Source organism: Patiria miniata, unplaced genomic scaffold (assembly GCF_015706575.1).
Source record: "Patiria miniata isolate m_02_andy unplaced genomic scaffold, ASM1570657v1 HiC_scaffold_20, whole genome shotgun sequence".
NCBI classification, from domain to species: domain Eukaryota; kingdom Metazoa; phylum Echinodermata; class Asteroidea; order Valvatida; family Asterinidae; genus Patiria; species Patiria miniata.
In genome coordinates this window covers 19,116,510-19,404,867 of record NW_024037059.1, presented here as the reverse complement: position 1 = coordinate 19,404,867, position 288,358 = coordinate 19,116,510, and the positions used below count along the sequence as shown (strand labels likewise).

Genomic DNA, 288,358 nt, shown 5'->3' with positions numbered 1-288,358 from the left:
TGTGACCTGAGCCGAGGGTTCCAATTTACGGCATGGGAAAAGGACAAGCAGTTTTGTCAACATTGAAATTGTTTTTAATCCTAACCTCCCCAACTCCATCAAAATCCATCCCACCATTATGGTGTATTTGGGGGACTTTGTCCCGCAGGCCTGGCTTGACTAAATATTGATGGAGTACATGATGGACTTGGACTTGGAGGCCTAAAAGCAAAGCATGCATTGGAAGCAGTGTGATTGATGGATTTTGGCAGACTTGGTCCAGCACTTAGTAAAATACAGTAGGGAGTTAGGGTTAATTTCTTGATATGCTCCGTACTTTAAAAAAAAAATATTAGTATTTGATTTTGCATTTTAATCAGTTTTTAAGCACTGATTCTTTCGAATCCATTTTTGATATGAAAGGAATGTCCATCTAAAAACTGGCGGGTAGAGCTTGAAAAAAAAAAGCCCAAGCAAACACAATGATATTGAAACTCTTGTCCACGTAGCGCATCTGGCAGGAGTCGAACCAGGGTCACTTGCAGTGATGTAGTCGTGCCCGTCACAATTCCCTGCACGTCCCTACAAGTACAAGTCCAAGTCCATCACAAGTCCTCCAGTCCCAATTCAACTCACAAACTATTCAAATGAGCTGTGACAAAAGGCATTCCTTTGCCATTGTTCATGCTCAGTTTCTTGTGATTGGACTTGTGACTGGACTTGACTACATCCTTGATCGCTTGAGGTGACTGGCTGAGCGAGGAACCACCTCAGCCGCCAAACTGGGCCCAATTTCATGGTTCTGCTAACCACAGAATTCCGCGCTTATGATCCCCATTCTGTGCTAACCACGCTAGCAGAAAACTTCTGTGCTAACGCTGTAAGCACAGAATCCCTAGTAACGTGATGTACACAAGCGCAGAAGCCAAAATTCCTCACTAACACTTGAAATCCGCTTACCATCAGCACAGAATTTTTGGCTACAGTAAGCAGGGATTTTTCGCTTACGGTAAGCAGAGCCAAGAAATTGGGCCCTGACCGGAATGGGAAAGGTCTCACCACCTACATGTACCTGATTATATTTAGAAAGTCACAAACATCCTGGAAACGTAAACAGTTTAATTTCCTGGAAACCAAAAACCTGCCCATCATATCTGCTTAAAAACATGTAGGCATCAAAGTAATTCTGTGAAATGCAATCAAGAGAACGAGGAAGTGGCTATTCCTGGCCTGCCTGGCACCAGAAATAGCCATATTAGTATACATTTATGTGCATAGTAGGCCTAGATGACTTTTTGTTTTATTCAGCTGGACGCAACAGGATATGATAATACTGAATTGGTTAGTGCTTAAAATATATAATTCAGGCATGCAATTTTTTCTTGGATCAGCTGATTTCCTCGATTTGAATTTCCTCTCTGAGCTATTGAAAAATTTAAAACTCTAGAAATTCTCTAGATTCTTGGAATTTTCTGGTTTTTTGTGTGCAAATTCTGGGTTGTTTTTTTTGTTGGCAACTTTTCTTTGGATGAGCTGATTTTCTGGATTTTAACTTCCTGCCTGGGCTATTAAAAAATTAAAACTCTAGAAATGCTTTGGATTCTTTGAATTTTCTTCTTTTTTTTTGTAACTTCCTGTTAGACATCTGTAAAAAATATGGGTTTTATAACAAAAGTCGGTGATTTACACTTGACTTTCCGTGAATGAGAATGTTTATTAGGCTGTACATGTTTGTTCTCATTTTATCATTTAATTCTAACTTATTGACAAAAAAAAAACAAAGCAAAAAGTTTTCAATATCAGAGTGGCCTGCCCAAGCCTCATAAAAAGTCCATGCATTCCCCTTAAGCACCTTTTGCATCACACAAATCAAAATACAAACACTGCGCCAGGGAATTCTAGGAACTGGAAGAAATGAAATACGGGCCCCGAATCAATATGGCGTTCTATCAAGTACTTGCACGTGTCCGAGTGCCTTAAATGCAAAAAGTCTATAGTTTCCAAAGATTGAGTGAGACAATTCCTGTATGTTAACCTGCATACTTGATACCTGGGGCCAATTTCACGGCGCTGCTAAGCACAAAAATTTGCTTAGCACAAAAGAAGTCTGGCTTGTAAAAGCAGGTTACCAGCCAAAAACTCCATGTGATGTATGTTGCTCGTGATTAGTGTTCAGCTGTTGTTTGCTTAGCATAATTACGAAACGGAGTTTTGGCTGGTAGCAGCTTTTATCAGCCAGACATTTTTTGTGCTAAGCAACTTTTTGTGCTTAGCAGCGCCGTGAAATTGGGCCTGGTTGGAAGCAAAACATAAGATTGGAAGAAAGCGAAATTAAAGGACTTGTTGGCCAGCAACATTGGAATGTCTGCAGTTATAAGTTTCCCATCAATTTTTTTCTTGCATTTTTTTTTTGGGGGGGGGGAGGGGAGAATTGCATCTCGACAACTATTATGTTTTGTACTCTCTAATAAACAAACAACTAGGGGTTGAAGTTTTCATTTCGATCCTGCAAAGATTAGACATCGATGATCTGAAGTGTCGCTGTTAAAACAGGTCACCCTTAACAGCCAGTGTGGATAGCAGTTAAGTAGTTGATAAACCCATAGCCCCGTGTCTGGCGTTATTGACTGGGAAGTCTGGCCCATGAGCATGATGATGATGACGTGTGTCATAACGCCCGGCGACGTTGAATGAGGTGTTAATATAGGATGTTGCCCTAGCTCAGAGATATGAAATCAGTTCATCGCGATGACTAGTGGCAGTGTTTCCGCTGGGGTAACTCACCGCCAGTGTGAGTCAGGCAGACATCATTTCGTAGTCACTGAAAATCCTGTCTCTCGTTTTTAGACAGTCATCGTAGACCCCAAAAAATAAAATTGTGTCTTGGTAATGAGGCCACATGTTTGGCTAGTATTGACAACAGGACAAGGCAAAAGCCTTGTAATTCTATTAAATTTTGTAACACCTCACCCACAGATTCTGTGTCTTGATTGGCCGAGAGCGAGGCACATGTTACTTTCTATTTTTGCTATCTTTCTGTGCACGGCCAAAAGTACTATACCCGTAGCAACCAAAGTACTATACCATTGGCAACCAAAGTACTATTTCCACGGTGCGGTATTTGTGTGCAAATGGATGCTTGTGTGCGCGTTGCGCGTAGCGCGTATTGTTCCAAAGAGAGCACGCCGCAGATTTGGGTTCAAACATTTCGTGAAGGGGTAGTTTGGAAGAGAGAAATACATTTTCCACCAATTTTGTATTGAAATTGAAATTTATTTCATCTGTGTTCAGATTTAAATAATTTAAAATATTAAAATCAAGCAGAATCTGTGGGTGAAGTGTTATAAAACAAATATTGAATGCTTTATCTCGTGGTGAAGTAAAACTAGCCTCCCACAATGATCCATGGACCATTCTATTTTGCCTCGGCTTCGCCTTGGGAAAATAGAATGTCCATGGAGGCTAGTTTTACTACACCACTCGAAGCATTCAATATTTGTATACTATTTCAATTCTGTTCAATTTATCGAGAACGGCTATTCACTGGAATAGCACGGCAGATAGGTGATGGAATTGTGCCTTTGATGATACAAGCATGGCATTTGGCACACAGTCAGAGTATGTGATGAGAAAGATATTTGGTTATAGAGCCATCGCAGATTTGTCCTTTGAAAACATGTAGGTGGAATAACAAGCATTATACAACACCTGAATCAATCCCCGTCATCTGATTGGTGGATCGTTGATCACATGCCATTGAATTATTCGTCCCAACGCACAGCACGCGCACGGCGCAGTGCAATGGAAGTTCTATTGCATTTGCACGGTAAATGGAACTACGGTGTCACTGCTGCTGGTGGTGGCGCTGTTTTAAATCGAGATGAATTGAATATAATTGTTCTCAACCTGTTGAACAGTTTGCATTGATATAAATATGATGAACTTGTCGAACTTTTAAACAGTTTTTAACCTGAATAAATTGGCTATTAAAAGTCAACCAATCAGATGACAAGGATTTAGTCAGGTGTTATATAAAACAAATAATGAATGTTTCACGTTCGTGCAACGGAAAGAATAATTTCATTCGGTGACGGATGAAATGTGCCATTCCACGAGGCGAACTTTCATCTGTCACCTCATGAAATTATTCTTACCATTGCACTCACAAACATTCATTATTTGTATAATGGCAGCCATTTTGAATATTTTGAAAATAGCTTGTTGTTCTTCCTTTATTTTTTTTCAACAGTGGAACAATATCCTGTGGTTTCATTTTTGCAGTTTTGGGAGTTTTCTTTAAATTGTGAAAGAGGTTTGTGTAATGGGAAAAAAGTGTTATGACAAACAACATTTCCCTGAATTGACTATCATTGTTGTGATACTTCCTTTTTCAGGGTGTTTTGAAAACTTTGATGTCCGATGTGTTGTACATGTATGTTGCAATGCCTTTTTATTTTTTAAGGCAGACAAGCTTGTGACATCAATTGAGAGTAAGTTCAGTCCATTCTTGTCATATGAAAAGCTGTTTGAACTGCAAAACTGGAGAAAATTTCCCAGCGGGTTGATTGTCGGTTACACAATACGCAGTTATTCCCATTAGATCTGGAGAAGGGAAGCTCAGATTTTATGTGAGTACCGATGGAGAAAAACCGAGTTCAATTTTTGTGAATTCCTTACGAGGGATGTGTTTTTTGTTTTAAATAGAGAAATAGTCGCACTGTTTAGCTAGAATTTTTGCGCGTATGGTTCTCCGGATCATCGATCATGAAAACTGCATATTGAAGTGCTGTTGGGCTTGTAGACTTGTCATACATGTACTGGTATATATTCATGGTTGATTGGTGCCGCTCGTCCAATCTTACAGGAAATATAAACTGTTCAACAGATGGTCGTCTCTGCTTTGTTGGGTAACATTGGCTCATTAATAATTATGATATTGAGTTACTGTAACCAGACATGCATCTGTTATTTGCTGAATATAAAAAAGGAAGCTTTTGACACATCACTTTGAAGATGGGTAGAATAAAGCGTAAGCAATGTAATTATCCCTAGCCTTCCCAAATCCTCCAAAGTCCTCTTTGCAAAATGGAGGATTTCGCAGGATTGAGGCTACATGGCAAAAGTGTGTTGCTGATTTCGGAGGTTGCACTGTGTCGAGGTCTTGGGCCGGTCCTTGTGTTGTTTATGCTCAGCCGTGCATAAATTTAGGCCTAGATTATACTTGAAATCCTCCGCACTGCTCCAGGATGTCGCTGGCTCTGCCTCAACATACTAACGGTGATTGCTGGAGGATTTTGCAGGATTGAGGCAGTGGTCACGCCTCCAAGGCCCACTTTTAAGAAATAACAGAAGATTTTGCTGGATTGAGGCTGTATGCTAGTTTTACATGGAGGCAGTTGGAGGATTTTGCAGGATTGAGGCTACCTCCTAGCAAAAATGCCAAGGGAGTTAGGGTTTTAATTAAAGGCAAGTAGAAACATTTGCAATTACCTGGAAACGTACCTACCAATTTAACGAGAAAATCCTTGCTCAAAGTGAAGATGGGACTGGTACCAAATACCCTGTGAAATTATTCTGCCTGAAACAGTTTCATTCGGATGGAAACAATCATTGAAGGTGGTTTAAGAAAGTGTGCCCAAGGGCACTGTTTTTTATTACGTGCGTTAGCAACGGAATCCAGTTTAATACGAGACCCCAAAAATTGTACCTTCAGTTTCTCTGTTTTCTCAAAATGTATAGCATCCACTGAGCTGTAACTTCAACGAGTTAGTTGTTGGGCAGTGGGCACCCTTCTTAAGATTTCAAGCAATTTTCTTTCTTCAAATGAAAAAAATGCACAGAAACAAATAATCCTATGTACCTTTTTAGTATGCATTTCCTTTTCATCCGCAAAATAAAAAATGCGTTTGTCTGATTTGTGACAAAAGGAAATCAAGGATGGTTTTTCTACAAAATAGTAAATTTTTAGCTGCTGGTAACAGCTCAACAAACCATCATGTCTCTCTGTTAGAACTAACAAATGTTGGCATTGTCTGTTGCTCCTTTTTTTAAGGATTTTACCCAAACTTTGTCCAAAGTATAAGTAGCCCAGCCCCAATATGTTACATGACCAAACTGGGTCAAAGGTCATCATGGTGTCACTGGGGTCAAAAACCTGATTTTTTTTTAAACCCAAAACACCACTCCTTCCAGAAATTACATGCCACAATCACATGACTCGTGTATGAAAACGAATTCGTTGGCCCGCAGCTTCCGAGATCCGGTCGAGCTTGTGTATGAAATTTATTGATGCTGTTTCTGGATGGTCAGAAAAAAAGCCTTTCTTGATACAAGCCTATAGAATGGAATAAATGCATAATACCTTGAAGCACAAAGCCACAAGCACAAAAATATTCATTTAATACATAACGTACACATAAGTAACATAGGTTCTGTCCCCCTTGTTTAACTGAAACAGAATTTTAAAATGAAAGGTTACATTTGTAAGGCAAAAGCCAATGTTGTATGTATATAAGCACATTAAATGTTTACTCGGCAAAAACATACATTAGTTATCAGTTAGACCTGATGCTTTGTATATATTTGCTCCTGACTAAGAAGAATTTCACATTTATTGGTCGGTTTTATTTATCCAAAATTGAAACATCACAGGCCGATGATCTTCTGTAACTGGGGCCTATCGGCAAAAGACAACACTCTGATAATCAATCTGTGGTGTCAGTTCATCCCTCGAAAAGTTGTGGTTCTGATTAATTCGTTCTGTAATTAATCTAACGCTCGGTTGGATCATTAGCAGACTGATACATCACAAGAGTTTATTTCAGTTTACATGGTCTGAGATGTACGGTCACGTTGGTTACGTTTCTGGAGCATGAGTGAATTTGAAACCTTTGAAAAGCGCAATGAATTCATAGACTTACTCTTCATATAAAAGTCATGTAAACATAGCTGTGAAATCCACACACGTAATGCTGTTAAAAAAAAAGAAAGAAATTAAAACATGAAATGGAATATTTCGGCATTGTAAATGAAACTAAAAGATCGTTTGATTTCCAGCGACGAAATGCTTCGTGGAAGATTAGTTTTTGTTTTGCTTGGGAGTTGCAGGTACATTTCCCCTTTATTTTCTGGAAAAAGACCAGTTTCTGTCATCAGCTATGGTCAGCAGAGGGGGCTATTTATCATCCCAGGTTTTGTGTGGGTTTTTTTAATTTCTTCTGGAGAGTAAACAGTTCAATCTGTGAAAGGAAACAACCGGTTGCTCTATTACAAGAAATCGCAAAGACTAGTCAGCCAGTCTGAAATCGAACCCTAGAGGGAGGAAACCATCTCTCATCTCCGATCAATTATCTTTCCTCTATGATGTCACAGGATCTAAACTGAAAAATAAACTCTCTCCGATTTTGCACCGTGCCGCGTGCAGTCATGCACACCCCTCTTGGCGAGATGGTATCACCCGTACCGCTCATTTCCTGTGCTGTGTTGTGTGTGTGTGTATGGGCAGCTATTTTGTGAGTGGCGGGTCAGATGGCTTGTTTATGCGGAGCGGTGAAGTAATAGGTTGATCCTACATTGTAGCCAAATAATAGGAATTCCCTCAGCTGAAGGCCGGCCAACGCGAGAGAGAGAGAGAGTGTGTTGTCATCCCTGCAAACCCGCGGATCTTATAATAGTGTTGTTCTACTAGCACTGCCAGTTTACTCTTACCCTGTTGGATATATACACACACTGGAATATACCGAGCATGGATGTAATGGGGTAACACTATGGGATCATTACCCGGACAAGCTTGTCGGGGACATATTTTTGTCGGTGCGCGGGTAAGAGCTCAGGATTTGATTACCGTGCGCCTTAGCACCCGGGAGTGACGTAGGTGTATACATGTGTGTGTGTGTGGAGGCCCATCAGTGGATCCTGTCTTTGGATATATTACATTTCTCAAGTGGAAGACATATTTATTCATGAGTTAAAACGCCAGCTCCTCCTGTGTGTATGATACACACGCTGCCTCGTCCGTCACAGGAATCTAAATGCTCTTAGTGGATTTCTAATTCTACATTCGACAGATTTTTTTTTTTTTTTGGCAAGACATCTGAACCGTGGATTATATATACATTGTGCGTGGCTTGTTGGATGTATTTATTTGTTGCCAGGGGGCACTGCACATGGTGCTGTTGATTTTAAAGGTAAGGTCGTGATGTGACACCGACACACTGCGTGTCAACCTATTGTGTCAAATTGCTCTTAATGGGAGGGTTGTTAAATCGGGGGTTATATTTAATGTGTGTATTTGTAGCCGACATCCTTTTTTTTTTTTTTTAATAGTCGCTGGTTAAATGGCGTGTAACCTTCGGACTGCCAATCCCTTGATATAACAAATCCTGTCAAATTGACTTTGTCTGCCTGGTTGCCATATATAAACCTTTGTAACACGAGTAATAAACAAACAATAAATTCTTGTGTAGCAATAAAAAGATACTTACATGTAAAAGCTAGATTATAATTAAAATGCAGCCAGTTTTTTGGGGTCAAAATATTTGCATAATTTCAAATTTTATCAAATTTTTTTTTTTTTTTTTAATCAAATCCACATACAGAATTACAAGTTATTACATTATTACAGAATTACATGTTCCTGCTTCACTTTGAAACTAACATTCTAAGTTTGTTTAGATATACGTCAGAGATTCTGTTTCAGAAAATGGAGCAAAAAAAACCCCCCAAAAAACAGGAAATCGCAAATACAACCCCAGAAAAAAGGCACTAATGTCTAAAAACATATTAGGTTGTTGAATGATAATGACCCAGTAATCATCACCCTAGCCAGCCAAAAAATAAAAAAAATCAGCAGAGTCTAGATCATATCTATGAGCAGATCATTTACTTTGTAATATGTTGCTGGCAAATTAAATTTAAAGGTCATATACAAATTTGCAAACATCAAGAAGCAAACTACCGGCTTATTGTGAAAATACCTTGCTTGACTGTAAAACTGCTATATTACTAGTCTCACGCACTCTGTGAAATCATGGCACTTGGTGTGCTGTCATTTTCAAGAAAAGTTGAATTTTTGTATCATTTTCCAACAGTGGTCGGCTGACCATCATTGGAAAAAATTAAGTTTTTCAGTTACTGCCCCCAATTTACCATATTTTGTTTGCAATTTAATACTCACCTATGAATGGGCACAAGCCAGCTAGACTGGTTCCCTGACCTTACAATTCCCAGACATCTTTAAATTGCTCCGTTTCATCCTAAGTGGGGTCCGGTAACCAGACTACAGGAACATGATTGTTTTTCTTAGTTTTTCAAGCATCTACGACCACAAAACTTCAAAGAAGTCAGTGTAACAATATTCGCTGTAAAATTCTAACCCCAAAATCCATCCATTTCTGAAAATTACAGCAAAAGGAAATGTTGTTCCCTTTAATCATGCTTTAACCACTCGTCAGTATAAATATCTTGTAATGTTCTTATGAGCTCAAGTACATGTAAAATTTTACATGTAACTATACCGGTACATTAGGGGCTTGGAAAATGTTTCTTCCACTGCAGTTAACACCATTTATTAGATTCCATGTTATAATGATTACAATTTTAATAGCTCCATTGTAATGTACAGCTTGTACATTTTGGCTCTAATTTAGGAAACTTTAAAGGCCTAATTTTGTGTGATGATATACGAGATTTAGGTATTTGCATTGTGTACATAATATGTAAGTGGGAGATGTCTAATAGTCAATGCACATGTAGGCCTGCACGTCTAATAACCGCTAATTATCGTGGTGTATTGGTTAATTATCTGAAACCATTACACAAGACTATTTAGTGTGCTTAATGCAGCGTGCACTCGTCTTAATCACCCCCCATAGTGTGAAATGAAACCTCACGGTTCCCAAGTGGGCAGGAACTGTAATTGGCCCAGAGGAACTTTCTCCCTTTTGTTCAAACTTCAGGAAGGTTGGTTGTTAAATCCTGTGACTGCGGTTCCCACTTGGGCTTGAATTGTAATTGGCCCAGAGATTTTTCTTCCTGGGTTCAAACACCAGGAAGGTCGATTGTTAAATTCGGATGTCCTGTTACTGCAGTTCTCACTTGGGCTTGAATTTTAATTGGCCCAGAGGGTCTTTCATCGTAGGTTCAAACACCAGGAAGGTTGATTGTTAAATTTGGATGTCCCATGTAACTGCAGTTCCCACTTGGGCTTGAATTTTAATTGGCCCAGAGGGTCCTTGCCTGCAGCCATGGTTCTGGATAAGGTTGATTGATAGTAGTTTGAGAGTCCTGTAGCTGCAGTTCCCAATTGGGCTTGATTTGTAATTGGCCCAATCAGTCTTTTCCCATTATCCATGGTCTAGGATCACGGTTGACTGCTAATACTGTACTTTGGACACTCTGCTACTGCAGTTCCCAATTGGGCTTGAAGTGCACATGTAATTGGCCCGGAGGGTCTTTGCCGTTATCGATGGTTCAGGCTAATGGTCGACTGTTAATAGTGTGGATTCCCAAGGAACACATTTTGCTACATTAGTCAGCTAAGCATCGCTGTGCACGTAATTGTAAACCACTAATGTACATGTCCAGTATGTACGGTACTGTACGTCTAGGGTTTAAAATTAAAACAGGTTATTCTTCTTTTCTATTAGGTTTTTGTTTAACCATGGTGACAAATCCCAAATAGGGCTTACATGTCAATTATCTATAATTGAAGAGATGTTGATCATAAAAGTCATAAAACTGTGCTTCCTCGGAAATTAGTCAAAAGTTTTTCAGTGATGCATCAGGAAAAAAAATGATCACATGCTTTGTGAAAAAGACACATTTTGGGCGGAGGTATTTTTAGGCGAGCTTAAGATTTAAATTGGACGGCCCAGTGGATTATTGATGTGTAAAGCCGTCAGGAAGTAACTCTTAGAATAGTCATAAGCAGATTTCATTTTGCCAAATGAAATTGGAATAATCACCAAAGTCTACATTTATTTTTGGAGTTCACCTGCCACGTTTATTCACAGGTTGTTTTAGCGAGCGCGGTTCTTATCGCAGTCATTTTCATTGGTGGTTGCGATTCTCCAGCCGACAACTGATCGTCCATTGATTTTTTTCCATGTCAGTAAACGATACACCGGGCCCGCCTCAGCCTTTCTGTTTTAGCCCTCAATTAGTGACAGACAGCAGTCTTCCCAAGCAGACAGAATTGCACAGGCTGTTGAGCACGTTGAGCATGGTGTCCCCCTCCCCCCACCTCCCCTCCCCCCCCCCCCCCCCCAACTGGCTGATATTATATGACTGTGATTATCAGAGTATAATGTCAAGGCTGGCTAAAAGCAATCACATGCTATTATTACTAGGCAGCACTTGATGAGCTTTTCAGGATGCGCTGGTAATCGGTTTAATTTATTATATTGCTCTGTTGGGAGGACATTAGGAAAACCCATTTGTGTTTATAGCAAATATATTTGCAGTCTCTGGTCATTTCAAAATTTAACCCCCCCCCCCAAAAAAAATATGGCTTACAAATTACGATAGAATTTTGCCCGTCCGACAAAAAGGCCCTTATAATCGAGGCCAAACCTTTTTCTAAATGTGTTGAAATTAATAGAGTTTGCACTTTGCAAATATATTTGCAGGCTCTTGTCATTTCAAAATTTAAACCCCTCCAAAAATATGGCTTACGAATTACGATATAATTTTACCCTTCCGACATAAAGACACTTATAATATTGGCCACACCTATTTCTAAATGTGTTGAAATTAATAGATTTTGCACTTTTCCGTGTGAGAGATTTTTTGAGAGTTTTATTTTGATCTGATTTCTAATTTTTTTTATTTTTTTTTGAGGAGACTCTGATTGATTTCATTTTTCTAACATTATTTGATCTTTCAGATTGAGGAAGTATTGGTTCAACGTAATATCAATCAGTGTTTGTTATACATGTATGACCTTGCAAAAATGACAGGAATTAAAAAAAAAAAATTCTTTTGGCATTTGTATTGATACTATTTAAAGGTAAATGGACATCATTTGCTAACATTAAAAAAATGAAACTGTCAAAATATCATGAAATGACCTACTTTATTTTAAGTAAACAATAGGTTCAAGCATCCTGAGATATCACTGCGCCTATTATGCAGTCATTTTTGGAAAAAAAAAGCAGAATTATCATTTCCTCACGATGGTAAGGACCAAACCATCGCACCTTCAACAGCAATGCTTTCGCGTCGAGAAAAATGAAGACCCATTTTCACACTTTTGTCAAAAAGTTTATCTACCAAGCTACCTGGTGCCATGATTTTTTTTAGGATGCTGTAGACTGTCATTCACTAACAGTCAAGTAGGGAATTTCATAATAATTTGGTAGTTTTGTTTTTTGATGTTTGCAGATGTTGTATAAATAATAATAATTCCAAAGTCTTATATAAAGCACGTATCTACCAACAATTAGGTACTCAAGGCGCTGGAAATTATGTCTATTATTAGAGACAGATAAATGAAGTACATGAGAAATATGAGATTCACTATGTAGCACCTTTATAATGGGTTACAAGGTGCTGTGGCGCATTAAGCAGCCACTACCAGAAACACCAGGGAACATGGTGCTTGTGCTCTTGAGCAAGGCACTTTACCATTATTGCTTCGTCCTTCGGATGGGACGTAAAGCCCTAGGTCCCGTGTGTTGTGTAATGCACGTTAAAGAACTCAGTAACACTTATCGTTAAGAGAAGGGGTTCGCCCGGTATACTTCCTTTAAGATCTCATAAATCAGGTTAAAATAACGAATTGAAATATCTCATCTACTGTTGACAGAGATAATCCGGTCTCCCGCACTGTACACCACAGTACAATCACTATGGGTTTGGGGCAATTTTCAAAACCCAAACAGGACACCCCAATCGTTCCCCATGAATAGATCTTTCCATAGGCCCACCTTTACTGATCACGCTTCATTTACGCAAACCCCTTTCATCTCCCTTGTCCTTGTTCAGTTGATCATTATCCATACTACTAGTACTCAGGGACTCAATTCATCAGTGTAACAAGACTAGCAAATGTTGCGACCACCGAGGCCCATCATGCGTTAACTGAATAATCACTTGACAAAACACAAACAATCCTGCAGGGGGTTTACCCCAGGAACCAGACCGAGCAAATTGACTCTTTACTTGCCCGCTGTTTGGATTCACTGGCCTGGCTGATTTCAGATTTGTAATCATAATGTAGACAACTGTTGTCAGTATTATTAGGTCAATGTACATGGATATAGGTCAAGTGAAGCATTATTTGCTGGTAGTGTATCCATAAATGACAGGTTAATGTCTGTCATGTACGCGGCAAAAGAAAATTGTGTTCATATACTTGCGAATCTACATCCTGTCAGTCGTAATTTATCAAAATATGTTTCCCTCAGAGGTGGCTGACATCACTTTGACTGAGTCATTCCCTTCCTGGAAACTGATGCGCGCATTGATACATTTGGCCAGAATTTTATGATCAATTCATCATTCTGTGTGAAAAACCCTCTCTTGTCGTGTTGCACTGTATCTAGACGTGGCCTCATCGTTCGTGTGCATTCGTATCTTGCAGCTGTAATCTGTTTGGCCGATTTGTAAAAATGCCAGTGTGTATTTTTCCCTGATCATACCATAGTGGTTATTGGTGGTGATAATAATATGATGAGCAGTTGCATCACAAATAATGGTAGTCTGTGTACTGTTTACTGCGAAGGCCACTTTTGTACCAACCTCAGAAATTCCAGATGCCTTGTTTTTTTTAACAGTTTTAAAAACGAAATTCTTTTCCCGTCCTTACAATGCATGCATATCAGTGACAACAGTCAGCATAAATTACATCCTGCTTTCGTCTCTTCACAATTCCCATCCCATCCCCCCCCCCCCTCTCCTCTTTGTAAATGAGCACGTACGCGCCAAGCGCTTCAGCACTGCCACTCAGCTCGGGATTAAATTCCAATCTGTGTGCTATCTGTGATCTGTTTTCCAGCCCCGCGCTCTGAAGGACCCATCTAGTAATCCCACAGTCGCTGTCGTGAGTGTCGTCACGGCCTTGTGTTTTCTTGAACGAGTACACGTTGCTTCGTTCGCCTGCGCCGACGCTCGGACCCACCTGTCCTGTGCCGTGGCCACTTCAGCTGGCTGCTCACATACTCACCTCCGTCTCCTGCCGTCTTACGAGCCTTATTTCTTTTCTTTTTACATCCCTCCTTCTTCTTTTTTCTCTGCGACCCAGAGGCTGGATTGAGTGGCTATTTATAGAGCCCCACGGAAAATAAAAACATGGTAGCAGCGAGGAGAGATGAGCAGTTGAAATAGTCGGGGCTATTGAGGCTACAGTCAGCATTTCTTGTTTACGTTTTGATCAGACGTTCGTTCTTGAGTTTTGCTTAAAATGTAGTAAAGTATGCAACCGAATAATTGATATGGATTGATTGATGAATTCTGGAAGTTTACACTGATCAAATTTAACAGCAGCGTGGATTTCTTGATTTGAATATTTGGAAGGTGCAATGCATTGAAATTAAAAGGAGAAAAAAAAGTCCAATTTTTTTAAAAACAAATTTGCATTATGAAAGCTTATTTCAAGGTGTTGCCAGACACTTAAAGGTTGATGAAGTATGCGACCAACAGTTAAATAAAGAATCCATCCAAGCATATAATATGGAAATAGATTTTTGATGAATACAATTCATGAACGTGCAAAGTTATCATTCGTTGTTATGATATATTGACGTAAGCTGTGTTGAAATAAAATTAGTATGAAACCTTCATGACAGCATTTTCAAACTGGGAATCGGATGACCGAAAATCTGCTTCCTGGTATACCGAATATTTGAATATATGATAGAATGGTAGGTCCAACATTCCAATATTCATTTATTCATATTTGTATCGACTCGACCCTAAAGGAATTCATCCAACAACAAAAAGTCACATGTTTTCCAATATGGAATTCAAGAAAATCACCATTTCATGAATTACATTTATAACATTGGCTGGTTATTTATGGAGACCAGTAGCAGTTGGTGATGTTGTGACAGAGAGGTGTGTATCGTGTGATTTATTGATGATCTCTGCAGCCCCACAGTAGGATCCTATTCTTAATCACTCATTTCCGGTTGAGCCTCCCTTTTCCCCGGACAACTTGCGAATAGCACAGTGCGATTCCTGAATGTGATTTCATTAAAGGGTGTTTGTTACCTTGTTGGCCTAGCGGGTGGCCTATCTCCTTCATGAATGGATCATGTTTGGGGGGCATTTGTTTGCATTATCTTGAGCCAGGAACAATCAATTACTATGGCTTTAACGCCCAAGTTGGGCTTGATGGGATGTGGATCATCGGTTCAGGCGGTGATTACATCTGTCAACAGCTAAGGTACTTGGCCTGCAGTGTCATCAAAAGCAGATGAGTCGTAGCTCCTTAGATATTGTTTTCATTCCTTTCGACAATGTCAAACAGAAACCAAATTCACTGTAAACACAATATGATAATAGTGTACATGTACATATACGCGGCACTCTGAGTGTATATATTTTTGTATCTTTGTCCAAGTGATTGTAAACGATAAATTGTGTATTTTGTCTTCTTCTTTTTTCTTGATCGGTGAGGCCTCTTGGCAAAATGAGATGGATCTGAGCACAGGCCGTAGTTGAGAAAAATACACACACACAAAAAGGGGGGGGGGTATTTTTTTTTTCCATTTTTTTTTTTTTTTTTTCATTTTCAAATTTATTGACACACACAAAAGGGGGGTTTCATTTTTCCCCAAATTTATTGATACATTGTAATCATTGATGTGTCTTCTACACATATTTTAAAGAAATGGTATAAAAATTGTGGAATAAAAGTGGTTTTAAGGAAAAACATGTGGCCTAAGTCGTCATCGCTACTACAGAACAGTCGTAACTTCAAAGGCTGTTTTCTCAGTGTTTGACTTTGTTGATGTCGATAAATTCAAACTTTAAACAGCCATAACTTGTCAACGGAATGTCCGATTGAAGTGCAACAAATAGTATTACTATACCTCATACATATTCATGACCGGAAGCCGAATTCTCACTGGTCCATTCACCATCACGTTGCCAGGGAAAATTTTAGTCTCTTTCCTAATACCCGCAAACCCTCATTTCAACCTCTGCCCAGTTCTGTCTCATTTTGCAAGAAAGCCTCACATGCGCTGAGCTGTGAAAACTTACGATTATCACTCATGTTCTACATGTACATGACGGTAATCTTTTGCCTAGCCGAGGATGATATTTTTTTGTACAAGACTTACATACTATGCACATGATATTTTAAATGCGACCACTTTACAGTAAATCTTTCCTGTAAAAAAAGAAAGGTCACCAGATGTGTAACAAGATCTTCCGGGGAAAATTGTTTTAAAAAGTGTATTAGTGCACTAACTGAAACAGTGTTTTTGTTTGATAAAGCTAAAGATTGTATCTCATGGCTAAACACACTTTCTGTTCATGCTTATCAGCCGGATATCAGTAACTACAGCATGTGCAAGTCTTCCCACAACGCTATAAGCGTACATGTGTATTGTATTCAGGACATGTACATGTAACATGCACTGGTTGGCCCACAATATGTGTATGCTTCCACAAACCGTAATTAAACAATGGATTGACTTTTGAAAATACATGTGATATTTGTCTTTCATCAGTGCCAATTATTCAGGCATGCAACTTTTCTTCGGATCAGCTGGTTTTCTCTTTTTTCACTTCCAATATATGCCATTGAAAATACAAAAAACACTGTACAAAGTCTTGGAAAGATTTGAATTTCCTCTTTTTTTGTGTGACTTCCCAGTTGCATGCCTGATTATTGCAATTTTTTTGGTAATAAAGAGAGTTAAGGTAAAACGATGATTTACTTATCCAGCTAACTTCACATTTGGTATTTTTTTTTACCAAGCAAATGAAATATTGGATATTTAAACAGGGACTCGCTGAGTTTGTGGGTTTAAAAAAAAAAAAATTCCAACTGTTCAAACGGAATGTTTAACAATTTCATTAAATTTAAAATTTTCTAAAAACAATTCTTATTCTAAAAATACAAAATACCTCCGTGCCCTCGTGATCTTTTCAAGATTTTTAAAAATTTTTAATTTTACCAAAACGTTTTTCCAGATTTCCATATTTCCATCTTCACCTGATGGAATTGTAAACAAAAACGAACGGAGGAAAACAGCAACAGAAACAAATTCTTAGAAACTGGAGCTTTGTGTTTGATCAGACATCCTTGTTGACTTGTATAGGAAGCGACGATTTATGTGAATGGTTTCTCTCCTTGGGGGATTTGAACCGACAACGATTGACATCTCTGTAGATGTATGTCCCGTATTGATTCAGACAAATATCAGCGATTGCTGCTTTAATTGCTCTTCTATATGGTTCTATCTCGCCACGACTCGAATGCCACACCTGAAATGTCACCTCATTGTTATTTCTCGACGGGGTTCTACGTACGTGTTTGTGTGTGGGCATGGCGACATGATGCACCCCCCCCCCCTGTTTGTCTTTTAGCCGTCTCCCTCGTAAATATAGAAGAACCCCGGTTTGATGGTTTCTAATGAAGCGCAAATTTAGCGTCTGCCCACTCACTTTTGGCTTTTTGGTTCGGAGGATGAGTGGGCGACGGGGAGAGGGGGGGAGTGCTACACCGCACCTCTTGGCCTTGGTCGAGTCAACACTCGCCCCGTTGTCTGCCGATTTTTTCCCCCGTGATCGACGTCACGGGCAATCGTTGCCGGTGGTCATTGGGGAAATGCTGAAAATTAATTGGATCACTGCGTTATTAGGATGTGATGTTACTCACGGTGTTTATTACAAAACATATTAAAAGCTTGAAATTTAATACGGCCTGTGGCTTGCTTATTTGGATTTTTTTCATTTTAGAGCTCATCTTTTTAATTTGGTAAATAATAGTATATCACATCTGACGTTTCACAGAATCTGTTAATTTCTGATGCATTCAAAGGATTACAGAATTTGTAAATTTGAAATGTGTTGTCAACAATGCCTCATATTTGTTTCATTTTACACAAACTGAAAACCCGTACTGATTTGAAAATCCTTTGCTGTCCTCACTTGTACATTTGTGTGTATACTGTTTGAGAATTATTTTCATATTTTAAGTTTAGTAATCAAATATGAAATTAGAAATTATGTAATTTGCAAATTATTTGTTGTATTCGTTCACAGGTTGGCTGACGATTTGCGTATATCCGAAGACGAGAGTGATTCAGAGGAGGTAAGTCTCAGTAATTCTCATCTGAGTCATTTTCACTTTTTAAAAATAAGATTTTTTTTTTTCACATTTAGGCCCCCCCCAAAAAAGTCTCCGGTTTCTGGTATGCGCGCGCGTCGCCGTAGCCATGCGCGTCGGCAAAATGAAAAAGTTTTTTTTTTCAATGAAACATGATGTCTGAAAACCGCCAAACTCACTGGTCTGACTGGAATCCTGCTGCTGCACAATTTTAATGTAATTTTAGATTGGGTTATGGTCGAGAATAAGCTTTATGTGGCCTCTCTGGACTCCCATATAATTTGCACTAAGTTTAGTCGGGCACCATTTGCAGTCATCAGCCGACATTTGAAGCAAAAAAAATCAGGTAAAAAAAAAAAAAAAAAAAAGCCGCGTCGCCGCACCACTTTTTGGGCAAGCTCCATACCAGAAACCGGAGACTTTTTTTTTTGGCCTTAGCCAAAAGATTTTTTTTTTCAAATCCGAGATCAAGCCATCTAAGACCCTTTAATCAAGGAGTGGGTGACAAAAATCCCGACAAACATGTTGACTCGCCACACTCTATCATCCTACTGTCTCAAAAAAAATCTCATTTTGCAAAAAATTGAGACTGTTTGCTACAGTCGTCGTTGACGCATTTCCCCGTTGGTAGTAAGCTTTGAATAATTCTGATGGATCGTGTCGTACATTACGAGAACGGAAGGGGGGGGGGGCGCTGGATCTTGATACATTATTGAGAGAGCTTGTTGGAGAGTAAATCTTGCCCAGAGCCCTCTGATGAATCAGTTTTGTAAATGGAAACGATCCATTTCGGCTACTTAAGCAACCAATAAAAGCTGCCATTCATTCTGTTAACTAACCCGCCCCTCTTCTCCTCGGCAACTAGAGAAATAGAGCATGTTTTGAGTCGGTAATCAGCGTTGTTTACCCCCATTTATTTGACACTTTAGATTGTCCACGGTTCCCCTTTCTTTATGTTTGCTTTCTTTGTTTGACATTGTCGGCCGGTGCTGATGATGTAAATTTACTCATTGCTGCTGTCAATTATGTAGGGTCTTTGTCAATCCGATGACACGTTTGCACAACATATACCCTCCTAACAAACATAAAATTCTTGGATCGTTTCTTCTTGCTGTTCTATTTTCTTTGGGGGGGGGGGGCAAAAACATTAGTTTTATGTTCTCAACAATTGTGTTACAAAGTAGATTAATTAAGATCTTTATATTTTCAACATTCAGTTTTACGTTCTCAATGATGCTGTTACAAACTAGATTATTTGAGATCTTATAATTTTCGACATTCAGTTTTACATTCTCAACAATGCTGTTACAAACTAGATTATTTTGAGACCTTATTATATTCCGCATTCAGTTTTATACAATTCTGTTACAATTTAGATTTATTTGATTGAGATTATATAATTTTTCTGCTTTTGTGAAAAACCTAGAAGCAATTTAGAAGCTATAATGATGTTGAGAACTCAAAAGTTTGTTGTACCATGTGTAAATTGATATAATATATAAAGGAGAAACAATAATTTAAGTAATTAGTCAATCTTTGGCTGAAAAAGACTGAAATATATCATTTTTCTGCAACCATTTCCCCCCCCCCCCTGTACATTTAAGTTGTGACTTTCATTTGCATTCATGGGAAAGATGGTTCAGATTATATTTCTGTACACTCCATTTTGTGTTAAGTCTTAATAGGAAACACTGAAATTGTACTGTTAAAAATTAACAAAATCTTAAAACAATATTCAGTCTGTGGTATCGCACAGAAAAATACCATGTCAGTGTTTCTTGATCATTTATTCAGATTAGAGCGAGACACCTGTAATTTTGGGGGAGGGGAGATGGGGGGGGGACATGTGTCTCCTTAATGCCAAGCCACTTGCCTTCAGTGCCCCATCAACTGACAGCCCGCTTGGCAATCATCATCTGACATTCAGTCCCACTTGTCCAGGTCATTAAAGTAAAGGGGTCGGGGCAAGCCGAGATAGTCAGGCAACAAGAAGAGATGCAATCCAGTGACATCTTAACCAGGGCGCTCGTGCCGTAGGTCCACAAAGAGCCAATTACAATATGGAAAACCAGGGGGAATGCGCGATAAGTGGAGATTCTGTTTTCTTGAATTTTTTTTTTATGTGGTTGTGTGGCATTCACTAGGCATTCAGCTTTGTCTTTATGAGTGTTTTTGTGAAGGGGGAGGCGATGACCTCTCACATTTCTTGATTGGTGCGTTCTGAGCAAAATTCATCAACCCTTACGTTGACATTTCCAAGATGGTCATTTTGAACCCAATGGATGACAATATACGCATCATTTTCCTAGGTAGGATGAATAAAAAAAATTCTAGTTTCTCGCCCGAACATTTTTGAAAAAGTGGGATGGCGCCCCTTCCTTTTTTCTTTTTTTTTTGGCCAATGACGGATCCAAGATGGGGGACAGCTTTTTTTTCAAAACATCCACCGCTTTCATAACATTTTGCAAAGACTTCCATACCTGCAGATAAATCGACACCCTGTGCACAAACCCTATGAGATTAAAATGCTTCAATATTTTCCCAGCTAAATTTGACTTTTTAAGACATATTATCGCCTTCTGATGGCGTGATAGGTCACAAAAAGTAACTGGCGTAATTATTGTTGAAAAACATACTTGGTTGAAAGATAGTAAAGGGACTAAACTCCCTGTGAAATTATTCTTTCTGGCAAGCTGTCATTTTGAAGACATCAACAAAAGAAGGCCTTTCCAATGTGCTTCTTAAGAAGCAGCATAGGAAATTCAAATTAGCAGTTCGTTTTGTTATTTGGCGAAGCTCGCGTTGCTATGATTCGTGCGCGAAATCATGTAGCTGCAATCGGCTCAGTGAGATCGTATCTCGGACGCTGAATTCAGGCCCAATTCAAAACATGATTCAGCAACTTTTGATTTGAAATTGAGATCCTAGAATGTTGTTTTTTCTCGAAATGTACAGCTGAAGCTAAGCTGAAATTTCATCAGGTTAGTTGATCAACACCCTTCTTTAGATATTGAGCACTTTTGTTGCTTCAAATGAACAAAATCGGAAATTAAAAATGATGGACTGTAACTTTAAACATTAAAAAAAAAACACTGCAGAGTATCTTGTAAAGCTTGCAGTTTCCTCTTTCGGGTGACTTCCAAGTTGCATAGCTGCAAACAGTGTCCGGCCTTCAAATTCCGAATTTTATTTATCAATTGGATTTAAAAATAATTAAAACAAAAAATTAAACTGATTGTGGATCAGACCGGCCCTTTAATCTGACAAGCACACTTGATGTACTGTATGAAGTGGACTGAATAACAGTAGGAGAAATGGAAATGCCTCATTTGGCTTCTCCCCGCTGAAATCATTAAAGGTTAGCGCTAGACAGTTGGAGGTCAACAGGGTACATTCAGGAGGTGTCTGAACTCTGGGGGCACATGCAGACAGGCAGTGGGCAAGCAAATTGGATATTTTTTAAACGGACTGTCTCGTTGTGAAGGCAGACGAAAACTTGCCCGCAGTTTTCCCGTCAGTTGGCCTATTCATTTTTAACGTAATTTAAGTTGGCAAATGAAAAGTCACGATTAATCAAATAAAGTAATCAAGTCAGTTTTCTTCAAAAATATCAATTCATTTTTTGTTTTAATCGAATGGTTTAGTTTTAATTTACAATGTAGTTTTAAGTCGTTTGTTTTATAAGGACAAATCATGACATTACCTTTTAATGAAAGATAACGAAATTTTAGTAGAAATATCTCGGAGGAAAACATCAATACAAAGACAAGCTATGACTTATGAGCCCTTGGTTTCATGCAGTGGATTCACACAGTCTTTTTATCCAGGAAACTTGTTGGATTATTAGTGAAAAATCTAAAAACGTTCATACTAATGTTCTATGATGCAGCAAATGTTCTTAAGACCTTAAATTTGTTTAGTTAGGTGTGTAGGGGAGTTCCCTACAAAATGCCTTGTGGTCAAAATGTTTACTTAAAATAGCCTTGCCACACGAATCGCATCCTTGTTAAATACATTACTGGCCATGCTGGCTGACTTTCACATGCAGTTCAATGTCTAAAGGTCTGCAAGCCAGACTATGTGTATTTAGGTAAGTACTGTTCGTTCAAGGCTATGAAGGCATAGTTTCAATCACATGAGAGCATTGTAATCAGAACGTTGAAGGGAAAAAAGCCCTGTCAAAATGTACGGAACACCATCACACTTCTCTGGATGATTATAATACCCTGTCGTTCCATCACACTTCTCTAAATGATTATAATACCCTGTCGATAATGAATACTTTTGACAGTGTTGCAGTACGGTTGCCTGTATGTTTGGCTATTTTCAGCCCAGGAAAAATTGAGTTCGTTTCACCCGATTTCCTCCATAAGCTTATAAGACAGCCCCATTTTATGCAACATATTAAATTAAGTTACCGCAGCACGCAATGACTAAAATCCTTCTTTTGATACAAAAATTAAAAGTATGTAGTCCGATTAGGTCTCTCCACGAATGTAATTTGTCGTGGATGCTTTCACTTTCAGTCAAAAGAGATGCCCGACTGTTCATGTGAAATTGAAACGAATGGAAAGAGCGGAGAGTCGTTAAAAAATTCCCTTTGTACCGGTTACCATGGGAACCAATTTACTTGTGGAACCCTGTTTGCATGACCTTGACGTTTCTTTGAAAGTGGTTCGGTTCGTTTTAAGACTTGCATTCAAGCAGCAAGATTGCAGGTTTCGTAAATTTTTTTTTTTTCGAGTTCATGTATTTTACCTCAAGGAAGGATCACAATGTGAATTGTATAAATATCAACACAACTCAACAAAATGATTTTCTAAATTTATGGAGGAAATATTAAGAATTTTTTACACTTTTGATATGCATACATTATATGCATACTGTGAACATGTAGTCACTGTTCATGTATATGATTTTTGGCATTCAAAATTCTTTGATTTAATTATTAGTGGAAAATTCTGACCAAAATTGCTTCGTAATCACAAAAAAACTGCAATATCTTCCAATGTACATGTATGCATTCCAGTGATTTGATCTGACGACTGACAGATTGGACAGAAAACATAATTGGAACGAAGTTCCTTGTTTGCGAATCGTAATTAATTTAGTTCCTTTCGGCTCTCGGGCGTCATGATAATGCAGTTAATCAAGTATAGTGGGATTGACTTGTGTAGATGGCAAGGTCTATTTCGGGAAAACCTTCAAGGACAAAAAAAAATATTGCCGGGAGAGGTTTGTCACGTTTCCCCATCCGTCATCACCAAGGGTACAAACAATACTGGAGACGTCTTTTAAAAAAAAAGGATGCTTAGTATTAGTGGTTAAAATGCTTCCGTCAAAAATTCATGAATGTATTTTCACCAGAACAGTGTTACATTTAAGGCTAAGAAAAAATAAAATATTGTTTCTCGTCTGAGCTTTTTGGAAAATGGGAGGAGGTGCCCCCCTTTTTTCCTTTTTTCCAAGATGGATTCTTTCATTTTCTTGACTCTTTATGCTAATAGTTTTGTGTCCAGATGAGCCAAATGATTGCTGACAGATTCTTAAGTTGCATGTACATAGCTACAATTTTTCTTGAAAAACGTAAAAACAACTAAATATGTGACGTAATCAAGCTAAATGAGTCATTTGCCGACCCCGGTCAAAGAAAAAATTTATTACAGATTTGAAACGAGCAAAATCTTAGCATTACTGCTGTGAAAACCGTATGCTGGTACCATCGTTAGTTCGAAAATTAGGAAAGTCGGAACACCAACAAATGTGATGAAGTGGTGTGATGAAGTGGCCATATTTTGGCCTGTATCTCCAAATAAAAATTTGCGACAAACGATTCATTTAGCTTGATCGCATCACATATATTTAAAAAGAAAGGGGAAAAAGAGGCGGTCCGGACAAAAGGAAGTAGGCGGAGACGAGAAACTGTTCTTTTTTTTTACTTCTTTTCTTTCTTGGCCTTAATTCAAAAGTGTGGAAAGATGCTGCTTGTTGGTTGTTTTCTTCAAGTGTGCAACTTTTCCTGCTGATTTCCTCGGTTTTTTTACTTCTCATGAATGCCATTACAAACTGAAAAACACTGTACGAAGTCTTGTGTGGTTTGGAATTTCCTTGTTTTGTTTTTTTTAATTCCCAGTTGCGATACCTTGTAAATTCTTGTCAACATTCAAATTTAAGAAATTTTGGGAAAACCCCTCCCTCCTAAAAAAAAATTATTTTGAGAACATTAATGTTGGCAGTTTAAGGCAATCATTGAATTGATCTGAAATTTTGGTAAATATTGAAAGGCAGTGCAGTGAACCTAAGCTTAATAATATTGTGATTGTTGTCATTGATTTGGTATGCAAGGCATGCTGAATTCCTTTTGACAATTGGAGATTTTAGCTTCCCTTAAAAATTGATAAAGCCGTGTCAGATTTCAAAGCAGTCAGGCGCATGATTTCCTGTTGTTTCCAATTTCAAAGAGATGATACATAAAACGGTTACCGGTTAGCACCGCAAAGAATGGCTAAATTCTGAGAAAAGAATTGAATTTGTAGTAGTGCAACTAATTCGATTCTCATAGGGCATGGTTAAATGTGCAAAATGAAAGCCCTTTTGGGCCATTCTTTGGTCACGATGTGACATAAAATTGGGCTTGTCTGATTTTTTTTAAGCTTTACCCCTTGTTAACTACATCTGACATTTTCACTGATTTATCAGGTTATTATTTTACTCTCTACCTCAGAGTATATTTTCTTCTACCGTACTTTATCAAATTGTATCTAAATATAAGGAGGGGTCAGCAGATGTAAAAATGTTACCCGCCCCACACCTGAAATTCACGCTTTACTCCAAAGTTCTAAGGACACACACACCCACACTTATTTTGGACTATACATGTAGTCTTTTGTGATTTACAGAATGCATAGATAATGTGCACCGTCTGCTTTAGTTTTATACTAAATGTGAAACGTTCTGTGGTCACGTGTGACATTTTGATGGGTCACGTGTGTGACATTTTGTAATTAAAATTATGCTAATTTATGCACGGAAAGACCGACTTACGAAATTTCTTAAGAAATTTGCTTCTTTACTTGCTAGCAACACTTTAGTGAACAATAATTATTTGTATGACATCACAAGAAAAACCTTTTTTTCCCCCTTAAAAAAGTTTAGGTTCAATTTATGAAGAATCACTCTTTTCAGAGGGGTATCAGATGCCCCAAATCGTTAAAACATAACAGACAAATTAAAAAGTCGTTAAAATACCAAAAATAGTCCCAGTTTGAGCTTGTGGCACACAGATTTAAACCCTTTTTTTTCCATTATATCAGCGGTATGATATTACAACTTTAAAGCTGATTTCAACTTTTTTTGTTTTGGATTTCACTGGATGTGTAAGAAAGAACAGGAGATTGCCAAAGTTCAGCTTTTTCACACCTTTTCCAGCTGTTTTCAGCTATTTTTATCAGTGGTCACTCATACCCCTGTATATTTAGCATCACTGTTTCTTCAAATCATCATTCAGCATCTCCACAAAATTTGCCCCTAGTGTATAAATGCCACAGGTCACAGCAGGCTGATCACCTGTATTGTTATCTAACCTAATCTGCTTCTGTGTTTGTCTTGATTTGTAGCCACAGACAGTCAAGGAGGATTCAGGGGAGCGCGACAGCCCAAGGTGAGTACCCATCAGCTTTCAAAAAAAAATCGGCAAAATTATACAGTTAATGTAAAATAAACATTATTTTATATAAATTTGGGGTCCAATCTTTATTTTTCGGTGTCCCTGTTACATCTGAAATAAGAATATGATTTAATAAATTCAGAACACATTCTTGAAAGTCCTCTACCTCCAAGAGTAATTATGTAATGCATAGTACCTGCTAAACAAATACAAATGACACACAAAGATCAGGGCCCAATTTCATAGCGCTGCTTAACAGCCAACTTTGGTGCTTACTGAGCCGCCATCTATTTCATAGGAACCGTTAAGCAGTAAGCACAGCAAAAGCATGCTTAACCCCAGAAGAAAACTTTGCTTAAATCAGTGACGTAACAATTCAAATCTCTGTGCGCGCTCAACCGTTAGCATGAAATAGTGCTTAAGCAGCAGCATGATTTTTCTGCAATAGTAAGCACAACTTTTCTGCTTACTGTTAAGCAGTGCTATGAAATTGGGCCCTGGTGTAACAGGGACACATGTCACACTTTTGGACCCAAATTCATAGAATGCCCCCTAAACTCACGTATGACCAGAGAATTTGAACTTGTAGCTACAGTTTACTAAAGGAGCTGAAACTTTTTTTTTTACTTTATCCTCACTTACAAAATTGTGGGTCCATGAACATGAGGTTACGAGTTGAGCAATAGACCATTATCATGTTGCGGCCGTTTGGATATTTCCCATTCAAATCAACGCAACCAAAGCGAGGCTGGAAGGAAAAAAAGTCTGGTTCCTTTTTGCACAAAAAAAACAAAATCATTCAGTAGTTACTGGATACAGGGAACATGACTGAAATGGTGGCAACTCTAAAAAAAAAGTCTGTAGAGCCAAAGCATATGGATGTGTACATGTGTACTTGCAGCCTGGACATTATGTACAGTTGGAATTCTTGGTGCTAAATCCAAAAGAAGCGATAAAGTTGGAATGTAAAACTTTCAACCAGGAATTTTAGTCTGTTTTGGCCAATTGACTTCAATATGTTGACCCAATTTATTACAATTTTAGAGTAGATCCCGGTAGATTCGTTGAACAAACTTCAACATGTTCTGTTTTGTTTATTTGGATTCTTCCTGCGGACTACCCTGTTGATAATGAAACCTATTTATTGCTTGTCGTGTACACCTCAACGACAACAAAACGATGGTACACCTTTGGCATTTTAGACTACTCAGTGCGTGGGTCGTCTTTTAGATTAGATCGCCCGCACGTAATTACAAGTAATTCGTTTGAATGGCTCTTCACGTCCAAATGCCCGTCCCCGCCATTGTGGCCTGATTGTTATGGTCCATTAAAGGCATATTAATCCAGTTTGTCGCATCAGCATAAATGGGGTTTCGCTGATAAAAGAACCCAGTCCTACCATTATAGTGATGGCTAAGTGTTCAACCGATGCCTTGTACGTTTTTGTTAATGTAATAAAAAATTTGAAAGCATACAGCGCAAAGTAGTGTAGCAGCAGCTTTTAACAACAATTTTCATAACATCTATTATGTAGATGCGCATATTCCAGATCATTGGACTAACACTTGAAGTTTAATCCCAATGACCCTGCGACTTCTTCCCAAAGCCACAAATGACAGTTTTTCCTATTCAACCCAGCTAATCTGGCTCGTAATTGAAACAGAGAAAACAAACGTGAAAGAAAACTACTTCACCCCTTTAGCCTAAAGCTCTATTTCTTTGCTTAGGTACACACACAGCACACATCGCGATTGATTTTACTGGCTCGGGAAGGTGAATTCTTTTCTTATTTTCCTCCCTGCGAGATATTTTGACAACTATTTTGCAGCTTGTCAAGTCATGTCAATTTTTGACACCGTAGGTCAACGCTCTATTGAGGGTCTTTTGTGTGTGGGGATCTGTTGCCAACTACTATAATGCCCCATAAGGGGGACAACAGGATTTAAGTTGTGAGCTAGGAACCTGGAACGGAAGTTGCTAAATCCCCTAGAGAGACTTGCTACAAGAGCTCAAATCAGATTTAGAGGGAAAATAGGACTGCGTGGCAAGTTGGCATGTACACATATTTGTGTACAGAGTATAGAACGACCCATAAAATGAACATGTGCAGTTTGTTTTTTTAGCTGCTGGATAGCAGCCCGACAAATCATCACGTTTCTCCGTTAGTTAGTTAGTTAGTTAGTTAATAGTTAGTAACAAACATTGTCTATTGCTCCTACACATTTGGACCGATTTCAACCAAACTTTGTCAAAGTAGCCTAGCCCCAACATGTCACATGACCAAACTGGGGTCAGAGGTCAGCATGGGATCACTCGGGTCAAAAACTGATTTTTGTTTTTACGCAAAACACTACTCCTTCCAGAAATTACATGGCACAGTCACGTGACTCATGCATGAACACAAATTCGTTTGGCCCGCAGCTTCCGAGCTCCGATCGAGCTTGTTTACATTGAGACGTTAAGTATTTTGTGTCATTCAGTGTCAGTACGTGGGTAGGAGTCAGCTTTACATGTACATGAATAAGAGTCAGTTTTCCTGTTAAGAAAACTTTGTACAAGAAACTGTTCGTCATCCATTTTATTTCAAAAGTAGGATTTAGTTTGAAGTCTCACACAGCCGACAATTCTAGCATTATGCACGAAATGTAATATCATTACAGAGCCAATTGACCTATCGCCGTTTGCGAGTTAGCCACGTCCCTTAAACAACCCTATAGAACTTTTGGAAGTTGAGTTTTGTTCGTCTCAGATTTTGCGCGTTCTGCGACCATATGTGATATCATGTAATTGGACAATATTTCACAAGCTGCGTTGCCGCGATTCTACCGCGATAGGTCAATTAAAAACCATGATATATAATTGATGATTCAGAGAAATGATTCAAAACTCCGAGTCTGTAATCTCCTTGACCATCACTGGTTAATGGATGTATAAGATTTGAAGGAAAAAAAAATACATTTTCAGGTTTATTCACCGAGTCTTAAAAGCTCTTAAAAGCTCTGTCATCCTGACGTCTCCTGACGATGACTAAAGCAGGCTTGTCGAAACGTTGAGACCAAAGACAAGTTCGTTCAGAACTTACAGCAGGACTGTTCTTTACAGAACAAAAACTACTTAGCAAAGTTGATAATAAGCAGGACAAGTTCTTCTCAGAACTAATATCTTCTAAGCAGTAGTTATTACCACATGGTGTTACCGCAAACCGAAACGATACCTCTGTCATGGATGTTTCCAGAAAGCTGGAATTGCCTAACATGTTCCAAATACCTCCAGAAATCACAACCATCGACGTGTAACATCTCAATCATCCAATTTTCCGGCCAGCCAGGAAGCTGCACAATTTACAGCGGGTTGAAAAGGATGAATAAACGTGGGTGTTAATGCAGTAAATGCACCTCAAGTGAAAGCCTTTCATTCCTTGAAGTGAACAGGGCTGTTATGCAATATGTACTCCCTGTGTGGAAATGGAGGATAATGGGGATTTGTATTCAAACACTTGAAGACTTCCTCAGAAACCAGTCAGTCATTGGAATGGGTTGTATGTCTTCGTCATCCATTCACACCTATTGAGGGGCCTCTTTTAGGTACAATGTTTTTCTAATCTCCCGATACTGTAGTTTAGTTTAGGATATTCTCTGCACAGAAAGAAAATTGCATCCTGACGCCATTAATTTTTTTCACCATATATTTTCCAAATGACGGTCAGTCATTGCAAAAATGTTGAAAAGACGTGAATCTGGGACTGAGAAACATTTTCAATTTGGTCGGAAAATATTTTGAAAAGCACTTGACTCTCCTTACTAGATTTTGTGCACAACCAAAGAAGTGGTGTCTGGATACTACATTCTTTCCCTCAGCACTTTTAAAGATTGTTTTCCCATGCTGTTGTCAAGTATAATCCCCAAAATAGATTCCTTTTACTAGCAATATAAAACTTCAACATTAGGCTTTTGCCCTTCACCGACGTATAAACACTGCATACTCAAAAAAAAAAAAAAAAAAAAAAACAAGTGAAAGTTTGTGACCAAAATAATAACCTTTTCCCCCCAAGGAGTTGACAGGGTCCACAGACACCCACAAAAAAAGGGGGGGGGGAAAAGGGGTTTTTTTTGTTGAAATAAAACACACAATTGAACATTTATTAAGAGAAACAATAAATTTAATTTGTTGATTATAATGGGAAATACATCTTTTAACAAATCTGACGAAACCAAGAAGCAAGTTTCTGTTGGAATAGAACTAAAATCTGTAATATCCAGTGGCTAGTATAGTCATAGTATATGTCCCCCCCCCCCCCCCCCTCCCTTTTTCTAAGAACAAAGAATATGACACTGGTTTTTTGTACAGGGTTTTTTGTACAGTGTAATTTAGGAATGTTATTAACACAAATGCCTAGAGACTTTGGATTAGACTCTGGTTGTGAGTTGGGAATGGCTAAAAATCTTCTTTGAAAGTAATTGCACCAAACTAGCTGGATCATATTTACCGAGATTTCTCCTGAGAGTGAGTGCACGTGCGTCACAAGCTACTGGGTGTATTTTGGGACAAATTGTCAGAATCTGGCTGTAGGAAAAAACAATATCATGATATAAATAGCCCTCAAATTGGAAAATGTGTAAATATTTCAGTATATTTCAATACTATTGAATGCCTTCGTACAGTGTACATTTAAAAAAATTATTATTGGAACTTTTCCCCCAATTACAGATGGTTAAATTTTCTTTTTTAATCATAATAGAAGTGACTGAAAACACCTAATTTTAAAATCCACTTTTGGCACATATTTTCAGCTGTTGTTTGAATATATTTACAAACATATTTGTGATGTTTAGACCTAAAAAAATGCTTCAAAAGTTTATGTTCAGAATAGAAAAAAAGCATGAGACACCCAATTTTCAAATCCACTTTTGATATGATTTTTTGAGCTGTTGTATACATTGTGTAAGTATCCACACATACATGTAAGTGTGCCGTGTACAAAAATTGACACAAAAAGAGAGCCTGAATAAATACTACTACAGAGGACATACATTTATTGTACAGACGTAAGGGAACACCGGAATGCATCGGCACAAATATTACCAAGGGCAGTTGTGAAAAAAGCAATTTGTTTTCCTTTCATCCCCTCCCCCTCTGTTGGTCATGCTTCAGTGCATTAACAGGTTCAGGTGTACTATATCGACCATAGGTGTGATCAATCAAATGAGAATGTTGCACCTTAATAATTTTGATGTACATGTACATGTGTAAACCTGCAGGAGATACTGTACTCGTGTGTCAATGTACATGTACACTGTAGGCAATGTACACTGTAAGCTTTTCAGCATATGTGGCGAAAAGGAAATCAATTTTAAATTGAATTAGATTCTAAATTAGCCGGGGAAGTTTATTTTCAGTAAATATTTGTTTTGTGTCAGCCTGTGTGCACGTACATGTATACGTTTTTCTTAATCACTATTGAACTGTATTACAGGAAAATGAAGGGTCTATTTTTTTTCCTATGAAAACCGCCTTTCAAACTACAAGAATCCTAATAATTCATGTTCTTACATTTTTGTGTGTGTCTGTCTTAACTCTTAAGGGACAATTTCTTTTCCTCATTTATATTAGTAAAAAGTACCTAATTCAAAATACATAATGTCCAATCCATGCTCAGATACATTTGTATTAAATAGTCGTGAGTAAAACTAAAGGTTTTTAGGTTTAAGAATGTTATTGCGAATTGGGGTAACATTTTATCCTGCCATACCACGTGGAAGTTCTTTTCGGCCATTTTGATAAGGCTTTCAGATATGGGACTTGCAGATTGCAAGATTTTTTTTTTCTGATTTGAAATTCTTTTGCTCTGTACATTATCATGCCATAGCTAGCATTCCTTGGAGTATTACTTACATTTCTCATTGGGCCAGTATCAAAAGATCACCTCCTTTTTTTTTTTTTTGGTCTGCCAGGGTGTCTTAAAAGCGTTCAAATAACCACATTTGGTTGTCTTGGGTTACGGAAGCAGCAAGCTCGTGATTTAGGAGCCCACACAAAATGCCTGTAACTAATCACTCTGTGCCTGATAAAACTCCAGGGATCATAGCGAGCAATGAGTCAAGTTAGTTCAAGATGTACAATCCTTGTTATTGTCAAGCTTTACCACCCCCAGAACAGATTTTATTTTTAAATTGTTGTGTCTCTACAGTAGCAATGCAAAAGATATTCACTTTTGAAAGAAACATCCAACACCCCACCCCCCCCCCCCAAAAAAAATGGCTCTCCTTTAGTAACAGAACAATCACTTTAGAAATTTCAAATTACTGGCAGCCCGTTAATCATATGGGGATGGGCCCGGGAACCAGTCTACTCATTAGGTGGATCTATTTGTTCAGAAAAAAACAACAATCCATTTTCAAAGTTTATTTGAAAAAATAGATTTGTTTTGTAAATTGATATTTCTCTAGCAATACAAAAGTTATGTACTTTTGAATGTTGTCCGAAAAAGTCGGCCCTCATTTAATAATTAATAATTACTTTACAAATTTTGAATTTTTTTGCAGCCCAATAATAAAATCAGTTCTTGCAGGGTAGACTGGTTTCTGCCTCCTCTTAGAATCACTAATGTGGGACTGAAACCCGTCTACTCGTTTGATGTATCTGTATCAACAGCAATCTTAGTTTAGCTGCCGGATACTTGCAGCTACTCAACAAATCGTCATGTCTCTCCGTTAGTTAGTAACAAACATTGACATTGTCTATTGCTCCTACATGTTTTGACCGATTTCAACCGAACTCTGTCCAAAGTATCAGTAGCCCAGCCCCAACATGTCACATGACCAACCTGGTGTCAAAGGTCATCATGGGGTCACTGGTGTCAAAAACCTGATGATTTTTTTTATTACCCAAAACACTACTCCTTCCAGAAATTACATGGCACAATCACGTGACTCATGCATGAACACAAATTCGTTGGCCCGCAGCTTCCGAGATATTTCCGATCGAGCTTGTTTAGGTTAAAAAACAAAGCGCATAGGTTAACAATTCTTAAGGAGAAAAAAACAAAAACAAAACAAAAATGCTGAAGGGCACAGGAAATATATCTTTAAAGTGAGTTCTGATTGACAAGGGTTTGGTGAAGTGCGTAGGTTATGGCGCGGAAAAAAAAATCTCTCTCACTCTCTGTATGATAAATTCTCGGAGGAGTGGGCCGCGGAGTAGAAAGCACGACAGGATTGGATGGAATCGGAGTCTGGCACCGTGATTGAATTAATTTGTAAAATGGCTGGAAGGGAGCCAGTTTCATAATGGCCGGCATGTCGCAGCAAATGCATCATAATGCGCCGAGCTGCCATATATACCTGTACCTGTAAGCAGAGTAGCGTTTCTTTGGCCCATTACATGTGATTCAAGGGCTGGCTTTTAAAAATGGATCAATTTTTCAACGAGGCAGGTTTTTTATGATGTAGTGGTTTCTGTTGCTAGTGCTGGCAACAAGAATCTAAAATAACTGAAATGCATTTGTTCAATTTCAATGATGTTATGGCTTCATTGTCTTGTCAAGTTTTAAAAGGGAGTCGGTACATTCATCTCTTGATCTAAAGTTTAACCTTGAAAATAATTTGATCTTTAAATCAAAGTACTACACATGTAATTTTGTAGCTTTATTCTTGCTTGGAATATGCCCAATTGGGCTACAAAACGCATTTTGAACAAAGTGATGTTAATCTGAAAGAACATTTAAAAGTAGGATATAAACGTCCACACAACTATCCTTTAAAAACTGGGCGTTTTGTGTTATTCTTGTGTTATTTGTGCAAGAACAAATTTTCGGGGTCCACTTTTGCAACCCCAAAAATCGGGCTGTTCAGTGCTAGTTGCTAGTTCAGTGCTCTGTGTAATTTATGTGACAGACACAACGTGTATTGTTCATTGAATGAAAACGACAGGAAAAACGTACGCGTGCTCCGTTGTGTCCAATGTAAACAACCAGGGTTCTTTTCCGTCTTTTCTCGGGAACGGTAAGACATTAGGTTAATAGTTTCCTTTCAACTTGACCTTTTAAATGGTGTAAGTAAACAATCCAAAAACAGAAAACTTTCGGGGATTTCAAGCCGTAATGCCCCTTTAATATCTTCCATTACCTTCACATGATATCAACCATCAGTCACAAAACAAAATGGCCGTGATTAATATATTTCAGATCATGGATTTGGTGTGGGAATCTCCTGAGTATTGTTTGATCAGTGAGCAGAAACTTGGAAGCTTGCGTGATAATGGACAACACCCAATCAGTTAAATTGGATGGATGTCGGAACATAATTTGCATATAACTGAAATCAGCTACAGTCAATGTAGTACAGTACAGTGGTAGTTTACTGACCTCTGAACGAACACAGTGCATGCAAAACCAATGCTTTTTCTAATACAAACAAGAGTGTGAAGTTTCGTGACGTAAAATTGCGATTACATTTGCGATATTTTCTGTAATAAATTACAAGCAGGAAGAAATAATGCAATAAATACATGATTAGGTTACTGCATATACTTGCGCACATAATCCCTTCTGTGATAAATCTTAATGATTTACAGAAATCTCTTGTTTGTTTCGCACGCACGTCTTCTCAGACGAAGTTTGTTTGGCTGTTCCAAAAAAATCAATATCTAATCATTAATAATCACTCATCATCCCACGAGCCTTCAACGGCTTCACAACCAAAGGCATGAAGTGAACAAACTTTTTTAAATTCACAAAATTAAATCAGCCTATCATGTTGACGTACAAACCTATAGACTTTACACACATGGTTTACTTCTCCGAGTTAAAAAATAAATCCTTCCCCCCGAATAAAAAATAACCTTAACAGTAAGACTGATTTAATGTAGCTTTCCCGTTTTCCGACTTCATGGGGCAAAACCAGAGAACGCAACCTTTGTGTTACAGTAATGCCAATGTGTGCACAGGGCCCAGGTTTGCAAATAGACCCTAGCGGAAAGTTAAACATCTTTTGTATACCGGGGACAGGCCGGGTGATGAATGAATAGTTTTATTATCGGCATGGTCCCCCCCCCCCCCAACCGATCTGTTCATTCCAATCAGAAAACACGACCTCCTTTGCTCCCCCCCCCCTTCTTTTTTATTTTTTACAAGCCCACCTGAAAGTCTTCCCAGCCCTAATAATGAGGGAGAGAGGGAAATTATTATCAGAGGTAGAATTTGACGGCTAAAGTTTCACCGTGTGGCAGGCAGCAAGTCCAGTCCCGTTTTAATAAAACATCCCCTACTAATCCCTGAATCAATCATGGGGGACGCGTATAATGTGACGATCCACTGTAACCCGACACACATTGCATTGCTTCTGAACCGTTTCTGCTTTCGTTTTTGCGGCACTCCTGCATTATAGAAAAATTCCTCAGACCGTAAAACTGACCTATAGGTACTAATCTGCACCTACACGTACCATAGGATAAAAACGTGCATTGTATATTACTGTGTACATGTGAACCTTGTGTGATAAACATATTGGATTTTTAATTTGTTATACAGAAAAAACATGTTATACAGAAAAGAAAAAACAAATCAGGACTAACTAAATTTGGTGATTTGGGGGCAGTATTTGCAAAATGTCAGTGTGTTTTTTTTTCCAACGACGGTCGGTCAACCATTGTTGGAAATTGATACAAAAAGTCAACTTTTCTTGAAAATGACAGCACACCAGGTGCCATGATTTCACAGGATGCTTGAGACTATTATTCACTTGCAGTTAAGTAAGGTACCAATTTCGTTATAGTTTGATAGTTTTTTTCACGTTTGCAAATGTTGTATATTATCTTTAAGGGACAGTGAATGTACATGTAGGTACATATATGTACGTGTACTTGCTCCATGGGGCAAAATACCAACTAAAAAAACACTGCAATTCATTCACCCGAGAAGCAGCCCCATAGGCCTAACTATTTATTTATTTATAATTTGCTGTCTTATCTATACCGGGTGGCCTTATCACTTAAAGAAACTGCTTTCCATAAGGGCCCTGGTTCATTTTACATAAATATTAATTAAAACAGTAAAAGATTTGAAGTAAAACAAAACAAAAGACATCTATATCATTAACAATAAAAACATCAACAATCAAATTTAATTAGACATAAAAGAATAAAGACTACAAACCAACAAATCAGACCAAAATAAATCCACAGTCAAAATTAAAATACCTACCTATGTGATATCGTACTCAGCCAATGTTGAATCAGAGGTAGCCTACAGGAAAAAGGAATGAGGTTGTATCATGCTTAGTTAAGGGCGGTTATTTCGATTAAGATCTATAGAAAGATCAGTATTGATCACAGCAGACCTACATGCACAATCCAGTGAGACAACACTCTCGCCCTACGCCCAAATCTTTTTTGCCCTGCTCATTACCCCACGTACCCCCACCTACCTCATCCCCCACAGCTTTCCTCACTGTTTTTCCAACAACGCTATCTCATCATGATCTGTTGTTTTAATTTTTCTCCTTTTTTTCATCACTCTGTTCTCTATCAGTATCAGCCCCCCTTACATTGTGCACATTGTGAGTTCCCCGAGGCACCATCTTGGCCCGGTGTATAAATTGCAGACGGTTAGACACATCACTGTATGTCTTCTTAACTCTACACGCCAGATAGAGTCTCTCACGTCATTGTCCTGGGGCACATTACATGTTATTAACATCACCAAGTTGCAACGTTTTCGATGTAATTGCTGCCAGGATTCATGTGTGAAGGGTCTATCACTGTGGAGATGGCTTCTTCCATTTCTATATTAGATTGAGGAAGGTGTAATTTTCTTCTCCTTTGAAAGAACATTTTGGATGATAGACTTCGACATCAAAAATGGCAAGGACGAGATCCGTTATAGGCATGAGATTGAATGTTTATCTGGAAGCCATCTTGGCATATAACTAGATTGTCATTTACAGTGTGAACAACAGCCAGCTGATGATAAGCAAGGAAATTAAGTGTGATGTAAATCTCTTCTTCTTTTTTTTGCGAGACGCTTTTCCAAGTTCAAAAATTTGCGATCTTGTTCGTCTTCAAACTAAAAAAATGTGTGATCTTGATGTGGAAGTGTATTTAAGTACATAGACATAATTCCATATGTACATATAATACAGGCATGCAACTTTTCCTCGGATCAGCTGATTTCCTCTTTTTTTACTTCCCATGTGTGCCATTGAAAATAGAAAAACACTGTACAAAGTCTGGGAAAAATTTGAATTTCCTCTTTTTTGGTGATTTCCCAGTTGCATGCCTGATAATAGGATAATACTGGCAATAGCAAATAGTAAGCTTTTACATTTAATTTTGTGCGACAGCTTTTCAAATTTTTGGAATTGGAGTTTTTTTGCTTTTTTAATTCAGTGTTGTATAATTTGTATACATAGACAAGATTCCATGTAGAGACTGGTATAATTGCATATGGTGCTTCACATGCTTTGTCATGCAATTTTGCAGGTAGTGTCGTAATTACGCAGCTAATCCCTGTAATTGCTTGTAGTACGCTTCACTGCCACTGTGTGTGTGTGCGTGCGCGTGAGGGTGGACAATTGTAATTACATACATGTAGTCAATCCTGTTTTGTGCAGACTGTTGTTTGTTGTTTTTTCATTCCAGTTTTGTTGTGCAAGAATTGCTTGTCGGGTAAAACCATATCTGTGATGAAACCTAGTTTCCTTAAAAAAGAAAATCATTCCCAGAAATTGTACAATTACAAAGTCCTTCGCAATTCAGTAGAAGTCAGCCGGCAGGGCGGCACGTCAGCTCCTAGAAATGTTTACCAGATGTGCCCTGCATTCCGACCCCACAGCACCGGAAACCGGCAATCCTTGGGCCAGCTGTGAAATGAAGCGGACTGCAAAAAAATGAAATCTTATCTGGCAATGTTGGACGATTATCAGGAAGAGTAGAGATAGTCGGGTTGCGTTATTTCTGAATGATGAATGACCCCCTGCCATTGATATCCTGTGATATTTACAAGATGTATCCAGAGATTTGCACTAAAATGTGTCATGATGTTGATTGTTCACTTGGATAAATGCAGGCTGATTACCTCGGAGAAGTTGTTGAATTGGATGGCAGAGTACATAATTTGTTAGTTGTGTTGTTGTTTTTAATTTGAAGCAACAAAAATGCTCAAAATCTAAAGAAGGGTGCCTGCTTAACAACTAACCTGATGGAGTTTTAGCTCAGTGAATGCTATATTTTCCGAGAAAACAATGTTCTAGGATTTCGATTCCAATTCGAATGTTGCCGTGTCATGTTTTGAATTGCGCCTGAAATCAGCATCGGGGACATGTTCTCATTCAGCAGACTGCAGCTACGCGATGTCACGCACTGAATCAACAAATTATAGCAACCGCGCGTGTGTGCCTCGTGTTAATGCTTGTGAATTAAATACAAACTACTAATGGATTTTTCTCCAAAATAAGTCTTTAGACGCATCTTTGGAAATGACCTTCTTTTATTGTTTTCTTCAAAATGACAGCTTGCCAGAAAGAATACTTTCACAGGGAGTTTTGTGCCATTACTACCTTTAAACCAAGTATGCTTTTCAACAATAATTTTGTCAGTTACTTTTTTGATAGCTGCAAATGATCTACTCTACCTTTTATTTGTCCCATACGTTGCTCGTTTATTCAGTCTCACTAAACTTTGCAGCTGATCTGTGTCTGTGTCTGTATATATCTGTATGTGGTTTGACCTTGTCTTATGACATTGAACCTGACATTTGCACCATACTGGTACCACACAATGGCAGCACTATTCAATGAAACAGCTGATGACATTTCACATTTCCTGTGCAAGCTAACCATTGATCTTTTACATATTGTTCGCATGCAAATAAGCTGTACTGTAAAGTACAGTTTCTAACACTCAGGGGTGACATTTGTCAGGATTTTTCTTGATTTCAGGATTTTTGGTCAAGATTTTTTTCTGATTTCAGGATATTTTGTCAGGATTTTTCCTTATTTCAGGATATTTTGGCAGGACTTTTCCTGATTTCAGGATATTTTGTCAGGATTTTTCTTGATTTTAGGATATTTTGCCAGGATTTGTCTTGATTTCAGGATATTTTGTCTGGACTTTTCCTGATTTCAGAACATTTTGTCAGGATTTTTCTTGATTTCAGGATTTTTTCTTAGATTGCCTGTTGTTTAATTTGCAAGATAATATTAATCAATTCGTTTCACAATTTTTTTTCCCAAATCTTTTTATATTCACACCTCTTTTCTTTTGAAACCATTTAGTTGTCTCAGCAGTCGTCATCACACTTCACAGGTGGATCTCAATTACACAGTATATATATTTAAATTAAATTCATTGCTACTGGTACGTGACTGATTCTTCAGCTGAATTTTGAATTCGATCATCAAATATGTAATCTTATCATCAGTACATATTTTCTATTCATTAAACTACAAGGATTTTTTTTAAATTGGAAGTTATCTGTATTACAGCCCAAAAAACCTCGCTATCTGTGCAGCATCATGCAAACCAATATTGAATTGATGGATTTATTTGCACTACAATTTTTCACCGAACCATCGTTTAATAATGCCGTGTTCATTAATAAATGTCCCTTTTCATCTGCCGCCACACATTCGGCACGTAGTTCGTGAGGGGCAAACAAGAATTTTGCCCAGACAGTGGTTTTTTTTTTTTTTTTTTTTTTTTTAGTTTAGTCAAACTCAAATTCATACAACGTAGCAGACATGTCTGGCAATTTGGCAAAGGGGGTTTTCGGCTACGTGTTCTGGTAAGTGTCCCAACAAAAGCACACATCAATAAAGACCACATTTGCCTTGTAAACGAAGACCAAAATCAATAGTGGAGATGGGAGCCCGATAGGTCTGCAGTACCACGGTGGATGTCAGCGGAATGCTGATGATTACCAGCAGGGGACAAAAAAATATCAAACAGTAGAATGAAGGAGGGGAAAAAATTAGCTGGAAATTGCGTTACAAGACGCTGAAGTAAATTGATGCCGCATTTTACTGTTTTATTTACCGCATAATATGCGATTATCAATGATATCCGGTGTTTGCATGTGAAGTTTTGTTTTTTTAAATCAAAATATATGCAAGTTAAAGTGGAAAGACTCCTTGTTTATGTCAGTCAACACGAAAAATTGCATATAAGTGCTCTTTTTGTATGGGTATTTGATTGTTTTTTGGTTTTTTTATGTGTTTGGGGTGTATTTTTTATTAGACTGACCTTACCACGAACAATGTGTACATTTATTTGTAAATATCTGTGGTTATTATTTTGCAAATTGTTTTTAACCGGTAAAAAGACGCCTGTCTGTAAATTGGCCCTTAGTTCCAATAATGAAATGCATCCCGGTATTCCGTGATACTAATGCCATTTCCTAGCTGGTGTTAGTGCTTAGTGTGACATAAACACCTCCGTTGAGTGGATTGAAGGGATTGGGAAGTGCTTATTATAATGCCCATATGGATATTTTTTTTTCTTCTTTTTTTTGGCGGAGGAACTTGCTTTTAAATTAATGATGAAATCCTGTAACAACCAATCCAAATCAAACGGTTTGAATCAGTCTACAGTAGTCGAAGTAGCTTATACTGTGCTTTTTAAGTTATTTCATTGTAAAAATTTCTGATAAATTGATTTCTACTCTTTGTGATTTACATGCAAGTTGATGTGTAGAGTCTTAGAGCATGATTCATTTACATGTAAATGAGGGCGCTTTTATTGTTTTTGTCATGTTATTCAACAGACATTAGGGTAAAAATAACAATATGCTTTGATCGAAGTAAACGTTTTACAATTCAATGTCAGACATCGCCTTGATTGAATTCCCCTTTCAATATATCCTTCAAGCGTATCATTTTTCAAACCATATACCCAAATACAATACGCCCCAACCCCATGAGGTGACATGTTTACTTGACACCAGATCAACATCACAGCACCCCAACAGCCCTCCCTCCTGACCCCGACTGCTCAACTGCAGGGAAACCCACACACAACACTCAACTTAAAGGGGCAACATCGTCCTGAAATCACCCAAATACTTCGGCCTCATTCATTAAACCCTTACTCCCTGGCATGATTTACTAGGAACCATACCCATCCTGGCAAATTCTTGTACCATATTGGAAACTGCAAACACATATATTTCTGATTTTTGTTTTGTTTCTGGAGGTGTGCCAACCCAATTTAAAAGACTGTCAGTCTAGGGGTACTGTACCCATCCTGACAGATTCCAACAAAACATGCTGTTGGGGGTTTGATGGTTTGAGTTCTGTTAGAGTTATGGTTTGAGCCAATTTCCTTCTTTTTCTGTAAGTTTACGTTTTAGTTTATAGGGAGTACTTTGCTTGTTCTTCAAGTCATTTGTATAGATTGGCTTCGCCTGCTGTTTGGGTGCCTATAAAAATTATAACTTTGAAAATTCCAGCTCAACATAAGTCATTGTTTTCTTGTATGAAGCTTTTTCAAAGCCGTATATCTTCTGACGGACAAGTCCAATTGGGTTGACTAGTTGTAGGTACTTACATGCGAAACAGCTGATGTTTGTCCACAAACACATTTCTAGTTATATTTTTAGATTATTTGCTTATCCTATTCCAAAGGTCTGGTTGAAAGGAAAGTAACCTTATGTCGCACTGTTCCTGAGAAAAGACAACAAAAACAGCAGTGACTGTTTCCTTCCGACACAGCAGACATTTGTGTCATTCACATTTCTAGCCTTAAAAATATAAGTCTCATGGGGCATTGCTCCCATCTTCTGTGTCCATGATGTCAGACGATCCAATGTAGGTACATTTCGTACAAGCGCACACGGCACCGGTTACACCCCTATGTTCCGACTGCACATATTCCTATTCCTAACCCTAACCCTAACCCTAACCCTAACCGGGAGTAACACAATCTAGGTTGTCGGAACATAGGGGTGTCGGAACATAGAGCAGTCACCCACGGCACCAATACAAGCACGTTGTTTCCCGCACGTCAGCAGCACGCGATGCACTGGTGAAACGTGTGCGACTGGATTCACGACTAGCACCCAAACAGCTCAATTTTTGAGACCAAAATTTTGACCCCCAAAAATTCGTTCTTGCAAGAATAACATAGAAACAGCCGAGTTTTAAAGGATGGTTGTGTGGACGTTCATATTCTACTTTTAAAGATTCTATAAATTAATATTATTCGTTTGAAATGTATAAATTGTAGCCCAATTGGGTGCAGTCCAGGACACGGTGTCCCTTTAAAATGCTCTAGTTTACACAAAACCGCAGTAACCACCACTGGCACAACAATGGGAGAAGAAAAAAAAAAGTGCAGCCGAAGTACTGACACATGACCCGGCATCCGAAATCAAAAGACCTTAAAAATATCATAAAGAACCTACATCCATGTGTGCATAACGATGCCATACTGCAGACCACAAACATTTGTAAAGGATCTATGCATACAATTAGGTACGTTGACATTCCTGGAGTGTTTTTTTTTTTACGGTTTCGGTTCTGCTTTGAATCTTTGTGGTTTTGATGTTGAGAGAACAGTGCAATTACTTGATAGGAAAAGGTAATAAAAATTCCCTCTTGCTTTCCCCGTTTTCATATTTACTTAATTAAGCAAACTTTTGGAAATGATGACATAAACTGTATTTGTGTTATTGGCTTTAGCCCCAAAATACATCAAATTGATTATATAAATACGTAATGGACGCCTGTTTAAAGGGAATATACAACATTTGCAAACATCGAAAAATAAAACTACCAAGTTTTTGAGAAATACCTTAATAGGATGTTGGTAAATGACAGTCTAAAGCATCCTGTAAAATTATGGCACCTGGTATACTGTCATTTTCAAGAAAAGTGGTATTTTTGTATCAATTTCCAACGCTGATCGGCCGATCAGCGTTGGAAACAACTGGCTTTTTTTTCAAATACTGGCCCCAATTGACCATTGCACTTGTTTGCAATCGATTACAAACCTATGTACGGGTACGAGCCAGCTAGACTGGTTCCCTGACCTTACAATTCCCCAATGTATGTAAACTGCTCTGTTTCTTCTTATATGGAGTCAGGGGACCAGACTACAGGAAAATGATCGTTTTTCTTGGTTTTTATAGCACTTTCGAACCCAAAACCTCCAAAAAGTCAGTGTAACTATATTTGCTTTATATTTCCAACCCCCCAATTCCATCCATTTCTGAAAATTACAGCAAAAGCAAATGATGTATATTCCCTTTAAACGGAATGTACACCATTGGCTTTTGCTGTAATTTTCAGAAATGGACTATTTGAAGGGTTAGTATAATAGATCAAATATTGTTACACTGACATGTTTGAAGTTCTGTGTTTGAAAATGCTGGAAAAACCAAGAAAAATAAATATGTTCAAATAGTCTGGTTCCCTGACTCCACTAAAGATGAAATCGATCAATTTATAGATGCCGGAAAATAGTAAGGTGAGGGAACTAGTCTAGCTGGCCTGCATCCATTCATGAACATGTAACCAATAGCAAACAAAATTTGGAATGAAAAAAGTGTAAAGTTGGAGCAGTAGTTGAAAAATAGTTAGGTTTTTCCAACGGTGGTCGGCCGACCACCTTTGGAAATTTACACAAAATACCACTTTTCTATGAAATGACTTCACACTAGGTGCCATAATTTTACAGGATGCTTTAGACTGTCATTTGCCAACATCCTAGTAAGGTATTTCGTAAACATTTGATAGTTTTGTTTTTCGATGTTTGCAAATGTTGTACATTCCTTTAAGTACAGCGTAAGTGGAATCTAATGTATGGGGTAACAACATGTTTGAAGAAAGAAAAAAGCAAAATTGAAATGCAGTTTATCATTTTCTTATATCCACTTCGCTTTCAAGTTTCATTCTGTGATATGATCATATGTAGCGTTCATAAGAAGCATTTCAGTAACATTTTTAAAAAAATGAAATATGAGAAGACGTGACCTTGATATGACATTGATTTAATGCCTTGATGTGCCTTTGATTACCACCCTCTGTCAAGCTTAGTAGTCTCTGACATATGAACATGGGAATATTACCATTCCATCTGTGCAGGTCCATATTCACATTATGCCACACAAAATGTACACGTAGTAGCTACATGCACGATGTTGCAATAAGGCTCAACCGTGTGTGTGTGTGTGTGCCATGTTGTTAATGTGCCGCGTCCACGGACGGATCAAATTACGGAACCAATCACACGGCAGGATCCACCTTTTAACCCCCCGGTTGCCTGCTTAGACGCCACCGGGTCGGGCAAATGCCGAGATTCAAGCTATTAGTCGGGCTGCTCTCGCTTCACACAAACACACACCCCGTGTACTGCACATTCAGGCCAAAAAAGAAAAAAGAAAAAGAATGAAAACGGAGGAGGCTAAATGAAAACGAGTGTGCGAATAGACAAGATGTTGAATGACGCATGGGATGTATTTGGATGGAGTGTTGAACTGTAGTCGAGGGTCTTGGGATTAAACGAAGTGTATGGGTTTTAGCGTGGCCTTTGCCACAAGCACAATCTGTGAACAGATCTGATTGTTACAAAGGCGTAGGTTTACACAAATCAAATCTCACTTATTTTTTTTAAAGTATTATCTGTGAATACAGTACTGTTGTTCTTGTGGGTATTTTTTGAATTATTTTTTGGTTTAGCGTGGCACGGTTGACTAAACAGCAATACAGTAGTGACAAATACAACATATGTACATTGAAGCATGTACATTATGGATATAATTTCACGGTTAAATAAATAGATTAGGTTTAATGAAATAATTGAATTGCATGATGTGAGTTTGTTTTATTGGTTAGTTGTGGCAATTTCCAATGAAACCTAGGTACCATATGCGAGTGTTGCACTTCGTGTCGATTTGATGTCATGAAATGAATTCACATGATTTTTTTTATAATTCGGCATTAAAAAAAAATTGTTTCCCGTCCCAACTTTCACACTGTCTTGCAGTTTTAATAGTTCGATCTACAGTGTCAACTAACACCCGAATGAATAATTGAATTTTTTTTTCACGCCCATGATTGATACAAAATGACTTGGAGCTAACCTAATCTGTTAGTCTCATCACGCGCTGACTGACCGACCTCTCCGTAAACCCAGATCATATTTGCCCCCTAGCTAGCCTCAAACCAACATGCCCCATTATTCACCCTGTGGGCATTATACACTAGGCTAATATTTCATCTAATTTACAGCACGTCTGCTGTGTGATCCTTGGTCAACCCTGCTTGACCTCTCGGCATAGTACAAAATGCTAGTACTTTGAAGGGTTGAGGCCAGCCAACTCATAAATCTCAAAATTTGTGACTGGAATGGTGTGTATTTGCCTACTTTTTCCCTCTCGAGAATATCCATTGTCAAAAATGCAGGAAAGTAAACCACAGATTATTGTGTACCTACACAAGTTATTCACGCACTAAGGTTTCTTTGGGGGATCGCCGTTCAGTTCATGTCATGAATTCATAATGCTTCAATTTCCATATATATGAGGACATTACATGTTCCTTTGAATATAGTTATCTGCAATTGCTCCCTAGGGCTTTTTCGCCGGTTTCAAGTGTAACTCCGAGGCCGTTTTTGTTTTCTTCACATGGCCAGGTCGGACATTAACTAAGAGAAGTCATGTTTTATGCATGAATTACAAACCATCTTTTTAATGACGGTGTTTATTTATTAGATGGTTTCCCCAGGAGCCTCAGGAGTTGCTGTGAAGGCCTTTATTTTGATTTCATCAACTGATCCACAACGTTGATGAATTTGAAATGAACAATGATTATTACCAATTTCCATTTTGAATATGTCTTAGGTGGTTGAGAGATGAGATTTTTATCACATTTTGAACAGTTTTTGAAAGCAGAATATCGGTTGTTGATTCAGAAAGCTCTAGGTTTTTTTCTCTCAAAAACTGAACCTCAGTCAGGTTATTTTTATGTGACCAAAAAATAATAACTTGGTAGGCTTAATCCCGTTCAGCTGTTTGGTGTGTCACTGTACAGTCTCCTCAGTCTAGCCACTGTCTAGACGCCATTACTTTTATCAATTAAATGTGCACTACCTGCCATATCCAATTCAGCATTTTGTCAGACTTGAATATCAATCGCATTTTCTTGCAGTTGCACTACAGGTAGGTTTTTTTTCAGAAATACTTTCTCATTTCTTCCATATTTTTTTTTAATAAAGCGTCTTATGAGACATTGTTATGTCAGCGGACAAAAAAAAATTGTCTCCAGACACCTCGCCCATTCATGTCAAACAACCGCCTTAAAATTGATAATACATATATATCAACACCCCCGGGAAGGAAATAGTAGCTTCCGCTCAGGAAGCAGGCTGATGTTCACTACCATGGGAGGGCTGCTGGAGACACGGAAGCAGTTATTACTCAGGAGGGGTGGGGGGGGTGATTGTCTCCTAACCTTGAAGTCATCCTGTCTTGTACCTGTTGGGACATTATACTTTTTGTGTTTGTGAATAACCACATGTTGGGGTACCTTCTGGCAGATGTGCGTACTGTGTGGTTTACAGATGATGAAGGACTAACCTCTTGTAGTACACGTGGTTCTGAACTTGAAGCCTGAACCACCATTGTCTTGACAGAACACAGACACCCAGAAGCACTTCTGTGGTTATTTTTATCTGTTGAAGGCTTTGTCTTTTAAGTATTCTCCGAGGTTAATTTGGTGGTGAGTTAGATTGTAGATCACAGAAGTGCAGTAAACTAATTCAAGTAAGAATTTCTATGCGAGCGGATTAGCATAAAAAGTGACCCCACAGTTTCTTTTGAAAACGGAGACCGTTTGGCTTTAAAAACGGTGGAATTGTGTAAATGTAGCCAAGGCTCAACTCCCTGGTTTTTTGGGCTTCCATCTGAGGGCAGGCTTGATAAAATTACGGTTGAAAAATGGGTCCTATTTGCCTGAGAAAGTGGAAGGACGCTTCTTGTAAAACGGCTACATGCAGGCTTGGGGAACTATCACTTTTCGGGAGGTGATTTTGTTTTGGTGTGAATATTTAAAAGTGCAATCGGCTAGTCTACCCAAAATCGAAAAGAAATGAAAAGATGAAGTACAAGACAATTATTTAATTTTTGTTTGAGAAACCCCAGTGATGTAGGCTTGCATGTTATTTGCCAGCCACATCGACCCATAAATGACCACGCAGCAAATCACGTAAACCTGCACGTCAGTAAATTTCAATCTTTTTATAAAGACATTCAAAATATTTCACTCTTAATTTTTTTTTTTTCATTTGACGTAGTCTTTCAATTGATGGATTAATTTTTGCCAGCACAGTTCATGTTTGGCATGCCGATAAAATCCCAGCGCTAATGATGCCATGTGAAAAAAACGCAAGTGTTGGCCATCGATCACAGAAAACTTTGTGTTTCCTTTCCTGTTTCTCATTGATTGATTCTTGGCTCGTGAGGCGGATTAAGTTGAGGTTTCCTGGAAGCCGCGGCAACTGTCACTGTAATAACAAGCAGTACAAAAGAAAAGAAGAAGGGAGAAATCAATGCTGACCTAATGTTTGAGGTTTTTCAGGGTATGAAGTGTTTATGTCCTCTGGTCTGTTGTATGACACCGTTGACGGTAAAATGTTTTTTGAAAAGGGGGAGGGAGTGGGACACACCCTCCTACTGGGAAGTCAATATGCAGAGCAATACAGGGTGAGTAAAAAAAAATGAAACCCAAATGTTGGGACCATTGTTTTATTGAAGATCTGCATGTAGCACTTTCAAAATCTAGGATATGAAAGCCCAATTCATAAGCTTTCTTTTAGTACAAGAATTGTTCAAATCACTCATGTTCTTTTCAAGTTAGCATTCTTTCAGAACGCTTACCTTTTTGTGATCCGTGGGCAGAACTTTAAGATTCTGTTACTAGAAAATCACATGAGTGATTTGCATTATTCTTGTACTGAAAGAAAGCTTATGATTTGGGCTTTCATATCTTAGATTTTTAAAGTGCTACATGCAGAAACAATGGTCCCGCATTTGGGTTTCGTGTTTATTTTACTCACCCTGTATGTCATTTGTAAAGCCCTTTAAAACCCTGCACTAGTGCAGGGCAGTTTCGGGTGAAGGGATACAAAGTGTTTTAAATTAAAGTGTGTCACACCGAGAGTCATTACAAAAACACCTGCCTGCTTGCCCTGACCTTAACCACACCACACGAAAGAGTTGTGGAGGGATTTGAAGGGTGATCCTACTTCACAGAAGATCAAGATTACCTGAGTGGGTGCTAACTCTTTGGGGGAAACAGTGGTTTTGTCAAAACTTGAAGCGTTGTGCAGTGCAGAAGACTTGATGGGAAAATGGATGGGAGGAAGGCGTTTAAAAAATTGGGGGATTAATGTTCTTTTTAAAAATTGGAGGTGAATTCCCCCCCCCCCCTTCCAAAATCAAGCCCATTTCTGCTGCCCATGTCAAAATTTCAAGTTAAAATGTCAAGTCTGAAGTAGGAGCTGTGATCTGCTATCTCATTTTCTGGGGGGGGAATACAATGTCATGATCCTATTTGGTCTGGCCCATGTCCCCTGATAAATCCGTGTCTCCACGGATCACTCATCACACCATGCAAGCCTGCCCTCATTGCTCCCTGGGTTACGAGCTTGCATGTCACCAGGCAATATTGTGTCAACATCAGACAGACTAGACTAGAATATCTTAATTTGTATGTCGGTGCGAATTCCCCCCTTCCTTTTCTCATTTCTCATTTTGTATCCTATTCTAGTAATGTAACAGAACATTTGTCTGTAGTTCTGGATTAGAATTGGCACTCGTGGGTTTATTTTATAGAAATATAATCGCAGGTTTCTGAAGTACAAAGAAGTTAAACTGTAATATAAGCAACTCAATATGACATCTTTTTTTTTTTCAGGACTGACTTTTTCCCAGATTTTTCTAGGTTTGTTGATTAAAAAAAAAAGACCCAAATGAGACATTTTCACCACTTTATGTTTCTTCTTTTGTGGACAAGGGTTTATATGCAACAAATGGAATTGGCAATTTTTTTTGTCCTTTTTTGGGGGGAGGTGCCTTTTAGAGCAAATACATTCATTCACAGTACATAGACCCTGTGTTGCTCTGGGTCTCAGCCAAATATTTTTCGTGGATTGTTTGTTTTTACCCCTATATCTCACCTCTGTTATGTACGCTGAAAACAGTCCTGTGTTTTTCCTCGAAACATTCCTTTCAACCCAATGCCGCAACCCCACTTGTGAAAAAGTAAACAAAATACCACTCTTTTTGGGGGTTAAAACCCTTTGTCTGTCATCGGTATTCCCAAAAAAAATTCCACCATCGCAAAATGGATTTGCAGTCTTGGGAAAAATATACAGCATCCGGGCAGCGATTGGTTATGAAATCTAAATCAATTTGTAATATGTACATTAAGTATCCTTTCCAAAGTTAACATATGTTAGTATTTATGAATAAAACAGGCCTCATTCAATACGTTGCCGTCCAGTCATAACACGGATCCTGTTCAGATGGATAGACACAGATGAATGATCGTGGCTGTCATCATTTGCAATGGCTTTCCGAGTGAATGATCATGGACAAACTAGTCTGCTACACTATCAATTTTAGTTTGCGTTTCTTCGGGGATAGATTTTCTGTACTTCAGTGTCAGATTTGATCAATGATCAGTACAGTGCGCGCAGATACTGTAAGTATCAATTTATCCGATGGTGGATATTGCAGGCTTTCAAGCATTCCTGCTTTTCCTACTTTTTTTTTTACCTTGCTCCTACTTTCCCTGTTTTGTCTTGAAATTCCTACTTTCCAGACTGTTTTTGTCCCACAACTAGGAAAAAAGGAAAATCTCACTGAAATTTTTTTTATAATAGTGTTACACACTGTCATATGTAAATCACACAATGAAGGGCCTGGGCGCAGGAGTACTGCAACTGTACTTCCAAGAGCTTAGTTGAGGATGGAGCACAAGTGTTGTGAGTACAGAACATGCCAAATGAGGGTTATGATGCTGTGGACATGGGTGGGTATCTACCAAAAGTACTCCTGAATTGCCTGCAAAAGTCCTACTTAATTTGTCCTGATTTTGTCCTCTAAAGTCCTGCTTTTGTCCTATTATTATTTTTTCTTGGATCCTACTGTTATCCTACTTTTTCACCTGGGTCTGCTTGGATGTCTGATATTCCAAACAGCTGTTCAGTTCCACTTTGTGGACAAATTAAAATAAAGGAAACTGCAGTATTTTATGTAAATATCCCAGCTTTCTCAGTTTACAAAAGTCAGTTAGGGGAGAAAAAGTCTCACCACCAAAACATTGAACCGTTGCAACGTAATAAAATAATATTCCTCGCAGTCACACTTAAAAAAAAAAAAAAAAAACCTGGAATGCTGGAAGGTTGTTTATTTATCCACGGAATATAATTTGGGAAGCTGGGAGGACGAGGTTGCTTGGCACTTTTTCGGTGTTTATTTTGTCATCGCCTTACCTAGATTTGCTTTCCCCCTGAAGAGTGCATTATATTGGCCGCGGATCTTAAAGGAACTAGTGCGGCACTTTTTAAAATGTAACAGTAGATTTATCGACGGTGCTTTCGCTCGTTTGCGGATAATTGCTTCACTGTTGTATATATGACTTGCGCATCAAATGATCCTAACTCAGGTAGATTTGTCAATGATTTGTCACCTTTTGTTTTTCTTTCTCAATGAATTTGATGAATATTTAATGACAGCAAGCAGCTGGTAACTGACAGTCCCTTTAAAGCAAGACATCCCGGCCTCGTTCAGTGGGTAAACTGGGGTGATAGATTTTTCAACGCTAAGTGAGATGTGCTTGACATATGAGGGAGCGAAGGAGTCTAGATGCTCTTTCGATGGTCGGAAGGGGGAAAGTTAATGACTCGCACATACTCCGGGATGAGAAAAAAAAAAGCCTTCGCAAGGTATGAACTTCATGTTCAACATTGTGGGCAGAATTAGGAATGCTGTTTATGTCATAACGACATTACCAGTTACGTTTTCAATTCAACTCACGTGAGTGCATTCAAGTCTGGAGAGATTCAGCGGCAGGTTTTTTTCCCCCAAGGCGCTTTATCATCCTATCAAAATATTACTCTGGGCGATAACCCATGGGGTCATTCCCCATTAAGGGACGACCAGAGGTTATCGTTGTGAGTTGTAGGTTAATGTTTAAGCATGGGAAAAATGCGGCGTGCGGCTACATCGTAAAGGGGCTTATCACCCGCTCATGTTGCATCAATATTCCATTTTGTATTTGACAGTTTTCGTGAACCGTGATTGGAAAAGATTGATTACTCAACCATATTTCTGTCACTAATTTCTGTTAATCCAATTTAATTTCATTTATAATTTTAATGGTTCTGTATTTTTTGTATTGTGGGCCGTGAGCATCTTGCTTGGCGGATACTGGGCCTTAAAAATGTTCATTATCATTATTATTATATAGATATTACAAAAGAAACAACAAAATAGATTTTGTTAAGCAAAGGTCTAAAAAAACAAAAAGGAAAATTCAAGCTAATAAGTCGTCCAAAATTTTGTACTAGGTTTTACCAACTGTGTTATCCAGCCCTATCGTTAACTGTCGGCCATATTGTCCACATTGTTCTTGAGATGCCTGTCAAAAGTCATAAATCCAGTCAGCTCTTCAAACTTAGTAACTTGTTTGATGATTTAATGTCCCAAAAAAATAACCAAAAACCAAATTGTCTGAGAAATAAGATTTAGTTGAAGTTGATATAAAATTATAAAACTTTAGATTGATTTTTTTTTTTTAGGAGTAAGCCAACTTGAAGCAGGCGAAAAGCTCTTACTGTGGGGAAGCAATTGACAGAGTGATTAATTAATTTCATTGAAGGTTTTAAGTGCAGCTGGTCATGATTGCATACAAGCACAGTTGTCGATGGTTGGCCAATGATTACCATAGTCTCATGGTCTTTCTGCTTGCTGGTCTTGGACTTTGTACAGTGACCTTTTACAGGGTTTTTTCCCATAATTTCTTGTCCATATTGCTCAATTATAGAACTTTCATTTTTTTTTTATGAAGCATTGTTCTCAGAGGTTGGCTTTAATGAGAAAAAAATTAATTCGCGGCTGTAATCTGTGGACCGTGTCAATTTTAGGGAAACGATGCCTGTTCATATTCTAATTCTATTACTGGTGTCGTTACTTTAGGCAAAATAAAAAAAAAAACATGTTTAGCGTCCTGCCTCTTTGACAAAAAGGAAGGAGGAGGCCCTTTTTTTTTTTTTTTTTTTTTTTCAAAATGGCCGCCCGACACATTTTTCAAGACAACGCGGCCGGGCTATTTTTCAAGATGGTTACCAGCTTTTTTCAAAATGGCCGCCACTTGGACTCATTGACTATTTCCACAGCTTTATACACAGTATAAAAGTCTAAAAATACGATTTCTTTCGTCAGAGATCGTTAAAACTTATCCATTTTTGTCTTTAAAAAAAAAAAAAAAAAAAAAAAAAAAAGAGGCGGCCTCTAAAAAGGAAGCGGGCGGGGACGCTAAACATGTTTTTTTTTTTACTTCGCCTTATGTGAAAACTAAATATAAACTCCAACAATATGTCATTCGTGAACCACTATGGGCACACGATGTGTCCCGTCTGCTGGGCACTAGAAAAGCGGCCGAATAGCCCCACCTACAGTTGGTGCACTGAGCCGTAGGATTTTTGTTGTAGCTTTTAAAAATGAAAAAACAAAACAAAAAGGGAGTTCTGTCTATCTTAGGTTGAATGGTGAAGTTGCATTAAAACTTATAATTTAATTTTGTGCTGACTTCGCTTCAGTTTCAAGGACAGACTTTCTACTTGGCTAAATTCAATCATTACAATACGGTAGTACAATTACAAACATAGTTTATCAAATTTGAATAAATTTAATGGCAGGCGCCATAGTGGTAGATTTAATATACGATTTTATGACTTTCATCTGTTTGTATTTTTTCTGCTGGTCGGTGGATGTATGGTTTCTAATTGTGATCCAGCATCGTAACGACGGGGGAAATTTTGGACTGTATCCTGGCATATTATAATTAATGATTTCCAATCAAGGCAAATTTTCATGTACTGTACATGTGCATGTGTGGATATTGTAATTTGAGTGGTAAAGATTGGCACGTACTTGTAGCACTAATTGAAATACTAGTGTGATCCAATGTTTATGATATTTGCGTTCATGTACTTACATGTACAGGTACATGTACAATGTATGTTTTAGATGATGGTAAATTTCAGTGGTGTTTGAATGAAATGAAATGAGGCTATTCAAAAATGCTTTAAAAGCGAAATCCCAAGTGAGGTCAATTTGTGAGGATATTTGTCATATATTCCTGAGTGCCGACTGTACAACATTTGCCAACACTAAAAAAATAACTACCAAAGTTTTATGAAATACCTTACTTGACTGTAAGTGAATAATAGTCTCAAGCATCCTGTGAAATCATGGCACCTGGTCTGCTGTCGTTTACAAGAAAAGTGGAATTTCTGTATCAATTTCCAACGATGGTTGGCCAACCATCGTTGGGAAAATAAACTGGCTATTACGAATCTGTGAACGGGTGCGAGCCAGCTGCATGTAGTCTGGTTCCCTGACCTGACAATTCCCTGACGTCTATAGATTGTTCTGTTTTGTGTGAAGCGTCGGGTCAGTGAACCAGACTACAAGAACATTTTTTATTCTCCAGTATCCATGAACACATTACACAAAACTTTAAACAGGCCAGTGTGACAATATTTGCTCTGAAATAATAACCCCCAAATCCGTTCATGTCTGAAAACTACAGCAAAAGTAAATATTGTATATTAGCTAAAGCAGTGTAGTGATATGATTAATATGGGTACCGTATTACATACATGTACATGTAAGTTGTCAATTACACGCAGAGAACAATTTTCAATCATATGTAAATGGACTGGCATTGCCCATAGCTACTCCTTGCACAAATCGTTTAGGATGCAAGTAGTTGTGCTGGCTTTCACGTTGGTGGATTCACATTACATAAAATAATGCTGGATATACATTGCCTGAACATTGACCCGAAAAAATATTATATTTAGTGCTTCAAAATTCTCATGTGCATCATGTTGGTTTAATAATAATAACGGTATTCTTATAATAGCGCCAAAATCCATCACAAATGATGATCAATGTGCTTCACAATGATTCAAAATTAACCAAAAGCCTTCAAACAAATTCTTGCAACAAAAAAGTACATACATATTAAATTTAAAAACCACGAGACTAATAAAAGCGAAAAATACAAATTAAGCCCTGTTTTTTGGTACCTAAATCCTTCCAAATGCTACAATCTCAGATGGCATGCATCAAAATGAAAGTCTAATGATTGATATGGCCGCGTGATGCAATGTCAACCCTCATAACCGTTAAACATGAAACGACTATAGACAAGGATCTTACAATCATGTTGGCGAACTACCAGGGATAGTTGTAGCTGAAAGGAGACATCACCTGGACTTTGTGAATACCAGCGGGACTCGGTGACTAATAATCGCTCGCCTAAATCCAAATAATTTAACCTCAATTCGGATGGATTGCGCACACACACTCACAAAAAAAATGGTTTAGGTCTTCAGGAAGTGCATGAACTGCACAGTGGAGCGTTAGCGGCCGGCCGCGAATTATTACCGTCAGTCAACACCTACGGGGGCGTTTTAATAACTAGTATCTGTGTCATCGGCAATGCAGATCTAGGCTGTGGACGTGATGCCACTAGTGTTCCGCCAAAAATATGACAGAGCACTGGAACAAGGAAACACATGCATCAAGTCACATCACCGGTGGGTTTGGAGCGGTTGCTGGAGAGTTGGTCTGTTGCTGAAATCAAAACTGTGAAGGATGTCATGCTCAGATTCAGTCCGAAACGGAGCGGAACTTTTAAAGTTGAAACAGCAGTAACCATTGTGGTGTTTTTTTTATTTATAAATTTATCGTTTGGCAACAATGTTTAGAAACAATGTATTTGACGATTCGAAAGAAAAAGATGTGGGGACAGATTTTGGACAGATTCCGTTTGTTTCTTGAATTCCTATTTTAATGTAAAATATATCTGGTTTAATTGGTTAAAAACACTTGTTAGCTCACTTCATATATACCTAAACCAGACAACAAGAACAGGTTTTTTCCCCTTAGTTTTCCCAGCATATACGAACACAAAACTTCAAAACACTCTGTTCCTTGCTCTATGGTGTAACAATATCTGCTATAAAATGCTAACCCCCCAAATCCGTCCATTTCTGAAAATTACAGCAAAAAGCAAATGTTGTATATTCCCTTTAAAGGGACTTGTAGAGTGTACATGTACACTGACACATTATGGACTGACATAGGCCCTCGTCTACTGCCTTTAATGTTGAAATCAGAGAACCGTCAATGTGTTACTGGGACCACGGACAATTGGGAGGAGCGCAGATCCCTCACCTCCCGGATATTGCTTTATAGAGTGCTCGTCTGGCTGTCAAGTCTCTGTTGTTGTTTTCCTCTGTACACCTGGGCCAGCCCAGCTTGTATGGGGTCCCCGATTGATCGTGTTTGCTCCCCTGTGCCTTCTAAACAGAAAGGAATTTGGCATTGAAGTGCTACATTGTATTCTGATTCGGAGAAGAGAAGTGGCCAATTTTTTTTTTTTTTTTCTCAGAGTTTCAGTATTGTTCTCACCTGGTTACATGGGTGATAGGTTAGTTGTGCAAACACCTGGGTCTGATTATTCATTGAGGTGATTGGTAGAAAAATCTTGCTTACCAAATGTGTGTGTGCTAAGCAAGGGCCTGCTGAGAACCAGTGAATAGTGATATGCATCGAATGACAATTTGGCTGGTATCCTGTTTTTTGTTAAGCAAGAAGTTTTGGTAGCCCCAGTAGCACATTAGGGCCCTGTTAGCGGTTCGCGATGTTATTTCCAAGAAACTTAGGTTTCCGACTTCTTTTTCCCTTCAATTAAAATAATCCTTAAGATTAATTTGGAGAAGAAAAACAGTACATGAAAAATGGACATGATTCGAACCAAGGTCTTTCGATCAGAAACTCGTCCCACTAACCACTAGGCTATTGTGGCAACCTGAAGACATCCGTTCTTTAAATTCCTTTAATGTCGCTTGTCAGATAAGTAAAATGCTGTGACATCATTGTTCTTTCCTCATGAGTAAACATAATACTCCCTAGGTTACTGATAAAAAGTGTGCCTTCCACCAGGCGTGATACTGGCGCTAGCAGAAGTTTTGGGGTTTGCTTTATACCAGCTCATGAAATTGGAATGTCCTGTCTGTTGTATATTTTGAATAGTTTAGTTCTGTTGTCTGTTGGTAGCTGGATAGAATGACTTAGCATTTCTAAGATGTAATTGAATCTGACACTGCGACAAGCAAATAATTCAGAATGTAGTTGATGGAAATTTTCAAAGGAAATACAATGAAAAACTGAGGATCAAGTGTTGCACAGAAATAGACATGGTTAAAGCATATATAGAGGAATAACGGAAAAATTAATTCCCATAAACTCAATAAAATATGAAGCAGAGGTTATTGCTACTTGCTATGCGAATCCTATGCTATTAAAAAACTGAGTATACAGTCTACAGTATACAGTCAGCGGTTGGCAAAACCCAATATTAATTAAAAGCTATAAAATTGACCAGGTTATTTTTATATCTGTCTCCACTCTGAAAAATTGCACTATTTCTGTGAAGAACGTATAAAATAAGCCCACATTTTTTTCTGACCACGGAATTCCATGCAGTTGTATTGCCCTTTTTGTTTCAATGTTTCAACTTGCTCTTCTGAAATCATGATTGTTAAGAAAACTTTAACATTCATCAAAAATTGATTTGATAACTTTTTGGCCTGCGCCATTTCTAATATCAGAATCGGTCTGTTCGCTCTGACTGAAATCAGTTACAAGTACACGTCCCTATTCCAGTAGTGTATGTCTATACGGTGAACTTTTGACACATTTGGTCTGTTGAAGTCATCAGTCACCCCAAGTATGTACCCCCTAAGAGGTCCTGTATGCCACGACTCTGCCCTCCTCTCACCCCTGTCACATGCCAGACTGGGGGTTCAGTGCCCAATCTTTAGGGCCCTCTTGTGGCCCCATTTGTTGCGGGAGTTTGGACATGTGTCAGGAAGCACGTTGAACCGTCGCCTCTGACAGAAATCAATTTTGACAGCTCTCTTTCTTTTATGTTACCTTTGACTTTCTCCTCTGTCTGTCTTTGCATTACCAACGCGGAAATTTCCTTGTAGAATGTTGGTATCTTTCCAAATTTTTTTGTCTGCAAAACCTGTGTTCGTTAGTTAAAGGGATATACAGCATTTGCAAACATCCAAAAAACAAAAGTACCAAATTATTATGAAATACCTTACTGGACTGTTAGTGAATGACAGTCTAATGCATCCTGTAAAATCGTGGCCCCTGGTGTGCTGTCATTTTCAAGAAAAGTGGTATTTTTGTATCAATTTCCAACGCTTGTCGGCCGACCATCATTGGAAAAAACTGGCTTTTTTCAAATATTGGCCCCAATTTACCATATTTAGTTCGTCCACATTTTGTTTGCAATTGATTACACACCTATGAACGGGTACAGGCCAGCTACATGTAGACTGGTTCCCTGACCTTACAATTCCTAAATTCTATAAATTGCTCCATTTTATCTTACGTGGGGTCAGGAAACCAGACTACTGGAACGTGATTGTTTTTCTTGTTTTTTCCTGCCTCTTCTAACACAAAACTTCAAACAAGTCAGTGCAACAATATTTGCTATAAAATACCACCCCCAAATCCATCTATTTGTGAAAATTACAGCAGAAACAAATGTTGCATATTTCCTTTAAAGTAGAGATGCCATGTGAATAAGATATCTTTTGTAATTGATCTGGTACTACAGATTGTTGTCGAAGGTTTTATTAGATGAATAGTTAATTTACCCGCAGTTTGAAGGCTTATCCAGGATCGTTTGCATTTATCCCAAAAGTAGCCTATCAAATTATCATCAAAAAGCTTTCTTGGATTAAAGATCGTACTGGTACTAAACACCCGGTGGAAATTATTCTGTCTGGCTCAAGAAATTGAGAAATGTAGGTGACTTCCAATGATCATTCAATTAACTGATGGTTCAGGGGAAAAACAAGAGTTCTGTTTACGAAATCTTGTTTCGTGATCAAAAGGTTGTGCATGGTTTGTCACTGTTTTCTCAAAAAGTGTAATATCCACTGAGCTGAAACTTAAACAAGTTAGGTTTGGAATATTCTTCTTTTGGATTTTGAGTGGTGTTATTGTTGGAGAACGAACAAAATGCATGAAAAGGCAAATGATCCTATATGCCTTTAACAGATGTTTGAATCTTGAACATGCATTGTATTATTTTTTTGACTAGGAGGTTAAAAAAAAGGTCAACCATCTGTTTGCTGAGTCTGTACCGCAAAGAACAATGTGGACAGTTTGCGTAACCCATAAACATGTACATTAATGCTATAAACTTGCAAGGAGCTATCAACCAAAAGCAGGAAACTATTAAATCCAGTGCATTCCGTGCCATTATGTGGATAGGGAGTTATCTTGTAGATGATGTACCAGCAGATGGGCGTTATCGGCGAAGGTATAACTGGAAAAGAATTGCTTGATTATTCTTGGAAATTTTTTTTTTTTTTATTGGTCTGGAAACCAATGAATGAGCTGCTTTCAGTCTCACAGTAGGCCGCACAGGTCAGAGGTCAAGCATCTGTACTCCATCAGTGAGGATAAATATTTCCCAAGTTCTTTCAGTCCTTGACTCCACAATTACAGTCAGACTGGAATGGGGAAGGCAACATGTGCATAAAAATGACATGGGCAAATTTGTTTCCAACAATTTCACAGCAGTATAGTCTCTAGAATAATTTGTGTAAATGAATTTACCCAACAATTGGAGGAAGGGGAATATGTACAGACAAGGGGGGGGGGGGGATATGTACAGACCATGGATTGTGGAGGGGAACCTATTGTGTATAACATGTCATGAACATTTCTTTGTCCAAAAATTCCAGAACTGTGTAATCTGTAGATCAAATTGTGTACCGGCGTTTATCCACATACAAAATATTTTAGATAAAAGGGGAATAAAAAATTACTAGAGCTGTGCTTATTTTGTTTGTTTCTTTTGGGGAAAGATCTACACATGAATGGTAGCTGGTTGTGGCCAATTGTTTGGCTTTTTTTTTAATTTTTAAATACCAAAACAAACTTGATAATTGCATTGGACCGCTTCTTCACTTGTTTTTCTTAAAGGCATATAGGATCATTTGCTTTTCATGTAGTTTCTTCGTTTCTAATATTAACACCACTCAAAATTTAAAGACGATTGTTCAAAGCATAACCTGTTGAAGTTTCAGCTCAGTGGATAGTACACTTTTCGAGAAAACCGTGAAAATCCATGCACAATCTTTCAATCACAAAAAAAAACGATTTTGCCCATAGCACTCTGTTATTTCCAAAAATCAGTCAACCCACTGATCGTTGGAAATCTCCTACATTTCTTGATTTCTTCTAAATGACAGCAAGCCAGATGGAATAATTTGACAGGGTGTTTAGTACCAGTACGTTCTCTAATCCAAGTACGTTTTTGGATAATAATTCGGTAGATTACTTTTGGGATAAACGTAAATCATCCTACATGCCTTAATTGTGGAAATTACAGAATTCACTGCTGCTTATCGCCCGCCCCAGTTCTAATCCCCTGGTATCCCGTATCCTGTTTCCCCATGTTACAGGCATTCCAGGGAGATGGATACCAGTCGGCTGTCGGATAGCTCCAGCGGTAGCTCCTCGGGTGAGTCAGATGACGACAGCAGCTCTGGTAACGACACGGATAGCGAGAGCGATGCTAGCTCCAGCGATCATGAGTCATCCCCACCACAGGTCAGTCCTGGTGTCTCTCCGTGGAAACATCCCTGAGCAAGACTCTCTAAACACGGAGATGAATAGAGGGCGTTTCAGTGAGATTGTGGTCAGGGTTTGAGATTAGGGAGTAGACAGCCAATTTTGTGGGGAGCTGCTTAGCATGGAAATTGACTAAGCATAGAAAATACATGCTAAGCAAAAACAGGTCACCTGCCAAATTTCCAAGTGATGCATATTGCCTGTGACTGGTACCCGCTGCATATTTTGCTTAGCTCGTAAATTTGATAAGCGATATGTTCGGATTAGCAGTCATGAGGAGCTGTGGGGAGGTGCTTAGCATGGAAATTGGCTAAGCATAGAAAATACGTGCTAAGCAAAAACAGGTCACCGGCCAAATTTCCAAGTGATGCATATCGCCTGTGACTGGTACCTGCTGCATTTTTTGCTTAGCTCGTAACTTTGCTAAGCGATTATTGTCCGCTTAGCAGTCATGAAATTGGCCATTGAGCTCAATCTCATGGTTCTGCTTACCGTTAGCAAAAAAATCCCTGCTTACTGTTCTAGCAGAAAACTTTGTGCTTACGGTTAGTATTTCTCACAAGTTAGCAAGGAATTTTGGCTTATGCACATGTGTACGTACTGCAACCAAGAGCTCTCTGCTTCAATGCAGGGTTAGCGCTGTCTTTGCACAAGGCCCAATTTGTGTCACTGCTAAGCACACAATTTTAAGCTAACAGAGGGTTATGGAGACCATAACAGTAAGCACAGCAAAAGGTGCGCTTACCTCAGAGGAAAACAGTTGCTTTACTTAGTGACGTAACAATAGAAATCTGTTAGCAACCGTTAGCACATCCACGCCATGAAATAGTGCTTAAGGTTAGCACAATTTTCTGCTATAGTAAGCACAACTTTTCTGCTAACTCTTCAGAAGTTAGCAGAAAAGTGTGCTTACCTTAAGCACATTTTTATGGCATGTTTGTGCTAACGGTTGGATGCACATAGAGATTTTTATTGTTACGTCACTAAATTAAGCAAGTTTCGTTCCCTCTGAGGTAAGCGTGCCTTTTGCTGTGCTTAGTCTTTACAGTCTCCATGAAATAGGCGAGACTCTGTTTGCAGAAAATCGTGTGCCTAGCAGCGCCATGAAATTAAGCCCAGCTCTTGAAGACATGTTCAGTTTTTGAGGTGGGAGGAAAACCCTGGAATCATTTTCTGGGGAAAAAAAACACAGAACTAGACAAGGACTGAAAAGCCCAATCCATTGGTCAGTCCGGTTGGGATACAAATTTGGTTGGCAGAGGTTGAAGGGCTTTGGAACGTACCACTGTGGGCCTTATTCACGAGTTGGCCATTTTTGTCGAGTTCCCTGAATGTATTTCATTAATTGTTTACTGTTGAATGGGATGGCGCCAGACTATTTATGCAGGCACCAGACTATTTATGCAGGCACAATGCAGTCTTATTGTACCGTAATTTTTTTGTTAAAAATGGCTTTAAACATTAGGGAATGTTTAATTACCAATTTAAATTAATCCTCGAAGCAGACTGGAATTTATTATCAGTTAAGTCGCTTTCATTTCTCGTCGCAAGTTCCAAAAATTAAGATTTTATCTAACTTTCAATTCAGTATGGACGACTCGTGAACAAGGCCCATGCCGACCTGACTAGTTATGTCTGTCTGGTACAATCGTCAGGCATCCATCAGCTGGGATGCTTACTAGAAAGGTTATCCATCATTGCCAGCCTGTAATATTACCACATGGAAATCTGCACATCTCACATCTGAATCTCTTTAGCCGTTTCCCTATAGTAGGCATCTTCATGGGCGTCGCGAGGGGGGGCAAGGGGGGGCACTTGCCCCCCCCCCTGGAAAAGCAAAAAAAAAAAAAAAAAAAAAAAAGGAAGAAAAAAAAAAAATAAAAATAAAAGAAAAAGAGGCGCGAAGACAAAGTGGTGTAAATTTAATGAGTTGGGGGGGGGGGGCAAAATGTCCCTGCCCCCCTCTAAAACTGATAAATCGAGAATGTGTTGAGAAATACAAGCATTTTTTGGCAAAAATTTTTTTGCCCCCCTCTAGAAAAAATCCTGGCGACGCCCATGGGCATCTTCTGATAATTTCAGTCTTCTGCAAAAAATTATATTCGGTTTTGTTTTCTGTATTGCATCATCACCGTCTACTTCATTTGAGATCTGACAGTAAAATATCAAGTGACAGGAATTTCTTTCTGCAATATTTTGATTCGGAAGAAAAATCATAGACAGATGTGAAACTTGTTTCAGTAACTTTTTAGATGGTAACTATTTTAATTTCACTTTTTTTTGGTATTTTAAGATTTTATTGATTTGGGTCTTTCTTGTCATCTTGAAAATGAGCATTTTCTTCTTCAATTTCTTCAAAAGATCCATAGAATTCATTTATTCATCACATGAAGGAGGCATTGATGTGACTGTCATTCACTTGTGTGCGTGGTTTTCAGATGGTCCTATTGATTCAGGCTCATTATTTTATGGATCCTTTTTTTACCAGGACAAACCCGCCCACAAGTCCTACAACCTCCACGATCTCATCAACAAGAAGATCATCGAGGGCAAGAAGTCCCCAGGAGCTCTGAATGTCCCCAAGCAGCCTCCGCTCAGCAACCAGCCAGCCGCCGCCGCCAGCACCGCTGCCACACCGCCGACTCTCTCAATCAAGGAGGCCCAGTCCTTCCCCAACACCAACCAGCACAGATCCACGGTGCCGGGAGGCAGACGCGGCGAAGGCAGCGGCGGTTTCGTTCTGGGCATCAACGACCTGACCACCACGTTAACCCCACCCGAGGATTACGACAAGGGAAACTTTGGCAAGTACGTCGACAACGACAACCGCATCAACGATTTCAACAAGTTGGTGACGGAGAAAAGGACGCCATTGTCAAAATCTCCGGTCAGAACCGGAGGGAACGCCGGCAAGCAGAATGCGAATAAACGAGGGCCCAAGAAAGTGTTGGATAAGTCCCCCTCGGTTGCAAAATCGAAAACGGCGTCTCAGACGAAAAGTGAGGTGTCGACGAAGGAATCAAAGAAAGGTGCTAAGCCGAGTAAGCAGTCGAGTAAAAGCGGTGCTGAGACCAAAGTAGACGTCAAGGGAAAGAGTAGTAAGACAACTCCTAAGAGTGATAAGAAGACCCCACCGCGAGTGAGAACTCCTGAGAAGAAATTGGCTAAGAAACCAACCTCCAAGGAATTTGTGAGCGATACGGACAGCAGCAGTGACTCCGACGACGAGTTGGAAAGAACACCGTTGTCGAAAAGGTTGAACGGAGCGAGTAAGCTCCACGCAGTCTTGAGCCCCGCTCACAAACCGAGTGCGCGTACTGAAATCAAAAACAAAGCTTCAAGCAAGGGTAACAGAACTAAAGAGAAATCCAACGTTGTGAAAACGGAGAGAGAAGCGTCTCTTGCCAAGCCCGTCCTGGACGATGTCTTCATGTCCATGATTGACCAGCCCCTAGGGCTCATCAAGGAACCTTTGTTGTCGCCGATCAAAAACGAGGACCCTGAAAAGCCGGCGTTGACGCCGCATCCGCAGGAGGTCACGTACAAGGACGGGATCCCCTCGCTCGTTGTCAAACTCAACCTTTCCCTTATAAACCGGGTGCCTGGACGGCCCAGGCAGCCCTGTAGAACAGAAAGGACGTCGCCAAGGCACGGTTGCAGTGCCTCGGATGCCCATTATAAGAATGAACTTCTTGAGTTTGAGGAGAGACTGCCTTCATTAGTCAAAGTCCATAAAAGAAAACAGGAGGATCTAGACGAGGAGGTTTGTAATCTGTTGAGCCTTTGAGGATCACATCACTTTAAAGCCTAAATGCTCTTGACTTGGTTATTTTTGGCATTTGCAATTTTTTGTTTTGCCCAGGATTAGTTTCATGATGTGGTGCTTACATCCACCGCGCCCAGCTCACAGGGCTGTGGTAGATGTCACGCCCTGTCCATTATTCTCTGCATTTGATGCCAAATTCAAAATTCTTCCTTGTCCATAAAATAAGTTGCTTATTATTATTTTTCTGTGGATATTAGATGAAGGTTATCTTGACATCAAAGCCACTGGATATAATCCAGGTTTGAATACATAGATTTGCCTTTTTTGGCTCTTAGAATTTGAAGCCCTCAAAAAATCCAGCTCGGAAATTATGTCGAAGCCACTCTTAACGCATGCATAATTGGAGGGCTCTAACATAAGTGGTTTTGCATGTCCGACATTTGCACACACACAAAAAAGTGCTCTTATTCACTTATCAACAGATAAACATTGAACATTAATCAATGATTGTGACTTAATATGTCACCACCTGTCACTTTTTAAAGTGGCTTCCCCCCCCCAAAAAAAACCAAATAGTGTTTCAGAAACCCCAAGCATTACATTGTATGATGTTGTCTCTGATGCCAATGAAAAGCTCTTGAAATGCCACAGCCAGAAGATAGAACTGTTGATATTTGGATAGCAGCGTAGCCCTCTTCCAAAAGACAAATCTCTGCCGGTAGTACTTTCGAGTGTAATGTATTTGCAAACTGAAACATGACCTATCCAAATATGCTTACCAGTCATGCAAAGAATCAAGTGCGAAGAAACGTCCTCGTTCAACAAAACAAAACAAACATGCACAAGGTTTTGTAGTGGTAGGACAATTTCTGATCTGTTTTGCTCGATGCTCACTTCGTCTGTTAGGATCCCGTCAAGGAATCTGTGTGCAAGAAACCAAAGAGCGAATGCAGCGGGAAGACATCGAGAAACTTCCACAACGAAGAGCCTGAACACAATGAGTAAGAAGCGGGGCTTTCGGCCAGGGTTTTAGAAATAGTTGGTGAAAATTAGCCTAAAGAACAAACAGGGTTTCCAGGTCGTTCGATGTTGTTGACAAGTTTTGTTCATGTTGAATACTCCTCAAAGAGAAGATCCAAACAATATCAGATCTTTAGGCCATCTAGGTATGAACAAGAACCACAACCAACTTTTTATTATTGGATTTGCCCTTCGCCGATGTAATATAATAAAATACTGTTAGCTAGTAGAAGAGGAAAATCCTATAATAAAATTATATTAAAATCTAAGCAATGCTAAAATTCCATTAAAGCAACCACACGTTATAAATTGCCTTAGGACTATTTGGATACGTTTAACTTTCTAAAAGTTTAATGTGTTTCAGCAGTGGCCTTAAGTTGCTGCATGATATCGTACTTGATAATCACATCCTTTGTGTGATTATCTGTCCTGTCGTCAGGTTATCATCTATACCAGACAGTGACACTGTCTTGGATCGGAGGCGGCCCGCCGAGCGCCGCGGCAGCACCAACAGTGTCTCCAGCCTATTATCCTCACAGAGCAGCTGCAGCAGTAGTCGCCGGAGCGACCGCGAGGCCCCGTCCTCGCAGCCCACCAAGCGACGCAAGAAGACCGCCAACGATTCCATGGACTCGAGCTGCAGCAGTAGCAGCAGCAGCAGCAGTAGTAGCAGCGGCGGCAGCACGAACTATCTCAATGCACCTTCCAACTCGGCCGTGCTTAGTGCGAAGGGACACATCACGACGTGGGGCTCGCCCCCACCCCAGACTGAAGAGCGTGTGGACAGATCGCAGGACTCGACCAGTGTGTCGAATGACGTGACCTGCACGAGAAACGGACACAGGTCTGTCAGTGAGGAGTGGGGAGATGTTGGCGGCGGTGCGGATTATGTCCGGAACTCCAATCCACATGTTGCCAGGAAGAATATGACGGATAGACAACCGATAGGCTTGGAGATCGAAGAAAGGTAGGATCGGGCTTCCATAATTTTATTACATTTCAGGTTATGTCTAAACTTGTTGATAGCTCCGTCTTTAGTCACGAGACTAAGACTAAAAAAAAAAAAATTGAAAGTAAAAGTGGCAGGGATGTACGTGCACCGATCCTGTAATGTCTTCTAAAAAAATTCTTTCAAAGGATCTGAACGATTGAGTTAAGAGAGATAAAGATTTGCCAACATTTAGCATTTTTTTTATAGCTTTCACTTACACTATTTTTGTAACTGAATACCGAGTTTGTTTATTTTTTAAATAAGCCACAATATTTGATAGGAAATATTCACGATGTTGACCTTCAAATGGTAAAATAAGAAAGGAAGTAATATAACTCAGTAACTTGCTAATCTTAGAATTCTGGGTCCAAGTCAGACCAGTAGTTATGAGTAAAAAAAGGGGAATATTGACAGTTGGCCATTTGTTACAGCCTCATATCACAACTCTTGCTTCCTATGCTTGATTTTCACATCGGGCCTCGGTAATTGAGGGAAAGAAGTGAGGCAATTAGAGAGACTATGGTGTCCTTAAGCCATGGGCAGTCTCAATCACGGAGGCGCTGTCAAAAACAATCGCTCATGTTTGTGTGCATACCTTCAGGGAAACAACAAAAAAACCTGTCAAAAAGTACAGTGCATACACATCGCAGTCCAACCTTCACAAGTGCGGGGCAGTTGTGTTCGGAATTACGCCCCGGGCGTCGGCACAACGCAGATTTATGAGCCGACTGTTCCTTTAAGCAATCCCATACAAGAACTCCCACTTAATCAGGCAAAAACCCCTGCGGCGGCTGGGGACCTACGCTTGATATGCTTGGCGCGTTAAAGTCAACGGACCCAGCCTAGCCGGGGACTTTAAAATAGCCGAACCAGTTAATACAGATCGCACAGCACATGGCGGCCAGCCCGACTTGGTTTCTCACTGCATGCGCTCGACAAGAACTGGGGGGAGGGGAAAAAAATTGGGAAAAAAAAGGAAAAGAAACAGAGAGCGAGCCAGCCAAATGCCTGTTAATCTCCCCTGCAGGAAGACGACGATGCCTGTGATCAGTGTTGGGGGAAACAAGGTTTATGTTAGTACAGGAGTGAGCTTAAAGCAGCAGTATAGAGACCCGTATCGGTCTATTATTGGAAGAAGAAAAAACACTCTGATTAATCCTAATTTCCTCTTCGAAATTCAGATAAATTGCGAGAGGATCTGGGCCGTTAGCGTTAATTGTTGAATGTTATCCTCGAGTTCTCTCGTTTTTCCCAGTTTGAGCGGGATGCTTAGTTAAGAGCTGTGGGTTACGAGCTGAAGAATGAGTGTGCCCATTAATTGAGCCGCGACAATTGTATGATTGTTAGTTGGATGCCATAGGATGTGAAATATTGACCTAAATTTTATTGGGATTCAAATTTGATTGATTTGAGTTTCAAAAACCAGTTGACAGTAGGATTAGTCATGAGATGCACAGGAAGACAAGAACTTGCAGGCCGCACAGGTGTCCTATTGATTTACGCACATTAATGTGTACCATCAGGGGATAAAAAGCCAGCCGGCTTCCCCCCAGACAGTACAATGACGTGGCATTGCCTTTAACCTCACCCACCGCTACAAGAAGCCAGCCAGCAGGTGATACTGTGTCCTATCTGGCCGCGGCCCAGCCCTGCAAAGGCAGAGGGATTTGTAATTCAATACCTCAGCCGAACAGTGAGTGTGTGTGGCTGGCAGGCAGGTGTAACAACACGATTTTAATATTGGGTTTTTGCCCTTCACCGACGTTTAAAAGAAGAAAAAAAAAGGAAAGGAAAGAAAAACATGATTTGCTGGCTTTTTAAGCCGCGGCGGTGTCCGGGCTTGTAGCTTTTGTTGGTTTGGGTGTGGATATCTGCAAGACGATCGCAACTGTGAAAATTTACCAATATCGTTCCACTCACTGCAAGTTGTTTCTTCTTTTGGGACAATGGCAAGCAGATCGAGTCTGCAAAATATCTGTGTGTGCGGTCTCCTATGCCAGTCTTATTTTTTTTTTTTTACTGCTTTTTGGACCATTTTCTCTTTCTATTGTACTGAAATTTGTCATTATGGATGTTGAAAAACACATACAATTAAATACAATGTCTTATATAATAAACTGACTTGTTTTTTTATACAGAATTTTGAGAAATTCAGTTTTTAATAGCATCGACAACTTTTAATACAGCACTTACAGCTATTGAAATATACAATCCAATGTAGAACACACATTTACTAGTAAGCATCTGATCTATCATTTGCTTGCCTGAACTTCTGCAACAATTGAAATTAAAATCTCGAAAAGAATTTAAAGCGGAGACTACCGTTACATGGCCCGGCTTTTTAGGCTGCCTCTGGGCTGCTTGTTCAGACATTTATTAAACACACAAAAAAGATCGAAAAGATGTCAATAAACTTAGGGGGCAAAACAATCAGTATTTAGTCTTTAACCTTATCCCTAACTTCTTATGCTTGACCGAGATGGCTTCCTCATTTGGATCCGAAAAAAATTAGAGTAGTGTGTCGTGACAGAGCATCCCCAAGAGCCGATCTCTAATGATGTGAGAGAAACAATCAGCGCGACTGGATAGATATAGAATAGTTCAGGGACTGGCCAGCTCTTTATAGCACCATTAACTTAGCCGGGAAAATCACAGTGAAAAAAAAAAACCTCATTAACCCTCTCAGATCTCGAAGGCTAGATATTTATCTCATTACGGTATCCCCACCTGCAATTGGCACTAAATCATTTTCGTGGGAAGAGAGAAACTAAAAATAAAAAAAATTATCCAAAAGGTGATGAGTTTAGCCCGGGGACATTTATTCATGACTTGGGACGATCGACAGTGGCTTTGAGTGGCCCAGGGCAAAACAACAACCTGTGATGCTTAGAGCGTGCTATATATGCACCGATGAAAAAAAAATATGTGGGCGGATTGGAAATACCTACAGGGCGCTAATTATCATCGCCTTGGCAATATGGCGTTATTGCTTAATCACTTCAATATTTTCTGTTGTGTTTCGGGGACCGTGAGCCAACTGTTCCGGACGTGCCTTGGAGCAAGGTCACTCTCACCTTAAACTGCTCCGATTTAGAACGATGTCGTTCACTCAAGTTGAAACCAAAGAACTAGCACTCGGTCCTTTATATTCTCGTTGTATTGTTCAAAATGAGTACAAACGATATTTCATGCACACTTGTTTGTGCTTGTAACATTCCCATGGGTAATATTGTCAAGCGTGTGCATTGATTGCATATATATACACACATCCGAGCTTAAAGGGAATGTACATCATTGGCTTTTGCTGTAATTTTCAGAAATGAACTATTTGAGGGGTTAGTATAATAGATCAAATATTGTTACACTGACATGTTTGAAGTTTTGTGTTCGAAAATGCTGGGAAAAACAAGAAAACAAAAATGTTCAAGTCGTCTAGTTCCCTGACTCCACTAAAGATAAAATGGATCAATTTATAGATGCCGGAAAATTGTAAGGTAAGGGAACCAGTCTAGCTGGCCTGCACCCGTTCATGAACATGTAACCAATAGCAAACAAAATTTGGACCGAAAAAAAATGGTAAACTTGGAGCAGTAGTTGAAAAATAGTAAGGTTTTTTCAAAGGTGGTCGGCCGACCACCGTTGGAAATGTATACAAAAATACCATTTTCTTGAAAATGACTTCACACCAGGTGCCATAATTTTACAGGATGCTTTAGACTGTCATGTACCAACATCCTAATAAGGTGTTTCGTAAAAACTTGGTAGTTTTCTTTTTCGATGTTTGCAAATGTTGTATATATTCCCTTTAAGAAAAAAATTTCAAAAGTCACAGTGTCTTCCGGAAGCCTTTCAAGACTACAGCCAAATTGAATCGTCATTCACCTAGGCCCTTTTTGCCTAGGATCCATCCTCCATCCTTCAAAATCCTCCCATTGCCACCATGTGAAAATTTTAAACAGCCCGAATCCTCCAAATCCATCTGATATTCTTGCATTTGTTCAGTGGAGGGGTGAGCACTGCCTCAATCCTTCAAAATCCTCCGACAATCACTGTAATACAATGAGGAATTGCCGATGATATCCAGAAGCAGTGCAGATATCTAGTATAAATCTAGGTGTATTTTTGGCATGGCTGACCATAAACAACACAAGGTGCTACGTACCGGTAGGTCCTTGACACAGTTTACATCCTCCAAAATCAACTGGCACAAAAATGGCACGCAACCTCAATCCTCCAAAATACTCGATAATCGCCTGGCTGATTTTGGAAGATCGAGGAGGGTTAGGGTAAAGTATTCAAACCGTTCTTTTTGAAAGGGTTCTTTCCTCAATTTTAAGAAAAAATACAAAATCATCCTGCCGGTACATGTACATATTCTAGGCACACTGTAGTCCATACATGTACAGGTATGTTTTCCTTTTTATGCAAAACTGATGACTGAATTTTTTGAATGTACGGAAGAAGCAATCATTTAAATCTTTCTACAAAAAAAATTGTTTTTTTCTTTTTTGTTTACAGCCAGCAATTTACTGCAGACAGTTACCTTGCCGAAGGGAAGAAACTCAAACATCAAGCCGATGCGCAGGTATTGTATATGTGTTACAAAATAAAAAAAGAGCAATCGTATTAACAAAATTCAGATACAGCAGACTGGAACCTGCTGGATCAGATTTGAGCCAGCCAGCCGAGACCTCGGCAAGCTTCCATCACAAATTTCCATCGTTTAAAATATCAAAAACAGCAACAATAACTCTGGTGGCAGCCTCCCCCTCCCCCCCCCCCCCCCCCCCCCGCCAATTATCTTAATCGCAGCTCTGACATCAACTATCTCTTTTCCATCCCCAGAAGAGTAATACAAATTTGATTTTAATGTTAGGAAATTGGACTATTTGGAAAAAGTGTTCAAGCAATTTTTTTAAAGTCTTTCCTAACAAAATTGGAAATGTTTCTCAGTCCCAGATTCATGTCTTATCATCATTTTTGCAATGACTGACCTTCGTTGAGATGATATATGAAGAAGAAAAAAGTGGCGTCATGTTGCAACATTTTTTCCGACTATTTCAGTTGAAACATTAGAAACATATTCACACCCTTCCATTCTTTCGCTGACACCGATTTGGCCAGGAAATGTGGGTATGCCGTTGGTCGGTAAAGTCTGCAGCTGTGAGTTTGTGTTCGGCTCAGCTAAACGCTTGGCAACAAGTCAAGTCGGCCACACCCTCCATCCGGCTGATTACGTCTCGCTGGCGTGTTTCTGACCACACCCTTAATCTGTTCACCACCCATTTTCTTGTTGGTTATAATCCATGTTCTTTCAAGGTTAGGCTCAAGAGAACTAAATCTTTCGCTCAAATTTTGAACTCAGATATCCAGTAAATTTACTTAATGTTACTGTGTACATGTAGCATTTCTAGAATTGTCCTTAGTACAGGGTAGTGCAAAAAGAAGGAAACCCAATTTTGACAGGAATTTTATCTACTTACCTAACTTATTTAAACTTTTTTTTTGTATAATGTATTGAAGTATAGCTCTTCAACCATACGTGGTGAAAAAATCTTTAAAGAAATCACAAGAACAGTTTTATGCTAATTTGAACACAAGTCACCAAAATCACTGTTGTCCACGTGTAAGTCTAGTGTAGTGTTTTTTGTCTTCAAATCAAGCTCCGGAGCTCAGTCAAGCGGGCGCCATGGACAAACAGGTTTGGCACGTGAAGTTTTTAAACTACCATATCTCAGAGACAAAATATGCATTTGCAATCATTTTTTCGTCACTTATGATTAAAGATCTACATTTTAATACCATTAATTGATTTTTCGAAATATGCTCAACAAGTAGGTAAAAATTGCTGTCAAAAGTCGGTTTCCTTCTTTTTGCACCACCCTGTATAGGGAGCTGGGTCATATTTTTGTGAGTTCAGCGGTGAACTTTCGCCTGTAAATCCCTCCTCATTTCTTAAGAGTTTTGTCTTCTCACATTTAGTTATTCGCGCCTTTGTCTCCACATTTATGTTACGGAATATTAATTACACATTTGTTGCACTGCATGTACTGGAACAGATACATTTTGGTCATATTTTATGATTTATTTTAGAAAGAAATTTCCATTCACATTTTATAAGCACTCCTGAGGGGTGTAAAGATTACACATTCAAATCCCTAGCGCATCACTTCACGCAATCATCAATTTACAAGTTCTTTGGGTTTTTATGCCCCGCGGCGAAGCCGAAGGGGCATACTGTTTCCGCCTTGTCCTTCCGTGGGTGGGTGTGTGGGTGGGTGAGCTTGTCTTACATACGCAGTGTGGACTTCCGAACAAAACACGTCCACATAATGTAGGTAGCACCGACGTTGTGTGGACTTGCCCACGTCCACACAGTGTTTCCCCATTTCTGGAAAACAGGTTTAGAGGCATTTTTGGGTTAGGTTTATCTGTAGCAGAATGAAGAGAAACACTATAGGGAATCATAGAAAAAAAATTGGGTTGTAAGAGTTTTCACAGTTTGAGAAAAATGAGTTTTTCCACTGGTGTTCCTTAACTACACGAAAAGAAAGGAAAGTCCACACTACGTATGTGAAACAAGTCTGGGTGTGTGGGTGGGTGTGTGTGTGTGTCCGGACAAATCTTGTCAGCGCGATAACTTGAGAAATACTTAACATATGAACTTCAAATTTGGTTTGTGGATTGTTCTTGGTAATCCTAAGAAGCCTTTTGCATTTGGGGCCAAAAGGCCAAAGGTCAAGTTCACAGTGGCTAAAACAATAGAAATCTTGTCAGCGCGATAACTTGAGAAATACTTAACATATGAACTTCAAATTTGGTTTGTGGATTGTTCTTGGTAATCCTAAGAAGCCTTTTGCATTTGGGGCCAAAAGGCCAAAGGTCAAGTTCACAGTGGCTAAAACAATAGAAATCTTGTCAGCGCGATAACTTGAGAAATACGTAACATGTGAACTTCAAATTTGGTTTGTGGATTGTTCTTGGCAATCCTAAGAAGCCTATTGCATTTGGGGCCAAAAGGCCAAAGGTCAAGTTCACAGTGGCTAAAACAATAGAAATCTTGTCAGCGCGATAACTTGAGAAATACTTAACATATGAACTTCAAATTTGGTTTGTGGATTGTTCTTGGTAATCCTAAGAAGCCTTTTGCATTTGGGGCCAAAAGGCCAAAGGTCAAGTTCACAGTGGCTAAAACAATAGAAATCTTGTCAGCGCGATAACTTGAGAAATACGTAACATGTGAACTTCAAATTTGGTTTGTGGATTTTTTTGGCAATCCTAAGAAGCCTTTTGCATTTGGGGCCAAAAGGCCTAAGGTCAAGTTCACAGTGGCTAAAACAATAGAAATCTTGTCAGCGCGATAACTTGAGAAATACTTTACATGTGAACTTCAAATTTGGTTTGTGGATTGTTCTTGGCAATCCTAAGAAGCCTATTGCATTTGGGGCCAAAAGGTCAAGGGTCAAGTTCACAGTGGCTAAAACAATAGAAATCTTGTCAGCGCGATAACTTGAGAAATACTTAACATATGAACTTCAAATTTGGTTTGTGGATTGTTCTTGGTAATCCTAAGAAGCCTATTGAATTTGGGGCCAAAAGGTCAAGGGTCAAGTTCACAGTGGCTAAAACAATAGAAATCATGTATTTATTCTGAGATTATAGGGATTAGGGATTAATTCATATAAAACCTACAGAAGACACTAATGCTGTCAATGAATGTTCCATGTGACCAAGGTACATGTAAGTTGATGTTAAAAGAGTGGTGTTATGTCATGGGAACTGTCACCGTTGCGGGGCATTTGTGTTTGTAAACACACCTGACTTGTTTTAAAATTTGTTTGCCAACGTGATAAAAAAAAGTCTGTGCCAAGACGTAACCGATACTTCCTCTGCTTGTGTAGCCGTTCACAGTTTTAAAAGTTGTATCGCAGTCACACTTCAACTGTTTTTATCTCCAGAAGCCACTCAGTCCAGAAAATGTCAAATCATTCACTGCTCAAACAGTTTTGACAGTTATCTGGATTTCAACACATCATGACTGGCCCCGGCCATCCGTTATTTAAGTGTCTCATTTAACATGCGACTCTGAACGCGCCTGACTCGGTTAAACACCTCGATCTTTTAGGGCTCTTAAAAAAAAAAATCCCCCCCCCCAAAAAAAAAAACTCTCATCTTATTTCTGCCAACTGGATCTCTCAGCCTGAGCCCTCCATGGAATACAAAAATAGAGTAACTGTTTCCTCTTTCTTCTGATAACCTGTCCTATAGCACATTAAGCCGGGACATTCCGCGGGGAAATCTAGGATTTGGCAGAATTATGACCCACACCGTTTTGTCTAACCCCTAACCTTTTCAGCAAATGCAGCGCTTAGATTGGTATTAAACTGGGGTAGGATGTCATGCCTGCCTGCGTGTACTAAGTGCACTTTCGGGTAGCGGCCTATATATGATTAATACCTCATACCCACCCCTGCTGAATCATGCATGTAGGTCTTTAGCCCCAGACTTCCTATTTTTTTTTCTGGCAGAGACAGTGTGCTAGCAGATGAGGTGTCTCAGTTTCCCCTAGCATATGTGCCAAAATCTTAATTTTTATCCGGTTTCATGTTACTCATGCAATCTTTTGCATGTGTTGAATAAGCGTCCGTCATGTGACATTGAGATTTCAAGTCCGACCCACCAAAGGTTACGAAATAAAAGAATAGCATTTAAATTACCACCTTTTTTGTTGTTGAAACAATCTCTGGACATTGACAACCATATTTTGCACTGACCTTGTTTCATTTGTTCAATACTTCTGTCAAATAACTGAGCTGATGAGAAGTATAAGAAGTGTATAAAAAGTAAGACAGAGAGAAACCCTTGACCAAAAACAAAAGAAAATTTGCATTTTAACTTGAGACAGTTGTTAATGAGTTTTGTTTGCCAAGATTGACAGACTTTTTAATTTGTTTGTTTCATTTTGTGATCTCCACAGAGTGACAAGAACGTGAAGGCATTGATGTACTTTGACGCCGCTCTGTCGTTCATCCTGTGTGGTAACGCCATGGAGAATGACCCCGTTGTCCCAGTCGAGAAAGCCATTACCATGTATTCAGACACCTGCGACATTATCAAGTACGTTCAAAGCCCAGAAATACCAGATTTTAAACTGAAAACAAATTGCAACCCGCTTACATCCATGTAGACGTAATGACACTAGCTCTCCATGTTCATGCATATGTATACTCTCATGCATATATGCTTGAGTAAGGAATCAGTAACCAGAATATGTTCAGGCATATGTATACCATGCATATGCATGAGTAAGGAATCAGTAACTGGTAGATGTTCATGCATACATGTATGTATACTCCTCATGCATATGTATGAGTAGGGAATACATGTTCATGTATATGTATTCTCCTCATGCATATGCATGAGTAAGGAATCAGTAACAGTACATGTTCGTGTGTATGTATACTCCTCATGCATATGCATGAGTAAGGAATCAGTAACAGTACAGGTTCATGCATATATGCGTATATTCTTCATGCATATGCATGAGTAAGGAATCGGTAACCAGTATCCAATCTGCTTCTTGATGTCTGGATAATATGCATATGCATGAGTGATAAATTGCAACAACCAGTATCCTCTCTGCTCATTCACGCACACGAATAATCCTCATGCATATGCATGTGTGGGTTCCCGGCCTCCAGTATGCATATGTATGAGCAAGCACTCGCAGTTTCCAGAATCAATTACTTCGGCAAACGAAGACGGTAGTGATTCATGCAACGTTGTCTTGTTTCTTTTTCCCCCTTGTCTGGGTGCAGATTCATCTTAAAGTTTAAAGGCAGTCACTTAAACCAAGATGCTCTGAGCATGGACAAGAAACTAGCAGTATTATGGTGAGTAAGCTGAGGTTGAAGGGATGTGCCTCCAGGACCTTGAGTCCTAGACCCACGTCCGCGCGTAAAAAAAATTGGCTGGGGTGCTGTGGGCTCCCTGTGCGAGGGAGGGCGCTTTTTGTTAACATTCGAGAGCCCCATGGACAGGACACACTGCTTGCGCGCACTTGTTTAGCGCAAAGTACGGACCACTAACCTTATTCTGAGTGTGCAAAAAGCCATAGAGCCTTTGCAAGAGCGTCAACAGCAATGCGTTCGAATGTCTCGAATAGCAACCATGTGGGCGTGTGAGTTGTGTCAACGATTGCGTGTGCTTCGCCGATTAAAAAAAATAAGTACTAACGTAAATTTCCAGCGATGCATCTTTAGACGCATCGTTGGAAAGGCCTTCTTCTTTCATTGATTTTTTTAAAATGACAGCTTGCCAGAAAGAATAATTTCACAGGGAGTTTAGTCCCATTACTATCTTTCAACCAAGTATGCTTTTCAACAATAGTTACGTCAGTTACTTTTGGGATAGCTGCAAATGATAGACTGTATCTTTAATCTTTTGACTTTTTTCGACAACAATGTTCGGTACATTTTGTACATAATAACCGGGAAGCCAAGGATGATGTTCGGTGTAGCCAAATGTTCGGTATAATAGGGACAAGCAATCAGTTAAAGTGATACTGATCTTTTTTCTTTTTTTCCTTCCTGCTTTTGTGTCGTCAATAGCCACCGTTGCCTGGGGCTCCTGTACATGAAGATGTTCAAGATGAAGAAGGCCAATGGAATTAAACTTGCCAAAGTGCTCGGGGAGCACTTCCGAAACTCTTCCAAATCTCAGCAGGCCGCCCAAGCTCCGTCGTCGTGGAACTCCTCCAAGTGAGTTGGATGAAAACATTTTCATTTTCGTGGCCTTTCCTTCTGCAGGCGGGCCAGATTCAGGGAGCTGTTTGGCACAGAAGATTCTTGAGCTCAGAAAATAAATTGAAGAGCAAAAACATCTGACGATCCAAATTGTCAGAAAAAAAGTGTCTATTACTATACCTCATACATATTCGTGATCGAGAGCCGAATTCTCACTCTTCCATTCGCCATCACGTGTCGGCCACTAGTTTTGCTGTTTTACTGAACGCGCACACGAGATTCACACGGGGTAAATACGCATGCGTAATAGACTAGCGCATGGGTTACCCGTGCATCGCGTTACGGAGCAATGGTGGAACTAGCGCACGGGGGTAGTGCGCATGCGTGAACATCACTTAAGCAAGTACTACATGAAAAGATTAGGCCATGCACTGCAACGTTTTGCCAAGATAACTGATGCGTACATTACTCAACGGAATTTGGGTGAATATGTATAAGGTATAGTAGAACAAATATAACATGGTTTAATGGGTGGATAGTCGATGTTAGCTCGTATTCAAAGTTGACAAACAACTTCCCGAGATGAATAGTTTGTCTACTTCCAATACCTCAGGGAGCTAATGTCAACTATCCACCCTCAAACCATGTTATAATTGTGTACAGCCTGAGACTGTTCGTCAGCTGATTTCTCCAAAGCACATAAAATGGCTAAGCAACAGTTTCTGGTTAGCAGTTGCATGTAATTGGGCGGTTTGCTTAGTGCTGTATTTCAATGGTTTCTGGTTATCTCTGGTAATGAAACCAAGGATTCCTCAAAAGGGCCCTAGGCACTGTAGCTCGCAAGCCTGAAGAAACCTGTGGAGAGAAGACAATGAGAAGAAATTCAATTGTAGAGGCGGGAAGAAAACCCCAGAAGAATATTCTGGGGAGAAACCCACGGAATCAGGTAGGGACTGAAAACCCAATCCACATGTGGCCAGGGCAGTAATCGAACCCAGGCCATAGAGGTGGAAGGCGAGGAACGGACCAGTGCACCAACCTGACTGCCCAATTTGATGTGAGAGATGAAGTCTCTACAATAGTTCCCCATGGCTTAGAATTTACAGATATTGCACCTAGAAGTTCTTCTAGAGCCTGGTACACAGTGTTGATAATTTTGGGTGCAATAAGGAAAAAAAAACAATGTACACGTAAACCGAGAAAAGTTTGTGATCTTGCATGTATTTTTGAGAAGATTATTATGATAAAAAGTTAATGCATTTCTGTCTTTCTGTGAACAAATTATACATGTTGCTGCTGTGTTTCTGATACGTTTTGGATATTATGTTTGTGTTTACTGTTTTGTCACAATGTTTGTTGATTTTCAGTTAATCCTGTCTTCTTTTGTTTTTTTTAATTGAATTGCTTAGATATTTGTGTATTCTGTATTTTCAATGTTGGGTTTGCCTTTCACCGATGCAGTTTGAGTATTTTGTAATCGGTGTTTTCTCAGAGCCATGGGGAAGACAAAACCACAAATCATACCAATGTCTTTTTTGCATGGCTCACATAAAAAGCATCAAGCAGACAATGTTATAAATTGACATTGGTGAACTGTGAATAGCGTAACCCAATGTTGGAAATACGTCACCCCATATTCTATGAAAAGTCATAGTGTGTATTGTCTGTAGCACTTGCAGCCGATCTCACGAAACAGTGCATAACTTACGCCATGCGTAGGACTTAAGCAACACATTTGTTGCGTAGGTATGCAATAAACTGTTCGATTTTACGAAATAAGACGCAACGTTTTGAATAATTTTAACATCTTGGACGAGGATAATGACAGCATTTACAACGTCTGTTTGTATATGATCACTGTTCAGACACAAAACAGTCGTTGAATCACCTCCGCCCGCCATTTAAAAAAAAAAAAAATTCGTGACTTTCTTCAGAAAGGTGCAGCAACGCTAAAAAATTAATCCTCTGTCACATGTAACACAGCAATTCATTTACTTTAGACACAAAGCTGCGAGTGTCTTGTATCAACCTGGATAAGTTGTGCAATGGCAGGCTCTACGACAAGCACGATGTGCCAGTAAAATACATGCAGTTCAGTTTTAGTCGCTATGCCATAACTGAAGCCACCTAAAATGATTGCGTAGGTTACGCCATAAATTGTTACGCAAGTCGCGGACTTACAAACTGTGAAGCTTTCGTGGTATGTGTCATAACAGAAATGTTGCGCAGCGTGAAATGTTGCGCAATGTGAAATTGTGCGCAACTAACGGAATTAATTGCGGTGCAGGCGGAGTTACACCATTGCATAAAGTCTCGTGAAATCGGCTGTCGTTCCCTGTGTTTGCTTGATGTGTCCCTGTGTGAATACTGTTTGTCCCCTTTGTGATCTGTGTTGTAGGCACCCCGATGTGCGCTGTAAAACACCCCTGTTGAGCCAGCTAATCTCTACCCACCCCTCTTCATCACCACTCCCGTGCAACAGGTACACAGGCACCCCGTCCCCCATGTCCCCCACACCGTCCCCCGCCGGGTCCGTCGGCTCGGTCGGCAGCATGGGATCCCAAGGCAGCAACAACGGCGACGCCGGCGCGTCGTTACAGCCGTCCTCCTTGCCCCAGGTGCAGCCCAACAAGCTGACCAACGGCGTGCCCCACATCATGTCCTCGCCGGCTAACGTCTCCGTCCCGCAACGCATCGTCAACATGATGTCCACGTTTATTCAGAACTCCAGCTATGGGTACTACGGCCTGGACTACTGGGAACAGGCTGACGTTCTGGCTCTAGAAAACATAGGTGGGTAGACTTGCATTAGGTTCCTATCTTATAAAAAAAAAATTTGAAATTGGAAATCTATCTCAATTGTACCTTCATTGTAAGATCTCTTTGTTACGCCAATAATCAGAATAAAATGAATTGGAAAAAATTAGATTGTGAATCATGACACTGATTTTGACTTGTGGTAATGTGATCAACCCCACGTACTGTCTCACTGTGCTTTTATGTTCAAGAGCATCTCAGATGCAACCAAATGCTCTGCCAGCTAAAGGAATCTTGAGGAAAACAAAGCACATTTTCCAAACAGTTCGAAATTCTCCAGATAATGAAAGCTTGCCAGTTGTTTTCCCCTTGTAGATAGCTGCAACCATCCTCTCTACATTGTATTGTGTGACCTGTTCCTAATACTGTTCATTACTTGTCTTACCACCAAGCTTGTTTTCATTATTGAATCTTAACTCCCCTCTCGAATTTTCCCGGCAGAGTTTTTCCGAGAGTTGGACTGTGAGTTTGGCCTCCTCACCTTGCACAGCAGTACCCTGGACCTGGTCCACTACGCCAGACTCGGTCTGAGGAAACTCAAGAGCGAGACGTGACTGCTGCCGTCCGACTGACGGCAAAATCGTCCATTCCGCCTGGTTAAATCGGCTGACCTCCCGAGGCCGCTTTAACTGACTTAAGTCATCGGAAACCGTCTGCAGTGAGCGGAGGTCTTCACAGTACCACGGCACCTCAAATAGTGACTTTCGTGAAGCTAATTCTCACAAGTTGGGCTTCGGTGCCGAACACATAACCCCGACTGGTAGCAAAGTAGATGCTAGCAACACGGGCATCCTTGGTAAGGTAACAGCAACAATAGCACGCGACAAGTTATATCATTGCTACCCTTGCCACAAAGGCAGAAGGCGTCGACCGCAGACTTCATGAAATCACCCAAAAAATAATATCTTGAGCCAGCTGTATACCGTGTCATCCACCCCAGAAAGAGTGACCAAAATACAAGATGGTAACAAAATTTGTATATTGGGATCACTCACAGTTGAGAACAAGGTTGAGCAAGTCTGGAATCACGCAAGTCGTAGCTCGGCCATTCCATATGCGAGTGGTAGGACAATCGATGTCATCACAACTTGGATCTTGCACCTGTAGTTTAGATTAAGACGTACCTTAAGAGCAACTCTGCCCACACAAAGTGACAGACCACCTATATTTTGGACTCTGTTTATTACGGAAAAATCAGCATATAAGCACTCGTTCTCGTGGCCGCAAACATTATGATGTTTAGCATCGTGACGTATAACCCCCAAAATAGAGTAAAGCATGTGATATATATATATTTTTTGTAATAGTTCTTAAATTATTGCTTGGTTTTTGTAGAGCTTGTTGATTCACATTTGCCACGAGCTAGTCATTCCGCATCTTGAGTGGTAACTCCTTTTCAAATAAGAGAGATGGAAAGTTGAACATCTACGTCTGCTTTTAATTTTCTTTCAGTGCATTGATGCTCACAATTTCAAATTTGTGTCGGTGAATTTAAACCAAATTTAAACCGACAGCTATATTTTCGAAGCACATCTGGGGAAATACAAGGCTTAAAAACAGAGTAAGGAAAAAGTATTGAAAAACATGAAACGCAATTTTGATGCACCATCTCAGTTTACCGTCGCAGAAATACTGCAATTTTTTTTTTTTATAAGAAACTCACGTTAACTTGAGCAAGTCTTATTTTGCACTGGGAAAGCTACACAATTCGCATAATTTATTGCCAAAATTAAACAGCTCAGTATTGATAAAACAAGCAGAAATGTAACAGGCACGTTGGTTGTGTTCTAAGTGTGTCGCGTGCTTGTACGTCGTTCATATTTTCTTAAACTCTCTTTAAGTGCACTGTAACATTTTCAATCGTGTCACGCTATGGTTATATTATAGCGATGATGATGAATATAGTATAGAGACTTTATATTATGCAGAGTTGTGATATATATGAATTGTAAAAATAATTATTCTTTGATATTTTGCTACATTAGTAATGCGATGAATTCTGCCCTTCCAAAATGTGTGCGACGACGAATCAGCGTAAGTCAAATTAATCGGGAAAGCACCTTCCGAATTCCGCGGGAATAATAAAGGAAATTAAACATCAAGGTCCACATCAACAGGTGCTCGGTTCTTCTTTATAAATTATAGAAATTATGAGAAATTAAGAAAAATGCCCCTGGCGATACACGTAGTTTTAAAGTATTCGTTTCATTTTAAAGCAGCTGCTACATGATTTTTTTTTTTTTTCTTCTGATAAATACCAACCAAATAAAAGATCCAGTCTTTCTTTCGTGACCAGAAATCATGCCACGACATTATCCAAGATTTTTTTGGCTTCCTATATTTATTCCATGTGATTGACTGCAACCTTAGAGTAGAGTACGAGATGTATGTCGTAAATGAGACCTCCGAATGTTTGCACGTGCTTACAGCTGCTCGCAGTTTAGTCCTGCAAATGTGAACGTTTCATGAAAGAAAAACAATAACAGTGCGATTTAAAGAAAATTATAAGCAGTGTGGTGCATGAAGATCTGAGAATTGCGCAGTGTCTAATATGTTGAGAAGCCATCTTAGAAGATGCTTTAATAAGCCAAGACGATCTTGTCGCCCTTATTTTGTTAACAAAATTTGCAGTTTTTCACAATGGGCAGTTATTTGTCTTAGATTTTGTGGCGTTGTGCCCCGTTCACTTTCCTTGCTAACACAGCAAGAACAACCTTTGCACCCTGTCTATTTAACCACACAACAATTCATTATGGCAATAGTTTCAGATATTTTGCTGACCACATCATCAACATGGTTCTTCCATGTTAGATTGTCATCAACAGTAATACCTAGAAATTATTTGCCAGTCTTAATTTATTGCATTCAATGATCTTTACTATCTCAATCTCGGTAAATTCATGTACTAATATATTGTTCAAAAAAAAAAGAATTGTGTGAAAAACCATGAAGCATCCAAATTTACACCTAGAGTGTTCTTATAAGAATAAGATTATTTTCAAACTTATTCTTTTGTAACTTGTCTACTTATGTTTTTTTTTTATGTTTTTCTTGCAGGGGCAAAGTAGGATTTCTCAAAAAAGTTCTGAACATTTACTTAAATTCTAACATCAAGTACTTCGAATCAAATTGATAGTTAAAAGATAAATGTGAAAAATTCAAATTTCACTTTTTTGATATAAACAAAAATGCGCGGCCTTTGAATGAAATTAACCCATTGAATTTGCATCGATAAAGTAAACAAAATTGTATTTTCAAGGGGTTTGAATGAAAACCTTAAATTTAAAATATGACATCTCTGAAAAAATAATGAACATAAATCTGGTCCAAACATGTACTTAAAAGTATGAATTGCGCCCTCTCTTGACTGAGCCTTTCCGATCTATTCTTTTTTTTTTACCTTATTGTGGAAACCAGGAAGTAGAAAGTGGATCATGAATTAATAAAGTGCCTGTAACTATAAAGAATTAAGAATCATGAAATTGGACAGTTTTGTGTCCCTAAACGAAATAAACCAATGTTAATGATCATGTTTCACCCAATTCCCTGTGATTCTAACTCGAAAAAAAAATGGCCTTAAATTGTGTTTTAAAGATGCTTAAAAAAAATCTAGTTAAGACTACAACTACACAGTGGTTGACCTAATTTATAAAATGTGCTGTAATTTCCAAAAACAAAACTTGGTTTGTAAGGGATGAAATTTGTTTTTGCAATAATTCTTTATTATTATTATTTTTGTTTTGGTCCATTCTTAAAACTGTAAATGATTTCGTGTATTGATTTGTTGTTGCAATTATATTTGATAATATGCTGTGAACTGAAATAGAAGGACAACAAATTGATAAATTCTGGAATTATTTTTCACAGAAATGGAATTATTTTGGGGCTTCTTCCATTCTGTACGCATCCGGCATATAATACTGGTTATGCACCATTGGAGTCATTTGCACTGGATACGAATCTCAATTGAAACCATAGGGAATCAGTCAGGTTTTTTTTTTATCTGTGGTGATCTTTCATGCATCATTGCTAACCACACAAACAAATACCACACTGTGGGTTGGTCTTTCCATGAAAAAAAAATGTGCATGATCCATGTCTGCTTTCAGTGTGACTAACAAATACATGTATGCAACCTTTCCGGCGAGTTTTTATCGTAAACCTGACATTTTGAGTCGGCCGACTGAATGGAGCAGTACATGTAACAACAACAAATGTATGTTGTGTTGGACGTATCCAGGATAAAAGAATGTCTGCTTCATGTCATTCTTTTGCTTCTCTGAAAAAGTATATTTGGGGAAAATGCCAAGGTTTTTAAACTAGACTAAATGCATTGCTATAAACCCGGAAAAGCATTGAAATGTATTTATTTGGGGTTTTTTTTACGACATTGAATCTAAAGCTCAGTTATTTTGACGAGAGACTTCTGCGTCATGAGTCTCTTGTGTGACATGTAGGGCGTGTTTATGGTGTAAAATCGAGGGAACACATGTAACAACATCATCAGTGAATCGAGGACAGAAACTGAATCGAGGACTCCTCGGTTGGAAAACGTGTACAAACCCAATGAGAGCTGTTTCGAAAAAAAGTTGAGTACCAAGGAAAGGGAAGAGAAACAAAAGAAAAACCTCGATTTACACCATAAACAAAGGTTTCTGAGTGGGTCACATGTAACTGTACTCAAAAAAACTGGTTTGATATGTTGGTTGTCAAATGTCCAACGCTTATTTATTACTTAATGAAACAGTTGATGTAATTTGAATATTTTTTTCTGTCCATGTTCTATCTTTGGACTTACAGTCCCGAGCTAAGGTCTTTTTTTATCAAAACGAATCCAGAATGACCCCGACCAGTGTGTGGGTGCATCAACTTGAACAAATGCAGTCCAGATATGAATTACGATGTACAAGTGTATACGAAGATAAAATATTTATGCATAGATCTAATTTTAAACTTTTTCGACAGATATTGTACAGTCTTTGTAAGAGGGAACATTCCTTTTGATTGGTGAATGCGAGGCCAATCAATTTTATGTAGAAGTTGAAATGACCATTGATTGTGGTATTATTTATTTCATTTTCCATATTGAAGGGCGGGAGAGATCTTTCTTTCTTTTGGCAACTGTTAAAGTAGTTCTGCTTATTAGTTAAACAGCAGGAACAAAAAACACCGAGAATACAGATGTGCTTAAAATATTCTCTTGTGATAAGTGTATATTTATTGAAGAAAGAAGTTATCGAGAAAGTGTTGTTAAGCGAATACACAAAGTTTCTACTCATAAAAATAATGCCTTTTGAGAAAAGTTATTTTGCTGAAACTTCAGGCAACTGGATATAATGATGAATCTATATTAGTCTGTACCATATGAAAATATATAGTATATACTGCCGAACTGTAAACATATTAATGGTGTACAGCATAAGCTGACAATGATATAACTTCAGTTGCCTTGCCACGTAAGTTTTGTAACGTCCGAGGAGCGTTTCCAAAATGTACGTTATCAATTTGTGTGTCGATATTTCACGATGTCATTCTCTTGGCTGTGACCTGAAGTTCAAACGGAAAAGGTCAAACAGAAGACGATATCCCATTGGTCCATTTTCAGTCGATGATTGCATTTTAATGACGAGTCACATATGTTGGATGCTGGATTTGTGTTTTTATTCTAACTTTTTCACTGGCACTTAGTCTTCTTGTCTGCTTCCTGCAACATCTGTTACAATTTGTGCCAAAGGGTTAATTATATTTTTTGTTCATTCAAAGTGCTGCCACTTTGGGAGTCACTCGTGCCTGGGTGTTTACATAAAGTGAGATTCAAATACTGCATCAGGGTGACCGTAAGGCCAGAGCCAAATTCTGCTAAATGCACATCAAAAATCTGTCAGATTTATCAAAAATCTGCCAGATTTATCAAAAATCTGCCAAATTCCCCAGAATTACTCGAAATACACTATAACCACTGAAAATCACATGCAGATTGGTACTTTTGCCTTAATTAACGTTCAAATTACATTATAAACAATCTATAGTCTCATAAAGATGTGAAATTATCGCGAAACTTTTACGGCAAAACACGGATCCGGCCACGATGAAGTCCGTTTCCCAGTGAACCTCAGCACCTAGACCAACCAACCTGTCCCTTTATGCAAGGGTTTGTTTGAAAAGGATTGAAGCTTTTTTAAACAAATGTACTATTTTTTTGTTCAAATTTGCTGTTTTTCTGTCAAATAACCATTTTTGAAGAATTCTGCCAAAAATCTGCCCCAAAAAAATCCATTCTGTCAAATTTTCTGTCAAACTCGTTTTTTTAACAAAAATTCTGTCAAAGTTAGCCAAAAATCGGCTAAAACGGTCACCCTGTACTGCATGTGCAGACGGTGCATGTTCTTGAACGTGTACGTGCATTATAGAAAACGGTGTCGGTCAAAAATAGGCCGTCACCATTAGAAGTGCAACACACGTCACTGCACTGGGTGGTAGTTGAAAATTGGGTTGTGCATGTGAATCTGTGTACTAAGTTGATGTAACCTTGGGCGTACCGGTATAAACACAAAAAGCTTTACAGGGCAAGGAACGTACTGCATGGGCGTTCTTTCAAAGTTGTATTGAATTGACGTCCTCGATATAAGCCACCCCATCCTGGAACAACTAGTGAAAGCACATGGGAATGGGCGGGTGTAGAAAGGTCAGCCTTTGATTGAAAAGGTATTATTATTTTCCAAAAAAAAACCAACACACACTTTGACTTTCCCCAAACAAGTAATACTGCAAACTCATCTCATTGATTTTTTTAATTTTTTTTTATGTCAGTGTCTTGCAATTGTTTTTTTGCGACCCCTGTTTTGAATTGAGACACGCTGTATGTTGTTAATTCAACGTTATTTTACTGCAAGGCAAATAAGTTGAGGCTACCTACTCCCATGAATTGCAGCTATGGGGGGATTGTTGACCTAGGATTTGCACTGGGGAAAACCCACGGAATCAGGCAGGGACTGAAAACCCAATCCACATATTGGCCCAGGCGGGATTCGAACCCGGGTCACAGCGCTGGAAGGCGAGGAAAGAACCGCTACGCCAACCTGACTCCCCGGAGTTATTTTGTTAAGGGTCTTGGTTTTGAAATGTAATGTTGCAGCTTTGCTGAAAACCCATCATTGTGACACTATTTTTGTTCTGCATTCTTTCAATTAGTTTTCCCATCATCGCCAGAAATACTCATGAGATGTTTGAGGAGGGGACTGAAATAAATCTCTCTCTCTCCAAATAATCAAAATTGGGATATTCTTTATTGACATTGGAAAGGCCAAAAAGGCTGTCTCCGATTGACTAATGCTTCCATTTGTAATGTTCGTACAGTTTGCCAAGAACGATGACCACCATGTCTGCTTGTTTTTGGGGGTGTACAACTTGATGTTTATCAAAAGTAACTAAAAATGTCCATCAAGAAATGACAGAGGATTCACACACATGGACAAACATGTATTTTTCTACCGAGTATTCGAATAACGATCATGTGCGCTTTCATGTTCTGTTGGTGTTCAGAGCAACGTTTGTACAAAAATTTTCAAAGAAAATCCGAGAATTCCAGTGAATTCTCGACCGATTATCATCAATATATATTTTTTTGTTAGTATGGTACATTGTATGAGCACAGATCACACAAAGTGATGGTGACACTGTTCAAGTATTTATTTTACCATTTGCGAGAATTGAAGGGATTCGATGGTTCTACCAAGTATCAAAAAGACATGATGAAATTGAAATACAAGAAATTTTGTAATGTGTTATTTATGCCTTATAGTTGCACTGGATGTTAGGCGCAACTCTTTTTTTGCTGTACCATTTTAAGACGGTATCGTCATGAAGCTATCTCTTTGCCAGTCTCACTATTTTTTTTCTGTGTACATATTTATTGTGTATGATATTACTTTTTTTTCTCTTGTTGCAAATATGAGAGGAAAATGGCTTATTTAAGAGCCACTTTCATAAAACGATGGAAAATGTTGAACATAAAAAAAGTTGAAAATGTTATAAACGTTAAAGGCCTCACTGAATAAAACATTCGAAAGTGTGCAAGTTAGTACAACGACTATTTTGTGTCAGTTTTATTTCAATGGGATTTTAGGCATACAGACGTCTCGCTTTGGTCAGATTCCCTGTACACAACTAACCTGATGTAAAGGAGTCACATATGTATGCACCTGGCTATTTTCAATGTGTACTTGCGTTGGTTTTTTTTGTTTTTTTTACCATACCTTATTCAATTTCTTAACACAAATCCTAGCTATAGGTGTGCATGGGTGTTGTTTACATTGGCTTTTACCTGCAAGACCCATTTTGATGCTAGAACTGGTGTGCAAATAAATATATTCATTGGATGACGTGAGCCCGTCCCCACCTATACTTGGTTGTTGAATTATTCAAGCACTAGGTACGGTAGAGGGGCACTCACTTCAAATAAAGGTTTCAGTGAAGTTCATGTACTTTGCTGGCTTCCAACAGATCAGAACGGCATAACCTTCCTCTTGAACCCATTTGACCTTAAGAATGTCTTTAATATGCAAGTATTTCCATGTAGGCCTACAATATTTACGTGCATCTTTTCAGCATTAACCCTGAAGTTTGACCCGATATTTCAATTTGAAGGCAACTCGTCTTTTTTTTTTCATTTCCCCTCTTTTTGTTCCCTTACCCACTGCGATTTTTTTTCTTTGAAAACTGATTTGCGTGCGTGAGTCTTGAACACATTATGGTACATGGCACATGAACTTTTCCCAAGTAATTGTAACTGTACATTATGAACTTTGATATATAGAGGCATGTCAAGCTTTATTTTAATGAAGTTCAACTTAACCGACGGTGTAATGGGGACATTCCTCCACACATAGAGCAAGTGGCCCGCATGACTGCACAGCCTTTGTGTGGTAGCGGGACTGCACAAAAGCAGCAGCTGTGGAACTACCCATTAGCAGCGTGCCACGGCATACCACATCTGGCAACTGCATTCCAAGGAGGATTAGCGGCCGCGGCCATGACCGCTTCCCGTACGCATGGGGTCGACACAGTTCTTTATTTTGGTGAAGGGGAGCAAGATAAATCGGCATTGATAAAACTGTGGCGCTATATATAGGTTTTCCCGGTTATTTTAACACTTGTATCACACGAATTCCCTATATAGATACTTTAATTTCGTCCGGCCCCGAACATCGCCAAGCTCAATTCTAAATTTCAATTTCAGAAAGCCACCACTAGATTTCATTTAAGGTTCAGTTTAATTCAATTTTTTAGCATACCGATTCGTCCAAAATCTTTGAAATTCGTCTCGTGTAGCAATTGGCGTTGAATTGACAAAGCAAATTCGTTTGATGTCATTCCTTTTAATGTTGCTGTCATTACCTTTCGTTTCTAGTGAATTAAAACGTTACGATTAGAAAATGTGTCCAATCTTTGGACTTATTTGAAGAAGTGTGCGCATTACTAAAATTATAATTTCAACATATATTTCCTTATATGAGTAAATAAAAGTAGTCAAACTATAATTTTATAATTTTTTTTCCTGTGGTTCACAATTAACATTAGAATCAGGACTATACCTTTCACATTAATGCTCTTTACTTATGACATGAAAATTAAGCATTAAGATCGTTGTTGCTCTTTGATATACAAACCTAACTTCTGTGGTTTTACGCATTATATAATTATATAGGGGAAAAGGGAAAATGTAATGTTCTTTTTTTTATCAGTATTTGCATTGTAACACGAAAGTTAGAAATGTGACATTAAACGTTAGCTTCATAATGTCATTTTTTAGCCTTCAATCTCCTCTCTGGCCATGCATCTTGGTAGGTACGTCTGGGAGTGATTGTACCATCTCTGGCACTTGTCGGGTGTTATCTCATCCACATTCTGCTGAGCTGCTTCCACCGGTAGGTGTGCTCTCCATCCCTGCATGGTCAAGCCTTCTCTCACAGCAGCCTGGTGGTCAGATAATCTTGCTTGCCATTCGGGAAGTCCTACGAGTCTTTTTACACCAGCTTTGAAGCAGGAGTGTGCATTTTCAACAGGGTTGAGAAATGGGGAGTATGGGGGAAGTCGCTTCAGTTCAATGTTCTCATTCCCTGGTGGCAGTTCAGCACGAACATGAGGCCTTGCGTTGTCGTAGATGAAGTACAAGTTCTCTTCTTGTGGAAACATTTCCTGGCAGGCTTCAGCTGATTCCTGCAGGAAGTTTTCAAATGACGCACGTGTTGTGGTGTGCAAGTTTATGGCATGATGGACAAGTCCGACTTCAGGAGATATGGCAAATGTAACGATGCAGTTGTTTCCACGTTGGTTGTGCACCACTCGGCGAACGGGTTGTCCTCTAACTGCTCTCCCATATGAACGTTGCGTCCAAATGTTGTATCCGCATTCATCGATGAAGATACAGTGACCAACGACGCCATGTCTTAAGAACCAGTTGGCATATTATTGCCGCTGTCGGATCACTCTGTCAGCATTGCGGGTTTCGGGTACATCCTGAGCTAGCTTGAGCGTGATCAACATGCCGTCTATAGTCCGCGCTAATGTATACTTATGGCAATACGTGGCTTGTCAGGCAGCCTTTGTCGAAGTCCTTCATTTAGTTGGCCCAAGGTTAACAAGGGGTTTTCATCTAGTAACTGTTGAAGGCCCTTCATTTCTTGATCCGTTTTTGAACGTCTTTTCCCTCCTCTTGGTAGAGCATCTCTTCTGTTCTCACGAAGGTAAGTTAAGACGATGCTGCGAGCAGTTTGGCGCTTCACGCCAAGGGTGTCAGCAACGGTCAGATAGTCGTGTTCATCTCCTTCAAAAGCGTCTATGATGCGACCTCTGTCCGCGTTTGAAACCTTATTGTATCGGCCTCTTTGAAGCCCCGTTGGCAGCCATCTTTTTTTCCTCAACCGAGTCTCAACAACGAGTGACAAGACAACTCAGAAATACACCGAAATTTATAGGCCTCGATGGTCTAGAAAATGCGGAGAATGCACGATCAGAATTGAAATGACCAAAACGTTAAAGTTAATGACAAAAAAAAAACGAATTTGCTTTGTCAATTCAACGCCGATTGCTACACGAGACGAATTTCAAAAATTTAGGACGAATCGGTTTGGGTTTGGGTTGAAATGGGTAAGTTTGGGTTGTACATGGTCCGGTTGAATGGATTTGGCTGGGCTGATATATCACGCATTGGGTTGACTGGTGTCTGGGTTGGGTTGGAATTTGGGTTGGGTTGGGCTGGGTTGCGTTGGGTTGGTTGGGTTTGAGTGGAGTGGAGTGGGTTAAGTTGCGTTGGGCTGGGTTGGATGGAATTGAGATGGATTGATTTGCTTCGGTAATTTGCTTCATTGGGTTTGGTTGACTTGGAAACTGATTTCAACGGGATAGATTTTCTTTTGTTTGGTTTGGGTTGATTTGAATTAAATGAGATGCGTTGGTTGTTTGTTTAATATAAGAAATACATGCACCAGAAACAGTCGTTTATCTGCAACGGAATTGCCACTTCCAGTCCTGTGCACACTGCACAGTTTTCTTTTTAGGCACCTTAAAATGAAGGGAAAGAGTGACCCTTTTCTAAAAAGGGAATTTAAAAGTCGTTGAATTAATTTTCATAGTTGAGTGCTCTGGCCACCATTACCGTTGAGACCTGTGCAGACATGCATGAACAGTATTCAAAGGCTGTTTGATTAAACACATTTCAGTACTTGGCATTTTCCTGGTGTTCCATGGTTCGGCCTCAAAAACTGACCTTGTTTAATGGATGACCAACTCTTTTTTAACCTAGCCGCTTAACCTATTCCTGAACTGCCGAAATAGTTCAAAGCGATTAAAGTTCCTAATGTGAAGACTTTTGAACTAAAGTAACATCATTTAGATGAAGGAACTGTTTTTTTATTTTGTTCAGCTTCATTGTCTTAATTTCTTGCTCTAACTTTTTTGAAGTCTTTGTCATGTATAGTAGGCCCATTAAATGATTGCATGCTGAATATTATTTGGAAATGCACCACCAAATACCATTAGAAATGTATTCACCTACAGTGGCCAAGTTGCACATACAGGGTGTCGCCAACAAAACTGGTACAAGCAGATGTCCTCTAATTTCTCAAAAACTACTTAACATGAGTATTTATCTTGATGGAGCATTTTAATTATACTCTTGTGTATATTCAGTAAAAATGCCATGGAAATCCGTTCATGCAAACCAGAGATCTAACAATAACAGATTATAAAAGGCTATGGGTTTTTACCCATTCCAATGCGATGGGGTGTACACAGTTAACTTAATTTACATCGGAGTGAAAAGGCCAATGACAATCTGATGTACTGAAATCACTAACTGTGTAAATCCCATTGGAATGGGTGAAAAACCCATAGCCTTTTTACAATCTGTTAAATCTCTGGTTTATTTCCACGGCATTGTCACTGATTATACACAAGAGTGTTATTAATATGCTCCATCTATAAAGGCTAAACGTGAAAACATCATGTTGGGTTAAGGGCAACTTTCGCCGTCTATACTTTATGGTTTTTTTTCACATTGGTGAGAGAGAGGAGAACATAAAAACTTTACTGGGAACCGTATTTTTTGTTGTTTAGATTCCAGCCGTGATCTGGTGTGGTGGTGGATAAGTGATTGTTTTCAGATCTTAATTGGTGCCTGGTTTATTCTGCGATCACAACTTCATTGCGATCAATGCCAAACGATATTTCTCATTTGGCTTGTTATTCTTTAGGGCTGTCTTGCACGCGATCCTTGTGTGGGCCGGTACGGTATATATGTGTCACGGTCCAAGGCACCTATTATTATATTCATTCACAATGCAGCAGTTCGAAATGCCCAAAAAGAAGTTCAATGTATAGACCGACTCAGTCTATCGTTGAGTCAAGGGTGCGGTTGGAGCCGCTGGTGAAAAACTGTCAACTTTCTGCTTGGGAAAAATACATGTGAGTTTGCCGGTGCGTCTTAACGTGCCTGGAAAATATGGCTCTCACGGGGCATCGTGGCCACTCGCGGCTTCTGGCTGTTGCGATTCTCGTGGTAGCATGTTTGTCCGTCGAGGCGTCTCACTACAGAGGCGGTACTGTCACCTGGAAGTTTTTGCGATATGACCCATCGGACAGCAACAGAGTCGAAGTAAGTACATGTACACCTCTACCTATGCAGTAATGTATGCCGGATTTTTAACATTAATCTTCCGGGGAAGGGGTTTATCCAGTATATACTTTTCACACTAAAATAAAATAGACCTTATCGTGGCAGAATGCGTGACTTAAGTCAATAGTTCAGGGTGTCTACAGACACTTATGTAGATGTAAGTTCGGTAACATATTTTAAAAGTGGTTGTCTTGCACGAGGAAACGTGGATGTTGGCACATTTGTATTTCATGTATTTGTGACCGTGTAAGCCTAATGCATATGTAATGTACGGTGTAGGTATGTGCACCAATTCGAATAGTTTGTTGCAGTGTACAAGCATTACATTCACTGTGTGGACTTCCGAACAAAAGAGGTCCACATAAAACAGGTAGTAGCGACTTGCCCACGTCCACATAATGTTTCGCCCTCTCTGGAAATTTTGGCATTTGGGGTTAGGTTTATCGGTGGCAAAATGAAGAGAAACATTAAAGGGAATCATAGGGGGAAAAATTGGGTTGAAAGAGTTTTCACAGTGTGAGTAAAAAAAATTTCACGGGTTTTTCTTAACTATATATACACGAAAACAAAACAATGTCCACACTAGGTATGTCACGTAAACATGGGACAGCGTGTATGGGCGCCAGAAGTGGGGTTGTGAATTGCACTTGTTTGACCGTGGAATACTTCCTTTATTTTGGAAGGTGTTCCACTATAACTAAAGGAGAAGCACCATACTGAACGACTGATCTGTCTTGTGTATTGTATTCTAATATATTTTGTTTCATGAATGGCAATGATGTGACGTTGTGCTTAAGCGTAAATGGATTCACATAAAATGTATGTGATTGAATCGATATCACACATACATCTCCGCATTCATTTCTGCTAGGATTGGTGATACGATAATGTGGGTATGATAATTTGTTAAAAGAACAAAGAAATCAACTTGAGCTCATTAAAAACCTTAATTTCATCAGCACGAATGTTGCTTCATTGTTTACTTAAAAGATAAAATATACATTCTTTATGTGTGTCCTTGCTATATTCTATTTGACATCTTATTCATTTATTCTTTCGTTATTCATTTATGACGATTCATTTTTTTGAACTGAAGTAATTCAAACGTTTTGTTATATTTGTTTTGTAAATCATTCACAATTAAGTCCTTGGGCTCAGACCAATCGATAATAAAACCCTTTAGTGAATCGTATTGAATTGAGTTGAAAATTGTACAATAAAGTCTTAAAGAGATGACCTTACGCGGCCGACGAGGATAATCGTCCCTGAGTTAATGTGACAGAAACCCAACAAAATTGATCTCAGGTCATTGCCACAACGAGAGTAAGAGGTCTTCAATCATCAATGATTTTCTTCCGAATGATACCATTTCAGACTACAGTTGACAATATTTTAGTGCCATCCAATCTTCACACTAGGATATTATCGTTAAATCGGTATATATGTGTTTCCGGGAACTTGCCTTTGAAGCCAAATAATATTTGTAGGATAGTATTAATGACTCGAAATTGTGTTTTCGTTGCGCGATCACCTCACTAATATTTTATTTAAAGACGCCTAGTTACAGACTTGTCCAAGTTCCCGCCTCACTGATCAAAATTTCGTTCTAATGCTTCGTCATTGCCTATATCTGGGTTCAAACAGCCTCACTTCAAGCCACACAAGCTACATGTCCTAAAGCCGGGCGCTACTTAACGATACTAAAAAGGTAGTGTATTATCGCATTATACGCACGAAATTCTGACCGTTTAATTCGGAATAGCAATCGGTATAAGAACTACTGTACTTTTTGAACAAAACGCATGGATCGGTGCAAACTCTAAAGTTAAGCCGCATCAGGGTCGTTTCATATTATGGTTGATTAACTCCATGAAAATGGTACGGGGCAGGGTCATCTCGCTATCTCAATACCCCTCTTTGTTGAGGTGTTGCGCACGTAAATGAAACATCAATACGCAGTACCAATTACGTCCGACCACATATTGGTATATATGGAGAACAAGACGCGTATTTCTTTCTTTTTTTCCCCCCAGCATCCATCGTATTTTAACCAATCACATCACGAACCCTTACCTGCATATTTATTACGCTTTGTGGATCCCCCTCCTGAAATGTTTCCCATACATCGGCATATGCACAAAAATGTACATACAATTAATAAGACCATGATTGTGAATTTGTTGTTGGATATTGAGTGTCGGTACATTGGAGAGATGATTACCACGTCGATGGAAACTTTAGACCTGCCCAGCGGATGAGTTTGATATATAAACCAGACCGTGTTTGACAGCATGTGCGAGGACAGACGAGATTCAGTTGCACCAAAGAGTTACCAAAGAGCATTTTTTCTGTGAATGATGTAGACGATAACGATTATAGACGCAACGATTGGGCTTGTCATCAAACAGAAGAAAGTACATCTAGAAATCATAATCATTTCGCAATCAAAATTACACGGGGTGAAGTCACCCCTACCTTTTGAAACTTAACATCTCCCGATCTACAGAAGGCTTGCTGCTATGGTCGTAAGGACATGCAGGATGCGATATGTAAAAACTTTCAAATTGTTGTAGGCCTAGTGATTATTTCTCACAGAATTCCTTGGAAATAATGTTGACCACGTTGACTTAAATCTGCCCTTTGGTATACTCAAGCGAGGCGCGTGCAGTGCGTAATGTTTGTTTTCGCCACGGTTAAACTGTCTACGCCCTTGATATGCCCAACGCAGTATTTTTATTTCATGCCGTGAGACCTCTGTTCTATTGTCCACCCTCCAGACCTCTTCCATGCACGTATTCTCCCATGGGCGTCAATCGGTGGGGGACTTTTTAAAGTGGGGGATATCATATCGTTTGTCCCCCCCCCCCCCCGCCCCACTTTTTCCGTCCCGAATAAAAATTGCAGCCTATACTTTAATGAGTCTAGAGCTCAGAAAAACTGATTCAATGACTCCAAACTCGAACATTATGTTTAAAAGATGATCTTTTACTTTGAAAAAAAAAAGGTTTTAGTGGTCAGAAATTGCCTCCGCTCGAACCACATGCATCGTCTATATCTAGAATCCAACATTTGCTTCGCGCTTCACGCTTGCATTATTGCTCATCAAGGTATAAGTCCCCCCCCCCCCCACTTTTGAGAAGCGATTGACACCCTTGTATTCTCCTGACGATGGCTAGAGCAGGCTAGTCGAAACGTTGACACACAAAAAAGTTCTTTTAGAACTTAAAGCAGGACTGTTCTTATCACGGAACTAAAACTGGTTAGCGAAAGTTGATAATAAGCAGGACAAGTTCTTTTCAGAACTAAATATCTACTGAGCAATTATTACCACATGGTATTACCGCAATTAAACGATCGATAATGTATTTTATTGTTTCGTATTTTTTTAAATTGTATTTTGTTGGTCTTTCAAGAGAGGACTGATGATGGTACTTTGCGTGGGGGAGATGTCCATTTTTAATATTGAGTTTTGCTCTTCATCGATCCGAGATAAAAAAAAAATCACAAGCTTGCTTGGGTGGGGCTTGAGTGCAAAGTTCAAGCGGTGTTTGCTGTGCTGTTATTCACACAGGACCAAAGATAAAGGAACTAAATTTTAAACCGGAGAGCCAAATTGTTGTGCTATTTAGTGAGGTTGCTTGGTATTATATCAGGAAAAATAATTTCTTTTTACGGGCGGTACCACATGTTCGGCATAGCACTCTTTTTTTCCTTGTTTGGTGGCGCGTATACTTACGAAGTTTCGAGAAATGTACTAAATTAACACGGAAGTTTAAGCGGAAAGTGTGGCATCACTTAAATTTTTTTGTTTTTTTTTGTAATCCCATGAGGTCGTGCTATGAAGTCGCTAATTTCAGCTGAATCACGGAGTACGCTGGTCTTTATTTATGCGTGAATGCACTTGGCCTACCATCGGGCGTATCCGACCGACAATGCTTGATAACCCTGGCTACGTGCCCATTGTATTTTATTGTTAGAATAAAATGTCAAAGGTAAAAAAAAAAGGAAAAAAAGAGATGAATCATGTTTTCAGTTCGAATTTCTCCTTGCGTAAACGCATATTCCAGTATAAAACTTACACAACAGCAGAAACCACTTTTCTTGTTTTTGTTCTCTTTCACAGTGTACTGTAGGCCGCGCGATGTCAATTTTCGACGTGCGACTCCCTGGCCTATTTTAAGTCTCGCTTAGCTTGCGTCACTTCATGGGTTTACTTGCAAGTCCTACATGCTCCCTATGTGATTATGAGGAGAAATTGACTGGAAAGACAACTAGAGGGACAACAATTAATTAATTCGACGTCTTCATAACTATAAAACCGACAAATTAACAAAACTATGCGTAATGTCCTGCGTCATTTTCATTATAGCCCTATACATCGGCTTTCCTTTGTAATTGTTTTAAGACAGGAAACATTAGAAGATAAGTTTCGTCAAATTTAACTGAAAATTCCTTGCGCCTCGATCAGTGCTTCCACCAAGGAAATTGTTGAGGAAATAGAAAAATGAAGAACATTTCAAAGAAATGTCAAAATTACAAGCAAACAAATACTTTCAAAAGATAATGAATTTGGGTCCAAACGCAAAATTAGGCCTTGGGGCCAGACTACGGGACTCGGGGTTGGGTGTTACGACCGTCGAGGGCGCATCACTGCCAGGACATGCGAAAAAAAAGCCGACTAGAACTTTTAAAAGCTGCAGTCTCGGTGTATAATAATAATGAAAGCGAGTCCAGAATAAGAACGCAGACTTGAGAAAGTGAGAAACTAAACCTGATAAAGAAATAGTCATTTTTGCTTATTACCATGGTGACTTCAACTTACATTAGGCCAAGTAAAAAAAACAAACCAGTTGATTGTCCCCGCCCGCAACCTTTTTTGAAGCAAGCCGCATCCTTTTTCTTTTTTAATTTTTTTTTCTCAACTCAAAAAGCTAACTTTTTCTTGTATTTCGCTCTAATAAAATACATAGAACATGTTTAATATGAATATTTTGACTCTAGTAACTGTCAGGATAGCTAAATAAAAGCTAGGGGTCATTTTGAATCGAAGTTGGCGGCCATTTTTAATTTAAAATCTTGGCGGCCATCTTGGAAACAATGTAAAAAAAATAATAATAAAAAGGCCCTCATCCTCCTCTTTTTGAAAAACCCGGACGATCAACTGTGTTTTTGTTTTTTTTACTTGGCCTTACTTAAGGAAAAGATAACGAAATTCCAAGAAGATCCTAAGGAAATTTCAGGAAATCTCAGGGGAAAAAATAGTCTAATCTAAGGAAATTCAAATTTGGAAAGGGGAACATTGATACGCCTTCTGTCACTTTCGTCCTGCCGGGTTGGCAAAACTGTCACCGTGACGAGTGACATTTATTAACACAACCTTAGTAATTTTTGCCATCATACTAGGCCCTACTCTGTAAAAACAAATAAACAAGAGTTGATTTTCGGTCTTCGCTCGGCTGGCAATTTCTTTCACAGTCTGAAATCATTGTGCTAGCTATTGTTCAGACAATATCATGGCAATTTTTGGTGTACAATCATTTCTTTAAAAAAAAATCAACTGCACGTTCGAAAAAAAATAAATTCAACTACACGTTCTAAAATATACATGTTTTATTTGGACCATCAACATCGGACGGACACCCGGTACCGCGCGCCGAGCAGCGAGACGGAATGGCGGGGTACTTAAATCAGTTACCTAACTAATGACATGAATGAGGTAGTGTATTATTGGTGAATTGTTGCACAAAAGTATCCTCCAATGGGACTAACTAAAGAATGCAGGGCCACGCAAGAGAAGAGGTTTTTTTTTTAGCTGGATGCAAAGTCTAGTGAGGAGCGGTGGGCGCACATGAAGTAGAAAAAGGGAGTGAATGGGCATGAAGTCTTAAACTTGCAATCAGTAGAGGGCGCTTTAGAGAGTGAGTTATATTGAGTGATGAATAACTTGGGATATGTCTTGGATGCGTGTGTAAACACCGGCAATCGTGGACCTAGACAAAAGGGTTAGGGCACAAACAATGCGTCCACGATTGACCGATAGTCCACGATTGAAAATTGTGTGCAAAACCAACAACTTGAACAAGCGCTGTTGCTAAAAAGTTAAGAGTATTAAAACGAACAAAGGAATGAGGATTACGGACAATAGTGGGTCCACAAAGATGTATGTTTGGATGCGCAGATGCGCGGAGGGTGAGCATGAAGTAAATTGTCATCAATAGAGGGCGCTTTATTTACCATAGGAGTGATAGGACTCGCTACTTTATTTAGACTTTACCCTAGGACTCGCTTTTATTTCCCTATCTAAAACCAACCCCAACCTGTACTTACTCACTCTGTCTTGGATGCTGGATGCGCGGATGCGGATTAGGCATGAAGTAAATTGTGATCAATAGAGGGTGCTAAAGAGAGCCAACTGTTATGCGCATCCACGCAGCCATGGATGTGCGCATATAGAATGGAGTGGCCCTGTATTGTTGATGTACCCTAATGTGGCGCGGCCCCTAACGTGGCGCACTTTGATTTTTCGCCTGTAGCGCCTAGCTAGAGCAAAAGTTTTAACTGAAATTTCACAGAAAGTGAAATTTCATCAAGTTCTAAACACTCCCGTTCATAAATTGCCCGCTACAAAGTTAAAAGAAAAATTTATTTTGGCGTGATTTTCCGATTTTATTTTTCAAGTGCAAAGTGAAACCTTTGAAAATGCCCTGAAAAATAAGAAAATAATTTTCTGACAAACATCTGGCTGGGTATGTAAGTAGAAATAATAATGATTTATCAGAATTGATCAAGTTTACAGAAATTCTTAAATGTTAATTTGGAATTTTCCGAGATTTATTTAAGTGCGCCACGTTAGGGAACACTCCGCCAATTTGTGCCCAATTTCCGAATGCCACCGTTTTTTAATTTCGGCTTAAATTTTATGAAACCGAAATTGTTCACGGAGGTTAAATAGCAAGCATTAATAAGGTAAAAGTACCAGTATTTTACTGCATGAATTTGAGGTTTGTCAACAAAGAGGTTTGGCAACACTACACGAGGAAAGTTGGGTAAGCTTCGAATTGCGCCACGTTAGGGAACACGACTATATTCCATAGTTGTACACCCCAATAGATCTAGGGTCTTCTTAGTTTACAGTATGGCCATCATCTTTAATGTTTTTTTCTCGCATACAGATCGAGATTTCTCACAGAATTGCATGGCTGAATCCCCCCTCCATCATATACTGCACAGCAGATACGGTAGCCGCTGGTGGCCGGTACGCAGGTGGAGATATGACGTGTGAACGAGAGACCGGCAGCGGCCTAACGTGTCCCAATAACTTCAACATCATTGACGCGGCAAGAGATTTCATCTGCACTGACTACAACGAAGGGGTGCCTTGGAGCTCCGGTGTGTACTCCGTGCCGATTGTCCAGTCCTTTCCGGTCGGCAGCTCTGTTCCTTATGTCCTCGGGTAGGTATAGGGCTATATTTCACTGATCTGCGTGACCTGGCCTACAGCTGGGTACCGGAAACTCAGGGTCCCCATTTTAGAAAGCAAAGATTGTTTAGAGTTCCAAAGTGTGAATTAAGTCGGGTCTTTGTTGTGGTTCTTGCATTGGTTTGCATGCTGACGCCTTCACACGCATGAGAGTACGCGGTACACTTTGTGACTCAGTTGTTGATGCCCCCCCCCCAACATGGCGGGCCCCCGAACGTGCCGCACTGTGATCATTCGCTTAATAGTGCCTTGCAAGAGCAACATTTTCACCTCGAAGTTTATCAAGCTCTAAGCATTCCCATTCTTAACCCTTGAGTTTACCCACCCATTTCAAAAGTGCTGAGAGCCTATTTTGGCGTGATTATCCGATTCCATTTGGAAGTAAACAATGAAAACTATTAAAAAAAAAAAAACAACTAATATTTTACTGAGGTGGTGTTGCGCTCAGGCGCATGTTGCACGCATTCTTAAAGACGAGGCGCACGCGCATTTTGTTATTCCTATTGGTCGAAGGAGCCCAGCGTGCATGCCACCAGATTTTCTTGGGTAATCTTTGCTGTGCTCTCTGTGTGCTCAGTAGAATAAAATCACCTTGAATCTTCTCAAGTTTGAAAAAAACCTTGAACAAAAGAGAAGCTTTAAAAAAGGATCTTATGAATTTGTGTTTTTTGATGTGTTCCACTCTACAGGTATAGCGGATGTTGTTGGGCAAGCAATGTTCCGACGGGTAGCAGTGGGCCAGCACAGTATGGTCTGAAGACATCGATGAATCTTACTCCGCGCTCGGACAACGCACAGATCAACAATGCACCCATCACTTCAATGTTCCCAGAGGTGCTAGTTCAGCGAGGATGCACAACGAACATCCGCATTCCAAGTAAGGGCTTTTTCATTTCATTTTAAAAATAATCATGTTTAGCGTCCCTGCCTGTTCTCTCTTTGGAGGCCACCTCCTTTTTTTTTAATTGGAAAAAAAAAAAACCGAAAAAATGATAAATTTAATGATCTTTTTAAAAAAAAAAGGACAAAAAGTTGAGCTTTTAGGCTCTAAAAGCTGGTATGTCATTTCCTGAGTCCAAGTGGCGGTTATTTAAAACAAAAAACCTGGCAACCATCTTGAAATTTAGCCTGGTTTGTGGTTTTGGAAAATGGGTCGGGCGGCCATGTTGAAAAATGTTGATGATAATGTCTGTCTTGATGATAATAAGGAGATTAATTTTGTTTAATTACCTATTTAAAAAAGAAAAATACTTATGAGAGTGACTCGCTGACTCTGAAACTCATTTTTAAAGAGCCACCTCATTACATTTTCTTTCAAATTTCTTCCCAATTCAAAATCTCAAATCTGAAGTTGGTTAAAAGCACATTTTGTTTCTTCTCTTGATGACTTTGGAGGCCGGTTGGATAAAGTTAAAATTCAAATCCATCAGTTTCTCTAAATTTGACCGTATCTCAAATCATTTTGTCCTATATTTGTCCCATGATTCAACAGTTGTGGATGTAGACAGCGGCGATTTTGTGTCCTGCCGTAAGGGAGCTGACCCTAATTCTCAAGCTGACTCCTGCTATGCACTGTGCAACACTGTCGACGTTACGTTCAATCCTTCAGGAGCCGTGGTACGATTTTCGGATTTGTTCTGGTCTAAATAAAGTGAAATTGATTGAGTTGCAGGAAAGATGGCTTGTTTGATTATTTCTGGAGATTATCTTATAAGCAAGAAAAATTGATAGCATTTGTAGAAAGTGACCTTAAAGGGAAGATACAACATTTGCAAACATCACAAAACGAAATGATCAAATTATCACAAAATACCAAACTGGATTGTTAGGGAATGACAGTCTAAAGCATCCTGTAAAATCATGGCTCCTGGTGTGCTGACATTTTCAACATTGGAGAAAACTGGCTTTTTTACAAAAACTGCTCCTAATTTTTCATAATTAGTTATTCCGCGTTTTCTTTGCAATTGATTACACAACTGTGAAGGGGTACAAGCCTGCTAGACTGATTCTCTGACCATACAATTCCCCAAAGTCTATAAATTCTCCATTTCATTTTAAGTGGGGTCAGGGAACCAGACTACAAGAAAATGAATGGTTTTCTTGGTTTTTCCAGCATATACTAGCCCAAAACGTGAAACAAGTCATTTTAACAATATTTGCTTTAACATACTAATCCTCCAAATCGATTATTTCTGAAAAGTGCAGCAAAAGCAAATGTTGTACTTTCCCTTTAACAATTATTAATGTCAAAAAAAAAAAAGATTCAAAATGTATGTTTACAAATTTTACCAAATTTGTCATATGACTTGTGTGTTTGTATAATTAAGAATGAAAAATCAATTATAATCTTCTTTTGTTTTATTGAAGGGCTCCTGTACGCTCCAAGTGCCGCCGATTACGAATGCCAGGAATTTTTACGGTGTGGCCGTAGTCGTAGAAGACAGCTACACAAATGGCGGTGCGGCATTGAGCACTGTACCCCTTCACTTTGTGCTGAGGTTGTACGGAGCAACCGGGGTATGCCAGGCTGAACCGACATTTGTCGGTAGCACACCGGCCTTTGGTAGCGAAGTCGCTGCCCAGGGAAACGGAGCCACTGGAACTTTTGACATCGTGGCCCAAAGCTCTGCTGCTGGTCTTACGTAAGTCACTCAAGAAGGTTAAGGCCAAAACAAAATAGTTCTGCTTCCGATTACATGGCATATTTGAAAATAGGGTAGGTAGCTGGTTAATGGTTTTTTTGGGCCAATATTATATAAAATTACTGAAATTGATCAATCCGTTCAAAGAATACCACCATTTAAACGCAATGACCCTAAAACCTCTCATCCCCCCCCCCAAAAAAAATCAGTTTATTGTTTGTTTTGACTGTTTGGAACAATAAAGAAAATGACAAAAATACTTGTTTCAACAACTGTCACCAACTTTTAGGGTCATTGTGTTGAAATGGTGATATTTTTTGAATGGATGACCACTTTCAGTAATTTTTTCATCCAAAAGTAGCTTATGAAATTGGCTATCCAGTCATTATTATTTTTGGTGCTGCATATTATTTTAAATATGAAATGTAATTTTTTTGGGTTTGGGTTCCGCTTTTTTTTACTCACCCTGTATAATTGTGGGCACAGCACTCGTAGTATTTTTCTAGCACTTGGTACCTGCATACATAATTTGTGTAGTGCTTTGTAGTTTGTGGTTCTTCACTCCAAATGAACTCTTAGGAGGTGAGGGTTAACTGTTAACATGAAATTTGGCCCTGCTCTTGAGCAGCAAATGATTGTGTGACAAGCTGATCAGACAAGTTATTAACCCTAACTCCCTAGGCCTTTTTGCTAGGATGTAGCCTCAATCCTGCAAAATCTCCTATAAAGGGAGATTGCTTGCAATATTGATCCAGATCCAGATCCTCCAATTGGCCTCATGGAAAAAAAGCATAGAGCCTCAATTCTGCAAATTCCTCCATTATTTCTTGAATATGGTCCATGGAGGGGTGACTACCGCCTGAATCCTGCAAAATCCTGCGGCAGTGACTGTCAATATGTTGAGGCTTGCCCAGTGACATCCTGGAGCAGTACGGAGGATTTCAAGCATAATCCAGGCCTATATTTATGCATGGCTGAGCAAAAACAACACAAAGTCCGGCCAAGACCTTGACAAAATGCATCCTACAAAATCAGTAAAGCACTTTTGCCATGTAACCTCAATCCTCAAAATTCCTCAACTTTGGCAAAAAGGATTCTGAAGGATTCAGGGCGGTTAGGGTTAATTAAAAACAAAAAAAATTCAAGCTTTCAAAAATGTGCTTAAAGAAATTAATTGCTTTGTATGACCAACAGCATCACTGAGATTGTGACCCTATCGCCTGTGATGACCACCAAGACAGCACTGACCACAGTGGCCGACACTGGAAACAGACGGGCAAGCATTACAGTGACCGCAGGCCGAGCTGACAGTCAGGGCACAGGCAAACAGATCATGTGCTTTTATGCAAGCCAGTCAAACGGGTACGTATCTCTATTTGTTGGGGCTAAGGCCAAAAAAAAATAAATATTCAGTCTCTGGTCAGACCAAAGTTCCGGAATTGACGCGGGGACGCGGCTGTTTTTTTTTTTTTTTTTTTTTTTTTTTCTTCAAGCTTGGATTGTACAGACAAGGTGGGGTACTATTTTGCTTTTTTGGTGTCCTCATGTACATTGGTGTCCTCCATAATTTGCCTTGATGCTCTCGATCATTTGCCTTGGTGCAATTTCCCATTCCTTGGTGCTCTTTGGTAAAAAAAAAATTGAGGAGGTGCGGTAATAGAGGGCGCTGTTGGAGCTACCGCGGAACATTTTGGAAAAAAAAAAGATTGATGCGCATGATTAAAATCGACGCGCGCGCTGACCAGAGACCGACTTATTATTTTTTTTTGCCTAATAGTGGGTATTTATAAAGCGTACATATCCACCAGGTACTGGTACTCACAATGCTACATCATTATTACCCCTGCTTATTGGGCCCATGAAACATTCCAAATACCATCTCAGCTCCCTGGGGAGTATACAGCTCGATACAGCCTGTTACAGCTCGATACAGCCTGTTAGGCGCAAGCAAGCTTATTCAATCACAATAACCATCTCTGCCCTCACAGGTACCCATCTACTCCTGGGTGGAGAGAAGCAATGAGTGACAAAGTGCCTTGCCCAAGGGCACACCCAGCATGACCCCAGGCTGGACTCGAACCCACAACCTGCAGCTTTACCCGCAGACCACAAATCTAATGCCCTTAACAACAAGGCCACAGCACTCTTCTCTTTTCCGTTACTTGATCATTCACAGACAGTCAAAAATGTCTTCCACTTCCCTTGCCATGCATTTGTATACCGGCTATTAAAAAAACCAGTCAGATCATATTTCTGTAAACACTGTGACTAGTCCCATTCCATCAACAGACAAAAGAGGTAACTGTTCGATACAGCTGGCATATCAATCACCTCCAGTCAAAGCATGGCTATATCAAATTAGCAAGGGAATTCTTAACTGTTGAAACAGTCACTTGATTGATTTTGAGTGGTGTGATGGTGTATAGCTGAATTTGCCAGCCAGAGTGGAGGAGGGGGGGGGTCAAATTAAATATGCAGTTCAACAAATTTTAACTCAGATTTAAAGATTAACAAAGGACGTGATCAAGGCAAAGTCCTTTTCAGTGTCTTTGTTTTTATTAATTTGTGTATGCCTTTTGTTTTAATTCCCCAGGGTTTCAAGTACACCTCACTGTATCACCGTGACCTACGATGGTAAGGAATAATTTTTTTTTTCAGAACAACACTTGTTCTCTAAAGAGATCTTTTCACACGATGTTATCGCAAATCTCACTTTTATTTATTATTTTAGCTGGGTAGCCCATTCAGTGGAATCCACTGATCTCCCATGGGGCCCAGTAAAGGGAAGACAATGCACTAGAAAAAAATGAACTTTCCGTGGCAAACTCTTGGTGGCGCACTACATCGTAAATCACCCTTGGAGAGATGCACCCGCTGCCATGGGCATCGCCAGGATTTTTTCTAGAGGGGGGCAAAAGTTTTTTTTGCCAGGGACATTTTGCAGGGACATTTTGCCCCCCCCCCCCCCCAATTCATTAAATTTAAGCCACTTTGTCTTCGCGCCTTTTTTTTTTTTTTTTTTCTTTTTTTTTTCTTCCTTTTTTTTTTTTTTTTTGCTTTTCCAGGGGAGGGCAAGTGCCGCCCCCTTGCCCCCCCCTCGCTACGCCCATGCCCGCTGCCCACACTGTGGGAGGGGCTTAATAGATGGGTCCATTGTTTGGTATAGGGGTGTTCTCTGCTACAGATATGTAGAATGATTGTCTGTTATTTGATTATGTGACAGATGCCCCCCTGGACGATCCATGCGATTCTGGTCCCTGCATCAATGAAGGCGTCTGTATGCCCATATCAGGAAATGCTGACTATCAGTGTACGTGCCCCACTGGATACGGTGGCAAGACATGCGACCAAGGTAGGGTTTTCATTATAATAATATTACAATTTGGGAGGCTAATCATCCTTACTCGCAGCTGGTATGCTGAATTGCGAAGGACGCAGCTACAACGTGGTCGGGCCACTGGCACGTAAAGGCGCCTATGGCTGCCGGCCACATCGACCCATATATGACCACGGAGCACAGCCTGAGGTCGAAAGTGTTTTGATTTTTCTGGAGGGAGGAAAACCGGAGGGCCCGGAAAAAAACCCTCGTGGCACAGGAGAGAACCAACGCACAACTCTACTCACATACGATCCGCGGCCGGGATTCGAACCGTGGTCACCTTGGTGAGAGGCGAGCGCTTTACGCACAAGCCACCCATGCCACCAAGGTAGCTTTTACAGAGTGGATAAAAAACAACTAAACCGAGATATTATTGCTAATTCAGAAGAAGGGCACATGTGAATCAAGGGGATATATCCTCTGTTAGGGTTGAATCTCCTCTTTAAAATGACACCCTGATCATGTCCTTACATTCACGGTTGACTGAGCAGTGACCAATTTTATGAAAGGGTCTATTTAGAGGCTTGCGCCACTCTTCATGGTGAAATCTCTTTTTTTCCCCCGCCTGCCTTGATTGGCAACCATAGCCTTTCACTCTGTGACAATTGACACAATTGAAAAGTGGCGCAAGTCTCTAACTAGACCCTTTCATAAAATTGGTCACTGCTCAGTCAACCGTGAATGTAATGACATGATAAGGGTGTCATTTTAAAGTGGAAATTCAACCCTAACAGAGGATATCTCCCTTTGATTCACATGTGGCCTACTTCTGTTCCAATTAGCAATAATCTCGGTTTCGTGTGTATTAAAAAAAAAATGCAAACAAAATAAAACAGAATGCCAGACATTGAATGTGTAACCAACATAGATGATATGTATGGTTTGAAAGATACGCCTTTCCACTTAAAAATGAGACATCAATATATATATGCCTTCTGCAACATGTGTCGCTGTGACATTTTTCGATTTTTCAACAGGTTTCATGTTATGTAGGGAATTTCTTCTTTGAATTTGAATGTTGGCATCTCTGTACATATATGTCCTATCAGTACTGCAACATGACATAAAAATACAATAACAAAATGCCGAAACAGCCGTGTGTGTTTGTCCACAAACATAATTGTACTTGTCCATTAGCTTTGAATGAGAATTTTTGTGAAGATTTTTTTTGTTTTATCTGTCTTTGTGGTTAGATTTACTGTACTCTTTTTCTATTTGTGATGTATTGTATTGGAAATACCCGCGTAAGGTAACAATTGTGATGCGATCAATCTAAATGAGTCGTTTGTCAACCCTGATCAATTTTTTTTTTTACAGATTTGAAAAGAGCACAATCTTAGTATTACTGCTTTGAAAACTGGGTACCATCTTTAGTTAAAAAATTATGGAAGTCGGAACACCAAGAAATGTGATGAAGTGATGTGATGAAGTGGCCCTATTTTGGCCTGAATCTCCAAATGAAAATTCCTGACAAACCACTCATGTAGCCTGATCGCATCATATTGTTGTTGTTTTCTCACTCGCAGTGACCTGTGCCAACCGCTGCTTCACCTCGGGTGCTGTCGAAGGCTGCTATTGTGATCAAGCATGCCAATTTTTCAGTGACTGCTGTGATGACTTCGGTGACATGTGCCTCCATGATCATACTGATCAAGCCGGGGATTGTAAGTACAGTGCTCCTTCGTAATATTCACATTCATTTTGGTGTATTTTAATGTGGCGTGGGCTAGTTTATTCAAGGCCTGTTACTATCAATGGAGAGAACGTATTAAAGGGAATGTACAACATTTGCGCAAACATCAAATAACAAAACTATCAAATTATTTTGAAATACGTTACTGGACTGCAACTTGACTGCAAGTAAATAGTCTAAACCATTCTGTGAAATCATAGCACCTGGTGTGCTGTCATTTCTAAGAAAAGTGGAATTTGTCTGCGCCAACCTTGAACAAGTTTTTAGAGTTTTGAGAGATGTGCAACATTAAATGTAGAAGATTTGAAAAAACAAAAATGAGAAGGACATTTTTTTTGTATCTCTGTCCTTTCCCCAGCATCTTGTACCGGTCGATGTTACACCGAGGGCAGTGTTGGTGGATGCTATTGTGATGGTTTGTGCCCATTTTACAAGGACTGCTGCTCAAACTTTTACGCCCAGTGCCCGCGGCCCCCAGTTGACGACGGTGCTGGAGGAGGTAAATCAAGTTGGAGAAATTTTCATATTGGAGAGATGTTGGAGAGAAATTGACCCAAATGTCGCTTAAACTATGTTTCTTCCTAAGTGCATTGTTTCTGTATCTAAACTGTACAACCTTAACCAAACTGCTTTGGTATGTTTAAGAGATGCAACTTTTCAAATTTAAATCGGAATTCTTGTTTAAATAGTTTTTGATTAAGGGAATGAATATGTGCTTGGCCGGTATAAACAAGCACGTTTAAAACCGGCTGGTGGCCTGGAAACGAATAATGAGCCTTTGAAAATTTCATTGGTAAATACCTTTCTCGTCAGAAAGTCAAAATAAGTCCAAAAGTGACAAAATTCCAACGATTTTAATCAGCAATTTTTCTTCCTGTTTTGTGAAACGCCCCTTTGGCCAATTATGTGCCTCGCGCGCCGGCGCGTAGCGCTTAAAATCTCCTTATGTGGAGATTGGCACGCACTGTGCATGTGGCACAGAACGCAGCAGTGCTGGTGTAGTGTTGATTTAGGACTATAAAATACAGACTCAGTGGTAAGTATTGAGCATGCCTAAGTGAAGATAATTAGGAGAGTAACTGGTCATGTGATACAACCAATAAAAGAATAAACGGGACCAGATTTCATAGGAGTCAAAATTTCATGTGACACCGGAAAAAGTGTTTAAAACCAGTCCGTGTTTTGTGAACCGTTCAAAAATACCTAAGACAGATTACCCATTCGTATTGGTCGAGAGCCCGTCACGTGACCGGTTTTTAAAGACCGGCTGCCTGGTCTTAAACACTTTTCCAGTGTCACATGAAATTTGGACTCTTAAAAATCCAGTGCCTCTTACTGTTTCATTGGTTGAACGTTCACCATCCTCACGTAGGCATGCCCAATACTACCAGTGAGTCAGTATTTTATAAAGTCAGTATTTTATAAATTGTCCTAAATTCATAACGCAACGCCCCAGGTGCATTCTGCGCGGCATCGCGCACTACGCGCGACGCGGGCGCCAATCACCATAAAAGGAGTTGTTTACATCTCATTTGCGAGCTGGAAACTCCATTATTTAGCTAGAGGGGTGTTTCAATAAACAGGAAGTGAACTTGTTGAACAAAATCGTTTTTTTTTTACCGAAAAGGTTTGATTTTTTTTTTTACCAAAAAGGTATTTATGAATGAGAATAAATATGTGCTTGGTTGGTATTAATCACTCTGTTTAAGATCGCGTGGAGTCTGATAATTACCCTCGCCCAGCACCCAGACTCCAAGCTGTCTTAAACAGAGTGATTAAAACCTCCAAAGCACACATTTATTTCCCTTATTCAAACCCACCCACGCGACGGGCTCTCGACTAATAGGAACGAGTGCACTGTCTCAGGCATTTATGAATGATCATGTTATATTTGTGTTTCTTTGTAACCAATCTTGCAGCAACCTGTGCCGATCGGTGCTATACGCCAGGCAGTCAGGCCGGATGTTACTGTGACATTGCATGCAAATCTTACAATGATTGCTGTGCTGACTTTAACAATCATTGCGTACGTCCAACTGGGGTTAATCAACCAGGAGATGGTGAGAAATTCTTAACCTTTTCTTAATTGCTTCTCCTTGTTATCACATCTTTTTCTGAAACTTGTCTATAGAGTGGAACGCCGCTGAAATGAATGCCGCGGGATCCACAGAAATTGTTTGTAACAGCGATCATTCGGTATGGCGATATTATAGCTGCCAGTGCTCCGGTACTCACTTTTCAATAAATAGCTTCCTTCAGAACTTCACCCTGCACGGCCTGGGCTACTGAAAGACGCCTTTGAACACGTGCCGACTATTATACACAGTTTTTGAGCTTACTACCAACAGCAATGGATGGCTTTCCCTTGCTATTCCTTGGGGAAATAGCCACTTGTCGCTTTTCTGTTGACATTTTTTCACAACAGTTTTCGGTACCTTTTGTACACAAAAATCGGGAACCAAAGACGATGTTCAGTATAGCCGAATGTTTGGTGTAGTGGTGTTCGGTATAGCGACGTTCCACTGTATTAGGCATGCAATTCAGATCGGATCAGCTGATTTCCTCTTTTTTTTTTATACCTCTTTTGTATGCCATTACTAATTTTAAAATACTGCAGAGGGTCATGTAAAGCTTGAATATTCCTCTGTCTGTGACTTTCCAGTTGCATGCCTATAAATCAACTTGGTTACCATGTGTTTACTCTGATCAAGTTGAGGAGTTTATTTTCCAAAACACAATGTGTCCATTTGAAAAAAAGTGAACAATCGGCACGGTTATGAAGCTTTAAAGAATAAAAACAGTATAACAGTTATTTCTAAACTTCATTTTCGCTTTATTGTATTCTGGAATTGTGTTTTTAGTATTCTTTGTGTAATATTGAGTACCCATATTCTTACGTATTCTCGAACCTTACAGTATCCCCTTGTTTACAATCAAGACAGAGAATAATTGTTCACTTACAGACATACCAGGTACTGTTCAGAACAGCAACTGTTTTTGTTATTGCTGCCATTAGCTGGAACAATGGGCCTGTTTGTTCATTTTCGCACGCCGCCGTGCGAAAACAAACAAGACCACTCTTGTGCGTCAAATCCTTTATACACGTGAACGCACACAAGACAAATGTCGTCTGCTTCAGATTTTGTAGACATAAGGGCTATTTTTATGATAAGCTATCTATTATTTCCAAAAAAAGTAAATCAATCGTACTTTTTGTATTCACGAAAATGCATTCTAAAAGAATTATGAAGAACTGTTGTAACAAAAGCTCATTTGATGCTTTGAATCTATGTAAAAAAACCTCTTTTTCTTTCTGTCTGTCGCGCACATGGCCATCTTTGATCGTGCGAACCCACCTCGCAAGCAGGATCTGTTAAAACGTGATCCTATGCATATATCGACGTTTCGGATCACTGATTGCGACTCAGATCTTCGTGAAACATCGCAATCTTCGGCCCCATCCTTCAACTTTTTTCTGGGGCCTTGAGTTGCCTGGAGTGGTCATTATACATAAAACCAAGTAGATATGATTTCTTGTGATTAAAGTCCCAAAAAGGTATCTTTTATTTAATTGATATAATAATGGGACAGGAAACGAACTTCCATGCTCAAGTAGATATGGGTAATGTTTTTAATTTGGGGTCCAAAGTGTGACATATTTCATTTTCCTCGTACCTTGGTACTTTGTAATTTACCAATCAAGTATCATTAACAACAACTTTATTTGTTGGGTAGGTAGTTTGTATACACATAATCACTCTTAGAGGACAAAACCCTAACTCCCTAGCATGATTTACTAGGAACCATACCCATCCTGGCAACTTCCAACACCATATGGGAAACTGCACACACATATTTCTGATTTTGATTCTGGAGGTGTGCCAACCCTACGTAAAAGACTGTCAGTTTAGGGGTACTGTACCCATCCTGACAGATTCCAACAAAACATGCCGTTGGGGTTTGACAGGTTGAGTTCTGTTAGTGTAAAGGAGTGCATCAGAATTATAAAATCACAGACTTCAGATGTAAGGCCAAAAAAAAAAATAAGTCGGTCTCTGGTCAGCGCGCGCGCGTCGATTTTAATCATGTGCATCGATCTTTTTTTTTTCCAAAATGTTTCGCGGTAGCTCCAACAGCGCCCTCTATTTACGCACCTCCTCAATTTTTTTTACCAAAAAGCACCAAGGAATGGGAAATTGCACCAAGGCAAATGATAAAGGGCACCAAGGCAAATTATGGAGGACACCAATGTACATGAGGACACCAAAAAAGCAAAATAGTACCCACCTTGTCTGTACAATCCAAGCTTGAAGGAAAAAAAAAAAAAAGCCGCGTGGCCGCATCAATTCCGGAACTTTGGTCTGACCAGAGACCGAATAGTTTTTTTTGGGGGCCTAATAGATTTATGGAATCAGTGTTTCCCCTGCCCATTCAAACGTGAGGCGGCCCCCCTCGCTACTTTCAGTCAATATCACCACCTCGCTGTGAAGATTTGCAATAAAGGAAATACTAATCGACAATTTTTCGTTTTGTGTAATTTATGAGCGTTTTCCTTGACCTCTATGTATCAAGAACTCACAATTTGGATGTGTAAATGGAATCATCTCGCATTTTTGTAAGGGCAGCATCCTTTTGAGCTCGCAAACTGCGTCAATTTTATTTCAATCATCAATTTCAATTGTTACCACCTCGCTCATTTCATTAGCCAGGGGAAACACTGTATGGAATGACTGGTAATTGTATGAAAGAACCATGTTCACAATTGCATATCTGTCTGTTTTGATCCTATCCAGCTACCTGCGCTGGCCGTTGTTTTTCCGATGGCAGTCAGGGTCTTTGCTACTGTGACTCTCTGTGCCAAGGATTTAATGACTGCTGTGGAGACTTCTATCAGCTGTGCCCCCGTCTAGGTGAACACATTGAAATTATTCTCACTCAATTTAAACCTTACAGCTGGGCAGTTCCACAGAATTCTAAACCTCAAGATCCAAAGCTTCAAAAAATCCTAATGCCACAAATGAAGTATGTGTATTACTTATCATCTGTTTAACAATTGTCGACTGCTGTGATGTGGGATATGACGTTTTTTACGGCCGAGGGTGCTATGCGCTCCGAGGGGGTTCAAACAGCACATCCCACATTACATCACAGTAGTCAACAATTGTTATATCGTGCTAATAACTCAAAAAGATAAATGGTTGTAACGTACTGTGTGAGAAATAAATTAAATCACTGCGATGTAACCTTTGATAACTGAAGGTTTTGATGTGCTGCTGGACATGAGACTGAGCGTTTGATGTTGCAGTTCCCTTGCGCAAAGCTAGCGCGCTGGCAGGCTCCGCATGCAAGTTACGGCATTTTGAAAGTTCTGTCCACAGATCACAAAAAAATTAAGTGTTCTTTCAGCAAAATGAAAACAATTCACATATATTCCTATGAGAAGTGTTTTCGCTTTGCCGAAAGAACATTTACATTTTTTGTGATTTGTGGATATAACTTTAAAAATGTGTTTGTGTATAAAATTCCGTAACTTGAAAAGTCCATGAGTGATTTGAGTGATTCTGGTATTAAAATCTAGGATACGAAAGTCCACCCTGTGGCTGTTTTGTGTCGGTGCTTGTATTGCAGTGCTATACTGATTTCAATCTGTCTGTGGCTGTTTGGTGAATGAATTTGTGTCCAGGGAACTTCTATTCAACTGTTCAGACCATTAGTGAACAATTTGCACCCCCCAAACACAGTTATTCACCCCCAAATATAAAACGCCTTCCGCGTGCGCCCCTTCGTGCATACGTGTAAAAAGAAAAGTCCGTGGCTCACAGGGTTAAAAGTGCTACAGGCAAAACTTCATTCCAAAATTGGTCCTGCCATTTGGGTTGCGTTTTTTTTTTACTCACCTTGAAGTGCGTCTGTGTCTTATATATGGGTCACTCCACCGGGTTGGGGAACAAAGTGTGAAATATGACCATATTAAGAAAAGCATGAATGCCTTGCTAGCAGTTACTCTACATAATATTTGTTGTTGGGTGTTTCACTACTGCAGAAAGTTTGAAATCATTTCAATGTATTTTGCCTAAAATACGAGCAAAAAATGTCATTTTGGACGTAAACGTCCAAATATGACATTTGTACCTGTTTTTTAAATTTCTACGAAACATTACCCAAATTCACTTTGCGTACTTCTTACTATACATGCAACACAATAAGAAAAGCTTTTGTTATGGTAGTCAGGTGTCAAATGGAGCAGAAATGATAGCTTGGTTGTGTGGACGTAACATTTACACGGTGTAAAACCCAAATGTCACACTTCCATTGAGTGATTTTGAAACTGTTACGTCCACACTTGAGGTATTGTTTCTGCTATATTTCTGAATTAATACATTTTTGCTCATATTTTTGTCAAAGTACTTTCAAATGATTTCAAACTTTTTGAAGTATTGAAACACATTAAGACAAATATTATGTTGAGCAATTGTTTAGAATGCATGGATACTTTCAATAATATAACCAAATATATGGATGTAACATGCACTGCTTCCAAACCCGGTGGAATGACCCATATACCACTCGCCTGTTGGCTTTACTTCATCATGTGCTCCACTCTTGCTTGTGTGATTTGAAGCTATAGTCAATCATTTGTAATTAGTGCATTTTGTTCGTTTGAAGCAACAAAAGTGTTCAAAATCTAATGAAGGATACTGAGCAACTAACCTGATGAAGTTTCAGCTAAGCTTCAGCTGTACATTCCGAGAAAAGCAGCATTCTAAGATCTCAATTTCAAATCAAAAGTTACTGAATCATGTTTTGAATTGTTTTGAATTGCAGCTATACGCGGCGTCGCGCACTGATCCGACGAATTATAACAACCGCGCGCGTGTGCATCGTTTCAATACTTGTGCGCGCTGCGCTGAATAACAAAACGAACTACTAGTTTAAATTTTCCTACGGTGCTTCTTAAGAATCACCGTTGGAAATGCCTTCTTTCGTTGATTACTTCAAAATGACCGCTTCCCAGAAAGAATAATTTCACAGGGAGTTTAGTTCCCTTACTATCTTTCAACCAAGTTTGTTTTTCAACGGTAATTACGCCAGTTACTTTTCGGATGGCTGCAAATGTTGGACTATAGCTTTAACTAATTACACTCTTTTGTTTCTGCGACCACAGAGGGTGATCCGTGTGAGCCGAACCTGTGTGAAAGAGGCACCTGCGTCTCGATCAATGACAACACCAACTACAGATGTATCTGCCCAAGTGGATACCAGGGGAAAAACTGTCAAAATGGTAAGCAACTGAGATCAAATGATTGCACTTGAAGAAGTTTCATTAAGCGTAAAAGGTCTTAATAGGGTTTCTGTCAAACTGAAACTTTTTTTTAAATGTTATTTTTTGTGTGTGTTTTTTGTTTTTTTTCTGGTTGACATGCTTTCGACTTCAGTATATGTTATTGTGGTTGTACTTATATTCCAACAATTGTACTTGTTTGAACAAGTTTTTTGTGTTAAAACTGAAAATCTTTTTTTGTTGTTGCTTGTTTGTTTGGTAGTTGGGTATAATTGTATGTGTTCTACATAACCCCCGAGGACCAACACACAAAGGGAGAACGACAGATCCTTTCAGTCCTCGAGAGTTGGGTCTTTTGTTCGAAATGGTCCTCTGTAGTGGGTTTGAGTGCTTAGTCTATGGGAGAGTGTTATATTACAGGGACAAAGGGAAACACAAAGCATTGTCCTTGGGAGTATAGTAAAACCAGAGTGTGTGAGCTTGTCCATGTTTGATGTTTTTTTTTGTAACCCTGTTAATTACATTTAATAAGTAAATTTCTTATACACCGCATGTATCTACCAACAAATAGGTACTCAATTTCAGGTCCGAATTTCAGCCAAGGAAATTAATTCTGGTTAAAATTAGAGCATTTTGAAATTAGTGTGCGACATTGCAAAATTTTAGTACACGAGAACAAAGGAAGTACCCCACATCTATGCCTGTGTAAGGGTGAGCTATAAACACTGGCAATCGTGGACGTAGGACAAAAGAATTGGGGCGCAAACAATATGTCCTTGATTGACCGAACGTCCACGAACTCAAATCGTGTACAAAACCAATGAGAGCTGTCGCTAAAAAGTTACAAACAAAGTACAAACAAAGGAAAGAGGATTAGGGACAATGGGGCGTCCATGATTGACAGCATTTACACATGTGGGTGGGTGTGTGTGTCTAGATGAATTTTGTCAGCGTGATAACTTGAGAAATACTTAACATATGAAGTTCAAATTTGATTTGTGTATTGTTCTTGGTAATCCAAAGAAGCCTATTGCATTTGGGGCTGAAAGGTCAAGGGTCAAGGTCACAGTGGCTAAAACAATAGAAATCTTGTCAGCGCGATACACGTGGGTGGGTGGATGTGTCCGGATGAATTTTGTCAGCGTGATAACTTGAGAAATACTTAACATATGAACTTCCAATTTGGTTTGTGGATAATTGTTCTTGGTAATCCTAATAAGAAGCCTATTGCATTTGGGGCCGAAAGGTCAAGGGTCAAGGTCACAGTGTCTAAAACAATAGAAACAATAGATCATAGGGATTAATTCATATAAAACCTACAGAAAACACTAATGATGTCAATGAACGTTCCATGTGACCCAAGTACATGTACATGTAAGTTGATGTTAAAAGAGTGGTGTTATTTCATGGGAACAGTCACAGTTGCGGGGCATTTGTGTTTGTAAACACACCTGACTATAGTTTCAAATTATTTTTGTTCTTCTTAATTTCAAACGTTACAGCGGATCCGTGCCTATCAACACCATGTCAGAATGGCGCCCCATGCACAGCACTCGACGAGAACACGGACTACAGCTGTGCTTGCCCAACTGGATTTCTGGGGAAAAATTGTCAAAATGGTAATCCTCTTAAAATTTTTTTGAGTCTTAAAAATGTTTTTGAGTCCGTAATGAAAATACTAAGAATTATACCGGAGTCTTATACGGCACACGTATCTACCAATAAGTAGGTACTCAAGGCGCTGGTAATTTTGTATGCTATTAAAAACACGTACACGAAGTTTACCTTTCTAATGTGTATAACTACTGAATGATTTATTGATAAGCCTTGGTAACTGTGACTGAATGAGACATATGCGCACTTTCCGTCCTGAACCAGGGCTGGGTTCCATAGGTAGGCCTTGATTGGTCCAAAGACGCAAATAATAGCGCTACAATCCCGCTCGGGATCCTAACTCATGTGGAAAACCCAAGTTTGCAGGTGTTCCATGGCAATGGTGGGCATCATTTCAGTGTTCTAACAGAGCACTTGGACACGAAAGTATGGAGCCGTTTGAGTTAATGTAAACGGCCACCCAGGATAATGTGAATTGAAAAATCCGGTTTCGTTAGCAAAAACGTTATACACACGTGTGTGCTCCGCTCATTACCAGCGCCCATCGGATAAACGCTCGAGGTGCGTTAACTTCCGGTTCCATTCGTGCTATGCTGCACGAATTGTAAGCACACCTGACTTGTTTCAAATTACTTTTGTTCTTCTCAATTTCAAACGTTACAGCGGATCCGTGCGTACCAACATATACCAAGCTATGCTGCACGAATTGTAAACACACCAGACTTGTTTCAAATTACTTTTGTTCTTCTCAATTTCAAACGTTACAGCGGATCCGTGCGTACCAACATCACCATGTCAGAATGACGCCCCGTGTACATCACTTGAGGAGAACACGGACTATCGCTGCGATTGTTCTGACGGATTTGTGGGCAAGAATTGTTCAACAGGTAAAACAACGTGTGTCATTTTGTAGCCCTGAACAGGGGCGTAGCACGGTCATTTTTATTGGGGGGGGTGTAATATCTGGCGATGAGGGCGCTGTTCAAAACTGACAATTATGCACACAAAGGGCCGATATATGGTGCTTTTCACGGCGATACATGTGCGAAATTCTGAAAAAAACCACCCAAAATGGCAGATGCTAAAAGGGCACTTGTTCAGAAAAAAAGGGCACTTCATAAAAAAAGGGAAAAATGAACTCTCCGTGGCAAACTCTTGGTGGCGCACTGCATTGTGAATCGCCCGAATTGTTTGAAGTCATTCTTTATTTAATTTGAATGGCAAATTTCAGGAAGTAACACGGAAAATAGGGCCAGGGAACAAAGCTACACGGTGGATGCTAAATTTGTAGACCGACCCATGTCAAAATAAGGGGTTGCGTGTGCAGTCGGTTGACTTAAACAACCGATTTCAGAAAGTTACTGACAAATATTTTGGTTTGTTTCCCTTTATTTTGTCCTGACAGCGGTACCGATTGAACCTTGCACTGTTCCTGACATCTGTCAGAACGGTGCGTCATGCGTGCCCATCGGCGACTTCAACTATACCTGTAACTGTGTCCCGGGGTTCCTGGGTGACAACTGCGAAAACGGTAAATGCATGTCATTTTTATGCCCCGCGGCGAAGCCGAAGGGGCATACTGTTTCCGCCTTGTCCTTCCGTGGGTGGGTGGGTGGGTGTTTGGGTGTGTGTGTGTCCGGACAAATCTTGTCAGCGCGATAACTTGAGAAATACTTAACATATGAACTTCAAATTTGGTTTGTGTGTTGTTCTTGGTAATCCTAAGAAACCTATTGCATTTGGGGCCCAAAGGTCAAGGGTCAAGGTCACAGTGGCTAAAACAATAGAAATATTGTATTTATTCTGAGATCATAGGGATTAGGGATTAATTCATATAAAACCTACAGAAGACACTAATGCTGTCAATGAACGTTCCAATTGACCAAGGTACATGTAAGTTGATGTTAAAAGAGTGGTGTTATGTCATGGGAACAGTCACGGTTGCGGGGCATTTGTGTTTGTAAACACACCTGACTTGTTCCGTTTTCTGCTACATGTGTTACTTTTGTACGGATTTTGCTCTTTGCGTATGGGCTCAAAAAATGCATCCACTACGACGACTTGAACATCATCGTATGGGGTCATCCGCATTTAGAAAAGTAAAATACCGAATCATTAACAACAAATTAACTTTGATTCAAGATCATACTGGTACTAAACCCTTGAAACTATTTGATCCTATGCAGGGAGAGTAAAAAAAACAAACAAACAAATGGCGTGACCAATTTTTGAATGAAGTTTTGCCTGTAGCACTTTCAAAATGTATGATATGAATGTCCCGACATTAATCTTTCTTCTAGTACAAGAATCATTCAAATCACTGGTGTACTTTTTAAGTTACGGAATTTTGAACATCTGTTCGAAAGTTCTGTCCACAGATTGCAAAAAAAATAAGTGTTCTTGCAGCAAAACCGGAAATACTTCTCATAGGGATGCATGTGAATTGTTTTTGTTTTGCTGAAAGAACACTCGCCTTTTTTATACCTCTGTATAAGGAGATGTTGATGTTTAGCACCACCCACGTCAGCCACATACCATAGACATGACCAGAAGGGCGTTTCAGAACATGTAAAGCAAAACGGTTGAACAAAATCATTATAAAGTTGTCAATATTTGACTTTTGACCGAAAAGGTATTTATGAATGGGATGAAAGTGCACTGGAACAGTTTTTAAACATGATGATAAAAACCGTGTAGGGGTCTGGTCAACGATAAAACCCTCGTCTTCAGCTCGGGCCATAATCGGTGACCAGGCCCAAGGTTGGTTTTTAACCACACATTTAAAACTAGGTAAAATTTGAGGCTTTGCATGGTGGAGATACTAATGAATAAAAGGTTTGCGGAAACACCATGTGGGAATAGTTTCTCAAATTAAGAGAATGGTTCTGAAAGAACCAGAGGTATAAACTCGACGTTCCGGTCAGTATGCTCTGACCGTCTTCAGGGGACATTATTGTCTCCTTATTCATGTGGGCGGGACTCGAACCCACGACCTTCTTCTTACTAGTGCAGACGTCTTACCACTCGACCATCGAGCTTGCCGGGGTCGGCCGGCTGGTTGGCATCTGACAGAGTAGCAGGTACCTCAACCAAACTCATCATGAGATGGAATTTTACCTTGGGGTGATCAACCAAAGCAAAATTCCATCTTACGATAAGAGTGTTCAAGTAAATTTGATAAATTGGCTAGGAGTAAAGTATTTTCTCCTGGTTGACCACTCAGAATATGAATGTCCTGACGGCTCTGCCTACGCGGAATGCATCACTGAATGTGATGGACGCACCTGTCAAGAACCCAATGGTCCACCAGGATGTGATCCAGAGGCTTGCACAGAGGGCTGTCGGTGTGATGGAGACCGCCTTCTAGAGAATGACGTATGCATCCCTGCTAGCCAATGTGGCTGCGAAAGGGATGGCATGTATTACATGGTAAGCTTGGGCAGGGATGTAGTCGAGTCCATTACAAGTCCGTGCAAGTCCACCACAAGTACTCCCAAGCAATTCGAATGGACTTGTGACTGAACTTGTGACTGGACGTGTGACTGGACTTGTGACTGGACATGTGACTGGACTTGTGACTGGACTTGTGACTGGACTTGTGACTGGACTTGTGACTGGACTTGTGACTGGACATGTGACTGGACATGTGACTGGACATGTGACTGGACATGTGACTGGACTTGTGACTGGACTTGTGACTGGACTTGTGACTGGACTTGTGACTGGACTTGTGACTGGACTTGTGACTGGACTTGTGACTGGACTTGTGACTGGACTTGTGACTGGACTTGTGCCTGGACTTGTGACTGGACTTGTGATGGAATTGTGACTGGCCATGTGACTGGACATGTGACTGGGCTTGTGACTTGGCTTGTGACTGGACTTGTGACTGGACTTGTGACTGGACTTGTGACTGGACTTGTGACTGGACCTGTGACTGGACCTGTGACTGGACCTGTGACTGGACTTGTGACTGGACTTGTGATGGACTTGTGACGGACTTGTGACTGGACTTGTGACGGACTTGTGACTGGACTTGTGATGGACTTGTGACGGACTTGTGACTGGACTTGTGACTGGACTTGTGAACTTACATCCACAAACTTGGGCAGACTAGACCAAACAAAGATTATTCGGATTGGTAGATCAATCGCTTGTTAACATTTCTCAGTTTGGTTAATTGAAATTGCTTTGTGAAACGTAAAGCTTCCGTTCAGAAGGTGCTGCTAGAGCACGCACCAAAAATTCTAAAACCAGTTGGGGTAATTGAAAACGATTACTGGTACATGAAATATAGACGACCTGTTTATTTTGTGGACTGACCTTTTCCGGGGGTTTGGGATGGGGAAGGGGAAACTTGGGGAGGGTGAGACTGGAGAAGATGTGGGGTGGGGGAGAAGTATTATAATGTCTGGACGACTAGCCTGGTTGTCGCTGATCATTTTCCCAGTGAGCTATTAATTGAGTGAACATGGGGGTAGCATGGGTGGCTTGTGCATAAAGCACTCGCCTCTCATCAAGGTGACCACGGTTCGAACCCTGGCCTTGGATCACATGTGAGTAGAGTTGTGTGTTGGTTCTCTCCTGTGCCATGATGGTTTTTCTCCGTGCCCTCCGGAAAAATCAAACACTTTCGATCTCAGGCTGTGCTCCGTGGTCATATATGGGCCGATGTGGTCGGCAGCCATACGCACCTTTACGTGCCAGCGGCCCGACAACGTTGTAGCCGCGTCCTTCGCAATTCAGCATACCAGCTGCGAGTAAGGATGATTAGCCTCCCAAATTATTATTATTATTATGTTACCCTGATGCAGTCGAAAGCTCTGAATGAACTATTTTTTGATTTTGGTTTTTAACTTGCTGATTCTCAGCTGAACACGATACTAGTCGATGAGAACTGCACGGAGGAATGCACATGCAACTCGCCCAATAACTTTGATTGCGCAAGCCTGGTCTGTAGTCAGGACGCTTCGTGCCAGCTTGGCGATGACCGCAACGAATGCACGTGTAACGAAGGATTTACGGGCAACGGCTTCGTTTGTGAACCTGTGGATCGTAAGTACTGCCACTATATGGCCTCAATGTTGGTCAGGGAATGTGGAGAAAGTTTGTTTCACCCATGCCAGTAAGAAGGATTTGGATTTTTGAAGCTGTGCATGGTAGAATGCATTTACTCCGTGCACATGCACCAGCGTTGTAGTCGAGTACCTTTCCATGCGTATGAGTTTGAGTTCTTTGCCATGAGTATGAGTAAAGTACAAGGCAACTTCTTTCCATGAGTACCAATACGAGTATTTTGTCATGAGTGCGATCATGAGTATGAGTTTTTTGCCATGGCGGTGAGTACTTTGTAATGAGTGCGAATATGAGTACGAGTTCTTTGCCATGAGTATGAGTAAAGTACAAGGCAACTTCTTTCCATGAGTACCAATACGAGTATTTTGTCATGAGTGCGATCATGAGTATGAGTTTTTTGCCATGGCTGTGAGTACTTTGTAATGAGTGCGAATATGAGTACGAGTTCTTTGCCATGAGTATGAGTAAAGTACAAGGCAACTTCTTTCCATGAGTACCAATACGAGTATTTTGTCATGAGTGCGAGTATGAGTATGAGTTTTTTGCCATGGCTGTGAGTACTTTGTAATGAGTGCGAGTTCTTTGCCATGAGTACGAGTAGAGTACAAGGCAACTTCTTTCCATGAGTACCAGTACGAGTACTTTGTCATGAGTGCGAGTATGAGTACGAGTTCTTTGCCATGAGTATGAGTAGAGTACAAGGCAACTTCTTTCCATGAGTACCAGTACAAGTACTTTGTCATGAGTGCGAGTATGAGTACGAGTTCTTTGCCATGAGTATGAGTAGAGTACAAGGCAACTTCTTTCCATGAGTACCAGTACAAGTACTTTGTCATGAGTAAGAGTATGAGTACGAGTTCTTTGCTATCAGTATCAGTACTTTGTCATGGGTACGAGTAGAGTACAAGGCAATTTCTTTCCATGAGTACGAGTACTTTGTCATGAGTGCGAATATGAGTACGAGTTCTTTGCCATGAGTATGAGTAGAGTACAAGGCAACTTCTTTCCATGAGTACCCGTAAAAGTACTTTGTCATGAGTAAGAGTATGAGTACGAGTTCTTTGCTATCAGTATCAGTACTTTGTCATGGGTACGAGTAGAGTACAAGGCAATTTCTTTCCATGAGTACGAGTACTTTGTCATGAGTGCGAATATGAGTACGAGTTCTTTGCCATGAGTATGAGTAGAGTACAAGGCAACTTCTTTCCATGAGTACCAGTACAAGTACTTTGTCATGAGTAAGAATATGAGTACGAGTTCTTTGCTATCAGTATCAGTACTTTGTCATGGGTACGAGTAGAGTACAAGGCAATTTCTTTCCATGAGTACGAGTACTTTGTCATGAGTGCGAATATGAGTACGAGTTCTTTGCTATGAGTATGAGTAGAGTACAAGGCAACTTCTTTCCATGAGTACCAGTACAAGTACTTTGTCATGAGTAAGAGTATGAGTACGAGTTCTTTGCCATCAGTATCAGTACTTTGTCATGAGAACGAGTAGAGTACAAGGCAACTTCTTTCCATGAGTACCAGTACGAGTACTTTGTCATGAGTAAGAGTATGAGTACGAGTTCTTTGCCATCAGTATCAGTACTTTGTCATGAGTACGAGTAGAGTACAAGGCAACTTCTTTCCATGAGTACCAGTATGAGTACTTTGTCATGAGTAAGAGTATGAGTACGAGTTCTTTGCCATCAGTATCAGTACTTTGTCATGAGAACGAGTAGAGTACAAGGCAATTTCTTCCATGAGTATGAGTACGAGTACTTTGTCATGAGTGCGAGTATGAGAACGTGTTCTTTGCTATCAGTATCAGTACTTTGTCATGAGTACGAGTAGAGTACAAGGCAATTTCTTTCCAGTAGGAGTACGTTGTCATGAGTATGAGTATGAGTTGTTTGCCATGAATATGAGTTCTTTGCCATGAGTATGAGTAGAGTACAAGGCAATTTCTTTCCATGAGTACCAGTACGAGTACTTTGTCATGAGTGCGAGTATGAGAACGTGTTCTTTGCTATCAGTATCAGTACTTTGTCATGAGTACGAGTAGAGTACAAGGCAACTTCTTTCCATGAGTACCAGTACGAGTACTTTGTCATGAGTAAGAGTATGAGTAAGAGTTCTTTGCTATCAGTATCAGTACTTTGTCATGAGTACGAGTAGAGTACAAGGCAACTTCTTTCCATGAGTACCAGTACGAGTACTTTGTCATGAGTAAGAGTATGAGTAAGAGTTCTTTGCTATCAGTATCAGTACTTTGTCATGAGTACGAGTAGAGTACAAGGCAACTTCTTTCCATGAGTACCAGTACGAGTACTTTGTCATGAGTAAGAGTATGAGAACGTGTTCTTTGCTATCAGTATCAGTACTTTGTCATGAGTACGAGTAGAGTACAAGGCAATTTCTTTCCATGAGTACGAGTACTTTGTCATGAGTGCGAGTATGAGAACGTGTTCTTTGCTATCAGTATCAGTACTTTGGTTTGAGTACGAGTAGAGTACAAGGCAATTTCTTTCCAGTAGGAGTACGTTGTCATGAGTATGAGTATGAGTTGTTTGCCATGAATATGAGTTTTTTGTCATGAATATGAGTACAAGTACAAGTCAGTTTAGGCCACAAAAAAAAAGTCTCCGGTTTCTGGTATGGAGCTTGCCCAAAAAGTGGTGCGGCGACGCGGCTTTTTTTTTTTTTTTAACCTGTTTTTTTTGCTTCAAATGTCGGCTGATGACTGCAAATGGTGCCCGACTAAACTTAGTGCAAATATATGGGAGTCCAGAGAGGCCACATAAAGCTTATTCTCGATCATAACCCCATCTAAAAACACGTTAAAATTGTGCAGCAGCAGGATTCCAGTCAAACCAGTGAGTTTGGCGGTTTTGAGACATCATCTTTCATTGAAAAAAAAACTTTTTCATTTTGCCGACGCTACGGCGACGCGCGCGCATACCAGAAACCGGAGACTTTTTTTTTTTGGCCTTATTTTACTTTTTTTTTTTCATAATGTAGTGAAGTAAAACTCTTCAACCATGCGTGGTTAAAAAATCTTTTAAAAAATTGCAAGAATACTGTCATTATGTTAATTTGAATACAAGTCACCAAATGTTACAATTCACCAAATGTTACCATATGTTGCAATTTAAGAGAGAATTCTCCGTCATTCAGAGTTTTGTAGAGTGAAAAGCTGCATATTGAATCCTCCAATTTTAGCCATAACCAACTATAAAATCACCAACAGGCAACAATATTGTGAGTTGAAAACCCATGCACCGTTTATCCATTCAGGTTTTGCTGACTCGTTGCATAAGTCCATTCCTTTTCTTTTGTATTGTCAGTGCAATGCAGAGGATACGACGACCGTCAAACCTGCCTGGGCCCCGACTGCAAATCAGGCTGCTTCAGATCCCCCAACTACCCAGACCAACCTTACACGCCCAACACCATCATTCAGTACATCGTGCAAGTGCCCGGCGTGACGTACTACACCATCCAATGCGACGAGCGCTTCAACGTCGAAGACGACCGGGACTCGCTGTACGTCGGCCCCGGAGAGCCCCCTCTATTGACGGAGTTGGAGATCAGTCCCACCGCCCCAATCCGCCTGTTTGACGGGGACGAGGCTCCAGAGAAGTTTGCGGTGGACGGCAATGGCTTCTGGATGTACTTCATCACCGATAGGATAGTGCAGAGGCAGGGTTGGGAATGCTGCTGGAAGGCAGGTAGGTTGTCAAGTCTAATCACTGGCTCTGAATCCTCAAGTGTGGCTCAGCGTTATATTACTAACAGGTCTAATAGAGCGACAGTTAAATTTGCTCTAATAGGGTGACACACCTTATGAGGGATACACATAACTGTCGCCATGTTATAAAAACCGCCATTTTGACCCATTTTGACAAGGGCTAGGACTAGGGGTTAGTGTTGGGGGTTAGGGTTAGGTTTAGGGTTTGGGCTAGAGTTCGAGTTAGGGTAGGGTAGGGTTTGGGCTAGGGTAAATTTAGGGCGACACTACCATGGACTTGTGCACCTACCTGGGGAGAACCTGCGATGGCAGGCATCCTGTTCTGGGGAAGAGAAGCATTCTCACTCCTCACCTTGACAAGCGACGTTGTCTCAAATGAGCCTTTAAATACTTCTTACCTTCTATCCACTCAAATACCATTTTCGAGGGGAAACCATTAACATATGCTGACTTTCTTTCACTTGTTTGGGCAGACGACCCGTGTCGTATGAACCCATGTGGGAATGGAGGTTTGTGCAAAGACAGAAGTGATGGCTCCTATGTCTGCGTCTGTATGGGAGGCTGGACTGGGGAACACTGTGAACACGGTAAGTGCCGCTGTCTTACGTAAAATTGTTTTCTTGTTCGTTTAGTAGTCTAGAGCGTGCTAGCCTGGGCCCAATTTTACAGAGCTCCATGGGTGGCAATCCTGGGGGGACAGGGGGACATGTCTCCCCCCCCCACTCTTTGAAGGATGGCTAAGAAAATACTGCTTAAATTGGTCAGAAATTGCCTCAGATTGCACCACAGAGCATCTAGAATCAATTTTTTTCGGACCCCACGTCGTAAGGGCTTTGCGGTTCTCGCTCGCATTAGTTCTGATCAAGGTATGTCCCCCCCCCCACTTTTGAGAAGCGATTGACGCCCCTACGGAGCTCACAAGTGGAAAATATTGCTTACAGAATGTATGGGCTAAGCATGAATCGGCTGGGGACCAGTTACAAACCATTTACATTGCATGAGATTAGGGTTGGTAACCTATTTTTGGTAAGCAAGAAATGTTCATGCTTAGCGACTTCACGAAAATGGCGATTGGGCCAGACTCGAGTCCATGAAATGCTACTGGGGGGATCGCCACACCTCTTCCACAGTGAGTCTGTTACCTTCCCAGCATTGAATAATGCCGGTAGCCATTTAACACCTGGGTTGAGAGGAGTAATTGCGGTAAAGCGCCTTGCTCAAGGGCACAGCACGCTCGAACCCACAATCTCACGATCATGAATCCTGTGCCCAACCGCCAGACCACACGTGCCCATTATATAGTACGGCATTATTCCACCGTTCCCATGTTCAGGCCGGGCACAGTGCAGAGCTCGTGGAGACCCCCACTACAGGACCTTTGACAGGCTCAAGTATAACTTCCAAGGCGCCTGCAAGTACTACCTGTTGCAGTACTGCGGAGACGAAGATGACGCCCACTATTTTGACATCATCCAAAAGAACCGGAAAGTTTCCACCAACTCCAGGGCTTCCCGCACCCAAGACTTGTGGATTCACATCTTTGGTCACGTAAGTAAAGTAAAGTCTGTCCCTAGCCAATATGGCCCATCAGGCCGGCGTTTATCTGAGGTGTCAGTGGCATGAAACGACTGAGAATATTTCTATTCCCCCTAGGTGGGATGCTAGTCCATCGCAGGGTACTCCCCAGCTAATGCCGGTACCCATTTATACTCCTGGGTGGAGAGAGGCAAGTGGGGATGAAGTGCCTTGCCCAAGGACACAACGTATGGCCAGCAGCTAGATTTGAACCCCTGACCCTCTGATCATGAGTCACGAACTCTAACCACTAGGCCACACTCCCCGTTTGGTCACGTAAATGACTTCCAAATCTACACAAATAGAGGCCCTTACCTCAAAAGTCACATAAAATAAGTTGCTTTTCAAGCGTTTTGTCCATTTCCCAATAAAAACACCACTCAAAATTCAAAGAAGAATGTTCAAAACCCAACCTGTTGAAACTTCAGCTCAGTGGATACAACACTTAATGAGATAACAGTGAAACACCATGCACAATTTTTTGATCAGGAGACACGATTTGGTACGAAGCACTCTGTATTTCCCCAAGTCGTTCCCTCGACTGATCGTTGGAAATCCCCTACATTTCTTGATTTCTTCTAAATGACAGCAAGCCAGACTATTATCAGTGGCTGTGAATCATTTTACAGCTAACATGTCACAGGTACACTCACTTATCGTCGGTGTATGTTTCTGCAGGAAATCGGCCTGCTTCAGGATAAAGAACTGACCCTTGATGGCGTCGTTCGCACCACGCCCTTGAATTATCCCGGTTTCTCCGTCACACGCAGCGGCAACAACCTGGTAAGTTCCTTGCCCTACGACAAAAGTGGCGGCCAGTGCCATTCATTGCTGACTAGTGCGTTACTTATGGGACTGGTTGAAATATTCTTTTACAAGTTGTGTTAAGTCACATGTAGAACTGAATAGGCGGGCGTGGACATCCGGGAATCACCGTGCAAACCTTCAAGTCTTATTAAAGCAGCGTCTGTTGTAGCAGCGTTCTACTGTACTATCAAATCTGGAGGTCTGGGCTTGGCCAACGTCAGTTTTCAGTAAAATGCTACAAACCTCTGAGGGTTAATTCTTTCATTTTTTTCTTCATTTTAATGACAAGGTGGCCAAATTTAACAACAGTCTAGAAGTTCGGTGGGACGGAAGATACGGCGTGAACGTTGAGCTGTCCTATGAATTCTCCAACCGGACGTGTGGTCTGTGTGGCAATATGGATATGGATCGCAACAATGAATTCGTGGGTCCAGGATTCCAGCCGGTAAGGCCCAGCAAACAATATTCTGGTCTTGGATTTTTTGAAAGAAAAAATAAGCCCCCTTTTTTCCCCAAGATGGTGGATGGGTTCTCCCATTTTCTTGATTCTTTTGCTGATACAAAGGTGTGGCCAAAAGAGCCGCTTAACCACTTATGGCCAAAACTGGTTACCGACCAAAACGTCATGTGGTTTATGTTGCTTTTGGCTGGCGGTATGCAATATTTTCTGCTTAACAGTAATATTCCTTCAAACTTGGATGTGGGCGTCTGGTTTTTGGGCGTCAACTGGGTTATGGGCACATGGGTATGGGTGTGACTGGGTTATGGGCACCTGGGTTATAAATGTCAACTGGGCTTTGGCGACTGAGTTACGGGCGACTGGGTTACGGGCATCAACTGAGTTATGGGCTCATGGGTTATGGGCGTCAACTGGGTTATAGGCACCTGGGTTATGTGCGTCAACTGGGATATGGGCATCAACTGGGTTATGGGCTCATGTGGTTATGGGCATCAACTGGGTTATGGGCACCTGGGTTATGGGCGTCAACTGGGATATGGGCATCAACTGGGTTATGGGCATCAACTGGGTTATGGGCACCTGGGTTTTGGGCATCAACTGGGTTATTGGCAGCTAGGTTATAGGCGTCAACATGGTCATGGCTGACAGATTTTGAAATTGAACATACAACAAAAATGACATGATTATTGTAGGCACTCTCACATCAGCCGTTTCTGTCTTTTTGTGTGACGACAAAGAAAGAGTGGAGCGATCAAAACAGTTCTTCTTAATAATTAATAGTTAAGGGAGAAAATTTACGACACAAAAAATATCTTTTTCTTTACAACCTTTAACATTAGCATATTTCTTGAAGTAGATATTTTTTGAACATCTGAACAAATATCTCATGCTGCATGACTCCTTATTCTGTATTTTGGAAAGAAATTAAAAAGAAAAAAAAAGGAAAAAATTGATCAAAATCCTTTTTTTTTTACGGAGCTGCTTGGCAAAAAATGAAGCTCAGCTAATTAATGCGCTTAATAGCAAAAACCAGCGGAGTACCTGTCACGAGTAATATACATCGCACCCCACCTTGGCTGGTAACCTTTTTTTGCTATCTAAGCAAATATTTTCTGCACTCGGCCAATTTCTGTGCTGAGCAGCGACAGGAAATCGGCCATTGATCAAATCAGTTGGATTGAGTCATTGTTGGCTGTTTCTTTGTGAAGGTGAACGGTCCGGCTGAGTTTGGCAACAGCTGGAAGGCCAATTCAGATGTTTGCAATGCCGACGACGAGTCCAGCGGTGTCCATCCCTGCGTGGAGGTGTTTGGTCAGGAAAGGCCGGGAGATGAAGTCTCTCGCCACCTCATCTTTGTTTTGAGTGACCCTGCAGGTGAGAATGGAAGCATATACTACCCAATTTTGACTCTTGGTCTTTGACTTGGCCCCAGTTTATTGCGTGTGACCGCTGGCCTATATCTTAGCAATAATAGGCCGGATATAATATTACTACACCTCATAAATATTCATGATCAAATTGGAGCGCGTCATTGGCCAATTCCGCCGCGCGTCAATGATACGCGCCTACGTGACGTCATCTCGGTTAGTATCCAGCTCGCTGCCTTGCGGTAGTTTTTTTCTGGTAGCGCCAAAAATTCCCTCTGGAACCTGCCTCGTAGACATGTAGTCTATGACATGTAATCTTTACGGAACTAGTCTGTTGTTGTAATCCTTGTTACAACTGCAGTAAAAACACTTTGTGTTGGCACCGGACTATTTCATACTGTGACGAAGAATTTGAATTGCGCTGAATAAATATGCAAAATCTAGGAAGGCCGTTATTGACAAGGCAGTGAGGCTACTAAAAAGACAGTGAGGCTACTAAATATTTATGAGGTGTAGTAAAACAAATATGGCATTTTTATGCCCCGCGGCGAAGCCGAAGGGGCATACTGTTTCCGCCTTGTCCTTCCGTGGGTGGGTGGGTGGGTGGGTGGGTGGGTGTGTGTGTCCGGACAAATCTTGTCAGCGCGATAACTTGAGAAATACTTTACATATGAACTTCAAATTTGGTTTGTGGATTGTCCTTGGTAATCCTAAGAAGCCTTTTGCATTTGGGGCCGAAAGGTCAAGGGTCAAGGTCACAGTGGCTGAAACAATAGAAATTTTGTCAGCGCGATAACTTGAGAAATACTTTACATATGAACTTCAAATTTGGTTTGTGGATTGTCCTTGGCAATTCTAAGAAGCCTTTTGCATTTGGGGCCAAAAGGTCAAGGGTCAAGGTCACAGTGGCTGAAACAATAGAAATTTTGTCAGCGCGATAACTTGAGAAATACTTTACATATGAACTTCAAATTTGGTTTGTGGATTGTCCTTGGCAATTCTAAGAAGCCTTTTGCATTTGGGGCCAAAAGGTCAAGGGTCAAGGTCACAGTGACTAAAACAAAAGAAATTTTGTCAGCGCGATAACTTGAGAAATACTTTACATATGAACTTCAAATTTGGTTTGTATATTGTTCTTGGTAATCCTAAGAAGCCTATTGCATTTGGGGCCGAAAGGTCAAGGGTCAAGGTCACAGTGGCTGAAACAATAGAAATTTTGTCAGCGCGATAACTTGAGAAATACTTTACATATGAACTTCAAATTTGGTTTGTGGATTGTCCTTGGCAATCCTAAGAAGCCTTTTGCATTTGGGGCCAAAAGGTCAAGGGTCAAGGTCACAGTGGCAAAAACAAAAGAAATTTTGTCAGCGTGATAACTTGAGATATACTTTACATATGAATTTCAAATTTGGTTTGTGGATTGTCCTTGGCAATCCTAAGAAGCCTATCGCATTGGGGGTCGAAAGGTCAAGGGTCAAGGTCACAGTGGCTAAAACAATAGAAATCTTGTATTTATTCTGAGATCATAGGGATTAGGGATTAATTCATATAAAACCTACAGAAGACACTAATGCTGTCAATGAACGTTCCATTTGACCAAGGTACATGTAAGTTGATGTTAGAGTGGTGTTATGTCATGGAAACAGTCATGGTTGCGGGGCATTTGTGTTTGTAAACACACCTGACTTGTTTATTTCTGGAAAAAAGTTGAAATTACTGGTCCCTCAGTGTACGTCAGCTTGACTAGTCAAGCTGATCTACACCTCTGGACCAGTAATTCCCACTACTTCCCTCAAACCATGCTGTATTTGTATACTATTTTTTTAAAGACAAGTACATGAAGTTTATGAGAAATGTGAGACCCATTATGTAGCACCTTTTTTAAGGGGTATACGAGGTGCTGCGGCGCATATTGCAGCCAGTGCCAGAAGTCTCTCACCAGGAAATGTCACCAGGGTGTATAAAAAAAGAGGAAACCCAAATGTAAATGTAAATTATAAAAATCTAATAAATATCTGCAAAAACAATTAAAGATCGTGTGAAACGCCAATGTGTCCTCATTCCAATAATACCTTGATTGTGTGTATGTGGCCACGGATGACTGAGCATTCGTTGTTACTCTGTCCAGGGTCAAAACTTGCATTGTGCCAAGTCCGTGCATAAGTGATCACTCAATACAGATGCCAATTCACAAGTTAACGTGATGTTCCAAATTGCGTTACTGTGAAGTGAAAATTAAAAAAGACAGAACATCAGGCCATTCTTAAGTTGAAATTCAGTCAATGGTACCTTTTGAAACTGCAAAGAATTGTTATAAAATGCAGATGTATGTTTGGGTACACATTTCCAATATCTAAATGTTTACAAGTAATTTTGTCATCATTTTGAAATGAATATTTTTTTTAAAAGGTCCTCTGAGTGAATGCCATGATGTGGTTGATCCAGAGCCTGTCGTAGAGGATGCTCTGTATGACTGGTGTTCCGCCAGACCCGACATGTCCAGCGCCTGTGACGACGTTGCCAGCTATGCTTCACAATGTCAGGAAAGGGGGGTTGAGATCGGTCAATGGAGGTCGCCAGAGGTGTGCCGTAAGTAAAACGTTCACCAACTGGTCTCGCGTATCAAAAAGACTCTTGTGCTGTCATGCGGAGCAAGGACTTTTTGCTTTCAGTTTGTGCAATAACAAAAATTGCTAGATACAAAATGGAGAATTGTAGAATCAGTATGCGGTATGTCCCCCAAAAAGTGTCTGACTATTTTTGAAATAACTACAAAACCATGTAGCACCAAACATAATAATGACTGGAAAGCCAATCTCATAAACTACGTTTAGATGAAAAAATTGCTGAAATTGCTCAATCCGTTCAAAGAATATCACCACTTAAACACAATGACCCTAAAACCTCTTTCATCCAAATATGCGATTTCAACAATCGTCGTCACAATTGTCTTTAAACATCACCAGCGATGAAACCTCAGTTTAAAAGTAAAAAAATATTCAACAAAGTCATTTTGAAGGCCTGCCTTAAAAAAGGGATTTTATAAATCATTTTATTTGCCTAAGCAGGGTTGTTAATAAAAATATTGTGTACTACAGTTGTTGACAGTTGTTGAAACAAGTATTCTGTGTCATTTTCTTTGTTGTTCAAAACAGTCAGAACACACAATACATTGTTTTTTTTGGGGGGGGGGAAATGAAACAGATTTTACGGTCATTGCGTTTAAATTGTGATATTCTTTGAACAGATTGAGCAATTTCAGTAATTTTTTCATCTAAAAGTAGTTTATGAAATTGGCTTTGCAGTTGTTATTATTTTGGTGCTACATATTTTTAAAAATATGAAAAATATTTTTGGGGTTTGGGTTCCACTTTTTTTGACTCGACCTGTATTTGTTCTGCATTGAACTTCCAAAGTGCTGCATCAAAAAAAAAAAAAAAGCAGTGGATGATTTTGTTTTTGTTTTCTGTGTTGCATACTATCCCGTCATCAGCCATGTTGTGTCCAGCCAACTCTGCGTACAACCCATGCATGACCGCGTGTCCCAAGATGTGCGGCGAGGAACAAGGGGAATTCTTTGTGTGTCCGTTGCTGTGTGTGGAGGGCTGTGAATGCGCCGAGGGACGTGTCCTGGATGGTGACGGAAGCTGTGTGCCTGAAGATGAATGCGGGTGCTACTTTGAAGATGTCTATCATATGGTACGTGTTTCCCTGACATTTTATCTTTATGAAACAGGCTTTCCTGTGTCTCTTTTTAAAAAAAATGTCAATTTGTATATTTGGTTTTAATGGGAAAAAAAGGGACGAACCTGTGTTCACAGAAACGGAGTGCCCATCTCTCTTTCATTTAGCGATTGGGCCAGACTCATATGCTGCTGTGGGGGGATCGCCACACCTCCTCCACAACGAGTCTGTTACCTTCCCAGCATTGAATAATGCCGGTACCCATTTAACACCTGGGTTGAGAGGAGTAATTGAGGTAAAGCGCCTTACTCAAGGGCACAACACACATGGCCACTGCGGGGCTCGAACCAACAACCTCATGATCATGAATCCTGTGCTCTACCGTTAGACCACATGTGCCCACTAATGGGAGAAAAACTGCTTTATTCCTCTGAAAGGGCTTTCATTTTTATCACAAATCCATCCGCACTACGAGAGCCAGGTTATCGTTTGGCGGCCAGTAATTCAAACTTTTGGGAAGAAATAATCCATAAATGTTGGCGCATTTTTGTTTGATGTCTCCCTTAGAAGTCAACAACTTTTACATTTCTTGGAGAATTGTAATTCAAACAAAGTAATCTGTTTCTTGGGGAGCTGACAGGGCTAGCGCCGAATTTTTCGCACAGAATGGTCACCGTAAGCACAAGAGAATGTGGTTAACAGAGCCATAAAATTGGGCCCAGTATGTGCATGCATACAGCCGTACGTAGGTGTTAGGTGTAATTGTGGGAACTGACTTAGTGTCCCTTTCTATTGTTTTCCTTTGTTCCTCTTGAAATCTCAAACTCCATACAGTTAGCATTTCCCTTAGGCCAAAAAAAAAAAGTTTCCGGTTTCTGGTATGGAGCTTGCCCCAAAAGTGGTGCGGCGACGCGGCCTTTTTTTTTTTTTTTACCTGTTTTTTTTTTTTTTTTTTTGGCTTCAAATGTCGGCTGATGACTGCAAATGGTGCCCGACTAAACTTAGTGCAAATATATGGGAGTCCAGAGAGGCCACATAAAGCTTATTCTCGATCATAACCCCATCTAAAAACACGTTAAAATTGTGCAGCAGCAGGATTCCAGTCAAACCAGTGAGTTTGGCGGTTTTGAGACATCATCTTGTATTGAAAAAAAACCTTTTTCATTTTGCCGACACGCATGGCTGCGGCGACGCGCGCGCATACCAGAAACCGGAGACTTTTTTTTTTGGCCTTATGGGGTAGATAGACTTTTTAAGACTTCCTTATGGGGTTCCCTATCGTTCAATTGTGTTTACAGCCCCTTAAGGAATCCTGAAAGCTGAACCCAAACCCCAAAATTATATTTCATATTTAAAAAAATATGTTGCACCAAAAATTATATGACTGGGAAGCCAATTTCATAAGGTACTTTTAGATGAAAAAAATTACAGAAATTGGTCAATCCATTGAGAAAATATCACCATTTAAACACAATGATCCTAAAACCTGTCTCGTCCAAAAAAAATGAGATTTCAAGAATCCTCATTGCAATTGTCTTCAAACATCACCAGCGACAAAATCTCAGTTTAAAAGTGAAAAATAGTCAACAGAATCCCTTTGAAGGCCCGTCCTTTAAAAAAGATACATTTTATAAATCATATTGTTTGCCTTACCAGGGTTGTTAATAAAGATACTGTGTACTACAGTTGGTGACAGTTGTTGAAACAAGTATTCTGTGTCATTTTCTTTGTTGTTCCAAACAGTCAAAACACACAATGAATTGCTTTTTTGGACGAGACAGGTTTTAGGGTCATTGTGTTTAAGTGGTGATATTCTTTGAACGGATTGAGAAATTTGAGTTATTTTTTTCATCTAAAAGTAGCTTATGAAATTGGCTTTCCAGTCATTAATTTTGGTGCTACATATTTTTTTAAATATGAAATATATTTCATGGGGTTTGGGTTCCACTTCTTTTGACTCACCCTGTACAATGTGTCCCGCACGCGTCCTTGCACAACGGGTCATGAAGACTGCCGTCAAATGTTCATGCATGTTCTCCACTTGTTTCCCTCTTTTCAGGCGTCTGAGACTTTTCTCAGTGAAGATTGTTCTATGAGTTGCACCTGTGTAAGTGGTGCGGCAAACTGCAATGGCGCTACCTGTGACGCCGCCGAACGGTTCTGTGGTGCGAACGACGAGGGCGTCCATGGCTGCTATTGTAACGCAGATCTTATGGCCGACGGAGACAATTGCGTGGGTAGGTCAACTACAATCTTAGCCCTAACCTACCCAAATCCATCAAAATCCACACTCTGTAGGTTTTCGGCGGATTCAGGATACCTCCATATTGAGCAGTTGGGGGGGACTTTGATGGATTCAGGATCTCACCAGTTTAACTCCTTGGCATGTGTTTGGTGTGTTTCACGAACTGACACCCGGTAGTGCACGCACATCGACACTGACGCGAAATAGGGAGATTTTCGTTTTCACGAACTGACACCCAAGCATGATGCAGCAATGCAAAACAGAGAAAAATGGTTTGAAAGGTTTGACACAAATTTAATCCACCCGCATACTTGTGTGATTACACAAATTTTTTTATTAAAAAGCGTTTTAATTGTTGAAATGAAAATATCAGTGTCAGTTTGTGAAACCAAAAATGTACGGGGTGCGCTCTGAAAGTGCTACACTGTGGAGGATGTCAGTTTGTGAAACCCAAACTATCCCGGTTCTGTAAATGCGCGCGCGTGCAGCGCACTCACGCAATGACAAATTGTATAACATTGTATGACACTACATGTATTTTTAGTATGTGCATTAGCAACGGATTCCCGACCCAAGAATTTGGGCATACATTTTCTTCTTTATTTCCCCTACAAAATGTGGAGTAGCCATCGAGCTAAAACCTCCATCGGTTGTAGTTGTTATGCTCCCTACTTCAGGTTTGGAGCAATTTTGGAGCTTGAAAGAGAAGAAAAAAATTCAAATGGTCCAAATTAGCTTTAAAGCTACAGTCCATCATTTGTAATTTGTGCATTTTGTTCGTTTGAAGCAACAAAAGAGTTCAAAATCTAATGAAGGATACTGAACAACTAACCTGATGAAGTTTCAGCTAAGCTTCAGCTGTACATTCCGAGAAAAACAGCATTCTAAGATCTCAATTTCAAATCAAAAGTTACTGAATCATGTTTTGAATTGTTTTGAATTGCAGCTATACGCGGGGTCGCGCACTGATCCGACGAATTACAACAACCGCGCGCGCGTGTGCGTCGTTCCAATACTTGTGCGCGCTGCGCTGAATAACACAACGAACTACTAATTTAAATTTTCCTACGGTGCTTCTTAAGAATCACTGTTGGAAATGCCTTCTTTCGTTGATTACTTCAAAATGACAGCTTGTCAGAAAGAATAATTTCACAGGGAGTTTAGTCCCCTTACTATCTTTCAACCAAGTATGTTTTTCAACAATAATTACGCCAGTTACTTTTCGGATAGCTGCAAATGATGGACTATAGCTTTAAACAAGTAATCCATTGGCATACGTACCATGTTGTTTCAGATGACCCCTGCGATGCTAATCCTTGTAAGAATGGTGGAAGGTGTATGCATACTGAACTCCACGCCAGCGGATACGAGTGCAAGTGCTTCCGAGGTTTTCAAGGAAGGCATTGCGACGAAGGTAAGTCAGCTGCATCTGTCTTTATCTTTGAGTAAACTTGAAACCTGATTGGTCGATCCATGGCAACCAGCAGGGCCAAAGATCCATAGCGCACTCTGCGCATTGCGCTATTCTTAGATACACGCGCCTTTCCGCACGACATGCATGTGTAATTGGATAACCTCTGAAAAGTTTGTGTACAGCGTGCGTGTTCCATCTTTACTGCGCGTCAAGTTTGCTTGAAGATAAATAAATTTGTTGTCCCGCTCACGCTCGTGGAACATGGAAAATGTAATGCGTCTGTGTCCCACATACCACTCGGCCTTGGGCCTCATGGGCCTTATTCACAAGTCGGCCATATTGAATTGAAAGTGAGGTAAAATCCTAATTTTTGGAACTTGCGAAGTGAAATGAAAGCAAGTTCATTTATGATAAATTGCAGTTTAATGAATAATTTGTAGTTTAACTTTCCCTGAAGTTTAAAGCCATATTTAAAAAAAAAAATGACAGCAAAATATGGCTGCATTGTGCCTGCATAAATAGTCTGGCGCCATCCCATTACACAGTTAACAATTAATGAAATACAATCGGGGAACTCGAACAAAAATGGCCAACTCGTGAATAAGGGCCATGGCATGTGAGTCCCATATACCACTTTGGCCTCTCGGCATGTGGGACACATCATCATCAAGTGGACTCTCGGCCCCGGATTACTCTGCGCTTTGCGCTATTCTTAGATACACGCGCCATTCCGCACGACATGCATGTGTAAGTCGACGCTCGTCGGACTGCATCAAAGGCACGCCACACATATCACGGTCTCCCATGGCCGTCCTGATGGGTCAAAGAGTATACTTAAAGTCCTGAACTGTCAAGCATAGATTGTCCAACTAAGACCGATCAACTGAAGCCGTTCAGCTTCCAGCTAACAAGTTGTCAAACTTTCAGTCGACTTGTAAGTTGACGCTCGTCGGACTGCAACAAAGGCACGCCACACATATCACGGTCTCCCATGGCCGTCCTGATGGGTCAAAGAGTATACTTAAAGTCCTGAACTGTCAAGCATAGATTGTCCAACTAAGACTGATCAACTGAAGCTGTCCAGCTTCCAGCTAACAAGTTGTCAAACTTTCAGGTCCTACTCAACTGGACCAAGCCTACTCTTCACGAGCCCAGGACCTCCACTCTTTGGGGTGACAGATCCTTTACTGCAGCGTCAGCCCGAGTGTGGAACCAACTCCCTCTGGCTATGAAATCATCTCCATCCATCACAACATTTAAGACAAACATAAAATCTCACCTGAACAAACAAGCCTACTCTCACAACACACAATCCTAACTTGACTTTCTCCTCAAGCGCCATGAGTGCCTTTTTTAGGCGGATACCAAAATGTTCTTTTATTATTTTATTATTATTGTTTTCAGTGATGAAACTAAACCTGTTACTTGACTCTGTCTCTCTCCACACACAGTCAAGGGCAATTGCTATGCTCACGGTGACCCCCATTACCGCTCCTTTGACGGTGTCAAATTCAACTACCAAGGGGCTTGCAAGTACCTCCTGGTGAAGCCCTGCGACCCTGGGTTTGGCGCTAACTTCCGCATCATCCAGGAGAACGAGAAAGTGCGGGCGAACGGCAGGGGTCCAGCCGTCACCAAAGCCATCAACGTTGAGCTTGATGAAATAGTATGTTTGGAATAAGAATTATAATTAATAAGTGAAACCACTTTTCGTCTGTAATGTTGAATTCTAACTTTTATTGTCCTGCAGTCAACCCTCAATCTTTCTTTGTGTACATTCAGTACCGCGCAAACACAAATGCTTTCAACTTGTAAGTTGAAAAAAAAATTAAAAAATAATGGTCCATCCCAGAAACTTTCAAAAGTGCTGAGTCTTTGTTAACAAGAACTTGTATGTAACGTGGCAATATCTTAAAAATTGTGACTCTTTACTTGTTTTCTCCATGATGCGTTGCTGTAAAAGAATTCTCCATGGCAACCATTTGCTGGAGGTTGTGTTTTCAGTCACTGCTCTGGAATTTTGACCCCAAAACAAAGTTTTTTTTCACAAGGAGAAGGCAATTACTTGCACGTAGCTGATAACTCCTTTGTAATTGTTGTTTTTTCCATTTGAAATTATTTGCAGATCCCAAATTTATAATCGATGGCCTCGAATGCATGTTTTACCTGTATGCAAATTCCTTCATCTTTTTTTTTTCATTTTTCTGAATTTACTTATCGCCAGGTTTTTGCCCTCAAACGAGGCAAGAAAGTGTTCATCAACGGTGTGGAAGCCAGACCTCCTGTTTCAAATGCCCTCGTTAATATCAAAAGACAAGGCAGATACCTTGTAAGTAACATATCACGGAGGTAGAATATTTTCTTGTATACTCAACTTTTCATTGTTTAACCCCAGTACCTATAATATTGCATGGCTTTGAGGTGGATACCAGAATATATTGCACAAGCCATAACATGAGTAGAGGACGAGTGCAATATATTATAAGATGGAATTTCACGTCGGGGTGATATAAATCAAATAAGGTTTTGCCCTTCACCGACGTTTTTAAACACTGTATACTCAGTGTGTTACCTCCCGAGTTAAAGTTGGAAAAAATCACTCGGGTGGGACTCGAACCCACGGCCTCCTGCTTTCTAGTGCAGATGTCTTACCACTCGACCACCGAGCTAACGAATCCACATAAACTATTATAAGATGGAATTTTGTGTCGGGGTGATATAAATCAAATTAGGTTATATATTATCAAATTAGTGCAATATAGCTATAGACGAGTGCAATGTTACGATCGAGTATAAGCTATATGTGGCCTCTCTGGGCTCCCATATATTTTGCACTCAATTTTAGTCCGGCACCGTTTGCAGTCATCAGCTGACATTTGAAGAAGAAAAAAGTAAAAAAAAATTTTTAAAGCAGCGGCGCACTACTTTTGGGGCAAGCTCCATACCAGAAACCGGAGACTTTTCTTTTGGCCTTAGCTAGTTGGATCACTATATGAGTATTTTACCTCTGTCCAAGTTGCACATGAGGTATGTATTTGGACATTTTTGAGATAGTTGACGATTTTTTAGACTGTTGATCGTTTTTAATCACCCCCTCCCTCTGTCAACTTTGCCAGGAGCTGAGTACTCGCTTTGGTCTGACGTTGCGTTGGGATGGCAAGTATAACGTGGACATCTCCCTGATACCGGACTTCTTCAACAATACCTGCGGCCTTTGCGGCAATTGGAATGGAGATCCTGACGATGAATTTGACGGCGTAAGTCTCGCTTGATTATTTTTTTGTCCGTTAAACGCCTGAATATCTGTCAGTGCCTACATAAGTCACTTTTAACCCTAACTCCCTGGCGTCTTTCACTAGGAACTGGACCAAGTCCATCAAAATCCATCAATCACTGTGCATCCAATACAAAACTGTACATGACATAATGGAATCCACCACTGACGCACTGGTTGACATTCATGGACTTGCTACACATGGCTTTTATCACAATAGCAGTACAGTAAGCTAGGCAAAATCAATCGGATACCCCTAGCACTGCTTCAGGCCATTAGGCCCAAGTCCATCATAATTATATTCCATCAATATTTAGTCACGCCAGGCCTTCTGGACCAAGTCCCCAAAAATCCACCAAAATGGGGGAATGGATTTTGATGGAGTTGGGGTAGTTAGGGTTATTGGCTGAAACCCAATTTAAAAACAACATGGTAGACCCAAGGATGAGCCTTCGTCTAAATAATTGGAGCTCCACTACAATTATTTGCTTGCTACAAAGCCATTTCGTAAAAAAAAAACAATTCAAGTGAAAGAAGGTAGGCAGTTCAGCTGCTGGGTAACCACTCAATGTGTTTTTATAATTCCATACCTGTATCTATTTTGAAGAAAGCACTTTGGGGCCACATTCAGAAGTCCCAAATGACAGGTGGGGGGGGGGGGGGGGGGCACCGCTGTCGCCATACGAACAACTAATTATATTCTGACTGTGTGTTTGTTTGTTTCGTTTCATTCATACGAAACAGAAGATCCTAAAATACAGTCTAAAATAATGTTGTGCAAACCTGACCCGAAACCAACCCGACCCAAAACCCACCCAACTCGAAACCAACCCGACCCGAAACCGACCCGACCCAAAACCAACCCGACCCAAAACCAACCCGACCCAAAACCAACCCGACCCGAGACCAACGCGACCCGAAACCAACCCGACCTGAAACCAACCCGACCCGAAACCAACCCGACCTGAAACCAACCCGACCCAAAACCCACCCGACTCGAAACCAACCCGACCCGAAAACCGACCTGACCCAAAACCAACCCGACCCAAAACCAACCCGACCCAAAACCAACCCGACCCGAGACCAACGCGACCTGAAACCAACCCGACCTGAAACCAACCCGACCCGAAACCAACCCGACCCAAAACCAACCCGACCCAAAACCAACCCGACCCGAGACCAACGCGACCCGAAACCAACCCGACCTGAAACCAACCCGACCCGAAACCAACCCGACCTGAAACCAACCCGACCCAAAACCCACCCGACTCGAAACCAACCCGACCCGAAAACCGACCTGACCCAAAACCAACCCGACCCAAAACCAACCCGACCCAAAACCAACCCGACCCGAGACCAACGCGACCTGAAACCAACCCGACCTGAAACCAACCCGACCCGAAACCAACCCGACCCAAAACCAACCCGACCCAAAACCAACCCGACCCGAGACCAACGCGACCCGAAACCAACCCGACCTGAAACCAACTCGACCCGAAACCAACCCGACCTGAAACCAACCCGACCCAAAACCCACCCGACTCGAAACCAACCCGACCCGAAAACCAACCCGACCCGAAAACCGACCTGACCCAAAACCAACCCGACCCAAAACCAACCCGACCCAAAACCAACCCGACCCGAGACCAACGCGACCTGAAACCAACCCGACCCGAAACCAACCCGACCCGAAACCAACCCGACCAAAAACCAACCCGACCCAAAACCAACCCGACCCAAAACCAACCCGACCCGAGACCAATGCGACCCGAAACCAACCCGACCTGAAACCAACCCGACCCGAAACCAACCCGACCCGAAACCAACCCGACCTGAAACCAACCCGACCCAAAACCCACCCGACTCGAAACCAACCCGACCCGAAAACCGACCTGACCCAAAACCAACCCGACCCAAAACCAACCCGACCCAAAACCAACCCGACCCGAGACCAACGCGACCTGAAACCAACCCGACCTGAAACCAACCCGACCCGAAACCAACCCGACCCAAAACCAACCCGACCCAAAACCAACCCGACCCGAGACCAACGCGACCCGAAACCAACCCGACCTGAAACCAACCCGACCCGAAACCAACCCGACCTGAAACCAACCCGACCCAAAACCCACCCGACTCGAAACCAACCCGACCCGAAAACCGACCTGACCCAAAACCAACCCGACCCAAAACCAACCCGACCCAAAACCAACCCGACCCGAGACCAACGCGACCTGAAACCAACCCGACCCGAAACCAACCCGACCCGAAACCAACCCGACCAAAAACCAACCCGACCAAAAACCAACCCGACCCGAGACCAACCCGACCCGAAACCAACCCGACCCAAAACCAACCCGATCCGAGACCAACCAGACCCGAAACCAACCCTACCCAAAACCAACCTGACCCAAGACCAACCCGACCCGAAACCAACCTGACCCAAAACCAACCCGACCCGAAACCAACCCGACCCGAAACCAACCCGACCCGAAACCAACTCGACCCGAAACCAACCTGACCCAAGACCAACCCGACCCGAAACCAACCTGACCCAAGACCAACCCGACCCGAAACCAACCCGACCCGAAACCAACCCGATCCGAGACCAACCAGACCCGAAACCAACCCTACCCAAAACCAACCTGACCCAAGACCAACCCGACCCGAAACCAACCTGACCCAAAACCAACCCGACCCGAAACCAACCCGACCCGACCCGAAACAACCCGACCCAAAACCAACCCGACCCAAAACCAACCTGACCCAAGACCAACCCGACCCGAAACCAACCTGACCCAAGACCAACCCGACCCGAAACCAACCCGATCCGAAACCAACCCAACCCGAAACCAACCCGACCCGAAACCAACCTGACCCAAGACCAACCCGACCCGAAACCAACCTGACCCAAAACCAACCCGACCCGAAACCAACCCGACCCGAAACCAACCCGACCCGAAACCAACCCGACTCGAAACCGACTTTGGGTCAGATCAGGTCGTTTTTTGTTTGTTTATCATTTCAGTCGGGTCGGGTCGGTTTTGGTTTTACATTTGCGATTTTCGGGTCGGGTCGGGTGGGTTAAGCTATCTTGTGAAAAACCCGAAATAAACCGAAATAAACCCCCCAAAACAAAACGAAACAGAAATTCATGCGGTGCGGTATTATTGTAGAGTTACTATGCCCGATACGAGCAACGTCAACCCCAACGCGCAAACGTACATGTGGTTTACGGTCTTCATGCAAGATATTATTCTCTCTTTTTTTTTGGTGCCGGTTCGGTTTTGGGTCAGTTCAGGTCAGTCTTACTTGAATTTTTGTTGTGTTGGGTCAGGTCGGGTCGGATTTGGGGAGTTCATATTGGTTTCGGTCCGGTTTGGTTTTGGTCGACCCGACCTGATGCACAACCGTAGTCTAAAGATGAAATGATGTAAGATGATACTGGACACAGCAATTAATAAGAATGTGCCGAAACCCTACACGTGAGTGTCAGGCCCCATCGGCAATGAATGCCCCTCCTGGTGTGGCCCCCCTTCCTTTACAGCCGTTGAAGCAAGTACTTGGGCCCAGAGTCCATATTTCAGACAATTTGCTACAATATCGGACTGAGTCCGTCACTGCCAGCCAAATGATTTGCACGTTCTTCATGTCCTTGTTCCAGTTTGATAGTCAGGAAGCCTATGGCAACAGCTGGGCAGTAGAGGGCCAGGAATGTGTATCGGATGAGGAGCCTACTCCGTTCGTGTGCAACCCCAACCCAGCTGTGCAAGGGCTTGCTGAACGAGTTTGCGGTATCGTTCGCACAGGTACAGTGTGATCATGTCTTGTACTCCATTAATTACAAGTTTCATTTCAGCTGAAGCAGATGCTCTAAACAGTTTTTGCTCTGTTATTTTAGTGAAAAGTAATTTGTGATACGATCAGGCTAAATGAGTCGTTTGTTGACCCTGGCCATTTTTTTTTTACAGATTTAAAAAGTGCACAATTTCAGCATTACTGCTGTGAAAACCACATGCTGATACCATCTTTAGTTCAAAAATTATGGAAGTCGGAACACCAAGAAATGTGATGAAGTGATGTGATGAAGTGGCCCTATTTTGGAACCCTGATGAGAGTTGTAGATAACATTGGAAGATTTTTTCGAATAGGAAATACAGACATACAGAAGTTATTGATGACACTGGTATTTGTTTTGTTTTGTTCAGATGCATTCAGCTCCTGTGCAAGCCTTGATCTTGCAGACGCTTTCTTCGAAGATTGCGTGTTTGACTTGTGCACTACCTTCCCTGATTACACCAACTTCTGTTCGAGTGTCTCACTCTACGCAGACGTCTGCCAAGAATCGGGATTCCAAGTTGGCGTGTGGAGGAGTCCACAACTCTGCCGTGAGTGCCTGTTGATTTGATGTGATTGGATTCAATTTGATTTATTTCCAAAGTTCATAATTATTATTATAAACTAGACATATGTTTGTGGCAAACATAGGGCTGTTTCGGCATTATGATTTTTTATTATACGTCCCTGACTATGCGCATGCATGAACATAAAATCTGTCAAAGTTAGCTGAAAATCGGCTAAAACGGTCACTATGATGTGGACAGGATTTGACCTCGGCAACACGTGCTCTGCAGGCTGACTGACATACATGTACGATGTATGTGCGTAACGTACGTGTATGTACATATAGACGTTCTGTGCATGTTTTAGAGCAGAGGTATTGTCAACCTGAAGTTTTAAGCGTGCGCAGGGCATGTCCGAGTTCGCTTATTGCCTCGAAGCTTTCAAATGTTTTAGACCTACCCTTAAATCGACAATTAAAGTAAAAACTAACATAAAAACTGCCATGGTTGATTTTTCAGGAATTTTCAAATGAAAAAGGGTCTTTTTATTATAACTTCCGGTCTGATGACGTCATTCGACTAAAACTTCGCACACGTCCTAAGTGGGTCAAGGTCATCATATACACCAATATTTAGGCGATTCCGACAAACTTCGCCACAGACATCTATTCAAAATACATTTTTGCAAATTTTCAACCTGTCGCTAGAGGGTGCTCGAAGATTGCATGACGTCATTGGTAGATGATTTGAGGAATAGTTTTAGCCAAAAGACTAACACCGTTAAAAGCAAGTTCATATCTATTACCATTTTAAAATAATAAGCCACTTCCGGTTTTGGCCTTTTTCGACCGGAAGCAAGGGTCACGTGATTTCATGCACACTGAATGAAATAAAAACCTCAACCTACTTTACCTTTTGCCGGTAACAGAATGCTGCGGACACGTATGGTTGATTTCTTATGCATTTTTAAATATTAAAAGTGTCACAATTTAATTGCCTATAAATACACACCGGATGATGTCATCATGACGTCATCATTACAAAATGTTGTTTGAATTAGGGTCTCTGCTTGGACAAAGATTGGTGCAAATGAATTACTGGCAAAGTGTCAAAAATGCCCTTTGAAAATCGACAATTTTTTTTTTATTTCTGTGTACAAAGTCTATGGAAAAAATTAAATATTCAAAATTCTATAATAAATTAGTCGATGACGTCACCATGACGTCAATCTTCGGGGCACATCTTCAGATGCTGGTCTAAGTGTGTGCCGAGTATAAAGTCAATCGGATTGATTTTAGTGCCCAAAGTGCCTTCCACTGTAAAAACGTGTACAAATGCTATGGGGCATGGCTGAAAAAGAAGAAAAAAAATAAAAGAAAAAAAGAAAAATCTTAACGAAAACAAAGGCTGTTTCGGCAAAAGTGCCGAAACAGCCAATGAAAAAAAAAGGAGCATACAGTTATCAGGTGATGAATGGTTGAGGCTGGCTGAAAGTGGCCAGGCCCCCAATTTTTTTTTCCCAAACGACCCAAGCAAATGGAGTGTATGCTATGAGGTTTTGGACTTTACTTCCCTAAAAACATGAGAAAAAATATATAAAAGAAAAAAAAATATAAATTCGAACCTACTGAAATTCGGACTTTATTTCCCTTTTAAAAAAATCCTCCAAAGTCGCAAATTAGAAAAGAAAAACAAATTGGAAAAATGTGGTTTCGAACTCCGACCCTCCGATCTCAAACCCATGGCATTATCCACGAATAAACAATTCAGCCTGAATTTAACAAAAGAAGAAAAATAGTTTGACTTTGGTAAATGGTTAAAAATGGTGAAAATGGTTAATTATTATGAATGAGTACAGAAATAATAGTATTACCATGCATTAATTATTACTGTCGACATGTTTTTGATGAAATGGTTGAATTTGGAAGTAATTGGTAATAAAGTAGGTGGAAATAAAACATGCACTTGTCTTATTTCAAATGTTTGTGTTCAAACCATCAGTTGGTAACATCAGCTCATGTCTCCAATATTCCTCTCCTTGTCCGTTCCTTGCTTCAATGGCGCTTTGTTTCTCTCTTGTTACAGCGTTTGAATGCCCAGAGAATTCTCACTACAGTGCCTGTACATCACCCTGCCCCATTACCTGCTCAGAGAGTCAACCTATGCCATGCCCGACAATCCCCTGTATAGAGGCGTGTGAGTGTGACGAGGGTTACATACCCAACGGAGACCAGTGTGTCCAGGAATCGCAATGTGGCTGTCTGGATCGCTTTTACCGCGAGGTGAGTGGGCAGACTTACGGGGCATATTCCAAACCCTGTTCTCGTGTTGAATGCACCCGAGAACGGAGTTTCGAATGATGAGATCCAACACGCAAACGGTGTTTTCAAGCAGGTTTTTTCACTCCCCGCTTATTGGGAGTGAATGAAGAATATCAAGGACAAAGAATTCACTGTACAGGGTGTTTCAATAAAAAGGAAACCCAACTTTGAAGAACCAGTATGGACAGACTAAATGTTTACTGGCTATAAAACTGCTATCATCTGAACGCGTAATCTCTATGCTTTTTAATGATACCTTGTTTACATTTCCAGGGTCATGCATCACTGAGCGCCACTGTCATGAGATTTGGATGCAAAATTGCAGTTGGTTCACTTTCATGTCAAACACAATAGGCATGATGTGCATGAGAATATTAAAGTATTCAAGAAGAAGACAAGAGTGCATAAAAAAAAACAACCAAAAAACAAGTCGGGTTGGTTTCAAAACTGGATTTTATTGTTCGTCATGAATTTCTCGTTTTGACCAAGCCACGTTCAAAACAATGTGCCATTTTCCCGAGGATTAAAATTCAAGCCATTTCACAGACATTTTCGTAACAATAGGCACACGGTGCCCAGTGGGTTTTTTTCATGAAAGTGAACCAACTGCATTTTTGCATCCAGTTTTCAAGACAATGATGCTCACCGATGCATGACTCGGAAAACCTAAACAAAGTATCATTGAAAAGATTACGCTTTCAGACGATACCTGTTTTATAGCCAGTAAACATATCGTCTGTCCATACTCATTCTTTGAAGTTGGGTTTCCTTTTTTTTGAAACACCCTGTATATAGAATGTGTCATTGTTTTTTTTTTGCACAGTGAAATTTTTCTTGAGGAACAGACTAATCTGACGAACAAAAGTAGAAGCCATTTTGGAGATGGCATTGTTGTGCGCTTTCTTGAAAATCACGCATTCTTAAGAATGCGCATGCACATTCTTATGATTGTGCAACTGGATCCTTGCGCAATCTTCGCAAAAAATAACTCTTCCAGATTGAGCGCACATTCTTAAGAATGCGCGACAAGATAACGGTCTTGTCGATGCCGAGCACCGGCTGCGCTTGGCAAGTCTAGCTGAATCCTCGTTCACTGATTCTTAATAATTATACTGTTGCAACGCAAGGCACTGAAAAGTAGAGTGGATATGAAAAGTATACGCGTATTGGGGGGGGGGGACCGGGGAAAAAATAAGAGACATAATAATAGTGTATTGGAAAGAATTCTGATTTTTGGGATAATAAAAGCGGGGGGTGGGGGGGGGGTGGAATGAAGAATGTGAAGAATGAGAATGAATACTGTGACATCCCATAGTGCTAATGCTATTTCCCATTTAAATTGCCACCAATTCATTGTTCACACCCCCACCATTACGTCGCAGAGCTGGATTCTATCTAGTCAAAAGAGCAATTTTGGCAGCTTCTGGACATCTTTTTTTTTTTCGTGGCACGCATATGATACATACAGGGACTTGTAACTTGTCTAGCCTAAACAAAGCACTTCCCAGACTAGTTCCCAGTCCTCCGTTATTACAAAACTTCCCATAAGTAGGCAGGAAAAAGCAATAATAACAGGTTTAGTTTGATACCAATTATCGTAGTTATACGAGTACAGAAGCATAGAACATTTTCTTTCCTCTTTATATGAATTGTTTCCCTTTTAACCGCTATACATTTCATTTAACATAATTATGTCGTGCAATGTTTGTCAAGATTGCGCAAACTTCATAAATTGTGCACGTGATATTCCCACGCAATCTTAAGAATGAGCGCTCATTCTTAAGAACGTGTGCTCATTCTTAAGAATGCGCGCTCATTCTTAAGAATGCGCGCGCATTCTTAAGATTGCGTGATTTTCAAGAATGGGCACAACAGCATCACGTTCGCACTCATGCCGCACGTGCTCTTAAAGACAAGGCGAGTGCGCATTTTGGTAACCCTCTTGGTTGGAGGAGCACAGAATGCGAGAGTACTGCCTGAGCGCGACTTGTGCTAGCCTGGTGCTAGGGATTGATCTATAGGGAAAGATGCTAGCCAAAAAAGGCCTTGGGATTTATAATAAAATTATGGATTGCTGTAAGGTTTGACACTCGGCGTCGTTTTCCTGTTTTCCGAAGCCTGGGGAGAGCTATGCTAATGATGACTGTACGCAGATATATACATGCAACGGACGAGGTAGTCTCTCTAGTGCCGCTCAGGAGTGCCATACCAACGCAACATGTGGAGCAAGAGACGGCGTCCATGGCTGCCACTGTAATGAAGGCTACTATGGAGATGGATACATGTGTCAACGTAAGCCAATAGTCCTTGCATCGTGATTTTTCTATGTTCTTTCGAAAGTAGGTATACGAGCAGATCGTGCTATACCCATATGGGAGAAGACAACTTCATTTGTAGGCATGGCTCAATGGTATTCATTGAGCAGTATGACATTTGTTGTAGGGGCAGAGATGTAGTCACAAGTCCAGTCACAAGTCCAGTCACAAGTAATCACAAGTCCAGTCACAAGTCCAGTCACAAGTCCAGTCACAAGTCCAGTCATAAGTCCATTCACAAGTCAATTCACAAGTCCAGTCACAAGTCCATTCACAAGTCCATTCACAAGTCCAGTCACAAGTCCAGTCACAAGTCCATTCACAAGTCCATTCACAAGTCCATTCACAAGTCCAGTCACAAGTCCAGTCACAAGTCCAGTCACAAGTCCAGTCACAAGTCCAGTCACAAGTCCAGTCACAAGTCCAGTCACAAGTCCAGTCACAAGTCCAGTCACAAGTCCAGTCACAAGTCCAGTCACAAGTCCAGTCACAAGTCCAGTCACAAGTCCAGTCACAAGTCCAGTCACAAGTCCAGTCACAAGTCCAGTCACAAGTCCAGTCACAAGTCCAGTCACAAGTCCAGTCACAAGTACAGTTACAAGTCCAGTCACAAGTCCAGACACAAGCCCAGTCACAAGTCCAGTCACAAGTAATCACAAGTCCAGTCACAAGTCCGGTCACAAGTCCGGTCACAAGTCCAGTCACAAGTCCAGTCACAAGTCCAGTCACAAGTAATCACAAGTCCAGTCACAAGTCCGGTCACAAGTCCGGTCACAAGTCCAGTCACAAGTCCAGTCACAAGTCCAGTCACAAGTCCAGTCACAAGTCCAGTCACAAGTAATCACAAGTCCAGTCACAAGTCCGGTCACAAGTCCGGTCACAAGTCCAGTCACAAGTCCAGTCACAAGTCCAGTCACAAGTAGTCACAAGTTCAGTCACAAGTTCAGTCACAAGTACAGTTACAAGTATAATCACAAGTCCAGTCACAAGTCCACCGGTCTGCAGACATAATGAGCATGCATCAGCCTTTGCGAATGGCTAAACGTTTAAATATTTCAAAATTTCCTTAAATATTTGCTAAACGTTTATATTGCAGAGGATCCATGCCATACAGGGGAGGATCACTGTTCAGGCAACGGCCGATGTGTCAGTAACGGGGAAGGAGATTTCCATTGCGTGTGTCGGCGCGGCTGGTCAGGAGATTATTGTGATATGGGTGAGTAACAAAACGCAGAGCATGCGAGTTGACCTCTTAAACCTGCGAGATTTTCCAAGAATGCAGCCCATCCTGGCACTAAATTTAATTGTGCACCATTTGCAGTCATCAGCCGCCATTTGAAGAAAAAAAATGTAAAAAAAAAATAAATAAAGCCGCGTCACCGCACCACTTTTGGGGCAAACTCCATACCAGAAACCAAAGACTTTTTTTTTTGGCCATAGATAGAGAAGTAGACCAATTTGTATAAAATGGGAGATGAAATTGTCGTTGAAGTACACACTAAACCCGTTTGAGTTTCCAGCTGCGTGTTCCCTTCTAAAAGTAATGTTCAGTCTGTTCCGTGCCGATATTGCTTATCAGGCCGGCATGTTTTTCTGGTTTCCATGCCATGGAACAACTGAGAATATTTCTGTTCCCCCTGGATGGGATGCCATTCCGATGTAGGTTAATCCCTAGCTAATGCCAGTACCCTTTTACACTCCTGGGTGGAAGAAGGCAAGTGGGGGTGAAGTGGCTTGCCCAAGGACACAACTTATGGCTAGCGCCAGGATTCGAACCCCTGACCCTCTGATCATGAGTCCCAAATCCTAACCAGTCGCCTTGTGTTTCCTTTTAGGCTCGGCTGTCTGTTCTGGTCATGGGGATCCGCACTACACCACCTTTGACGGGCGTCGGTTTGACTTCCAAGGGGACTGTCAGTACACTGTGCTCAGGATTGTCTTGAAGGATATCAACCTGGCCGTGGAGGTGGTCGCAGATAACGAGCGTTACAGCATGAACAGTCGAGTTTCCCTGACAAGGGAGCTGCATGTTACTGTTGGGGGACAGGTAAGGGAATAAGAATTAACTCGCCTAAAAGTTGTTATAAGTCAGGCCCGTACGCTGGGATCGAAAGATGAAATAAATTTTTTAAAAAGCCAAAACGTGGTCACATTGTTGCACTGATAAAGTTTCTGCTCAAAGAGTCAGAGGAAAGTGGCCAGGAAATGCCTCAGATTGCACCACAGAGCATCTAGCATCTAATACTTTTCGGGGCCCTTGAGCGTTCACTGCTCCCCACGCCGTAAGGGCTTCATGCTACGCACTCTCCTATATAAAATTCCACTTTGGGATTTGAAGAACCCTCCCCCGACTTCTTAGTCTGGGGTCAGGGTAACCTTGCAAATTATTATCAAAAACTTGGATTAAAGATCGTACTGGTACTAAACACCCTGTGAAATTATTCAATCGGGCTTGTTGTCATTTCGAAGAAATTCAGAAATGTAGGTGACTTCCAACGATCAGCCGATTGACTGACTTTTGGAATAAAGAGAGTTATATTAACAAAATCATATTTTGTGATCGAAAGGTTGTGCATGGTTTTTCACTGTTTTCTCAAAGAGTGTAATATCCACTGAGCTGAAATTTCGGAATAGGCCTTGAACATTCTTCTTTGGATTTTGAGTGGTGTTATTATTACTGGAAACAAACAAAATGCATGTAAAACTGTGCCTTTTAGCAAAAATAGCTGTGACTGCACGGCCAAATGTCCGACAAAAGTCTGACACGCATGCACTTACACATGATGTGCGATTGGAACATGCAAGCTGACATTTAACAGAAATGTTGTCATCACATTGGATTGAGATTTTGGCTAAATCTGGAAACATCAATTTTTCTATTATGTAAATTTTAAAAACAGAATTGGAACAGTCAACCACACAGTTTGTTATTTTTATGCCCCGCGGCGAAGCCGAAGGGGCATACTGTTTCCGCCTTGTCCTTCCGTGGGTGGGTGTGACTACAAATTTGTATCCTTGTGGAGACACACACACAATAGGGAACAAAACATTGTAAAGGTCTCCACAGGGCAATTTCTATAGATGAATAGGTCTCCACAAGGTTTTCACGAAATAGATATATGGGTTTTACTCAAAAACTAGGAATTTCCAAGGTGGGTTGATCTGTCGCAAATGGAAGAGTTTTTGAAAAGGGATATTAAGTCCAAATTTCAGCCAAGGAAACTAATTCTGGTTAAAATAAGAGCATTTTGAAACTTCACTTTCAAAATTGAACACTTTACTACACGAGAACAAAGGAATGTCTCCACAAGGATACAAATTTGAGAATGGGTGTGGGTATTTGAGAATGGGTGTGGGTGGGTGGGTGGGTGGGTGGGTGGGTGGGTGGGTGGGTGGGTGGGTGGGTGGGTGGGTGGGTGGGTGGGTGGGTGGGTGGGTGGTGGGTGGGTGGGTGGGTGGGTGGGTGGGTGGGTGGGTGGGTGGGTGGTGGGTGGGTGGGTGGGTGGGTGGGTGGGTGGGTGGGGTGGGTGGGTGGGTGGGTGGGTGGGTGGGTGGGTGGGTGGGTGGGTGGGTGGGTGGGTGGGTGGGTGGGTGGGTGGGTGGTGGGTGGGTGGGTGGGTGGGTGGGTGGGTGGGTGGGTGGGTGGGTGGGTGGGTGGGTGGGTGGGTGGGTGGGTGGGTGGGTGGGTGGGTGGGTGGTGGGGGTGGGTGGGTGGTGGGTGGGTGGGTGGGTGGGTGGGTGGGTGGGTGGGTGGGTGGGTGGGTGGGTGGGTGGGTGGGTGGGTGGGTGGGTGGGTGGGTGGGTGGGTGGGTGGGTGGGTGGGTGGGTGGGTGGGTGGGTGGGTGGGTGGGTGGGTGGTGGGTGGGTGGGTGGGTGGTGGGGGGTGGGTGGGTGGGTGGGTGGGTGGGTGGGTGGGTGGGTGGGTGGGTGGGTGGGTGGGTGGGTGGGTGGGTGGGTGGGTGGGTGGGTGGGTGGGTGGGTGGGTGGGTGGGTGGGTGGGTGGGTGGGTGGGTGGGTGGGTGGGTGGGTGGGTGGGTGGGTGGGTGGGTGGGTGGGTGGGTGGGTGGTGGGTGGGTGGGTGGTGGGTGGGTGGGTGGGTGGGTGGGTGGGTGGGTGGGTGGGTGGGTGGGTGGGTGGGTGGGTGGGTGGGTGGGTGGGAGTTTGTCTTACATACGCAGTGTGGACTTCCGAACAAAAGACGTCCACATAATGTAGGTAGCACCGACGTTGTGTGGACTTACCCCACGTCCACACAGTGTTTCCCCATTTCTGGAAAACAGGTTTAGAGGCATTTTTGGGTTAGGTTTATCGGTAGCAGAATGAAGAGACACACTAAAGGGAATCATAGAAAAAAATTGGGTTGAAAGAGTTTTCACAGTTTGAGAAAAATGAGTTTTTTCACTGGTTTTTCTTAACTACACGAAAGCAATGGAAAGTCCACACTAGTCATGTGAAACAAGTGTGTGTGTGTGTGTGTGTGAGTATGGGTGTGTGTGTGTGTGTGTGTGTGTGTGTGTCCGGACAAATCTTGTCAGCGCGATAACTTGAGAAATACTTAACATATGAACTTCAAATTTGGTTTGTGTATTGTTCTTGGTAATCCTAAGAACCCTTTTGCATTTGGGGCCGAAAGGTCAAGGGTCAAGGTCACAGTGACTAAAACAAAAGAAATTTTGTCAGCGCGATAACTTGAGAAATACTTTACATATGAACTTCAAATTTGGTTTGTGTAATGTTCTTGGTAATCCTAAGAACCCTTTTGCATTTGGGGCTGAAAGGTCAAGGGTCAAGGTCACAGTGGCTGAAACAATAGAAATTTTGTCAGCGCAATAACTTGAGATATACTTTACATATGAACTTCAAATTTGGTTTGTGGATTATTCTTGGCAATCCGAAGAAGCCTATTGTATTTGGGGCCAAAAGGTCAAGGGTCAAGGTCACAGTGGCTAAAACAAAAGAAATTTTGTCAGCGCGATAACTTGAGAAATACTTTACATGTGAACTTCAAATTTGGTTTGTGGATCGTTCTTGGTAATCCAAATAGGCCTTTCGCATTGGGGGTCGAAAGGTCAAGGGTCAAGGTCACAGTGGCTAAAACAATAAAAATCTTGTATTTATTCTGAGATCATAGGGATTGGGGATTAATTCATATAAAACCTACAGAAGACACTAATGCTGTAAATGAACGTTCCATGTGACCAAGGTACGTGTAAGTTGATGTTAAAAGAGTGGTGTTATGTCATGGGAACAGTCACGGTTGCGGGGCATTTGTGTTTGTAAACACACCTGACTTGTTTTATTTATTTGTTTACTTCTTTTTTGTTAATTCTTGCACTTTATAATACTGGCAGATCCATAAGGGGTGGCTGGACTACGTAGCTGCCGATTCATACTATGAAGGCATTAATTTAAAGTGTTTTTTTTTTCAGTTTGATCATCTGTATTTTTTTTTTTAAATAAATCTGGTTTGTATTCTATTGTGACTTGCTTTCTGTAGAGAGTTTCACTGCTGCAAGACAGGAAGGTTCGAATCGACAATATGGAGGTTCAGACTCCGGTTACCGCATGGCCGGGAGTGACTATCAAGCGAGTCGGAAAACAACTGGTAAGAAATATCTATCAAAGGGTTCCCAGCATAGAGCTATATTAAAATACTAGAGCGCTAACTCGATGTACAAAGTAATGCCTGATGGGCGCATCCATGTTTGTGGACAAACCTATGGAAAACTTGAAATTTTGTACGGCTTTTGTACGGCTATTTGCATATCTGCGTTTGTATTCCATACCGGTGCGTCATCGAAGCCGAAACGCCCAAAACTGAAACGCACGATCTGCAAATGAGCGTTTCATTTTGCTGTACGCAAACAGCGCAACGTGTGCGCATCCCTCCGCTGCAGATGCTTTTTGCCGTGACGTTTTTTTAACCGTTGGTTGCGTATCTTCTACTAGCGCGTTGCATTTAGAGTACACTTTTAGAATTCAATCCATCTATTTTGATTGTGTTCTACAAACACGCACATAAATTCAAAATGTCTGCGCCCAGAGCGGCTTCAAAGTGTCTCCGCGCGCAAGAATGAGGAGTTAGCGCTCTAGTAATTTAATATAGCTCTATGGTTCCCAGCCAGTCTGGAAATCAGGGAAAACCTTGAAAATGAGCTTCTGTCTCTTTTTCTGGTCAGGGAAACCACAGGGAATTCGGGGAAAAAAACGGGGGAATTTGACAGTGGGAAAGGTTTTCGTTTTGGCGTGTGTGCTTCAGGTGCCATGCGTCCATGTTGTGTCCATCGACTGACTGGCTATGGTGGCTTTTTTGGTGTTTCTGCAGTGTGAATATATATGTGATGCGATCAAGCTACATGAGTCGTTTGTCGGGAATTTTCATTTGGAGATTCAGGCCAAAAAAGGGCCACTTCATCACATCACTTCATCACATCTCTTGGTGTTACAACTTCCATAATTTTTGAACTAAAGATGGTATCAGCATGCAGTTTTCACAGCAGTAATGCTGAGATTGTGCTCTTTTCAAATCTGTTATAAATTTTTTTTGACCGGGGTCGACAAACGACTCATTTAGCTTGATCGCACGCATCACATATGTCATCCACCCGAGGACAAAAATCTCTGCGAATAATGTTGGGATCATCACCAGGGAGGACGACCTCTCGAAACGCAAAATCCGTGAGGCAGTAGAAATCCGCAGGCACCACCCCCATATGAACAGAGAAGGAGGGTACGAGCTGGCCCACGTGTACGACCGCCTCCTGTCGTGTGACCAAGCTTGGTCACGTGACGGGTCACGTGAGGGCCTCAACAACGCCAGTTGACAAAGACACCGTGATGTTGTCGCAAGCTCCTGATACGAGCTCTGTAACTCAAGTCCCAAAAAGGTATCTTCTATTTACTTCTAAATAACATGTTGTCTGTTCTGATGCTTGCGCAGGTACTGGACACCGAGTATGACACCAAGCTGGAATGGGACGGCAAGAACAGCTTTTCCATCGAGGTATCGGCCTACTATTTCAATGAGACCCACGGTCTGTGCGGCACCTATGACGAGGAGCGAGATAATGACTTCACAACACCCAACGGAGATTTGGTGAGGGATTTTTTCCCCCTTTTGACATTCGTATGCTATTAAGTTACCGATCCATTTTATCGCTTGAGAGATAGTTGAAAAAGAATGATTAAAACTATTATTATTTCAGAAAGGAATATAACAGCTTCCACTCTTAAAATTGTTTAAAAAGTTTGTGCCTAAAATTGTAAACACCTTTTCAAATTTTTAATATATATATTAAAAATGATATCACAGTGAATGTATATTAAAAATTATATCACTGTGAATTGTGATAGAAGACGATTTCATTGAATATATATATGTACACGGTGAACTCCAGCTAAGCCGGCGCTCTCGGGACCTGAGAATTTGTGACGGCTTGCGCGAATGCCGACATCTGCTGTAAGTTGTCATTTTGCCGACTTACATGAATGGCCTTTTGCACACATGATTCATTGCATTAATTGGCCTCGATTTACCCTGGATTATCTCCTTAATGCTTGAGTTGAATCCAGCAAATTAATCCTCGCATTGTATCATCACGTTTGGGATATTGAAAGTGGAGACCACGTGTACAAAATAGTAATACATGTACATGTACGTATGTACGTGCACAGTAAGGAATTAAATGCGTGCGTGGTTTGGTATATACCATGCACGCATTGACTGCAGCACTAGTCATTCAATAAGACGACCCCCAAAATGGACAGAGCGCATGCGTACAGACTAGAGGGGGTACTGGTATTGATATGCTCATGATACATATGCAATGTATGCAGTAGGACACCCTTTTGCAACACCGATGCATGCAGCGATCACGGGCCGTGCCAAACCACTTTTCACTCGACACTTCTTGCCAAACGCAGAACAGGAAGTCGATGCCAATGCGTGATTTGTTGAATGCCGACTTACACAAAGGATTTTGTAATGCTTTTCATGGAAGGAGGACCGAGAGTAACACGATGACTTGAGGGAAATGGCGACTTATAAAAGCCGACTTAGAAATACAACATTCAATGGAAATACATTAAGGACAATCAGGATTTTAGTCAGACGGCCGACTTGACGAGATGTACAATGTAGATTTAGCCAGAGTTTTACTACCCACTTTTTTTGGATCTTGCAGGCACCAGATGTGAACAGCTTTGGTAACAGCTGGGTGTATGGTGAATGCGGTAACATGGAACCTCCTGGTGATTCCTACAACCCATGTGAAGAGAACGCAGGTAGTTTAAGTGAAGCTCAGGAAAAGTGCAACATCATAAGGCATGAAGAGGGTAAGTGTTATTGAGTTCATTGGTGGTGTCTGTAAGCTGGTTTATTTGCACTCATCAGGGTGAGCATCATGAAAAAGATGGTTTTATATTGTTGTCTGATGGATGTACACAGGACATCCCATCCCAACGCATCCTACCCCCACCTCTACCCTAACCCCATCCCCACTCCAACCCCAAACCCACCCCAACCCAACCCCACACCTGCCCTAACCCCACCCCCACCACAACCCCACCCCACCCCAACTCCACCCCCACTCCAACCCCACCCCACCCCCAACCCCGCCCCAACCCCGCCCCAACCCCGCCAAAACCCCATCCCCACCACAACCCTAACCCCAACCCCACTCCAACCCCAACCCAACCCCACCCCCAACCCTGCCCCAACGCCACCCCCAACCCTGCCCCAACCCCACCCCCAACCACATCCCTAATGCCAATCCCAACCCCAACCCCAACCCCACCACAACCCAATCGCAATCCACCCCAATCCCCCCACCCCCACCCCCACCCCAACCCCGCCCCAACCCCGCCCAAACCCCACCCCCACCACAACCCTAACCCCAACCCCACTCCAACCCCAACCCCACTCCAACCCCAACCCCACCCCACCCCCAACCCTGCCCCAACCCCACCCCCAACCCTGCCCCAACCCCACCCCCAACCCTGCCCCAACCCCACCCCCAACCCTGCCCCAACCCCACCCCCAACCACATCCCTAATGCCAATCCCAACCCCAACCCCACCACAACCCAATCGCAATCCACCCCAATCCCCCCAACCCCACCCCACCCTAACCCCACCCCCACCACAACCCCACCCCACCCCAAACCCCACCCCACCCCAAACCCCACCCCAAACCCCACCCCAACCCCACCCCAACAACATCACTAATGCCAATCCCAACCCCAACCCCACCACAACCCAATCGCAATCCACCCCAATCCCCTCCACCCCCACCCCCACCCCCACCCCAACCCTGCCCCAACCCCGCCCAAACCCCACCCCCACCACAACCCTAACCCCAACCCCACTCCAACCCCAACCCCACTCAATGCACAACCCCACCACAACCCAATCGCAATCCACCCCAATCCCCCCACCCCACCCCACCCCAACCCCGCCCTAACCCCATCCCCACCACAACCCCACCCCCACCCCAACTCCACCCCAACTCCACCCCCACTCCAACCCAACCCCACCCCCAACCTCGCCCAAACCCTACCCCCACCCCGCCCAAACCCCAACCCCACCACAACCCTAACCCCACCCCCACTCTAACCCCAACCCCACTCCAACCCCAACCGCACCCCACCCCAACCCCACCCCACCCCACCCCCAACCCTGCCCCAACCACACCCCCAATCACATCCCTAATGCCAATCCCAACCCCACCACAACCCAATCGCAATCCACCCCAATTCCCCCACCCCTACCCAACCCAACCCCACCCTAGATTCCAACCCCACACGCTATCCCACTCCAATCCAAATCCCACCCTAATCCCAGCCCCAATCCCAACCCCAATCCCAATCCCACTCCCAACCCCAGCCCACTACAAGCCCACCCAAACTCCCAATCTCACCCCAGCCCCATCTCCAACCTCCACCCCCAACCCCAACCCCAAAACCTCCCCATCAACCACAACTGTGGTTGTTGGCAATTCAAACCACCTTCATTCTAGCATACAGCTGTGCTTAAGTATCCAGACTACTTAGAATTTCAATCATAAACTGACTTTATTTTGTATTCAGTCAAACATTTGCAATGTTTGTGTTGCTTTCTGTTTTGGCCAGGTCCGTTCAGTGATTGTCATGGAGTCATAGACCCACTGCCTTACTATGAAAGCTGTATGTATGACCTGTGTAGCACCCTGCCGCAATTAGGCGCACTGTGTGAGGACGTTGCCAAGTATGCGGACGATTGCCACTGGGATGGAATTGAGATTGACAGATGGAGGAGGGACGATTTCTGCCGTGAGTCGTTGTACAGCATACTTTAGAGTTTTGGGCCCAGATTTGGGAAAATGATGACGAGTCAAATAATTCGGGTCTAACTTTTGATGAAAATAAAAAGGATGTAAAAGATTTTAATACATACCTGTTAATGGAGGTAAAATGCTAATGCGTGCACATAAACAGAGCAATTCCAGCTTTATGAAAGGAAGTGTAAAGTTGGTGACAGAGCTAATTAAATGTGATATCTAATTTATGATTCGGAGAAAGTTCCTAGTCTGTAATCTCTTTGACCATTACTAGATGATGGATGTATAGGCTCCGCGGCAAACGAAAGAGGGCGCCCTTTTACCTAGCAACGACATCCCAGGGGGACATTAAGCCAGTTGACACGCACCGTTCCCTGTTAACGCGCGTACACCAGGGGATTTGTACTATGTATATGCAGTGGTACGGGGCCGCGCGTCGCGGCAAAATTGCAGTCAGGCAAGATGGCGTCGCTCGGTCACCCCCAACTGTACTTTCTTTGCCGGTGAGGGGGTTCTTGTGAAAGGAGCGGATAGGATTTGAAAAATACATGATCAGGTTTATGAACTGAGCTCTTAAAAGCTCTGTCACGGACATTACGTAACGCTGGCAATTATGCAGCCCCGTTAAATCTTGAAAAAAAAAACATGATTCAAAAATCAATTTACTATTTCAGAAATATGATGGCAAAGTCTTGTTTTCATCCTTGTACATTTCGTAGTTACAAACGTTAACTACATTGGTAATTTTATAGGATTCGAACCCATGTACAACGGCACAAGAGTCGAACACCGTAACCATTGGACCACAGCACCCCCACAACCGTATACCATTACCATTGCCATGCCTCCGTACAGTCAGCAATAAATGCCAGTCATTTACGCACACGCAGCATGCGACGTAATCGTAAATAACCACATTAAGCCCGGTTCATACTCCACGCGAATGCGAATGCGGAGCGAATTTGACGTCATGGCACGTTCGCTGCGAAATTCGCCTGAGTTAAAATGTGTTCAACTTTTACGAATTCGCAGCGCGAATACTTGCCATGATGTCCCAAATTCGCGTTCGCTTTCGCTTTCACGCCGAGTATGAACCGGGCTTTAGTGATCTTCTTATAAAAATTGTGAGAATTCCCCGGGTCCACAAACCGGATTAAACCTCCTGTGTTTGGCTGAACAGCGTTCATCTGTCCAGAAGGCTCTGTCTACACCATGTGTGCCCCCGGCTGCCCAGTCACGTGCAACGACATCATAGAAGGCACGAACGACACCGCCTGCGCACAGCCCTGCCGGGAAGGTTGCCAGTGTGAGGAGGGCAAGGTCCTGAGCGGGGAGGAGTGTGTGTCTCCCGATGATTGCGGCTGTCTCGTTCAGGGATTCTATTACAAGGTCAGTTATCAGCAGAGACGGCGGTGCTAGTACGGTCTCACTCAGCAGCGGCAATTTCGCGTAAACATTTGTCCGCAATTTCCGTGAAAAAGGGTGGCGCACGAACAGAATCTTTCAGCTATAACACCATCTGGGAAACAGACAGTGCAAATTGAGGTAGTAAAAAGTAAAGTCTGTCCCGAGCCAATGTGGCTCATCAGGCCGGCGTTTATCTCCGGTTTCAGTAGCATGAAACGACTGAGAATATTTCTACTCCTCCTGGATGGGATGCCAGTCCATCGCAGGTTACTCCCCAGCTAATGCCGGTACCCATTTATACTCCTGGGTGGAGAGGGGCAAGTGGGGGTTAAGTGCCTTGCCCAAGGACACAATATATGACCAGCGGCTGGATTCGAACCCCGGACCCTCTGATCATGAGTCACGAACCCTAACCACTAAGCCACACACTCCCCTGCAAATTGAGGTACATTGGGTTAAAATCTATACGCACTTGGATATATTATTGTGTGGGGGGGGGGGGGGACATCGTCGTTGGCGTCTCCAGCCCAAAAATTATCGGGGGAGGGGTGGGGGACATTGGGTAGCGGCATTAGCTGGGGGGTAACCTGCGATGGACTGGCATCCCATCCAGGGGTAATAGAAATATTCTCAGTCATTTCATGCCAAGGAAACTGAAGAGTCAAAAAAAAAAAACCACGAAACCCAAATGTCGGGACCATTTTTTTAAAGTGAAATTCTGCATGTAGCACTTTCACATAGGGATGTGTGTCAATTGTTTTCGTTTTGCTGAAAGAACACTTTACCTTTTTTGTGATCTGTGGACAGAAGTTTAAAACGGTGTTTGTGTTTAAAATTTCGTAACTTGAAAAGTACATGAGCATTTTGAATGATTCTTGTACTAAAAGAAAGCTTATGAAATGGGCTTTCATATCCTAGATGTTGAAAGTGCTACATGCAGAACTTCACTAAAAAAAAATGCCCTTGACATTTGGGTTTCATTTTCTTTGACTCACCCTGTACTGGCTCAGTGATGGACTTTACTACTTAATACACGAATGCTAATGCCTAGTTGCAAGGCTTTCCAGTACATGTTGCTTCACGCGTTCAGCCAAAATGCGTACCTTGCCCTCTCTAAACGGACTGTTTGGGCTTCCCTCGACAGGAAGGAGAGGACTACCTGACTTCCGACTGTCGGTCCCGATGCCTGTGTACGGACGGCGCGCTTGCGTGTACCCCTATCAGTTGCCATGACAGAGCCGAGTGTGTCTTGGACGATGGGGAGAGGCAGTGCCGATGCCAGGAGCCACTGATAGGAGACGGCATCGAAGTATGTAACTGTAAGTAACAGCAAGTTGTCTATATTTTAATCTCGAAATGCGTGAAGGAAATGATTCAATTCCTGTTGCTCACCCCGAATTCCGAGAGCTCTGCACCCGATTTCATCAAACTCTTCGTAAGTTAAGATGCATTGCAGCGATGCGACGCGTCGTATCTCTTCGATGCGTCGCAGCTGCGACGCGTCCTGCGATCCATTTCACAAAACACGTCGTAAGTGTGATGCGTCGTAGGTGTATCTAAAGCACAACGCGACGACTGTTTTATGTATTTAGTCAGTGTACAGTAAATAGTGGTCTGATATTCAACAAAGAGTCGTCGGACCTCAGCTCGAAATTTGTTAAAACGTAAAACAAAATGGCGGCCGTGTGATGCAATTTTGAAATTTTGAAATTTTGAAGGAAAACAAGCTCTCATCGGACTGTATAGCTACTTTGAAATTTCAACTCAAATATTCTGGTCTAATTCATAATTATTCAATGAATTTTCTATTTCCAACTATACACTCATTGCCTCGGTATTATAATCTCGTTAATGTAATGTTTATGGTATAAAACTGGTTTAGAAATGACTCTTCTTATTTTGTGACGACCACTAGACACGTCTTAACTTGCGACGTGTTTTAAGCAGTTGTCACGGAACTTACGACGCGTTCAGCACATCGCAACTTTCGTGAAATGGAAGATACGACGCGTCGTGAGTTGCGACGTGTTACACGTCGTAACTCGAGTTGCGATGCGTCGCAGCGCTTCATGAAATCGGGTGCTGCTTGCGAGAAGTTTGTTCCAGTTCTCATTTGATGGAGTGATCGGTTGGAATCTGTACATGTATCTGTAGGTGTGCGTTTCAGAAACCACAATTTGGCATGAGCGCAACGAGAGAGAGGGTGCTTAATGTGGTGACTTATTGATAGAGAGAATTTAACTTTAAGGGAAGATACAACATTTGCAAAAACATCAAAAAATGAATTGATCAAGTTATCACGAAATACCTTACTGGATTGTTGGGGAATGACAGTCTAAAGCATCCTGTAAAATCGTGGCTCCTGGTGTGCTGACATTTTCAAGAAAATTTTTATTTTTCCAACGCTGGTCAGCGTTGGAGAAAACTGGCTCCTAATTGTTCATTTTTAGTTATTCCCCATTTTCTTTTCAACTGATTACACACCTGTGAAGGGGTACAAGCCTGCTAGACTGATTCTCTGACCTTACAATTCCCCAAAGTCTACAAATTGCTATGTTCGTCTTAGGTGGGGTCAGGGAACCAAAATACAAGAACATGATTGGTTTTCTTGGTTTTTCCAGCATCTACAAGCCCAAAACCAGAAACAGGTTAATTTAACAATATTTGCTATAACATACTTATCCTTCAAATCCATTTATTTCTGAAAATTGTAGCAAAAGCAAATGTTGTACATTCCCTTAAAGGATTGTTGACTGTTGTGATGTGGGATATGGCATTTTTAACACCATAGGGGTGCCTAACATCTGAGGCGAAGGGGTTAAAAAAAAATCCCGCCTCACAGCAGTCAAGAACTGTTTTTGTTATATTTAGCCATTAAGTAAAAAAGTTTAAGGCTTTTAACTCACTCAGCTCAAAATATCCTCCGATACAGACGATGAGCCTGCATAAAGGCCCAAAAATCAACGCGCATTGTTTCAATTTAGGTTTATTGAAACAATCAGTTCAGTACTCAAAGCGATGAATCAGTTACCTCTCTGCTTTGTTGGCATGACCTTTTCTCATTCTAATCAACGCAATCAAAGCTAGAATGGAAGGAAAAATAGTCTGGTTCCTGTTTGCACAAAAGATATTATCATTCAGTACTGTTATTGGATACAGGGAACATGACCAAGATGGTGGCAGCATGATCAAGGTCAACAGGACTAACTCCTTGTCTCCTCGTATTGTAGAATACAATGTACAAACCTTGAGATATGTAATTTGTAAACAAGCCTTAAGAATGAATCTGAGTCGTTTGATTTTGTTCGACAGTCAATCCCTGCATGTTGGAGCCGTGTGAGAACTCTGGTGTTTGTCACCATTTTGGTGATGATGATTACTGGTGTGAATGCTCAGATTATTGGACGGGGACAAATTGCGAGATTGGTGAGTATTCCAGTTTTAGTCATGTTTATTATGAACAAACAAACAGCAAACTGTCACACAAAAAATGTCACACAAAGTTAGCCAATGAAATGCTTGTCATTTTTGCCAGATACTCTTTACATTAGTGCACTGTTAATGGGTGAGAATATCATAGCTGTAATACTTGCAAGTAAGCTGTGATGCTCGAGTTGTATGAATACAATATATGGTCGAGTAAAGTGTCCACCGCACCAATCAACCAACCAACCAACCAACCAACCAACATAAGCAGCTCAAGCCCACGGCTTGTTTAACATGGCCGAGGGAAAAATGAAGTTGAGCATAAAATGGTACCAGTCGAAGTTAATATTTTGTGTCGTTTTCATGTCATGGATTAATATTTACACCAACGCGTAAATGGAAAAATAATAAATCCATATCGAGTAGACATCGTCTATTGGCAGAATTTGTTAAAATGGAAAATTATGTTTATTCATGAGAAAGGAACAATGACGTCACATCCTTGTTATTATTTACTTGATTTGTTATATTTAAAGCATTTAACCCTAAAAGGGCCGGGGGGCGGAATCCCGCGATAGCCTTTACATTTTTTTTTTCCCGACCCAAGTTGTTATGACTTTTTAGCCTCAAGCCTTGCGCATCTTTTGACACCAAAAATATAAAAATCGAACCAAGGGTTGCCACGCAGCGAAAAATTGTCCGGCGCTATGCGCCGTGAAAACTGAACTTTCCCTTATACGTCATGTACACAGAGCACAATTACCATTCGTACATATGAATAATTAATTAGCCATAATTCCAAAACCCTTTGACCTATAGTCCTGAAATTTCTTGGGTATGTTCATGATGAGTTGCTCTATGCATGTCCCGAGTTTCAAAATGTTTAGTCACTCAATGGCCAAGATCTTAGGGGGGTGGAATCTGCCCCCCCCCCTCCGCAGCTGAGAGATGGTCAAAATAACCCGGCCCTTTTAGGGTTAAAAGAGCAGCATTCGTTGAGCTGCCACAGTAGCCTTGTGGCTATCGAGATGAGCTATGGATTAAAAGGTCCCTGGTTAGAATCCTGCTGTGTCCATTTTTCCAATGACTATTTTTCTGCTCCACCTTCAGCAAATTGTTTTGTTTGTTTATTGATGGGAAATGAGGAGAATGATAACCTCAGTGTCTTGCTGTGATTCTATGAAAAATTGCTGACTTATTCACAAGTGTTTACACTGAAAAAAAATATGTGCGCAGCACGCCTTTTTGTAAGACGCCGAATGGCGTGCCATGCACCATTTATGCAAAATAATGGCGAGAAAAACAATAGTGTGATGTCACAGGAAGGTATAAATATCATGTCCTAACTGTGAACAATATATCAACGACCACCTTCCCTGCTATACAAATACTGAGTGGCTCAGAGTGAAATGGGAGGAATATTATCGCAAGTTAAAATCTGGACTTTTCCATTTCACGAGGCGAAGCCGAGTGAACTGGAAAAGTCCAGATTTTACCGAGCCATAATATTCCTCCCATTTCACAATTTAAAGCCACTCAATATTTGTTTTATGTAACTGACATATGGATCCTTGTCATTTGATATCTTTGAACTTTTATTTCAATACAAAATTGGTGGAAAATGTATTTCTCTCTTCCAAACCACCCCTTCACGAAAATGTTTGAACCCAACTCTGTAGCGCTGGCTCTTTGGAACAATACGCGTACACCAGCATGTATTTGCACACAAATACCGCGTCGTGGAACAAGAATGATCCTAACTGTTGAATAGTATTTCCCATTCCCCATGGGCGAATGGGACTTTATGAGCCCCGGCGTGAATGGGAGCAATAACGAATGTCAAGTGATGCGAGTTCCACCAATCAAATGACAAGGATCTGTATGTCAGTTATACAGGGTGAGTAAAAAAAGAAACGAAACACAAATGTTGGGACCATTGTTTTAGAGAAAAGAAAGTCACATAGGGATGTGTGTGAATTGTTTTCTTTTTGCTAAAAGAACGCACACCTGTATTGTGATCCGTGGACTGAACCTTAAAACGGTAGTTGTGTTTAAAATGTACATGAGTGACTTGAATGATTCCTGTACTAAAAGAAAGCTTATGAATTGGGCTTTCATATCCTAGATTTTGAAAGTGCTACATGGAGAACTTCAATCAAACAATAGTCCCGACATTTGGGTTTCGTTTTTTTTTTACTAACCCTGTATAATATTAACTATCACCTCTTTGTCATGTTTTCCTTTGCACCTCATCTTTTTAAACAAAGCTTTCACTTGTACTCGGTAAATCATTTTGAAAATGTTTGAAAGCTTAGTTTTCTTTTCTCATGATTTTTTTCTTTATTAATTTGTGTTTTTCTTTTTTGAAACGGCAGTCCAGGGAGCATGTTATAGCTTTGGCAGTTCGCATTACCTCACGTTTGATGCGTATGTCTACACATTCCAAGGAGAATGCCAATACTATCTGGCCAAGACCTGTCCCGACGACCGAATGCCATTTTTTGAAGTTATTCAGGAGAACAAGCGTCTGAGTCCCATCTCTTCAGGAGTAGAGGCCGTCCATGTCAACATCAATGATCACGTAATTCATTGTTTTATTCTCTTAATCCATCACGAAAAAGTCTTCCCCCCCCCCCCTCAAAAAAGAAAGAAAGAACAATTGGAGATTTGGTAATTGTGACAGATGGGCATCATACCACAAAGTGAGGATTTTATAATGATCACTTTGTCCAGAATTATTTTGTAAATTTTCATACTTTTTTTTTCTTTTTACTGAAATCTCTTCAAATACAGTGGGTTTTTTTTTTGGGGGGGGGGGCTGAAATCTAGGTAAATATATGTTAAAATTGGTTCTTTTTGTGCACATTGGTGCTTCCTTCTTGTTTACGCAATAAGTGACTCATCTGATCTTATTGAGGGCTGCAAAACAGTGCATGGCAACAAATGTGATGAAGAAAGAGGAGTTATTTAAACCTAAACCGACCTAAACCTTGACGAGCTCTCGACCAATAGGAATGGGTAAACTGTCTTAGGTATTTATGAATGATGATTATAATGCAATTGCATAGAGTTTTAAAGTAAAAATTGAACGTTTTTTTTTTCTTCTCGATTTGAAGGACTTTATCCTCGGTCCCAGACACACTGTCAAGTTTGAAGGAGAGGAGGTCGTTCTACCATTTAAAGAAGACGGTGTCGAAATTCGGGTCCGCGGAATGGATGTGGTATGTAACTGTAACAGTTTGCTAAATGGTTCATTATAGACTTCTGCTGAAATGATTAATTTCAGGAAGTCACGCAAACGAAGACAAACAGAATGCAAACAGGATTCCAAATGTACTTGTTCCATTAGTATTACCAAATATGTTGTTGCACAAAGGCCTGTACTATATTTCTGTACAAAGATTGAAACTAAAGTGTGAAACATACAACAGCCGCCACGTAATCCCAACATGAAACAGTTGTAGCGCAGTAACCTGCACGACATGATTTGCATGTGAAAGTTATCGGATTAAAGCCCGGTTCATACTCGGCGTGAAAGCCAACGCGAATTTGTGACGTCAGGGCGTCTTTTCGCGATGCAAATTTGCAAAAGTTGAACACATTTAAACTCCGGCGAATTTCACAGCGAATGCCCCCCTGACGTCAAATTCGCTTCGCATTCGCATGGAGTATGAACCGGGCTTTAGATGGTAAAAGTTCACCTCAACACAAGCTGTGCTCTTCCTTAAGTAAAAAGCTGAGTTTTAGAGCACAGTTTGATCAATAAGATACTATCTATGGTGTGCAGACTAAAAAGGACGATTTCGGGCATACACCGCGCTGACTGCTGGTATTTGTAATACATTCATCAAAGAAGTTTGGCAGTGTGCCAATTATACGGTGCCTCCTAAAGGACACCTCTCTACATGACCATTCTGAATTTATCGATTTAATTGAAGCTCTTTATCATTATGATTTCCTACTTTTTTGGAATAATTTTTGCTATATCTGGATAAGTACCTGAAATTTAATATGTTACAAGTCAGTGGGTGCCATTTTAATGCATCAGCTTATACATATGAAGAGTGCAACGGAACAGCTCAACACCCTGATATATATACTTGGCTACTCCATTTTTTTCTGCAAATAATTTACATGCTTGGACACTTTTGTCACTGCGCTGAAAAGAATGACACTGGAATTCTTAAATTAAATTGTTTTTACAATTCTGTTTTCAATGCTGTATTCAAACGACAAACCATGCATACCGAGTTTTATTTGTCCCTTTTTTTTTTTTGCTTTTCAGTTTTGTTGAACCATAATTAATGAAAGAACCATTGCTATATGAATGAATTTGACAGGTTTTGAAGTCAACCATTGGAGTTGAGGTTGCTTTTGATGGCTGGTACGGGGTTAAAGTCCTTGTCAGCGATGACTATAGAAACAAGTTGTGCGGCCTGTGTGGAGATTTTAATTTCAACGCTTACAATGACCTGTCTATCAACGGAACGACAGTAAGTTATAGGACTGTCCTGTGTTTTCAAATAGCTTTTTGCCGATTTGAATGTTAACAAAAACCAAACAAACAAAAAAAACTACACACATACACCTACGTACGTTTGTTTATAGTGTAAATCGAGGATTTTTCTAATCGAGGTCGTCCTCGATTTGGTTCCTGTCCTCGATTAGCGATGAAGGTGCACATCTGTGTCCTCGTTTTACACCATAAACAAATGCACAGTCGTGTTTTGCTATAGTCATTAGGACCTGCCCCTTTCCTTCTTTTGTTCCCTTTTGTTTGTACACAAAATTCTCCCGAGGACTAGTGCCAAGGTCCTCAGGCAGCATCGGGCCCATTGTTATCGAACGCACCCCATTGTCTCAAGTCCTCAGTCATCTAGGATAACCTGTACATGACAGTAATGTTAGTTTGATTGGATTTTAACTGGATTTTTGGTCAGGATTTTTTCCCGATGTCAGGATTTTTTGTTGGGATTTTTCCACTTGTTTCAAATTTTTTTCTGATGTCGGGATTTTAAAAATATCCCTCTTGAAATCTGGAATTCCTGAGGTTTTACCATGAAGATGTTTTGTATTATTAGAATTTATACAAAACAGAAGAAATGGGTATTTTAAGGATGCATTTGCAATTGGGCCCCTCGGTGACCCTAAAACCCAAAGCCGATAACTTTTGTGGACATTTCCTTTCCCCCATATTCACGCCTGAAAAATATAAACCAAAATGCTCCTATTATAGGTGTCTGGAACCACTTTTGGGAACTCCCAGTATACTGGTCAAGACTGTCCTATCCCTGTTGAGCCTGAATTTGAAGACAGCCCCGACCCCTGTGACAGTCTGAGCCCAGAATTGCGTACCGAAGTCGTGGATTTCTGTAATGGATTGTTGGGAGGTAAGTCACATTTTCTGTTCCATTCCTAACATTAATTTTAAAGCAAGCAATTATAGACTTAAATGTAATATACAACATTTGCAAGCATCAAAGGAAAAAAATCAAAATTATGATGGAAAACCTTACTTGACTTCATGAATAACAGTCGCCAGCATCTTGTGAAATCACAGCACCTGGTTTGCTGACATTTTCAAGAAAAGCGGAATTTTTTGTATAAATTTCCAACGATGGTCGGCCGACTATCGTTGGGAAAAAAACTGACTTTTTCCAAATACTGCCCCCAATTTACAAAAAGTAGTTTCCTGACCTGATAATTCCCCGATGTCTATAAATTGTTCCGTTTCATCTGAAGTAGGCTCAGAGAACCAGACTACAAGAACAGCATTTTTTTCTTGTTTTTTTTTTCAGCAACAATGAACACAAAACTTTAAACATCTCAGTGCAACAATATTTGCTATGAAATACGAACCCCCAAATCCATCCCTTTCTGAAAAGTACAGCAAAAGCAAATGTTGTATGTTAGTTCTTGCTTCCAGATAAATGAAGAGTGACGTCTTTAATAAATCATCATGTTTCTAGTGTCAACTTTATCTCAGCACTTTACAAGAGGATTAGTACAGATTTGTACACATTTTTTCTGGCAATTGTTTTAATTGTGTGGTGTCTTAAATTGAGTCACTTCTACTTTTATGCGAGTCCAACATTACAAGTTCCTGTAATTGTTTTTTAATCATTGGCTGAATAAATCTTGAATCTTGAATCTTGAATCTTGAATCTCGAATCTTATTATTACCCCTGATTGGAAGGCTTATTCATACTATGATCCCCTACTCCTAGGTTCACACAGCCACATTAAAGATGTATCGTCTGTGCTAATTTTAGCTTTTAATCAGTCTACTCTCGCAGGGAGTTCTGTTTGTGCACAGATGCAAGATAAAAGTCATTAACCCCCCCCCTCCCTGCTGTTTAAAAGGTCACCAACAGTCAAAGTTTCTTTCCACTTCCCCTGGCATACGTTTAACAAACCAGTGGGTCACTTGACCAATATTGACCCAAGTAACAGCATGGCTCAGAATGGAAAATATTGAAAATACACTTGGGTGTTACTTCGTGGTGTCGCTGACATCTTTAGTCTTTTAAAGTTTTTTTATTTTAGTAAAAGAAGTTTTCCTACAGAAAGCGACATCAGTTATCTCTGCTAGTAGTACTCAATAACGTTTTCAGTGATTATTTGTTCTTAAAGTTTCTTGCATGGTTCAGTGAAGCTGAAAATGCCACTCAATTCTGTTTATTGCAGAAACAATCTGTGTAAAAAAAACCAGTCGTGCGTGGTTTCTGATTCCACAATTCAGCATTTTATGGGGGTCAGATTTGCAATTGTGTTTTTCTTTTCAGTGTGTACCATTCCGGAAGTACCGGTACCCCCTCGTGGCGGCAACTGTGATTCCCTTCCACCAATGAATAACACAGGATCAATGAGTCATGATGGTATCGTGTGCATCAAATGAAATTGTGTTGCTATTTGCAAAGAAAAAAAAACAAAGCAAGCATTACTAGCTTTTCTCAACAAAGCTTTGCTTTGCAGTAGGTGTGAATCGCCTCTCAGACAGTAAACTCTGGTAACATGGCTTGGCCTTAATATCAATTTCTTTCTTTTTTTGCAAAGTGCATTTAAGGAGAAAAAAAGCAGCATCGTGCAGTCAAGGGCGGATCCAGGGGGGGGGGGGGCAAAGGGGGCCATGGCCCCCCCCCCAAACGAAACCAATTTTTTTTTTTTTTTAATGTGACGTCGCAATAAAGGCAGGCAATGAGTACACCACCATCTTTTCCTCAAAAAACATTGGTTAAAGTGGTCAGAAATTGCCTCAGATCGCACCACAGAGCATCTAGAATCCAAAAATTTTTTGACCCACTTTTTTGGGGAACCAAAAATGGTGTTCTGGATCCGCCCTTGCGTGCAGTAATTAATGAAGTAAATGAGCATAATGTCTGAGAAGAACCAAACTGTAGACAAAAAGACAATGATTAATCGAGCGAAAAAAAATTATCGCAAATTGCATCCCTAGTGTTTTCTATCTTGACCCCAACCGCACCTAAAGCTAGAAAATACTACTAGTAGTAAACTGTAGTATGTAGTACTTCAGTGTATAAGCAGGCCCAGATTACCCAATAGGCACAGTAGGCACTGTGCCTACCTAGGGCCTACGAAAAATCTTCTGGTATTTGGTACCTGCATACATAAATTTTGTTGTACTTTGTAGTGTGTGATGCTTTCCCCAAATGAACTTTTTGGGGTTTGGGTTGGAAGAGAAAACATACAGTATATATTATTCATTTGCAAGCTGCAGCCTCTGTGAATAAAAAGTTCATTAAAATGTATAAATATATACTTTGAAACAATTCGGGCGATTCACAATGCAGTGCGCCACCAAGAGTTTGCCACGGAGAGCTCATTTTTTCCAGTGCATTGTGGGAGATGGTCGACAAAATCGCAGCGCGGGACATTTGAAATTATTATTATTATTATTATTATTAATCATTTCTGGTAATGAAACCAAGGATTCCTCAAAAGCACCCTAGGCACTGTAGCTCGCCAGAAAGTTTGTAAAAGTACAATTCGAATATAATAGTTGCCCTTTTCTTTTCTTTGTATCAATATGGAGTTTTTGTAAGGCGGCAGAACGCTATGCCCCAATCTATAACAAATAAGCTCAAGTTTTCTACTGACACTCGTTCAAATGGGCCATGTTTTGTCGACCGTAAACTTGAAAAATGAACTCTCCATGGCAAACTCTTGGTGGCGCACTGCATTGTGAATCGCTCGAAGTCAAGTTCAAATTGCAAATGGCTTCCGTGCACATATTTTTCCCCTACAGATCACGTGCCGTCTTACAACCAGACACAATCTTTGAATTTATATTATAAAAAAAAAAACTTTTTCCTGATAAAGTGTGTGATTTTTTTTAGCTGAAGTCCTGACTATTACATGAAGTTTGCTTATATTCGTTAGGAGTGCTTGGTTACAAGAGAGCGTCAGAGCAGTTTAATAATAGCTTTTTACAACCCAAGATGATCATTTTGGGTGCTGTGGTCCAATGGTTAGGGTGTTCAACTTGTGTGGGGTGGTTCATTTTTTATTTTGCTAAAAAATATACACTACAAACCAAAAATGTCGGAAATCTTTTGTTCCGGACTAAATGTCGGAAACGTGAACAATGGCGGGCTGTATTTGGTCACTGTTACACACAGTTTAATGTAAACCTGTTCAAACCAGTTACAAATCAGACTTCCATTTGCGTCAACATATCTGAAACGTTAGCATATCGAAGAACTGGCCATTGTTCAAATTTCAGACATTAGTCTGGGACAAAGACCTTTCGGACATTTCTGGTCGTGGACATTAGTTGCTTTTAGCTCTGCTCACAGGTCATTCTCAAAGTTGCCACCCAGCCACTTCATTTCTTGTCTTTGTTTTCCTTGCAGGACCATTTGCCTCGTGTTCTGTGAATTCTGGCCTGTTCACGTACAGGTGTAAATTTGATGCCTGTTCTTCTAGGTTAATGAACCCACACCTATCTTGCGTACACCCAAAGATCTATGTCGAGATTTGCTTAGATTTCGGTGGCCGTCCGGATCCATGGAGGCGTCTTGACTACTGCCGTAAGTAGCGATTCGCTTCATCGGGGGACATTTACATTTTGTCTGTGCTGCACTTGTTTGCATTCTTTCCATTTGCCTATGATGCACGTGTATTACACTTTTAACAACCATTCATAAATACCTCAGACAGTTTAGCTATTCCTATTGGTCGAGAGCCCGTCACGTGGCCGGTCTTAAACGGATGATAAAGACATGGCTAGCTGGTCTTAAACACTTTTCCAGTGTCACAACAAAATGTGGACTCCAAAAAATCCGGTGCCTCTTACCGTTTTATTGGTTGAACGTTCACAATCCTCAAGTAGGCATGCGCAACACTACCAGCGAGTCAGAATTTTATTGTTCTAAATTCAACACGCAACGCCCCAGGTGCGTCCTGCACGACATCGCGCAGAACATGCTACGCGCGCGTCAATCTCCATAAAAGGGTTGTTTTACATCCTACTCGCCAGCTGAACACTCCATTATTTTGCTAGAGGGATGTTTCAAAAAGCATGAAGTGAACTTGTTGAACAAAATCGGGATTTTTTTAACGAATTATTTGATTTTTTTATACCAGAAAGGTATTTATGAATGGGAATAAATATGTGCTCGGTCGGTATTTATCACTCTGTTTAAGACCGCTTAGAGTCTGGGTGCTGATAATTACCCGAGCCGGAGGCGAGGGTAATTATCAGCACCCAGACTCTAAGCGGTCTTAAACAGAGTGATAAAAACCATTCGAGCACACATTTATTCCCTTATTTGTTAGCTTTTGAAAAGAAGTTTTAATTAATAATGGCCTCTTCCTCCCCTTACAGCCATCCTTAAAGCGGCCCATCAAAAACAACAACCTTACATGCTCTGGATTTCCATGACTTTGATTTGATTTATTTGTTTCACAAATTTTCGGAACAGAATTCAAGTCTCAATTGCACACAGTTTTGTTCAGAGAAAGAAACCGGCAAACCTAGCAGTTCAGACCTGACCATACCGGATTCAGATTTTCTATAAAAAGAATTTGGGCAAATAACATTTAGTTATCCAACAATGCCTCATTACATATTCACTTGTTCCCGTCAACTCAGACTGTAGGTATAGAGCATGGGGGTGTGGGCAAGTGCCTCCCCCCCCCCCTCACAAAAATACTGAAATTTGCTGCTTGCCAAGGAAGTGTCTGTTCAAGTTTCTGAGTAATAAAACAATAAAAGGAGTGAAGATAGAATTTGTATTCTATTCTACTCCTCTTCTTGCCCTTAAACCCTTTGGCTTTATGGAATGTGAATAAATTGCTCAGACAAAAAACATCCTCTAGCGTCAAACAGGTACAGTCCCTGCCCCCTCTGCCCCATATTAAAAATTTGCAGCACTTGCCTAGTCAGACGTGCAACTTTTCCTTGGAGCCACTGATTGCCTCATATTTTTGCTTCTCATGAATGTCATAACAAATTGAAAAATACTCTACAAAGTCTTGTGTGGTTTGGAATTTTCCTGTTTTTTTTTTTTTTAATTCCCAGTTGCACGCCTGAATTTTGGTTTAAAAAAAATGTTGGTCGGTCTGTCCTTGGTGCTCCCCCCATTACATGCTTGTGCCCCCTTCCCCCCCCCCCCGAAAAAAATGCAATCCTGACTACGCCACTGGGTTGACATAAAATGATTTCAACATGGATTGGCGAAATGATAGATTGTGAGAAGGCTTTTATATATTGAAATGCCAACAAGCTGTACCGAGTGAAGCCTGCTGATGCCTAAACATGAAGAGCTCATGCAGTGGCTCAACACTTTCCCAGTCTAAACCAATTGACCTATCGCCGTTTACGAGTTAGCCACGCCCCTGTGACAACCCTATGGAATTTTTTGTACGATAAGTTTTGTTTGTCTCAGATTTTGCGCGTTCCGCGTCCATTTGTACATCATGTAATTGGACAATACTTTCCAAGCTGCGTTCGCGCGATTCTACCGCGATAGGTTAATTTTGATTTTGACGGTATAATCTGCTTTCCGTTTTGCATCAGCTGTTGATTGCCCAGAGGGTTCCACCTCCAACCCCGGGCCTCACCCTGCCCTGAAACCTGCGTCGATGTCCGACGGCAAACAACCCCTGAGTGTGAGCACCAGAGGAGAGTGGAAGCGTGCGAATGCAACGAGGGTTTCGTTCTTAGCGGCACTGCGTGTGTACCAAGAGACGAATGTGGCTGCTACAATGTCGAGACTGAAAACTACTACCAGGTAAGACTTGGACCCAATTTTCATGGCTTTGTTTACCGCAGAGTTCCGCGCCTGCGATCACCACTTTGCGCTAACAGCCCAGGCTGAACAATTCTGGGCTCATGCTGTATTGGAATGTACAGATGCGTGTAAGCCAAAATTCCTTACTAACCCGTAAAATATGTTTGACCATAAGCGTGTCATTTTCTGCTACAGTAAACTGCTAATGGCAATGTTGTAATCAAGACCATCACATAACCAGGATTAGGCCAGGCGGCGGCTTTTTTCCCCCAAATGACATCCGCATAGGATGTACGCTATGGCATTTTGGACTTTACTGCTCTAAAAACATGAGAAGAAACTATAAAATTAGAAAAAAAGAAATGAATTCCAACGTACTGAAATTCTTACTTTATTTCCATTTAAAAAAAAATCCTCCAAAGCCTCAGATTAGGAAAACAAAAAATTGGATTCAAAACGGTGACTCAAACTACTCGACCACTCCTGGAAAAAATATATATACCTGCGTACGTATCATAAAAGTATTGTAGAGGGCACTCAACAACCATGTATAACGAATGTAGTTTGGGAAAAGAATATTTGCGGCTCATATCATCTGTTCTTATGTACATGTCGATAACTTGTTTTCATTTGACCAATCGATATCACTGTTGCGGGGGTCGTTTTCATCGGGTCTTTGTATTTATTGGTTGGCATATCTTTGATTCCTTACTTTTCCAGGAGGGTCAAATCTTCATGAATGAGGACTGTACCATGCTGTGCCTGTGTCAGTCTGGTTCCCTGTCTTGCTCACCAGTCAGCTGCGATGAGAATGCTCAATGCACAGTGTCCGACGGCCGGCGCAGGTGTGAATGCGTGGACGGGTACCTGGGCAATGGCATGGAATGTCGAGGTAAAGATCGGCAGCAGCACCCCCCCAAAAAAAATTAGATGTTGATGATTGCTAAATTTTGATTAGATTTTGTCCTCATCAAAACTCAATTTGTATTATTGTTAGTAGTAATACAGTTTGGACCACCCTTTGAAGAAAACAAAATGGTTCGTTCCTTCATTCATAAAAATGCAAATTACCCTTATTTTACATTATGTGAAACCCCAATTAAATCGCTAGAGGTATAGTAAAATCACAATAAATGGCTTTTTTATGTCCCTGACTTGTGTCTCGTTTTAATATTTTTTCCTCTCAAAATCTCTTAATATGGTTTTCTCAAGAACTATATATGCAGTTTCGTCATTAAAGTGCTTGTTAAATATAAATTCAGGATTTCACTGAATATTTTATGTCAAATTTGCTACATATGTTCTCTGCTTTTTTATTCCATATTTGTAATACTTTTTTATTTCAAGAGGTCATATGGCCTTTATCTTGGGCCTGACGGCAGTTGCTCTAAACGCTGAGCGTAATAAGTCGAACTAAATGCATCCATAGCAACCAACTTCGAATTAAAATTTTTAGACCAGTGCTGTTTCATTGCTGTTCAGAACGACGGTATCACGTCACACCCAGTCCAGCCAAAGAAGGTGCCGTGTCAAAAATCCATTCTTTTTCCCGAGCAGTAGTCCCAAGTGCCCACTATCACCATGCCAAAAATCAAAAAATTGGTCAAATTAATTGAGTTCGGCACGGCAGTGGCACAGTGTTTAGAACATGCCTTAATAAGCTGTCTTCCATTCTAGATGACACATCAAGAGAGTTTATTGACTAATTTCAAATATTATATATTAAGATTTTGGTTGTAATAAATTTGGTAGCCTTTTGGCCTCTTGAACTGAGATTCATAGCTTGAAAACTCAAACAGATATAATGATTTGATACACCGTGCCCTCTGGGGACATGCACACAATAGGGAACAAAAGATTGTATACGTCTCCACAGGGCAATTTCTATAGATGAATACAATGTCTTCACAAAATAGATGTATGGATTTTACTCAAAAACTAGGAATTTCCAAGGTATGTTGATCCGTCGCAAATGGAAGAGTTTTAGAAAAGGGATCTTAAGTCCGAATTTCAGCCAAGGAAATGAATTCTGGTTAAAATAAGAGCATTTTGAAACAACACTTTCAAACTCATTTACGAGAATAAAGAAATGTCTCCACAAAGATACAAATTTCAGTATGTGTGAAACAATTTGTTGATCCAGAAGTAAAGTTAGCAGCTTGTTTTTTTTCCCCCATTGTAAAAGAAAAATCATTTTGTATATGCATTGACCATGGTTTTTGTCTTTTGCAGAGGCCCCTTGCACTGGTGTGGTGTGTGAGAATTTGGGCACTTGTATCCCAGGACCCAATGACACCTATGGCTGCCTCTGCCAAAATGGATTCAATGGAGATCACTGTGAACAAGGTCAAGATTTATTTATTTATTTTTTATTTATTTATTTACTTATTTATTTTCCACATCCAACAACAGAAGAAAAAAAAGCCAATTACAGGACTGGTTTAAAAATATTATAAAATTATTTAAAAAAAAAAAATATATATATAAACACAAATATGTTCAAAAAGAATCATTATAAAAAATACAGATTGATGTTATAAAAACAAACTAAAAACAAATTATATATGTATATAGAGATGAAACGAGCACTGTGAATTGTGATAGGAGACAATTTCATTGGATATATGCATATATGGATATATGAAATGCTAACAAGTAATGGGAAAAAAAAAAAAAAGACACAACGCACATATACTTAAGACAAACACAAAACAACAGCAAAACAAACAAACAAAATAACAAAAAGAAGAGGAAAAAACAAAACAACAAACGTAACTAAACAAAACAAAAACAAGACAAGACAAGGAAAACAAAGTAAAACAAAAACAAACAGAGCAAGACAAAGCAAAACAAAACAAAAAACAAAAATCCAAACCAAGCAGAACAGAACAAAACTGAACAAAACAAAACGAACAAAAAAGAAGGAAAATATACACTATCTAAGAAAAAACAAGATAGCAAATATTTCGTTACAGAAATAAAAATAATAAAAACGAATCACATGAAAGAAAATAATTTGGAGAGAAGTGATGACAGTATAAAACTTAAAAGGAGTTGCAAAAAACGGATGGTAATACATATAATTGAAGATATCGATGACAGTTCATTCAAGTGAGTTAAAAATGAAAGCAACATGTATTAAAAAAAATAAATATTCATACATTATTTCCCATGTACACCATTTGCTCTCACTCTGTGGTAGTCCAGCGACTAGTTGCATGAAGCGCTGTGACGCATCACAACTCAAGTTACGACGTGTAACACGTCACAACTCGTGCTGCATCGTACGATCCATTTCGCGAAACTTGCAATGTGTTGAACTCTTCCTAAGTTCATTGACAACAGTTTAAAGGGAAAATACAACATTTGCAAACATCAAAAAATAAAACTACCAAATCATTTTGAAATACGTTGCTGGACTGTAAGTGAATAACAGTGTAAAGCATCCTGTAAAATCATGGCACCTGGTATACTGTCATTTTCAAGAAAAGTGGTATTTTTTTTTTTATCAATTTCCAATGCTGGTCGGCTGACCAGTGTTGGAAAAAACTGGCTTTTTTTCAAATACTGGCCCCAATTGACCATCGCACTTGTTTGATATCGATTACACACCTATGAACGGGTACAAGCCAGCTAGACTGGTTCCCTGACCTTACAATTCCCCAATGTATGTAAACTGCTCTGTTTCTTCTTATATGGAGTCAGGGAACCAGACTACAGGAAAATGATTGTTTTTCTTGGTTTTTATAGCATTTTTGAACCCAAAACCTCAAAAAAGTCAGTGTAACTATATTTGCTATATATTTCCAACCCCCCAATTCCATCCATTTCTGAAAATTACAGCAAAAGCAAATGATGTATATTCCCTATATATGTAGATACGTGTCTAGTGGTCATCACAAAATAAGAAGTGACCTTTTCTTAGCCAGTTTTATACCATATAAAATTCATAACGAGACTTTAATACCGAGACAATGTATGTAAAGTTGTAAATAGAAAATTCATTGAATAATTATGAATTAGTGGGGAATATTGCAATTGAAATTTCAAATTAGCTATACAGTCCATTGAGAGCTAGTTTTCCTTTAAAATTACACCACACGACTGTTTACATAGTCGTTCACCGAGTTGTGCTGTAATTACACCTACAACACATCGCACTTGCGATGTGTTTTATGAAATGGATCGCAGGATGCGTCGCAGCTGCAACCCATCGTAGAGATACGACGCGTCGCAGCGCTGCGATGCATCGTAAGTTACGATGAGTTTTATGAAATCGGGTGCAGTGAACTAAAGTCATATGTTGACATGGATTAAAGATTTTTATAAAGTTGAACAAAGGAATCGACTGCAGCAGGATGTGAACTTCTGACCGCAGGGACATCGCACTGGTGCTCTACCAACTGAGCTATCCAGCCCTATGTTGGTGGTTCCCCAGCTTGTCAAAGTCTGTGTTCAAGGGGCGCTAGTTGAACAAGGAAATTGACTGCAACAGCATATGAACCTATGACCATCGGAACGCCGTTCCAGTGCTCTACCAACTGAGCTATCAGGCTGTATGTTGGCGGTTTCCCAATCTGTTAATGGCTGTTTTCAAAAGAGCCAGAAGTCAATGTTGGATCATAGATGACATTTGTGTGTCCATGGAGTCCATTTTATTGTATTTGGAAAGAATGTTGCAACCTGACGCTGCTTTTTTTCTTCATACATCATCTCAATGAAGGTCAGTCATTGCAAAAATGATGATAAGACACGATAAGACATGCATCTGTAGTAACTGAGAAATATTTCCAATTTTGTTAGGAGATACTTAGAGAATATTTTCTTGACTCTCCATAGACTTTGTACACAGCTGCTGAAGTAGCATCAGGTTGCAACATTCTTTCCTTGTATTTAGCTAGTGAGTGTATTTTAAGCATTTGCGTTCTTTTTTTGTCTGTGTCTTTGTCGAACAGAGGTCCGGTATTGCAATGTATATGGCCTCCCCCACTTCACCACCTTTTCCTTGGCGTCCTACGCCTTCCAAGGGGCAGGCTCGTATTACCTGACGAGGAGCTGCAACGAGTCTGCAGAGCCGGACTTCGAGGTCGTCGTTAAGAATAAGAGAGTGGTGGACAATCCTGGGTTTACCATAACAGATGAAATTTCGCTTCGCTTCCAAGGCATGGTAAGTGGAATGCATCGGGTTATATGGATATTATTATCCACAGTTGATTATTTTCGCGGCCCTGTCAATAAGTGACACTTGCTGGCAGTGCCAGCACTTCTTGGGGGGGGGGGGGGCATTTTTCCCACAATTTTTCCCTTCACTCCCCCAGTTTTTCCTCAACACATTTTATCAATTGATAGATTAATTATGTTTCTTTTTTTTGCTGTTAAAATTCATAAAATGTGGACACAGTTTGGGCCAATGAAAGCATTTTAAACATTGGTACTTTAGACAAAACACGCCATACATAGAGATAGTGTGCAGCCAACGTCTTTGTACATTTGTTTTACATTTGTTATACACCATTCTACGATTGAATACATTTCTCATTCCTGAAAACAACTACACTTTTAAGTTGCTCTAAAGGCTTCTTTCCGGACCATTGACAATGGTGACTGCCCCCCCCCAAAAAAAACCCTATTTCCTTGCCTTAAATTCCCCCCCCCCCCTCCCAAATTTTAGAGTCTGGCACCGCCACGTAAAATAGCATTCTACATGGTTTGGTGGTTGGTTGGTTCAATCTCTTCATCTTTTCCACTTGCTTGAATCAGTTCAGGATCGTTCGCTTCTAATTTATCAAAATCAAAAAAGTAAGGGGACGACCCTGTGTTCACAGGGATGGAGTGCCCATCTCTCTTTCATTTAGCGATTGGGCCAGACTCATATGCTGCTGTGGGGGGATCGCCACACCTCCTCCACAGCGAGTCTGTTACCTTCCCAGCATTGAATAATGCCTGTCACCCATTTAACACCTGGGTTGAGAGGAGTAATTGAGGTAAAGCGCCTTACTCAAGGGTACAACACGCATGGCCATGGCGGGGCTCGAACCCACAACCTCACGATCATGAATCCTGTGCTCCACCGCTAGACCACACGCACGTGCTTGCAAATATCCCCTAATATATCATTTTATCCAATCATTTCAACAAGTTCTTTTCTTTTACTTTCGCTTACGTACAAATTGTTAATTTCTTTTCCAACTCTCCAGGAAATCAGCCTATACCAGGACAACGATATCACAGTGAACGGGCTTGAGATCTTGCCACCTTACAGCAACGACCTGGTAGAGATCTCTTTGCTGTTCAACCGAGTGGTGAGTGTCACTCAACAAACCTAGGCTTTGATGGCATGGTTTTATGTATTCCATTTCCATTGTCTGGACTGCAGAGTAGTTGACATGACCACAACTTTTGATCATTTGATTGGTTGGTCTTAACTTTTTCAAAATTGAACTTTTCAGAATAATTTCGTTTGGCATGGCTCAAAATGCTAGTCTAAAAACTGGTGTTACGGTCAATTTGTCAAAAAAGTCAAACAAGAGGTGTAAAGTCATTATTTGCTGTTCATTTCATACACGTTCAACTAAATTGGCATCTGCAGGGATGTCAATGGGGGTGGGGTGGGCAAATGCCCCCCCCCCCACCCACCCTCCAAAAAGGATATGCTAGAGGTACAAGGATTTTTGGGGAAAATGTGCTTTGCCCCACCCCCCCAAAAAATTCTGACAACACCCATGTTAAGCAGTGTAAACTCAGCGTTGTCCAAGGAGTTGCCAAAATAAAAATCAACAAGGTGGGAATGGAACCCAAGACCTCAGATGTAGAGTTTAAATTTACCTGAGGCCCCCCCCCCCAAAAAAAATAATCATTCAAAAAAGTAATTTGCTATTCGAATTCCCATTTGCAAAGGTAATTTCTTTCTAAACAGAAGGTTTTTTTTGCAAACCTTTGCAGATTGTTTCCACAAAGTTTGGCTTGGCAGTGGAATGGGACGGTTTCCACTCCACCATCATCGCACTCTCCACTGATTGGGCCAGCCAAGTATGCGGACTGTGTGGAGATATGGGCGGACCCGTCGATGAAGAGATCGCTGCTTCTATTGCAAATCCGGTAGGTTATCCTGTTGACCAGGATCAATCAATAAGCCGGTATGGTACTTCAACTGCGCATGCGCACAATGATGTGGGACACGGGTCATTCTGGATAATCAAATGCTCATCGAAGGCGCATGAACGCGCACTGACCCGGGTGCACGACGTTCACGTGTTAAAGCTATAGTCCATCATTTGTAATTAGTGCATTTTGTTCGTTTGAAGCAACAAAAGTGTTCAAAATCTAATGAAGGATACTGAACAACCACTTGATGAAGTTTCAGCTCAGCTTCAGCTTCATATTCCGAGAAAAACAGCATTCTAGGATCTCAATTTAAAATCAAAAGTTGCTAAATCATGTTTCGAATTGTTCTGAATTGCAGCTTTACGCGATGTTGCGCACTGATCCAACGAATTATAGCAACCGCGCGCGCCTGTGCGTCGTTCCAATGCTTGTGCCGAATAACAAAACGAACAACTAATTTAAATTTCCTATGGTGCTTCTTAAGAAGCACCGTTGGAAATGCCTTCTTTCGTTGATTTCTTCAAAATGAGAGCTTGCCAGAAAGGATAATTTCACAGGGAGTTTAGTCCCCTTACTATCTTTCAACCAGTATGTTTGTCAACAATAATTACGCCGGTTACTTTTTTGGATAGCTGCAAATGATGGACTCTGGCTTTAATTACAAGCAGACTGAGCGTCCGCGTAACATTGCGTATCATCACGCCAGCGATTTTATCGATTATATTTTTTTTATAACTTGAACTACTTCATGGAGATACCGAACTGGCTTATTAAGATTCACCAAATGTTTGGGTTCTTTCTTGGGGGGGGGGGGGGGGGGAGGGGCGTGTCGTGAAGGGCAAGGGATGTCATAGCGCCATTAGAAATGATACAACTATCAAATCACTATTTTGTGTGATAACTTCACCAGACTTACACAACACATTTATAATAATAATAATAATAATAATAATAGCCGTATTTATATAGCGCCTTTTCCAAAGGATACAAAGCACGGGGGGAGAATGCAACAAAAGACAGGTATATGAAGTATACGAACATATGAGACCCATTATGTAGCACCTTTTTTTGCTAGGTGCTGCGGCGCACATTGCTGCCACTGCCAGAAACACCGGGGCAAATATTTTCATATGAGATGTACATTGCCAAATAGTGTGCTCGATGAAATAACAACACAAAATGGTGATTTAAAAGGCGGCTTTTTCTGAGCGGCATACGCTTATCACTTCTAATCGCCCATATCACTTGGAAGTGCGATACAGTTTTTTACGCCAAGTTGTCAATATAATTTCTTTTTCACGACACTCTCTAATAGCTTTCCTTATTATCCAGGTGCCACAACACTGATTTTTTTTCTGTGGTAAATCCACCCCAAAATGGCCAATATTTGATATCATTAAATGGTAACAGCACCGATGAATCCCTTCGATACATCATAACTTCCTGTGTTACTTGTCAATGAAATCATGTGAAAACCAGTAAAGCGTTAAAAAAAGAAAACAGTGGAAAGACTACCCACGCAAAGACTTGAAGCAAAAAGCCATTTTGTCGGAGTATGGGCTCTGTGCGCCAACAAAGAGGGCGCACTTTTACTGCTTCTGAGCGCCTCTTGGACGGGACATCGCGTGTGCACATTGTAGTTCGTGCACGAAGTACGCATGACTTTTTAATTTCCTGAATGTGCACAAAGCTTATCCCAGGCGTCGTCGGTGCGCGAATATGCTCGAATACGTTCAAATTTAACTTGCAATGGTCTCCCAGACTAATCCTAAACCCCAATAACTTTGGATCATTCAAAATACGCCATGGATGGACTGAGAACCAGTCTAGGCCCCCCCCCCCCCCCATCAACTCTCCTTTTCTTGCCGTTGATGGGGTAATAATAATATAGTGCTCATATAGTGCTTTATACAAAAGGTTTCAAAGCGCTTCACAATTATTGTACTTGTGCACGGAGAGCCCATAACGATCCAGATCCATATCAAGAAGCTGACATTGTGTTAAACAGCCCAGTTTGTAAAGTTTTAGCGCCATCATTGTTTGAATCAGTCCTACTTCAATCAAGTTTTTTCTTTTTTGTGACCTAATTTCAGAGACCTAATTTTTGATCCATCAGTGCTTTCTGTTTTGTGTTTTTTAGTTTGACATCGCTGCCTTTGGAGACAGGAATATTGCCTATCCGGGAGACAATCCCCCAGCTACAATGCCTCTGATAAGACCTGACTGTTCTGATGAAGAGAAGGAGCAAATAGCACAATTGTGTTCACCGTTAATCGATCCAAGAGGTGGGTAGAATTCACAGAAATAGTCAAAGTGGCTTTGCCCCAATTTTTGACAAGAGCGTGATCGACTCGTCCAAAGCACCAAACTTGGCAGATAGATTCTTATAGCCGTAAAGACGATATTTAGAAGGGGTGACACCTGAAATTCTTTTGGGAAGGGTGCCTAATTTGCATAAATCGTAAACAGCTGCCGTGTAATATATTTGTTCCCCTATCTTTATTCCCCTCCAGTAGATTTGCCAATGCATTGTAGACCTGTGTGAGCACATGTACATTTGATCTTTTGTATGATTGATTTTCTGCTACTAACAGGGCCTTTTAGGAGATGCCCGATAGAGTTACGTGTTGCAGCGCACCTCAGCTGCCAAGACGATAGCTGTGCTTTTATTCACGACACGATGACGCCTGTCTGTGAATCCCTGTCCATTGTTGCCAAACTCTGCCAGAGAATGCACACTGATGTGGACCCATGGAGGATGAACGGAGCCTGCCGTAAGTGGACATGAGACATTTAGTGTCCAAAGTGTGACATTTTTCCTGTCTCTGTTACCTCTGAAGTGCGTGCGTGCGTGCGTGCGTGCGTGCGTGCGTGCGTGCGTGCAAGGTGCAAGGTGCAAGGTGCAAGGGTCAAGGTGCAAGGGTCAAGGGTCAAGAGTCAAGGGTCAAGGTCACAGTGGCTAAAACAAAAGAAATGTTGTCAGCGTGATAACTTGAGAAATACTTTACATATGAACTTCAAATTTGGTTTGTGGATTGTCCTTGGCAATCCTAAGAAGCCTTTTGCATTTGGGGCCAAAAAGTCAAGGGTCAAGGTCACAGTGGCTAAAACAAATGAAATTTTGTCAGCGTGATAACTTGAGATATACTTTACATATGAACTTCAAATTTGGTTTGTGGATTCTCCTTGGCAATCCTAAAATGCCTATTGCATTTGGGGCCAAAAGGTCAAGGGTCAAGGTCACAGTGGCTAAAACAGAGAAATTTTGTCAGCGCGATAACTTGAGAAATACTTTACATATGAACTTCAAATTTGGTTTGTGGATCGTTCTAATGGTAATCCAAATAGGCCTATCGCATTGGGGGTCGAAAGGTCAAGGGTCAAGGTCACAGTGGCTAAAACAATAGAAATCTTTTATTTATTCTGAGATCATAGGGATTAGGGATTAATTCATATCAAACCTACAGAAGACACTTATGCTGTCAATGAAAGTTCCATGTGACCAAGGTACATGTACGTTGATGTTAAAAGAGTGGTGTTATGTCATGGGAACAGTCACCGTTGCGGGGCATTTGTGTTTGTAAACACACCTGACTTGTTGATTTTCTTTTAATTTCAACTTTCAAAGTGTGGAACACTTGAAAAGTTGAGTGAAGTTGGAGTGGAATGTGATGAAGCACGTCGTTCATAATGTGAAAGAATTTCATTTACTGTTGGTACTTTATCATATTTGAGTCTATGAAAGCAGTTCCATCAAGTAATATTGATGTTTGTTTAACCTGCTGTTTAAAGGCAGGAGATTTTGTGTATTGAGCTATTTTATCCCCCAAAAATAAATAAATAAGAGTTCATTTAGGAGCCCTGCTATTCTTGTCATGATGTAGTGTTTTGCGCTGTACTGAATTTGAGCAATTGAATATATTGTTTGGAATTCCTATATAGCAAATGGCATTTTTTTCTGAACTATTAAATGTATAGTCTAGACTTTTGCAATAATCTGTAAGTTTTCCTTCTTTTTTTTTTTTTTAAAGAATCCATCAGTTGCATATTTACTGTCTTCATATTTGACTGATCTTTTGCAGTTATCAATAAGTCCAAATTGTTTTTATTTTTAATTTTGTCGTTATCCATGACAGCGGTGCGTTGCCCAGAGCATGCCGTGTTCAAGTACTGCGCCAATACCTGCCAGAGACGCTGCGGCCGGCCGGTCAGGCTTGCCCAGGAGTGCCCTTACCACTGTGAGGAAGGCTGTGAGTGTGAGGAAGGCTACGTCTTGGATCACGACGGAAAATGCGTACGGCCAGAGGACTGTGGCTGCTTTGATGAAGGCTACTACCACCTGGTGAGACATTGCTTTGTTTCTTAATAAGAAAAGAGTGGTAAGACGTCTGCACTAGATAGCAGGAGGTCGTGGGTTCGAGTCCCACCGGAGTGATTGCTTTGTTTCTTAATAAGATAAGAGTGGTAAGACGTCTGCACTAGATAGTAGGAGGCCGTGGGTTTGAGTCCCACCCGAGTGATTGCTTTGTTTCTTTTAATAAAAAAAGAGTGGTAAAATGTCTGCACTAGATAGCAGGAGGTCGTGGGTTCGAGTCCTACCCAAGTGATTGCTTTGTTTCTTAATAAGATAAGAGTGGTAAGACGTCTGCACTAGTTTGTAGGAGGCCGTGGGTTCGAGTCCCACCCGAGTGATTGCTTTGTTTCTTAATAAGAAAAGAGTGGTAAAAGGTCTGCACTAGATAGCAGGAGGTCGTGGGTTCGAGTCCCACCCAAGTGATTGCTTTGTTTCTTAATAAGAAAAGAGTGGTAAGACGTCTGCAATAGATAGCAGGAGGCCGTGGGTTCGAGTCCCACCGGAGTGATTGCTTTGTTTCTTAATAAGATAAGAGTGGTAAGACGTCTGCACTAGATAGTAGGAGGCCGTGGGTTTGAGTCCCACCCGAGTGATTGCTTTGTTTCTTTTAATAAAAAAAGAGTGGTAAAATGTCTGCACTAGATAGCAGGAGGTCGTGGGTTCGAGTCCTACCCAAGTGATTGCTTTGTTTCTTAATAAGATAAGAGTGGTAAGACGTCTGCACTAGTTTGTAGGAGGCCGTGGGTTCGAGTCCCACCCGAGTGATTGCTTTGTTTCTTAATAAGAAAAGAGTGGTAAAAGGTCTGCACTAGATAGCAGGAGGTTGTGGGTTCGAGTCCCACCCAAGTGATTGCTTTGTTTCTTAATAAGAAAAGAGTGGTAAGACGTCTGCAATAGATAGCAGGAGGCCGTGGGTTCGAGTCCCACCCGAGTGATTGCTTTGTTTCTTAATAAGAAAAGAGTGGTAAGACGTCTGCACTAGATAGTAGGAGGTCGTGGGTTCCAGTCCCACCCGAGTGATTGCTTTGTTTCTTAATAAGAAAAGAGTGGTAAGACGTCTGCAATAGATAGCAGGAGGTCGTGGGTTCGAGTCCCACCGGAGTGATTGCTTTGTTTCTTAATAAGAAAAGAGTGGTAAGACGTCTGCACTAGATAGCAGGAGGTCGTGGGTTCGAGTCCCACCCGAGTGATTGCTTTGTTTCTTAATAAAAAAAGAGTGGTAAGACGTCTGCACTAGATAGCAGGAGGCCGTGGGTTCGAGTCCCACCCGAGTGATTGCTTTGTTTCTTAATAAGAAAAGAGTGGTAAGACGTCTGCACTAGATAGGAGGAGGCCGTGGGTTCGAGTCCCACCCGAGTGATTGCTTTGTTTCTTAATAAGAAAAGAGTGGTAAGACGTCTGCACTAGATAGCAGGAGGCCGTGGGTTCGAGTCCCACCCGAGTGATTGCTTTGTTTCTTAATAAGAAAAGAGTGGTAAAATGTCTGTATTAGGCAAAACCTAATATTGATTTACATCACCCCGACGCAAAATTCCATCCTACGAAAGAAAAGCTGTGTTCACATTAGTCCTGGTCCACAACTCGGTTTTGTTTTCCTAATGTAACTCTCTCTCCCCCCCCCCCCCCGGACATTTTGGCATTTTTTTATTGTAAATGTTTCTACAGTTTTAAGACAGTTCAGACGTTGATAGAGTATAGTCTTAAGTTTGTTTTTCCCCCGGCCCCTGGCTATAAAAAAAAATGGATAAGCCTCTGTACAATTAAAGCGGAGCTATTGTAAGCAGATATAGGTTAACTGAGATCAGTGTTCTCTGTATTCTCTCAGTATTAAATATGGAAACGTGAAACATTTTATTTTGTGGTACCATCCCCTTGACCAGCATGATGAGGAATACTACCGTCAAGATTGCCATGAGGTCTGCCGTTGTGAAGGCGGGGAACCTAACTGTGAAGCAGTGGAGTGCCATGAAAACGCCACGTGCACCGTCCGAGACGGTGACTACGGATGCCACTGTAATCACGGATACAGACGCAACGGGACGGAGTGCATAGGTACGTGTCTGGTACTTTCTTGAGAGTCAGGTTGGCGTAGCGGTACTTTCCTCTAAAACTGTAACTTCTTCTCATTGTCTTCTCTCCACAGGTTTTTTTCAGGCCTGCGAGCTACAGTGCCCTAGGGCGCATTTGAGGAATCCTTGGTTTCATTACCAGAAATGATTAATAATAATAATAATAATAATTTGTATTATGTGCATATTATTATGTTCTTTGTGATTGCTGTGCTTGCATTTTTACAAAAAGGTTTTCTCATCATACAAAAGCTGCAAAAATAAACAGAACAAAATCAGCTGAAGCCTCTTAAGGGATGTAAACTTGCAACCTTAAGGATATTATTTTGGTCCTGATCCAACAGAGCTATATATATCTTTCCCCCGGCACTTTGCAAACAAAAAATTAGTATTTTTGGTAAGTTTAATGAAACTGTGCATTTTATAAGTTCGGTTTGGACTGTCAAAATTGCTCATATCTTACCACCTATAAAATGTGTTCTCATATATTTGTACCTGTTCTTCGAAGTTAGGGTACAAGCATAGGAAAAGGTATCATTAGTCCTTATGTATATATGTATTTCTTGTCCTGAATTTGTGGGTTAGTATGTACAGAGTTAAAGAGGTTGTGGAATGCTCGAAGACATTTCCGTCATTTTTCGGGTATATGTAGCCTAAGGTGTGATGAAATAAAAACGACTATTGTTTCTGTCATAAAATGAGTACAAAAGGTACTTTTGGGAGCTGTTTTTCAAGTCCTGTCATGCCTGTTTCGACCCGAACGTGCAATTTGTGTAAAAGTCATCGTTGTGGGCAGCAAACAAAACACAGTAAATCGTGACCTAATAAACAGGACTCCCGATGCAGAGTAGCATAAACGAGTCCTGGTTATTACGTCACGATTTACTGTGTTTTGTTTGCTGCCCGCAACGACGACTTTTACACAAATTGCACGTTCGGGTCGAAACAGGACCTGAAAAATAGCTCCCAAAAGTACCTTTTGTACTCATTTTTTCATGACAGAAACAATAGTCGTTTTTATTTCATCACACCTTAGGCTACATATACGCAAAAAATGACAGAAATGTCTTCGAGCATTCCACAACCTCTTTAAGAGCATACACCTCATGCTTGATGGTGGAGTCAGTGGGCAGTGGTTTTGTAATGCTAGGATAGGGATTCAACGAAACCTTATGAGCATTCGTTGTTACTGCATTGAAATGGGGTAACTGCAGCATACAAGGTCTATCTTTCAAGTACACGTTCTATCTTTTATTAGTTAAGAGCTCAAGGTCTCGTTCAAATGACGTCATTTCCTACAGATGGCCACGTGCATCCGCATTTGAGCGTCAACTTGCATAAGGCGCATTGCCTGCGTCATATTTCGAAAACATTTCGAGCAACAAGCGTGCGTGTTCGGAACATTTGCAACACTGCGCATTGCATGCTTGATTGCATAAAATACGCAGTTGCGGTTTTCCAAGAGAGATGGCCGTCATTGAACGAGCCCTATTTTGTGACTTGACAAGAATCCCAATTTGTATGTCTTCTCTTTTGATTTGCAGAGGATCCGTGTTACCCTAACCCATGTGACAATGACGGCATATGTGTTGTGACGGCAGAAGACGGACCTCCGTACAAATGTGTCTGTAGAGGACGCTGGATGGGAGATCACTGTGACGAGGGTAAATAGAGAGGCGTTCGGGCAAAATGAGGCGGAACTGGGCACAGGCCATGGTGGAGAAACTGGGATGATGTTTTTTTTTTGAATTTCTTATTCATTTGTTTTTGTAATCTTTGGATATATCTACCACACATAATTTAGAAATAGTATAATAGAGAAGTAGTTTAATAATCTTGGAAGAAAAGGTTTTTAAGGAAAAACAATTGGTATCTTTCATGTTCACGAATAATAATACCGGAGTCTTATATAGCGCACGTATCTACCAACAATTAGGTACTCAAGGCGCTGGTAATTATGTATATTTTTTAAGATGGGTAAATGAATACAAAACCTGAATATTTAAAGGCCTTTTCTCAGTATTTTACTTTTTTGACATGGCAATTGACGTGCAATTTAAACAGCCATAACTTGTCAATGGAATATCCAATTGAAGAGTTTTATTCTCTTTCATAATACCCGCAAACCCTTACAAAAAAAAGTGAAATATACTCTTAAGTTTAATTCTCTCTTTCTTTTTAATTTTCTTGAAGGTGTCAGTTCCTGTTCAGTTAGTGGCCATACCCACTACGACAGGTTTGACGGCGAAGTCTTCAACTTCTACGGAACTTGCAGTTACGTCTTGGCCAGGGCCTGCGGAATGCCACAAAACCCCTTCCAGGTGGTACTGGAGAACGAACCAGACGATGAATTCCCGCACATGTCTCGTATTGAGGCAGTTCACATATTCATCGGGGACCAGGTAGGTAATTTTTTAGGCCACTGCTTGTGAGTTGACTACGTCTTGCCAAATATGGTTTAGAGAGCGATATCAACTCATGATAAACTCATTGGCAAGAAACAAAACTAGAGACAATACGCACTTGGATTCATTAAAATTAGCCATCTATAAGGCCAAAAAAAAGAAGTCTCCGGTTTCTGGTATGCGCGTGCGTCGCCGTAGCCATGCGCGTCGGCAAAATGAAAAAGTTTTTTTTTTTCAATGAAAGATGATGTCTCAAAACCGCCAAACTCACTGGTTTGACTGGAATCCTGCTGCTGCACAATTTTAACGTGTTTTTCGATTGGGTTGTGGTCGAGAATAAGCTTTATGTGGCCTCTCTGGACTCCCTTATATTTGCACTAAGTTTAGTCGGGCACCATTTGCAGTCATCAGCCGACATTTGAAGCAAAAAAGTCAGGTAAAAAATTTAAAAAGCCACGTAACCGCAACACTTTTTGGGCAAGCTCCATACCAGAAACCGGAGACTTTTTTTTTGGCCTAAGGGTGCAACTGCATTTTTTTTTTCTCAGAAATATATTTTTTTCACCGACCTACCCTTCTTTAGAGACAAAAAAACCCAATATGGTCATTTGTTTGGTTATAGCAACATTCCTGTTTTGAATTGATTGTATTTGCATCAGAATGTCCAGCTGAAAAAAAGGATGGAATTGACGGTCAACGGAGAGGAGCAGCACTACCCCTACATCCAGGCAGGAATTGATATCAACCAGTATGGATGGCTTGTGGTAAGGTCTTGTCTTATGGAAGTATCTCATATATCGGTCCGGGCTCACAAAGGTTGTTGGTGTGATCAACGCTCTGGGTTCCGTGCGCCAACAAAAGAGGGCGCGTTTTTACCTCTTTTGAGAGCTCGGTGGATTAAACACAGCATGGCACTACTGTACTGCACTGGTTCGCACACGAAGTACTCACAACTTTCCGAATGTGCAAAAGCTATAGCCACCACATCTTTAAACAAAAAGGGGTCCCCGATTGCATGCAAATACACACTTGTCTAAGTTAGGGTGGCATGGGTGGCTTGTGCGTAGAGCGCTCGCCTCTCACCAAGGTGACCACGGTTCGAAACCCGGCCGCGGATCACATGTGAGTAGAGTTGTGCGTTGGTTCTCTCCTGTGCCACGAGGGTTTTTCCTCCAGGCCCTCCGGTTTTCCTCACTCCGGAATAATCAAACACTTTCGATCTCAGGCTGTGCTCCGTGGTCATATATGGGTCGATGTGGCCGGCAGCCATAGGCGCCTTTACGTGCCAGCGGCCCGACCACGTTGTAGCCGCGTCCTTCGCAATTCAGCATACCAGCTGCGAGTAAGGATGATTAGCTTCCCAAATTATTATTATTATTATTATTATGAGGTAAGTTAGGTTTGGTTTGGTGAGCCATCAGAAGACAGTGGCTTACACATTTTCAGATTGGGTTGGGTTTCTGAATGGTTTACATTAAAGTGAATGTCGACTGATGAGTTGTACTTTGTTTCCTGTCGTGTATTGCAGAAGGTGTCCACCGATTTTGGTCTGACGGTAGCCTGGAACGGCCGGGATCTTGTCGACATCACTCTTCCGTCTGCCTACGCCGACGAAGTCTGTGGCATCTGTGGCGCCGTCACCAATCAAGAGCCTGGCTTGGGAGATGTAAGACGGAGCATATGAATTCCTTTGGGGAACTAACCCACCGGGCCGGTTTTTATGTGCAACCTCTATGAGAGAACGCGGCTAAAAAATCATTAAAAATGGGCCTTTTTTCACATCTGTCGCCACCACTTCATTTTTCGACAGGGTATACCTTAGATCTCACTACAGTGTGACCCTAACAATATACTCTTTCAGAAAATGAAAGCAAAACTGAATAAAACACTGAATTTCACTCGCGAATTGATGTTAAACATTGCATTTTCAGTCAAAAATCTCCCCGTTTTGTGTGTAAACCAAGCGTCCAGCCAAGAACTGGTCCATTAACATCATCATAACGTTAAATAGCGCCACCTGGGAGCTTAGATCTCTCGAGTCATTTTTCTTCGTCTCGTCAGCTTTCTAACAATATAACCCTTATTGTGATTGGTTAAGGTTTAGGCTCGCGTGTATTCATTTACTAAAGAATTGTACATCTAAACTCCAATAAAATTTGCCGTTGCTCAATGGCTCAGCGCGTAGGGTCTGTTTACTGTACACGTGCTAGGCAGTGCTACTGTATACACAGAGCCCGGGAGCTGTTAATCTCTATGCCCAAGGTCATCTGGCTGTGCCCTTTGGCCAGTTTACATGGGGTCCTTTTGACCACAAAGGATTTGATATGATTCCTCAACCACTATTTACTGTGAAGTCAAACTCTGATAACAAACAACTGTTTAAAGTCAATTAAAGAATCCATTGCCTTCAGTAGTATCACAATGATATACAACCCTGCTTAGCTCAGAACTCTGCTTAAGTCAAATTTGGAACCTGTCACTTGGGGTTTGACTTATCGAGATTTCGCTGTACTTTTGTTTACAACAGTAGAATAGGTCTCTTTCAAAGACGGCCATCGCTGTTGGAGAACTCCCCCTTAAACAGACATTTTTTAAAACTTATTTCATAAAACTTAACAATATATGAACTTTCTACAACTCTTAAAAGATAAGCCCTAAAAGGATTCTGCCACCCCCCTCCCCAAAAAAATCCAAATACTCAATTCCACTGCATAAAAGGAGACCAGAGATCCATCCAATTCTGATCCATGCGAGAATGATGGAAATAAATGATTTTGAAATCAAAAATAGAAATAAAAAAAATCGAACAATACCAACTTTTTTGAAATGTGGTGTTTTGATCCGTGATTCCACAGTATCCGAATGCTCATGGGTATGGCACGGCCTGGCTGTCTAACGCAGAGCCATGTCCTGAACCAGGGGACGACTATCAAACCTGTGCGGATAGATCCTGCAATCTAAGAGAAGCTGTACAGAAGTGCTCCATTCTGATGTCACCGAACGGTAGGTGTTCAACCGTAACCATTATTCATAAAATACCTAAGACAGTTTACCCGTCTCTATTGGTCGAGAGCCTGTCATGTGGGTGGTTTTAAATAAGGGAATAAATGTGTGCTCGAGAGGTTTTAATCACTCTGTTTAAGACTGCTTAGAGTCTGGGTGCTGATAATCCGGCTCGGGTAATTATCAGCACCCAGACTCTAAGCAGTCTTAAACAGAGTGATTAATACCGACCGAGCACATATTTATTCCCATTCATAAATACCTTTTCGGTAAAAAAAAAATCAAGGAATTCGTTCACAAAATCCTGATTTTGATCAACAAGTTCACTCCAGCTTTTTGAAACATCCCTTTAGCAAAATAATGGAGTGTTCAGCTGGCGAGTAAGATGTAAACAACCCTTTTATGGAGATTGACGCGCGCGTAGCACATTCTGCGCGATGTCGCGCAGAACGCACCTGGGGCGTTGCGTGTTGAATTTAGAACTATAAAATTCTGACTCACTGGTAGTGTTGCGCATGCCTACGTGAGGATTGTGAACGTTCAACCAATGAAACGGTAAGAGGCACTGGATTTTTAGGAGTCCACATTTTATGTGACACTGGAAAAGTGTTTAAGACCAGCTAGCCATGTCTTTATCATCCGTTTAAGACCGGCCACGTGACGGGCTCTCGACCAATAGGAATGGCTAAACTGTCTGAGGTATTTATGAATGGTTGATGACACACCGGCTGGTTGGTCTTAAACACTTTTCCGGTGTCACATAAATTTTGAACTCCTATGAAATCAGGTCCTTTTTACCCTTTTGTTGGTTTCACATTTGTGTAATTTTAAATTATTGCAACAAGGCTTCACCTTTGGATAAATGTGTGGATAACATTGGTTTCCCCGACGGCATGCCCAAAAGCAAGTTCAAATATTTTACATTCTTTCAAAGGCTATTTGAAGGTGGTTCAATATTGGGTTTTGCTGATTCCAACCAGCCAGCCGACCCCGGCAAGCTTGGTGGTTGAGTGGTAAGACCTTTGCTCTAGTAAGCAGGAGGTCGTCGGTTCGAGTCCCACCCCAGTGATTTTTTGTCACAATCACTCGAGACAACACTAAGTGTATAAAATCTATACGTCGGTGTCCAACATTGAATTGACATCATCCTGGCACAAATTCCATCTTATGAATCAGTTGTTGGTGATTGTCTTTGTCATGTGACAGTTGCCTGTCCAACGGGATGGTTCGCACTCCCCACCGAGGAGCAACTTCACATCTGTTACTACGTCAGCGAGGCGGAGGAGGGCCTGACCTACGCGGCGGCTCAGCGCGAATGCCAGACCCATGGAGGCAGGCTGTATGACCCCAGGACGGAGATTGAAGCCTGGGGCTTCAGGAACGCTACCGTGGGGCTGCTGGACGGCCCGTTCTGGCTGGGCTGCACCGATGAGGGGCACGAGGGCCGCTGGACGTGTGGGGAGGAAGGCCACTTCTGGTCTGAGGAATCCCTGACTGGACACTGGGGTGAGTGCATTATAACGAAGCGCCACTTTCACGACTCTACTTACTGTAGGCAGAGGATTTCTTCTAATTATAACGGAAAATTCTGTGGTATCGTTATTTTGTTGGTCAGCAAAGAATTTGAGCTTGAGCTTATGGGTTTATCTTGTAACTATGGATTATTTGATAACAGAGTTAGCACAGAATTTCTGTGCCAATGCTGTCAGCACAGAATGGCGAGCCGTGAAATTCATCGTCCAAATAACTGTCGAGAAGCAAATCTTTCTTCAGTACTGGTAGCCTCCGTATGTGCGTAGCGATGTTTGTCGCTGGTAACGCAAAAGTCAAACTGTTGATATGTGAATAACAACTATTGCTTTCAGATCACCTGAATACGGGCGATTCACAATGTAGTGCGCCACCAAGAGTTTGCCACGGAGGGTTCATTTTTCCTAGTGCATTGTGGGAGATGGTCGACAAATTCGCAGCGCGGGACATTTGAAATTGTTCATTTTTTTTCAGTCAGTAGTGTCGCAAGCCTATGATTCAAGTATATGTTTGCCCTTTTCTTTTCTTGTTATCATTATGGTGTTTTGTTGTAAGGCGGCAGAACGCTATGCCCCAATCTATAACAAATTAGCTCCAGTTGTCGACTGACACTCACTCAGTGGGCCATGTTTTGTCGACCGTAAAGTTGAAAAATGGACTCTCCATGGCAAACTCTCAGTGGCGCACTGCATTGTCAATCCCCCAAATTCACACACAGCTGTACTCTGTGCTTCAGATACGAACTTGCTGGAATGGGGATAAAAGTTTGGGTACAGCAGAATATTTTAACTGCAATCTTAGCCAAAATGTGCCCTCCAGACACCATTCCGGTACTTAAGAGTGCTCTTTGCTCATCAAGTTACAGATTTTCCCAAATACTTTGCCAAATTGAGGTTCCCAATTGTTCCTTTTGATCTTTTTTTTCTTCACAGCTTGGGACGAGGACCAACCCAATGACGCAGATACTGGGCTCATAGAGGAAAACTGCGCCCTGATCTACAACAACGAGAAGTGGCGAGATGTCTCCTGCAAGGCACGGGCCTCTCATCTGGTCTGTCAGCTGGAGAGTCGTCGGGAATTTCTGTGTAGGTTTCCAAGCAAGTTACTCATTAACCCTAGCCTTCCGAAGTCCTCCAAACTCCCTTCATTGCACTACAGGGTGCATGCATGACTTTCAAAATCTAGGATATGAAAGCCCAATTCATAAGCTTTCTTTTAGTACAAGAATCATTCAAATCATTCATGTACTTTTCAAGTTACAGAATTTTAAACACAACCACCATTTTAAAGATCTATCCACGGATCACAAAAAAGATGTGTGTTCTTTCAGCAAAACGAAAACAGTTCACACACATCCTTATGTGATTTGTTTTCGATTTGCTGAAAGAACACTGAACTTTTTTGTGATCCATGGACAGAACCTTAAAACGGTGGTTTGAATGAATCTTGTACTGAATGAAAGCTTATGAATTGGGCTTTCATATCCCAGATTTTGAAAGTGCTGCATGCAGAACTTCACTAAAACAATGGTCCCGACATTTGGGTTTCGTTTTTTTTTACTCGCCCTGTAGTGGAGGATTTTGAAGGATTGAGGCTGTATGACACACATTTGTCAGTTGATTTTTGGAGGATGCATTGTGTCAAGCAAAGAGCTCTGCCTTTGGATACATCGGGGTTGTGTACCTTGTGTTGTTTATATTTAGCAAGACATAAATGACACCTAGTAGGCCATCAGCCTTGGTCCAAAATGTTGGCCACCGGTATCAAATGAGGGGAATAATCGTCATAGCGATTTTTGGCACGGTATACACCTCCAGAGTTGGAAAATATCCGATAGCATTGCAGCGGTGGCAGCTTTTTGGGTGTTATCACCCTTTTTTTCAAAATGTCCATCAAAACGCTTGTTACCACCATGGGCGTCGCGAGGGGGGGGGCAAGGGGGGCGCTTGCCCCCCCCCCTGGAAAAGCCAAAAAAAAAAAAAAAAAAGGAAGAAAAAGGAAGAAAAAAAAAAGAAAGAAAGAAAGAAAAAGAGGCGCGAAGTCATAGTTGTGTAAATTTAATGGGTGGGGGGGGGGGGGGCAAAATGTCCCTGCCCCCCTCTTAAACTAATAAATTGAGAATTTGTTGAGAAATACAAGAATTTTTTGGGAAAAATATATGTTCTGCCCCCCTCTAGAGAAAATCCTGGCGACGCCCATGGTTACCACTCTAGGGGCGATATAAATTGCGCATGCGCACTATAATCATTTATGCCCTGATTTGATAATGACCAAACACCAGGCTGATGGCCTATAGATTATACTTGGAATCATCCACACTTGCTATCGATATCATCTGCAATGCCTCAAAGTGTTAACAGTGATCGTTGGAGGATTTTGCACGATTGAGGCATCACCCCTCCAATGAATAAATTCAAGTAATAATCGAAGATTTTGGAGGAATGAGGATGCATCCTACTGGTAGCAAAAAAGGGTGAAATTTGAAAATGAAAATGTGATTTCTAGAGAGAAAGCATAAGTGTATACTTTTTTTGTGAAACAAAATCGGGTGAGTGTAGCACTAATGAAGAAGTAAATGAAAATATAAATTTAAGTAGTGCTCACCAGTTATTGCTTTGCCGAATTTTTGGACCTCTTGTCCTTCAGGTTGCAATGAGGAGCTTGATTTTGATGCCACGGGAGAACAGCGTTCAGACACTGTTCCTGCTCCTTCTGCATTGTTGGTTACTCATATCCCATTTCCTTCCCTCAGCTCCATTCCAGAAATGTCATGATGTCGTACAGCCCCATCCATACTTCGCCAACTGTATCCAGAACCTGTGTTCTACCCTACCAGACGACGACAAGCTGTGCTCATCCCTGTCAGCATACGACAATATCTGCCAACTCAATGGCGTTGACAATGGGCTGTGGCGATCCAGGAATTTCTGCCGTAAGAAAATTCAAGTTCTTACGAAGGGGGTTGTTGTTGTTGTTGTTGAGTATACAGTGCCTTTTCAAATACATCGGGGGAGGGCAAAACAAAAAAGAAATCTACATTTCTTAGGACTTGTGATCTGTGATTACTTAGTTGCTTTAGAGGATTCGTTGGTCAAAACGATGGTTGAAACGAATTGAATTTGTTTCTCTAAGGAAGAAAATTCAGGGAGGCAAAACCTCTCAGTAAAACAATTGATATATCTGTCAGTTATTGTATCAAATAAACTACAAATGGGAAACTGACTGGGTGCATTTATAATAATAAAAAAGTTGAACAGAAAAAATTGAATTGACTAGGATAGTCAAATTCTTTTTTCAACACTACAATTATTAGTATCGTTTCGGTTTGCAGTAACACCATGTGGTAATAACTACTGCTTAGAAGATATTTAGTTCTGAAAAGAACTTGTCCTGCTTATTGTCAACTTTCGCTAAGTAGTTTTTGTTCTGATAAGAACAATCCTGCTTTAAGTTCTAAAAGAACTTGTCTTTGGTCTCAACTGTTCTTATCAGAACAAAAACTACTTAGTGAAAGTTGATAATAAGCAGGACAAGTTCTTATCAGAACTAAATATCTTCTAAGCAGTAGTTATTACCACATGGTGTTACCGCAAACCAAAACGATACCAATACTCCACCATGCGAAGCCTCAAATCTTATTTACAGTGATTATTAATTATTTTGACAATTTCCAATTTTTTTCTTTCGTATTCTCAGCGCTGGAATGCCCGGAGGGTGCCACCTTGAGTGAGTGTGTCAGCCCTTGCCCACCGACTTGTGCCGAGCCCGACAGATCCTGTGCGTTACCCTGCCGGCCCGGCTGCGCGTGTCGCGAGGGAACGGTACGGCAAGGGCCTAAATGCGTACCCAGGGAAGAGTGCGGCTGCTTCATGGCAAGCATGGGCCGCTTCATTGAGGTATGGTCACACAAAAACCCAAATATTATAGAAGGAAAGTGTTGGTTTAGTAATGACTGATTAAAATCATTAGTTGGAGAGACAAAATCGTTGTGCTTGTGATGTGCACACCTTTATTAGGAACCTCATTATGAACAAAAACTTGATGTGAAATGTTTTTGATATAATAAATAATCAGTTATCGACCATAAAACTGCAAGTATTAACCTTTTTCAGAATAAATAGTGCTCCAAGTTAGTGACATATGCTACATGCCCATCAATAACTTTCGATTAAATAGATCTTGATTGTTTAATACAGATGAAACCCCGTTCAAAGTTGTAATTCCCATTTGTGATTTTGCCTCGCCTAATAGCCTCATTCGTAGTAATCAGAAATCTTTTTCTCTCTCATCGTCTTGTGTTGCAGCCGGGGGATTCCATTTTCAAACCGGACTGCGAGGAGCTGTGCCACTGTCTGCCCGGCGGGACGCTGGATTGCCAGGAAGCCAACTGTACTGATAATGCCACGTGTGTTGCCCACGAGCGGACTCCGGGCTTTACCTGCCAGTGTGATGAGGGTTTCGTTTTCATGGACAACGAATGCCAACGTGAGTCCAATTCAGAAAAGTTCCTTTTTTTTTATATGACAAAAATTCAGACTGCTCCTTCTTAATGACTTTTATCCCTTTTCAAGTTACAAAGAAAAAGGCAAACCAATGTTTGATTGATCACTAAATAATCCTTTTTGATATAACGACCACAAAAGGAAGTGTCAAGTTTTGCTAGTAATCAAGACGAGATTGAACAAAGAAATTGGCAGGAGCAAGATTGGAACCCAAGGATTCTGGAAGACCATACCGGTGCTCTACCAACTTTGCTATCGAGTTCTATGTCCATGGTTGCCCAACATTTCGTCGCTTTTTGTTCAGATTTGGTGACTTCCAACGATGGGCATAAAAGCTGAGTTAGTAGAGCACTAGTATATTTTCTTACGTAGCTCCATCATTTACCCCTGAAAATATCACCGATAATAATATTTCCTTGTTGAATTCTTCTTTGTCGCAGCTGACGCATGTGCCGGTGTAGAGTGTGCCAATGGAGGACGATGTGTAGCCCTTCATGAAGAGTACAGTTGCTTCTGTGAGAGAGGCTGGACGGGAGACCACTGTGAAGAAGGTAAGAGTTACAAAATGATCGTCTTTTAGGGGAAAATACAACATTTGCAAACATCAAAAAACGATATGATCAAATTATCATGAAATACCTTACTGAATTGTTAGGGACTGACAGTCTAAAGCATCCTGTAAAATCGTGGCTCCTGGTGTGCTGACATTTTCAAGAAAAACTGTATTTTTCCAACGCTGGTCGGCTGACCAGCGTCGGAGAAAACTGGCTTTTTTCAAAAATTGTTCTTCATTTTTCATATTTAGTTATTCTGACTTTTTTTGCAATTGATCACACACCTGTGAAGGGATACAAGCCTGCTAGACTGATTTTCTGACCTTACAATTCCCCAAATTGTATTAATTGCTCCATTTCATTTTAAGTGGGTTCAGGGAACCAGACTACAAGAACTTGATAGGTTTTCTTGGTTTTTCCAGCATCTACTAGCCCAAAACGTGAAACAAGTCATTTTAACAATATTTGCTATAACATGCTAATCCTCCAAATCCATTTATATCTGAAAATTGAAGCAAAAGCAAATGTTGTACATTCCCTTTAATGCTATGGCATCTAGTACAAAATGGATTGAATAACTTGGATTTGGAGAAAAAAAATTGCATTAGAAGTAGAGATCAGCCTTGAAGCAAACCTTAAAGCTACAGTCCATCATTTGCAGCTATCCAAAAAGTAACTGGCATAATTATTGTCGAAAAGCATACTTGGTTTAAAGATAATAATGGGACTAAACTCCCTGTGAAATGATTCTTTCTGGCAAGCTGTCATTTTGAAGGAAAAGGTGAAAGAAGGCCTTTCCAAGACGCATCGTTGGAAATTTCCATTATTTGTTCTTTTAAACGAAATACAAATAATGGTGTACCAATCTTTGATTACAGAGGAAGGATGGTGCCAAGTCCATGGCTTCTCACACTACCGCAGCTTCGATGGTAAGGACTTCAACTTCTTTGGGGATTGCGTTTATCACCTGGCCGGCCACTGCGGTCAAGACGTCACGGAACCTGTGTTCTGGATCTTGGGTAAGCCCGAGAGACACGTGCTGCAGAGGGACGTTGCCTCCTTGTACTATGTGGAGATCCACATCGATGATCAGGTAAGATTCTTAATACGTTAGTCGATGAGGCTTATTCTGGAATTCACATCCTTAGATTCAGATGTGGAGCGCCGTGGTCTGGAGCATTGAATTTGTGGTCTGCGGGTAATTCTGCAGGTTGTGGGTTCGAGTCCAGCCTGGGGTCATGGTGCATGTGCATGATAACTGAACATCACAAAAAAACCACAGTTGTACGAATTCTAACAGTAAATGTATTTACGTACATGTAAAAATTGTCATTTCTTCCTATCTCATCAAAAGGTCTTCCAACTTTGGTGGGATAACGTTGTCACAGTGGACGGTGTTCGCAGGAACCTCCCGATAACGGCATATGAAGGAATCCGTGTTGAGTTGGTCGGAAACACAGTGGTAGGTTGATACAGGAAGATATGCTCTTCAACAATTCCTCTGGTTTGTTTCGAAATGATTGCCATATTTGTTGGGATGTTGTCATTCCAAATCACGCATTTTGGTAGTACGCCATTATATATAACACCGCTTTACTAAGCATTTTGCTGTGACATAAATTCTCCTTGGCAGCCAAATTCTGAGTTCAGTTATGACAAGCATTGGTTGCTTCAAAATCGCAATAAGAAATGACAGTTATAAAATCTTTTGTGGACCCACATTTTTGCCGTTTCACACTAGAGCCTCTCAACCTGGGTTGAACTCAACCCTGAGCAAACCCGGGGTTAAGTTTGTTATTTTTCAACCCCGTGTTCATCCATGCAGCATTTCACACTTTTTTTGTGCAAACCAACCTTATTTCACTCGGCTGCTTCTGTTTTGAACACTGGGGAGAGTTTCAACCCTGGGTTGAAAATCTCAACCCTGGTTTGGAGCAGGGTAAAGTTCAACCTGGGGTGAAATCAATCTCAGGGTTGATGCAGGGTTGAAAAATGTCAAGTGTGAAACACTGCATGTTTTCAGCCCTGGGTCAACCCCGAGATTTGTCTAGTGTGAAAAGGTGTACTCTATAGAATGACATTCTCCTGTATTTCAACGCCAAATTGGAAAGAGTTCAAAATATTGTTGACATTCTTAGTTTATTTTGTTTTCCTGACTCCGTTTTTTTCCCCTTAGGTATTGCACTTAGTGGACGGTTTGTGGGTGTCCTGGGATGGCTACAGTAACGTCAACATTCGCCTGTCGGAGCGTTTCAAGAACAAGACCTGCGGTCTTTGCGGCAACTTCGACGGAGACGAGGAGAACGACTTGGTGCCCAAGGATGGCAATGAGGTAAGGGAATTGGAATCTTGCTCAATGAAGAATTTGCAGTGAACTAATTCAAGCACACTGCTGTCGCACCACAATGCTGTTTCTAGCAGTTTAATACAATAACACATTTGTGACCGGCTCAACAAAAAAAGGGCATTATGTCGCAAAAAAAAGTGAAATTGAGTTAAATACAAAGTTGGAAAGCCCACAATGTAAGCTTTGATTTGGTATATATTAGAGCTCCATAGCCCCCTCCCGTTCTGGAGATATGATGTGTTGCATATTAATTACTACCTTGGAGTTCAAATTACACAACTAAGAAAACAGGCTTTGAAATAGCTGGCTTTGTTGTAGAACAATAGAACGATGCACACAAAATGGTTGTTTTTTCCACTTTATTCATCAAAATTAATATTTCTGTGCATGAAACCTGAAACTGTAGGTATTAAAGATGTCATTCATGACAAAAAATGAAAATCACATTTTAACGAAATGTTCACCCTCTGTTTGCCCATTTTTGTGGAGCTGGTCACATTTGTTTCCTTTCATCGCTGGATTAAGACTTTTTTTACTTCGAATTGTTTTTTTCTCAGGTTGTAAGCCCGGCTGAATTTGGCAACAGTTGGGTGCAGAGTGATGAGAAGTGTCATCCTGACGAAGGAAACCTCAGCCCAACGTTTTTCAGAGACTCCTGCGGGGACAGATTCGCGCAGGTGATGGGCATCTGCACTGGATTGATGGCGCATTTGTCTGGTAGGCATTCCTCATGGAAGTCTGTATTTTCTCTCTGAATTTGCATATTTTTAGGGTTTGGTACAGAAAGTAATCAGAAGTATGTGAACATAGAAGTTAGCCCTAATAATTCAAGACTACAAATAAAAATGATATTCAGTGTTTCTTTTTTTTGGGTTACAAAATTGTCATTACACGAATTTCAAATTGTCAATAGTGGACCATGTGTCGACGATTGCCAGTGCTTACATACTCGCACACCCTTAACCCCCCCTCCCCCACATTTTTGACAAGCCATTGGATCATCCCCCACCCCCCATTTTTTTGTACTGAGAAAATGTTAAGAAATGGCTCTTTTGATGTATTAAGCATAAAATGGAGCGCTGTTTTCATTTCTGTCCTACAGAGCCCTGCGGTGGTCCTGATTTCCTGCATTTCTATGTCCATGGCTGTATTGCGGACATCTGCTTATTCGGTGATTCTCATTACGGATGTTCCTACGCTGCTGCGGCTGTAGCGGCATGCAAGGCCCGAGGGGGTAGACCAGCAGCGCGTGAGATGCTCCCACAACCCTGCCGTAAGTTCAACCATTTTCTCAGACAACCATCTTTGTCTGAGTCGGGCAGTGCTATTGTATAGGGTTACCCTGTAGCTCCAATGAACGGGCTCCATCCGGCCCATTGTGTAGAGTGATGCATGAGAAGACTTCCAGTGAGTAACCACCCTGCAACAATTGAAAGGAATTTATGTGTGCTCTGCGAACAGCTTTACGTAGAATACAAACGCAGATATGCAAATAGCCGTACAAATTGCCGTCCAAAATTTTCGAGTTTTCCATGGGTTTGTGCATTAGCATGGATCGCCCAGCAGGCATCACTTTGTAACTCTATGATTATAAACCATCTTCTCTATGTTTGGAGTGAGTAGCCAATGTGGACCATCAGGCCAGCGTTTAACTCCTGTTTCCGTAGCATGAAACAACTGGGAATATTTCTACTCCCCCTGGATGGGATGCTAGTCTATCGCAGGTTACTCCCCAGCTAATGCCGGTGCCCGTTTATACTCCTGGGTGGAGAGAGGCAAGTGGGGGTCAAGTAGCTTGCCCAAGGACACAACATGTAACCAGCAGCTGGATTCAAAACCCCTTACCCTCTGATTACGAGTCACGAACCCTAACCACTAGGCCACACTCCCCACGTAATGTTTGTGCCTGTTCTTAAATGTATCCCAGGTGCGGAATGCCCGGCCAATTCAGACTACAGCTTCTGCACCAGTCCCTGCCCACGCACCTGCGACGATGTACGCGGACTCGGCCGTCCGCCGTGCGAGGAAAAGCCGTGCGTGGAGGGCTGCCAGTGCAAGGAAGGATTCGTGAGGAGCGGCCCGGAGTGCGTGCCTGAAGACAAGTGTGGTTGCCGAGATAGCGCGTTTGGTGCTGCTTACTATCTGGTAAGCTGTTCTGGTATCCATACTCTTCAAAACTCAACACTGCCAGTTCTGGGCTCGTTTTTGTAACTGTTATAAGGGTGTGGTCTAACGGTGGAGCACAGGATTCATGATCAAGAGGTTGTGAGTTCAAGCCTCATCATGGCCATGCGTGTTGTGCCCTTGAGTAAGGTGCTTTACCTCAATTACTCCTCTCAACCCAGGTGTTAAATGGGTACCGGCATTATTCAATGCTGGGAAGGTAACAGACTCGCTGTGGAGGAGGTGTAGCGATCCCCCCACAGCAGCATATGAGTCTGGCCCAAACGCTAAACGAAAGAGAGATGGGCACTCCGTTCCTGTGAACACAGGTTCGTCCCTTTACCTTTTATAAGGGTGCACACATGTCAAAATGCCTAAACCCATCCGCCGAGCTCATGAATAAAAGTTATATCCTCAAAATATTCTACAGGGCGAGTCAAAAAAAGCGGAACCAGAACCAGAACCAACAAATATATTTCATATTTAGAAAAATATGTAGCACCAAAATTAATAATGACTGGAAGCCAATTTCAGAAACTACATTTAGAAGAAAAAATAGCTGAAATTGCTCAATCCATTCAAAGACTATCACCATTTTTAAATGACCCTAAAACCTGTTTTGCCCAAAACAAAGCTATTGTTTGGAACAACAAAGAAATTGACACAGAATACTTGTTTCAACAACTGTCAACAACTGTAGTACACAATATCTTTATTAACAACCCTGCTTAGGCAAACAATATGATTTATTAATTCCATTTTTTTAAAAGACGGGCCTTCAGTAGAACTTTGTTGAATATTTTTTAACTTTTAAACTGAGATTTTATCGCTGGTGATGTTTTTAGACAATTTTGATGACGATTCTTGAAATCACATTTTTGGACGAAAGAGGTTTTAGGGTCATTGTGTTTAAATGGTGATATTCTTTGAACGGATTGAGCAATTTTAGTAATTTTTTTCATCTAAAAGTAGCTTATGAAATTGGCTTTCCAGTCATCATTATTTTTGGTGCTGCATATTTTTGTAAATATGAAATATATTTTTGGGGTTTGGGTTCCGCTTTTTTGGACTCGTCCTGTATATTAGAGAGTTCTGAGAGCCATAAAATTGGGGAATTGAAGAGATATTTCGTGATTCACATGAACAGCTACAGTAGCGGGGAAGTCTTCACCCGAATTCTTAATACTTGTGCCTTGTGTCCTTTCCCCTATCATGGAAAACAAAAGGATGATGAGGAATTTGTACGTCGCGGCTGCAAGGAGAAGTGTGAATGCGACAACGGTGCTATCACCTGTGAGCCTATGGAATGCCATTGTGAAGCTGAGTGCAGTGCTGATTATTACGGCCGGTACGGTTGTCACTGTGAACATCCATACGTTGGGGATGGTTTGATCTGCACAGGTAAGTTAAGTTCACTGGCAAGTCAAACCCTGAACTCGTAATCATGTGACATAATCATGTGACGTAATCATGTGACATAATCATGTGACATAATCATGTGACATAATCATGTGCTGATGAATATGGCCGGTACGGCTGTCACTGTGAACATCCATACGTTGGGGATGGTTTGATCTGCACAGGTAAATGAAGTTCACTGGCAAGTGAAACCCTGAACTCCTAATCATGTGACATAATCATGTGACATAATCATGTGCTGATGAATATGGCCGGTACGGCTGTCACTGTGAACATCCATACGTTGGGGATGGTGTGATCTGCACAGGTAAGTTAAGTTCACTGGCAGGTCAAACCCTGAACTCCTAATCATGTGACATAATCATGTGACGTAATCATGTGACATAATCAACCCTAACCCATCAGTTCTTCTAGCAGCCCAAACCGCCCTGCCTCTAAATGTGAGCAGGATTACGTCAGCCAATGAAAACTTCTATTCATTTGCTCACCAGTTTTCATTGGTGGCTATGCCCTGGCCCACACCGCGTAATGGGGAATTTTTTTTACTGTCGGGCAAAATAGGACCAAGTTATGGGGACTTTCTGATGTCCCCGCAGCATTTTCGGTCCCCACAAATATCTCGCACAGACAAGTGTATCCTACAACTAAGGAACAAGACTGTGTTAATATTCAGCACCCCGGACTCAAGAACCATTGAGTTTCAAGAAAATGGGTCTGGGAGCTAGACAAGCCACTTTGAAAAATTCCTAGGCATCACGCACATCTATAGACAAATCCTGGCACATTATCACCGTATACACACGTGGCCCCCTTTAATGGCGAAAGCATTGTGCAAGCTACTGCCTCGTGATTGATTATCTGGACTATAGCTAACACAGTGCTTTCGCCATTGAAGGGGGCCATCGTGATAGAAGTGACAGCATGCCCGATTGGTCTATACTCACTATGTCGCCTGAAACCGCCTGAGGACGCAGTATATATGGATTCTTTAGTGAATAAATACAATGCTAAACAAGTTGGCACGGGTGTTAATAAGGAACTGTTCATCAATGTAAAAAGCGACCACTGCGCGCATAATTATTTGTCGAAACATTTACAGGTACAATGTGTACAGGTTCCGTTTTCTAACTGATATATCAGTTCTCTTTCCCTAGTGAGTACAATTCAGAACCTTTGCCAAAACACAACATTTGTCAAGATTTGTCGGAGGACAGATTCCCATTATTTAATTTCTTTGTTTTATTACAGTCAAGTTGTATTTTTCTTTGTTATGAAAATTTTCAAACAAGTTAAAATTCAAATAAAATTGTCGTTCCAGATGTTGTACATCCATGATTTTTATGCTTTCCCATTTTTAAAGGGAAAATACAACATTTGCAAACATCAAAAAATAAAACTACCAAATCATTTTGAAATACCTTGCTGGACTGTTAGTGAATGACAGTGTAAAGCATCCTGTAAAATCATGGCGCCTGGTATACTGTCATTTTCAAGAAAAGTGGTATTTTTGTATCAATTTCCAACGCTGATCGGCCGACCAGCGTTGAAAAAAACTGGCTTTTTTTCAAATACTGGCCCCAGTTGACCATCGCACTTGTTTGCAATCGATTACACACCTATGGACGTGTACAAGCCAGCTAGACTGGTTCCCTGACCTTACAATTCCCCAATGTATGTAAACTGCTCTGTTTCTTCTTAAGTGGAGTCAGGGAACCAGACTACAGGAAAATGATTGTTTTTCTTGGTTTTTATAGCATTTTCAAACCCAAAACTTAAAAAAAGTCAGTGTAACTATATTTGCTATATATTTCCAACCCCCCAATTCCATCCATTTCTGAAAAATACAGCAAAAGCAAATGATGTATATTCCCTTTAATTAAATGCATCAAGACTTTCTAAAACTAATTATTTTTTTACATAATCTTCAATGTCTTGTTATTCTCTATATATTCAAGACATGTGTTGTTGTTTTTATCGTTTTTCAGTTGACCCTTGCTACAGTAATCCGTGTGTTAACCACGGCAAGTGCACAGTTCAGGCTGACTTCAGCTACGTGTGTGTCTGCCCGCCCCAATGGACGGGACGGAACTGCGAGAAAGGTGTGTTGTTGTTACTTCTTCATTTCACTCACAGCTTCAACTTCTGAACAACTAAATTGACTTCTGGACTCATTAACTCAAATAAGAAAACTTGTTTTCAAATACAATTAAAAATTTCAACTTAAACTAGCACCACTCGAACAGAGACATTGATACAAATGGGGACCGCCAACGTAGGGCTGGATAGCTCAGATGGTAGAGCACCGGAACGGCAATCCGGAGGTTGCAGGTTCAAACCCACTCCAGTGTCTTTCAAGGGCGGATCCAGAACTCACTTTTTTTGGGGGGGGGGCCAAACAAAATTTTGGTCGCTCAAAAAGTGAGTCCAAAAATTACGGCGAGGGGTTCGGGGCCCGGGGCCCACTTAAGGGCCTCGAAAAAATTTTGGATTCTAGATGCTCTGTGGTGCGATCTGAGGCAGTTTCTGACCACTTTAACCAAATTATTTTGAGGAAAAGATGGTGGTGTACACAGTGCCCGCCTTTATGACGACGTCACTTAAAAAAAAAAAATGGGTTTGTTTTTGGAGAGGCGGGCATGGCCCCAAGTTGGCCCCCCTGGATCCACCCTTGGTGTCTTTGTACTTTAATCCAAGTAAAATTTGTAATGATAATTTAGTAGGCTACTTTCGGGGTGAATGCAAAATGATCCTAATTGCTTTTCGAGTTTACCGAGTCAATTTCTGACCGTGAAAAATATTTTAAATTTAAAAAAATAATTCCTTCTTCCAGAGCAAAAAGAATGCAGTGTCTACGGCAGTCCCCAGCACTTCTCTACCTTTGACGGAGCCAACTTCAACTTCTTTGGCGAGTGCCTGTACACACTGGCTGCTGACTGTGCCGAGGAGCCTTGGTTCCGAGTCTTGATCCGCAACGAGCCCACGCAGGGCCGACCGGGGCTGACCAAAGTCAAGGATGTCTACGTGCACATTGGCAGCGACGGACCGGTAAGCAGAATTGTATCCACTCCATTCACAAGTACCCCCTCACCGGCAAAGAAAGTACAGTTGGGGGGTGACCGACTGACGCCATCTTGCCTGACTGCAATTTTGCCGCGACGCGCGGCCGCCGCCAGCACTGCGTGTACATAGTACTACTGAATCTTCTGGTGTACGTGCGTCGCACACAAGGAACGGTGCGCGTCAACCAGCGAAATGTCCCCCCATGGGACATCATTGCTAGGTAAAAGAGCGCCCTTTTGATTGGTGCACGGAGCCCATAGAACGTTTTAGAGGGATATCCAGAAGGGGGAGTGGTCTGTGTAACGCAAGGCCGGATCATAAGAAAGCGTGAACGTGAACACGAATTTGCGACGTCATGGAAAGTATACCCGTTGCAAACTCACAAAAGTTGCACACATGTTACTCCAGCAGGTGTCACAGCAATAGTCTTACAGTGCTTGCCAGTGTGATGCAGTTCAGTTTGCCAGAATTCTTAGTCGGAGTTTTTGTCCCATTTTCAGGTATTTGGCCTCCATCAACACAAGAAAGTAACAGTCAACAAGCGGCCAGTCAGTTTGCCTTATGGCGAGAATGGCGTCCACGTTGTGCCTGGCCAACAGTTGGTGAGTCCATTTTAGAAGATATCCCCAAAGTTGGAAACGATCCATCGCTTGGAACATTGCTGGTGTTTTTTTTTAGAATTTGTAACTGTTAAGATTATTTAGAAGCAGTGCTGTAGTCGACTCCATCACAAGTCCCTGCAAGTCCATCGCAAGTCCTCCAGTTCCAATCCAACTCACAAGCTATGCAAATGAGCTTTGACAAAGGCATTCTTTGTTACTGTTCATCCACTGTAACTTGTGACTGGACTCGTGATGTGCTCCACATTCTTGGGTTAGAAATTTAACTCTCATGAATTATTTTAGCATGTATTTATATCTCCCCCCTTCTCACCCCCTCCACTCCCCACCCCCGTGCTGTGCAGTTGTTGACCACTCCCTTCGGGTTGAACGTCCGATGGAACGGGTATTTTGAAGTGGATGTGTGGCTGGACGCTACTCTGTTGCGTAACATCTCCCTGTGCGGACTCTGTGGTAACGCCGACGGGGATTCGGCCAACATTCTGGACGAGACACCGGATGGAACAAGGGTGAGTCGGATCTCTTCAGTATGCAAATCTCCTTCACATTCGGCTTCCTGTGGGAGTTTTAGCTCGGTGGCAACTATTAGGCCGTCAGCCTCAGTCCAAAATTTTGGCCACCGGTATCAAATGAAAGGAATAATCGTCATAGCGATTTTTGGCAAGGTATACACCTCCAGAGTTGGAAAATATGCGATATCATTGCAGCGGTGGCAGCTTTTTGGATGTTATCAACTTTTTTTCAAAATGTCCATCAGAATGCTTGTTACCACTCTAGGGGCGGTATACCTTGCGCATGCGCACTATAATCATTTATGCCCTGATTTGATACTGACCAAACCCCCAGGCTGATGGCCTATATGCATTTCTGAGAAAACAGGGAAAATATTTGCAGCTTGTTGTCGGATCTCATAACTGGATTCTATTGCTAAAGCATGTTAAAAAAAAGTGTGCCGGCTGGCACACTTTTTTTTAACCGCCTTCAATCAATGTTTTCTTCCAAAACATTTTGGGAGGAATGATTTCACAGGGTATTTGGTACCATCCCCATCTTCACATTGAGAAAGATTTTTCTCATTAAATCATTAGGTCCGTTTTCGCATTTTTTGCCACTCTTCCGAAGTGCCTTTAAGCAATTCTCTTGGTTGTTTTCCCCTGTGTTCATTTAGGTCAGCAATTCAGTGGACTTTGGTTACAGTTGGAGGGTGCCTGACGAGGAGTGTCCCGATCGCGGCAGTGACTTACAGGATGCATGCAACGGGGACATTCAACTGGCCGCAGCAACGATAACTTGTCAAATCATCGTCGATGCAAACGGTTAATGTTCCCACATATTTAAATGCAAAGTTATTTGCTTAAAGGGAATATACAACATTTGCAAACATCAAAAAATATCACTACCAAGTTTTAACAAAATACCTCACTAGGATGTTGGTAAATGACAGTCTAAAGCACCCTGTAAAATAATGGCACCTGGTGTGAAGTCATTTTCAAGAAAATGGTATTTTTGTATAAATTTCCAACGGTGGTCAGCCGACCACCGTTGGAAAAACCTTACTATTTTTCAACTACTGCTCCAAATTCACCATTTTTTCACTCCAAATTTTGTTTGCTATTGGTAACATGTTAATGAACGGGTGCAGGCCAGCTAGACTGGTTCCCTTACCTTACAATTTTTCGGCATCTATAAATTGATCCATTTTATCTTTAGTGGAGTCAGGGAACCAGATTTCTCCACCATTTGTTGGATTCTTGGTTTTTCCAGCATTTTCGAACACAAAACTTCAAACATGTCAGTGGAACAATGTTTGATCTATTTTAGTAACCCCTCAAATAGTTCATTTCTGAGAATTACAGCAAAAGCCAATGATGTATATTCCCTTTAAAACCCAGTTGTCCTTATACCGCCCGGTTTCCCCGCCACAACTGCATGGTTTAACCAGGGAGTAAATTGAAATAAAATACAATGTATTACAATGTAATACAAGTGCTAACAGGTTAAGCTGTTATTACAACTGTATATGAAATTGTAATTACTACTTATAGTTTCCCCTGCTTTTGCCCAGGGTAAGACTTCATTAATTATTTTGAGTCGATTAATGTAGCACAGGATTATTCGAACCTCACATCTTGGGAAAAACAGAACGGAAGGATTGATTGCAGGTTACAATATGTGATGCGATCAAGCTAAATGAGTCATTTGTCGGGAGCTTTCCGTTGGAGATACAGACCAAAATAGGGCCACTTCATCACATCACTTCATCACATCAGGTGTTCCGACTTTCATAATTTTTGAACTAAAGATGGTATCAGCATGCGGATTTCACAGCAGTAATGCTAAGATTGTACTCTTTTCAAATCTGTAAAAAAAAAAAAAAATTGACCAGGGTCGACAAACGACTCATTTAGCTTGATTGCATCACATATTTAGATCATTTTAAGAGATCTGCACCCGATTTCACGAAGCGCTGCGACGCGTCGCAACTCAAGTTGCGACGCGTAACACGTCGCAACTTGCGACGCGTCGTATCTTCCATTTCACGAAAGTTGCGATGTGTTGAACGCGTCGTAAGTTCCTTGACAACGGCTTAAAACACGACGCAAGTTAAGACGTGTCTAGTGGATGTCGCAAAATAAGAAGAGTCATTTCTAACTCATTTTTATGCCACAAACATTACATTAACGAGATTATAATACCGAGACAATGTGTGTAAAGTTGTAAATAGAAAATTCACTGAATAATTATGAATTAGACCGGAATATTAGAGTTGAAATTTCAAAGTAGCTATACAGTCTAATGAGAGCTTGTAATCCTTCAAAATTGCATTGCACGGCCGCCATTTTGTTTTACGTTTTAACAAATTTCGAGCTGAGATCCGACGACTCTTTGTTGAATATCAGACGACTATTTACTGTACGCTGACTAAAGACATAAAACAGTCACCGAGTTGTGCTATAAATACACCTACGACGCCTCGCACTTACGACGTGTTTAGTGAAATGGATCGCAGGACGCGTCGCAGTTGCGACACATCGTAGGAGATACGACGCGTCACAGCGCTGCGATGCATCGTAAGTTACGAAGAGTTTGATGAAATCGGGTGCCGGTCATATTTCCTGCTAGGTCTCAATGACTGTGCATTCTGTTGCAAAGGAACATAGTCATACTTTGAAACAGGATATATCCGTAATTCTGCTGTCAATATAAATGGTGTCTCAATCAGTTGTTTTAGGGCTATGACTTTGGTTATCGCATGCATGCATTGTAGTGAATAGCCGTAGCCAAAAGACAAAACCTTTGATATGTCTTGTCCTGTTTTAACCCTCCAGGGCCATTCGGAGAGTGCATCGCACAGCTGGATCCCGCTGCGTACCTGGAGAACTGCATCTTTACAGCCTGTTCCTCTGGCGATCCTGAGGCCAGGTCCAACATCTGCAGCAGCCTACTGACGTTGGAGTCGGCTTGCTTGGACCGCTGGCTCCCTGTCGGTTTCTGGAGAGCGCCCGGCTTCTGCGGTTGGTTGACGAGTTTGATTTCCATTGGAAAATTGCTTACAATTTCTGATTATCATCGACAAAGAACAGTCCTCACAATTTGATATGAATTGGATAATTTATTTTAAAGTTATCTGGCTGGCAGTTTATCTGTGGCGAATGGCCTTTTGCGTATTGTCATACAACGGGGCTTGAATTTCAGCTTAAACTGTATTAGACTTTATCACACATTTTGTTGGTATACTTCTTCTTTCTCTCTTAATATTGTTGAGGCAGTTTTCATTTCAAATCTCAGTGTCCCACAGTTTGCCTGTTCAAACCACCCGAAAAAATGTTGCAACCTGACGTTACTTTTTTCTTAATATATCTTCTCAATAAGGGTCAGTCATTGCAAAAATGATGAAAAGGCATGAATCTGGGACTGAGAAACATTCCCAATTTTGTTAGGAAAATTGTCCTGACTCTCCATCAACTTCGTACACAACCACTGAAGTGGCCTCAGGATGCAACACTCTTTCCAAACCACCTTAAACATCATGCACGTCTGTCATTGTGTTTTTATGAATCTTTGTTGCTTTCCAAACTTCCCAGTGCCTCCATGTGGAAGAGATTCGCAGTTCAAGCCCAGCGCCCCCGCCTGCCCCAAGACCTGTCTGGGTTTCATCTCGGAGAGGAGCATGCCCTGTCCCTTCCCCAGCCAGGCAGGCTGCGTCTGTGACCCACACCTCTTCCTCAGCGGTGACGAGTGCGTCCCTAAAGAAGAGTGCGGATGTTATTATGATGGACAGTATCGCAAGGTGGGTTTCAAGATGGTCGCTCAAGATGTTTATGCTTTATGTTTATGGTGACACGATCTGTTTTAAAATGAATGTTTTACTTATAAATTTGATGTATTGTAATATTTAATGTAGAGAAAGTGTGCATAGACAATTCAGACCCTGTTGTTTCTTCTCCTTAATCTTGTTGTCGTCATGTTTATTTTCCCCTGAAATGTTGAAATAAGGGAATAAATGCGCGCTTGGGAGTTAGTAAATACTCTGTTTAAGACCAGTTGGAGTCTGGATGCTCATAATTACCCGGGCTGAAGGCCAGGGTATTATCAGCATCCAGACTGACTTACGACTGACTTATGATTGACTTGTGACTGACTGGTGATGGACTTGTGATTGACTGGTGATTGACTTGTGACTGGCTTATGATGGACTTGTGACTGACCTAAGATTTATATGTGATTGACTTGTGACTGACTTATGATTTACGTGTGACTGACTTATAATTGACTTGTGACTGACTGGTGATGGACTTGTGAAAGACTGGTGATTGAGTTGTGACTGGCTTATGATTGACTTGTGACTGACTTATGATTTACATGTGACTGACTTATAATTGACTTGTGACTGACTGGTGATCGACTTGTGAAAGACTGGTGATTGAATTGTGACTGGCTTATGATTTATATGTGATTGACTTGTGACTGACTTATGATTTACGTGTGACTGACTTATGATTGACTTGTGACTAACTGGTGATCCACTTGTGTCTGGCTTATGATTGACTTGTGACTGGCTTATGATTGAGTTGTGACTGACTTGTGATTGACTTGTGATTGACTCCTGATTTCCGACTGACTGGAGTACCACTCTTGCTTAAGACCTCCCCTGCTGTTCATAATATTGGTTCTTATATGATTCCCAATAGGTCCATGAGGTCTTCCTCGCTGACGAATGTGAACAAACGTGTACCTGTATGCCTGGCCACATGGTGGAATGCCGACGTTCTGGATGCCCAGAGGAGTCCAACTTCTGTGGAGTCAAGGAGGGAGTCTACGGCTGCCACTGCCGGAAAGGATTTGAAGACGACGGCTGTGGCGGATGCAGGGGTAAGTTTTGTCCACTTAAGGGGGGAAAGGCATGACATAATGAGGGGGAAGGGACTTGCTGAACACAATTTGAATCCGGGTTTTCATAGTGGCTCTCTTGGAATGCATACTTAGGTGCTGATTTCGGGTAGTCTTCCCGAGTAACGACAGTGCAGCAGTATCTTTTATAACACCTCACCCAAAGATTCTGTGTCTTGATTGGCCGAGAGCGAGTCACATGATACTTTCTATTTTTGCTATCTTTCTGTGCACGGCCAAAAGTACTATACCCGTAGCAACCAAAGTACTATACCATTAGCAACTAAAGTACTATTTCCACGACGCGGCATTTGTGTGCAAATGCATGCTGGTGTGCGCGTTGCACGCAGCGCATTTTGTTCCAAAGAGAGCGCGCCACAGAGTTGGGTTCAAACATTTCGCGAAGGGGTAGTTTGGAAGAGAGAAATACATTTTCCACCAATTTTGTATTGAAATTGAAGTTTAATTTAACTGTGTTCAGATTTAAATAATTTAAAATATTATAACCAAGCAGAATCTGTGGGTGAAGTGTTATAAAACAAATATTGAATGCTTTATCTCGTGGTGAAGTAAAACTAGCCTCCCTTGGTGATCCATGGAGCATTCTATTTTCCCTCGGCTTCGCCTTGGGAAAATAGAATGTCCATGGATCACCTCGGGAGGCTAGTTTTACTACACCACTCGAAGCATTCAATATTTGTATACTGTCCTGCATGGCAGTCTGTAGATATGATGCTTCAAGCCCCGTGACCAGCGGCGGCAGAACAGTTATGAAACTGGGGAGGGGGGGGGGGGGGATGGTATCACCAAAAAGGGGCACATCACCGAAAAGGGGCACTTGCTCAGTAAAAGGCATTTTCTGTCGGTGCAGCAGTGTATCCAGCATTAATTTTTTTGGCACATCCGCGCTGAAATATCAACAAGAATTTTTTTCACCGGACACTCTGTAAACTCAAATGCCCCCCAGGTTCCACCGCCCCTGCATGTATTCTGTTTCTTTGCTCCTGCGGCCGTGTTTCGGTGTCCAAACTATCAGCTTTGCTACGGGTTCGTTCTTGCTCGTGTAGTAGTGACCAGCCAAATGTGACGAGAGGGTGGTATTTGGCCAACAAAAATGTGAGGAGTTTTGGCAAAATGAGACAGAACTCGAAGCAGAGGTTGAAATGAGGGTTATGGGTTTTAGAAAAGAGGATCAAATTTGCCTTACAATCAAACCAACAATCTGTTTGAAAGTTTATCAACTTGTCAGAAAAGTAAATACTGAGAAAAAAAAGGCATTTGTTCAAGCGAAAGTTGCCAATTTGTTTCCCCCGTAAACACTTTTACCCCACGATATACTATTTCTTTGAAATATGTGTAGTAGATATATCAGAGGTGACATACATCAATAAATCTGAAATTCCAAAAAAAATTCACCCCCAATGTTTTTGTTTTTTTGTTTTTGCATTTTCACTTGCAGTTTGTCATGCTGCAAATTTACAAAGAGTGGAAGGCTTTTCAGCTTTGACAAATTTTGTTTTCAAGTATAAAACAACCTTCATACTTCATTTTTTTTTATCATAATGGAACGCTTGGGCACTGAATATCAATGCTTCTCTAAAAAATGTGTGATGTGTCAGTTATTTTCTGAAGTGAAAGGTGTTTTTGTACTATTGTAACAATGTGAGAATGTTGTACATTTCCTTTGATACATTCTTTATTTTTCTTTTGTTGCAGCCAATCCGTGTTATCCCAATCCATGTCAGAATAATGCCACATGTGTCATCATTGAAGACGATGTCTTTGCCTGTCAGTGCCCTGCTGGATACGGTGACAAAGATTGTGGGGAAGGTCAGAATTTTTTTTTTTAATTGATTCATCCAAAATATTAGGCCGTCTGTATTTATATTCATTCCTGTTTGTTCAAACCAGTTCGCGCCGGATGATGTGTATGCGCGCAAAGGTTTTGCGGATAAACACGCAAGGAGCAAGGTCGGAAATATCTGTTTGCGACCCGCTCGCAGCGTGCGAGGCCGGAAATATTAGGGTGTGCTACCAGCAGATGACGGCCTGAAAACCCGTCTGGTATCGAGGTTTGGAAAAACAATCCTGCGCCTGGGTCAGGTCAATGTCAAAATAATCCAGGCACGAATTGGTTATAGGTAGAGTACATCATTTGCAGCTGTCCAAAACAGTAAATGACCGAAGTACAGTTGAAAAGCTTACTTGGTTCAAAGATAGTTATGGCACTAAACTCCCTGTGAAATTATTCCTTCTGGCATGCTGTCATTTTGAAAAAAAACAAAAACAGTGACAGAAGGTCGTTTTCAAAGATGTGTCTAAAGACTCATTTTTGGAAATTTCCAAGTGTTGACACAATGCACATGAACGCGCAGTTGCTATAATTCGGTCCTTTGCATGACATCGCGTAGCTGCAATCGGCTGATTGAGAACATGTCCTGGACACTTATTTTGGGCACAATTTAAACATGACCCGGCAATTTTTGAATTGAAATTGAGTAATTGTTACGTGGAACTTGAGATTTTTAACTCCAGAGAGTTAAAAATGGCATATCCCTCATCACAGTAGTCAACAATTGTTAAGTAACACTGAATATATAATTATATCACACGGAAACGATGGCCCGAGCGTCCATGGTCCTCCATTGATTTGATGACAACCCCCTCTCACTGCGTCGTATTTTCAGCTCTTGCACGCTGCACCGTATCAGGCGACCCACACATTGAAACCTTCGACGGCGTTCGCTATCACTTCAGTGGAGAATGCGAATACATTCTCCTTCACAACTGCTTTGAGGACGGCGACAAGTTTACCGTGACCCAGGTCACCGAGAGGTCGGACGAGAACCCCAACGTCGTGACCACAAAGATGATCAAGATCAATTCATCATCCGAGGCGTATGGCTATGTAAGTCAAAGTTTCTGTTTACATGTGGGGAATTTTTATAGTACAAAACAAACATCGCGGGATCCACAGAAATTGTTCGTTAGAGCGATCATTCGTTATAGCGATTTTAAGCTGCCGGTGCTTTTCAATTTTCAATAAATAGTGCCCTTCAGAACTTTACCCTGAACACCCTGGTAGTTACTGAAAGACGACTAACCGAGTAATCATTTGTTTTACGTCACAAGTAATCATTTGTCTTACATCGCATAAAAAACATTCCCCCCCCCCCAAAAAAAAATTAATTTAGGTTCCATTTCTGAAGAATCGCCCAGCTGTGTATTCAAAAAGCAAGCTTGACTTCCGTTAAGGGGTTACTTGTACACGGGAGTCTTCAAGTTGCATTATTTTGATAGAAATTTGCATTACTTTGATAGCGACGTAACTGGAAATATATTTTCTCTGTACCCGCTAATCGTGCAAGCCTTTTTGTGCATGGAAAAAATGTGAAGTAGGCCAACCGGGAAACTTTCAAATTTTCTGAGCAACAACGGTTTGAATTAGCCTACATACAATGTGTTTCATAAATTTGAATCACACTTAACATTTTGTTTTATATTTCTTGTGCCACTACCAGCAACTTGAATTGCGCAGAGGTTTCATCCTCCTGATCAACGGCCAACGCGTGATTCCCCCGCTCATATTGACAACGCAACAGATACATTTCAGTGGCTCTTGGATGGTGAGTACATGTTATACAACATCAACAATGAAATACGTCATTACAAATGGTGTCATTGAAAAAATGAAGGTGGTGAATTCAGAACTGAGAAAATTTGTTTTGTTTAGAGCAAATTGTAGTGTTTTGTGTGGCTGCAGAAGAATTTGAAATTTGAAGTAAAATAGGTTTGCCACATTTTTTACATTCACATGTTGCCTGATTTTTAATTGGCTTCCCCTCCCCTTGAAAACCTGCATACAACAGCCAAGCCTTCCATTAACCCTTGCATGTTGTACTTCCGTACACTCCTCGGGCCTTTAAAAAAAAAAAGTGACACACAGACATCAGACAGACAGACAGACAGACAGCGTATGATCTTTTAATATAGGATTGTTTATGGTACTGAAACCAAGGATTCCTCCAAAGCACCCTAGGCACTGTAGCTTGAAAGCCTGAAGAAACCTGTGGAGAGGAGACAATGAGAAGAAATTACAGTTTTAGAGGTGGGAGGAAAACCCCAGAAGAATATTCTAGGGGAAACCCACGGAATCAGGCAGGGACTGAAAACCCAATCCACATATTGGCCCAGGCGTGATTCGAACCCGGGTCACAGCGGTGGAAGGCGAGGAAAGAACTTCTTCGCCAACCTTTGGTGTGGATGCACATTTGAAAGTACAAGTTTGCCCTCTACATACCAATAGGTACACAAATGTTTAACGTATTATTTAATTAACTCTTTTGCTGTCCTTTGTATTAAACCAATAGGTATTGGTAGATCACTATCTGGATTTGGTTATGAGATGGGACGGTTACAACCACGTGGATATCTTCGTTCACAGCAAACTCGGTGAAGTTTGCGGACTTTGCGGCTTTTATGATGGCGATTCTTCGAACGACTTCCTCATGCAAGGCGGGGAATCTGTAAGTTTTGGTTCAAACTCTTAGATCGAATCATATTTGACTTTGATTTCAACAAAATAATGGGAATCCTTTTCGATTGACAGTCACAACCACGTGAGTAGTTTGTGCGTTATAAGAACAGACGTTCACATCATGTACATGACTAACAGGCTACAGCAGGCCTATGGTTGGATCGCAGCTTGTGAGATCATTTTGAACTCGTTCAACCCTAACTCCCTAGCATCTGTTACTAGGAACTGGACCAAGTCCATCAACATCCATCAATCACTGTGCTTCCAATACAAAACTGTACATTACAGAATGGAATCCACCACTGACGCACTGGTTGACATTCATGGACTTGCTACACATGGCTTTTATCACAACAGCAGTACAGGAAGCTAGGCAAAATCAATCGGATACCCCTAGCACTGCTGCAGGCCATCAGGCCCAAGTCCATCACACTCCATCAATATTTAGTCACGCCAGGCCTTCTGAACCAAATCCCCCAAAATCCACCAAAATTGGGGATGAATTTTGAGGGAGTTGGGGTCATTAGGATTAAAGGATAGTCTTACTTCCAACGTCTTATCCTTTCCTTGACAGACCTCCGATGCGGTAGCATTTGCCAACAGCTGGGTCCATCCTAACAGTACCTGTGATGAGGCAGTTGCAGTTCCCAACGGATGTGAGGGCGACGCAGCCCTGTCAGTCTCGGCAGACAACGCCTGCAATGCCATCAGAGACGTCGTCGGTAAGTCTGGCATTCTACCAGTATTATGGGCTTCCTGCACTTGCTGCGCTAGCCGTCCATCTGTTCCCCCAATCGGAGTGTTTGATAGAGAAACTCGGCTTTCTGCCCCTTCTCATCATTATCCGCTCCGTTCACAAGTACCCCCTCACCGGCAAAGAGAGTACAGTTGGGGGTGACCGACCGACGCCATCTTGCCTGACTGCAATTCATTTGCCGCGAAGCGCGGCCACTGTGTGTACATAGTACAAATCCCCTGGTGTACGTGCGTCACACACAAGGAACGGCGCGCGTCAACCAGTGAAATGTCCCGCCCATGGGACGTCGTTGCAAGGTAAAAGGGCGCCCTCTTTTGTCAGCGCATGGAGCCCATACTGTTGCAGTACCTAGTTGTAGACAAAAAGATATTCCAATAGGTTGTCTTCCACGTGCTGCATCTCTTTGGAATTCCTTGCCTGGTGTTTGCTTCCCTCCAACCTATGATCTGTCTTGTTTCAAGAGGAATGTTAATTCCTTCCTCCAGTTTTCCTGAGTACCTACTCTTCCGTTCATTTTGCTTGTAGCCCTGTACCTGGAGTGGCTTTTAGCATTGTTCACAGACATGCATCTTTTCCTCGGATCCGCTGATTTCCTCGTTTTTTACTTCTCATGAATGCCATTACAAATTGAAAAACACTGTATGAAGTCTTGTGTGGTTTGGAATTTCCTCGTTTTTTTCTCTTCTAAATTCCCAGTTGCATGTCTATGTTCAGGGCAAATATGCATTAAAAAAGTTGTCAACTGTTGCAATTACGTTACTTTTTCTGGTCACGCTCTGTTTTTTTACACAGGTTCCCTGGCCGCTTGTCACGATGTCATTCCCTTCCAACCTTTCTATGACAAATGCCACTTTGATGTATGTAAGTCCCTGCCTGATACCTCGGCGCGCTGCGCACACATACAAGACTACGCCCAGCGCTGCATCAACGCAGGCGTGGATGTGGGACACCAGTGGAGAATGGAGCGAAACTGCTGTAAGTATCACATTAATATTGTCCTGATAATTATTAATAATTAATAATAATAATTGTCCAAATATAGATTACCCAGGATTGGACATTTGGGAGACATCCCCATAGACTTGTGCAATTTTTCAAACTTCAATGTCCCCTAACCCAATATTCCCTTGTCCTTTTTCCACGAATGTTGGTATGTTTACTAATTAGACCACAAGCAACAAATATAATCTAATTGCGACAATAAAATTGTGCCTCTAAAGGGGGGCTGTGACATTAGGGAGACTTGAATATGTCAAATGACCGATGTCTCCCATCGTGCGAAGAAATTACGATACCGTGTATCCTTAATGGTACCATTACACATATTTGTTTATACATGTAGTTGTAAAATTTCTCCTTAATTCTGCTTGAAACACTTTGTTTGGTAATAAACCAGAATCAATAAAAAAAAATATAAATAATTCTGTGTAGAGGAAATTATGCAAGAATCATCTTGATACTACACAATAAGTAAATCATAGGTTTATTGTCTTTGTTATGGAATGTATTGTGTCTGAGTGCCTACATGTTTATCAGCAAAGTAGTTTTCGATCCAAATGTGCAGCTTAGCCCATTGGTAACTGTACCGCCCCAAACCGCCCTGCCTTTCGCTTTCTGTAACACCTGAGCACTCTATGCTTTTATGACGTCATCAGTGAATAAACACAGTGTTATACAAAGTAGCACAGTTGCAAACAGGTTAATCCTAACAAACCTATGTGGTGATTGACTGTAGAATCATTTACGATGGGTTCAGTATCAGAATGCATTTACAAATTCAAACGTCCCTAGTCGAATGTCAAATGTTGTCACGAGCATGGCTATTGATAACCAGTATTTTTTATATTGTGTCTTAAATACTGTAATTTTATTGGTCTAGAACGTCCATGTGTTCAGTCTATAAAAATAACCATTTACTTATTGTACCCTGCGTTGCTTATAAATCACATCATATACACTGCGTTGCTTATAAATTACCTCTTATACACTGCGTTGCATATCAGTTACCTCATGCAGGGCTTTCGAAAACAAATCATTGGCCAAAAAAACAAACAATTGCCATAACGAACAGTCGTTTTAATGAACAATCTTTTGTGGACCCCATTTGTAACACTGACATTCTGTTATGGGAGACTTGACAATTGCAACTATCGTGTAACCATCACATCTTCCAGGAAGGATGGTGAGACCACGATTTATCACTCACCGAGTACCCAGGACAAAAGCCTCATAACATCTCCTTCCCTTGTTTCTTCTCATTCTTCTTCCGTCTTCCATTCCTCTAGTCTCCGAATGCCCCGAGCATTCTCATTTCTCCTCCTGCATCGGGTCTTGTCCCGCGTCCTGCCTCGGGGAGCGGGTGTACGAGGACCCCAGACGCTGCGTCACGTACTGCAACGACGGCTGTGAGTGTGACGAGGGGTATTACCTGAGCAACGACCGCTGTGTGCCTGAAGACGAGTGCGGTTGCCTTATACCTCATGAGATATCGGAACTGGCAGTCGTACCGGTAGGTGATCATCACATGATTCGACAAGGGGCTTTTCACAGGCGCAATCACGGGCGTCGCTAGAGGGATGGGGGGTGTCACACCAGTGTTTGTTTTTGTCTGCAAAATTGTCCTGTGGGCAAAATTAATTGGTCATCGGCAAATGTGATTGGATGAAGAGTACCATCTATTGTCCGATAATGCTTATTACATGATTGTTAACTTTGAAAAGAGCAACCTATAGGAAGATAAGTGTCACCCCCCCCCCCCCCCCCTACACACACACAAGTGTGTATTTGCCTGCAATCGGGGATCCCCTATTGCCCCTCGTTTGTTTGTACTTTAATTGTTTAGGAAGACCTCTCATATGTTTTGTACACGAATCCAAATTGGGGACCTCTCGGGAATTTGGAATCTATTGTCCTCTATTGTTCAACGTCCCCTATTGAATGCAGAAACAAACTCATGCACATCTTCGGACACACCCGCAATCGTGGACCCCGTCTTGTCCCTAGTCCTCATTCCTTGTTTCTACTCTTTAACTTTTTAGCAACAGCTCTCATTGGTTTTGTACACAAATTTCAATCGTGGACGTTTGGTTAATCGTGGACGTATTGTTTGTGCCCTAACCGTTTCGTCCTAGGTGATCGATTGCCGGTGTTTACATATCCCTTTAACAGTTTACAATTTGTTAAGTAGATTCAGGGAACATGATTGAGAATGGTTTCCTGCTGAGTACGGTCTGTGTTTCTGTCTCTCTCCTGCCTTTAGGTCGGCTATATCTACATGACCGAGGGATGTGATCAGTCCTGTGAGTGCGGAGCGGACGGAACACTGACGTGTATGAACGTCACCTGTAATGAGAATGCTGAGTGTCTGGTAGTTGATGGGGTCCAGCGTTGCGTATGCACTGGCGATTTGGTCGGAGATGGACTGCAATGTAACCGTGAGTACATTACATTCTTTTAAAGCCAGAGTCCATCATTTGCAGCTATCCAAAAAGTAACTGGCATAATTATTGTTGAAAAACATACTTGGTTGAAAGATAGTAAGGGGACTAAACTCCCTGTGAAATTATTCTTTCTGGCAAGCTGTCATTTTGAAGAAATCAACAAAAGAAGGCCTTTCCAACGGTGCTAGCACCATAGGAAATTAAAATTATTAGTTCGTTTTGTTATTCAGCGAAGCGTGCGCAAGCATTGGCACGACGCACATGCGCGCGCGGTTGCTATAATTCGTCGAATCAGTGCGCGACATCGCGTAGCTGCAAGCGGCTCAGTGAGAACATACCTCAGACGCTGAATTCAGGCCAATTCGAAACATGATTCAAGAAACTTTTGATTTGAAATCGAGATCCTAGAATGTTGTTTTTCTCAAATAAACAGCTGAAGCTGAGCTGAAACTTCATCAGGTTAGCTGTTCAGCACCCTTCTTTAGATCTTGAGCACTTTTGTTGCTTCAAACGAACAAAATGCACAAATTACAAATGATGGACTAAACCTTTAACATGGTTATTCTACTGCGCTCTACTTACCCGTACGGTAAGTATTCGCTAGTAGAATCGGCCCACACTTTGGTGGAAGGGGGAAAGTCATTTTTTTAACCAGTTCACGTCAGATGGCATTTATACACGCAAAGGGTTTGCGGTATTCGGAACAGATGACGGATAAATACGCAATGAACGAGGCCCGCCTACTACCCGCAGATGACCCATCTGGCATCGAGGTTTGTGAAAACAATCCTGCGCCTGGGTCCGCTCATGTCAAAATAATCCCGGCGCGAACTGGCTAAAAAAAAAAATGGAGCAATTTCATTAAATGTTATTTCTGAATTGTACAATTCTGAAGTATTGTTTTAAAGCAAGTTTGGTTTTTCAATGTAACATTTCAGTCAGTTCAAGAAATCTAATTGCCTTGTTTTGTTCTTTCTTCTTTTGCAATGCAGCAAATCAGTGTGACACCAGTCCATGTTTGAACGGTGGAACGTGCCACTTGTCTGGCATAAGCTTCGTCTGTGTGTGTGCCCGAGGCTGGTCTGGAGATACCTGCACCCAAGGTAATTATATCCATTTGCGGTTATTCGGTTTTTTTCCTCTTGAATGTTGACAACGGAACAGCACAGACATGACAGACGATCTCGAAGAGGCCGCTGGGTATTTTTGGGTTTTCTTTTTTTTTCTTCTTGTATTATTTTTTTCTGTTACTTTAATTGAAAATTAACTTTCGATTTTCAGTTATTTCCTTTAAGCCACCCACCCACAATTTCGAAAAAAGATCGGAATTTTTTAACATTGACTGCTCTGAATGGCCCCTTAGTTGTGTTGTAAGTGATGTTACTGAGCAAGTGGTAGAACTCACATCACGTGACATTCGACTCCTGGATGTGGATCTGGCAAACAACACATCTGCGCTTAAATATCCCAGGGTTGGGAGGGGATTCATCCAAGGTGGGGACTTTGGCTCAAACACTCAGGTCTCGTTAAATTGTGGAGGTGCCTATAAGCCAATACTTGGTTGGTAAAAGTTTGAAGTGTCTAGAACTTTAAAAAATCACTGTGACCTTTTTTGAAATGAAACACTATCCGCTCCGTTCACAAGTACCCCCTCACCGGCAAAGAAAGTACAGTTGGGGGTGCCGACCGACGCCATCTTGCCTGACTGCAATTTTGCCGCGACGCACGGCCATAGGTACCATGCCACTGCGTGCACATAGTACAATTCCCCTGGTGTACGTGCGTCACACACAAGGAATGGTGCGCGTCAACCAGCTAAATGTCCCGCCCATGGGACGTCTTTGCTAGGTAAAAGGGCGCCCTTTTTTGTTCGCGCACGGAGCCCATAAAGGGGTTATCACATGTAGCAGCCCCCTCCCCCTTCTCATGAAAGAAGTATTGTTACATCAATAACAGTTGTTGGTGCATTGACAAAATTCGCATTCAACAAAAATTCCCAAGGATATATAACAAATAATGAAATTATAAAAAGAAATTCACTGTCAATTTTACAAATCAAGGAGTAAATTTTTAAAGTGAAAAGTTACAAGGACTTAGTGATATGAGTTGACTTGTGTTGATCATGACTGCTATGAATTGCAACTGTTGGTGGCTATTAAAACCTGTTTAAAATGGTGACTAGATTCTGCTGTACTTGTTGCATTGGAATGTGTTCTATTTTTAGTTCATTGGGTCGACGAGATGTGTTTACTCTATAGTCGCGTTCCCTAATGTGGCGCACTTTGAAGCTTACCCGACTTTCCTCATGTAGTGTTGCCAAACCTCTTTGTTGACAAACCTCAAATTCATGCAGTAAAATATTAGTACTTTTACCTTATTAATGCTTGCTATTTGACGTCTGTGAACAATTTCGGTTTCATAAAATTTAATCCGAAATTCAAAAACGGTGGCGTCTGGAACAAATTGGCGGAGTGTTTCCTAACATGGCGCACTTGAATAAATCTCGGAAATTTCCAAATTAACATTTAAGAATTTCTGTAAACTTGATAAATTCTGATAAATAATTATTATCTCTACTTACATACCTAGCTAGATGTTTGTCAGAAAATTATTTTCTTATTTTTCGCGGCATTTTCCAAGGCTTCACTTTGCACTGGAAAATAAAATCTAAAAATTGCGCCAAAATAATTTTTTCTTCTGACTTTGTTACGGGTAAATTAACTCGCGATTTATGAACAGGAGTGTTTAGAACTTGATGAAATTTCACTTTCCGTGAAATTTCAGTTAAAACTTTTGCTCTAGGTAGGCGCTACAGGTGAAAAATCAAAGTGCACCACGTTGGGGGCCGTGCCACGTTAGGGTACATCATCAATATCAGCCTTGTCACTAAACTGAGGGTGTTTGACTTGTTTTTATTTGACAGAGACTAGGTACTGCTTGACCTATGGGGACCCCCACTATCTCACCTTTGACGGTGTCTTTTATGACTTCATGGGCGAGTGCTCCTACGGGCTCGTTGTGGATACTAATGAAGCTGTGGTTTCAGTGATCCAAGTCAATCAGAGAGTGGCCAACACTTTGTACACCGCGATGAAGGAGTTGATCATAATTTATGGCGGCAGGGTATGTACATGCAGTTGCGGCAGGTTTATAGTTGATTGGATGAAATGTTACAAATGGATGGATGTCGTTTTCATTGATTTTCGTGATTTTTTTTGATAATATGGTCATGAAAAAAATCATGGAATGTTGTTGTCCTCAAGGTGCAGGAACACCTGGGTAAGGGTTGATAAGAAACGGGTTGTTGCGTGATGTTTAAGACAACATAAGGTTGTTACAAATGAATTGGAAAACAAATTGTGGAGTCTATTCTCGAAGAAGTTATTTTATAATAAACTGGCAAAATGTCAAGAGAAGGAATTGGCAATCAACGTTTTTTTTTTTGGTGTTTTTTTTGTTTTGTTTTTTTTGTAGATTGTGTGATATTGGTTCCTTTTAACCAGGACTACAATTGTTTTCTTCCTTTTCTTGGGTTTTTAGGAGATCAAGTTGGTGCCAGATGTGGGTGTCTTGGTAAACGGTTTGCTTCAGACTCCGCCGTTTTCTGCCACTTCAGGGCTTCAACCGCTGGTGGTTCGCCAAGTTGGCAATTACATTGTGAGTATATTTTCTTCGTCTTTTTTTTTCGGGGGGGGGGGGGGGGGGGGTTGGGTTTGGGTATGTTAAATTTTAAAATGGCCTGGTAGATTAAATGTTAATGTAACCATTGAAACAATATATACTACGTTAAATGGGCCACTCCTCTGTTGATACTTCGTCGCCTGTTGTAATGGGATTTTTAGCAGGGAAACATCACGTTTTAACACTGGTTCACTTACATGCTTTAAATTCCTTAATTTCTTAGGAAGTGCTATCACTCTCTTAATAGGAATTCAGGAATTCATTGAATATTTATATGAAAAAGCAGGGCAGTGTTTATATGAAAAACATTGTATATGATGTACACAGTGGTGGCCAACTCTATAAGGCTACGCATTCGGGATGTTTTGTCAAAATAGTGCCATGACGTTGGTATGAAAATGTATTATGCAAGTCACAGAGTGTAGCTGATGTCACCTTCATTAAGCCTGACGAGACTTACTGAGTGCTGGCGTCAGCCCCGAGCATCAGGGGGTGGAGGGGGGGGGCATACTACCAATGAGGGACGCCCACTACCATAAAAATTACATATGTATGGCTTTGGCCATTGGGGGCCAATTGCTCGCCGAGGCGGGCCAGGCCACACCAGCCCTCCCTCCCCCCCCCCCCTTGGCGACAGGCCTGGGCTTACTGCTGACAGTGGAGAACAAAAAAATGGGTCAGAGTCTTATTGCAGCTGACAATCCATCACTTATAAGCCCGCCTTGTTGTCTGTGTAGGTCGTGAAAATGCGGGATGTGTTGGATCTGAAATGGGACGGTAGACACAGTGCGGACATCGATCTGCTCAACCCTCAGGGACCCATTTCTTACAATGGTCTGTGTGGCAATGCCAACGGAGACGACACAGATGACCTTGACGATGGAAACCCTTCAACGGTAGGGTTATTTACGCTTTTGTCTCAATTAATTTGATTTTATGAATATATTGAACAAGCTAACAGTAAATTTGAATTATTTCGCTTTTTTTATTAAAATCATTCAGTTTGAACAAAAATGACCTTTATTTTGTATGTTATACAGTTGCACCATTGGAAGGAAATTTAACAACCTTCAAGATTTTGTTGCTGCATTTGTTATTTAGGATACCTCATTGATGATTTAATGTTTTTTGGGCTTAGATGCAGCGCAGGATTTTTTGTTTGTTTGTTGGGAAGGAGGAGGGGTGCATGAAATATTTTCATTTTGGTGCAGGGTCTGATACAAAAATCATATAGGTTGTGGCCAACCCTTTTTCACATAAAGCATATCTAGCAGTGGCTACTAAATGGTACCCAATGTACTCAAGCATCTGTAAATCAGTATTTTTGGACCGTACTTTTTGCAGACGTAGGAAGGGGAGGGGCTATTCTAATTTGTATGGGGGAGGGGTGGGGCTTCAGAGAATTGAGATGTACAAGACACTGTTTTCGTGAGATTTCTATATTTATTGTTGCTGCTACCCTACAGGATAATTCCCCGCACAATTTTGGGAATAGTCAGATGGTCGACCAAATGCCCTGTCCCCAAAATGCAGTGAATCAATCTCATCTGTGTGCTAGTGCTTCACCGTTTGGTAATGGGGAGTTTGCTGATGCAGCGTGCCAACCATTAGATATGAACCACGGTAAGTCATCCATAACCCATTCACATGATAAACACTGTCAGTCAAAATGGCCATTGCAAACTGGGGTCGATTCCATGGAGCTTGGGAAGCATAAAACCTTGCTTAGCACAGGGGCCAATTTCATAAAGCTGCTAAAGCACAAAATTTGCTTAAGCACAAACAAAAATTGCTTAATACAATAAGGTTAACGGCCAGAACTCCATGCGATTGATATGGAAAGTAAACAACAGCTAAATACCAGTCACAAGCAATGTGAGTTTGGGCCAGTAAACTGATTATAAAAAAAAGCAAGGTTTTGTGTGCTTAAGCAAATTTTGTGGTTAAGCAGATCTATGATTCATGGCTCTGCTTATCGCAGAGTTCCGCGCTTATGATCACCATTCTGTGCTTACGGCACTAGCAGAAGCATATTCTGCTAACCCTATAAGCACAGAATCCTTAATTATGGGACGTGTACGCATGAGCACAAGCCCAAATTCCTTGCTGACCTTTGAAATACGCTTGCCGTGAGCACAACAGTTTCTGCTACAGCAAGCGGGATTTTTTGTATTGTCCATGGTACCGTAATTAAGCAGAGCCAAGAAACTGGGCCCAATTTCATAGCACTGCTTAACAGTAAGCAGAAAAGATGTGCTTACTATAGCAGAAAATCATGCTGCTGCTTAAGCACTATTTCATGCTAACAGTTGCGCGCGCATGGTGATTTCTATTGTTACGTCACTGATTTAAGCAAAGTTTTCTTCTGGGGTTAAGCGTGCTTTATACTGCTTAACGGTCCCTATGAAATACATGGAGGCTCGGTAAGCACAAAGTCGGCTGTTAAGCAGCGCTATGAAATTGGGCCCTGGGCCTGGTACAAATACCAAGGAAGTAACCAATTACCAGCTAAAAATGTCCTGCAGCTTGTGAGGATTTTGGTGGATTCAGGATAACTCCATATTGGAAAGTGGAGGGATTTTGATTCAGGACAGCAGGCCTAGCGGTGCTGCATGATTTTGATGGAATCAGGACAACTCGTTATTGAGCAGTTGGGGGACTTTGATGGATTCAGGATCTCAACAGTTCAACTCCTTGGCTATGTGTACAAGGTATATGTACTACACTGGTGGATTCTGATGGACTCACTCGTGGATTCTGATGGACTCAGGACACCAAGATTTTTTTTGCAGACAAAACTGGTGGATTTTGGCAGATTCAGGATACTTTCTAGTAAAAGTTCTTAAGGAATTAGGGTTAAGTTGCCCAGGAGTATTCCTACTCAGCAATATTGTGCAATTGGGCCCTGCTCAATGAAATACCATTACCCCTAAGAAGTCAGAAATTTACTGGTATCTAAACTCATTCTTCTTCTTTTTTCTTTTTTTAAGTTGAACAAAGAAATTGAATGGAGCGGGGTTTGAACCTATTGCTGTTCCGGTGCTCTTACCAACTGAGCTATCAAGCCCTATGTTGGCGGTCCCCTCATTTGTCAGTGTCTGTGTTCAAGAGGTGCTAAGTAAACACCACCCATTATTACAATGCACCTAGCATAGAGCTATATTAAATTACTAGAGCGCTAACTCTTCATTCTTGCGCGCGAAGACGCTTTGAAGCCGCTCTGGGCGCAGACATTTTGAATTTATGTGCGTGTTTGTAGAACACAATCAAAATAGATGGATTGATTTTTTAAAGTGTGCTCTAAATGCAACGCGGAAGTAGAAGATACGCAAATAACTTAAGCGCGTCATGACGGTTCAAAAAACGTCACGGCGAAAAGCATCTGCAGCGGAGGGACGCGCACACGTTGCGCTGCTTGCGTAGAGCAAAATGAAACGCTCATTTGCTGATCGTGCGTTTCGGTTTTGGGCGTATCGCCTTCGATGACGCACCGGTATGGAATACAAACACAGATATGCAAATAGCCGTACAAAAGCCGTACAAAATGTCGAGTTTTCCGTAGGTTTGTGCACAAACATGGATGCGCCCATCAGGCATTACTTTGTACATCGGGTTAGCACTCTAGTAATTTAATATAGCTGTATGGCACCTAGTCAGTTGCCCTTTGTGGTTTTGTTGAAAACTTTTTTTTTTTTTTCCTGTTTGACTTTGTTCCCCTAGATGCTTTCCCCTTCCAAGGCTGTACCGAGTTTGCTCCAAGTTTCCACACGGCATGCAGATATGACGTCTGTGCTATAGTCGAGGCCAACGCTAACCTAGCTGTGCCCATTGCATGCGGAGTCATTGCCACCTATGCACAACTCTGCCAAGATCTGGGCCACACCATCAGTGAATGGAGAAGTGCAAGCGTATGCCGTAAGTCCTAGGGAACTCAGATGCCAGTCAAAACGATCACAGATTCAACACATCAAGTCTTGGTTTAGCCTGTTGCAATCATTGTATCTGTTGTAGAGACTTATCGCTAAATGTTACGTCAATTAAAAAGGGGCCACGTTTTCATCTAAATTGGGTTCTACGCAAACATGTTGTGTATTAGTTCCATTGACCAGCTTTTATCTTAGCTTGTCTCATATCACTATTTTGGAATTTTTATCTAAGTATTTTGATGCGCAATATGTTGTTGTTTCAGTATTTTTCTCAATATATGTTGATGCATTTTTTTATTAAAATGTAGAATAACCTGTTTTCAAACTGCATTTCAAGCCAACGTAGACATCAATGCACAAATGTTTAGTTATATTTTCTTGATCATATTCTACACTTTTGAGTGGTCCCGATCTTGTGTTTTGGGTGATATCCAAACTGCCCCCCCCCCCCAAACAAATAAAATTAAAAAAAAATAATAAGTCTCCGGTTTCTGGTATGCGCGCGTTGCTGTAGCCATTTTTTTTTTCAATGTAAGATGATGTCTCAAAACCGCCAAACTCACTGGTTTGACTGGAATCCTGCTGCTGCACAATTTTAAGGTGTTTTTAATGGGGTTACGATCGAGTATAAGCTTTATGTGGCCTCTCTTGGCTCCCATATATTTTGCACTAAATTTAGTTGGGCACCATTTGCAGTCATCAGCCGACATTTGAAGAAAAAAAAAAAGTAAAAAAAAAAAAAAAGCTGTGTCGCCGCACCACTTTTGGGGCAAGCTCCATACTAGAAAGTGAAGACTTTTTTGTTTGTCTAGCAGCACTCTCTCTTGTCTCACACAGCCCAAGTTTGCCCGAGGAATTCTGAGTACTCCCTGTGTGCCGAACCCTGCCCACTGACCTGCAGGGATCCCAATGGAGACGTGGGTAGCTGCTTTATGCGCTGTGCTGAAGGATGCCAATGCAGGCAAGGCTACTACCAGGATGGTGACGAGTGTGTCCCCCGAAGTCAGTGCGGTTGTCTGTATGATAGCGGAAACAAGTACCTCAAAGTACGACTCTTCATCTTTACCTTACCAACCGTTGAACACTGCTGTCAGTTTACTTGTATCGTGACCTCATGGCATGTAGTGGTTTGGGTCTGTCCGTTATTAACAGCGGCCATGCCCCAACACGGTCATTATCACGCCGTGAAGACTGGTTCCTCACAAGGGCGGATCCAGAGGGGGGGGGGGGCCAAAGGGGCCCCAAAACGAAACCATTTTTTTCATTTTTTATGTGACATCGCAATAAAGGCAGGCAATGAGTACACCACCATCTTTTCCTCAAAAAAACATTGGTTAAAGTGGTCAGAAATTGCCACAGATCGCACCACAGAGCATCTAGAATCCAAAAAAATTTCGGGGCCCTTAAGCGGGCCCGAACCCCACGCCGTAATTTTTTTGACCCACTTTTTGAAAGGAACAAATTTTTTTTTTGGCTCCCCCCAAAAAAATTGTGTTCTGGATCCGCCCTTGGTTCCTCACGCTGTTATTCCCTTGTTATTAGATAGCGTATTTGTGAAACACTTAAAGGAAACAGGCAATAGGATTTTTAGGACTTAAATACATTTTACAACGGCTTTCTTGCCATGTATCTATGACTCTCCACCTTCTTTGTAGCAGTGAAAGGGAGAAATTTCAACATTTAAGTTTTATGCTTATGAAAATGTCCATATTCATGAGCCAAATAGTGATGTCATCCAAGGCAGAACAGTAGTGTCTCCATAGCTTTGTGTACAAATATATAATCTTAGTTTTCTTCATTTCTTCTTGGAGTAAGTTCCACTTTTTACTTGTTTATCATGTTACACAGCTTGTTTGGACAATAGCAGTGGCCAATATTTCTTCAAAACTGTTTTGTGGGTCATTTTGAAGGACTTACTTTTGTACTGTTAATTATGCACTTTTGACAGAATATTTTGTATTGTTCACATGCATACAAGGAGTGCCTTGTGTGACAAAAGCAAAATAGCGCCCTCTTACTGGTATTGATGAAAGGATTTGCTAATAATTGAAAAACTACCACTTTCTTGTCACTTCTAAGTATTAAGATCTTTTATGCATTGTTGCAACACGAAGTAATGTGCATGAAAACACGATGAGCTGAATTTCAACTGCAAGTTTCCTTTAAGACAGAAGGTTAACGTTGCATTCTTAATTCCTCTGATCCCGTAGCTGAATGATGCCTACTACACCGACACCTGCACCATGCGATGTACCTGCCCCGATGCATTTGGCGATGTTGTTTGTGTGCCGTCTACATGCCATGAAAACGCTACCTGCGAATTCGTTCACGGCATCCAAAAGTGTGTCTGTGATGAAGGTTTCGTCGGCGATGGTCAGAATTGTGTCTTTGAAGGTAATTTGAGTCAGAACTAGTAAACAGAAGGGCGTGGGTTCGAGTCCCACCCGAGTAAGCTCGTGAACTTCTTTCAAAAGCTCTGGCGGCACTGGAAAACTGTGCTCATAATACTGTGTCAGTGATCAATGCAGCAATTTTCTGTGAAAGATCATCTCATTATGATACACAAGGTGAGACTTCAAATCCTGTAATAGGTATATTCCCATTTCAACGGCTTTTTAAGGAACTGTTTAGAACGCGAATAAGAGAGGGCCCCTTTTTTGTTTACCAGTTTCGAAAGCCCGGTGGACAGGACACACACCACATGCGTGTTCTGGCTCACACGCGTATAGCGCCAACACACCACTAATATTGTAAGTGTACACATACTAAAGCAATACATGGTGTCTTCGCGTGAGCGTCAGGCCTCATCGGCAATGCTTTCAAATGTCTCTCCCAGTGGTCTCCCCCAACTCTCCCTTCCTTGCCGTTGAGGGGGTACTTGTGCACGGAGCCCATTATTGTGTGTAAGGTAACTGAACAGGTGGATGTATTTGTTCTTGTTCTCAGAGTGTGCCAATGATCCTTGCGCCGCCGGCACACAGTGCCTGAGGAGACTGGATGGTGACTCCGACTATGTGTGTGAGTGCCTCGACAACTTAATGATGGGCAAGGACTGCAACGTCCCAGCAGGTACAGCTGACATACTTTGGATATTTGCCGAGAAGAAGTTATGCTCAGAAATTTACCAAACACAGAAAGTATTTGAGCCACTAGCTAAAATGAGTCACTAGCTAAAACGAGTCACCAGCTAAAATGAGTCACCAGCTAAAATGAGTCACCAGCTAAAATGAGTCACCAGCTAAAATGAGTCACCAGCTAAAATGAGCCACCAGCTAAAATGAGTCACTAGCTAAAATGAGTCACTAGCTAAAATGAGTCACTAGCTAAAATGAGTCACCAGCTAAATTGAGTCACTAGCTAAAATGAGTCACTAGCTAAAATGAGTCACCAGCTAAAATGAGTCCCCAGCTAAAATGAGTCACTAGCTAAAATGAGTCACTAGCTAAATTGAGTCCCCAGCTAAAATGAGTCTCCAGCTAAAATGAGTCACCAGCTAAAATGAGTCACCAGCTAAAATGAGTCACTAGCTAAAATGTCTTGTGATGCATCCTGCTCTTGAGCAAATTTTTTTACTCAGATCACAAATTTTTTTTTCACCGTAGTTATGTAAACCAGATGTTTCACTCCACTTTTCATTATCATCCTGCATGAGGTAAAAAAGTTTTGTTGATCTCTCACGCTCGGTCATTTGGACTCGGCCAGTATGTGGAAAATAAAAAATAGGTGGCATGAAAAGAGCTTTCAATCTCTTTTACTTTTTTGTTGTTGTAGATTATAACAACCGTTTTGCATGTTACGGCGAAAGCTGCGGCACCACCTGGTTCGAATCGCTCAACTACCCTGAGCGCTACCCCAACTCCCACAAGGCTTTCTACCAGGTGTGGGTGCCGGGCGCAAAATACTTCCGCGTCACCTTTGATCCAACGTTTGAAGTGGAGTCAGACAGGGACTTCTTGTACATTGGTCCTGGCTTCCAGTACCCGCTGGGTCTGAACCAGGGCCCGCTGGTGACCGTACCTGGGGTCATCTATCAGCTGAACGGCTACACGACGCCTGGGCCCATTTACGTCGAGGGAGACGCAGCCTGGATGTACTTTGAGAGTGACGATCAAGTGGACGGGCGGGGATGGCATGCCGAGTTGGAAGCAGGTGGGTTAGTTTAAGATATTCATTAGATCCAAGATGGCGTAGAACTAAGAGTAGTAGCAATAGACAAATCCCAAACTAGCACTGAAACCAAAGCTACTAAGCAATTGTATGAATGGGGACCGAGGCTCTCGGCCTCAGTGGCAATCTGAAATTCCTGTTTTCAGACTGAAGACTGGGCCCATTTCATAGCTTGAATTTTACACATTTGTGTTGGGACGTTATTGTTTCCTGAGGAATTGCATTTAACATCATGTTGGTTCCATATCCTTATGCTTAAAGCTTCATACTTTAAACTCATGCACAGATTTCACTGCCAAGCAAATTTGTTAGGGTAACGGCAAACATTAAAATGAAACTTTCATAGTTGAAACCATGGAATTTACTTCACTTTCACTTGAAGTCGAGCCTTAAGCCAGAGGGAAATTAACAGTCTTTCAAAGGGTTAATTGAGGGACGACTGATAAGCACTTGTATTCAAATAACGTCAGTCAGTATGTTTTTTTGTAACATAATGCATTATATGCACCCAGAAGCCTCCAACACTTGTAGTGTAGGATTCAGGCAAAATTGTTGAGTGTAATACCGAAATGCAAAATGACTTGTGAGTGACTTCCATGCGTGATGCAACATTTTTTGTATTAACTATCCATTGTGTTATGCTTACTGGTCTTATTTTACTGGTCTTATTGTCCAAGCGCTGTATGTATGTTATAGAATCATCAGGGAATAAGTACAATGTGATACAGTGTAATACAATGTAATACACATGGTGGATTTGTGGTCCATGTTTTTCTCTCTCTAGTCTTTGAAGTCCTGCAAGGTTCACCCGTATGTTGGGACGGTTCGGAGACCAGACTCAGCGACACCACCTGGGATTACGGCAAATGTGACGAGTGTCAGTGTGCGGCTGGAGCTGTCATCACATGCTCATTGGTATGTCATGTGACCACTCTCTTTAGTATGTCATGCTCGCTTTGGTATGTCATGTGACTGCTCTGTTTAGTATATGTCATGTGACCACTCTCTTTAGTATGTCATGCTGCTCGCTTTGGTATGTCATGTGACTGCTCTGTTTAGTCTGTGTCATGTGATCGCTGTCTTTAGTATGTGTTTGTTCTCTTTGGTAAAGGCATGTGACCACTCTCTTTAATTTGTCATGTGACCACTGTCTTTGATATGTCATATGACTGCTCTGTTTAGTCTTTGTCATGTGATCGCTGTCTTTAGAATGTGTTTGTTCTTTTTGGTAAAGGCATGTGACCACTCTCTTTCATTTGTCATGTGACCGCTCTCTGGTATGTCATGTGACCGCTCTCTTTATCAATCATTCTCTTTATCAATCATACTTGTCAATTCTCAGGAGAATCGCAAATGATTTGCTTCTTTTTTGTTTTCTTTAGAATGCCTCTCAGCCAATCAGCTGTGACGCTAGCAGTGACTGCCCATCGGGCTCCACCTGCGTGTCACCTGACCAAGTGCCTCTGTGTATGGCTGAGCCTTGTGACGGCATGTACTGTGATGTGGGTACCATCTACGCCAACTGCGACGTGAACCCCCACTGTGCCATACTCACTATCTCTACTGATCTCATCTCCATTGCGCCGGTACGTCTACTAAATCCATCTAATCATGTTCAGAAAAATGAAGGTGTACACGGCCCAATTTCTTGATACAATGTGATACAATGTAATGCAATGGGATACAATGTGATACAATGTAACACAATGCCATACAATGTGATACAATGTGATACAATGTAATACAATGTAATACAATGTAATACAATGTAATACAATGTGATACAATGTGATACAATGTAACACAGTGCAATACAATGTGATACAATGTGATACAATGTAATACACAAGCTAATTCTTATGTATGTTTTTGGACCTGTTGCAGGGCACCACTGTATCAACCATCTGTGACAGCCTGATTGCCGCTGCAGAGGTTCTGTCCGTCGCTGAGTGCTTTGTCTTTGAATGCGCCGTGCGTCGCGATGCACGCAGGAAGCGGGCGGCCTCGGATGAGACCGTGCTGTTGGATATCTACCTGGTCAGTCAGAAAAAAAACCTTCTTTTTAAATGTAACAATTCCCAAGTATTACGTTCACCTCACTTGAAAAATGGTATCCTCACTCCCCTGAAAGGCAGTTTAATTGAAAAATAACCTGGAATTTCTTGGGAACTCTTCTATAATGCATTTTGTTCACTTGCCTGTCCCGCGCAACACCACTCAACGAGTTAAATTTAATACTTTTTGTAAGTCTCAGTGCTATTCATGAGGCATGGACATAAAGTATTGGGTCATGGTGGGTTTCAAAGAAATAATCTTCAAGAAAACGAATACTCAATGCTTACTGTGCATCCAAAAGTAAAAGTCTGCATTGCCTATTACACACCTGTTTTACCTTTCTTTTGTTACTGCTACACAAAATAGTGCTAACATGCTTATTTGGTTTAACCATACCCATCCTGGCAAATTCCAGCACCATATGGGAAACTGCACACACATATTTCTGACGCAGATTCTGGAGGTGTGCCAACCCAATGTAAAAGACTGTCAGTTTTAGGGGTACTGTACCCATCCTGACAGATTCCAACAAAACGTACCATTGGGGTTTGATGGGTTGAGGGTTGTTAGGGTTAAGGCAGGTTGATCCACTGTCCTGCTCACGCTCATGCCACATGGGTCTGAGTCGTCTTTGCCACAAGTCCTCCAAGGTTATCCTCCCAAGATGCTCTGTGTTGAATAACTAAGCTCGAAGATAGAATAGGAACTGTCACTTTCAAATCAATTCTCCAGTCTTAATTTGACAACAATTTCCCCCAACCTCGTATTTAGGAGAGTGGTTCCCCCGCCACCGGCCCTTCTGTCCCCGTTTCCCAAGACGGCATGACGCCCGCGGATGCTCTGGCTTTGACGCTGTATGAACGGCTGAGTCGGTATACCGGCATCTCCGATGGTTCCTTGCCCATCAACATCACCGATGTGATCTACCATGGTCCGAGACCAATCACAAAGGCGCCACCAACCAGCAGCTCTGAGAAAGTGACCGTGAAGAAGGTCACTGCAGGACGTAAGTACCATCGTCTTGGTCCTGGAAAATTGATAAATTGATCCCAATCAGAAGGTCACTGCAGGACGTAAGTACCATCGTCTTGATCCTGGAAGATTGATAAATTGATCCCAATCAGTCTTATAGAAATCATGAGGTATTTAGTTATCATCAGTCACTCCCTATGTAAAGGCAACTCAGTTTTAGTTAATGTCAATAGAACTTTAGGATGAACAAGTAACGTCAAATTTTATGTGGAAGGAGTGCCTTGGCCCAAGGGTCCAAAAATCACAGGTAACGTATTGAGATGCAACGTTAGTAAATTTGCTTTGATTTTTCTTCATTTGTTTTCTTCTGAATATCGACAAACTTATTTCTACAGTTATTTTAAAGTTGAACAAAGGTATCGACTGGAGCGGGGTTTGAACTTGCGACCTCGGGATTGCCGTTTCGGTGCTCTACCAACTCGGCTATCCAACACTATGTTGGCGGTTCCCCATTTTCAAGATCTTTTGTTCAATGGGCGCTAGTCAGAAGACATAAACCCATGCACCTAGTCAGTTTCCCTTTGCTGTTTATTTGCATATTTTTTACAGTAATTTAGAACCATTTATTTACAATAAATTCTCAATCGTATTTGTCTGTGTTCATACCCAACCACGTTTAGAGAATACAGCCACTAACTCAAGCTCTTACATTATTGATTCCTCAACCAGCTGTAGATTCCGGGATGCCCACATCCACCGTCGCCATCATCGCCGCCGGCGCCTCGGCCATCACCCTCCTCCTGGCCCTCACAGTGGCCATCTGGTGTCGTCATCACGGCCGCAGGTCCTCCAAGAAGACTATGACATTCCAAGACGCCTCGGAGGGAGCCCACGCCAACGAGGCCTTCGAGATGATTGATCACGGACCGGCGTTCTCCCGTGCCATCCCGCTGGATGACGGGACGGGTCATCAGGGTAATGTCTACGGAGTCAAGTATGACCTGGAGTCCTAAATGTACTTCAGTTTATTACAACGTTACAAGTCTTATATATGGGGTTAATTACAACGTTACAAGTCTTATATATGGGGTTAATTACAACGTTACAAGTCTTATATATGGGGTTAATTACAACGTTACAAGTCTTATATATGGGGTTAATTACAACGTTACAAGTCTTATATATGGGGTTAATTACAACGTTACAAGTCTTATATATGGGGTTAATTGGAAATATTCATACATGTGACTAGATCCTACCAAATGAGTCTTAAGATATTTTCTAGGTTGATCCATTTCCCATATGTACTTGTTGATATGCTACACAGTTTAATATTCTGATGAAAATGGATGTGAATTTTGGTGACAAATTCCTTCTTTATTCAGTTTGGTCTTACGGCCTTTTGCTCAAAATATTGTTTGATGGCCAGTGTCTAAAACGTATTCCATTGACTTTTGAAACATTTCGTATGATGGGGTCGCATAAACACCTGTAGCTGTAGAAATATATTCATAAATTGTATTAATAGTTTAGTTCGTCGTATATAATAGCAGAGATGCCAACTTTCGAATCCTTTTGTCAGGGAGGATTTGTAAAGTACAGCGTGCAATTAATGCGCAATTATATATATAGAGAGGGTGTTGATCGATTTTAGTACTAGGACACTTTTGTGAATTTACTCAGTTTTTATGAATTTACTCAGTACTATATATTTCAGTTGGAGTGAATCATATTGAATTATTAGTGATGTATTATATTTCAGTTTGAGGTTCATAGAAACTGCTGGTTTTTAGTAGAGAATAACTGACAGTGTGGAATTCTACAATCTTTTTTGTCAATGGACTCTGTGTACAAGTACCCCCTCAACGGTAAGAAAGAAGGAGACCACTGGGAGAGACATTCAAACGCATCGTCAAAGACACCTGACGCTCGCGCGAAGACGATACAACTTAAATTTCGCACTTTCAGAATAAAACAAGTCGTACATACTTCGCGCCACACTTTGCGATCCGGTATGCACCCGCAGTGTGTCCCATCCAAGGGGCTCTGGAAATTGGTGAAAAGCGCCCTCTTATTTGCGCACGGAGCCCGCAGAGTTTAAGGATTAGTTGTCGTCATGCTGTGCCAGTATGTGTGGCATTACTATGTAGCAAATACCACAGGACCATATTGAATGCCATCTTTGATGAGATGTGATTCACAAGTTGAAAAAAAAAAAACATTCATAAGAACTCCAGAAATTAATTGAAGTCGGAGTGGTGTTCTGTTCTATATTATGGTCTCTTAGATATTTCTGCATTGCAAGTAGCTTTTCCCTTTATGCGCAGATAATTATAACTATTGAAACAACCTTGCCAAAAACAGTGTTCCTCGCTGAAATGAATACCTCTTTTGTAATCTTTGGCTTTTAATATTTTGAATTTGTTTAGTATTAGTGACTTTTAATGATACTAATAATGTTTAGTAGTACCATATATAAAAGGTTTTTGTGACTGATGGTGAAGGTTTATTCCTTTGATATTACGATTAAGATGGAAATTATTTAGGTGTACCTGGGAATTTTTAAAAATATCATATCAAATATATATGTGAATTGTTTTAATGACAATGGAATGCTTTTTGTACAAACTTATATGAAATCTTAACCAAAAGTGGGATACTGTATGAGTTTACTTCGAAGTAATAATATTGGTATGCATATACGTAGTTGAGTAGAATTTAACAATTTAAAATGGTACTTATATTTTTATATTATGTAACTCCAAAAAAAACCACCCAAAACCCCCAAAACTAAGCGACATCTAACCTTTAGTAGGAACACTATTTACAACCTAGAGCCGTTTGGGAGATTACATATCAAAGTATTTCAGGATGATACAAACATTTACACCTAACTCCATCTAACTTCTGATGTGCAAGCCAGAGCTACAACTGTAGCACCAACAAATATCTTAAAAGACAGTCAGCAATGAAGACAAGAATAATTGTTAAAACACTTTACATTTTGCTTATAAAGTTGCTCTACTTTTGCTCTTCAACGTATAAAAATGTTTGTCTGAATATTTTTCCATGTGTATGTTTCATTTATAAAATGGAAAAACAACTCTGAAATTGGTTTTTAGTTTGGGATGCTTTGGCACCCATAGTGCACAAACGATATAGCCTGATTGACTCAAATTTGTAAAGTAATTATTTAGGTAAAATCACTCAAAAAGTTTATTTCTTTGACTAAGAATGTAAGGTAAACTAACCCCTTCCATTTTTTTTTTCAATTTTGGCAAAAAAATGAAAATGCTTGAAAGATGCTAAAATGATGCCTAGAGGGTGTGCCTAGGACAGATGTGCTATTTGAAAGGGAAAATTCGTCAAAAATTTAAGGTCAAAAAATTAATTTCACTCAAAAAATTAATTTCTTTTTCTCCAAACATGGATGATTTTTGCCCTAATCTTCAAAATTGTTTGAGTATTGATTGATGTTCCTTTTGCATTCAGATGAATTTCTGCCTTGATTTGAGAAAAGTCAATTTTTGGCCAAATTTGACTACAAATGTAGGGTTAACCCCTTGCATTTTTTTCAATTTTGGCCAAAATATGAAAATGCTTGAAAGATGCTAAAATGATGCTTAAAGGGCCCTAGATAACATTCCAACTTGATTTTAGGACAGATGTGCTATTTGAAAGGGAAAATTCGTCGAAGATTTAAGGTAAAATCACTCCAAAAATTAATTTCTTTTTCTCCAAAAATGGATGATTTTGCCCCAATCTTCAAAATTGTGCGTGTTCTAGTATTGATTGATGTTCCTTTTGCATTCAGATGAATTTTGCCTTGATTTGAGAAAAGTCAATTTTTGGCCAAATTTGACTACAAATGTAAGGTTAACCCCTTGCATTTTTTTCAATTTTGGCCAAAAAATGAAAATGCTTGAAAGATGCTGAAAGGGCCCTAGAAGACATTCCAACTTGATTTTAGGACAGATGTGCTATTTGAAAGCGAAATTTCGTCCAAGATTTAAGGTAAAATCACTTCAAAAATTAATTTCTTTTTCTCCCAAAATGGATTATTTTTGCCCAAATCTTCAAAATTGTGCGTGTTCGAGTATTGATTGATGTTCCTCTTGCACCCAGATGAATTGCTGCCTTGATTAGGGGAAAGTCAATTTTTGGCCAATATTGACTACAAATGTAAGGTTAACCCCTTGCATTTTTTCAATTTTGGCCAAAAAATGAAAATGCTTGAAAGTTGCTTAAAAGATGCCTAAAGGGCCCTACAAGACATTCAAACTTGATTTTGGGACAGATGTGCTATTTAAAAGGGAAATTTCGTCGAAGATTTAAGGTAAAAGCACTCAAAAAAAATAATTTCTTTTTCTCCAAAAATGGATGATTTGCTCCCTAATCTTCAAAATTGTGCATGTTAGAGTATTAATTGATGTTCCTCTTGCATCCAGATGAATTACTGCGTTAGTTTGAGAAAATTCAATTTTTGTCCAATTTTGGCCCAAAAAAAGTCAATAGTTTGTCCAAATTTGAATAAAATGTAAGGTTTACCCCTTGCATTTTTTTTTCAATTTTGGCCAAAATATGAAAATGCTTGAAAGATGCTAAAATGATGCTGAAAGGGCCCTAGATAACATTCCAACTTGATTTTAGGACAGATGTGCTATTTGAAAAGGAAAATTCGTCGAAGATTTAAGGTAAAATCACTCCAAAAATTAATTTCTTTTTCTCCCAAAATGGATGATTTTGCCCTAATCTTCAAAATTGTGCGTGTTCTAGTATTGATTGATGTTCCTTTTGCATTCAGATGAATTGCTGCCTTGATTAGGGGAAAGTCAATTTTTGGCCAAATTTGACTACAAATGTAAGGTTAACCCCTTGCATTTTTTCAATTTTGGCCAAAATATGAAAATGCTTGAAAGATGCTAAAATGATGCTTAAAGGGCCCTAGAAGACATTCCAACTTGATTTTAGGACAGATGTGCTATTTGAAAGGGAAAATTCGTCGAAGATTTAAGGTAAAATCACTCAAAAAATTAATTTCTTTTTCTCCCAAAATGGATGATTTTTGCCCAAATCTTCAAAATTGTGCGTGTTCGAGTATTGGTTGATGTTCTTCTTGCATTCAGATGAATTTCTGCCTTGATTTGAGAAATGTCAATTTTTGGCCAATTTTGACTCAAAATGTAAGGTTAACCCCTTGCATTTTTTTCAATTTTGGCCAAAAAATGAAAATGCTTGAAAGATGCTGAAAGGGCCCTAGATAACATTCCAACTTGATTTTAGGACAGATGTGCTATTTGAAAGCGAAATTTCGTCCAAGATTTAAGGTAAAATCACTTCAAAAATTAATTTCTTTTTCTCCCAAAATGGATTATTTTTGCCCAAATCTTCAAAATTGTGCGTGTTCGAGTATTGATTGATGTTCCTCTTGCACCCAGATGAATTGCTGCCTTGATTAGGGGAAAGTCAATTTTTGGCCAATATTGACTACAAATGTAAGGTTAACCCCTTGCATTTTTTCAATTTTGGCCAAAAAATGAAAATGCTTGAAAGTTGCTTAAAAGATGCCTAAAGGGCCCTACAAGACATTCAAACTTGATTTTGGGACAGATGTGCTATTTAAAAGGGAAAATTCGTCGAAGATTTAAGGTAAAATCACTCAAAAAATTAATTTCTTTTTCTCCCAAAATGGATGATTTTTGCCCAAATCTTCAAAATTGTGCGTGTTCGAGTATTGGTTGATGTTCTTCTTGCATTCAGATGAATTTCTGCCTTGATTTGAGAAAAGTCAATTTTTGGCCAATTTTGACTAAAAATGTAAGGTTAACCCCTTGCATTTTTTTCAATTTTGGCCAAAAAATGAAAATGCTTGAAAGATGCTAAAATGATGCTTAAAGGGCCCTAGATAATAGATGTGCTATTTGAAAGCGAAATTTCGTCCAAGATTTAAGGTAAAATCACTTCAAAAATTAATTTCTTTTTCTCCCAAAATGGATTATTTTTGCCCAAATCTTCAAAATTGTGCGTGTTCGAGTATTGATTGATGTTCCTCTTGCACCCAGATGAATTGCTGCCTTGATTAGGGGAAAAGTCAATTTTTGGCCAATATTGACTACAAATGTAAGGTTAACCCCTTGCATTTTTTCAATTTTGGCCAAAAAATGAAAATGCTTGAAAGTTGCTTAAAAGATGCCTAAAGGGCCCTACAAGACATTCAAACTTGATTTTGGGACAGATGTGCTATTTAAAAGGGAAATTTCGTCGAAGATTTAAGGTAAAACCACTCAAAAAAAAAAAATTTCTTTTTCTCCAAAAATGGATGATTTGCTCCCTAATCTTCAAAATTGTGCATGTTAGAGTATTAATTGATGTTCCTCTTGCATCCAGATGAATTACTGCGTTAGTTTGAGAAAATTCAATTTTTGTCCAATTTTGGCCCAAAAAAAGTCAATAGTTTGTCCAAATTTGAATAAAATGTAAGGTTTACCCCTTGCATTTTTTTTTCAATTTTGGCCAAAATATGAAAATGCTTGAAAGATGCAAAAATGATGCTGAAAGGGCCCTAGATAACATTCCAACTTGATTTTAGGACAGATGTGCTATTTGAAAGGGAAAATTCGTCGAAGATTTAAGGTAAAATCACTCAAAAAATTAATTTCTTTTTCTCCCAAAATGGATGATTTTTGCCCAAATCTTCAAAATTGTGCGTGTTCGAGTATTGGTTGATGTTCTTCTTGCATTCAGATGAATTTCTGCCTTGATTTGAGAAAAGTCAATTTTTGGCCAATTTTGACTAAAAATGTAAGGTTAACCCCTTGCATTTTTTTCAATTTTGGCCAAAAAATGAAAATGCTTGAAAGATGCTAAAATGATGCTTAAAGGGCCCTAGATAACATTCCAACTTGATTTTAGGACAGATGTGCTATTTGAAAGGGAAAATTCGTCGAAGATTTAAGGTAAAATCACTCCAAAAATTAATTTCTTTTTCTCCCAAAATGGATGATTTTGCCCTAATCTTCAAAATTGTGCGTGTTCTAGTATTGATTGATGTTCCTTTTGCATTCAGATGAATTTTGCCTTGATTTGAGAAAAGTCAATTTTTGGCCAAATTTGACTACAAATGTAAGGTTAACCCCTTGCATTTTTTTCAATTTTGGCCAAAAAATGAAAATGCTTGAAAGATGCTGAAAGGGCCCTAGAAGACATTCCAACTTGATTTTAGGACAGATGTGCTATTTGAAAGCGAAATTTCGTCCAAGATTTAAGGTAAAATCACTTCAAAAATTAATTTCTTTTTCTCCCAAAATGGATTATTTTTGCCCAAATCTTCAAAATTGTGCGTGTTCGAGTATTGATTGATGTTCCTCTTGCACCCAGATGAATTGCTGCCTTGATTAGGGGAAAGTCAATTTTTGGCCAATATTGACTACAAATGTAAGGTTAACCCCTTGCATTTTTTCAATTTTGGCCAAAAAATGAAAATGCTTGAAAGTTGCTTAAAAGATGCCTAAAGGGCCCTACAAGACATTCAAACTTGATTTTGGGACAGATGTGCTATTTAAAAGGGAAATTTCGTCGAAGATTTAAGGTAAAAGCACTCAAAAAAAAATAATTTCTTTTTCTCCAAAAATGGATGATTTGCTCCCTAATCTTCAAAATTGTGCATGTTAGAGTATTAATTGATGTTCCTCTTGCATCCAGATGAATTACTGCGTTAGTTTGAGAAAATTCAATTTTTGTCCAATTTTGGCCCAAAAAAAGTCAATAGTTTGTCCAAATTTGAATAAAATGTAAGGTTTACCCCTTGCATTTTTTTTTCAATTTTGGCCAAAATATGAAAATGCTTGAAAGATGCTAAAATGATGCTGAAAGGGCCCTAGATAACATTCCAACTTGATTTTAGGACAGATGTGCTATTTGAAAAGGAAAATTCGTCGAAGATTTAAGGTAAAATCACTCCAAAAATTAATTTCTTTTTCTCCCAAAATGGATGATTTTGCCCTAATCTTCAAAATTGTGCGTGTTCTAGTATTGATTGATGTTCCTTTTGCATTCAGATGAATTTTGCCTTGATTTGAGAAAAGTCAATTTTTGGCCAAATTTGACTACAAATGTAAGGTTAACCCCTTGCATTTTTTCAATTTTGGCCAAAATATGAAAATGCTTGAAAGATGCTAAAATGATGCTTAAAGGGCCCTAGAAGACATTCCAACTTGATTTTAGGACAGATGTGCTATTTGAAAGGGAAAATTCGTCGAAGATTTAAGGTAAAATCACTCAAAAAATTAATTTCTTTTTCTCCCAAAATGGATGATTTTTGCCCAAATCTTCAAAATTGTGCGTGTTCGAGTATTGGTTGATGTTCTTCTTGCATTCAGATGAATTTCTGCCTTGATTTGAGAAATGTCAATTTTTGGCCAATTTTGACTCAAAATGTAAGGTTAACCCCTTGCATTTTTTTCAATTTTGGCCAAAAAATGAAAATGCTTGAAAGATGCTGAAAGGGCCCTAGATAACATTCCAACTTGATTTTAGGACAGATGTGCTATTTGAAAGCGAAATTTCGTCCAAGATTTAAGGTAAAATCACTTCAAAAATTAATTTCTTTTTCTCCCAAAATGGATTATTTTTGCCCAAATCTTCAAAATTGTGCGTGTTCGAGTATTGATTGATGTTCCTCTTGCACCCAGATGAATTGCTGCCTTGATTAGGGGAAAGTCAATTTTTGGCCAATATTGACTACAAATGTAAGGTTAACCCCTTGCATTTTTTCAATTTTGGCCAAAAAATGAAAATGCTTGAAAGTTGCTTAAAAGATGCCTAAAGGGCCCTACAAGACATTCAAACTTGATTTTGGGACAGATGTGCTATTTAAAAGGGAAAATTTGTCGAAGATTTAAGGTAAAATCACTCCAAAAATTAATTTCTTTTTCTCCAAAAATGGATGATTTTGCCCTAATCTTCAAAATTGTGCGTGTTCTAGTATTGATTGATGTTCCTTTTGCATTCAGATGAATTGCTGCCTTGATTAGGGGAAAGTCAATTTTTGGCCAATATTGACTACAAATGTAAGGTTAACCCCTTGCATTTTTTCAATTTTGGCCAAAAAATGAAAATGCTTGAAAGTTGCTTAAAAGATGCCTAAAGGGCCCTACAAGACATTCAAACTTGATTTTGGGACAGATGTGCTATTTAAAAGGGAAAATTCGTCGAAGATTTAAGGTAAAATCACTCAAAAAATTAATTTCTTTTTCTCCCAAAATGGATGATTTTTGCCCAAATCTTCAAAATTGTGCGTGTTCGAGTATTGGTTGATGTTCTTCTTGCATTCAGATGAATTTCTGCCTTGATTTGAGAAAAGTCAATTTTTGGCCAATTTTGACTAAAAATGTAAGGTTAACCCCTTGCATTTTTTTCAATTTTGGCCAAAAAATGAAAATGCTTGAAAGATGCTAAAATGATGCTTAAAGGGCCCTAGATAATAGATGTGCTATTTGAAAGCGAAATTTCGTCCAAGATTTAAGGTAAAATCACTTCAAAAATTAATTTCTTTTTCTCCCAAAATGGATTATTTTTGCCCAAATCTTCAAAATTGTGCGTGTTCGAGTATTGATTGATGTTCCTCTTGCACCCAGATGAATTGCTGCCTTGATTAGGGGAAAAGTCAATTTTTGGCCAATATTGACTACAAATGTAAGGTTAACCCCTTGCATTTTTTCAATTTTGGCCAAAAAATGAAAATGCTTGAAAGTTGCTTAAAAGATGCCTAAAGGGCCCTACAAGACATTCAAACTTGATTTTGGGACAGATGTGCTATTTAAAAGGGAAATTTCGTCGAAGATTTAAGGTAAAACCACTCAAAAAAAAAAATTTCTTTTTCTCCAAAAATGGATGATTTGCTCCCTAATCTTCAAAATTGTGCATGTTAGAGTATTAATTGATGTTCCTCTTGCATCCAGATGAATTACTGCGTTAGTTTGAGAAAATTCAATTTTTGTCCAATTTTGGCCCCAAAAAAGTCAATAGTTTGTCCAAATTTGAATAAAATGTAAGGTTTACCCCTTGCATTTTTTTTTCAATTTTGGCCAAAATATGAAAATGCTTGAAAGATGCAAAAATGATGCTGAAAGGGCCCTAGATAACATTCCAACTTGATTTTAGGACAGATGTGCTATTTGAAAGGGAAAATTCGTCGAAGATTTAAGGTAAAATCACTCAAAAAATTAATTTCTTTTTCTCCCAAAATGGATGATTTTTGCCCAAATCTTCAAAATTGTGCGTGTTCGAGTATTGGTTGATGTTCTTCTTGCATTCAGATGAATTTCTGCCTTGATTTGAGAAAAGTCAATTTTTGGCCAATTTTGACTAAAAATGTAAGGTTAACCCCTTGCATTTTTTTCAATTTTGGCAAAAAAATGAAAATGCTTGAAAGATGCTAAAATGATGCTTAAAGGGCCCTAGATAACATTCCAACTTGATTTTAGGACAGATGTGCTATTTGAAAGCGAAATTTCGTCGAAGATTTAAGGTAAAAATCACTCCAAAAATTAATTTCTTTTTCTCCAAAAATGGATGATTTTTGCCCAAATCTTCAAAATTGTGCGTGTTCGAGTATTGATTGATGTTCCTCTTGCATCTAGATGAATTTCAGCCTTGTTTGGAGAAAAGTCAATTTTTGGCCAAATTTGACTAAAAATGTAAGGTTTACCCCTTGCATTTTTTTTTCAATTTTGGCCAAAATATGAAAATGCTTGAAAGATGCTAAAATGATGCTGAAAGGGCCCTAGATAGCATTTCAATTTGATTTTAGGACAGATGTGCTATTTGAAAGGGAAAATTCGTCGAAGATTTAAGGTAAAATCACTCCAAAAATTAATTTCTTTTTCTCCCAAAATGGATGATTTTTGCCCAAATCTTCAAAATTGTGCGTGTTCGAGTATTGGTTGATGTTCTTCTTGCATTCAGATGAATTTCTGCCTTGATTTGAGAAAAGTCAATTTTTGGCCAATTTTGACTAAAAATGTAAGGTTAACCCCTTGCATTTTTTTCAATTTTGGCCAAAAAATGAAAATGCTTGAAAGATGCTAAAATGATGCTTAAAGGGCCCTAGATAACATTCCAACTTGATTTTAGGACAGATGTGCTATTTGAAAGGGAAAATTCGTCGAAGATTAAAGGTAAAATCACTAAAAAAAAATAATTTCTTTTTATTCCAAAATGGATGATTTTTGCCCTAATCTTCAAAATTGTGCGTGTTCGAGTATTGATTGATGTTCCTTTTGCATTCAGATGAATTTCTGCCTTGATTTGAGAAAAGTCAATTTTTGGCCAAATTTGACTACAAATGTAAGGTTAACCCCTTGCATTTTTTTCAATTTTGGCCAAAATATGAAAATGCTTAAAAGATGCTAAAATGATGCTTAAAGGGCCCTAGATAATATTCCAACTTGATTTTAGGACAGATGTGCTATTTGAAAGCGAAATTTCGTCCAAGATTTAAGGTAAAATCACTCAAAAAAATTATTTCTTTTTCTCCCAAAATGGATGATTTTTGCCCAAATCTTCAAAATTGTGCGTGTTCGAGTATTGATTGATGTTCCTCTTGCATTCAGATGATTTGCTGCCTTGTTTGGAGAAAAGTCAATTTTTGGCCAATTTTGACTAAAAATGTAAGGTTAACCCCTTGCGTTTTTTTTCCAATTTTGGCCAGAAAATGAAAATGCTTGAAATTTGCTAGAAAGATGCCTAAAGGGCCCTAGAAGACATTCCAACTTGATTTTAGGACAGATGTGCTATTTGAAAGGGAAAATTCGTCGAAGATTTAAGGTAAAATCACTCAAAAAAAATAATTTCTTTTTCTCCCAAAATGGATGATTTTTGCCCAAATCTTCAAAATTGTGCGTTTTCGAGTATTGATTGATGTTCCTCTTGCATTCAGATGAATTTCTGCCTTGATTTGAGAAAAGTCAATTTTTGGCCAATTTTGACTAAAAATGTAAGGTTAACCCCTTGCATTTTTTTCAATTTTGGCCAAAAAATGAAAATGCTTGAAAGATGCTAAAATGATGCTTAAAGGGCCCTAGATAATAGATGTGCTATTTGAAAGCGAAATTTCGTCCAAGATTTAAGGTAAAATCACTTCAAAAATTAATTTCTTTTTCTCCCAAAATGGATTATTTTTGCCCAAATCTTCAAAATTGTGCGTGTTCGAGTATTGATTGATGTTCCTCTTGCACCCAGATGAATTGCTGCCTTGATTAGGGGAAAAGTCAATTTTTGGCCAATATTGACTACAAATGTAAGGTTAACCCCTTGCATTTTTTCAATTTTGGCCAAAAAATGAAAATGCTTGAAAGTTGCTTAAAAGATGCCTAAAGGGCCCTACAAGACATTCAAACTTGATTTTGGGACAGATGTGCTATTTAAAAGGGAAATTTCGTCGAAGATTTAAGGTAAAACCACTCAAAAAAAAAAAAATTCTTTTTCTCCAAAAATGGATGATTTGCTCCCTAATCTTCAAAATTGTGCATGTTAGAGTATTAATTGATGTTCCTCTTGCATCCAGATGAATTACTGCGTTAGTTTGAGAAAATTCAATTTTTGTCCAATTTTGGCCCAAAAAAAGTCAATAGTTTGTCCAAATTTGAATAAAATGTAAGGTTTACCCCTTGCATTTTTTTTTCAATTTTGGCCAAAATATGAAAATGCTTGAAAGATGCAAAAATGATGCTGAAAGGGCCCTAGATAACATTCCAACTTGATTTTAGGACAGATGTGCTATTTGAAAGGGAAAATTCGTCGAAGATTTAAGGTAAAATCACTCAAAAAATTAATTTCTTTTTCTCCCAAAATGGATGATTTTTGCCCAAATCTTCAAAATTGTGCGTGTTCGAGTATTGGTTGATGTTCTTCTTGCATTCAGATGAATTTCTGCCTTGATTTGAGAAAAGTCAATTTTTGGCCAATTTTGACTAAAAATGTAAGGTTAACCCCTTGCATTTTTTTCAATTTTGGCCAAAAAATGAAAATGCTTGAAAGATGCTAAAATGATGCTTAAAGGGCCCTAGATAACATTCCAACTTGATTTTAGGACAGATGTGCTATTTGAAAGCGAAATTTCGTCGAAGATTTAAGGTAAAAATCACTCCAAAAATTAATTTCTTTTTCTCCAAAAATGGATGATTTTTGCCCAAATCTTCAAAATTGTGCGTGTTCGAGTATTGATTGATGTTCCTCTTGCATCTAGATGAATTTCAGCCTTGTTTGGAGAAAAGTCAATTTTTGGCCAAATTTGACTAAAAATGTAAGGTTTACCCCTTGCATTTTTTTTTCAATTTTGGCCAAAATATGAAAATGCTTGAAAGATGCTAAAATGATGCTGAAAGGGCCCTAGATAGCATTTCAATTTGATTTTAGGACAGATGTGCTATTTGAAAGGGAAAATTCGTCGAAGATTTAAGGTAAAATCACTCCAAAAATTAATTTCTTTTTCTCCCAAAATGGATGATTTTTGCCCAAATCTTCAAAATTGTGCGTGTTCGAGTATTGGTTGATGTTCTTCTTGCATTCAGATGAATTTCTGCCTTGATTTGAGAAAAGTCAATTTTTGGCCAATTTTGACTAAAAATGTAAGGTTAACCCCTTGCATTTTTTTCAATTTTGGCAAAAAAATGAAAATGCTTGAAAGATGCTAAAATGATGCTTAAAGGGCCCTAGATAACATTCCAACTTGATTTTAGGACAGATGTGCTATTTGAAAGGGAAAATTCGTCGAAGATTAAAGGTAAAATCACTAAAAAAAATAATTTCTTTTTATTCCAAAATGGATGATTTTTGCCCTAATCTTCAAAATTGTGCGTGTTCGAGTATTGATTGATGTTCCTTTTGCATTCAGATGAATTTCTGCCTTGATTTGAGAAAAGTCAATTTTTGGCCAAATTTGACTACAAATGTAAGGTTAACCCCTTGCATTTTTTTCAATTTTGGCCAAAATATGAAAATGCTTAAAAGATGCTAAAATGATGCTTAAAGGGCCCTAGATAATATTCCAACTTGATTTTAGGACAGATGTGCTATTTGAAAGCGAAATTTCGTCCAAGATTTAAGGTAAAATCACTCAAAAAAATTATTTCTTTTTCTCCCAAAATGGATGATTTTTGCCCAAATCTTCAAAATTGTGCGTGTTCGAGTATTGATTGATGTTCCTCTTGCATTCAGATGAATTGCTGCCTTGTTTGGAGAAAAGTCAATTTTTGGCCAATTTTGACTAAAAATGTAAGGTTAACCCCTTGCGTTTTTTTTTCCAATTTTGGCCAGAAAATGAAAATGCTTGAAATTTGCTAGAAAGATGCCTAAAGGGCCCTAGAAGACATTCCAACTTGATTTTAGGACAGATGTGCTATTTGAAAGGGAAAATTCGTCGAAGATTTAAGGTAAAATCACTCAAAAAAATTAATTTCTTTTTCTCCCAAAATGGATGATTTTTGCCCAAATCTTCAAAATTGTGCGTTTTCGAGTATTGATTGATGTTCCTCTTGCATTCAGATGAATTTCTGCCTTGATTTGAGAAAAGTAAATTTTTGGGCCAATTTTGACTAAAAATGTAAGGTTAACTCCTTGCATTTTTTTCAATTTTGGCCAAAAAATTAAAATGCTTGAAAGATGCTAAAATTATGCTTAAAGGGCCCTAGATAACATTCCAACTTGATTTTAGGACAGATGTGCTATTTGGAAGCGAAATTTCGTCGAAGATTTAAGGTAAAATCACTCAAAAAATTAATTTCTTTTTCTCCATAAATGGATGATTTTGCCCTAATCTTCAAAATTGTGCGTGTTAGAATATTGATTGATGTCCCTATTGCACCTAGATGAATTTCAGCCTTGTTTGGAGAAAAGTCAAATTTTGGCTTATTTTGACTAAAAATGTAAGGTTAACCCCTTGCGTTTTTTTCCAATTTTGGCCAGAAAATGAAAATGCTTGAAATTTGCTAGAAAGATGCCTAAAGGGCCCTAGAAGACATTCCAACTTGATTTTAGGACAGATGTGCTATTTGAAAGGGAAAATTCGTCGAAGATTTCATGTAAAATCACTCAAAAAAATTAATTTCTTTTTCTCCCAAAATGGATGATTTTTGCCCAAATCTTCAAAATTGTGCGTTTTCGAGTATTGATTGATGTTCCTCTTGCATTCAGATGAATTTCTGCCTTGATTTGAGAAAAGTCAATTTTTGGGCCAATTTTGACTAAAAATGTAAGGTTAACCCCTTGCATTTTTTTCAATTTTGGCCAAAAAATGAAAATGCTTGAAAGATGCTAAAATGATGCTTAAAGGGCCCTAGATAACATTCCAACTTGATTTTAGGACAGATGTGCTATTTGGAAGCGAAATTTCGTCGAAGATTTAAGGTAAAATCACTCAAAAAATTAATTTCTTTTTCTCCAAAAATGGATGATTTTGCCCTAATCTTCAAAATTGTGCGTGTTAGAATATTGATTGATGTCCCTATTGCACCTAGATGAATTTCAGCCTTGTTTGGAGAAAAGTCAAATTTTGGCTTATTTTGACTAAAAATGTAAGGTTAACCCCTTGCATTTTTTTCAATTTTGGCCAAAAAATGAAAATGCTTGAAAGATGCTAAAATGATGCTGAAAGGGCCCTAGATAACATTCCAACTTGATTTTGGGACAGATGTGCTATTTGAAAGCGAAATTTCGTCCAAGATTTAAGGTAAAATCACTTCAAAAATTAATTTCTTTTTCTCCCAAAATGGATTATTTTTGCCCAAATCTTCAAAATTGTGCGTGTTCGAGTATTGATTGATGTTCCTCTTGCACCCACATGAATTGCTGCCTTGATTAGGGGAAAGACAATTTTTGGCCAATATTGACTACAAATGTAAGGTTAACCCCTTGCATTTTTTCAATTTTGGCCAAAAATGAAAATGCTTGAAAGTTGCTTAAAAGATGCCTAAAGGGCCCTACAAGACATTCAAACTTGATTTTGGGACAGATGTGCTATTTAAAAGGGAAATTTCGTCGAAGATTTAAGGTAAAATCACTCCAAACAAATAATGTCTTTTTCTCCAAAAATGGATGATTTTTGCCCTAATCTTCAAAGTTGTGCGTGATAGAGTATTGATTGATATTCCTCTTGCATTCAGATGAATTTCTGCCTTTATTTGAGAAAAGTCAATTTTTGGCCAATTTTGACTAAAAATGTAAGGTTAACCCCTTGCATTTTTTTTTCAATTTTGGCCATAAAATGAAAATGCTTGAAAGTTGCTAGAAAGATGCCTAAAGGGCCCTAGAAGACATTCCAACTTGATTCGAGGACTGATGTGCTAATTTCGTCGAAGATTTAAGGTAAAACCACTCCAAAAAAAATAATTTCTTTTTCTCCCAAAATGGATGATTTTTGCCCAAATCTTCAAAATTGTGCGTGTTCGAGTATTGATTGATGTTCCTCTTGCATTCAGATGAATTGCTGCCTTGTTTGGAGAAAAGTCAATTTTTGGCCAATTTTGACTAAAAATGTAAGGTTAACCCCTTGCGTTTTTTTCCAATTTTGGCCAGAAAATGAAAATGCTTGAAATTTGCTAGAAAGATGCCTAAAGGGCCCTAGAAGACATTCCAACTTGATTTTAGGACAGATGTGCTATTTGAAAGGGAAAATTCGTCGAAGATTTAAGGTAAAATCAATCAAAAAAATTAATTTCTTTTTCTCCCAAAATGGATGATTTTTGCCCAAATCTTCAAAATTGTGCGTTTTCGAGTATTGATTGATGTTCCTCTTGCATTCAGATGAATTTCTGCCTTGATTTGAGAAAAGTAAATTTTTGGGCCAATTTTGACTAAAAATGTAAGGTTAACCCCTTGCATTTTTTTCAATTTTGGCCAAAAAATGAAAATGCTTGAAAGATGCTAAAATGATGCTTAAAGGGCCCTAGATAACATTCCAACTTGATTTTAGGACAGATGTGCTATTTGGAAGCGAAATTTCGTCGAAGATTTAAGGTAAAATCACTCAAAAAATTAATTTCTTTTTCTCCAAAAATGGATGATTTTGCCCTAATCTTCAAAATTGTGCGTGTTAGAATATTGATTGATGTCCCTATTGCACCTAGATGAATTTCAGCCTTGTTTGGAGAAAAGTCAAATTTTGGCTTATTTTGACTAAAAATGTAAGGTTAACCCCTTGCATTTTTTTCAATTTTGGCCAAAAAATGAAAATGCTTGAAAGATGCTAAAATGATGCTGAAAGGGCCCTAGATAACATTCCAACTTGATTTTGGGACAGATGTGCTATTTGAAAGCGAAATTTCGTCCAAGATTTAAGGTAAAATCACTTCAAAAATTAATTTCTTTTTCTCCCAAAATGGATTATTTTTGCCCAAATCTTCAAAATTGTGCGTGTTCGAGTATTGATTGATGTTCCTCTTGCACCCAGATGAATTGCTGCCTTGATTAGGGGAAAGACAATTTTTGGCCAATATTGACTACAAATGTAAGGTTAACCCCTTGCATTTTTTCAATTTTGGCCAAAAATGAAAATGCTTGAAAGTTGCTTAAAAGATGCCTAAAGGGCCCTACAAGACATTCAAACTTGATTTTGGGACAGATGTGCTATTTAAAAGGGAAATTTCGTCGAAGATTTAAGGTAAAATCACTCCAAACAAATAATGTCTTTTTCTCCAAAAATGGATGATTTTTGCCCTAATCTTCAAAGTTGTGCGTGATAGAGTATTGATTGATATTCCTCTTGCATTCAGATGAATTTCTGCCTTTATTTGAGAAAAGTCAATTTTTGGCCAATTTTGACTAAAAATGTAAGGTTAACCCCTTGCATTTTTTTTTCAATTTTGGCCATAAAATGAAAATGCTTGAAAGTTGCTAGAAAGATGCCTAAAGGGCCCTAGAAGACATTCCAACTTGATTCGAGGACTGATGTGCTAATTTCGTCGAAGATTTAAGGTAAAACCACTCCAAAAAAAATAATTTCTTTTTCTCCCAAAATGGATGATTTTTGCCCAAATCTTCAAAATTGTGCGTGTTCGAGTATTGATTGATGTTCCTCTTGCATTCAGATGAATTGCTGCCTTGTTTGGAGAAAAGTCAATTTTTGGCCAATTTTGACTAAAAATGTAAGGTTAACCCCTTGCGTTTTTTTCCAATTTTGGCCAGAAAATGAAAATGCTTGAAATTTGCTAGAAAGATGCCTAAAGGGCCCTAGAAGACATTCCAACTTGATTCGAGGACTGATGTGCTAATTTCGTCGAAGATTTAAGGTAAAACCACTCCAAAAAAAATAATTTCTTTTTCTCCCAAAATGGATGATTTTTGCCCAAATCTTCAAAATTGTGCGTGTTCGAGTATTGATTGATGTTCCTCTTGCATTCAGATGAATTTCTGCCTTGATTTGAGAAAAGTCAATTTTTGGGCCAATTTTGACTAAAAATGTAAGGTTAACCCCTTGCATTTTTTTCAATTTTGGCCAAAAAATGAAAATGCTTGAAAGATGCTAAAATGATGCTTAAAGGGCCCTAGATAACATTCCAACTTGATTTTAGGACAGATGTGCTATTTGGAAGCGAAATTTTGTCGAAGATTTAAGGTAAAATCACTCAAAAAATTAATTTCTTTTTCTCCAAAAATGGATGATTTTGCCCTAATCTTCAAAATTGTGCGTGTTAGAATATTGATTGATGTCCCTATTGCACCTAGATGAATTTCAGCCTTGTTTGGAGAAAAGTCAAATTTTGGCTTATTTTGACTAAAAATGTAAGGTTAACCCCTTGCATTTTTTTCAATTTTGGCCAAAAAATGAAAATGCTTGAAAGATGCTAAAATGATGCTGAAAGGGCCCTAGATAACATTCCAACTTGATTTTGGGACAGATGTGCTATTTGAAAGCGAAATTTCGTCCAAGATTTAAGGTAAAATCACTTCAAAAATTAATTTCTTTTTCTCCCAAAATGGATTATTTTTGCCCAAATCTTCAAAATTGTGCGTGTTCGAGTATTGATTGATGTTCCTCTTGCACCCAGATGAATTGCTGCCTTGATTAGGGAAAAGTCAATTTTTGGCCAATATTGACTACAAATGTAAGGTTAACCCCTTGCATTTTTTCAATTTTGGCCAAAAATGAAAATGCTTGAAAGTTGCTTAAAAGATGCCTAAAGGGCCCTACAAGACATTCAAACTTGATTTTGGGACAGATGTGCTATTTAAAAGGGAAATTTCGTCGAAGATTTAAGGTAAAATCACTCCAAACAAATAATGTCTTTTTCTCCAAAAATGGATGATTTTTGCCCTAATCTTCAAAGTTGTGCGTGATAGAGTATTGATTGATATTCCTCTTGCATTCAGATGAATTTCTGCCTTTATTTGAGAAAAGTCAATTTTTGGCCAATTTTGACTAAAAATGTAAGGTTAACCCCTTGCATTTTTTTTTCAATTTTGGCCAAAAAATGAAAATGCTTGAAAGTTGCTAGAAAGATGCCTAAAGGGCCCTAGAAGACATTCCAACTTGATTCGAGGACTGATGTGCTAATTTCGTCGAAGATTTAAGGTAAAACCACTCCAAAAAAAATAATTTCTTTTTCTCCAAAAATGGATGATTTGCTCCCTAATCTTCAAAATTGTGCGTGTTAGAGTATTGATTGATGTTCCTCTTGCATCCAGATGAATTACTGCGTTAGTTTGAGAAAATTCAATTTTTGGCCAATTTTGGCCCAAAAAAAGTCAATAGTTTGTCCAAATTTGAATAAAAATGTAAGGTTTACCCCTTGCATTTTTTTTCAATTTTGGCCAAAATTTTGGTATAATGTAAAAGTACATCTGACAACAAATCAAATAATTTTCCCCCCTGACACGAATTTATTTTTCTTTAAATTAAGCGCGGGCCAAATGTGTATGTTCACATTAAATGTATTCAAATTTGCACTGAGTTATTTTTTAGAAAGAGTGCATTTTGAAAAGATTTCTCATCCGATAGCATTTGGCATAACTATGTACAGCAAATTGTTTCTAGACTCACGTTAATGATTTGAAGGCAAAGTACTTTCTAGAAGAAATACCACCTGCTCTGATTCCTTGCCTGGAACAAACAGAAAACACAAATGAAACTGATTAACAAATAAAAATGAGATAGGTCATGTTTTCTTCTCGTCAACAATACAAACATTTTATTCAAACTTTGAAGGCTATTCAAGAGGATTTAAGAAGCTTTTTTTTGTTACACGTTAGGAACAAGTATATGTAATGGTTGAACATTGCAAAGTGCTTCAAATTAAAATAAATGATGGAATACATGTACACTGTGTCAAGAGAAATTCATGGTAGAAACAGAAAATGGCTCGTATGTGGCTCTCATTGTGTGACTTCTATACAACTGTGTGGATGACATAAATTATGCATCCCACCTTTTTGGCTTATTTTACATAGAAACCTCACTAGTCTTGTGTAAAACAGGATGTGCCATGCGCGTTTATATAATTCTGGACACGAATGCAAGTTTCTGTTCCCGACCATTTACGGTGGGAAATGAATCTTTCCTTAGATTTTCTGTTTTGAGAAAAGCTTACATTTTCCCCGGTACTGGCAGTGCTAAGTTAATTTTGTATGGTAGACCTGATAATCACTTTGACCAAGTAACCTTGTGGCAAAAAAATTCAAGACAATATTTTCAGTGAAATGATGGAATTAACCGACATCAAAAATGCCCAACTTGATTTCTCTAGTGTTTGTAACCAGATGTGTTTAGAAAAGATAGGTTTTGAAATGTTCTAAATTTGAAAGCCACAAAAAGAAGAGTTGCCTGAATTTGAAATGTAGGCTGTTTGTTTTCCGATTGATATTCACCAAATTAATGAAAACTTCGTATCTGGTTGAAACGGGGGGGGGGGATTAAAAACCCTACCTCTCGATTTTGGGTAAGTGTAATTTTTGGGACAATTGTCAAGATGTGGGGAATTTGATTTGTCCTGTGAAAATTTCAAATTCAGGGAAGAGAGCTTTTCGTGGAATGGAAAGATTCCCATATCTGGCTATCACTTGTCGCCCTGTGCACAAACCCTATGGGACTGGTCTGAACATTTCTAAGTGTTTTCTCTGTCAGTAAACATTCAAAATTTGTCCTGGCAAATTTTGACTTTTTAGGACATATTATCACTTTCGGATGGTCATTTAAGGGAAAAATTACTGATGGCCAGATATGGGAATCTTTCCCATGGAATTTAGCATGTATCGCCGTGTGGCTCACATTCACAATACGGAGTCCAACAGATTTTTAGAAATGTTGTGGCTAATTTGAAGTTGAAAGTGCCTTCGAGTTCTTCCCCTCTTCAATCAAAATTGAAAGTATTTCTGTTCTGTCGCATTTACGTTTTATCATCAATTGGCCACAACATCAAATTGATCACAAACATACATCATGGCACAGAATATGCACCTTGGCATGTCTGCTCAAATGCAAAGGGGCGTGTCCTTTCAATGATCGCTCTATGTGAAAATAAAATGGCTCACGCAACGAATTTTCGGGGACGAATTTTGCATACATATGAAAGGTTGCCGACGTAAAAACACTTATACACTTACATGTACTTACTCTTCAAGTTTTTTTCATCCTCTTCGTACTGCACACAAAGGTTTCTGTTGGGTTTGTATGGAGAATGTCCGCTACAAACGCGGAGCGGTAAACGTGGTTATCTCGTCTTGTCGTCTCGCCGCCATTTTGGAAAGGACGCCAAGGTAGCTATCGCGCATGCCCAAGACGCACGTGCAGCGGGGAAACGTTCAAAATATGCATATTCCCGCTTCCCGCGCGATACGAAGGAATGGGTACGAAGTTGAACTTCTTTATAGGCTTTTCTCGTGATTTAAACAAAACACTGCATTTAAATGAAAAACCTTAATGTGGAAGTCCAGAAAAAAACCAACAATGCTCAGGATTAAAAGATGGGGAATTTTTTTGCCTATATACAAAATTAATAATAACTTTTTTAAGGACAGAACAAGGTGATTTCATAATTTGTTTACGACTTTTATATAGGGTTATGGTGCAATTGCAAATGTCGAATAATTAAAATGTACTTGTACAAAATAAAAAGGATGTCTCGTGGAATCAGGAAATATGAAAGGTTTCATAAATTCTGTTTCAAAAATGATAAAAAGCTCTTGATGTGTGGTGAGACAAATTACCATTAAACAGAAGGAGAACAAACAAATGAATCATTTCCCATTATTTAATTTGTTTATTTTGTACAAAAAGTTGATTTTCGACAGAGAATGGGAACAGAAGTTTAAAATTACACAATACACAACACAGGAGCAAACACAAAAGACAAAGAAATTCTAAATGATATCCAGTGAAGTAACTTAGGCGTTTTTTGGGGGGTTGACACAATGTATTTAAACAAAGATTTTCATGCTAATGTACACTGTGTAAGACCTGAAAGTTGTTTTTGCGACCCACGAATGGGGAACTTGTACCGAAATGTAGTGGAAGTTATTCCAATTTCTGAGTAAAAAATGTTGGGTTTGCTAAAGGTTAACACTTATTATACTTATAAAGGCAATCATAAAAACGACAAACAACATATCAGACACAAAATAGTTGTAAAGTCAATGCTTTTCTTACTTTCAATTTGCACTGGGGTTCACCATATCAATTCACCAAAAGCAAAATTTGCCAACATAAAATAGGTTGAATTAAATTCATGGTAGGTGCATTCATTTTTTTTTTCAGAAAAAGTAAAGTAAACCCCTGTAACACATAACATAAAATAAGACAATACCCATACTCATTAAGTGTCACATTTCATATGTTTTTACCTATCAATGCCAACAAATATTTTACCTTACATCTCGGAAATGGATACACTTAAGCCATTCCTAATTTTTCCGTAAAAAGACATCATGGGCAATTTACTTTTTGCAATACCGTTTATGGTTACATGTAAGTAGAGTTTTGCTGAACCCCCTGCATCCATGTTACTTTTTCAATATTTTTGTGCCCTCTTCTCTAATACTTTTTCTTCTTCATGATTTCTGGCTTCCAGTTGATGGGATGGGTCTCTTCCGTCTGTATAAGAAAAGAAAAACAAGGAAAATAACAAATTTAAGTCAGGGATGCAGACTTACTTTGGTTATCACTCTTGGTTGGTCCTTCTTCTAAGGGCTCCGCAGGGGAGTTTTAACAGGAGGCCGGAAACACCTGGGCAAACCCAATCTCTTAGCGACAAGTGTTACTGGGTTCTTTTAAATGCACTGCATTACACAAACCACGGGACCTATGGCTTTACGTCCCATCCAAAGGATGAAGCAATAATGGTTAAGTGCCTTGCCTAAGGACACACGTTATCAAGACCCGGGCTGAAACCCACATTTTGCTGCCCCTGAAACTCCAGAGCATCCGCAAGGCCATGACGCTCGCTCAAAAGTTATACTCCATATATACCAAACCTGGATAAAAAAGACAAGAAATTTCAAAAATTCCAATTATTCTTACGGCGTCCTCATCTTCCTTGTATATCTTGATGGTTTTGTCCGCCTCGGCAGTGATGAGCCGACTCTGGCTGTTGTCAAACAGACAGGCAAAGATGCCCGCCTCGCTGTCTATGGAGCCGGGCTGGATGGGGGCCTGGGTGCGCTGGAAATTGTAGCCAGTCCGCCAGTCCCAGAAATGAAGCGAACCATTGTCACCTTTTTAAAAAAAAATGCAAGCATCATTAACCCAACCTCACGTAACATTTCTGCTTCTTCCCGAATCCTCCAAAATCAACCATCTTGTTGGAAACCAGTGGCACATTCACTGTTCTCAACTTTAAAGAGGTATCAGCCCAATATAAGGGGAGAATGCGAAATTAAACAGGTGGTAAACTGAGGATTGCCTCAAGGTTTTGTAGGGTTTTATGGGATTTTATGGGGGTTTGATGGGTTTTGATGGGGGTTTATGGGATTTATGGGGGTTTATGCATATATGAGGTTTATGGGGTTTTATAGGGTTTTATAGGGTACCTCGATGTTCAAACTCAAATAAACACTTGTTAAAGTTTGCATTCTCCCCAAATGTAACAATGTCTGGACTTTTCCTTCCTAAATCTAACAATGTCTGGACTTTTCCTTCCTAAATCTAACAATGTCTGGACTTTTCCTTCCTAAATCTAAGAATGTCGTTCAACTCTCCGGGTTGATTTTGAAGAATCTGGAAGGTTAGGGTAAATATAGCACCTAAAAAAGAAATCCTTAGGGGTTTTGACTTAACTCCCTTGTTGGGTTTGAATCTAACTATCTATTTATAACACTGAACAGAGCGATTTTCAAGTTGGTGTTTAAGAATCTCAGTTTCAATTGAAACGTCATTTGACTTGTACCCAACTGTCTACAATCGGAATAAGTATTTTTTATTAACGGTTTGCAAGGACAAAGTTTGAATAGTTAAATGGAGAATATGCAAACCCCATTTAAAATGCAACTAACAAAACAACATTGATAAAGCATGCCAATTGGTGTTTTTTTTTCAGTGTTAAAGCTAACCATTTGCCATGATTGTTTTGTTACTTTGGGGCACTTACCTCCAGATACCAGTACACCATCTGAATTGACGGCCAGGCAGTTGATGATGGCATTGTGGCCGCCCAGGTTCTGTGTGAAGTTACCATCAGGGAACTTCCACTGCTTTATGTTGTCTGGAGAGGCTGAGGCCATCATGTGCCTGATAAAAAGAGACACAACAATCTGTCAAGTGAACAATTCACTCTTTTCACACTCCGCCATTGGGCATGCAGAGCCTCGATCTGGCAACTTTACACAATAAAAATAGCCGGTTCAGTGATCTGAACCCCGACACGGGAATCACTGAACCGGCTATATTTATCGTGTAAAGTTGCCAGATCGAGGCTCTGTATGCCCATGGCGGAAGTGTGAAAAGAGCGAACTGGACAGGCTACTTTCCCCAACCCCTCAGGATTTCTGTTATCTCAAGGGTGTAATACTAACAACAAAAATAATAATACCGGAGTCTTATACAGTGCACGTATCTATCAACAATTAGGTACTCAAGGCGCCAATTAATTATTTAAAGATAGCTAACTGAAGTTTTTGAAACGTGAGACCCATTTTATGCAGCACCTAATAAGGGTTTACAAGGTGCTGCAGCGCATTAAGCAGCCACTGCCAGAAACACCGGGGCAAACCCCTTCCCTAAGCGATAAGAGTTACTGGGTTCTTTACGTGCATTACACAACACACGGGACCTACGGCTTTACGTCCCATCCGAAGGCGGAAGCAATAATGGTTAAGTGTCTTGCTTAAGGACACAAGTGTCAAGACCGGGACTTAAACCCACACTCTGATCAGAAACACCATGGAGCTTGAGTCCGGGTGCCCTTAACTGCTCGGCAATGACACTCCACCAAACAAGTATATGACCGATCATAAATTGTTGGTAAACCTCAGCTTGTTTCTTCACACTGAAAGTATGAACAATCTCGAGTCAAAACCTCAAGGTTCTTGCTCCCTGCTGTACATTGTGACAGGTTTGACTGATGCAAACCAGAGGTGCAACGTAACTCAGCAGACTAGCCTGAAATAGTCTGACCTTCATTGACAAGATTGCCAGGGGCAATTCTAGTGTTATGAAGGACAGTGCAATGTCCGTGACAAAGCCAATTAACAATGATAAGTAACTTATGACTCTGAGAAATACTCGAAAACTCCCAGTCTGTCATCTCCTTGACCATTACAAGATGATGGATGTATAAGATTTGAAAATACATTTTCAGGTTTATTTAAAAACTCTCTTTCACATAATGCTGGAATCGCCCGTGGGCCAAAAACAAAAATATTCGGTCTCTGGTCAGACCAAAGTTCCGGAATTGACGCAGCCACGCGGCTTTTTTTTTTTTTTTCCAAGCTTGGATTGTACAGACAAGGTGGGTACTATTTTGCTTTTTTGGTGTCCTCATGTACATTGGTGTCCTCCATAATTTGCCTTGGTGCTTTCGATCATTTGCCTTGGTGCAATTTCCCATTCCTTGGTGCTCTTTGGTAAAAAAAATTGAGGTGCGGAAATAGAGGGCGCTGTTGAAGCTACCGCGGAACATTTTGGAGAAAAAAAAAGATCGACGCGCATGATTAAAATCGACGCGCGCGCTGACCAGAGACCAACTTTTTTTTTTTTGGCCTTAGGCAAACTAGGATTGACCATCACTCTTGATTAAACTTCTTCTGAAGTAACGATGAAAATCGCAATTAAAAAAATCCAATGTGACACTCACAGTTTTGGATGGATGACCAGGGCTCGCACACTCTTCTTGTGATTGGTCAGCGTCGCACGACTCTTGCCTGCTGCGAGATCCCATAGACGAACTGTGGAATCATGGCTGCCACTAACAACCTGAAAAACAAACCCCCAAAAATATAAAGATATTAAGAGCAATGGCAATAAAATGGAGGAAAGATTTTCAAATATAATTCCTGCAATTTGTGTTTGTTCTCTTTAATGAATTGACTCTTCATTGCAACGTACTGACTACTAAGAAATAAATATTAAACATGTACATTTGCCACAAAAAGGAAAAATTGCTTCTAAAGAGCTTTGAAACTGGAAAAAAAAACACCGAAAATTCACCAAAAACAGAAACATACAGCTGAAAAAAAAAAAATCACTCAGAAAATCCAAGAAAATAAATCACACCAAATTAATTTGTAATTGCTAGAAAATGTAAACTTCCATCACCCATTTTCGAAATGGAAATATAATTTTGACAATATTTCAGAAAGTGAGAGTATAAATATTATCAGGGGTGCGAGTGACCACTGATAAAATTAGCTGAAAACAGCTGAAATAGGTGTAAAAAAGCTGAACTTTGGAAATCTCCTATACTTTTGTACACAGCAAGTGAGGGAAAAAGCTGAAATCCAAAACAAAAAAAGCTGAAATCAGCTATAAAGCTGAGATTTCACACCCCTGATTATTCATGCAAACCTGTGGTTCTGCAGCTTGGCATTTGACCGTAGCGACCGTGTTGGTGTGACCGGCCAGCGTGTGGATACAGGCTTTAGTTCTCATGTCCCAGATACGCACTGTGGAGTCCCGGCCACAGGTGGCTAGGATGTCAATGGTTGGATGAAGGTCTAGGGCATAGACTGCGCTCAGATGGCCGTGGTAGTGCCTGATGACCTTATTCTGTTCCAAGTCCCAGCATTTGACCTGTTTGTCTTCAGAGCAGGAGAATAAGTAGGGTTGGCGTTTGCTGACTGCCAGGCCACGTACGGCACTGATGTGACCTGTCAGGGACAGCTTCAGCTTGCCACTTGCCTGGAGTGGGGAAACAACAAACAGATGCTGTGAGTCTGGCTGCTATGAATCAAACTCAGCACTGAGACTGTCAAACACAAGTTTGTTGTGAATGCAAAAATTTCCTGAAAATATTAAAAAATGACTCCGAGACTGAATCGTCGGGTGCCCGGCAGAAGGGCATATGAGCGTTCTGACGCGAAAATCATTTTCAAGAAAATTGCATCGAAAGGTTCCATTGTTCCCCCGCGTGTATTAGGAAACCAAGGTTCCCCCACACATAATATAAATCGTACGAATTCAAAATTTATCACTCGTATGAATCATAAGTTTTGGAACAACTGGCAGTAATTTCTGACAAAAATGTTTAATACTCATTAAAATAGAGGCAGTTTGCTGCACATGCCCTTTTGCTGGGAACATTTTGGTCATTACGCGCTATTGCATAAGGGAATATGCACATATGCCCTTCTGCCAGGCACACGACGGAATGTTTTATGCAAATGTTACTGAATCCAATGTCAGCTGTTCAATTGTCATGAGACAGCGATAACTTTCACAGGGCAATTTTCTCAAACCAAGTCTTTCAAAGTTGTACCATTTTTTTGTAAAAGCTCCACAATCAACTGACATCAGGAATGTTATACACCATGACAAATTTGTTTTTCTAGTTGTGTTTAATGTCATTAGATTCTTGAAACCTGATTTGTGCAATATACTAGAAGCAGAACACATTTTTCCTATCAATGGGGAAAAACACAAAGAAATTACAATTCTGTAAAAAAAAAGTTGAAAAACCACTATGGAAATGCACTGCTGACCCAAAAAAATAACTTACTGCAGAACTGAGACTCTGCTATGAAAAAGCTCGACGTTTCACTTGACCCTACCCCACCTCTAAAGGAAAGAACCAATACCATCAGCAGCTCTTGCGGGGATGGGTTCCACTTAAGTAAGATTTGAGGCTTTGCATGGTGGAGATACTAAATAATGAAAGGTTTGCGGAAACACCATGTGGGAATAATTTCTCAACTAAGAGAATGGTTCTGAAAAGAACCAGAGGTATAAACTTGACGTTCCGGTCAGTATGCTCTGACCGTCTTCAGGTTCCACTTACCAAATCCCATATCTTGATGACTCTGTCATTGGTCTTCAGGTTCCACTTACAAATCCCATATCTTGATGACTCTGTCATTGGTCTTCAGGTTCCACTTACCAAATCCCATATCTTGATGACTCTGTCATTGGTCTTCAGGTTCCACTTACCAAATCCCATATCTTGATGACTCTGTCATTGGTCTTCAGTTTCCACTTACCAAATCCCATATCTTGATGACTCTGTCATTGGTCTTCAGTTTCCACTTACCAAATCCCATATCTTGATGACTCTGTCATTGGTCTTCAGGTTCCACTTACCAAATCCCATATCTTGATGACTCTGTCATTGGTCTTCAGGTTCCACTTACCAAATCCCATATCTTGATGACTCTGTCATTGGTCTTCAGGTTCCACTTACCAAATCCCATATCTTGATGACTCTGTCATTGGTCTTCAGGTTCCACTTACCAAATCCCATATCTTGATGACTCTGTCATTGGTCTTCAGGTTCCACTTACCAAATCCCATATCTTGATGACTCTGTCATTGGTCTTCAGGTTCCACTTACCAAATCCCATATCTTGATGACTCTGTCGTTGGACCCTGTCACAAACCACTGATTACCGGGCTCCACAGCAATGCTCCTGACCCATCCGATATGGCCGCTGATGACACGGTACAGCTTCCATGGAGGTCTCCACTGCGGCTTGGGCATCGTCGGTGCTTTCCTGGGTACAATGGCACCAGACTGTTTGCCCCCACTAGGGATTGCAACAAGTGCCTGTGGGGAACAAGACAACAGAACAACTGAACCCTTTGCAAGTATTACTTTCTTCCCACTTAGCCAAAGTAAAAAGTACTTTGCAGCAACGTTGCTAATGTTGCTAGCATCGTGACCTTGGGCGTGATCCCTGGCTACACTGCATATACAGGTTTATGGCTCCTGACTAGCACCCCTTGAACAAAGACAGTGATCAACTAGGGAACTGCCAACACAGGACTGGATAGCTCAGTGGGTAGACCGCCGGAATGGCAATCTGGAGGTCGCAGGTTCAAACCCCGCTCCAGTCAATTTCTTTGTTCAATTTTTACAAATTAAAGTAATGTGTCACAGACATCATAAACAGAAACCTTCAAACAGAAACCTATGCAACAATATACAAGTTCAAGACTTTCTTGTTTTTAGGGCAAATATGCCAAAATTGTCAGTGTTTAGGGATCAGACAGGGTATATCTGTATAGTCCACCATTCTGCATACATCAAAATGTAGCACAAGTAAGGCTGAGTCCGAATCACATTGGCTACGGCTAGAAATATCACACTCGTCTATGGAATGTGGCTGAAGCCACTAGCCAGTGGCTTCCATAGGTGCGCGTGTTATTAGTAGCCAATTGATTCTGATACGACCCACTACTTGGATATTTAACCCCTTAAGGATGGGGCGTAATGGGGACATGTCTCCATACATGGAGCAAGTGACCCGCATGACTGCACAGCCTTTGTGTGGTAGCGGGACTGCACAAAAGCAGCAGCTGTGGAACTACCCACTAGCCGTGTGCCACGGCATACCACAGCTGGCAACTGCATTCCGGTGAGGATTAGCCGCTCTCCGTCTTTGAGGGGTTAAAGACAAATACTCAAGTGATTTACTCTAAAGAAACATAAACAATATTGCACCAACAGTGCAGGTTAGAAGAAGGAAAACGTGGAGAAAGTATAAATCAATTTCCAATTTCCTTCAGAATTACCTTTGACCCTAGGGGCCCAGTCCTCTCCGGTATCCCAGCATGCCTGTGGATATCCTCCACGCTGGCTGCTGTCTTTTCACTGTCGAGCCTAACAAGAAAAAGAACTCACATAAATAATAACACAAATATTTCAAAATATAATCTGAATACGAACACCAAGCCAAGTTTTGGACCAACTTGTTACTTGATCTGTTTCCGTCTGTTGAAATTTGTCCGATTTTCATCGATGCAAAATCCAAAAGTATAGACCATGTTACAATTGTTTGCAAATTAGATGTTGTGGTCATGTGATGCCAACTTCCAGCAAACGGTTCTCTTCTACGCTGCATGAATATCTCTGTGATTGGTGTAAAAGTGGTGGCCAACTGCTTCCTGGAGGCTTCCCCCCCCCCCCCCCCCCCCCCCCCCCCCCCCGGTGCTCTTTCTTGCAGTCTGCTTGGTGCGCGCCATGGTCAAGGGTATAGTTTGATGAACGGTGATCACAACTGAGTGCAGATTGAGCGAACGGACCCCGCCTCTTGAGGCCGGCGCATAGCATCCTGGGTTGGAAGCCTAACAATGGGTTGTTCAATATGGTCAAAATAACATGCAAAAGACGCTTAAATGTTTAGGTTGCCTATCGGTTGCCTGTCTGTGTAACGTCACAGGTGACATGGTCTATGCACTTTCTAAATATAATACATCTATTCTTAACTACTATCCTTTTCTTCCTTGAACAATTTGACACAACCATTACAGTAAATAGCTATATTGAACGACCATCTAGATACTGCACAGACTTTGATGTAGATGTAGATGAACACAAAGCATCAAGTATGGGTTTGTAGACGGTTTAAGTTGACTGACCATGACTGTGATGGTGGGAGACCAGCTAGTACACCCTGGACTGCCCTCTGGCTAAGTGGAGATGGTTGAGCTGCTGTCTCAGCAGACAGCGGTACCCCTGTCATGAAAAAAAAAGCAATAGCACAAATTAAGGATGTGTATGAACAAGACAATTTTGTGGTTAAGGATTTGATTTTTACAATATTGGAACAATGGAGAAAAGCTTTGGCTGCAGACAAAATGCTAGTTATGACTATCAAGATTCCCAATTTGCTAAGAAATTACTATTTGTTAATACCCAACATTGTTGGCTTTTGATTGATTCAAGAATCTCCTCACAAAAATGCCAAGGGAATTGGATTTAAAACCTATTTAGGTCGCAATCTAAAGTCGAGAGACAATGATACTCCGCTTACAAAGAGTGCATAAACTGATAGTAATGGTAAAGTTGATCACTTAACTTACCAGGTGCGTTTGGATACTGGAAACCTGTTGTTACTTGTGTCTGCATGTCACCGAAATCTACCCAAAAAACAAAGAAATATAACTTCTCTGGTCAAACTAAATAAACCACTTATATAATACAAAGGCTTCTGCCACTTCAGAAAACAAACATCAAAGTACACAGAGAATATGACAGAGAACAAATCATGAACACATTAACCCTAACTCCCTAGGCCTTTTTGCTAGGATGCAGCCTCAATCCTGCAAAATCCTCAATTGGCCTCATGGAAAAATAGCATATAGCCTCAATCCTGCAAATTCCTCCGTTGTTTCTTGAATGTGGTCCATGGAGGGGTGACCACTGCCTGAATCCTGCAAAATCCTCCGGCTATGACTGTCAATAGGCTGAGGCAGAGGCAGTGACATCCTAGAGCAGTGCGGAGGATTTCAAGTATAATCAAGGACTAAATTTATGCACGGCTGAGCATAAACAACACAAGGTCCGGCCCAAGACCTTGACACAGTGCGTACTCCGAAATCAGCAACGCACTTTGGCCATGTAACCTCAATCCTGCAAATTCCTCCAATTTGCAAAAAGGATTTTGGAGGATTCAGGGCGGTTAGGGTTAATAAGAAATAAAGTTCCTGAGTTTGTTCTTGTAAGAATCCTGTATGGTATGCACCAACTTATTTGACCTAAATTATTAAAATGTATCCCTCTCTGTGGAAACACAGCGGATAGATACGAAAGTAGTTAGTACCTCGGTTTGCTTCCTGTGGCATCAGACTGACATTATTCTGTTGTAAGGGAGGTGGCTTGCTTTCTCTCGGCGGTGGGAGGTGCTGTACCATTCCATACTCATCTTGGATTTTGCAAGCAATCTTTATTCTTTCACTGTCACCAATAACAAACAAAAAAGTATTTTAATAATAACAATTTGTTTTAAAAGTTAGTCTAGCAATCAAATTTTGATATAATGAATTCTTAATCACTAGTATCCAAAAGAAATTTGTAAAATGTAAGATACATCCAATGCTAAGAATAAACATCCCAATAGTGTTACCAAAATAAACAAAGAAACTAAACAAAGAAACAAAACAAACAACCCAACAAAAAAACCCAACCCCCCCCAAAAAAAAAAAACCAAGGCATGATTTATTAAAGATACACAGCTCATGTATCATAGCCATCAACTGACCTTTTCTCATCAACAGGTGGCGGCTGAATGTTGTCTGAGATGAAAATATCATGGGACCTCTTTAATGATCTGAACACCAGTGTGTGGACAGAATGCTTTGTTACTTCCTGAGGAAAAAAAGTTGGTAGAATAAAAGACTAATTCTAAAACTTGCAATTGACATAAACTGGTATGGTAGACGATAAAAAACAGTAATACTAGAATGTTTACGTCAATAATTGTTAGGCTGGTATGAGAACATTTTTCTACGTCTCATAAAAAAGCGTTTTCTACAGCATCAGAAATGTAATCATATGAGAAGCTTGAAACACATTTCCCATATTACACTAGTCTGTGGGGGAAAAAACTGGAATCTCACAAACAGTATTGAGAGTCCCAAATTTTAAAACTAAACTGGAATAGTAAAAAGGGTCAAAATGTAAAAATAAAAATCATAGCATAATACATGTAGCAGTAACAAATGTTGGTGTGAACTGCTCAGATAAATTTCAGCGTCACTTACTTTTGAAAGACTGTGATATCATTTGGCTTTGGTGTATAAAGTCTATACTGGCCTAATTACTAAAGGAAAGAATGTTGCATCCTGACGCCATTTCTTTCATCATATTATTTAATATCTCAATGAAGGTCAGTCATTGCAAAAATGTTGAAAAGACATTAATCATCTGCTGGGACTGAAAAATATTTTCAATTTTGTTAAAACATGTAGAAAATACTTTGAAAATGCACTCAACACTACATAGACTTTGTACACAACCAAAGATGTGGCATCAGGATACTACATTCTTTCCTTACCAAATACTAATTACTTACTCCTAGAACTATGAGGCTCCACGTAGTGGAGCCTCATAGAGTCAGAACCCCGCAAAATTGTTGTCAGCACAAAACACTAATTAAGTACAAAAACGTCCATCCCAACCAAGCTTTTTCCCACAGAACCGCTGCACAGTTTGCCCCTAAACTCCGTACAATACCTCATGACATACTCACGTTATGTGCACCCAACAAACATCGGTGGATTCTGTCTGTTTTAAGGCCAAAATGATGAAAAATATGCCCTTTCCACACTGAGCCAACGTGACACTTGAAACGTGCACGCGCGCAGAATGATCGCAGTCATCGGTTCGATCGCTCGGAGCGCGCCGCGGGGGGTATGGCATGGTGTAGGAGCGGAACGATAGTATGCGCATGCGTACAAGTGCAAGTACGTACCCCCCACGGCGCGCTCCGAGCGATCGAACCGAAAATGACTGCGATCATTCTGCGCGCGTGCACGTTTCAAGTGTCACGTTGGCTCAGTGTGGAAAGGGCATATTTTTTTTGGCCTAAAAACAGACAGAATCCACCGATGTTTGTTGGGTGCACATAACGTGAGTATGTCATGAGGTATTGTACGGAGTTTAGGGGCAAACTGTGCAGCGGTTCTGTGGGAAAAAGCTTGGTTGGGATGGATGTTTTTGTACTTAATTAGTGTTTTGTGCTGACAACAATTTTGCGGGGTTCTGACTCTATGAGGCTCCACTACGTGGAGCCCAATAGTTCTAGGAGTACTAATTACTATGGCCGGCAGGGAGTGTTGGGAAAATTTCCAAGAATTTTAGGGCCTAGGCCTACATTAAAGGCTACCATTTTTACAGAATTTGGAATATTTATTCTCATAAATCTCAGACTCAGGCTCAAATTGAGTCAAAATCGTGTTTTTATTCTTTAACCATAACCTTCCCAAAATCCAATACAAGACACTTGAGAATAAACACGGATAAGCCTAGTAAAACAGTTTATCAGTAACAGTAGTACAGACTTCATTATATTGTGTGTACGATTTGATACAGGTGCGAGTTGACTTCCAATTCGTATGTATGATTTATCATTCACGTCATGTGTGCGATACGAGCAGACGCGTAGACGAGTTAACGTTAGATTTCATTATCTTAGCCGGAGATTAATGTGCTGGTATTAAGCAGAAACGCACAACTCACCTCCATACCGCCTCGATCTCTAGATAAAACGTGCAGACTATCAATTATAGTAAGTAAAATAGACCCTAAAACCAGTCGCAATTCGGAATCTTTTCACGCGCATTCACAAAATCACACTGTGCAAGTCGCCATTTTGTTTTTTTTTGTAACTCGATCGAATTCGTGCTGTTATCATTTATGTTATGAGCTTAAAAAAATAAAAATTTAAGACAAAGAAAGAATATAAAATACATTCATCTTCCTCATATTTAATTAAAACTATAAAATTAATTTATATATTCAAATATAAAATTTAAAAAAAAATACATTTTTAACATTTTGCACGAGGCATAATTAAGTGGCACATTGACGTCACAAGTTGCCAGGCTCTAGTGTAAACTACTTCCTTCGTCACTTAAAAAGTACCAGATAAATCGGCAAAAATACCGTTGAATTGACAAGATCGTTTAAAAATGGTAAGGTTAACGAGGGAGCTCAAGTAGTACTTGTTGATAAGCCTTCTTCCGTGAAAAATACCATTAATTTTTCCTCGTATGCAAGGCTTGAAGCTGGTAGCCCAATTTCCGGACAAATGTGCCTTGCGGTGTGACTGAGCGTGATGGTGTGACATTAGTTATGATTTATGGTATAAAACAACATAGGCGTATTCCTTCTCTCAGAACTAGGTCACAACTTGGTAAATGATACTTTGATAGGCCTGACTTACAAAAGAAGTTGATAATGTAGACATGGTTCCTTTTTTGTCATCAATTCTGACGCAACTTATAAAGCAAAATCAGAATTAAGTTTGGCCTAAATTAAATATCATAGGCAGCTAAAATTAAAAAGAGCCATAGGCCTAATAATCGGCCAAGGCCTAGTCCTAAATGTTAAGATTAACAACTTTTAGGGCCTGCTACCAAAAATTCAATTAGGAGTCCCCAATTTTCAGATTACAATTTCCATCGAAGTCAAGATTGTAAATGACATGTAAATGTTGAAGAATCAATAAATTCTTACATTGAAAAAAAAACAACAACAAAGTTTTAATTGAAATATTTTAATTGAAAAAGAAAAAGACAGCGCACTATAAAACTGGTGCAACACTAATGTAGCTATCATATAACAAAAGGGTTATGTGTAAGCAGGTAGGTATAATTCTTTGATTTTTTAGTTACTTTGGATGTCCATTTTTAACTTGCTCTTGACTCTTGACACTTTTTTGTTCCAAACAGTATATTGATCCATATCAGCACTGATTAATTGTGTATTAAGTCAATTTGTGTTCATTCTCTGTCCTGTGTAGTCTTCCGAGAAGGTTGGTATAAAGGTGGTGGCCCGATGCCGTCCCTTCATAGATTCAGAACAAAGCAAAGGGGCGACCAGGATCGTGAAGATGACGGGGGATAAGACGACTATACAGAGTCCCCAACAAGGAGGAACTGGAAAGGTAAGTAATATTTTACTAAAACTTTGAAGCAATAAATATGTCTCTCACTCTCTCATTTGCAATGTTTTAATTGTTGTGTTACCGCTGCTCATTGTCTTTTCCCAATAATTGAAGAGAACAATGACAGATAAAGCTTGTTTTTTTTTCCTGCAGGAGAGTGCTTTCACATTTGATGCAAGCTATTTCTGGGACGTTAGAGCTGTAAGTTAAAGCTAGAGTCCATCATTTGCAGCCATCCGAAAAGTAACTGGCGTAATTATTGTTGAAAAACAAACTTGGTTGAAAGATAGTAAGGGAACTAAACTCCCTGTGAAATTATTCTTTCTGGGAAGCTGTCATTTTGAAGTAATCAACGAAAGAAGGCATTTCCAACGGTGATTCTTAAGAAGCACCGTAGGAAAATTTAAATTAGTAGTTCGTTTTGTTATTCAGCGCAGCGCGCACAAGTATTGGAACCACGCACACGCGCGCGCGGTTGTTATAATTCGTCGGATCAGTGCGCGACGTCGCGTATAGCTGCAATTCAAAACAATTCAAAACATGATTCAGTAACTTTTGATTTGAAATTGAGATCTTAGAATGCTGTTTTTCTCGGAATGTACAGCTGAAGCTTAGCTGAAACTTTATCAGGTTAGTTGCTCAGTATCCTTCATTAGATTTTGAACTCTTTTGTTGCTTCAAACGAACAAAATGTCACCAAAAAAGCAGGAAGAGTTACTCTTAAATTACATATGAACATATCTTATCTATATTGCTACAGAATATTATTGGCAACAATAATATTCCAAATGGAGATCTGAAACCTTGTGATTTTTGTCTTTATTTCAGAGCCAGATTTACAAGGAGCAGGTGGAGCCTTTGCTGAAGAAGTCCCTAGAGGGATACAATGTGACCCTGATGGCGTTTGGACAAACTGGAAGTGGAAAGACTCACTTGCTGTCAGGGACTATGGAAGATCCTGGCGTCGTTACCATGGTGAGACGTCGTCATTGCCTTGTTTAAAGAATTCACTAAGACTAATTGCGAAGGGGGCAGAATGAGTACAAGCTTCGGCTTATTGTCTGACCTCCCCATGTTGTTATTTTAAGTCGGGTTTATATTTTCTTGTGTTTTACTGGCTTTGTAATAGTACGGATATAAACCTGAAACCTTCATTTACTTGACTTGATACTTTTATTTGTTACCTTCAAGCATTGCAACATTTAAAGTCTTACTAGGTTGAAAAACAGTTAACAGTAACAAGATTGGGTTACACCATGATTGCAATGAAAATGATAAATTTGGTTGTTCATTGTTTTCAAACTTTAGAGTAATGAAAGTGCCATATTTTTGCTTAAAATAAAATTAATCTATTTTCAGATAGATACTCTCTGGACATAGATCATGATCACGCTTGTTCCAATCTTTAAACAGTATTACATTTTTCCTCCTTGCAGTTGAATCGTAGCCTCTTCAAGCACATCGATGAATCATCCAAGATGTTCTTTGTCTCGGTCTCTTTTGTGGAGGTATGCAGTAAATCACTTGTGACTACATGAATAACTTTTTAAAATGTTTCTATCAATATTGCAGTTTAATGTATTGCTAAGAGCAGTACATTCCTGATCTGATGGCTTTTAATCTACGTCCCAAGTTCAATAGAAGGTTGCTTTGAAAAAAAACACAAGCAAATTGGAAAGGCAAAGGATTTATTGGGGAAAAAAGGGGAAAAAATATTTTGCATGATGTTTAAAAATTTCTTGTTTCATCAAAGCCCCTAAAACTGCTTTTCAAAAGTTGGTGCACTTCCCTAGTTAAGCTAAACTAAGAGTCATTGTACAGTTACAAAGAACCTCTTTTGTTTCTCCATCTCTAGATTTTGGACGACAATTTCTTGGATTTGCTGAACCCACACAGTAATCCGATGAAAATCAGGCAGCACCCTCAAGCTGGAATGTGAGTAAAATAAGTGAGAAAACAGCAACATTCACAGTTTTAGAAAAATACAATATAAAGTACAACAATCGACCTTGGAACTAACTTATTTTCTTTTAAACTAAGAATACGATTTTGAATTTGTTCATACTTGTTGATCAAATCCAGGATTGAAGTTTGTCGGGGATATTGCCAATTGAAGTACAGTAGTATAACAGTAATTGATTAATTGGTCACTTGATTGAGCAACCATTTGTATTTTATGAAATTTTAAAATTTGTTTGGTGTTTGATTCAGTTTCGTGGATGGACTATCCGAGTTGGTGTGCAAGAGCGGTGAGGATATTGCCAAGTATTACGACCAAGGAACCCGAGCACGGAAGATGGGATCGTCTGTTGTCATGGCACACAGAGAAAGGTAAGTCTGTCATTCCTAGCAGCAATCAGTAGGACAGAAAAGACACCCCATTCAGACCTTTGAAAAAACAAAACTTCCTGAAAATAAAAAGCTGATAGCAAAGTCCACAAGGCCAAAAAAAAAATGGCTCCGGTTTCTGGTATGCGCGGGTGTCGCCGTAGCCATGCCCGTCGGCAAAATGGAAAAAAAAAATTTTTTAATGAAAGATGATGTCTGAAAACCGCCAAACTCACTGGTTTGACTGGAATCCTGCTGCTGCACAATTTTAACGTGTTTTGAGATGGGGTTACGATCGAGAATGTGGCCTCTCTGGACTCCCATATATTTGCACTAAGTTTAGTCGGGCACCATTTGCAGTCATCAGCCGACATTTGAAAAAAAAGTAACGGTGAAAAAAACAAACAAGCCGCATCGCTGCACGACTTTTTGGGCAAGCTCCATACCAGAAACCGGAGACTTTTTTGGGGGGGGGGCCTAAACACAAGCACTCTATATACATGCAAAAAATGTAACTTTATTTTAACAGGACTTTTGTGACTGATTTGCAACCATTAAAAGTTCACTGATATTACAAATGTTACTGATAAAAAAAAAGGATTACAACTATCCCTTTAAATATGGAAGGTTTGCAGTAGCATCATAAAAAAAAAATCTTCTTTGGCTTTTATCAATCAAGTTATGAAAATGTGGTTTTGAAAAGGACTCATGGGTAGAGTTGTCTACGCACAGGTTCTTTTCAAACAGCCTTTAAATAGCTCAAAAAGAGATTTGTTTGAAACCAGGCCAAACAAATAAAATATTTCTTCTTCTGATTACATGGCATTTGAATATAGGGCAGGTAGGCAGGAAATTTTTTGGGGGGGCCAATTTTTTTGTGTACGATCATATGGAGGCGTCTGCGTGTAGTCAAGGGTAAAAGTTTAAAATTGATGGTTTTGGGTGTTTTTTTCTAATTTTTCCCATAAAATAATTAGGGTAGGGGCTGTCAGAATAGGGTAGGTAGGGAAACCAGAAGCAGAACCATTTTTTTTATAAGCCTTACATATTTTGCTACACCATCAACTAAAGCTTCATATCTTACCTTTTGGTTATGCTTGCTCATCCAAAACCATTGGATGGTCTTTATAGGTAGATTGAATTTCCTTACGATGAGAACTAACCACGTTCATGATGAATTCTCGTTCCTCCAGGGCACACTGTATCTTCACTATCACTGTTGAGCACAAGGATGCGGATGGAGCCCACTGTATGAGGAGCAAGATAGCAGTGGTAGATGTAGCAGGTAAGTATATTCAAACCAACCAAGGCATTCCATAGTTTAGGCGTTAACACTGGGGTTATGTGTACTGACAAATGTTGCGACAGTATTGTGTTAAATTTTGAGAAAGACGTTCAAATATATCATTTTTATCACTTGTATATTTTTTCTCATCAAATATGAAAAATGAAAACTATGGAAAATGGAACTATAAAACTTACTGTTTCCCACTATTTATAATTCTCTTTGGATAACCATTAAAAATATGTTCTCGTAATTTTCAGGATCTGAAGGCGTGCAGAACCAAGATAAAAGGTAAGTTTGGCAACAGCAACTTCTAAAGTCAATATTCAAGTTTTGGCACTTCAGACTGTACAAAAATACTAAGAATCAAATGTCAATGACTTGATTAGCTTCGAGAAAATTTCTGAATATTCTTTCACTGACAAAAAAGAGCTGCATTCGATTCATTGATTGTCAATGATTGGCCATAATCCTGGAGAAAGAAACCAATGTCTCCCGTGTAATCGGCCATTTTTGTTTATACATGCACCTGTTGTTTATTGCAGTCTGGTTTCCCTGACCAATGTGATCTCTGCACTTGGTGACCCTAAGAAGAAGGGAGGTCATGTGCCTTACAGGGACTCAAAGATCACCAGACTACTGCAGGTAAGTTCTCTTTTGTAAAGAAACTGCTCTTTTAAGGGTAAAAAACCCACAGCTGCAAATCACAGGTTTGATTTGGTATGAGAAATCGACACTGCCGATTCTGCCTTTGATGTAAGTTTACGTTCATACTTTCTTTGTTTTTGATGAATTAACGTGACTTGAAGTAGAAATGACTACTTCAGATGATTTGGTATGTACTACAGATGAGCAGCCCCGATTTGTGAGACTTGCCTGAGTCCGTTCTACACCAGTAACCAAGTTTGACATATTAGGGTATTTTTTCGAGAAGGACACATGCTTGCTCCCCAAACAACAACACATTTCATCTAAGTGCCGTGGCCTTGTTGTTTGGAGCATTGAATTTGTGGTCTGGGGTAATTCTGCAGACTGTGGGTTCGAGTCCAGCCTGAGGTTATGGTCCGTGTGCCCTTGGGCAAGGCACTTTGTCACTCATTGCTTCTCCCCACCCAGGAGTAAATGGGTACCTGTGAGGGCAGAGATGGTTTTTGTGATTGATTTTAGCTGTTTCACCGAAATGGCTGTATACTCCCCAGGTAGCTGAGATGGTACGTGGAATACTTCATTGGTCCGGTTAGCAGGGTAATAATGATGTAGCGCCTTGAGCACCAATACTGGTGGATATTTGCGCTTTTCCAATTATTATCTACTGTAATGGTTGTTGTTTCACTTTTTGTCACAGGATGCCATTGGAGGCAATTCCTTCACCGTGATGTTTGCTCTGGCCTCCCCTGCAGACTCCAGCTATGACGAGACGTTGACTACATTCCAGTATGCGCAGTTCTGCAAAAACATCTCCAACGCTGTCAAGAAGAACATTGTAAGAATTTAAACCGAATTAGCTTTCTATTTTATTTTATTTTGGAAGGGTATGACAGCAGCCTTCATAAATTGCAATTTCGGAAAAAGTGTGGTTTCTGAAGAATGTAAATTGCCAAAAGTACAATCATTCAATGAGGCTTTTTACTTTAGATTATTTTCAATTCTACATTTGAGGGAAAGCATGACAATCTTTTGAGAATGTAATTTTTAAATATGATACAATGCTCTTTACAATGCCCTATTGAACGTAAATTGCCAAAAAACTGCAGTCATTGAATATGTGCATTCTCTTGACTTTTCTGTTTTAGGATGACAGTGAGCGTTTGATGAATGAACTTCGCGAGGAGATCTCACGTCTTCGTGAGAAGCTGACAGGCAGCAGCTTAACAGAAGCTTCAAGCAAGGATGACGTGTTACGCATGCAGGTGAGTCAACCCATTAGATCATTGTTATTTTGTTTTCTTCAAGAAAGTTTATACACAAGAAAACGTAAAATCCCACCAGCTAGTCAAAATAAACCTATGCCAGTGAAATGGAATGTTCCAGATTTAGCCGTTAACCTCGCCCACCTTTTTTGTGTACATTTTGTGACAGACTTTAACCAAGCTACTGTGGTCACCTGACCCAGATTGGAGATCTGATTGGTCAATGGGGTCTGTTTGATTGACAGGCAGGATTGGCAGGAAGGATCTATATGCAACCGATTGGCCCAAGTGACTTGCATTGTTATGTATTTTGACGCAATCCCTGAAATAGCTCTGCAGTTTTTACCATGTCAGTGTTAAAAGCACAAATTATGCTTGACAAAAGGTTCTCCGTACTGAACATTAGATGTGATTCTTTGCAGGAACTGATCAAGGATCTCCAGATAGCCAAGAGCCAGACTTGGGATGGGAAAGAGAGGATGTCAGCCCAGTATGAGGAGGATAGGAAACTCAACCTAGCCAAGAAGGTTAGTTGCTTTCCTTACAACCAAGGCTGTTTCCAAAACATTGACTTTGTTTATTGCTACAGCCTTCTGTTTGGCGCGACTCATTAAGAAGCATTTAAAATTTAAACCAAATGGAAATACTCTGAACTTCAGACTTGAACTGTTTGATTTCATGTTCCAGAAACAGAACAAATAATGGGTCATGAAGTCCCTTGAGTTCAACAGATATACAAGATTTGATCTTTTTATCATCACAAGCGCACAGACTCAATCAAAATTTGTCTTAATAAATCTTGTTTTTCCTTGGACAGGGTATTATGCAGTGGGTGATGGCGGACAGCCTGAGGAAGGGAAACAAAGAGATCCAGGACAGAGTTCTATATATGCAGAAGGAGAAGGATCAGGTACGTCTACTCAGTCGTCTTTAAAATTAGAAATTACGTCAGTAAAATTTTCATTTGAATTTCTCACCGCCTAAGGCTTTTCACTCTTTATGTGTATTGTGGATATCTTCTAAATTTATAACAGACAATTTGTTCAACTCATGTTGAGCAATGCTTCCATCTGAAGCTGTAAAACAGCTTCACAAAATGAAATTAATGAACTTTAAATTTAAAAAAAAAATCTATATTTGAATAAGATTTAAGGCTTATACAAGAAAATGTGTACCATTTGCTGTCTCAGCTTCAGCACGAGTACAAAGAGAGACGCAAGTTGGTGGACAACCTGAAGGATGAACTACAACTCAAGATCATGGACTACACCAAGATGGCTGAAAGTGGTAGGTTTCTCTGCATCATATAGACTTCTTACTCAGAAGTTCAAGATCACATTCAAGCTGATTGTACATGATCACATTCAAGTTTTATTTTTTCAGAAATAGTCTTATATTGAAAGTCCATTTTTAACCAGTCTTTGTAACTTAGCATGTGACAATTGTAAGCTGGGCTTGTAATGAAGTCCTTACAAAAATACACAAGGACTTCAGTGAGAAAGATGGCACTTTTGAGGAATCCTTGGTTTCATTACCAGAAATGATTAATGATAATAATAATAATAATTATAATAATATTAATGTTGACATCCCTTGGGCTGTTTACCTCCGTTCACTCTAATCCTGAACACTCCTTCTTTGCAGGCAGAGCAAACGAAGCAGAGACCAAGTCTCGGGTGACGGCCATCCATGAACTCAAGGAAGAGGTCAAGAAGGAGAGCGAGAATCTCAAGGAGGTCAAGCGAGGTCTGAAGGAGCTGCAGGATCGACAGAAGAGGGAGAAAGAGGTCAGTTATCATCACTTTCATTATTTGTTGCTTGACTATTTCAGTATTTCAGTGTGTTAATCGACATAAAAAGTCATTATTTGCATGTTAAACAGTTTAGTTGTTCATGAAATATGTAAGGTTTGTGGCAAAATGAGTTGGAACTGGGCACAGATCGTAGTGGAGAAAAATGCCAAAATGGAATGGGGATAATTTTTTTTCTTCTATTTTCAAATTTATTGATATTTGTAATCTTGGATATGTCTGCTTCACATATTTTAAAGAAATAGTGTAAAACTTGTGGGATAAAAGTGTTTTTAAGGACAAAAAATTGGCATCTTTCATTTTCACATTTACAAAACTTGAAAGTTTTACAGGCCTTAACTGGTTAAATTGAACACTGTGTTTTTGTTTGTCTCCAGGAGAATGCCTGAAGATATCTAATTTTGTAGAACATCATCTTCTGCTTACAATTGAATGGGTTGTAATTGAAAGGCAGTAAATGTTGAAAACAGTGACATTACAAGTTCAGGGAATTCTTCATACTCTATGATTATCAAGATTCATAAATGAACAAGTCAGCGCATGCATACAATTCTTGAGAAGTTGAGACGGAATTTGAGCTGCAGATATACTTAGTGGAAGTCATCCATAAACAGAAATAGACTTTATCTGAAGTCCGCCTAAAAAAATCAAATTCAAAGAATAATATCACAATCATTCTCGGAGGCGTTTATGTGACAGTTGAATCTAACTTGATTGCACTCAGGATATGCGTAGCCAGCACTCTGACCTGCAGACCAACACTGAGCTGTGGCGTATGGCCAAGACGGAGGAGAGGAAACGCAAGGAGCAGGAAAACGTGCACATGCTGGAGGATGAACTGGAGAGGATGAGGATGGAGGTGGACCATCAGAAAGCAGAGATACAGGTCGGGCTACATGGCAGGGAAAATATTGTCTTGGGTTCACGTCCCTGTAGACTCCTATGTAGATTTGGGTGAAGAACCACAGGAATCATACTACTACAGATAGACTTTGGATGTGGGATGCTAAAAAAAAAAGCAGCAAATTTTAAGACACAATTTCAAATTGTCATGTCATGTTTTATTAATAATATTAGTTTTTAGGATGAAGACTTATCATCACAACTTGTTCCTTTATGATGATAATTAATTTGTTAAAACAGGCTTTTTTAGGAGTATTTTTCCTTGTTTTTGGTGCTTAATCAGAAATAAAATGGATACAAATCTGCATGTATGGCACAACTTATATTCATTTTGTTATTTTCTGAAATAATACAAAGCAGCCACTCTTTGCAGTTTTCATTAGGAGAATCTGGGAAAAGTGTCCGTTTTGTGCAGGCAAGAGCATAAATTACATCAGACACTGAAGTTGATTTTATTTTCTTCGATAATAAGGTTATGTTTTAGGCATGCAACTTTTCCTCGGATTCGCTGATTTCCTCATTTTTTTTACTTCTTACGAATGCCACTACTAATTGAAAAAAAACACTGTACAAAGTCTTGTGTGGTTTGGAGTTTCCTCGTTTTTTCTGAATTCCCAGTTGCATGCCTGATGTTTGGAACATCAGAAATACTCTCAAATCATAACTCTACTCTGAACCTAAAGAGGTTGTGGAATGCTCCAAGACATTTCCGTCATTTTTTGGGTATATGTAGCCTAAGGTGTGATGAAATAAAAACGACTATTGTTTCTGTCATGAAATGAGTACAAAGGGTACTTTTGAGAGCTATTTTTCAGGTCCTGTTTTGACCTGAACGTGCAATTTGTGTAAAAGTCGTTGTTGCGGGCAGCAAACAAAACACAGTAAATCGTGACGTAATAAACAGGACTCGTTTATGCTACTCTGCATCGGGAGTCCTGTTTATTACGTCACGATTTACTGTGTTTTGTTTGCTGCCCGCAACGACGACTTTTACACAAATTGCACGTTCGGGTCGAAACAGGCATGACAGGACTTGAAAAACAGCTCTCAAAACTACCTTTTGTACTCATTTCATGACAGAAACAATAGTCGTTTTTATTTCATCACACCTTAGGCTACATATACCCGAAAAATGACAGAAATGTCTTCGAGCATTCCACAACCTCTTTAAAATTTGCCCAACTTTAACTCGTCAATTTATTCGTCTGACCAGTTAAAAGCTGCAGAAGGCTACACATACAGCAAGGAGGAATCCATCGAGCTTGAGATGGAGTTAGTCAAGGAGCGGGAGGAACGCCGCGTGGTGACCATGCAGCTGCAGGCCCTGGATGAGGTCAAAGGTCTCCTGAGCCAGGAGCTGAACGAGGCGTACACTAAACACAGAGAGGAGATGGAGATACAACAGTTACAACACTTCCAGGTAAGCTAGGCTGGATGGATTCTTTGCAGTACCCCCTCCAGGGTGAAAATAACAAAGAGTGTAAGGAAGTAGTTTTGCAGGAGACTCTGGGAGATTGACAGAGTATACCGTTTCGAAACGTCGAGATCTTACTCTCACCACCGGTGTCACGGTCTCACTTCTCCGGCGTGCTTGCTTCTCCGGGTGGATTCGGCGGATAATTGAGCACGTTACAGTGCACGTTACATGAGCACGATTCATGCCCATGTGTCCGCTGTGCTTACTTTTCCTCGGGCTGTATTCTAAAGTCTACCAAGCCCATTAATAACACAGTGAGGGACACCCAAGAATGTGTTATGTAACACTTCCTGTGGGTCAAGTCATTCCATGGTCTTGCAAGCATTCGGATTTGTGTTCTTAGAGTCATGTGTGTGTGTGTTCATGGAGGAACTCCTTGGTTTGTGTTCCTTGCTCGTTCGGGGTCTATCACATTTGTCTTAACTTCTGCATCCACAGTTTAAAATAAATGGGCATCCTTCAAGTCTTTTTGGTTATTGAAAGTTGCACACGCCCAATTCTGGATTCGACTGGTACCTTGTAACGTATACATACAAATATGCTAAGATCTTATGTGCACCAGTACAACCCCAAAGAACACAGCACACACAATAAAGTTGGCGAAAATGTACACTACTGCGCAAAGTTGAAGCGAAATTTTCCTCTCTTCAGAACCGACACTTCCTCGCAAAAGAAGTTTGACCATGATGTACCCACCCGCAAAGCTATTTCCCTACTTGCCATTCCAGCGTGCAAAGCTCCAAACAACACTTAACAGTGTGTATAATTAAAGACACAAGTACTGTTACTGCTGTGCACTAGTGCTCAGGTGAATTCCTCTCACTCAGAGATAGGTTCATGCACATTCAGCGTGTGTGTGTGTGCCAACCTGTGCACATAGGCAACATGTCCCTTACACTCTGGCTCTTGTTACTGGGTTAAATCGTGAAGCTACAAGAAAGGAATGGCACTAGCTACAGTTTCTGAACAGAATGCACAACTCTCCTCATCCTGAAGTAAAGTAACATTGAGAAATACAGAGCACAAAGAGAAAGGGGTAGTGGAGACGGAGGAAGGACGACAGCCTCATGGTATTCAACTGAATTTATGTAAATGGTTAATCAATTAAATATGGATACAATTTCAGTTTTGTCGTCCCCAAACTAAGGCCAATCTTAGTTCAAATGGAAGAACAGTTGTCCAAAATGGTTTGAAGTTCACAGAAACAAAATTCTTCTGAAGTATTGCAGGTTATCCGCGCCATCCATGACAGTGATGGAGAAGGGTTGATTGTTAACTTATTTCATTCCTCAGACCTTCCGCAACTATCGTGAGGTGTTTGAGCAGCAGAAGGCAGCCTTAGAGCAGCGTTATCGCAGCCTGCTTGAGGATGCTATCCAAGATGCTGTCTTCCTGTCAAGCCGCAACTCAGAGCTGGAACAGGAGAACCAGGCACTCAAACATGGTATGTGTACAGGGTAACAAGGAAAGAAGTTTGGAACGTGACATGAATCAGAAAAAAGGAGTACAAATACGAGTTGAAAGAAGTTCATTTGACTTGTTCGCAATCTGCAAACAAAATTTAGACATTTGTCCCGCAATTTTGTCATATCAAAATCTTGACATGAAATGGCACTAAATCCAACGCAAATACTCAGGTTAAAATTACTAGGAACAGACATTTTTCAGGGCAAAAGCAGCTTACCAGCTAAAATGCCACACAATGTATATTGCACATGACTGGTTCTAACTGTTTTTTTGCTGACCAATAAAATATGCTGAGCACTATTTTCTACTCGGCAAATCCATGAAGTGGGCTCCTATACCCAGGGTTCGACCTTAACTTTTTTGTTCACTAGCCAGCAAATGGCGTATTTTCAGGCTCAATTCTGAGGCAAATTTTGACAGAGTTTGTAATAAATCGATCTAATAATGGAACCTTTCAAAACAGTTGATAAAATTGGCACAAGTTGATGAGGTTTTCTTTCTGAATTTAATGATTTATTTCTTCCTGTCCGTTCATCTTTGCCGTATCCCAATAATTTTTTGACTCGCCGCTGTTTTGACTAGCATTTGGCTAGCGGGCTACTGCTAATTTCGAACCCTGTATACCTAATATCTCATATTTTTTTCTTTTCTTTTTTGGACAGAGATTGCCGAATTCAAGGACAAGATCTCTATGATGGGAGGCAATCGTGGGAGGAGCAGGCCAACCTCTGCAGCATCCATCCGTTCCTAAAATTGTTGAGCGTTTTCATTTGTGTACTGTGGCAGTTGTGTGTGCGAAGTCTTTCAAAAAATGATATTCACGATCTCAGAGCACCCATTATGGCCAAAAGTGTTGACCTTTGTTACTGGCACTTTTTGCATATTAACCGTACCAGTTTAAGAATGGAAGGTGAATAGAAAAGTTAAAACGAAGAGGCAGAAAATGACATTTTTATGAATTCCACAAAATCTCTTCTGTATGGGGAAGGCATCCCTATAACAAAATCTTCCCTGAATTTCTACAATATTTGCCTGTAGATCCCCTACAGGCTGAAACAAAGTTTCAAAGTGACAGACTTCAACCATTCTGTATAAATTAAGTTTGACCGTGGAGTGCTTAACATACATGTACATGTTGTTGTCATTATGTGCAAAAGTAGCATCTTTGCTGTTAAGGATACTGTCTATCATGAAGCAAACATCGATTTGCTGTCAGACTGTCAATTGCTGTATGAAACTATTAAGTTTTTTATATACTAAGAATGCATATGTATATGTAGCTGGTATCTGTACAAATTTAACCCTTCTTTGTAAATTAATATGCAATCAGCTTAAAAAAAGTCCTGACTATCTGCTCTTCCTTTTTTTTCTCTCTTTTTGTAAAGTGTTTTACTTCTTTTTGTACAATTTCATAAGAACTGCTTCCAATCACTGTAAATAATGACATTGTTGAATGAAATTATAAGAATAGGTTGAATTAGAGATATAAGTGTACTTATTTTTTATAGAAATATATGAAAGTGATATGTGTCACGGTGGTTGAATATTTTGTGTATCTGTTGGCAACTTTTCTCAAGATGAAATTGAATCAAGAG

The 288,358-nt window shown here is 40.4% G+C and overlaps 4 protein-coding genes and 1 long non-coding RNA gene across 5 annotated transcripts; 4 read left to right on the top strand and 1 right to left on the bottom strand.

The window, feature by feature from the left end:
* The first annotated feature begins 7,011 nt into the window (after nucleotides 1–7,011).
* On the top strand, nucleotides 7,012–26,195 carry LOC119727756. The gene is made up of 3 exons (XR_005271006.1): nucleotides 7,012–8,165; nucleotides 18,199–18,247; nucleotides 25,879–26,195. It is a non-coding gene; the product is annotated as an uncharacterized LOC119727756 (long non-coding RNA).
* Nucleotides 26,196–59,693: 33,498 nt separating this feature from the next.
* LOC119727755 (AF4/FMR2 family member 3-like) lies at nucleotides 59,694–84,678 on the top strand. The gene is made up of 10 exons (XM_038199800.1): nucleotides 59,694–59,862; nucleotides 62,372–63,646; nucleotides 64,556–64,650; nucleotides 65,109–65,636; nucleotides 70,179–70,245; nucleotides 74,638–74,777; nucleotides 75,479–75,553; nucleotides 76,271–76,420; nucleotides 78,804–79,198; nucleotides 79,664–84,678. The coding sequence occupies exons 1-10, from the start codon at nucleotides 59,728–59,730 to the stop codon at nucleotides 79,774–79,776; spliced, it is 2,973 nt and encodes a 990-aa protein (XP_038055728.1). The 5' UTR covers nucleotides 59,694–59,727; the 3' UTR covers nucleotides 79,777–84,678.
* Nucleotides 84,679–92,128: 7,450 nt separating this feature from the next.
* Nucleotides 92,129–242,621, top strand: LOC119727754 (IgGFc-binding protein-like). Its single transcript, XM_038199799.1, is given in 109 exon segments — nucleotides 92,129–92,375; nucleotides 99,569–99,849; nucleotides 100,566–100,753; nucleotides 101,369–101,493; nucleotides 102,244–102,518; nucleotides 103,713–103,880; nucleotides 105,112–105,152; nucleotides 105,742–105,870; nucleotides 107,424–107,561; nucleotides 107,949–108,089; nucleotides 109,510–109,650; nucleotides 112,384–112,500; nucleotides 114,756–114,872; nucleotides 116,375–116,491; nucleotides 117,254–117,373; nucleotides 117,892–118,017; nucleotides 119,710–119,915; nucleotides 121,358–121,541; nucleotides 124,894–125,277; nucleotides 125,771–125,884; nucleotides 126,631–126,845; nucleotides 127,551–127,655; nucleotides 127,969–128,124; nucleotides 129,348–129,513; nucleotides 131,916–132,095; nucleotides 133,000–133,205; nucleotides 135,250–135,427; nucleotides 136,730–136,849; nucleotides 138,301–138,515; nucleotides 139,074–139,178; nucleotides 139,966–140,106; nucleotides 143,788–143,932; nucleotides 144,332–144,511; nucleotides 146,552–146,748; nucleotides 148,905–149,079; nucleotides 150,199–150,318; nucleotides 150,938–151,149; nucleotides 154,600–154,707; nucleotides 156,043–156,198; nucleotides 157,286–157,436; nucleotides 159,230–159,409; nucleotides 160,598–160,806; nucleotides 161,969–162,143; nucleotides 164,137–164,250; nucleotides 166,626–166,831; nucleotides 167,367–167,471; nucleotides 168,591–168,743; nucleotides 169,487–169,640; nucleotides 173,124–173,300; nucleotides 175,292–175,309; nucleotides 175,312–175,505; nucleotides 176,226–176,397; nucleotides 177,738–177,851; nucleotides 180,461–180,672; nucleotides 181,703–181,807; nucleotides 182,448–182,603; nucleotides 184,750–184,894; nucleotides 185,204–185,383; nucleotides 186,746–186,951; nucleotides 188,844–189,015; nucleotides 190,577–190,696; nucleotides 191,226–191,434; nucleotides 192,097–192,201; nucleotides 192,966–193,103; nucleotides 194,293–194,440; nucleotides 195,647–195,946; nucleotides 196,903–197,055; nucleotides 198,723–198,902; nucleotides 199,667–199,866; nucleotides 200,275–200,455; nucleotides 200,913–201,023; nucleotides 201,905–202,119; nucleotides 202,381–202,488; nucleotides 203,203–203,358; nucleotides 203,931–204,090; nucleotides 204,476–204,646; nucleotides 205,301–205,518; nucleotides 206,763–206,937; nucleotides 208,941–209,054; nucleotides 209,786–210,000; nucleotides 210,516–210,617; nucleotides 210,980–211,144; nucleotides 211,804–211,951; nucleotides 213,965–214,150; nucleotides 214,721–214,926; nucleotides 215,828–216,008; nucleotides 217,743–217,856; nucleotides 218,714–218,934; nucleotides 219,548–219,652; nucleotides 220,397–220,552; nucleotides 221,138–221,285; nucleotides 222,113–222,295; nucleotides 223,606–223,829; nucleotides 224,580–224,754; nucleotides 225,753–225,863; nucleotides 227,684–227,883; nucleotides 228,301–228,417; nucleotides 229,179–229,337; nucleotides 229,908–230,064; nucleotides 232,162–232,356; nucleotides 233,205–233,413; nucleotides 234,578–234,761; nucleotides 235,314–235,436; nucleotides 236,139–236,516; nucleotides 237,319–237,449; nucleotides 237,917–238,120; nucleotides 238,419–238,571; nucleotides 239,361–239,595; nucleotides 240,291–242,621. Coding segments are annotated over 109 exon segments (18,174 nt in total). The 5' UTR covers nucleotides 92,129–92,222; the 3' UTR covers nucleotides 240,575–242,621.
* A 19,167-nt stretch (nucleotides 242,622–261,788) lies between these two features.
* On the bottom strand, nucleotides 261,789–274,299 carry LOC119728254 (pleiotropic regulator 1-like). Its single transcript, XM_038200408.1, has 12 exons — nucleotides 274,154–274,299; nucleotides 272,175–272,281; nucleotides 271,737–271,870; nucleotides 270,997–271,053; nucleotides 270,553–270,649; nucleotides 269,707–269,794; nucleotides 268,526–268,738; nucleotides 266,548–266,880; nucleotides 265,838–265,956; nucleotides 264,134–264,273; nucleotides 263,068–263,261; nucleotides 261,789–262,641 (listed from the first exon to the last, which is right to left on the bottom strand). Exons 1-12 carry the CDS (start codon nucleotides 274,157–274,159, stop codon nucleotides 262,582–262,584), a joined length of 1,548 nt encoding a protein of 515 aa, XP_038056336.1. The 5' UTR covers nucleotides 274,160–274,299; the 3' UTR covers nucleotides 261,789–262,581.
* Nucleotides 274,300–274,485: 186 nt separating this feature from the next.
* On the top strand, nucleotides 274,486–288,096 carry LOC119727747 (kinesin-like protein FLA10). The gene is made up of 20 exons (XM_038199790.1): nucleotides 274,486–274,608; nucleotides 275,439–275,582; nucleotides 275,736–275,783; nucleotides 276,411–276,557; nucleotides 277,019–277,090; nucleotides 277,438–277,517; nucleotides 277,794–277,913; nucleotides 279,104–279,195; nucleotides 279,456–279,486; nucleotides 279,741–279,840; nucleotides 280,541–280,678; nucleotides 280,989–281,105; nucleotides 281,528–281,632; nucleotides 281,923–282,015; nucleotides 282,296–282,392; nucleotides 282,750–282,892; nucleotides 283,641–283,802; nucleotides 285,033–285,239; nucleotides 286,590–286,740; nucleotides 287,426–288,096. Exons 1-20 carry the CDS (start codon nucleotides 274,606–274,608, stop codon nucleotides 287,512–287,514), a joined length of 2,139 nt encoding a protein of 712 aa, XP_038055718.1. The 5' UTR covers nucleotides 274,486–274,605; the 3' UTR covers nucleotides 287,515–288,096.
* The last annotated feature ends 262 nt before the right edge of the window (nucleotides 288,097–288,358 follow it).

Coding starts and splice junctions, on each gene's coding strand:
- LOC119727755 (XM_038199800.1), top strand. CDS start 59,728: ATGGATACCAGTCGGCTGTCGGATAGCTCCAGCGGTAGCTCCTCGGGT. Junction 65,637..70,178: donor GGCTTGGAGATCGAAGAAAG/GTAGGATCGGGC, acceptor TTTTGTTTACAG/CCAGCAATTTACTGCAGACA. Junction 74,778..75,478: donor GACACCTGCGACATTATCAA/GTACGTTCAAAG, acceptor GTCTGGGTGCAG/ATTCATCTTAAAGTTTAAAG.
- LOC119728254 (XM_038200408.1), bottom strand. Junction 270,650..270,996: donor CCAGTATCCAAACGCACCTG/GTAAGTTAAGTG, acceptor TTTTCATGACAG/GGGTACCGCTGTCTGCTGAG. Junction 262,642..263,067: donor ACAAGGAAGATGAGGACGCC/GTAAGAATAATT, acceptor TTTCTTATACAG/ACGGAAGAGACCCATCCCAT.
- LOC119727747 (XM_038199790.1), top strand. Junction 277,518..277,793: donor CAGCACCCTCAAGCTGGAAT/GTGAGTAAAATA, acceptor TGTTTGATTCAG/TTTCGTGGATGGACTATCCG. Junction 281,106..281,527: donor ATGACGTGTTACGCATGCAG/GTGAGTCAACCC, acceptor GATTCTTTGCAG/GAACTGATCAAGGATCTCCA.